General features: G+C 39.0%; 1 protein-coding gene across 1 annotated transcript; it reads right to left on the reverse strand.

Moving 5' to 3' along the window:
- Positions 1 to 32,018: 32,018 nt before the first annotated feature.
- SLC36A4 (solute carrier family 36 member 4) lies at positions 32,019 to 163,697 on the reverse strand. Its single transcript, XM_067289676.1, has 11 exons — positions 163,630 to 163,697; positions 152,528 to 152,639; positions 151,791 to 151,881; positions 150,720 to 150,808; positions 148,963 to 149,058; positions 147,256 to 147,340; positions 136,582 to 136,809; positions 133,804 to 133,902; positions 116,678 to 116,847; positions 101,702 to 101,871; positions 32,019 to 32,323 (listed from the first exon to the last, which is right to left on the reverse strand). Exons 1-11 carry the CDS (start codon positions 163,655 to 163,657, stop codon positions 32,019 to 32,021), a joined length of 1,473 nt encoding a protein of 490 aa, XP_067145777.1. The 5' UTR covers positions 163,658 to 163,697.
- Between the last annotated feature and the right edge of the window lie 67,444 nt (positions 163,698 to 231,141).

A 231,141-nucleotide genomic window follows, 5' to 3' on the forward strand; every position in this document is an offset into this window, starting at 1 on the left:
TATGTTTATTTGTATGACGCTGCCCAAACTCTAACTGGAATCCTCTTGTGTCTGGACATGGGGCATCTGAATAGTAAAACAGGCTCTGACCCAAAGCATTGAGGCACTTCCTTTAAACTCAGGATAAAATATAGGCACCTAAGTTGAAGGGTGCAATCCCCCAAATCTATATAAAATTTTAACCAGTGCAGTTCCCTTGAGTTCTGCTGCTGTCTGTTACCAAAGCCATTTCAGCAAGGCTGAGTGATTTAACCCTTGTATCTCACCTTAACTGGTAGGTATTCCCATCCCTGTGCCTAATCTCCCCACTGGCCACATACAGGTGCATGTTCTGAATTTCTCAAACACTTGCTGACAGCCTTGAATCCAGCATAAAGTATAGCAGTAATGCAAATCACCTTTCATTGAAAAATATGACCAAGCTAGGTCTTCTGTAATACAACAGCAAAAGGATTGGAGCACTCCTGGAATCAGGATGCATGGATTTCAGCCCTTTTCAGCCTGAATAGGTTCAGACTATCTTGTGCTGCCTTCTAGCAGGATTCATAAGTTTCCAGCCAAGTTGGAGGCCACAGTCTTTCCCTCTCCTTGTGAACATGAATCACAGCATCCAGCTCCGAGTGTACTTAGGCCATCCCTGACATGAACTGCCCAACTATTTTTTAAAAACTTTCAATTAAGTTTTTAAATAATGCCAATTTAATGATGCCAATATTTCCCCATGTAACTTGAGCTGATGTTTCAGTCCCTTTAAAGTTAGAAAGCTTTTCCTGATATCTAACCTAAATTTATCCCATTGCACTTTGAACCAGTTCTTTCTCACTCTTACAGTGGGCTTGGAAAACAACACTGTCTTTCCTATAACAATATTATTTGCATGCAGTTGTCGTGGCTTTTCTTTTCTGGAATCAGCAAGACTAACTGTTCGACCTTTGCTTCTGTTTTCTAATTCTCTCATGATTCCTTTTGTTTTCCTCCTGACTTCTGGCTATGTAGATGTTTCCTGCTAAAAAATCCCTATCAGTATCTTAAAAACATGATGTCAAACCGGACCACACTGTCTGAGGCCAAACCAGCATGAATGAAGATAAGAATAAGAAAAATAAAAGACTAACCAGCTGCCAGACCTTGTGTATGGCATTCTAGGAGAGCACTTTGGAAGACTGTCACATCTGCTACTCCCATTAACTTGTGTCTTTTGTGGCCCCCCCCCATCATTTTCTTCAGTCTTCCTGCCTCACCACTTTCCCAATTCTTGTCTGTGCATTTTATTTCCTATTTGTCCATGTACTTCCCTGAATGTTTTCTTTTTTAATTTAATTTTGTGTTGTTGCATTTTTCTGATTAAAAGAACTGGGATTTATAATCCTGTTACTGAAAGAGCCAACAGCCATTTCTGGGTAGGTGGCATCTACAAATTTTACTGAACTCCTTAGACCATTAACAAAAATGATGAAAATTATGGGAGAATCTTACTTGAAAATATTTCAGTTTAATGCTGGGCTCTTGTTAATGCCAACAGTTGTGTACCTATCCTATAACATAAACTGGGCCATATTGTCCTTTGCAGCAGGGGACTGCCAAAAAGCTTTCTAAAATATTTAACAGTAGTGGCTTCCTTCTTATCCACTAGGCCAATTATTTTGTCCGAAAGAAAATTAACTTGGTTTGACACAAACTGTTCTTGAGAAATCTGTGCTAGCTCTATCTTCTCTCCTCAGAGGTTTACGAATTAATTGTCTAATTATTTGTTCTAGTGTCTTCCAGGATTTGAAATTAGGATGACTGGGCCATTATTCCCCAGATCCTTTTTTTCTTTCTGTTTTTAAAGAAAAGTAGTATGTTTGCCTTTCTCCAGTCCTCAACTGTCCCCTATGATTTCTTGAAGATAACTGGCACAGATTCAGAGATTGCCTCAGCAATCAGCAAACAATGAATTTTACCAGATTAATTTGTCTAACAAATTAATTTTACTGATGACTTTAATATGTTTAACCTGTCTCAGTACCCTTTGACCTGCTGTTTTGCTAGTTTGGGCTCTGTTCAAAACTCCATTTTGCTGATATTTAGTGTATTAAGGATTTAGTTGCAATTCACTCTTTTTGTGAAAACTGAAGCAAACCAGGTCTTGAATATTTCATGTTTCACCATTTCTTTTGCGTTTGCTTAACTCTTTAGTTAAATAATGGATCTATAATTTTGTCCTCTTTCTCTTGATCTAATGTGTCTGTACAGCCTTTTCTTCCTGACTTTTATAACTCTGTTGTTAGTCATTCTTCATTTTCACTTTATAATATTCTTCGTATATGCTTGAGACATTACTTTATATTCATCTATAGCTATGTGTCCTCATTCTTTTTTTGGCAGAAAATTGTTTTTCACATCTGTTGTGGTCTGTCATTCCTCTGAACCAGGACAGATTCATATTCTGGCTGAGATTCAGTTGCCTAAACATAAGTGCCTTATACCATTCACAAGTCGCTAGGGTATCCTGCTGACTTTACAGTCAGTAATCCAGAAGGGTGCAGATCTTCTGTAGGTCTTATGTGCTATCTATCAACCTCCTGTAGATGTCTTGTATATACTATAGGGCACCTCAAGTGTCACTCAAGCTGGCAACTGTATCTCACTCCTTCCAACTATAACATGAGCTTAGACATGTAACTCTTATGAAGACACCTTCATTAAGATGCCTCAGTGTATTTGTCTATAATATGGCTCTGAACTGCACAGTGGCAAGTAGGAGCTAGGCAGGATATGACTGGGAATCTCGAACAGCTGTAGAGGTCTGTATTTAGACAACTGATTCACACCCCCAATGTCCTTTGTGTTATTTCTTCCAGAAGTTCATTTCAGCTCCTTTTGTCCTTCAAACTCCCTTCTGAAGGTTCTTACAAACCAAGTCCTTATTTGGTGAACTTTGCTTTCTTTGAAATCCACTATTAAAATTCTATGACTGTCTACAGAGACAGATTGTCATCCCCCATAACGACGACTATAGACCCATTAATCTTATTTTGCAGGGACCCTTTAATACAGACTCACAGAATCACAGAACAGCTGAGGTAGGAAGGGAACTTCAGAGACCATCTAGTCCAAACCCCTGCTCAAAGTAGGGTCACCTAGAGCAGGTTGCTCAGGGCTGTTTCCAGTCAGGTTTTGAATGTCTCCATGGATGGAGACTCCACAACCTCTCTGGGCAAATTGTTCCAGTGTTTGACCACCTTCAAAGGAAAAATCTTTTTTTTCAATTTCCTGTATTTCAGTTTGTGCCCCTTGCCTCTTGCCCATTCACTGGGCACCACCAAGAAGTCTGTCTCTGTCTTCTTTGCTCCCCCCATCAGTTCTTAATAAACATTGATAATATCCCCCCTGACCCTTTTCTTCTTCAGGCTAAACAGGCCCAGCTCTCTCAGGTTTTCCTTGTATGAGAGATGCCCCAGCCCCTCGGTCATCTCTTTGGTCATTCACTGGACTCAATGCAGCAGGTCCATGTCTCTCTTCTACTGGGGAGCCCAGAACTGGACACAGTACTCAAGATGTGGTCACACCGGGGCTGAGTAAAGGGGAAGGATCACCTCCTTCAACTTGCTGGCAACAGTCTTCCTGACGCAGCCCAGGATACTGCTGTCCGCCTTTGCCACAAGGGCACATTGCTGGCTCATGGTCAACTCTGTGTCCACCAGGTCCTTTTCTGCCAGGCTGCTTTCCAGACAGTTGTCCATGGTGCATGGGGTTATTTCTCCCCATGTACAAGACTTGGCACTTCCCTTATTAAAGTTCATGAGGTTCCTCTCTGTCCATTTCTCTAGTCTGACAAGGTCCCTCTGAATGGCAGTGCAACCATCTGGTGTATCAGCCACTCCTCCCAGTTTTGCACCATCTGAAAACTTGCTGAAGTTGAGTTCTGTCCCATCATCCATGTCATTAATGAAGAAGGTGAACAGTATTCACCCCAGCATTGACTCCTGGAGTACACCACTAGTGACTGGCCTCCAGCTGGACATCATGCCACTGATTACAACCTTGTTCCCACAGCACAAGTACAAAATCTTTTTTTATAGTACTTCAAGAGCAATGTAGCATGCATGTGAGTAGCTGTCAAAATGGGCCCTTCCCTTTCTTTACTAGCTGTATACAGCAAATAAAGCAGTTTTAGAGGCCACACTACAAAGACAACCATTAACAGTTTCCCTGTAGTACCTACAGGTTTTTCTGCCATTCTATGAATGCTGTCTCATCTATTTAAAGTTAGTGAGACTCTAGTTCTCAGCTCTGCTTTTGACTCCTCCTATCAGTCGTATTTCTAACTTGTCTTACTCTGACTACAACTCTTCAGGAAACTGTGGACTGAACCAGAGCAACAGCAGCAACACCTATTTATTACTGAGGTGCCATCTGGCATTTAATCTCTCATCAGGCATTCCATTTGCACTAAAAACCTCATTGTAACTAATAACTTCAAATGACTAATGTCATTTTCCAACACCTTCAGCCAGGATGAAGTCTAAAGGTAAAATCTGCAGTTGCTTTACAACAGGTCTTTAAAGCATAAGACAGATTAAAAATCTTGAATGAGGTCAGTATCCCAATGGAAAAGACTGTTCAATATTAAAATAAGAGTTTTGTATGTTTTAGGGTTTTACATCAAAATGTTGCAGTGTCACCAGTGCTAATATATCACTGAGATGTTCAGATTTGCCAAGGCATAGATCTGATATAAAAAGCTGAGACAAATGAATAGATTCATTAAGCTGGAGCACTTTAGAACTAGAACATAGTTAAATAGGGCTGCTTTCTTTCAAGCACGGGTAGTTACTGCTCACAGTGAAAAAACATGACTCATCAGAAGGAAAGAGTTTAGAAATTCTCTAACTAGGTAACTTTTGTTAAATTAATTTCACAGAATAGTTGAGGTTGGAAGGGACTTCTGGAGATCATCTAGTCCAACCCCCCTGCTCAAGCAGGGTCACCTAGAGCACGTTGCACAGGATCGTGTCCAGGCGTGTTTTGAATATTTCCAGAGAAGGAGACTCCACAACCTCTCTGGGCAACCTGTTCCAGTGCTCAGTCACCCTCACAGTAAAGAAGTGTTTTCTCATGTTCAGATGGAACTGCCTGTGTTTCAGCTTGTGCCCGTTGCCTCTTGTCCTGTCGCTGGGCAACACTGAAAAGAGTCTGGTCCCATCCTCTCAACACCCTCCCTTCAGATATTTGTGTACATTAATAAGCTCCATTCTCAGTCTTCTCTTCTCCAGGCTAAACAGGCCCAGCTCGCTCATCCTTTCCTCATAAGAGAGATGCTCCAGTCCCTTCATCATCTTAGTAGCCCTCCACTAGACTCAATCCAGTAGCTCCATGTCTCTCTTGTATTAGGGAGTCCAGAACTGGACACAGGACTCCAGATGCGGCCTCCCCAGGGCTGAGTAGAGGGGGAGGATCACCCCCCTCGACCTGCTGGCAAAGCAGTCCTGTTCTCCATGACCTTTCGAAGATGTTGGAGAGTGGCCAAGCACTGACATCCGTCAGCTCCCTCAGCACTCATGGGTGCATCCCATCAGGGCCCATGGACTTGTGGATGTCCAGTTTTCCCATATGATCTCTACCCTGACCCTCCTCCACCAAGGGAAAGTCTTCCTTTCTCCAGACTTTCTCTCTTGTCTCCAGGGCCTGGGATTCTTGAAGGCTGGTCTAACCTGTGAAGACTGAGGTGAAGAAGACATTTAGTGTCTCGGCCTTTTCTGTGTCCTTTGTCACCAGTGCTCCTGCCCCATTCAGCAGCAGGCCAACATTTCCCCTCAGCTTCCTTTTGCTACTGATGTATTTAAAGAAGACCTTCTTGTTGTCCTTGACATCTCTTGCCAGGTTAAACTCCAAATGATCCGTGGCCTGTCCCTGCTTCCACCTTCTGTACACCTCCTTCTTCTCTTTGAGTTTTGCCAGGAGCTCCTTGCTCATCCATGCAGGTCTCCTGCCCCCTTTGCTTGACTTCCTGCTCATTGGGATACACCGCTCTTGAGCTTGGAGGAAGTGATGCTTGAATATTAACCAGCTCTCTTGGACCCCCCTTCCTTCTAGGGCCTTATCCCATGGGATTCCTCCAAGTAGGTCCCTGAAGAGGCCAAAGTCTGCTCTCCTCAAGTCCAGGGTTGTGATCCTGCTTCTTGGCTTGCTTCCTCCTCTTGGGATCCTCAACTCCACCATCTCATGGTCACTGCAGCCAAGGCTGCCTCCGACCTTCACATCTTCCACCAGTCCTTCTTTGTTTGTTAGTACAAGGTCCAGCAGGGCACCTCTCCTCCTTGGCTCCTCCACCACCTGTGTCAAGAAGTTGTCACCAATGCTCTGCAGGAACCTCCAGGACTGTTTGTGCCTAGCTGTGTTGTCTTTCCAGCAGATATCAGGGTGGTTGAAGTCCCCCATGAGAACCAGGGCCTGGGATTGTGAGGCTACTTCCAGTTGTCAGCTGTCTGTAGAAGGCCTCATGAACTTCCTCTTCCTGATCAGGTGGCCTGTAGTAAACACCCACAGCAGTGTCACCCATGCTAGCCTGCCCTTGAATCCTTACCCATAAGCTCTCGACTCGCTCTTCGTCTACCCCTAGGCACAGCTCCATACATTCCAGGTGCTCTCTCACATAAAGAGCAACTCCACCACCTCGCCTTCCTGGCCCATCTTTTCTAAAGAGCCTGTAGCCATCCAGGACAGCATTCCAGTGATTAGAAATGTTGCCAAGGCATCAAAAGACCAAAATTAAGAGAATATCAGAGAGAAGATAAACTATGTTGCAGAGGTAGCAAATCTGGCTTAGTGATGGTTTCATATGTCCAATATTCTGTCTGGGAACCACCACTTGGGTTCTTTTGAAAACTGCCCTGAGCAATAAATAAAAATCATTTTGCTTGCTGCCCATGCTGTTGTACTTTAGAATTCAAATCTAGATCTTCATTCATGTTTACATTAAACAATTAAATGTTTCTTCGCAGTTAATCACTGAAGGCTTGGGTCTATATAAATTTGATCAAAATATACTTTCAGCCTAGAGATTTGGCTGCTGTGAGAGGCATGCACCTTCCACCGCTCCCTCTCTTCTGTCAGCATTGGTTAAAAGAAAGTCATGGGGACAGCACTCCTCTCTGAGCTGTCAGAGCACACAAGTTCATTCAGTTAGTCCGGCAAAGATACAGCATTTATTTCAGTTGGATACCAAATTAGCTATTTCCTCAGAGCTGAGGGTCTAGAAATTCCCATGGACATTTCTCAGTTTTATATAGTGCAAAGTATAATTACTCTTGCCTGATTTTGTGCATCTACTCGTGTTTATCTGACAGCAAACTGTCTGGCCTCTTCCAGTATGGAGTGTAAAGAAGCAGGTATATCCATAGGGTCATCTCACCTAGGGATGGCATTAACTGCTTTCTGAAATGCCTTTGTCTCTCCAGTGACAACAGAAGGTGATTAGTTTAAACTCACACTACCTACTTTTAGATGGCTGCCATTAAATTATATAAATCATATCCCATAAGTGGCTTCCCCATTTCTTTTCTCATTGCCAACACATTGTCAGACTTTGTCAAACATATCTCGACTAACTTGTCCTTTTATAATCACAGACTACTGTAAATCCCTAATCTGTGGAATTTCCCTTCCATGTTCCAAACTGGGGAAAAAGCTGGGAAAAGTGTAGATTGATATGCCTTCTCATACTACTCTTGCTACACAACTGACATCATTGCAGAGTGGGAATGACGTTTACCTCAGGAAGGACATACAAATGTAATCTACTTCTACAAATGACTGAATAAATCAAAGGGCATATCTGAGACCCTGCTTAAGTGTTGAGAAACTATAAATGCCTGATTTGTATCTTTTCCAGTTTTTACAAACTGAACAGTACATTTCAGAAGGGGAAATTTAGGATGCGTTGATCAGAGAACTGTTAGAACCAGAGAGTTTTATTAATAGTAACTACTGCACAAAAGCAGCAGTTTCTAGCTTTTATACAGCATTACATTTGCTTGATGCAGCTAAAGAGAAATTATTCATGAGACAATGGAAGAAAAGATGTAGGAGGGTGAATCACATTGGAAGAATGGGAAAAAATGAAAGTGGGAGCAAAGTTTCTTGAGTGTGCTGTGTCATCACCAGTGAGAATTACTTTAATTTGCTATATCAGTGGAATGCTATTAACTCCTGCTTGGTTGGATATAATGCATGGTGGAGGAGGAAATATTTCAGTCAAATTGGATGACAGAAATTTCTGGAGAAGTAGAATGGCTTTCATTAAACTTTTCCAAAAGGGAACTCATCGACATCTTTATGGCTAATTCTGAGCTGATTTGCATTCAGTTAGTGTAAATGCACAACTGAAGCCCTATTCTGCTTGCTGTTGGTCCTACACAGCCCAGTTGTCTAAGACTAAAAATATGGGAACACAACAAGGAGAGGAGTAAATTCTCTGGAGAACAGGATTACAAACTTTTAATGAAGATGTAGTTACATGCTAATACTTTAATTACTGATAGATATTTTGATAAATAAGATAAATAGATATTTTGTCTATTTTTTTCCAAAGTCTCATGATTATATTGTCCAAATCCATCTTGCTTTAAAACAAGAATGAGTAATACTACCGTAAAATCTCTATTTCAGGGATACCAGCCTTTGCTATCTTAGAATTAACACTTCCCAAAGTTTAGAGATTCAGAGTTCCTAGATTATAAACTGTGCATATTGTACAGGACTAAACATCACACTGGATTTTTATGCAGACTCATAGCAGAAGGCCAGAAAAGACTACTTGAGTCACCCAGTCTTACCTTTGCATCTTTGCGTCATCCATCTCTCTCTCCCAAGAGGACCACTTATTCTACTTGCAGAGCTTATATGCATGCATAGAGAGATTAAAAAATATATTTATTCACAATAAAGCTAGGAGAAAAAAGTATTTAGCATTGTGTCACAGAAGCCAAAATTAAGGGCTTATGCCAGACATGACAAGTGACGCATGTTACAAGCACACTGGTTTCTGTGTACACTTTGTTTCCCCTTTGGACTGCCAGTATTCTTATCTTTACCTGGCCTCCTTAGGACTGTTCCCACCAGAGAGAATAGTGATCTGGGCTCTCTGTGGTCCTTCACATTGACTCTTCCACTGTTCTTTACTGAAATCTTTCCTAGCACCTGAACTGGTTCTATATATGAAACTAGATGGCATGCTGCAAAAACTATAATGATCCAGTGAAACCTCTGAGAATTTCTTTTTCATTTGTACTGTTCCAGGGCACAATGTAGTCACATTTGCATAACTGAGCAAAAGAAAAAGAAAAATCCAGTTTTCTCAGTACTAGGTGGATCCAGGCCACATAGCCCCTGTCCACATTGGAATTTAGGCTTACAAAATCCACACAAAGTCCTAGGGACATTATTGCTTGATTTCTTGCCAGTATTGCCTCCCCTAGTCAGCACCTCCTTGCTTAGTCTGGAAACTCCATAAGGACTTAGTTTTGGTCACACACAGTTGCCTAGTGCCTATGTGAAGAAGATGGGAGTATACGTGCTCTGAAACTCTCTTGTGATTCAGGTTTATGCAGTCAGGTAGGTAACTGCAGCTAACTCCTCTGAGCTCTAGGTTAGCCTCAAGAGAACTGAACACACATCTCAAGAAATTTGCCCCAGTTGTCAGGCCATGAGACACCCTAGAAGATGAAATTAATCATCCCTTCTCTGGAAATTGGCTGCCAGCGGCAGGCCTGTAGGAGTCATGGGGCCAGAATGAGAGCAGGCAAGAGAGATCTGACTGTAATGGTTAGATTAGAGCCAGCTCCTAGGAAAGTATTTTCCTTTTGCATCAGACTGGATTTCAAAAAGCAGTGCAGAGAGCAGCCTCCAAGCTGAGTGCTCCAACTACGAGGCCAGAACCGGTTTCTCACTTGGTTTCCCTTCTGATGCTTGCTGCACAGCACAGTACTTCCATGGCAGATGAGCTTTACTGCTTCATTTTGACTATCTGAAGCTTATCTAAACCTCTTAGTATAAGTACTGGGAGAGGAGTCTAATGGGAAAAGTATTTCTCACAAACCCTCTGCACTGTCTATTTGATAACTCATGCCCTCCATGTTTGTTAGGGAAGCTTGCTTAAAAATAGCAGAAATTTATTCTGTTTTTGCAGTTATCCTGTGGCATTTTCATAATCACCCTGTGGCAGACCCTTCGCTTATGCTTCTGAGCTCAGTGCAGACTAAGTCACTCCAACTAACTGCCCTGTTACAAAGTGATCCATTTCTTTGTGTTAGCCCCCTCTTCTCCTGCTGTCTTTAGGGCTGTCTTAATGTCCCACATCCCAGGGTGCACTTTGGGAAATGGATGAAATCTTCGTTCTATCAGGAAAACATGCTGCCCTCTGGAGACATCTGGTCTCTCAATTTAGGCACACATTGTGACTCAGGAGATTCTGCTCTTTGAATGCATTACACAAACCTTATTGTATTTCTCCACATCTTCTGAAGGGTCTAGAGAGTTTTACTGAGATGCTAGCCTACAAAAGTACTTCCTGCAGGAAAACACCTGAAAGATATTTTATGCGCAGTACCTTTTCAATGACAAACCAAAAACCCTCCTGGTGGAGGCATAGTTTAAAATAAAGACATAAGATCTCCACTGACATGACCCATTGTGTCTACAGAAACTGCAGTAGAGCTAACCCACTTTGCATCAGCTGAGTATAAGGCCCACAGCCTTGCAGGACGTGAACTGATGCTAAAAGTGTGCCAGAAAAAAATGGCCCAGAGCTCATTTTCAATGTGGGAAAAGGTGTAGGCAATGCAGGGAGGAGTAGGTCTCCTTGGCTGATCTTGCTTCCTCCTGCTACAGTGAATACCATACTTCAGACAGAGAGAGACCAAGGGAGCCCAGCTGGAAGTGACATAAAGGTACACAAAACTTAATGAGGGGAGAGGGTGGAAATAATGAGTAATTGTTAGAGTTAAAAGAAACAGTACTAACTGGCCACAACCCCCCAGGTAATCTGTCTTTCTGTGCCAGTGCAATAATGAATTATCATTTCCTAACTAATGAGAAATTACACCTATACAATACCTGAATTAGAATGCGGTCCAGCCAAAGTAACCCTCCAAGACATGGATGTCAGAAAAGCTTAGGAAACCTCCATCACTGGAGAACATCACTGCCACAAGAACAGCTCTTCTGTCCAAACTCTCTCTGAGGAAACCTGCCAGGACTGTATTCATGGTGTGCCAAACTCATGATCATGAGAGGTGGTGTGCTAATGCTGCCTTTTCAGGGGTAAGGTAGAGATTTCTCCTTTTTGCTTCACTAACTACTAATTATTCCAAGATTAGCTTTATCTACATTTATTAATTGGCTGGATCCAGGTTCCATCTCCAACAGGTTGGGTGGACCCAAATCTGTGTTACTTCTAAGAGACTTTAAGTCAAAACTCAGTGTAAACACAGGATAATTCCACCAAACAGAAGTAATTTAATCAGTTTCTTCTCTATACCAGCAAGTGACTTCTTTGGTTTAAGACTCAGGTCCAGCTAAGGCAAAGAAATTAGGAGTCTTCTCTAAAACATTCCTTTAAGCAAGGATTTTGCAACTATTCATTTTTTTAAAGAATTTAGGGATGCTTTGAAAATTGCCTAACCTCAGAGAGAAAATTCTGAAGGTGATAAACATCAGATTTTTAAGGGCCTAGAAAAAAAGAAAAGAAAAAAAAAAGGAACAAAACAATGAAATAAGAAGGAACAAGGGAGGAATGTTTGTAACAAGCTTTAGAGAGATTTTTATGAGAACTCTGGTGTCTCATAAAACAGCATGGGGCAGTTGTGGGAGGTAGGGGTGTGTGTGTGTGTGTGTGTATTTCATTTCTTCTGCTTAATTAAATGATTTGCTATAATCCAATACTATAATAAGCTAGATCGACTGCTTTGCTTTCAATGACTGTTTTAGGTAATTTTATGAAAAAAAAAACCATCTGGCATGATTTATTCTTTATAAAAATATTCAGCTTCTTCCTAATGCTTCCAGGGACCAATTTTTTTTCTCATTTAGGCTGGTTAACATCAGCAATAACTCCATAAAATTAAATGGTGTTATGCCAACTTTGCACTGAGCAATTCAACAAAGTCTCCTCTTCTTCTATAGAGCTAAGAAGTTCTGGATACAGGTTCCAGCTATGCCAAGGATTTTCTGAGTGATCTTGGCCAATATTTTCCAAAAGAACCTATTGATTTTTTCTGTTTTTGGAATTTGGTTACTTATTTTGAGACATCTTGAATATTATTTGCAAGAATATTGACATTCTTATTAGGCACCTAGATGCACCAGCAAATTTTACAAAACACTGAATTTCCTCCTCCCTACCTAAGACCACTGTCCATGAAATATAAATATAGCTTCACTGTCATGTGGGCGTATTATAAGGAAAAATATGTTACTATACAAGGTTTACATCTATGATTTGATACTTCTTGCCATCAAAACACTGCAAAAATAACCGTAAGTCTCAGAAAATCAATCAATTAACACAAAGCCTGCTCTGTAATGTGCTAACCATAAGCCTTCCAAGCCTACAGGGCTTGGAACTCTAGCATTCGAGTCAACAGGAACGTTTCAAAGGTGCTTCAGAACTTGGTGCTGCAAACATCATCACTCTTGTAGAAATGTTTTCCAGACTTTATATCAATCAGTAGAAGAAAGACAGACTATCAACACTCTGTTCTGCCTGTGTGAAACTAAGGGCATAAACCAATTATTTTTACTTCACAGCTACTGCACAGAGAATTCTCTGTCAAAATTCCTCACATTTCTCTTCAGGTCCTGCAATAATAAGATCAAAGTCCTTGTAAAAGGCACATTATCAACATAAGTAGTCCTTTTATTTTTCAAAACTAAGTTAAAAAAAACCCTTTCAAGTGCCACATACATCTGCTCCTGGTTTCTTCAGTCTTTTTTTTTTGTTCTCTACAAATACATATTTCTATTTTGTAGTCCGTTTCCTCTGTTTCCAGATGAAAGACGATTAAGACAAATAGATTTCGGAGTGAGGACAGAGATCAGTAAAAAACACCAAATAAGCTAACCAAATCCACCTCATCCCCCCGGTTTTCAAATTTGATGTTGACCGTGGAAACAAGTTCCTCCATGAACAGTGAAGCTAGTGACACCTGATGTCACACAGACTTGGGTTCAGTAATCCCTACTGCTCCCACATGGCCCTTTACAACCTCTTATCTCCATCCCTTCTTTAGCAAAACTCTCTGTCTCCTAAAAAATGAATGGGCAAAATGTGGTGCAATCTATGGCTGATTGCAAGGCTTGGGTGTGCTGCCACAAGGTCAGCATGCTCCATGGGCAAGTGGGGGCACAGTCAGAGTAGGTAGTGATGATATGCACACAGGATTTATTTGAATGCCTTTCCCTGAGTCACAGTTTTGACAAAACTTTAAAGGCTGTCAAACCCATGAGAGCTATGCCCTCTCTGTCAGACTGATAAATTGGCCAGAATGTGCCAAGGCCAGTAAAAGGTGACCTGACAGGCAAACATCCACATGTACAATTATACAAGAGAGCGAGAGAGAGAGAGCGAGCAGAAACTTGACATACTTAGCTATGAAAGGGAAAATTAAGTGATAATTCACTGGTGATTATTTCACACCTCCCTGAGGAATGGACTGTAATGGATTCTTTCTGTAATGGGTAAATGCTATCGCAAGACGCAAAGATTATAGGCTGAAGCTAGGACTATCAGGCTGGAAATAAAATGTAATTTTTTTGAAAGTGAGGGAAAACTTACAAACAGTTGACATGGCAATCAGTGCAGGTGCCAGGTTGAAAGGTAAATTCTCTATCATATCTTTAAATCAAGAATCAATACTGTGACAAAGATACTTTCTATCCCACTCCAAAGCTGTCTGCAGGAATTATTGGGTATGCATGACCTTCTGTTATACGAAAAGTTCATTTTGGCTGCAATTAATGCTATATTTTGACCTTAAAATCTAGAAATCCAGGAATCCAGAAAACAGAAACATAGAGTATTTCCCTCAAAGAGCTAGTATCCACTAGGGATTTTGTGTCATTGCACGTCCTGGAAAATATCCAGGGCTTAGAATGGGAGCCAGCATGGACCCAAGTTACCCTAGTTGATCTTACAATGGTTCAAAAATTCCGGTTGTGGTTATAGCCTGATGAGCTCAAAGCACTTTGAGAATGTGGGTAAATATCCTCTCATTTCTCATACTGGGGAACTAAAGGCACAAATGATGTAGAGAACTTATCCAAAGTCACCCAACAAATCAGTAGCAGAGTGGAGGGCTGAACCGTACTCTCCTGACTCTTTCCTTGGTGCCTTATTGCTGGAATGCCTTTAACACTGCTGTCACTGGTGGTGTAGGTGCCCAGCGCCACGCAGTGCTGTGCCAGAGCTCCAGACAACATGGTGTGTTTATAGGGTACAGGGCCATGCAGCAATGCTGCCCTGGTTTCTGGAAGAGGTATAACACTGCACCAAGGCTGCCTCTCACCAGTCTTCCCAAAGTACCCTGAAATTCTCCTGTCCTGGGCCTTCACCCAGACCAACCAGAGCTGCTCACTGGCTTGTCAGCCTGAAAACATTTTAGCTGTCACAGCTGGGGATCAGTTTTAGACCTGACACTATTCAATATTTTATCAATGATCTAGAAGCAAATACAAAATCACTACGGGTAAGTTTTGTAAAGCTTATGATGGAAAAACTGGCAGAGTGTAAACTAACAGAGACAGGGCATCATGCACAGCAAGCTGATGTCTTGGGGAAGTGGTTTCATTCAAATAGCATGAATTCATATGCTGTGGAGAAAGAAATATGATAGTTATGTACTAAAAGAAAACAATAAAATTTGTAAGGGTTAGAGTGGACAGGCAGCTCACACACTGCAGCTTTGTGATGAAAGACTACAAAAATAAAAGATCACAAAAGGTTCTTCAGTGAGAGACTTAAGAGTTTAATCTATTTCTCAAAGATGATTAAAAAATTATTTGATTCAAGTAATGGGAGAAAATACAGTGTTCCAGGTCCTGAATGGCTCTTTAATCTAGTGGGGACTATCATAAAAAAAGATGCCTGGAAGCATAAGGGAGACGAACATAAGTTAGAAACCAGGACCAAAGTTCTAACAGTGAGGGAGACTAAACTCTTGAGCAAAATACTCAGGGAAGTGCTAGACTTTCAACCTTTTGATGTTCACAGGTAATGACCAGATGCCTTTCTGTTTAATTACTGACATACTTGGATGTAATGCAGTGGTCTGCAATGCACAGGACTTGGGCTTGGTGATGTCCTGATCCCTTTCACCTTTAGGTTCTATGAATATTTGAATCTTTTTGCCTTTACACTTTTGCAGCTGCTCCTTTTCTTGTTTTGGTCTCTAGCCTAACTGAGAAGAAATTCAACATTTTTTGCCTAGCCATGGTAAGCCTTATTCATTTCTGCTCCAACAGTTAAATTATTCATAATGAGCAAAAGAGAGGTCTTAATCCCTTACTCCTACGTAACTGTGCTATACATTTCAATATTTTTTGCAAATGCCAGTTGAACTCTATGAAGTATGAAGGGAAAACAGCTAAGCAGATGTGTATTTGCTGTGTATTTACACAGCATTTTTCCAAATATATTCTACAGGTTTTTTCTTATATTGCCTGAAAGGCTCTACAGCACTATGCTCTCATCCTGAACTGCCTTATTTCTTGCAGGCACTTATTTTGTCCCTATACGGATTATAAATCTAATCAAAACTGACTTAATAGAAAAGCTTTAAAAACCCTCAGATTGGTGAGTTGTAAGTAATACAACTATTACAGGGAAATTTGAATATATTTATTTTTCTTAGGCTCCAGCTGAACGCACTATCTAAAATGCTGATGATAACAGCAGTGTTCAGTGAGGCTGTGGGAAATTCACAAGAAAAGGGGAAAAAATAGAAGAATGTTAATTTCAAAAGAAAAATGCATTCCCAATGAATAATTCAGCCAGCTTTAATCAGGATCAGCTGACAGAAAGAGGTATTAGACTGGATAAGAGCATCTAAAGTTCCATCACTTAAGATATTTAGGACTAAACTAGACAAAGCAGGGGCAAATATACTTTCAGGTAACAGTTAACTGCTAGCTGGAGGAGCTAGATGCCTTATGTCTCTTTTGTTTCTGCTTTCAAACTATATTGGGATATACAACAATAAGTGCATCAAACTAATCATGGGCTTGGATTTTTCAGTCCTAACATTGAGCAATCCAGCCAAAGGAAAAACTAACTAACTGAGCTGCTACTGCCAGAGAGGGGAGGAAAACAGTGTTCCTGGAGGAGCACATGGTGTGATCAGAGGCAGAGGAGTATGTTAATAGTGCCATTTTTTGAAAACAGGAAAGAGAAGATGAGTGCAGGAGGAAAATCCAGCAGCTCAGGACCAGAGCTTTGCAGATCTTGTTGGACCTGGTGAACCCTGTGAAACTGGGTTCATGCTGAATTGAATAGGGTCATAGGATCATGTCCAGTACTGGATCGCATAGGATCATAGGATCCAGCTGAACACAATTTGGGCAGAGAAAACTGCATGAAAGGCCATGAAAATTTCTCCAAGAAGAAAAACGACCAGGCTAAACAGAAAAGACCTGCCTGTGGTGGAGTAAAGAAAGGTCATTTTTTGACAAAAAATTTTCACTGACATGCAGTGCACCAACACAGCCTGTGCTCCTGCTAAATACTTGCTGAGCCCTAAAAACAGTATTAATCAATGCACAGACTTTGCATTGGATCTAAAACAGGAGGAAATTCTACCTAGATGGAGAAGACAGAAGGAAAACACAAAGCAGCAGAGGTGGAGAACAGCATACTAATCATGCCATCAGGCATCTACATCTGAGTTTAACATTCACTGGCATGATCCAGGCCAGGGACTGAACTTCTTGGAGACATTTCCTTCACCATTTCTCTGTCATGTGTTTACATCATAGGTTTATGGTTTAGGAACTACTTCCTGGTAGGAACTTAATGGAAAAGGGGCCTCAAGGTATAGTGGGAGCCAACTGTTTGCTGGAGAATTGCAGTGTTCTATGTACAAATTGTTCTGCGGATACTATTGTTCTGAAGCAGCCACATCCTAAATGGTCACAGTAAAACAAAAAGGTGTATGCTTCTTGTCAAAGTAATCCAGGGACATCCTCATGGAAAGCCAGCCTTTGAAAATGCAGTGTGTGCATTTACACAGCTATTACTTGTGGATAACTGCAAAATAAATGAAAATTAAACTCACCCCTAGGTAACAGAGGTAGCTTTCTCAAAATTAATAGCTAAGGAGAATATAAGTATTTATGAGGAAGAAGGAAGAGAAATAGAACAATTTATTAGGTAAAACTCACAGTTTGTTCTTTTGGATCACAGTATAAAAAACACTGTAAAATGACTGTGAATTTTATTCTTTGCTATCCTTTAGATACTACCTTTCAGTTCTACGCTCTTTTTCCCATGTGCTCCCGGAATGGAAAGCCCATGTGGCAAGAAATGGTATATTACAACGTCTAGAAGATTTTTCAGTCTCCCAGTATTTGGCTGCTTCAAGGGCTGCAGTGTCCTGCAACAAGCTACAGAAGTGCTTTCTTGATTTAAAATGTTCTAAAGCAAAACTGGTCCAAAGTATCTAGCTACCAGCTTACCTGTGGCTAGAAGGAAGCAGGATGCTTCTGAAAACACAAAAATAAATTTGGCCAATACCTGAAACTGACAGGAGAAAGTAAAGTAAAGCCTGTTACTTACTGAGTATTTGGATTTGAGCTAAGTGCCTAATTTAACCTTCTTCCCATTATCACTATTTGCTGTAATAATACAGCAGGAAAAAGGTTGTAAGAACACTAGCTGTGATTAATAAGAGCAATAGAGTCAGAGAAAAGGGATTTTTGAGACAAGTAAACATCAGGTGATGGTTCCTCAAGATGGTCTGTCCTAAGGGATGTATTTGCACCTGCCATGTGCTTTTGACACCAGAGGCAAAGAGAGAGCAAAGCGCGTGAGGAAGGTAAAAGCTAATAAATACCCACTGCTTATAGCAAACAATGCCAGAAGTGAGACACCCATATCTACATTTATGTATCCAGACCACTGAATATCTGTGATAATTATTTCATGGACTGATTTTATGGACTTACTAATTATAAGCTGTGCTATGCTGAGCCAAGATTTCCAAAACTAGCAGTCCTGGGGATCTCACTTCTTAAGTGCCTTACTTGAGATACTGTAAAAATCAGCCTGTGTTTCAGGCAGTTCTGGGTCATCACCTCTTTAGCATTGATGTTTGGATAGGAATATGTTGTATTATTGCTCTTGAAGTGTCTTTCTTCAGTAGCAGATGATATTATTGCCCAGATAAACACCTTGTAAAAGTAAGAAAGGTATCAGTTATTGTGATCTGCTTAAGTTCTACAGTGAGCCAAACCCTCACTGAAGCTGATAGGAATCTGAATTATTTCCTCAAAGCACTGCACACTGGAGATCTATTTTACAGAGGTGCTCTCAAGATAATTCACAGTGAACTAGATATGTTTATAAGTGAGAATACTGAAGTCTTTGGAGGAAGCACACTCTTGAGGAAAATGGATTTATTTGCTGCATTTGTCTTTTGAGTCCAACACCTAGTCTTCAGTGCTAGTAAGAGCTTTACTTTACTTTCTGCTTGATTTCAGAATATCATGACAGCCTTAGATTTTCTTCATCATTATATTCATATATTTTTATTGAATGTTACTACTTCTCGTGCCTTACCTTCGCAGCTAATTCTAACACAGCATGGAGGAGGAGAGAGAACCTATACAGTCCCAAACAAAAAAACAAACACTTTCTGTGACAAATGTAGAGAAATGTGATAGCCAAGACTCAAATGTGGTAAACACCAACCACTGCAAAACCAGAAGCCAGTTTGAAGAGGAAGTGTCCAGCTGGGCTGGATTGCAGCTTGATATTATAGCATAGTTCACCTCACTGCAGGACAAACTGCACCTTTCCTCACATATCTAAGCCCCAAAGGAAATAAACTGCAGGGGGAAAATACCTTTATACCCACAGATTTTGCTGGCATTGCTCTGTCTGTAAGGGTTCATTTCTCTTCAAGCTGAACAACATGGCTATAAGAGGAAAATTGTGATGCTAGCGTGGCCTGTGGCAGTCCCAAGATTCATACCTCTGATCTGGATCAGCAATGAAGAGCATTATAGCTCGACATTGAGAAGGGCCATCATGCTGTATTTAAATTAAGAAATGTAGCACTTATAATTTAGCAGAGAAAAACAGTTCCGTACTATGAATAAACTGTCTCCAGTGAGGGGGTGCAGGAGCCTAATAAGAATGTTTGACGAGCTACTTACAAACTGTATTGCTTTCTTCAAAACAAGAAAACACCAACATTTATAGGACAAAATGATAGAAGTTGTAAATAGCAGCTGGCACTGCATGGGATTGTACCAGGGAAAGAATATTATAGAAAATGTAACATGGCAGAGATGCATTAATATCTGCAAAAAGAGAAGTATAATCAGCTGCAATGGCTGAAGCTGATGAAAACAGAAGCTGTGTGCTGAATAGAGAGGGAAGAAAATCACAGGAGGAAGAACATGACTGTCCAATACAGGTTTCTGTGGATGATGCGTGATTGTAAATGCTTAACAAAAAGAAAAAAATGAGATCATTGCAGTGTAGTTACATATCCTAAGCCTCAAAAAAATGGGTGGGAAAGGTGGGCAGTCCAGAAACAGGCTTATAAAGGCCTTAGGGAAGAGCTGGGGCTACTGCTTGTTGCTGTGGTATTTTCTCAGGGTTGGATCACTCCTTGCGAGGTACTCTTCCTGTGGGTTGTCCCCATGCTCTCAGGCTACATCTAAACTGTGGGATCCAGGAGTGCTTTGTAGCTGCTGGCCTGTGTCTCCATCTCAGCTTTCTTGATTCCATTTCAGCTGAGACACGGCCGATGCCACACGGGGTGTCATTTACTCTGTCTCACCGTTGACAAAAAACGGTGTCAGAAGAGGGATGCTGATGCTTTATTGAACCTTGAGATCACAGCATCGAGGGTCCCTCCCGCAGAGCTGTGCATGTGTGCGAGCATGCTGCGTTACAATATTGGTAGCCGTTTCGCTTGTGGGCAGCAGGCGCACGGTCTATGGGCTGGTTGGGGTCTATCGAGCCAATGGGGACCTCGGCAGGGATTTACTGTGCCGGTAACTGTGGGCAGAAAGCACACGGTCTACTGGCTGGTCAGGGGTTGTCATGCTGTTCTTCTGCATGATCTTTGAGGCACCGCCTTAGTGTGATCTTTGGGACCACTGTAACAGAAAGGGTAAATGTGGCTCAGGAACCTTTCTAAGGAATTTTCCTGCTTCCCATCTAAATAACAGCCACAACAACAATCAAGCATACCTTGATTCTTAGATAACTCCAGTGAATCCTGGCATGTTTTCTTATTAGATCGTGCCAACTGAATCTTTAAACTCCATCTGATTCTCATCTTCTGATATCAGCTGTGCCAACCTGGTTCATCAAACGAGCAGAAATTTGATATTCTGGAAGAAATTTCATTCAGATGTGCATTTATGATATATAGGTGTTTTGAATTAACAAAGCAGGGCATAAATAGCAGCCTACAGCATGATGTCAAGCAGCATGGCTTAGTCTAAAATTAAGAGCCAGGGACAGATTTCTAAGTCAGGTAAGAGCACTAGATGAGAGGCATGGCAGTGACTTGCAAGAAAACTGTTTGGGCAGGAAGAGAATGGTGAATTTTAATAAATATATATTAAGTATATTTATATATATAAAAAATCATAATCTTGTTATCCAAGCTGACATGAGTTCAGCAATTATAATCGCAATAGAAAACTCTGGACTGCAGAGAGTTTAAACTAAAAATTAGGAAAGTAAGTAATCGCTAATTGACAGTTAGGATGAATCATTACCATGTGAAGGAATAAAAATATTTGTGGACTCATCAGACTCAGGAATAAGAGCACTCTAATGCAATAACCCTGCAGTGACACGGTGTATGCACCACAGGTTCTGATAAAAAATTGAGACAGCAAAGAGCTATCAACTGAGATGGGAAAGCAAGTAGCTGAATCTGACCCAACTACCCATGAAAAAATTTTGAAAAGTCTCCTCAAATATATAGAGATGAAAGTAAAGTAGTGACTGTGTTGAATTAAATCTAATACATATGCAGGAAAACCAACATGCTATGTACTCTTTCAAGTATGGCTTGTAAGACTGATGAGGTAAGAGGTGCCAAGCTCTTATTTGGCAGGCGGATTCCCTGCGTACAGCTGAGTCATATCTAGCCACTTCAGTGATAATAAGCTTGCTGAGCCTTAGTCTGTTAGCCTCCAGAGCCAGCCCAGCTACCAGAAACAACTGATTCTCTCCATTTTTGTGTGCCAAGAGAATTGCTCCAATCATTTACATCAACATGAACCCATTAACAGCAACAGTGTCCTGGGCTTTGAAGAAGATGGTGTAGGACAAATGATGCTGAGAGACTAACTAAGCCTCACAAGGATTGTATTAATAATGGTGATGTATGAAAGACAGAATTGGCCTTGGGTTCCCACAACTCTCTAATTTCTTAGGGCTGGCATTTTAAAACAACAAAAAGCTATTCTGTTCTGTAAAATGAATGTATTAGATATGAAAATGGTCCCAAAAAAACCCTATAAACTCTGAACTTCCCAATGGCATTTTTATGTCAACATTTCAAGAAAAGGATACTTTAAAGCTACACTTTATTTGAATTTTGGGGTGCTCACAATACTACTTTGGAAAATTGCTGAGAACTAAAATACAGAACAATCAATTTCTAAACCTGCAGATCCAGATTCCTATGTGGTGTAAATAAGTAAGGGTACTTTACAATCTCTGCCACTTTCCTCCCACTGAAGATTTGGCCTGCAAGGTACAAAAGGCAAGACTCTTCAGGCTCCGAAAGATGCGTCTCAGTAGCAGATACCTAGAAAAGACTGAATTTCACCTGGGAGATGTATAGGCCCACATGACAGAGATGTAGCAAAAAAGCCTAAGAAGCATCTCCAGCCACTCAACCTGCAGATATTTTTACTGTACTCATTCAACATGATTCCTCTTGAGTTTCCAATCCTCAAGTGAAGAATGAGCAGGCAGCCAGTACCGTACACTAAGGATTCCTCCATAAATGTGTGCATGCTTTTTATTTCTTTGTTATTGCTATGCTCAGTATGATTCAGTGACAAACACATCTTTCTGAACTCGCAGTATGACTCAGTGACAAACATAGCTTTTCAATTCCTGGTATTTTTATTTTGTCAGATAAAACCAAACTCTAGGCTATTCTGTAAGTATTCTTGTGATGATGGCCTTACTGCCCTGTAGCTTTGCTAAAAAACATCTTTAATTTCCCATTCCTATACCTAGGAAATATTCAACTCTCCTGTGCTGCAAATTACTGTAATAAAATATGACTACAGACATCTGTACTAATTGCATACAACTGTTAGTATGTGCAGCCTTTTTTTTGCATCTGCAGGACCCTAAATATTTCTCAGTAAAGGTGCAGGATAACTAATTTATGTTTATTGCCTCAAGACTTGCCTTCTGTAGTTACCTTTTACAGATCTCTTAGAAATAATTTCATATCCCTAAGTACCTACATACCATGAGTTGAAAACAACAGATACAGATGGGTGTGTTTCCAAAATAAGACTTTGTTTCTAAGTGTGTATGTTAAAATAGAACTGAAAGGACTCCACTAGCTTCAGTAGTTTGAACCTGCAAGCTTCAAAGTCAGAAAAGTCCATCAGGCCAGGAGTTAAAGACTATCCAGTATGCGTTGCCCAGGTAAGTCATGAAACAAACTTCACAAAAGCCCACATCTGCAAATTTAAAGAAACTATTGAGCTGTTTAAAAAGCACTAAAGAAGCTATTACTCAAATAAATGGTGCACTGTCAGACACAAGTAACTTCTACTATGAAATCAGAGAAGGGCCAAAGTTAAGCAGCATCAGTAGATGAGATTGAGCCCTGTGAGAATCTTGTTTTCTAAAAGAATATGAGTGGGTTCTGTTAGGAGCTGCCAAATCCTCTACCCTGGTAGATGAAAGGCTGCCACAGCTCCATGTCCCCATGTCCAGCTGGTCCTGAGGCTGAGTGTGTAGTCTCGGTAAGCATGCATACACCCAGTACATATATATGTATACATATGACCGGCCCCACAGAACATCAAAGACAGAAAACACAGTGTTCACACAAACACAAACAGCACCAATGGCCTGATGCTGCTCCCTTCTCCGAATGATCTGGATGAAAGCCCATTAGTGGAAAATATACACATACATATACAATATGCCCCCCCCCACACACACACGGGTCTCTCTGGTAGCTGGTCCAAACCTATGGCCTTAACAGTACCTGACCCCAGACCGCAGGAGCTCTCCAGCATCTGGCTGTGACCCCTGGTCCCTCCACTAGCCAACTCTCAGATCACTCTGGTCTCTCTCCCGTAGCTGGCCCGGATTTATGCCAGTTCCCAAGCCTCTTGTCCTGCTTGTTGTCTAGTCCAGCTTGATATTCACTAGCGATTGCACAGACACACATACCTACACAATATGCACTCACTCCGGTCTCTGCAGGTGTTGGCACACTGGACACATGGGGCCTTATGACTCACAGGCACCACTTCAGTTGCTGGCCCTTAGACCTTCATACACACAAATACACACAGAATGGACAGTCCCTCACCCAGGAAAATAGCTAGAAATGGAGTTTAAGGAGAAGACAGCACAGACTGATCAGGTGCAGGGCATGGCCGGATAAGTGTGCTGACCAGCTGCTGTTTGCAGGCCACTGGCCCTATTTATCCCCTTGCCCCTCTGTTTTCCCATCCTGGTTCCTCCCCAAAACACCTTGATGCCTCCCTTCCCCACCTTTGGTCCTTTCCCTAAACATCCCATTAAAAACACCCCATAGCAAGGTTTGTGCAATCCCCAAATGCTCTTCCCTGGCATTGCCCAGTGAGTCCCACAGCCCGTGGGCAGCAACCTCCTCAGTCTGTGAGGGGATCCCGGCAGAGCCTCTCCTGCTGACTCCTCCGGTGGGTTTCACACCCAGACCGTGGGCCGATCGCTCTTCGGCCGCAGCCCTGGGAGCAGCCGGGTCAGGGTGCTCTGTTCCTCTCATTAGGTCATTGGGGTCCCTCCATTCCTGCGCGTTTATAGAGATCAGCCTTTAATCACAAAACCTGGCACTGGTGTCTTTCCTGGTCATGTTCCAGAAGATGTGCTCATCAAAACCATTTCCTGCATCCTGAGAACTTTGCTCCTTGGAGACAAACCCTTAGTAAGTTCTTCTCTTATGTGAATGAAAAAAAGGTAATTTTTTTCTAGAGGGCGTTCCTCCACCCATCATTGTGCCTCTGTGTTCTTTTGTCTCTGTGGAGATGAGCCTTTCGTCATATAACCTAACAGATTCTATTTCTTCTGTAATTTAAGAGGCATCTCAATTTTATTGCACTGAAAGGTCTGCTAAACTGAAACTAAATTTATATGTACAGGCTGCTTTCTATACCTCAGCCATTATTTACATGGATTGAATCTACAAAATTGTAAATTGAGGTTAATTGTTAATAAAGAGGTTTCAGGAAAATTTGATGAAATAGCAGTAAAAAATTGCCAGTACCAGATGGTACTCACCCCAGAGTTCAACAGGAACTCAAATATGAAATCACTTAAACCAGTCTCAGTACATGCATCCAGGGGTGTAGTCAGCTCACAGACATACATTATATTTAGTCAGACTAGTCAATACACTACTGGAGACTAGAGGATAATTCAGCTAACTTTGGGCACGATTCAGTCTTCTCGTGCTGTTTGAGATGGTCCAGGGTAACCAAGGCACCTGGATGAGACCTGTAAATTGTATGCAAAAGGAATCAGAAGGTTCTTCTCCCTTCCTAAAACTCTTCCAAAATGTTTCATTGCAGTTGCTTCTCCTCTGGAGAGCTTGTGAAATATAAACTGTAACAGATGTTAGTCACATTGCTTAATTCTCTACCAGAAGATACTTCGATAATAGAGAGACCTACAAGAAACAGAAATACAGATTCTATCCTATATAAAATAGAATAAATTAAAGTGGTAGGGATGAGTGGGAGGACTGACAAGGCTAATAATACATTCCTGCACTTACATAATCACAGTGATGTATACAAATTCTCAGGATCATCTGGAAACATTTTAATATCAAATGAATAAAATAATCACTTTCCAATAATGTCCCTCTCACCTTTCACTCTATCTAATATGAATCTAGTGGCATCTTGTAGGCTTTTCATCCACTAATCTCTTTCCTCATTTCCAGCTGATAGTTTTCCAAGTAACATTTTGCCATCTCTGTCAGCATGTTGATACAGCACAAATCCTATTTCAATTTATCTTTATTTAAATGTAACTTTTGGAAAAGAAACAATATGTAAATGTTGGTATAATTCTGCAGAAGGCACAATGGAGGATTTTAGAAGAGCAATCCAGAGATGTTTTAGACTGGTTGGAAACATTTGATTTTAACACTTTAACATGGAATTAGGATAAACACAATTACAGTATGATCTGAGGTAAACACAGGGAAAATATTATAGCAAAAATGATAACAAGCTATTTAAAAAAAAAAAAAATCCTGCATAGGTTTGTACATTCAGGTACTTTTTCAGTTATTAAGGCCTTACTACAGAACTGATTCAGCCAGAACACAGACAACATGATATGGATCTTATTTTATATCTCTAGCTCAGTAATCCAGCTCCCCACCCCATGATCTCTATATAAACAGGGTTCCTGAGAAACAGTTAAATCAATGCAAATCTTTATGGCCATAAGCAATGACTGAAACAATTGGGAATACAGTGGTAAACCATTACTAGCATTTCAGAGTAATATACTTATTTACTGCCACTGTGAAACAACAAAACAGCAGAGTAGTATGACTTGCAAGGGGGTTGCAGGTCTAGAGTAAATTTGGATAACCACAAATGGATGCCCATATATGACCTAGGTGTCCAAGTTATTGGACACTGTCCAAGTCTGTTGGATATTGTCCAAGTCATGACAGTCATTGGAGCCTAGACAGCAAGTCAGCTCACTTGAGATGCATAGGAATGGATCAGGTTGCCTCAGGACAGGCATTTTGCATCATTTGTGATGCCACAGTGTACCTGGGACATTTACACGGAGTTGGGCAGATACAACAGAAGATACGGCTTATGGGAAACCTGTGCTTTTCTGGATGAAGATGGCACCAGGCACTATGTTTAGACAAATGAATTTGCCAGTAGTGGCTGGTCAGTTAAATAGTTCGAGGCTCCATTAGCAATACTGCCCAAAAGCTCATTCAGCTGCCAAGCACAGACATATACTGTCCTTTGGGATGTCCTAGGGTATCCTGCCTTGACTCCTACTACTGGTCAGGAAGGGCTCAGGTCTGTTGTCATAGCTACAAACCATACATGGAAGTCTAGATGTCCTCATGCATCTCAGTTGGCACCAACAAATACATTAAGCAACTTACTTGAACCCTAGATGTTTTTTTAAATTTCATACTGGTATTTTCTAAGGCTATGATCCAGTTACCTTAACACAGACATCTACTGCCATTTGAAATGCCCTTTGGTATCTAAGACATCCATAGTTACAAAAAAGAACAGAGGACCTACAGGAGACCCACGTCTTTCTTGGACCACAGCCAATGAATGCTAGGCAAGATATCCCACAGTGACTAGAATGACAATATGTGCCCAGGTGTGAGCAACATATCCTGTGCCTGACTATTCAGATTGATACTTCCTAAGTCCTATTCTGACTTTTGTTCACTACTTTTTCTATATGCGTCAAACCTCGATCAGGGCAAGATCAGGGCCTTAAACTGGAGAGGTGTGAAAATATGTAATCATCTTATTCCTTTTTAATTGCTGCTTCATTCTTGTACAAATAAACTCTCACTGAGGCTTTTTATATGTTTGAAGTTAATCTCCCTCTCACATACTACATTCGTAAGTATTCGTTTCCATCCTGACAAAGTTGAGGATTTGAAAAAAAGAAAACTGCATTCTTGCATTCACTTTGTATTTTACACTTGTGAAACAGTAGCTTTGTCTTACAGATATCTAAGAAAAAAACAAAATAATCTAAAATGTGAAGTGATGGCTATGATGTGCATTTCTGTCCACCCTCTTTGAAATTACTTGCTCTCCACATGTTAGAGGAGAATAATGGAATTTAGTTGTCCCAATAATTAGCCAATATTTTAAAGAAACAAACAGATATAATGATTTAAAGTGCTCACAAAATTTAGGAACCAAAAACTCAGGCTTAAAAGGGCACGGGATCACAGAAATAGGAATGTTGCTGAAAGTCAACTCTTAAGCATACAGGTCAGTAACAGCTAAAGCTAAGAGGAAATTTGACCATGCACATGATTTTGCTCATCCTACATAAAATAAGGAAATAAAGACTCAAATTCTTATTGAGTCCAAGGAGGCTGAAATTCATTTTTCCCATCTACCACTACGGTCTCTCTGCTTGCGCTAGAGGACTTTTAGACCATTCTAGGTTTCTTTCTTGTTACAGAGGGGTTTTGGTGGATCATTCCCATGGGCTTTTGTACATGACTTCTGACTAAAACTGGAACTTCAGTGGGAATTCCTGGCTGCCTTTGTACATCTAGAACTCATCTACTAAAGCATTTCTGAAAAGTTGCAGAAGCCTAACTTTAAGTGTCCTGTTACGAAAAATCTTACAGTGGAAGTGGGATTTTTCAGAAGTGCCCATGTGTCTTTGAAGTTTGAGATTTATTATCAATGAAGCTTAAGCTCTTGGAGCACACCAGACAGTCTCAGCCCAATTGCTTACCATTCCCTGGATAACCTCAACAGAAAAATGAAAGCAAATACTGCATTAAGGCAGCTATTTATTCTTGTGATGTAATGGGTGATGGGCAGGATAACAGTGAATTAGCAGGACAATATTGCTGTAGTCTTTATTGATACAGAAAACTTAAGTTACAGAACATTAGACAAAACCACCCTCTTTCTTGCCCAATATTTGAGGACAAAGAGTTACAGACAAGAAAATGATCCAGTTACTTATGGTGCGGCTAATGATTAAACTACATTAAAACTGTTAACAATATCATATTGTAAAACATAAGTGCACATACAGTACATAAATATAATACAATAGCTGTCTGTTCCTTGTCAAGAACATAATCCAATTGCGTACATTTTTTCAGTTTAATTTAGCTTGTGATAAACTACATTTCCATCTTAAATACATATTAATGTAAACCATATCCATTAAATCTGCAGTTTCACTCCCTGCATCTTAGCTTACAATTCATATAACAGTACCTTAAAATCAGAATGAACACTCTTATTATTCAGAAGAGGTTTCTGTCAGATCGTCTATCATTTTAAATCTTTGGCAATGTTTCACAGGAACACTCTTACTATTCAGACATAGTAGTTTTTCACTAGTTTTACTAATGACATTTTAGTCTCATCCAAAGGAAGATACTCTGATATCTCACTCTTTCTGTTTGAAAGAGCAGGCCACACAAATGCACTGTCTGAGTGTTAAAATAATGGAAATCCTACATTGTAGGAGAAAATCAACATTGTGTAAAATATATTAATAACCATTTTAAAGACTTAAAAGATACATCACCATTAGACATGACAATGCTGACCCACTGCATAAAAACACCACTTCATACCTGGTGAATCAGTGGCAACACGCCTGAAAACCTGCCAGGCTTGACAGGCTGTTCCCCCGTCAGACATGGCAGTAAGATCTGCAAAGGCTGGTATTTGGGCCAGCATATCCAAAGCTCGATGGCTAAGGTTAGATTCCCCAAACCTAGCAAGCTTCTAAACAAGTCACCTGCCTTTCAAAAAGACATGCTGCATTCATTTGGGTAGCCTGGCCACCTATTTAGGTTGCAGGCACTCAGCTCAGCAAATCTTCATTAACAATGTCATATCCTTATTCACTTGCACTGGCCAAAAATTACTACCAAACACTGAACTGGTCCAATGACTAGGATTCAAGTTCTTCTGCATGCTGGCAGGAGCACCATCTCAGAGGTGTTCACCAGCATGCAGTCAATGAAGAACAGACGATATGAATGGACTTGACAATCCTTTATTCTCCAAACAGATATTTTAGAAAGATGCAAAACTAACTAAAAAAATATCTTTCATTTATATGCTATTGGTCCTACTAAAAATATTATAGGTAGAAATATTTAATATCAAGTAAAATAAGCTTAACAGAAATATATTCTATCACTGTGTAGTGTATGGTTTAGGTAAACAACAGATGTATTGCCAAATACAGTGAAACACTTAACTTCAATATGCCTCTTCAAACAGATTAAAGAAGACTAAAAAAGCTTTAAGCTGAAAAGCTGAATTTACCTTTTGCTTCTCTGATAATTACCTTTGTTTGCTCTTCAGTAGCACTTTCATATAAAAGGTTAGTAATATGGCATTATGACTGCAGAGGCTCATTCCTTTAAGTGCCTGCCAAGTATTTAATTTTGTCCAGGCTAAAATGAAAATGAGAACACTGCTTAGAACTACTGTTTGAAAAAATACACGCAGTTCAAATTCATGCTATATTGAATACCTCTATCAGAAATGCTTTTATGAAAATGGAGATGAAAGGGCTCTAAAATCACACGGTAGATGACTGGGGAAAATATTCTGGCGAGAAAGAATAAATAAACGTGTGTGTGTGTGTGTGTGTGAGACTAGATTATTTTAGTACTATAATGCTGACACCAAATGGTAGATTTCTAAGGAATGCTCTAGGCAACTAAAATATTGCATATATTCCTATCTTAATTTCTATGAATATAATAGAGGGGTTTAGGTATATCAGATTTCTTGGGGAAATGTCATAATTAGATATATCCCTTAGAAAAAGGAGTTTCTTCATAACAGGAACAAGTATGATAAATTGAGCTCTGTTATTGTACAAAATATAGAGTGTTTTTTAGGAAACAAAACCAAAAACATGGCTTGGAGTTTGGAGCGAAATTCAGCTATGCAGTGTGAGCCAGAAAGTCAAATCCTGTTGGGGATTCAGAGAGTGCACAGACTTGCTGCAGTAAATTCATTTCCACCCAGTTACCAATTTATCAACATGCTCTTTTTCTCTTCCAAAATGGACAAAAGAAGCAAAATACAGTAATGGGCATGTTAGATCCTATTTAAGGCAGAACATAAGCATGCAAAAATAATTTCATATGTTCCAATAGAAATATAGACAGGCAGTCTACAGACTTCTAGCAATAGATAGAAAAATACAGCATTTCATACATTCGTACAGTTGCGATTAAGGACAGAGTAATGGTGTAAAAAATGGGTTAGGACAGGAGTTACCAAAACATAGAAAAATAAACTACTTATATCATCATTTGTGATGTTAGATGTTTTTGCATCATTAAAGAGAGTAACATTGCTCTGATAAATAACAATATCCTGTAACATTGCATTCAAAATCCAAAGTGGATACATAACTTTCTAAAAAAAAATCGTATTTTACATGTATACCCTTACATCTCATATAAGCTGTACCTCTCTTCAAAGTACCAGTAGTTGAAAGCAAGTCCTGAGATAATCCACACCTTCAGACAACCTGCAGGAGGTGTTGGGTTCTAGGAAGAAAGGGCTTCAAAACAGATGTCCTCTGTGCCCCCCTAAGCTCAAAGCGCTGTGGAATCACAGTTCTTTTACAAACAACCCGCAGCCTATACGTGTGCAAGTATGGCATAAGCTCCATTCTAGAAAGTAGTGTCTGATCCTTTCCTCTCTCATGTAAAAGTTAACATCAGGAATCTTTAAACTGCTCGGATCAGCCAGGCCTCTGCAGCTCTCCAGAGCTCCACTGACGCCATTTCCCTGGAGCAGCTCATGGTACAGGAACACACAGTAACAGGTCATGCAAGATGGGAAGAAAGCTCCTGAAGGAGCTGGCTTTCTTTTAGTCTAATAGAAGATATAACATTTACCTCTAAACCTTGCCTCTCTGCCTGTCTTGACCACTCTTCAGCTTCAATGTTAGTATGGTCAGTGTGAAAAAAAAAAAGCCTTTATGCTTACTGGAATCTAACCCATGAAGAGTGGTGATCTGTTCTACTCATATTAACCAAGAAGGGCTTGGTCCCTCCTATTGCTTGAAAAACTTGCCTTGGAGCCACTGTGAAAAGACTGAACAAGAGTCACAGTCATTCTGCACAACACACTGTGATTCAAGATCTAATAATTCCCAGGAACCAGACCTAGGCAACTACAATTACCCAAAAGCTTTTCCAGGGCAAATGTCCAAGCCCTGAGAATGGAAAAAAAAATAATCAAAGCTTTTAATTTCTAAAACCACAGTATCTCCGGTTTACTAGAGTGCAATTCACCCCTTCAGAGACAGCCAAGAGAAGGTCTGTACATTATTGAACTCCTACTCAGACCTTTACAACAGAGTGCCTACTGCTTTAGTTTGCCATAGTAGTACCTAAACCTTGTGTTTGGATGTGATGAATACACTGAATTGCACTTTTTCTGTGGAGGAAGGCATCTTGACTTCCTTATGAAAACTCCTCCTTTTTTCTTGCAAATAATCTAAAATTACATTTCCTTCCAATATATTTTTTAAAAAGTCCTGACATCAATTCAGTTTTTCACTAAATGGGCAGACAATATTGAGAGCAGAGGGGTTAATTCAGATAGCAGAAGGAATGATGGAAGGAACAAACAACAGAGTCAGAAAGAGATGCATGCTGTTTTTCAAAAAATCATATAAAATCCATTGGAATTTGTCCCACACATAGGTCTGCCATTCATCCAGGATTTCTTTTTACCAAACAGACCCCACAGTCAGGAACAAAATGGTTTGTGGCACCTGATTATTATTAGAAACCAACCATCAAGTCTGTAGCATTCAAATCTGCAGAGATGCTCTCTGTTGTATTAACTAGGACTGTGGATGCAGGATAAATGATCTCTTCAACGGTCACATATGTCCCTGTTAAAAATCCAACAACTCCAATGATAGCTATAAAAATATCTTTAAGTACTGTCCACAGACTTAAATTTTCCTTGTAGAATGTGAGGATTTCAACCAGAGGAGGCAGAATCAATGCCAGGGTGCTGCTGCTGACAGCTCCAACGAAAGAAATCACCAGGTCTAGGCGAGGGATCAAAATCGCTACGGCACCTAAAAGACAAGAAAAGTACTTGTGGCTTCAGATTCAACATCATCATGAGAAATAAAACTGTGACAAACACATAACCTAGAGATTGCTTTTAAAAAAATTCTATCATCCACTATTTTTCCAGATACAAGTGGTGTACACTATGTAGATTCATGCACATATTTCTGAGAAAGATACATTTTAGTGCTGATGTGAAATTCAGTTTCAATTTTGGATTTCTGCATGAGTTTACAGAGCTTCAACTTAAAGACTTCTCGCACTTATAGCCTAAGAACATTTGGCCTGCAAAACATAAAGAAATGAGAAATATGAAATTATATGGAGACATTTTTACTTTTTTGTGTTTTTTTTAATGAAAGAACAAAGTTCAGGAAGGACAGTGGAAAGGGAAGGCTATAGTGGGCAAAAATATATTACTATAAATAATGTAAAAGAGACAGAAAATTCTCCAAAATGGACACAAAACCTCCTGGCCACTTGGCATTCTCACAATCCTTTCAGCAACTTTTATCTACAAAGTTGTCTCTTGAACAATCTTGGTCTCTACAATTGCATTCATCTTGCAAAATGCCTCTTTAGTAGCTGGTCAGTTAGCTAAATGAGAACTTAGTTCTGGCAACAGGCAAGTGTAAAAACAAGGCCCCTGAAGCCTTTCAGCACAGCATGGCTGGTTTTACCTCTGGAAACAACACCATTCTGTAGACAGAATTTGTCCTTACAAGAGGACCAGAATCTCTTCTGATTTTAACCCCTTTGGCTTGCAACTCTAGGCAAGATACTCTAGTATTAATTTGGATGTACCAGTTTGTCATGTAATTCTTCCAATCCTGTATTAAAAGACAGTTTTCAGATGCCAGCAGAGCACAGGCTCAAGTATGATCCTATATGCGAGGTGCAAATGGCTGTCTTTTTCCCACCCATGAATGTATCCCCTTCTAGCTGGCAGACATCTTCTATCACTTCTCATCAAGACAAGAAAGCAATGTGGAAGAAAGGGCATGGGGAAATCTGGGGTAAAAAACATCGGCACAGCAAAAATACTGTGTAATATATTTTGGTTCTTCCATACCTTCCTTCTTAACTCATAAGCCATAATAAACTCATATAAGAAAAGCATGTTTGGCTTCAGAGTAACTCCTCCACCAACCAACTATTATGGAAATAATGTCTATGGCAACAAAAAAAATGAATCAGTTGGGAAGGATATCCTCACATAGCATGGGAGGATGAAAGCTACAAAGTGCCTATCAGCGTTAGAATTTCTCAAGCTGAACTTTCAATTTGCAGAGCGTCTTCGGTGTAGGCTGATTGACACCAACTGCCTTGAATTCTGAAGACAGCTCATTATGAAAGGCAGCATACTCAAAACACATAAGTGTTCATGTTATCTGTTCAGAGTATCTAACCTGAGGAATTTTGCATTGGCAAATATGCTCATGACAGCAGAGACACAGGTTAGTAAGTGTATGTGCTGCAGCACAGTACGGACTTTGTTTAGGTCCCAATGTGGTACGTCACATGAGCCCAACATGTAAGTCTTGCTATGAGCTTGCCCTTTGCTAGCTCAAATGTCTTTGCACTTCCAATTCTGAGATAAGCATGTCTGCAGAGAGAGTTCAGTTCTGTCTACTCCTTGGTGAAGATAAAAACAAAATTCATGTGTAGAACATACAGCTATCTCCTGCTACTATTACACTTTTTAATAAAAACTACAGTCACATCATGTAAAAGGTATGAGCCCACAGAAATATAAAAGATAAAGGATTCTCCAACCCATCTTGTTTGCAAGAATTAAACCATGCACATAACCATGCACATGTCATAACTCCCACTGAAGCCAAAAAAGCAGACACCACAAGTACCCAAGAAGAGCACTCAGACCAGGATGACTGGCAATCCTGCTTGATACTTACACAGTAATGCCTAATGTGTAAGCAATTGAAAACTAGAGTTGAAGTATATTTGCAATGACTAGCAAAACTCTCAGCTAATGAATATGTTGAAAACTCTGAAGCAGAAGAGAGAGCTGCACATTTATTATCTTCCTAATTTAACAGATGTAGTGGGTGTATGCATTAAATATAGATTTTTAACTTCTGTAATAGGCCTCTTTCAATTCTACATGTATGTCCACAATTAAGCAGATACTCATTAATTTTACAGTTCATAGCTTTGTTTGAAATGTTCTGCTTGATTACAAATAATGAGAAAATTTTTCATACTTTTAAGTTGGAAAAAAGTAAAACTACACAGTTCATAATTGCTTCAGTTTACAGAAAAGCGAAGTACTGTGCGTTGGTTTGGACCTTGTCAAATGTTTGCCTGGCTCATATGAATTCTTATGAATTTGAATATTGCTGTGGGAGGGGGTTTGAAAAAGTGTCTCAAGTTTTATTGAGTGTCTTATTTTAGTTTGTACCTACCCGACAGAACTATGACTCATGCTTATTTTCTACCAAAGAATGTCTTCAAGGGTTAAGAATGGGGCCAGGTTTCCAGGAGAAGCAAACAAGGGGCGTTTTTGCAGGCAGAGAGCCTGAATTTCCCTGACCTACTTACACTTAAAAGTACAAAGTCAAGAAGAAATTCTGAACCTTGATCAAGAGTCATGAAACTTTCTGTTTTGGAAGCTCTGGGAATCCTAACTGAGGAAAGGAAGTCCTACAATATTAATATGAGACTTACTTTTGGGGCAACAGTTAAATTGTCTTCAGGCTCCAATGAAAGAGCAAGAGCCATGTGAACAAAATATCTCACAGACTGTAACAATATTGCTTCTACATGAAACTCTGCTGTCTAATCTCAAAAACTAGCAATACAGGATTCTGCAGTCTGTCTCAACCGTGTAGTAAAACATTTGTGTGGGTTGGGGTTTTGGGGGGGAATAGTATAGTTGAATGTTTTTATTTTCTTAAGGGCCATATCATCCCAGTGGAAAGATATCCTTAATTTTATTCTGTTCTTTTTATAGAGCTCCTTCTTTTACAATTTTCTCTCCTTGTTACAGAATCAGCAAGTGATTAGCCAGATTTGCTTGCTAAGGTAAATTTCAATGAGATCACTGGGAGCAAAACCAGTTTCTCCTTGTCTTTACTACTGACCAACCAAGGTGAATTAGAATTGCAGCTGAAGTGAAATATGTGATTACCATATTCCAGTACTTCCTCTAGTAATCACATGTTGGACTACCTTATTTCTATCAAAAAGTATTTCATATGCCATGCTACATACCACATAACGAGCAAAATGAGCACTACAGTAATTAGGTTCTATGTATCTACATAAACATTGAATTATGATTTTGGTCTTTTGGTCCTCTCCATACACAGATTAAAAGAAAAACATATTGTGACTTCATCAAGAGATTTTAATGATACAGTTCACTTAAAAAGTTTTTTTCCCTGTTTCTAATAGGACTGAATTTATTTATAAGCATCTTGTAGGAAGCCAGAAAGCAATTTTGAAGCTTAAAAAGCTATTAATACTGATAGTTACTACTAAATTTTCCTTTAGCCCAAATAATAAAGCTAAGTTTAATATTTCTTTGATAAAATCCTTAAAGAAACTAGTTTCCAGATATTGCCAGATTTTAGATTGTATCTGTGTTTGGATATTTAGACACAATTCTGATGGAAACCAAGTCAGAAGTATTTATACACGTGCATTTGAAGAAAATAAGTAATCCATACCAGATCAGAACTACGGCCTGAAAAAATTGCCTAAAAACAAATTTTATAAATATACAAAGTCAAAGAGATTGGGGGCTTCTTAAGTATGCCAAGGTAGAGTTAGAATGACAAATGTCAGATATTACCAGGGAGTGGTAACTTCACACAGCTAGAGAGCAAAATAACTGTCTCAAGTGATATACAACCAGTGTCCTTCAAAGAAGCAGACAGTGCTGAAGAGGTCCCTGTTCCAGTTACGCTAATTAAATGGAAGGAACTCCTATCCCCCAAATGCCATCTATCGATGTTGCTGCAGTACACTACAGCTTGGCTTCAGGTGCAGAAAAATAACTGCAGATACTGTACACTGCTACACAGATTTCTAAAGGGACTTATAACAGATTATCCAGCGTTGAACATGCATTATTACAGGACATTTGGAGGACAGTATTCCTCCCCATTTAGTTAATGGGAATGATGATGCTGTATCTTGGAAAGCTACTTTCCAACTGAGACTTCTGGTACATACTCAAGCTCCTATGAGATCTACCTTTTCTTAACCCAATTCAGCCTTATCAGCCTAAATATGTTAATGGTCTCTCCTATTTGACATTATCATCAATTATAAACAAGGTATCCTATTGCTTCATGGTGTATGCAATTCTCCTGTATATGCTAACAGCTAAAGTAACTGAACTCACTCTATACTGGGAAGTAAACTAACTTGCTCAGATAAGTATCTTACAGAGGTTGGATAAATCTATAGATTGAGCCCTGAAATGGAATCTGGGTACCTTAATCTTACTTACTGCAGTAGTATATAAACCTCTTCCTGTTACACTACACCCATTATCTAAGAGGAAATTCACCTGCTGATAAAAAGCCCTCTGTGATGCATCAAAGTATGTCAAAGATGGGATTCATGCCCTTTGCATTGGATGTCTAGAAGTTACATGCTGCTGTCTGCACTAATCATCCCAGGCTCTCCTTGATATTTAGTAGAAAGAACTACATAACACTGTGGTAACTCACCTGACTTACATATCTATTTAGGATGAGATACATTGTTCTGTAAAAGTGACTATTTTTATTTTGTTGAGTGCGAAAATAGCCTTAGCAGAGTAGCTAAACCAATTCTACTCTCAGTGGTTACACATCTTCTGTGTATTTGCCAAGGTGGGCATCCTTCAGGATGAGGAGAAGACTGAACCCAGGTCTCCTCCTTTTCAGAAAGAGCTCTGATTATTAAACTAACTTCTAAGCAGAGTGAAAGGTCACATACATCAAACCAAGAGCATCTGTATTTGCTGCAGGTGATTCTAAAATTTGGGCAGACTCCAATTATCACAATGGTAAGTATTTAAATATTTATAATATAGTTCAGGCTTAGGCTTCTACATTCTGCAGGAAGTCAGCACACCACAAACTTACTCTCTATTTGTTCCTCTTCTCCAACACTAAATCAGAAGACTGGAGCACTGGTGCATTAAAGATAAGTCTTTGACATACATTTTCAGGACAACCGGAGTTTAAAGACTTTCTAAATGCACAGAACAAAATCCTATTTTTAACAAGAGAGAGGCCTGTGATATGGCAAAGAAAGACAATGTCCTTTCTAGCAGGAAAAAATGCTTACAATTAAGTGTTTACCAGAGAATTTTATCAACAAGCAAAATGGTCAGATTTGCACTTTGTTATGCAATATAGGAAAAAAAAAATCTCTTTCACAGTTTGACCATGGCATTTCTTTAAAAAGTATTTAGATTCAATGTTCATCAAAAAAATCATTTTTTTAACCCAATTACTTAAAATGTATGCTTTTAAATACCAGTTCAATCTCAAAAGCGAAACCAAACAAATAAAGGAACAAAGGAGGAACTAAATTGCAGTTATACTGCACAAGGTGACAAATTCTACTTTCATACTAGAGAGAAAAAGAGATAACAGCTAGGATCTAGGACAACCACACACATCATACGGTTTTGCTTTATCTCCTTTCGAGTGAAAAGCTCTTTCATCACTATCTTCCAGCAATATACAGTATGCTCTGAGAGACCAGAAGTATTTCACTTCTAACTTTTCACCTGCCCTTGCACTACTGCTCACTGCTGATAATGGCTTTGTCCTATGTTGGTCGGAAGCAGTAGAGTCATACACGAGAAGATGGTTTAAATAACTTTACCCTTCATAATGAGAGGTAAGCAAGGACGTGCTGCCCACCCCAGAACAGCAGGGCCATAACAGTCTGTTCAGTGAGTGGACAGATGTTTGCCCACCCCAGAAGCCTCCACATCAGTACCTCACAGATGTGGAAATCGGTTCATTTTTTTAAAGCACTTTGCATCAGAGAGACTTGTTCACTCTTAGTCAAATGTCAAAGTACTGCTTAATAAATTGCTCAGCCTCCTAATCCTATTCATACTGGGGTTGTGTCTGCCATTCTGCATAAAATCTTCAAAATTCTTTTTTTTTTTTTTTTTAACTAAGCTGGACCTCGTACTAACAAACAAAGAAGGACTGGTGGAAGATGTGAAGGTCGGGGGCAGCCTTGGCTGCAGTGACCATGAGATGGTGCAGTTGAGGATCCTGCGAGGAGGAGGCAGGGCAATAAGTAGGATCGCAACCCTGGACTTGAGGAGAGCAAACTTTGGCCTCTTCAGGGACCTGCTTGGAGGAATCCCATGTGTCAGGGCCCTAGAAGGAAGGGGCGTTCAAGAGAGCTGGTTAATATTCAAACATCACTTCCTCCAGGCTCAAGAGTGGTGCATCCCTATGAGTAGGAAGTCAAGCAAAGGAGGTAGGAGACCTGCATGGATGAGCAAGGAGCTCCTGGCAAAACTCAGCAAAACTTAGCATCTTGGATGCTAAGATGTAAAACAAAACAGACATTGAGAAACTAAGGAAGTTTCTCATGATGCAGTTTGCAGGAACTACACCACTGTGATTTTCATAAAACTAGCATGCACAGATGCTTGGCATAGTATACACTGAATTATGTGCAAATGTGTTCCAGCATTCAGCTGACTACACCTGTGGGCTCATGACGGATATCTGGTTAGACTGTTATTTTTGAAACATCATATTTATTCATTTGTCTCTGAAGTACATTTATTTCAGCTTTGCTACTGATACTTTAAAATACAAACCTGTTCAGACATATTTCAGAGAAATAAACAACTGCTATATGCAACTAGATTCAACCAATGAGTGTAAAGCATGAAGCAAAATGCATTAATATTGAAGTCTACATGGATAATCCTACACCATTACAGTGTTGATACTGTCCCCAAAGCCAATTGCTTTGAGACATCTGATTGTACAGACCCACCAGAAGTGAGTCTGTTATTAAACTTCTGTCCCCTCTGCCTCAGTCTCCTACAATAAATCGCTACTTTGAGATAGCTGAAGGGTTCTCAACGTTGCAAGCAAAAATGAATGTTGCTGATCCAAGGACCAGTCTGTTTTAGCCATAGGGAGCAGAGGTGAAAAGAGGTGAGAGCAAATCCTTGACGAGTCAGCCACACCGCTCCTGAGCTGCTGGAAAGGCATATTTCCCTCCACGCATTGCCATGACTCCATACTCCCCAGCCTTTCTCTTCTCAGCAGTATCAATATCAAGCTATGTCAACAGAAACGAAAGTAGTGACCCATGGCTGCCTTGCTGTCTCATACGCAAAGCCAGACCTGGGGCTGACTGAATAAGCTAAAACTATTCTATACAAAAAGCAGCTTGTTTTGCCCTCATGCTTGAAAAAAAAAAGTCATTATATATCTTTTGGCCACTGTATGAAGTGAGCAAAAAATAATGCAGTTAAGATTAAAACTATGTATCTTTATCCTTCAGGCTTCTTGCCTTATTTCATAATCAAAACTTACATTTCTCTATTAAAGATGATTAAAGGAACAACTGACTAACATGAAAAAAATATACATATGTATACGCTTCTGTGGAATTCTTTCACTAGAAATGGAAACCATCAGGCTGCAAAAAATCATAATTGTTGTGCTAGATAATTTATTGTCTCTAATTACCACCTAAGAACTAAAAATTTATTAAATAACAGATTAAGTCCATTTCCCCTCCCACCAAAAGAAGTTTTAGATGAATTATAGAACAAGGAGATTCTGTCCTGGAAAACCATAATAAAACTTCTGAGTTGGAGTTTGTAATTTGTGTTTGGGAAGGGGGTTGTGTGTGTTACAGTTATCATTAGCACAAACACATTAATTTGGTAAGCTGGAGACTACTGAAAAGTAGCTACTGAAAAATTACTGAAAAGTAACCCTGCTCAAGACTAATATATAATTGCACAGTTAAGGGAAGAATTATTTAACCTTGGAACTTCTTTAAGTGTGCAGGTGTTAGGGGTGGTATAATATATTACTTATATTCCGGAGCAGGAAATTGCACATTACATGCTTCTGGACCTCCTTCTCAAAACATCCTTATTATGACTTGACTTCAGTGCGGAGACTCTGGGAACCTCTGAAAACTCTAACCTCTAAACTATGTATAGGAAAATCTAACCAAATATATCCGAACAGAAGAAAAGGGAAGATGAGCAGAGAAAGCAGCTGCTCCACAAATGGGTTAATAGCCCAATTTGTGATGCCTTTTAATTTGAGTTTGGAGACCAAAGGTAAGGTAAGGAAAGATATATCCCTTCTAGTTGAATAGTTCCATTTTATTTCTATTACCAAAGACAAGAGGATATCATAATCCTCTTAGAATTGATTCAAACCATCTCTTTTCTTAGTTCCATACTTTGAGAACTAATTACTCTCTCATTTCCAGCTATGCTTACTTTCCTTAGCTTTCCAAAATCAATTATGGATTTATGCAAAGAAAAAAATAGTGGAAGGTGCCAAAAATCCCATTTTTATAAAAGTTTAAATATCAAGAAACAATTGGATAATAGTGGGGGGGTTTTGTGGTTCCCTAAGTAAGAAAGATCTGTGAATAATTACTTCCTTTTAGAGAAACAGAAAGATCAGCTTGTCCAAGTTTGAACACATTCAAAACATTTTACTGTCCACCCAACATGTCTACAATACTTTAATACGCATTTAATAATATGGTTGTCACAATGAATGTTAATATAGGCTCTGCATCAAGGAAAAATAGATTTCAAGCTATTAATTTATGTATTTTTTATCCCTTGAAAGACAAGGCAAACAAAGCTATATAAATGCCTGCTGCAAGTCAGAAAGTGGATTTATAAGAGAGAAGATAATCACTGACCTTGTATCTGTTGCAAAGTGTAGTTTACTTTCAGCTGAAGGTCAGTTCCTGAAAATGTCGAAAATTTGTTTTATGTGCTAAAAATATGTACCCCAAGAAAGGGTACAGGCAACCTCACCCACATACTTCTTGAAGGCATTTCTAGAGATTTAGAAAGGTTAAGTAACCTATAGGAAGTTTAGCAGGCAATGTTAGAGACTGTGAAACACTGTCCTTTAACCATGAAGAATGTATTGCATCCACTGTAAGCATTGTTATATAGACTTCTACTAAAAAATAGGAGCGACTTCAAAATTCTGTTTATAACATTATGCAATTAAATTATACTTTCTCAAAGTCTCTCTACTTCCTGGAAATATGATCTGTAACAATCAGTAGAAGATAACTGGCCCCTTAAACAAGTAATGCAGAAATCATGACATCCATCGAGGCTTTGCAGGATGTGATTTGACAGCGCTTTGATCAAATTTGAGTGAATGTTATGTGCTGTGCCAATCTCTTTCACTGAGGGATATATTTACTTCAGACAGCAAGAAATGAATCAGATTACATTCTGCACTACAGTCACATTCATAAAAGGAGTCCAAAACTCAACAGTGTCTGAGACTTCCCAAGATTTCAGCTTTTGTTGTGGACATTCCAGTTCACTAATTTAGTAACTACTGAGCCACCCATTCCTCAAAAAAAGGAGAGAATCTTTCTTTAAGTCGAAAGAATGCTAACTTGCTCACTACAATATTCATTTGTCTAAAAAACATCCCTGTAGCACACAGTGTCAGCTGCTGAAAGTGGACTGACATCACATTTAAATCCAAACTAGCTTAAATAATTGATTTTTAATCATGATTCAAAGCTGGATTTAAATCAATATTTTAACCATTATACTTGCATTATACTTCACTGGCTTTGTTTTTGGGGGGTTATTTTTAGTAAATTTGCTTTAAAAGATATTAAATCTTACTGGTAACACCTGAGGATACATCGTAAGTTATACATTATTTAAATAACTGCATAGTATGCTAAAGTATGTATAGTATGTAAAGAATTATATAATGTGGAATACATTTATTCATAATCCTATTTTATGCATTTTTAATGTAAGAAAAAGGTGAATGGATTTTCTTATTTACCAGGTTATCAATGTTTTTGTCATTTGTGCCAAGCACCATTTAGATGTAAACTAGAATTCAGCCAAAATGCACAAACTCAGGAATTTGGTAACATTCTTGTTGGTGAAATAATCAGTTAGTAAATGCAGTGCTCAAGCAGCAAGGCAGGCCCACAGAGCTAGGTATGTTACAAACCAATTATTTTAGTCCCCAGAGAAATTATAGCCACTTTCAAACAGGAAGCTACAGTCTGATTTCACACATTGTTAAAAGTTTCCCATACAATGCAAATGCCTGGCTTCTCATGTGGTTTTTAAGTGTTTTGAACTGGCCTGCTTATTTTGGGCTGTAAAAATGCGTGTTTTTTCAGTGCAGTGCATGATAGGTACTATCTTACTACTGACATGCTAGTAAATAGCTTGTGAATTTACTGCAGCATTACACAAGCGAGTTCACACATAATGCCCATAAAAAGACAGCAATCCTACTGCAGTGGGATGACCAACGTATTTCCAAAACAATGCTTTGCAGCAGCTGCTGTCACAGGCAAAAGTTAGTTAGAGCCTGCTGGGTTGATTGATGATATAGAGAAAACACATTGCCCAGTGCCTTGGCCTCACAGAGAGAACCGCGTACACGAGCTAGTTCCAGTTCAGCTCCCAGTGATGACAGGTTCGGGCAGATTAAGTACAGAATTATGGCCAAGAGTCTGGATCCATCAAAAAGATTTAGTTATCTATAGATTTTGATTCTTAAGTTGTAGGCATTTCACCTCGCAGAGTGAAGTCCAGACAGAGCAGCTTTCTTCATCACTTAGGAAAGTCTGACTGCCAAACGTGTAGCCTGCTTGCACCAGGCACGGCAATGTGTCCGAAGCTCCCCTCTCCTCTGGGTTCGGCCAGCTGTGCTTGCTGCACGCAGGGATTTACCAGGAGGGAGGGTGGTCCAGCCAGTGATTTTTAGTCAGACGACTGCAAACACATGCTGTAGGCTACGCAGGCCCATGAGAAGGATTCAGAGCCCCCAGCACTTGTCCTTCATTTTCCTGCTCCCCAAGCAGATCAGTGCCCAATACCTGGCTGCATGCCATAGGCATGTACCTCTACATAACACCCTTTAGCGGCAAGTTCCATGGAACTCACTCACTATCATCTTTTCAACTTGATGGGAGGCAAAACAATAACCTAATCCTTACAGCAGGAAGAAGAGGACTCAAGTTCAATGCTTTCCTCAAGTAGACAAGATTTAAATCACACCTCAAATGTCCTAAACACCAAGCTTTAGGCTCAGCCCAATAGAAGTAGAAGTTGTAGAAGTGCTGTGCCCGTTTGGCGAACAAAAGGCATGTGAAATTGTTGGGATCAGAAAGAGAATTCAAGAAAGTGTTATTTTCTAGTGCTGTGCTGAAGATACGCAGCAGTCAGGAGGGAGGTTTGCGTCCTGCCTTTTTATTAATGATCTTCCAAACCAGCAATGTGGTAATCAGATTCACCGACCACACAGCCAGGCACTGTCCAACACAGAAGAAGAGCTGGGTATCGTACAGCAAGGGCAAGCTGCGGCAACTACACAGATGGACATGGGATGAAGCAACACGCAGCGCAAAGTCCCACAGTGATATTCTAAGACCTAACTTTATTTCCTAGAAATTAAGTATGTAGTCTAACATGCTCCAGGCTCCTTTTAGAGCTCTGCAGAGAAAACATGCATCTCCAGGAGATGATTCATCTTGTTCCCAAGTAGTCAGGATGAATTTTTTCTGGAATTGCCTCTTTCTCTAAAGGATGCCGAGCTGCTAGCAGGTATTTAAAGCTCTCACCTGACTTTTAGATGGCTGAAGTTTGGTGAGATGGACCTCACCCTTATAGACTAGTTTGGATATGACTTCTCATTAGGATTTTCAATAATAGTTCAAAGTAATTCAAAGAAAAATCAAATTATCATCACCTTCCACTCTGATTACCTACTCATCCCAAAACCGGCTGCAGGTAGAGGCGCTCCTGTATCTATGCAGACACCTCTGAATCAAGCAGTATGCACGCAGGCATGAGCCAGGGAAGTACATCTGTAGGATAAGGGCCTTACAGTCCAGTTCTCATTGCACATGGGAGTGTGGCTAATTCATACAATCAAATCTCCAGTAGGTAAGGGACAGCACAAAGAACTGCCAGTTGCCTAACGTTAACAAAGCAAAATGGACTTTCAGACTCAGACTTTCAAATACAATGGTTGTGCAAAGCTATATAATTCTCTCACATAAACAGAGGTAAATCTTAATTTCTCTTATACAATAAAACTCTAGACGGCTATCCTAAGCAGCCATGCCACTGCCTATCAAATATCTGCTGTATAGCAGAAACTGCCTTATAATAAATACGAAGGCAAATTGTATATCTTATATTTAGTAATAAATACATAATTTCTTAACAAAAAAGTGGTTTGAACGGTTAGGACCAGAATAGAAAAGCATAAGTAAGAATGAAATTCTAAATTAAAATTCTTTCATATGCATTTAAGTTGTACGGATATTTTGTTCTCCACAGAAATACAGAGCCAGGGACACAAACTCTTCCATCTTTTCATAGTGTCATCAGTGCTTGAGGAAAAAATGCCTAATATACTGACAACAACGTATTTAAGCAACCACATTACAAACAGCTACCAGATTTAATATCACATGTATGCCATTCTATTTTAGCAAAAGGCATTTCTTATGAAGTCCATCTTCATTTAATTATTTGCATGAAAATGCATGTCAGTTATTTCATTCCATTACAAAAAAAAAAACTAAGGGGCTACTCTGAGAGTACCCAGATTATATTATTCGAAAAAACCCTGTTTTTAATGCATAAATCTATGCTGTAACTAGTTTTTGTTTGCACATGGAAATATATTAGCAAGAAGACCTCAGAAACATAATGTCCTAAAATGTTTTACTTTAGCTGTATTTTTCATAAAAACTGTTTTCCTTTACCTGTATATTTCAGAAAAGTGAATTAAATGTATTAACATCACCTTTTAATTCTGATTTATTTCATTTTATCGTAATTTCCATAATTTTTAAAGAAAAAATAGGACCTGTTAATTATAACATATTTTTATAAAAAAGAAAAAAAGTCAACTAACTGAATTTTGGCAAGTTTAAGAACAGAAGTATAAGGGAAAACATATATCCATTGAGACTGATGGAAAAACTCCTTGTGTACTTTAATAGCAAGACTTCATGTCTAGTCTCTAAATTTTATAGATAATTTGTATTGAGTTTATAGTTTTCACCTACAAAAGTACCTTTCTTTCTTTTTACTGCTGATTTATAAGAGTATTTATATTTTGTCATTTTAAAAGATCCTGAAATAGCTGATTCACTCATATTTTGTCAGTGGAATTCTCAGATTTTCTGCAGGGTTTTTAAATTTGATCTCCACTTCAACACTTAAAAAGGATGGAATACATTTTAAGATCTGTGCATATGTCAAAATACAAATTGTCTAAGTGAAAAGGGTGCATTAGGACTTCTGGGAAGCATTTTTCTGAAATTACATGTTTTCTACATTTCTCAAGTTCAGCACTCTGGAAATTGTATTTTAAAGAAGGTTTTTACTTAAGAATGAACCAGTTTAGTTTTCTGCTCTATCACTGTCAACACAAAACAGCAAGCAGTCGTCATGTCAACAAATTTTCTGTTAAAAAAAACAGCAAGAGTATTCACCTATCAGTATACTTTACGTTACTATATGCCAGGCAACCTTTTTCATGTTTCCCTTGTCCAAGTCTGTTTAAAAGTTAAAGTTGCGGAAAATCAAATCCCTCTGGTTTTATTTCACTCATCTTCTTTATCAACAAACAAAAAGTTGCAATATAAAATGTTACTTACAAAACAGCCTACCTCATTGTCATAAAATTATACAGTGGGAGTGTAAAAATACAAACAACTTCAGAAAAGAAAAAGCAAAAGCATAAACAGAAAGAATAACCTCATTCTTCAGATGTGAAGTTGCAGCCTACAGTACCAGTCCCTCCACAGCAGGCCTTCCCTTGGAAGAAAAAAATGTTTTAATAGCTATGAGCATGTCTTGCTTCCTTCAATTTGACCTGCTAGCACATGTGAGAGAGACAAGTCCTGAGGATGTTATTTTGAACTAATAACATACACCTTTCTCCCTCTCCATCTCCCCCTCTCCCATTAGAGAAGACAACGTTCCAGAGATGGGTGACTTGCAGTGATTGACCTCAGAAGCTTTAGCATGGGTAGAAGGACACAATTTTTACAGATTTAACATAGATTTATTCTTGGTCCTAAGCTATGCAACAATATTTAAGATAACACTTTCATTATCATTTTTGCATTTAAGAAAAGGTGCAGGTTTTAAAATTAGTATATTACTCGTCAAAAAAGTGATTGTGGAAATGAGACCTCTTTTTAGTTTTAAAATTTAAGAAGTACCCTAACTGCTATAACTTCTCCCATGACAAGTTAAATGTCCTACTGAAAAATGCACTCCCTAAGAGCCATTAAAGCCCAATGACTTACTGATCTGCATAGGATAGAGTAAGGATGCTCAGAGATGATAGAGAACCAAACAAGAACTTATTTGTAGAGGAAATACAGCAAAGAACCAGAGAGGATCTGGATGGACTACAGACTGGAAAACAACTATATTTTATCAGTCCATTGTAAGATTTCAAACACAGACCTAAACACTATCAGGAGACAGGCAGTGAAGCTGTTCTGAAGAGATGGTCAATGAAAGTTATTTTCAAAGGTGTGAAAGTATAAGAACAAGATCATCTTCTCTCAAAGAGATTATAAGCCCCCATGCCTGTAATATTTGGGACTGTATGTCCTGTAACTTTTTATCTCCCTAAGCAAAGCGGAAGGCACTGTATCCTTAGAAACAAGATTTTGGATTTGTGCATAGGAAACCTGTTGTCAGTGTGTTTCACTCGCGCTGGTCTGTTTAGTGGCTTTGGACATGTCACTTCCTCTCCCCATGCCTCAGCTTCCTTGTCTGTGAGATGGCAATAATAACACAGAACTCCTTTGAAAGGCATTTTGACAGTGGCAGGTAGAAAACAATATGAAAGTAGTAAACTTTAATATCATTGCAGTAGCTGTTAGAGCTTTAGTACTTATGCTGGAATTTTGACATGAAAGAACATTATCCTTAATTGTGCATGTGCTTATATGGTAAATAAGGAATTGAGCTAGTGTTACATGATCAGACACCTTTTGTGGCTACCCACAAGTGCTTTGCATTCTATTTTAAGGATGGTCTTCTTCTTAAACTTTAATTTTAATCAGGTATTAGCTGCATAATTAATCAATGAGCAGACAATTAAAGGTACCAGGATTTTCTTTTTCGTGATATCAGCTACTCTGTTACCCCGAAGTTCAACGTCAACATAAAAGGACATGCTAAAGGAGACACAGAACACGGACATTGGCTGCAATTTGCCTGTTTCAGTGTGGGCTTGTATCAGTTAAAACCTTCAGAGAACATTTTCCCTTGAATTTAAGAAAAAATATTGCAGTTCAGAGGAGAAAAGGCTTTATGAGAAACCTAAACTCTGATGAACAAAGGCCAATTCAGACTGAGTCCCTAAAAAACCACCTTCTTTCTCTTCTGATTAGCACTATGCAGGTGATGGTGATACCGCAGTGATTCACGCACTCTGAAATCCCGGCCATCTGGGACAACGGCCCAAAGAGGAAAGTGTTCTGACGACGACTGTACAATTTAGGCAGAAAATTTAGCCACAGGTACCGACACAGTAACTAAGCCGAGCACCTAAAAGCTCACTTCTCAACTTAGGCTATTTGGGATCCTGAATGTAGTCCTCTCCATGTCTATGTCCCTTCCAGACCCCAAATTAAAGATATATGCTGATTGCACTTAATATTCTCCTACAAGGCTGAGTCCAGCACAACATCCATGGCTCAGAGAAGCCAAGCCTGCCAGCTCTTATTTTCCAGGACAGCACCAAGCATCAGACCACAGAACAGTCCGGGAAAAAAGTACCATCTTCCCCCTCTTTTTAAACCTGTGTCAAAAGAAAATATGAAACACAAAAGGCATAAATTCAAAATGATTCCCCAGATGAGTCCTCTCGTATCTATACAGGCTATGTAGGTTACATATTAGTCATTGACATGGACCTGGCAGATGCAACACAAAGGAAACTATACTAGACACCTATTTACACAACCCTGTACATGTATGCAGCTACCCTTGGTAACCTAAATGTAAGAGTCTTGGTAGTCAACTGAATAACACCCTGAGTGAGAGAACATGCTACCTCCATAGGTAAGCAGCTTCTATGGTTAACTAGCCTCACCACCGCAGATTTGCACTCTCCTGTATTCTAATATGAATTTGTGTGGTTTCAATTTTCAGTCAAGTGTCATTTGCTACCTGCATCTGTGGATACATTCTTTTGCATATCCACAGCTGTATAAAACATTTTATTTAAAACACCTGGGTGCTATGTGTTCTTTATCATTTATTAGGATATTGCTTTTTGTATCATCTTTGCATTCTGTCAGCTCTGATTTTCATTTTCAGATGATGGGCAAAAGCATCAACTAATGACAGGAGAAAAATTATACTGGATATGGCTTCAAGTGAAACAGGCTTACAAAACATAGTAAAGGAGATCATTATCAGGTGTTTGCTGGGATAAACAAAACCTGCTATTTGGATCAATTTTCTTGTATGTAGATAGCATGTCACATAAAATCATCTTTGACAGGTTAGGCATGGTGTAGACACCAGAGAGCACACTGGAAGACTGTTAATATGGGTAGAAAACCCTCTAGGTCAAAATTTTGCTCTCAGTCGCACCACCACCTATCCCTACTGGCAATACTCCACATCTGCATAAATGAAAGTTTAACATGCAGCCAATGGCCTGAATTACCCAATAAAGAGAGAATTAAGTTCAGTTACTATAAAAAAAGGAACAAGATATAGCCGGACCGTCAGCATAAATTGCTGTGGCAGTTAACGAATGAATTCCCCATCCACTCAAAAGATAGACTAAAACACAGGGAACTCCAGCACAGCTGTTCAGCAAACTTCTCCTTTTAACCAAGACTGTATATGTTTTAAGCAAATGTTTACGTGATGCACAATTTTTATAACTTTAAAGACTTTAAAAAAGTAACAGTTCAGACATGGCATATGAATCCTTACTGTCCTTCAACGGTATGGATATCCTTGAAGCAAACACCCTCACCTCCACTTAAAAAATGCAGTTGGACTTGCCTCCAAATTCCATAAATTAGATGTCAGATACAAGAGCCTCCTCTCTGTAACACCATCATAAAATGGAAGACTTTATTCCCTGAATAGCATATACATTCAAGTAGACAGAAGAGAGAAAATGTATTGATTTACATTGGAAGCATAGGAAAATATTTTAATAAAATTTATTTAAAGGAATTTTCTTTCTCATAAAATAAAAACAATGCCAAGCTTCCTCAGATCCACCCTCCTCTGCTTCCACAAAGGTTAAGACATTCTAACAAAAAATTGAAGCATATATTAAAAGATTTTATCGTAACAGCTAAGCAACAAGTATGAAAAAGATATGAATTGCAACAAATACTGTAAGAGTAGGTTTCAGAGAAGAATAAACTGCAGTTTCAGTGTGACACATAAATGGGTATCACATGTAATTTTTTAACAGATCTTTAGAAATGAAATTTCCATGTGGTGGAAAATTCTTCCATGTCAAGATCTTTTTACCCTGAGAAAACTAAAACATCTAAATATTGAAAATTTTCACAAAACAAAGATTTCGGCTTTGAAATGACAACCCAGAAATGCTAACATTTCAATGCTTCTAAATGTCATTTGGAAATTAAAGATTTCATTTCAAATTTCACAGCAGAAAATCTGGTAAAAACTTATATGTAAGAATCCTTAACAGCTATAACATCATGTCTGTTATTCAATGACTAAATGACTATATATCTTTGCCTTTCCTGCTCTTAAAGGAAAACAAGATGACTACAAACTTTATGTAAGGTGAGGCTGTCATCCATCCATAGGTAAAAATAAACAATTTTTAAATGTTAAAGGAATCAAACTAGGAGACATCATTTTTCAAAAATCCTGTAGCCTTTGTACTTTGAAGTGTATCATTTTTAAAACTGAATCTTCCCAAAACACACCAATACATGAGCAGAATTATAATGTATACTTAGCAGTAAAAGGCCCATTCTTTTAACAGAGTACTGAAACTTCATGTATTGAATAGGAGTAGTGTATATGTGCAAGTTTAAAAAATTACCTGCAGTGAAACCAATACCCATTTTCATCCAAATTTGATATGAAATGAAAGAATTACTGCAGCTTTGATACTGCTAAGATACAGCACACAACTAGATGTATCACAGACATAATCCTGGCTTTATTGAAGTCAATGATTAATCTCAGAGTGACTGATATCTTCCAGTAAGTAAATGCCATACATCTATCAGTGAAGCCTCAAAAGGAAAAAAATATGTACATATCCAAGTTTATTACAGGTTGTGTGGTCATCTGGGAAACATTACTGTCATTTGATTAAAATTCTCCCTGACCAAATTCATTAAGTTAAAGAATTAAATCCAACTTTTTATTGTTAACTTGGGAGTTTGTCAGGGTGTTTGAAAATGAAAACTAGTTAGTGGAAAAAAATTAATTAAGCTCTAAACAGGGAACTGTAAGTAAGATTTGCTGGTATCGGCAGAGAACATAGATAGGATGGACATTCATAGCCCAGAATTCCTCCCAGACCCCCACATTTAGACATAAAGAAACTCCAGCACAAAATCAGGAATGAGCAAAGCTGTAGGCTCCCATGTTAGCTTAAGGTGGGTTATTCTGAAAGGTATCACTCAAAGGAGAATTAAATCAGTCCTGTTGGGTTTCATGGCTGAAACATGCCCACATGGAAATCCAAGGAGTCCCAGGGAAGTAAGTATGGTTCCCATCATGCTGAAAAGCCAGTCTGAGAGCAGGCATTGACACTTGTGAAATCTTCAAAGGAAGACCTCATTTACTGCGTATACCGGTACTGTTCCACTAAAGCCCAAGTGGAACAGATGACCTCAAATTGATATCTCACTTGTCAAAGTATTTCAAATTAACATAAATTATTTAATATCAGTGAACCTACAGAAAGACTGACTCTGCAGCTGGTTACAAACATGGCTTTGGGTAGCCAAAGCTGAGGAAGAAATAAAGAGAATCCTCTATGCACTGGGATACTATGTAAAAAGAGTCCTTCCTGGGCCTCTTCGAATTTTTGAACCTACATCCCTCTTCCTCACACCCCCTTTTATTTTTGGATGAAGCTATTCAGTTAAACTTCACAAATTGTTTCGCAAAAAAACTACTTTTTCGATGAATAAATGATTTGTCCCCTGTAAAATTTACATGCCCCTATTTATCGTTTGGATTTGATTTCTTTTACCTATAATTCCCAGCAATGTAAAGAGATTTCAACACCTGCAATTTAATAAAGACTGCCTGCTCTTTACATTAGTTGATTGTGGTCTTGGTCCTTCTCTCAGCAGTCAGCCTGTTAAGAGAGGGAGCCAGTAAAAAGACTGATGATTTATTTCATCCTGAATGGAAAGATGTGACCTACGGGGAGGACTGAGTAGTTCACTCTTGCTCTCAGAGCAGAACTAGCAGTGGTTCAACGCTAACGACGTCTTAAACACTGGACTAGAAATGGCGTAGACTCTTCTTTTAGGAGTTGCTACTAAAAGCTGACTGCCCAAACCACTACGCTCTCACGTTGTTCTCCTGCAGGAACTGTCATCATTGGCAGAAGCTGCAGGCATGAGAAGCTGCAGAACATGAGCCTCAGGAAAGTGGTCCATTCTGTGATGGCTGCTGAAAATTGGACCAGCAGAGGATTCCACTTGCTGGCAGAAAGGTCAAACTATATGGTCTCAAATGCAGGTACTTGTAGGTTGTCTCTGCGTACGTTCTCTTATTTATTGAGCCTTGACTTAACCCATGCTTTAGCCTTGCATGCATAGCTTAGATAGATAGTAATATATATAATGGCTTTATTCTCCACATAAAACTGAAAAAATATATATGCTGTACAGAATATGAGAATAAAATAAGAAGATGGGAAGTGAATATAAGCACTTACTAGATTTTAAGTTACATTATATAGACAAAATTCCGATTTTCTCCAAAAAAAATTAAAAATATCAGAGGGGTTTTTTAGTTGAAAACAAAAAGACCCTGATTGTTACTCACTTTTATTGAAAATACATTGTAAATAGCTGACAGTCAGTTCACCTACGATATCTCTAATGTCAGGAAATACAATTGATAAACAAAATCTCATTTTAGCATTATTCAGTGGCATGGTCATGTTGCAAAACTCTTAATTTAACTAGGATCCTTTTCAGGACAACCAGCACACAAACCTGTATCTTTAGAAATGTTAAAAGTTATAAAAAAAATACATCTGCAAATAAAAGAGAAATGGTGGTGAAAAGCACATATGGGATTTTCACTTTGGCTCCAATTTAGCACTTCACTTAACCATGTATTTTACTGAACTGAATTTGGCTAGATTAGGCACATATTCCAGTTGGATTGGTCTTCTGGACTCGATCTCATTGTGCTCTATAAAGTCCTCTCCCCCAAAACATTGAAGGATCTATTACAAATGAGATGAAGAACACCTTTTTATACTAAAAAATACTTAGACTTTAGCACCCCATTTCATTTTGTAATCACAAGATCTCTTATAAAGTCTCATAAAGGGTTTCAACGCTCACTTTTTGTATAAAATTTAGATGAGAAAAAGCACTTGAGAATATGCTGCAGAAAAAAGACCTTCAATGAGAAGGAGGAAGAGGAATAAATAACAAGACCTCATCCATCCCTTCTGTTCATGGCCTGAATCTTGCAACTATATCCACACCAGCATACCATACAGCCATTCATGAGCATCTTCCTTTTCAGAGCGAGTTGCAATATTTTAGTAAGACAGGGGAAGGAAAATCAGGAAAAAGTAAATAAAACATTAACATGAAAACTTAACATTTCAAGGATGTAATTCATTGAAAAATGTTATATATTTTTTCTTAATTTTACTAACAAACAGCAGTTTCATGCTGGTTGCTCTGATGTGTTAAAGCAGTATACCTTTATCATGACAACAGCTCTTCAAAGTCCTAACTCTCCTGTAGGCTAGTAAGGACATTATAATTAAATCACAGAGGACTTAATTCTCCTACACTTCCATATGGATCTCAGAACTCATAAAATTATTTTTTCTGCCTATTAAACACAGTGCGAGTGGAGGAAACAAAGCCAAATAAAATGAAAAAACAGCAAATTTTGACCTATAGCAGGTCAGAAGAAACAATCTGCTACTACCCAGCAACTTCCTCTCCAATCTTCTATAAAGCAGGACAGATATTTGAAAACCTGTCGTGAGAATCAGCTTATCAAACCACTAATCATTAATAATACTAAGGCATCATTAATTTTGCAGCTTTTACACTCATTTTAAACACTAGCAAAGAAAACGCCTGGAGTGACTAATTCCAGCTACAAAATAATTTTTTAAAAAGCAATTTAAAGCAAAGAAATTTTCTCTTTTATTGAAAAGAGAAAGACACAGAAGGATGCCAAGTATACAAACTGACAGAAAAGTTATGCTTTGATAGCCCTGAGTATTTTCTTTACTGCTAATTATTTTCAACATACCATCAAAAAGCTCTTAAATATTTTCAAGAAATGCTTTTGCTACCTTTATCTTTTAGAGTCTTTAAAGAGCTACTTTCTATCTGCCTATCCTTTCTAGCATTTTGAAAGACAAATTCTGCACATTTGGCTCTCTGCACAGCCATCTAAATAAGTGTCCTGAAAAATGTTTTTCATCATGTATAAATTAGGAAATATTTTGAAAATAAAGGGCTTTTCTAATCAGAAGCCTGCATTCAGGACTTTCTACTGGTTGTAGCCTTCGTGCTAAAACGTCTTATCATTAGCAAGAGATGTCATACTGGAGCTCATTTCAAGATTGCCAATCAATTTCCATCTTATTTTTGAAAATTTTCACTCAGTATACATTAAATATAATATTTCATTATTCAAATATTAAACATTCTTTCATGTTAAACTAGCAGTACCAATGGGTAGGAGCCATTTTCAGTCATTTTTACACGAACTTCCACAAAACTGCAGTCAATCTGAGATGCTGACTACATTTCCTCTGTCTATTCTGGGAAAGTGGAGGAAAGTTAAATTTTTAATTTGCACTCTACCAAATACTGCTACTAAAGAAATGCAATCACTCTGACTCTTCAACCTGCTTCCACGTGGGTCAGTTCTTACCTAGATGCCCACTGCTGCTTGGATGATGTCTAGCACTGCCACGTGCACATACAAGTATACCATTCGTATAAAGTCCAAGAAGCCCAGAAATTCAGAAGCAGAACAGAAGTATGTGTCAGCTCTCCAGTGAACTCCATGCATAGATGGAGACAACAGGGAATTCACTGGGCCACTGTTTGCCTCTGCTAGAATCACAGCTGATTATCTTGCTCAGCTACTTATAGATAGGAAAAATAAGTACCACTAGGAAGTCTAAGCAAAATGTCAACAATTTGTAAAACAAAAATGTTCCTACATGTAGTTAACTGAGTCATTTCCTTATTGCCCAGGGATAAAATATTTCCATGTGCCACATTTGTAGCAAAGACATTAAAAAAATGTACACGTTAGTGCCTGAAACATTTTACTAATCAGTTAGCTCTCCTAGCTGGATCATTTTCTTTCATAAGCCTACTGTGAGAACAGTATATCCAAAGAGAAATGAAATCCCATAGAGAATATGGTTATGGCTCGCTCTTTATCTTTTTCCTTGTTTGAATTAAAAAGCAATAGTCCAAAGCAGAAAAGGCTTTTGTATATAAGTTGCAAAGACTGATAACTACAATATTTTCTCCATATTTTATATATGTTCCTAAAGTGAAATATAAACATTTTCGAAGCTTTTGACAATTTTCTGTTTTTTCCCCCCCATAGAATTACTTTGCTCCCCAGTCATCTTTATTCCCTTGCTTAGTAGCGTGTTTGATAAGCTCTTATTTATAGCATGCATCTGAAAACAACTTGGAATTTAATTGTATCTAACTGATTTTCAGAAATATATTAAGCAACATCATAGTAAGTTTTCCTGTTGAGTCAAGTACTTGCTAGACTTCATTGTCAATTAGTCAGAGAAACTTGAGCAAATAATGCTTAGCTGTTTATGCATCTGAATTTTTTTGAAAATATTTTTCCCAAGGTTGAGCTGCTGCTTAACTAAACTATGAAAGACAGTTTGTGATAAATCCCAGTTGAGTGAGGGAGCAATACAAAAGTTGGGTTTCTCTTTCCTTCAGCCATGTTCATAAGGGGATAAACTGCAAGAAATACCAATCAATTTGGCAGCATGATAGTTGGAAAGGACAAATATAACCTGGATAAACTAGCCCTAGGCAGAATTCATAGCCTCAAATTCCAGGAACAAGATAGGAACATCACAGGGCATCAAAGCAAGAGTACAAATTCCAAGAGAAGGACTTTAACCAAGCAAATTCTTCAGGCTTAGTTTTCTGTGATACAGAGGAAAAAAAAACAAAACAAACTCCATAAATACATGTTTTCTTTAAGATAGTTTTTAAAAAGTACATTTATTTCATGTAGTGCTCTAAAACAAAGTAGAGAATTCATCCTATGGGTAGCAGACTCATTTATTCAGAGTCTTGACATACTCAACACTAGCTTAATTTCAGCATTACTTTAATGCTGGGTGCTTTTTTTTATGGCCATGGTGCTTTTCTAATGCTAAAACTTATGCTCTACAATATATCTACATCTATACATGTAATATATGCACACATAAATGTATACTCAATATATAAATGTTTTTATATTTATACTGTTTTTACAAAAAAAGCAAACTGAGTTCTAAAATGAAACAGATACATTCTGGGAAAATCTATTTTCAGTAATAAAAATAAATGATGTTTTAGGAATTTATTAAATGAAAGCTGTAACCTACCAAGGAAAGGATAATGAAACAGCAATATGCTGGGAATTAGTAACAATGCAAAGCAAAACAAAGCAAAACCTAAAGGGAGGGCTCCTACTATGCTAAAACAATTTTAGCTGGCTGCTTAAACATTAGGAAAAAGGTATAGTTACTATGCAAGATGTATTACCACAATGATTTCTTTATCTTCTGACTTTAGTTCTTTTAATGGCTTTTCCTTTCTGTTATTGAAGGCAATTTTATCCTTACTTCATGATAATTTAATCTTCAAATATTAGCTCCTAAAATCTTCTTCAAAACCTCTCCATTAGAAAACTGAAGTCTTTAGTTTTAATCTTCAACTTCCATACCAAACACAACAGTTTAGCACAACTTCCTCCTGAGCTACATGCTTTGGATTTGCTAAATATGGCAAAATAAGTTTTTGCTCCAGAATGGCTTTAGTCTTTGCTAAGAAACTTCCTCTAATTAATGACACCTTGCTGTTGTGCAACTACCAACTTAAATTGCAGTAGGCATGTCTTTTAAATAAAATAACAAAAAAACACAGCTCCTATATGGTTTCCCCACACACACTGTATTTTTAAAAAACCTAAAACTTTCTCTTCTGAGAAAAGACCAAGTATTTAATGCTAAAGCCCAGAGCATATTTAACTGGAAGTAAAGCCTTAGGTTTGGAAAGCTGGCACTAGTTACAGCGTGTCGACACCACACGGGGCAGCAAAAATCCCAAGGAGTACCTACCTACAGGTTAGGCTGAGCAAGCAGCTCAGGAGCAGGTCTCCAGCAATACTGTGGCAAAAGGGCTTCTACACGTATTGGAGATGCACACAAAATCGTAAGTAAGCCAGGACAGAAAGATTATTTTACTTTTGCGCACAATGCCACTGAAACCAGCTAATACTGTTCTGGTAGATGAATTTTTTAAGAAACTATTACAGAACTGGGGATGGAGAGGAGAAGAGTTACAATGATCACAAATGAAGAAATTCCTTTTCAATGGCAGATATAATTCAAAATCTTATCAAAAACACTGCAAGGTTATTTCATTACAGCACATGATTATTTGATTACAGTGCAAAAGTACCTTTGGGGGTAGGAGGTAGGGAAGAAAGGGGAAGAGGAAAAGGATAAGTGAGTACAAAAAAGTTCTGTAACCTAATTAAAATGGGTATAAACATAACTGACAGCAACAAGCTAAGGCCAGATACATTTGGAAAATAAAACATAGTAAAATAATATTTCCATCTCTTGGCTTCAATTCAAGACTGTATGCTAGTCTAAGAAATATAATTTAGTGTAACATAGCTTACTGAAACTAAAAAAATTCATCAGCTTGTGATACTCATGAATTCAGAGTGATCATCTAACAGTTCCATTTCATGTCAAGTCTATGGATAGGAATATAAAGAAGTGGTTGATATCAAGGGATGAAAAGAAGACAAAGCTTGTTTTTTTCAGGAGAAAAAGATCAGTACCTTCTAAGAATATACAAAATCAGATAAAATAAAATGGAAGTAATACCTCGTGTTTTTAAACCATTCATTAATTTTGGAGTTTCCTGAATTAAGAACATTCAGACCTGTAGCAAGATAGTCTTTCCTTAGTTTGTAAGCTCTTTAGGATTGCCTTTTCTTAAAGGTTTGCACAAGATCAGCACAACAATGTCGTATTCAGTAGCAACTAAATGAAATGACTTTTAAGTAAAATGAATCAAATTTTTTTGTTTCTTTCTCTAACAGTGAAGGAAGTCGATAACTTCCATTTTAAAAGTGTTTTTGATAAGTCAGCTTAAATTTTCAGAAGAAAACTTAAGGGCATGTGATAAAAAGATAAGCTTTAATGTACTCCTTAAGTAATATGCAAATAAAAGAAGAAGCAAGGAGGTAGCATCTGAGGAGGAAGCATCTGAGGAGCAGCTGCAGAGCCAGCAATATGATGCACCCAGGCAGCATGTCAGGAGCCCATGGCTTTGTATCATGCAACCCTACTGCACTTTCTGATCACATTTTCTCAAGGTTGGTAAAGCAAAACATATCTCCCTTTTTCATCCAAATAGACACTTTTTTTTTTTTTTTTTTTTTTTTTTTAACAGCGGCACCCTTCTCACTCTCAGACCAATTTACTGAGTCACACAGATACTAAGCCTGCATCAGTATGAGTAGTTGAAAACAACGATGCACTCACTGATTCAGGTTCTTGGCCATAGCGTGTTTTTTCTGGAAGCCCTGAAGCACAGGCTAAAGACAAGGGAGAGGAATGACAATACAAACAAAACAATGCTTCCCAATTTAAAATCAACAGAGTTTTATGGCGATTATGCCTCTGTGGGAAGCTTCATATAGAACCGCATATTCTAGCAAACCCTTCAAGGCTTCAGTACATTCAAAGTCCTCATTTCTCTTACCATCTTAAAGAGTTTGCATGGCACAAGGAAAACAGAGCGACAGTGTCTTTTCGCTGGCTTAAGGTACACCAAATGTTTTATAATTGAAATAAGAATTGAAACAAATAACTGGGTAATAATGGATGATAAAATAAATATACATATATATACATAACATTAAAGGCAACAGCAATAGATTATAGAAATTCTGTTGTAAAAAACTACTAAAAGAATGAGGTTGAGTAGAGCTTCAAGAGAGGAGTGGAAGTAAAAGTAGAGCAGATAAAGGGCTTCAGAATGAGGGTACGGGCATAAAGTAAAATAGAGAAGAACAAGGATCAGACTGTTTCATAAATTAGCTGCAAGAAAAAAAATGGAGAGGGAAAGAACTGAAAGAACAAAAAGTTACAATTCTAAAGGAAAGAAAAATTAGTGTGATATTGAATGTAATCGTAAGGTAAGATATTGTGATGATTAATATTTGGACATCAATAAAACCAGCTTCAGTGGGAATTCACTGTGTTAAGTGTCAGAAAAAAAATCATTATCAATTTTATTTCAGAGCTCTACATCCTTCCTGAAAACCTCAGTTCTGTGCCTTCAGGGGAATGAGAATCTCACTTTTGACTTCAGCTCAATTTTCTCATAGATATCAATAGAGAAACTGGAGAAGACTGTAAGGAATAGGTAATTTTATTTTTAATCCATATCATGAAATAAAATTAAGAACAGAATCTTGCTCCTGTTCATGAGTTGCTTTATTCCCATTACACAGAAGTCTCTACCCTGCAGAATTTATAATCTAACATGCGCAGTTTGGAAAAAAAAAGATATTCAAATACATTGTAAGATGCAGCAGTTGCATATCAGGACAAAACACTTTGCCTACTTCATTGTTTAGCATTTTTATGTTTTGAGTGATTTGTGTCTGTCAGAAATAAGAAAGGTAGTTTATTCTACATTATCAGTCAAAAGCCAGTAAAATCGTACATTTTAAAATTAACCATTTCAGAGATGACATTGAAAAGGATCCAAAACAATTTCATTTTTCCACTATAGAAAACAAAAGTCAATTTAAAGAAAAGAAAATCTTTCCCTGTATTACACTACAGTTTAAAGTGGCATAAAATAAAAACTAACATAGCCTGAAATTTAGTAGTGTTGCTGGAGACCCATACATTTAGAAAATATCTACTTTAGTTAAATACAGAGGAGCAGCCTGAAGTGCCTGACAAGCTGTAATCAACATGTTAGCGCTGCTTAGTTATGTCTGAACTATGAGAAATGCAATGTGTGGTGTAGCAGCTGCAGAATGATGACAATCAAAAACTAAATGAATAAGCATAATTTTTATATCAGAAGTGTTGGTACAGCAATTCTTTTTTTAAAAAAGTATGCCAGAACACGAAAGTTCTGACTGCTATTCAAGCTTCTATGAAGCTAAAGTTTAAAGACAGGAAAAAGAATAACTATGAATATAAAGCCTAAGAAATTTGTAGAACTACAGAAGCCTGTAGTCCTCTCATTGGATTTCTAAATTTCTCTAAAATTTAATTCAGTATTTTGTTATCAGTTTGAGAATTACCTTACAGATGAGACTTACCATGCATCTTCTGCTCCTCTGTTGACTACTCTGAATTTCAGCTAAAGTAACTCTGCATCTTGTACCCTAGAAGCTTGTCTAAGCACAATTGCTAATATATATAATTCTCAAGCACATCAAAGGGGCATATGCTTTTGAACATTAAGGAATGAAGTATATGTACAATCTGTTTTCTCAACAGACACATATTCAAAAGTACTAATGCTTTATCTCTTTTTTTGTTGAATACTTCCACTTGTGTCAAATGAAAAAATAAAAATAATGCAATTAAATATAAAGGCCATAGCCCTTCATGATCATGTACACATGTTATACTTCAGAGATGCTCTGAAGCAACTAATCACTTCAATGTTTCATGTTACCTCACTAGATTCTTGCACCGACTGAATTATTCTATGGCTGACCTCACTCTGTTCTGAAAATAAAAGAAGGAAAGTGTGGGATGAAATCCAAAGTGATATAGTATGTCCTGAGTATGAACACTCAGCACTTTGCATTGATGGTTGTCTGAATGGATATTTAAAATAAATATCCAAATATTACTGACTTTGAAAGAAATTCAACTGAAAGTATGTACTTCACAGTTGGCTCAGATTTATACTGAACTGCAGAAACACTAACTGAAATTAATGCAACGTGATTTCAATCTGCATATTTTCTGTGGCTAAATCTTCAAACTCAGGTGCTTAAAATTAGTCAATACTAAATTTCCCTAGTACCATACCTCTACATTATGGCATCTAAATAAGCAGACTGGTTTCCTCACAGCCTGATCACCTGCAGTTACCTAAGACACACTAATGAAATAATCAAATCTTCCTAATGGAGTGTGCTGTACACTGTACAAAAATATCAGTTGTTTAAATTTGAACATCAGAATGTTTTCATATAATCAAAGCTAAATATCACTTAGGCACCTAATCAAATCATAAATTTCTTCCCAGGGAAGAACTGAAATTTTGAATGACTTGCATGTATTAGCACAAAGATAATTGAAGAGAAGTCTCTGAATGACTGTGTTTAACCTAAGTATCAGACACTAAACAGTATGACTTAAGAATGAAAAAAACCCTCAGGGATCTGGAATACACTAGGGTAGCATTAAAAAAAATTAGGAAAAAACCTGTCTCATCAGGACCTAAACTTTCTCAAATGCAAGTGCTTTTACTATTTGGGATTTTTAGATCTGGACTACTTATGAAGATCAAATTGTAAGTTATATTTTCCCAGCTCTGAAGAGTTGCAGCTTATAGTCATGACTACAGAATGGTGATGTTTAATGAGATTACAAGGTTGTTTGATAAAGTTACATTTATGGTTTAGTCCTACACAAACAGATGGAAACTAATAGCTTATAAAGACACAGGTCCAATAGGTTATCTAATGGCAAACTGAAAGAACCCAAAAGATAGCCGGCAGCAAAAAATCCCTATGAATCAGAGGTATTACCAGTGCCATTTTGAAGGGGTCAGCAAAGTCACTATTTCTGATATTGATGAGTAAATAGAGACCAGTTACTAATAAAACATACTGATGAACAAAGATCAGCGTATTTACAGCTACAGGTAATACAGTGTAATATAAAAGAAATGATAAGCCTGCCCAATTCAAATACAGTCAAATACAAAGAATGAGGCCACACTGAAAAACTGGAAAAGTTGTGATGAAATAGGCTTCAATAATATGATTTTTTTTGTTCCTTTTTGAGAGATGTATGAAAGGGGCAAACCATAGCTTCTGCAATCTAAATCCTCTCTTTTGGGCTTTGAGTACCACCTCTAATCTTCCAACGCACTGTTGTCACATGGGTACTTAGCTGCTTCTCAGTCAGTTTTCAAACAACCACAGACCACTATGCATCCCTTTTATACAAATCAAAATCACTACAGCAGGTCTACTGGGCTAGAAAAATTGGAAAGAGCAGATCGTAGTTATCATTGCACATCGGAGACTTAAAGCAAAAGTTTGGCAAGTGTGTGTGTGGGGGAGGTTTGTTTTGGCCTGATTCACTTTTGAACTTGAAGAATCTGCAGTAGTGTAATATTAGCATATATTGACTAACAAGTCTTTTAATTTTCCACTTAAATGTTTTTATAGTATGACTTCTGTATAAGGGACTTAATGAAGCCATTAAGAAAGATGGGTTTGAGAAAGAAATTTAGCAAAACCCACTATGAAATAACAGAACTTGGTGATGTACACTTAATGAGGGTTCAACTAGGAGAAGACAAAGGTAATACCACATATATTTTCTATCTGAAAACTATGCAAAGCAAGATCACAATTTAGTTTGTCATACGCTTAGAAATTCTGCAGATGTAAGTATCTCACACAATCTAATTCTCTCTAATATAGAATGATTAAACAACAGAAAAAGTACAAATTGCTTTACTATCGATCGAAGAAGGAACTAAGCACTGCATCACATCAGACGCATCAATTACTGTTGAATTAAAACATGTTTAGCAATAATTTGTAGTAAAACACTGTGCATATTGATTTTTAGTTTTAGATTACTGAATTTATTTTGCAATCTTTTAAACCACCTTTATAAGGCTCTAATTTAACCAGAGAGATATAACTTTCCTTCTTGTTGATGGAATCCAACTCATGTTAGCTCACAAGTTGGAGTTTATCTTACAAACCCAGTGAACAACATCACAATGTAGCTAAGACTGCATATATCCAATTTTCCCCATGACATGTTCTTTTTCTTGACCAGAAATTTCAAGTAAACAGAAAAATAGGAGTTTGGTGCAATTGAATTGACTGACAATCAGAAGTCCCAAAGAAACAGCCGTTTCGCTTGCATCGGTTCATCACCCACCCAAAATACACAAGCCTATAGCTCAGTTAAGACCCTACGCTCCAGAAAGAGCAGAAGCATAATTGCCCGTGTTGCAAGGCAGGATTACAATCTCCTGCCAGCAATGTACATCACTTGCACTATAACCTGAATGAAGACAGTCATGCTACAAGGCCTGCTATTAAGATTTTGGGATCAGGACATGTTGATAATCTGGCACATGAAAATGAAATAATTCACATCTCAAAATAAAGAAGGAATTTGTTACCTAGGCAAATAACAACTCTAATGGGATGTACAGTGTTGCAGAGAAAGGTCAGCTTTCAGGTGTCACTATTCATTCTATCCCTCTATCGCCATTTAAAATAAGATCAAGCTAAACATTATTATTTTATTAGAAGATTTTCCTCCCTTCAGCCATTCACTCTTTTTCTCATCCTTTGCAATGGCTGAAAGTTATTACTCTTTCAAACATTTCAATCAATATTTGTGAGTCTTTTCTCTAAACTGGATTGGTGAAGCAATCTATTTACCACCTTCCACTGTTATTATCTTTCAAATTGTCAGAGAAATGCAAATGCTTTCGTTAAAGCTACACAAAACGCAAACCAGCAAGTGCTCCTACAAGGCTAAGCACATCACTGAAATTCCTCTAAGCTCTCCAGCTGAGATCAGTGTAAAAGTCAATGTTTCCATTTACAGAATAGCCATAAGCATTCTCTTAGGGATGATAATTCTGCAACCAACCCATGAGAATCCTAGTAGTCCACAAAACAAAGTTAAGAACTGAGGCCAGGAAGGAATGGCCAGTTGTGCTTGGATCCCAGATTTCAGACTGAAATATGCTACCTGCAATGCCACAGCCCTTTTCTCTACATTTAGATTCTCAAGACAACTGCTAACTAGAGATGGGGAACTGCGAGGGGCTGCCATTTTGATAAAGCCAATTTCCTTTCTCCTTTTTTCTTTTCTTTTAATCTAGCCATAACAAATGGTAGTCAATGCATTACATGGTATTGTCCTGATGCACCTAAAAAACATACTTGTATTCCAATACAAAGTGCCTCAAACAAATTTCCTTCTAAACTATTATTATGTTTGAGAATCACTACCACTAAGTCCTATCCCTTACAAACTTTATCCCACAAGTTTTCCATGTGATCAGTATAAACAATGCATAAAAATACCTTCACAGTTCCACTAGATACTTGCAGTAGGCTTTGCTTTCCATGAGTACCTTGAGGAGCCAGTGCTAAAGGGAGATCAATTCTCTGCTGGTCTGAGGGTAATAAGAATCAAGCTTCCACCACATTTTCCAGTGTAGATGAAAGCCTCCCAAAGAATCCAATTTAGAACAGATGCAACTATAATTACAATATAAATAATACACATCTGCTCCCTCTGATGTCACGATTCTATTTTTTTTCTTTTACCTCAGCAGGAATGTGCTGGATATGAAACATACTGAATCTATTTCTGCTCATCTTTTTCTTCTTGCGCAAAAGCAATCTAAGAACTGTCCCTGCTTTTGGAAGCATTTCCGTTGACAAGAACTAGCTTTGATACACGTCACCACTTTCTCTTTCATCCCTTTATTTGCTCCTTTCATGTATCAACTCTCAGAACTTCAGAGCACTGGTTGTGTTTGCTGTTAGAATAGCAGGAGAAGGTGTGAACATTTTTTTTAGCTTTTATTATTTTGTTTATGGATCTTTTTTTGTGCAGAAAAGATGACCTGGCCATGATTTCTTCAATGTGATAGGCCTCCTTCACTTGTATAGGTTAAAGTAGGTATGCTCAAGAATTATGATACATTATCAATGAAAGATTCCTGGATAATATTTTCAGCTTGATTTATAGGTTCAACAAGCCTGAATTCCAGAACTGCAGCAACGATGCTATGGCTTTAATGTTCATAATATGTTTATTGCTACATAATCATTTCTACCCTGAGTGCAATGAAACATCTCTCAAGTACTCTTTACTTAGAAATGTCTTTTCCAGCTTGAACATGTTATAGCAAAAGCTGATGCCAATGTAAACTTTGATGGCACTTATTAAAATATATATATATATAATCATAAAACCAGGAGATATCACCATACCATTAAGACAGTATGTTTTTGAAGGAATCGTGAATGAGAGGAGTAATTTACTTCTCTCAACAGTTTCATGAATTTGCTGGGAAACTGTCCCAAGTGAATTCTGGTCCTGTGAAAGCTGTATCTCAAAAGTAATATTCCTTGTCCAGGATCACTTAACTCCCCTTCAAAATCCATTCTGCTCCTGAAACCCACAATATGGCTCTGCTCTGGCACTGCACTAGACTAGGGGACACTTCCAGCCTCTCTGCTTCCCATAAATAGCACTGCCATCAATTTGGGGTGAAGACAGACAAAAGACAAAGCAGGGCCAGTCCAGCCACACAATGAAGCCTAAAGCACTATGAAGCGAGAGCAGCACTGGCAGCAGGTAATTTTGGTTTCCCGAGTATTTAGTATTCTGATACTATCATCTTACTGATTGCCCATTCTTACTGCATTCCACCAGTCCTCCTGACACAAAATTTCATTTCACCATATTTAAAAATTAGATACTCTTGCTTATACAGGTACTGATTTTACAAACACTTCCAAATGACTATAAGGCTGAAGATCCACCACAGCGATCCCATGATTCTGTGACTCTAGATTTGTGTTCTTGTCTTCGAGGAAGAATATTTTGGCATTAACTTGTGTAATTAAATTGTTTATATAGAGCTGCTACACATCTGATTTTTTTTCTTTTTTTTTTTTTTCTTTTTTTTTTTTGGTTTGTTTTCTGGCTGGAAATAATGCCTGGAAAGGGAAAGGATGAGGAAAGAGAACATAAGGATTTTTATATTTATCAGGAATTTTCAGGCATCTGCAACCTGACAGAACATTCAGTAAAGGTAATGCATACAATATGGCTTAATAAACACTGTTTCTATATGTGCATTTATGTATACATATATGCATGTATGTATACATGTGTATATATATATATACACAGCTCAATAATATTTTGGATCTTTATTTATAAAACCTTTTACAAATATTTTTATAGAAGGAGATTATTTTGGTAATAAAAGTTTGTCAGCTTACTTGAATGATGATCTATGATAATGAGATAATTCAAAAGAAAGGGAAGAACCTACAATACAAGTTTAATCATGCCAGGAAATTCTGCCCATTACTCAGAAAAGTCCAGCGCATATGTCACTAACAACAACATGTGAGTAACAACGTGCTGTAAAAACATGGTTATGTTGTTACAGAAGCAAAGAAATCATTTCACATGGGTGAAACAATCATACAGAGTGTGCAAAGCAAGTCCAAATCCACTTTGCATAAAACTACTTTCTCCGCAGAAAGCAGTAGCACTAGAATACTATTTTCTCATTATGAACTTTCCAACACTTCTAAACATTTTACATTTGCCCTGCAGGAAAAGCAATTAAAAATCTAGCTTACAGCAACCTCTCACCAGTATAACTTCATTTAAAAATTTTTCTTTCATTAAAATAAAAATATCAAGAGTTTTTTTAAAGATTACTTTTAATATAAAATATAGGGTGAGTGAGTGAGACAACCTTCTCCTTTAGTCTGTCACTTCCTCCATTTAGCAGCAAGCCACCCCTTTCTCCCTGTTTAGCTACAGCCTTGCAGGGCATTCTCCTATACTTCCAGTGGTTTGGTGCTGCCTCCACAGTAGAGTAGACTGCTGTCCTCCATATGCATTTGGAGTTAAGCTGTATCAACCAATTGACAAATCCACATGTAGAAAGATGTAATAAGAAACAAGTCTATTCCACTTTTCAGCCATTTGCAAATACTCTCTCCTCTCTTGCTACTTTTATTACATCTGTAAACAGTGTTTTTCTAGCAGCCTTCAAAGCCCAAGCACTTCTCACTGGACTCCAGAAGTTCAGTGTGGCAAAAGCAGCAGTAGAGCGTGCTACTACATAAAAGAGGGGAGTTTAATTAATAGGCTTTGTAGCACTCTATTATTACAACAACGCATGTGGTGTGAAAACAGCTGTTACATCAGAAAATAACAAAGGGAAGATTTAATGTCTTTTAATCACATAAACTGTTTCTACAAAAACACGACTCAGTGTCAGGAAACGCATTTCCAAATATAGTTGAGGATCAGCTCTGTATCAGAAGGGAGAACAACAGCTCTGGCTTCATTTAAGTGAAGTGATGGCAAAATAGAGGGAAAGGAGGAAAAGTTAGGAGTATAATTCACCTAATGAAAAAAAAGCAAAAACTGGTCACATCCCAGGAGATTCAGTTTCATCTCTATTCATTATTCTAATCACTTTGACAAAGTAATTATAAGGTAAAAAAGCTTGTCATGAAATTTCAAAAATAATCAATTCAAAATGATATATATATATAAATAAATATATAAACAAACATACACGCTATATACATACATACAAACACAAGGAGGATAAGTTTTCAAAAACAAACAAAAAAAGCCCCACATCATGTTAGAATAGTAGTAGTTTGGGCATATGAAGCACATAGAGTTACACAGGCAGATTAGAAAAAGTCAGGTAAGTTAAACAGTAATGTTAAGCACCAAGTAAGATAGGATAAAGGTTAATTTCTTAAAGTCTAAACTGAAGAGAAGCAGAAGTACCTGAATTAACTCGGTAATATAAGCATTTGCTTTCCTCAGTCTGATATTATAGTTGCTGAAGGGTAGATGGACTGCATGCTTCCTCTCACCAGATTTTTCAGTACTTCTGCAATAAACTGAATGAAAGGAGTCTAACGTATTAGTCTGTGGAATCATGGCCTTTATGCCACATTAGTAGAATTTTTTAAAATTGGCTGGCTGCACCATCATATAGGGAATTCTGAAAGGCAAGCACTGTGAGTGTCAGCATTATTACTAACATCAAAACCCTTATTTTATTAATACTGTCCAGGACACCATGTGTCTAAGTGTCTCAATGACGATATTCTCTGCAAATGACCTGCGAGTTCCCCTTTGTCTCTAGGGCCTGAACTGTTTGTTCAGCTAGCAGCAACGGGGGGAAAGGGGGATTAACCGCACTGTAAGAACATACCAGCAAAACCAGTATACTTGTAGTGAGTCATATACATGCTAATTAGTACTAATTCTCCAGACTTCAAAAGTACCTGATAATTAGGACCTCTCTTGAGAACACTTGGACAAGCAAGTAGGTGGAGAGAAAGTAAGATGGTAACAAAGGAACATCTAATTTTCTCAGTATGTACATGCATCACCAGCTCAGTGACCATCCCCTAGAGAATGGAGGAGACAACAGAGACAGCATAACTATTGCGTTGTGTGTCTTCATCAGACAAATCATACACATTAACATTGCTACTTTGTGGAGGAAAGATGCTGAACAGGGATAACAGAAATAACTGTTTGACTAGCATTCAATTTGTCATTCAGTATGACTGTTAAAAAATGAACTTGCAAGAAATTAGGTTAATAAAGTTTTTTCTACTCCTCTGTCAACAAATCACATTTTCTATTTTATTTTCATAATTGCAGACCAATGTGCTTAAAAAATGGATTTTAGAACCAAGCATTAATTATTGATTTTATGTTTAGGATCAGTGCACATACTCTGAAGAGCTAGATCTTAAGGAAAAGATTAAACTGTCTCGCAGCACATTTGCAAATTTTAATTGGCTCCTTCAAGAATCCTATTTCTCTGCTGATTTTTAAAGCCCTTAAACTAGAATTTTCTCTGGAAAGTGATGGTATAAAGCTAGCATTCTTTTGGTCATCAGATCTGTGCCATGTGTGCATTTTCACTTTCTTGACACAATCAGTTTCATCAGTATTATACATTCACATTATTGATCAGCAAAATAAAAATATGAAAGTGAACTATAATGTTCATAAAGCCTATATAATAATGTCCTTAAAAGCAACATCTGGTGTCCAATATGGGCATGCAATGTTCAGTTCTTCCATGACTATATCATATTCCATGAGAAAGCTGTAATACAGGAACATGAAAGAGTAATTTAAAAATTGGGAAAGCAAAGGCTTCTCATCCAAGCAAAGAAAAAATTCTGCTGCTACAAAAAGCATAAAACTGTGTTGTGAATAAACAGAAGTATTTGGTCTTTAAAATCACTGATACATTTAAAGTAACCTTTTTCAACAGTTTTGCAAGCAATTAGTTAACCTCCATGATCTCATTTCTAAATATGATTTTATTAAACAATGTAGCCCAGTAAATATGATTTTGCCATTACTAGTAAAAGGCAGCATCTCTGGCCTGTATTGGCCTGAGCTGATGTTAGCTTGTTTTAGCTGCGGGAGTAACTGTCCATCGGTCAAATAGTCAAATTGACTATTGCCTAACTTCTGTTAGCCTAGTTCTGCGAATACTATATATGGTAATAATCTAAAAAGCTTATGTACTTATTGAGTAACCTCACCTTGCGTATAACAATTTTAACTACTATTAAGGAGGCTCTTCTGTAATACCTCATTTGCACTGAATGTTACTAGCATTGTAACTGGACTAATAACAACTGTCTTGTATTTTAATTAGAATATTAAATTAGACTAACGATAAATCCTTGCATCTGTGTATAATGTATTCTCTCTTAGCCCACAGCAAAATTTTGAGTGTAAAAAAGAATGAAGTTTAGGAGTAAATGCTAATTCATATCCAAGCCAACTGTTTGCGTCTTTAAATACTCTGCTCTTCTATCACAATAAAGAACCTATTACTGAACACAGAACAGTCTTAATATACTCAAGGTATGTTGATTTTACAAAGCTAATACATTGACAGTTTGAGAAGAGTGACTTCAGACAGTTTCATTCAGATGTACGGTATTTTGGCTTCACACTAGTATATTTGCATGCCTGAATTTACAACAGCTGTTAAAATAATTTTCTTTCAGACACACCATCTCACATGCACTTTGACTCTTGCCATTTCATTACAATAAATATCTTTCTCTTCTGTCTCTAAAATAAGGATCCATCTTTTCCCATTCCTCCCCAGGAGACTGCTACCATTCCCAGACTCATTCACTCATCTTATGGCCCAGGATCTACAAAAACACCCATGAAGGCTCAGTCCCAACCCCTTCATCCAGTTCAATGGCTCTGGATCACGCTAATAGCTAGAAAGTTTATTTCTGCTAAACAACTAATTTAGATTTTCTTAAAAGTTTTGCAGTATCTATTGATAAGCATGAGCATTCATGCGACAGAAAACAAACCCTGTAATTACATTATAATTTTTAGCTTTCTCATACAGGGAGATGACTGGAAAGGGATGGAAACACAAAGATAATTGCAATTCGACCCACAAGACATAATTACTATCTGATTATACAGCATTTAAGTATAAATACAGAGCAATTACACAGGACTTAACTCAGAAGTTGCAGTGCCTCCCTCACTGTCAGCACTGTGCAGGGTAGTCCAGTCCTGACTGCTTTTTCTGCCTTAACCTCTGGACTGTGAAGGCACTGTCTTTAAAGTCAGTGAAACAGAACTCTGTATTTTTTTAAGAAAAAATACTTATTTTTATAAACAATTGATCTTCATATTACTTTTAAAAATATTTTGGTGTCTCTGGATCCAGCACCCTCCTGGGAAGACAGGTTTAGCAGGGTCGAATCATTTGCAGACCAGACTAGGGAGAGAGCAAAGCATTGTCCTGAAAAGCCAGAGACGCAGACAGCATTGTTGAGGAACATGAAGTTGGGAGTCACGTGAGACCTCCGTCCTGCCCCAGCTTTTCCTCACTTATCTTCTACAGGTTGTCAGTCACCAGCTACAGCTGGATGCAGTGTTTTTAGTGCACCACCACTAGACCACTGAAGATTTCAAAATAAGTAAGTTTGAAAAGCACCATACTTAGGTACCCTATGAATAACCAGGAATGGATGGAACTGGCTCTGAATAAAATAAGACCTGAAAGAAACATGCAAAATAACAGAAAGTAAAAAAAAAAAAAAAAAAAAAGATCATAAAACTAACCTATGCATTACACCCCTAAGACTGGAATTCTGGTACATGCATCAAATCACATCCCAACATGAGCAGTGGAAAATCATTCCAAATGACAGTGTCTATCATAGGGAAAAAAACGTGGCTTAATTCTGAATCCTCTCCTACCCCTAAGAAGGATAAGAAGTTCTTGTCTGTATACGTAAAAGTGATTATTTGAATAGGGCAACCGATCACAAAAATCTAACTATCATTTTACACTACTGGAGAAAGTTTGTCTCCTGCTTAACGTAAGCTCAGATATTGAAACCTATGTTTTTAAATTAGTTGCTCAAAAGCTTGAGATATGCAACTGCAAAATAAAAAGTCAGAATTTTTTCTTCCCAAAAGCACTAGTACAATATTGAAGTAGATTATATAATTTGTTTGATAATCTTCAAATAAACACAGGAGATAATGCATATAAATTTTTGTAAGTGGAAGCACAAAAATTGATATGGTCTAGAAAAACTGTCTTTTGCACATGTAAAATAAGAAGCTACATACATCTGTGATAATCATGTCATGCATTGATCAGCTTAGCACATAAAATAGTAATGGTCATCATAGTCTTATTCTCTAAATGAACACCAGTTTATTATGAAGGGAATCAGGCCATTGGGATCAGAAAGAAACATTCCAGCATCAGTGCTCCTCCATCACAGGAGGTAACAGGTCTCCAGGAAGAAATAGTCCATTTGAAGGTACTGTCCTTCTCACAAAAACTGCATTGCACATGCAATTCAACAGATTCAGTCCCACTTCTTTAGACATAACTTCTCTTTGTAAAAAGTTCCTTCCTTGCCTAAACTCTAGAAATTCTGAATCCCAAACATACTGTCCTAACCTTTAGTATTATCTCATCTCTTCTGCCCACTAAGCTAGGGCTCAGGCAATTCTGTAAGTCTGTTCTCTATCTTATAAAATACAGGAATAAAAGTACTTCTCAGTCTGCAGTGGCACTGCAAGGAGTCAATATGATCAGTCAGTACTGGAGACCAAATACAAATTGTTAGTATTTGTGCAGAATCTTGCTCCTTTTCATTATAGCTGATACATTACAGTTCTATACTGAATATAAACATTGTGATCAAATTCAAAATGTAATCTTCTGACAAAGCCTATGGAATTTCTCCAATTAAGGGAACAACAATTATTTGCTCATTCATGCAATTCCTCTACTTAGAAGTGTGTAAAAAAGTTATTATGGAGTAAGAAAATCAGTAATTCTAAATTATAAGATGTAATAAACTAGTTCATCGCAAGGCCTAGGCATGTTTAAACTAATTTAGATTTCAAGTAATTCATGTTTTTTTCAACTTTAAACAACTCACAAGATTCTGATGCAACCTTAGAGTTCAGAAGAACAGCTTAGACTATTTAAAGTCTTCATTCTTCATTTTTGGAACAACTGAAACACTCTTAAGTACTCGTAAAGTTCTTTATCTGACCCGTTCACACACACACAGAGCACAGTTTTATTTCTCTTACAAAGACTGGATGAAGTTTGTAAATGTATTCTTTGAAAGACCACATTTCAGCAAGTTCAGAATAAAGAAACAGTAATGCTATTCCTAAGCAAAAAAACCTTAGCATTTTGGCAGGTAAAAATCTTAGAAGCATAAAATTATATAGTTTGGAAGGAACCTCTGGAAGTTATCTGATCCAACCTCCCATTCAAGGCTGGGCCTAAATGAGCAACACCAGACCAAAACCAATATAGAAGAGAGCTGAGTTCAGCTTTGTAAACCTACAGAACTAAAAATGGAAGAATAAATTGTTTAGCTATGAAAACTCAAAGTTATGTTTGTTTTATAAATGCTTCTACTCTCAAACATATTCTCATTACCAATATTTCCACAAAGAAAACACCTATAAATATTAGAACAATCTCCTTCAAAATGACATTTTTTAAAACTCTAGTCAATATAACTCTTGCTAGTCTTCTGTTTTACATGCTTTTTATTTTAACACAGTTTATGGTAGATTTTTTAAAAAACACAGAATTTTTATATTTATTTTAGGAAACTGAAATCAGATAAGCAATTATGTGAATCTTCAATCTTCCATGGTTTCAGCAGCACAAAGAGAACCAAAAAGAAGATCAAAAATTGTTGTGCCATGTGGGAATTTCAAACAAATGAATTTAGTGACTAGAAAAAGAAAGGCATAGGAACCAAAGAAACTGGTAATGAAAATGAGACCTTGAAATAACATACAAGCACGATCTGTTCCCAGTCATCACAATAAGTACAAGTAGCCAGTTAAAACATTTAATAGCCTGGCCAATACTGGAGATCACAGCACCGGTGTGTTCCAAGGATACAACAACAAAAGCAAATATAACAACTTCACATGAGCTTAGAAGGTGGTTCGAGGCAAAACCATATCCATAAAATTCTTCCCTATCTTTTCATTTTCTATAGTCCAGTGACTTGCATCAAAATACAGATAGTACTTTACTAAGTTAAAGTATCCCCATGCAGGTGTTAAGTTTTCTTTGACCATGAAAAAGTAAGTGATACTTGAAGCCATTATTGACACCTGATTTGCATTCTTCAGCTCTCCAAAAATGCTGACTAACCTTATCCTTCCTTGGTATATTATCAACCAGTTTCTGTAAAGTCTTTTTTGAACTACTTTTTAATGTAATCATACTAGTTTTTCTAGGATATCTCATTTGCAAAGTGCAGCTATACCAAAAAGGGGCAGCTCTAAAGATTTTATGTTCTTAAAAAGTTACCTATAACTTTGCTCTGTTGCCTTTTTTTTAAGAAAGGACCTTAAGTGCGGTATGAAGTAGAATAATTATCTTACCTGTTTGCCTAAGGTTGCCATTTTTTAGTGTGTTCAATCCTGGCATGTAAGATGGATGATACTCAGCACTGTGAATTCTAATTTGAATTCACTGCATTAATCCTACCATATGCACAGCTTTAAGAACCAATTGCAGCACCAAGAACCACAGAGCCTAAGATTCTTTTGGGAAAACCTACCCTACCATTTTTTATTATATGCAATCCTCTGTTTTAAATAACTTGAGGATTTAGCATCTTTAGTGAATGTAAAATGTTACCCTGCACTTTGGTAACCAAACCAGTAATAATGTATTCTTCCTTTATTTTGCTATCAAGCACTTTGTTCATATTTAATCATACCAATTATTTCTATTGTGCTTACCCCCTATAATTTTGTATTAGATAGGATGACAGCTACTGAACTAAAACAATTGCTCAGGATAATTTGTGTGTTTATTTTTATTACGATTTTTGTCCTTCTAGCTTTCTCACTGCAAGAGCAAAGCACTCATCTAAAGTTACTCATATATAGACCATTTAATATCTAAGTTGCTTCTTCCCTTGGGGTTTAACCATCTACTTAAGACAAAACAAAAACCCACTATGCAAAAAATGAAGATGCAAATGAAAATAATAAGTTGTTTTCTTATCCCTTTCACCCTTGCCAATAAAAACTAAAATAGCAGTATGAAGAAAACAGCTATTATATTCTTTTTTTGCATCAAAGCATCAGATTATTAGACAAGGAATAGTTTTGAAAATAAGATATCAGCATGTACTGATCTGAAACTGAATCCCACCGAGCTGAACCTGGGCTGGAATCAGGGGACATTTATTCTTCCAGGTGCTGTCTCTCACTTCGGTACCTCCTTCTCAATATACCAAATCAGAACTGCACCAGTACTTAAAGCAGGGGAAAATCAAGTTTTTATATAGCAGCAAAATGATGCCTCATGTCTTGTTCTCTGGCAATTTCATTGGCCTTTTTTTCTTTTTCCTCCCAATACACACTGAGCTGATGGTTTCAGAGGCTTGTTAATGATGACTCCAAGATCCCTTCCTGAGCTTTAACAGGCACTTCCACATCCAGCACTATGTAGGCACAATCTAAATTATTTTCCCTTTAACATGTTACTTTATCTACAACGAATTTCATCTGCCACCTATTTGCCAGCCTCTCATCTTTGCAAGGTCCTTCTACAGTTCCTTGCCATTGGCATGTATTCAGGTACACAAAAGGCCTTATTATCATCTGCAAACTTGGAGATTTCACTGTGCACTCCTTTCTCCAGGTTACTGATGAGTACTTCTAATAGAACTGGTCTGAGCACTGAGCTGTAGGGACCCCATTACTAAATTTTCTCTGTCTTGCAAAATGAGCACCAAGCTCTACCTTTTTCTACTTAAACTTTAAACAGCTTTGAAGCCACAAAAGGTTCAGTCTTCCAAACCTGCTGCAACTTCATTTGTTTAATGGCTTATGTCATGGAACCTGGTCAAAGACTTTTTGAGAAACCACTCAAAAATTATATTCACTGGATCCCCTTTATTCATTCATTAATAGGTAGGTTTTCTCTTTAGAGAACCCCTGCTGGCTCTTTCCAAACAGACTATGTTTATCAGTGGTCTTATTCACTATCAAACACTCTACATATTAATGAAATTCAGTCTCACTGGTTCACAGGATAAGTCCTCTGGCACAGGGCCTGTTTGTGATATTAGGTTACAGACCTAAGGATCCAGTTCTGCAATTTCACACCGAGTTCCTTCAGGACTCTTAGATGAATAAAGTTAATAGAGAAAGATAGAAATAAAGAAATACAGAAAGAAGTTAGTTCACCTCTTGCTATAGAGGAAATCTAGAGAAATATCTTAAACTGGGATTGAATTAATCTCACCTAAATCTGAATGCCTACAGATGAGCTAGTTGTGTAGATTCCATATATTAGGTAGAGATTTAGTCAAAATGGTAAATTAAGTTTTGGGTACAGTTCATCCAACCAAATGTAAAATTCTTCTTCAGAAAGCAATACACCTCCTCCTATACTCCTCTGACAATATTAATTTGACTATAATGGCAGCCTACACAACTAATTTAGATGTAGACACCTAAAGCTATGCAAGATCAATTCCATTCTTAGATGGATGATATTTCAGTAGCTAAAGCTGGTTAAGAAGAATTGTTATGCTTTATGACTGAATTAAAGATATTTATGCTTACTTAAAACAATGTAGGATCTCTTTATCACTGAAAGTGTGAGAGGACATGTAAATCTAATAGGGCTCATGAGGGTCTAGCTTGACCTTTATCCATTATCCTTACCTTGTGAGTTTAGGCTCACTCTCATACGTCAGAGAATAAACGTTGTGCATATCTACAAGATGATACAGACACTGCCCATGAGAACTTACATAGCAAACAAAACAAAGCAAAAACATTCCAAGGGGAAAAGGGGAGACAGAAGAATTCAATATACAGTGAGAAATTTATATATGGTCTTGTTTAACTTAGTAACAGGCATCCACACAGTTATACAAAATCCTATACATTACTAAGACCACATCTTACCAAAGTAGTTTAGACTATACTTAAGTTTGCTCCTGCTCAGAAGTTCATTTTAAGCATGTAGTTAAATGTGCTTGACTAAGACTGTGCTAAAATGCTGATATATATAAGCCTGAATCAGAACGTTGCAATACAAGGTTCTTTTCAAAACATGAAGTTTCTTAGTTGTAACTTTGGCTAATAACTAGTTATAACTAAGGCTAATATATTTAGTTCAGCACTGCAGGAAGCTATTTTCTTTTAATGAAAAATAGCTGTGTAGGCCTTCGCCAGATATCAAGCAATTAAGGACTTGGTATTTTTCAAGTGATTTTTTTTATCCTCCATTAAATTGACAGCTTCTAAATAAGGAGGCAAATGTTTTAACTGGAGTTTGCATAGTTGGGCCTGACAGTACTTCTCATTAGTTTGCTTAACATTTCCTAACACGAAATCCCATTTTCAATTACTTACAATTTTGCAAAAATTTAACAACTCAGTGAGATTATACATGCTATGCACTCATTTACTGGAAAACTGGAATATTTCTAACCAGAATTATTCATAGTTCTCTTACTCAGTATTTAGGAAAAAGTATTTTATTCTGTCAAAAAAACAAAACAAAACACTGAGACTTTCTTTAAATTTTTAATGCTCCCATACTGTAGGGCCAGGGACCCAAAATGTTATAGTCCCTGGGAAAGGAACATCATTCTGCATCCAAATCTGCCTCCTGTCTGACAAAGATCAAAGATCCTGATTTCAGTAACTAGAGTCACTAGAGATACTGCAATCACTGAGGATACACACTTCTTTTACACAATACATCATAGTACAATCTTTAACTACATGACCATACAATTTTTTATTATTACTATTTTACTTTTCATGTACTTATGGACCAATGGACTCATGGCAAAGAACGAATCAAGACCAAGAAGTGAAAAGGAAGAGCTGTAAGGTCCATGCAAAAGATGAAAGGTGAATGAGAAAGAATAGTACAGGAAGAGAGAGAATGATTTTTTAGTTGAGGCAACTGAATATTGCTCTGGAGAACTGCCTCCAAGTTCCTAAGTAACTCACCCAATATCTCTTATGCCAACTTAGCTCATCAGTAATTGTTTGTGGGCGTCAGACTTTCCAGTGTCTGATTTGAGGAAGTGCAGAGCACTTGCAGATGCAGCTGACGTCAATAGAAGCTCTGCTTTGAACCTACATAAACAGCTACATTACATTACATAATGCTAAATATTCTGAAAAATCATATTCTGAATGTTTAAAATTGGACACTTATAACCAAAGAACGTGGTTGACCTTAGTTTTTCTAGCCTTAACTCTCCATATTCACTTTTCTTATACAAAACTGTGAAAACACATTAGTGTTTGCGATGCAGTCAAAAACTTGTGCAATGAAAAAGCATTTGGAAACAAGTGAATTTTCAGACTACATTTGAATAGTTATGGAATAAGATAACTATTTGCAGTTTAATTAAGCACCATCCATACTACACCCTGAATGAGGGAAATATTATATAGAAAAATACAATTACAAAATTCCAGCCATGACAAGTATCGCTGAATGACAAGGGAAATCAGAAGTGTCTTTGATAAATAAAATATCTATGTAGAATCAGAAATGACTGAGTATAAACATGCAAAATAAAAAAATGCTAAATATATATATTACCTGGGGAAACTATTTTGCATTGGAGTTGATATTTCTGTAATTAGTTGTTGACACCCTATTTTTTAATTAATCTTAGCTGAAGAATTCCATAAATGGCTTATAGTGACAGTGGACATTAAGGATTCCTAGTTCCTGTCATTATCAAAACATATCATGAGAATAAACACACAGCTACAGTGAGTCTAACACAATCTATTCTCTAAAATTTTAAGAGTGCTCAGCTCCACTATTCAAATATATCCCAGCCTACTGGGATATCCCAGTATATCCCATGAATGCTGCTGTGCCTTCTTGTTATCCTGAAACACTCCAGACTAAGTGGTTGCCTTCAGAGCTGAACCTAAGGCAAGTGAGGAGGCGGCTGCTGAACTAAACCCCACACAAGCACTCAGTGCCACTGTAGGAAGTCTATAGGTTATCTCTTTCTCATTATTTTGTCCAAATGAGAGATGACTTCTCTCTTGCCTGCTCATAATATAAAAGTGACTTCTTGCTTCTTCATCCAATACCTAAACAGTTTCAGTGATTTACATCTCTTCTTCTCAAAATCTTATTTTTCTTCCTATCTGTTACAAATTAAGTATTCCAGGTTTGGTTAGAGGAACATTACCTTTACTATTCAAAGCATGTTATGGGATGCTGATCCCCCCACCTTTCCTTCTCATCTTCCTGCAAGGAAGTCTTTCATATTTCAGCTTTAACTAACTCCTTCCCCATAAATAAAACACACACACATCAAAATATTTTGTTGTTACAGTATTTCCTATATTATGTATCACAAAAAGCATCCATTGTAAATCAGCTCTGTCACACTGGTGACCCCCAGTGCACTATTAGCTTTGTCTACAGCTTGCACAAAGCACCCAGAGATAACAGTACATAGTTGTACAGATGACCAACTTGGTAAACGGTGCTTTCCAAACTATTTCCTCTGCCTTTTCCCCACAAAAGCTATTTCTATCAGTGATAACGGTCACAACCAGCTTTACCTTACTACTCATTTCTGGCAAAAACATAAATCATGCATACCCTCATAAACACCCTTAATGGATGCAATTTCCACATAACTACTAATAGAACGCAATTCAACTATTTCATCTAGAATGCCTCATAGCAACAACAGATGGGGTACTATCCATCACTAGCTGCTAAATAAAAGCTCTTAACCCACATCTGCTTACCAGAAAGATCACGGATGTCTGTCACAGTGCACTGCCTTTATTAACTCACTTATTAGAAGATAAGGCGGACAGTTGTAGTTGCAGGACGAATAAGCAAGCAGTACATTATCTTATCCATGGTCCAGAGCATGGAATATTAGATGAGTCATACACACAGGAACAAAATAGGAATAAATAAATATTACTTTTAAAAACATAGTATCATTATACTTCCCTAATATCTCATATGATTCAGCTGTAAAATAGGCCTTTATGCGAGAATTTCATTTTAAAATGTATTAGCAGAAGTCAGGGCTGAGATGTCATATCTAATTTACAGCATTTTCCTGGGAGCAGCATAAAACCAGTTTGGAGCAGCTGATAGGGAAAAACAGATTTGATTATATATGAATGTTAAGCATAAGAGTATAGCAGGGCTACAAGCAGACTAAATTAGAGTTACCATTAAGACAGACTGATAGGATAAAACTCCTGGAAAATAATAACACATCTGAACTCAGTACTAATTCTTTTTTGCCCTACAAATAAGTAAATCATGCATGATATTCATAAATAATTGTTACCAACAGATATTTAGTAAGAATTGTTCACACCGCTATGAGTACCTAAGAAATGCTTACAACTGGCATTATAGTTGAGAATATATCTGGAATATTACATGCATAAGTAAGTGGTTTATTCTCAGCTCAAAACATGGTGAGTTAGATGCACAATTCTTACACATATTATGGGAAACATTCATTAACTCGGTATTCCTGAAAAAACACAAGTGTTGTGGGGTAACAGTACAATTTAGTTACTGTAAGTAACACCAGTAAACAAGCTAAGCAGATATAGAATCCTTAAAAATGAAATACTGGCATTGAAAGAATTATTCAGGGAAAAAAATTCTTGATTTTATGGCTTTTTTAGGTATATCTAGTTTAGTTAATATTTTACCATATAGTCAAACTTGGGATAAATAAGCCAAAATCTTGAGACTTTAAATAAACTTTTTAAATTTTATGCGTGGCTCAACTTTCTGTGAAATAAGTGAATGCAATCCACCGCAATGTCTAGTATAGATAATTCTCAAAAATTTTGACTGCAATTTCTACATTGCCATAGATATGCATTTAATTTCACATTCAGAGCAATAAGACTAGATTTTTGCTCGAGAGAAGATGAAATCCCATAAAAAGAGCTGTTTGGTGACAATAACTACATTACAAAGATCACACCCAAAATCCTATGTCCAGTTTTGGGCCTCCCAATATAAGACAGACACTGATGGACTGGAGTGAGATCTGCAAAGAGCCAAGATGGTCGGGAGGCTGGAGTATTTGCCCTATGAGGAGAAGCTGACAGAACTGAGCTTAATCATACTGGAGAAGAGAAGGCTGAGGGGGGACCTAATAGCTGTCTCCCAGTACCTAAGAGGAGGCTACTGAGAAGACAGAGCCAGGCTTCTTACTGAAGACAAGTGTAAAGACAAGAGACTATGGTCATAACAACAAAACAGGGGAGTTGCTGACTTGAGATAAGGCCAAAAAGAGTTTCACCACAGGGACAGTTGAGCACTAGAACAGCTTGCCCAGAGAGGTTGCGGACTCTCCATCCTTGGAGGTTTTCAAGACCCAACTGGACAAAGCCCCAAGCAACGTGGTCTCAACTCAGACAGTGACCCAGCTTTGAGTAGTAGGTTAGACTAAATAAATTCCTAAGGTCACTTCCATACTAAATTGGATACTACAATTTTAGAAGGCAGACAGAGTCTCCTGTCAGATTTCTCTTGTCCCCATGACACTTATTGATGGTAATGTCATCCATACCAAAAACACAGGTTACAACCACAAAATTGAGTAGATATGCATTGCCTGTGAATAATGATCTCCTGTTCATGCTCTATATCTGCATTAATTTCATGGCTTTATGTTACATTTCACAGACTACAAAAGGAGCTGCAGGAAACAAATTCATAAGTAATCTTACAGATTCTTCTCAACTTGTAAGTGCCAGAAGATGAACAGTAGAAAACTGCAGATGTGGCTACCCAAGCAAATAAATATTGAGGCCTTGCAGAATTCTGGTTCACCTTCTACAGGAAAATAATGCCGCAGGTTTTGGATAGCCTCCATTTCAGAAAAAGGAAGACAAATCTCCTGAAAAAATGGCCTGGAAACAAATTAGCTAAAAATGTGTAAGGTAATAGCAAAGTAAAATAGTAAGTAGTAGGGAAAAAAAATTATCAAGGAAAATGAAGGGAAGGCTGTTTTGATGGCCTACACATTATTTACTACAATAAATCTAAAAAGTATTACAAGAACCTGGTCAGGCTGCAATATTAAGAATCAATCACTACACATAGGTTAGGAAGAATGAGACTCACAAAGAGGACAGAAAAAAAGAAACAGTACTTATGTCACAGGTGCCTGTTTCTGGGTCTCCAGCAACACGGAAACAAATCATCGTGAATGTTTATGAGGAAAGTTCTGATAGATAAGTACAAGTTTGCAAATGAACTGGTGCCACAAAGAGTGATCAGCTTCTTAAAAAAAAAAAAAATGACTGCAAGGAAGAACTGCTTTAGTATGAGATATTTTCAATTAAATTTAGTGTGTCTTGGATATCATCATGCCAGTACTAATATACCATAGACTCTCTAGAATTAAAGATAAGCATTACCTAATTGAAAAATGTTGCATCCAAAAAGGAAGAATTCAGTTTTAGCTCTCATTTTAATCAAAAAGAAATTGATCTCTGAACTACTCATTAATGATAGATTAGTGATCATGTCTATCCAGTGATGAACCATGAAAATATGACAGAATAATCAAAATCAAACAAAAAAGAGGAAGTGTTTCAGCAATATTTCTGATCAGTATTTCAGAGAAAAGACCAATAATCTTTGTGAAACAACGATCAAAGTACTTTCATTCTAACAATTTAACAGCCATCTAGGATTTTAAACAGACAGGAAAGATATCTTAACATCAGGAGGACCCACATAAAAAGCATGCAAGTGTTTTAAATGAGCTAGATAAGGACTTCTGTGAACAATAATCAGCTTTTTGGTGAATTTTGATACATTGGAAACTATATACATGGAAGATTATATAGGATAATTGTAGGCCTATCATCTTCATAATAATCTCAAACTGAAGGAACTGTCAATCCTGGGAGACCTCTACAAAGAATTCAGAGAGATAATATGAAATTCTATGAAAAACAGATCTTACCAAGCTATCTGCTTTAATTAGATGTGAATTTTGATAAAAATATCGATGATGATGTAGTCTACATAGACTTCTGTAAGACATTTGATTAAGTATCGCATGACATTATGATTAACAAAGTATAAGGATAGAAAAATTTCTATCTTTAATGGAATATATTCACATGTTAGAATTGTTCTTACAAAGTAAGCCTCCAAATTTGGTTAAGAACAGGGAGTAACTATTGAACAACTATTTCCAGTGAAAAGTCAGTTCTTGAACTTCAGTCACGTAACACTTTTAATCTCAGAATGGGAAGAAAAACTTTACTGTCAGAGATTACAGTTACTGGGGGAAGTGAGGAAAGCAGAGAAAGCCTCAGGACTCCTAGCCTAGACAGAACGACTTTGCTTTACTGTGCTGGGAACCACGGCAGCTACCCAGGCGCACATGAGGCCAATATACCAGAAGTGCAAATGTGATCATAAATTTGAAAGAGTGTAACTGAAAATAGAGAAGTTATTGTACCGTCCTTAGAAATGTTTCTCTTTTAGCAGACACAAGAGACTGTAATAGTATTAGAAAAGATTCTCTTATACTCTACGTAAGAAGGATTTTCTTAAGTAAGAAGGATGAGAAAGTGCATCCTACATTTGGTCTATTTAGTTTACCAAAGAGTAGGTCAACTATAATATAATTATGGTCTGCTTGTACCAACAAGTGGAACAAAAATGTGTTAAGGAAGGGTCCGTAAGTCTAGTAGACAAAAGATAAGCAAGCACAGTAACTGGAAGTTGAGGCTTGATAAATACAGCATGGAAAAGGAAACTTTCTAAATAAACAAACAAAACTGTGAGGGTAGTAAATCACTAGTTATCTTTTTAATCAAGACTGCTATGCCCTACTTCCAGCATTTTTTCCCTTCCTTGAAACAGATACAAGCAGAGCTACACAGGATATCAGACTGGATGGTTCTTCTAACCATAAAAAAAGCCACAGAGAGAGGCATTTCTAAAGCACTTATCGACTCATGGAAAGATGCACTACAAGACCAAAAACGCTATGGGTCTTGGCCCCATTTCTTATTCTGAAGAAATGTTAATATTGGTAAGCAATTCACAATTTCTAATTCTACCACATCATACTGTTCTACCTTTGGTAGACAGGTTATTTATCAGTACTCTATATTTTATTTAGTATAAAGCTGAATAAGGATTAAATCTAGGATCTCCAGAACAACAGAGCCACAGAAATGAATTATTTTAGTTTTTAACATTCATGACACTTTTTTAACCTCAGCTCACTGCTCTGCAATTTCGTTTTATCTCAGTAAATACTGTATCAGATTGAATTTAAAAAAAAAATGACTTCACCGTACAAACAGGGCTTTAACTTAACCAATAATATCCAAAATGATTACACTGTTTTCCCAAGAGTGACAAATCTAGAATAGTTCCTTATGCAATCAAAACTCATTCAGGTCTCTGAGCAGCACATTCTTTCTACTTAACATTTCCACAAAATATGGCTTCTAGGTGACAACCTCAAAACAAGATCAAAATTTTAAATCAAAATCCAAATACATTTAGAATGTATCATTTTACATTTAACCTAATAGTAAATTCTTCTAGCCAACTCTACACTTTTAAGTGAGACTTTTTTAATTAAACTCTTATCATGTTCTCAGTGGCGCATTTTGCAGCAAGTACTTATTTCCACACTCCAATAAGATATATATTCTATAACTATCAAATAGGGATAATTAAAGGAAACATAAATCAGGTAATTATAGCACCCTTAGCCAAACTTCTCAGACTTCAGATCTATAATATATTATGTCAAGTTGATTACTGGTCACATAACAAAATGGCTCACTCCACGTGATTATGATACTAATAAACTTCTGGTTCTTTGTCTGATATTACAGATGAATTCTGACAGACAATTAAAGCAAAGAGAAACATAAAATAAAGCAAAAAGCACAAACGTAAAGGGAAACAAATAAAATAAACCCAGGGAAGCTGTAAAACAAATGGGTCCTAGGATAACAGAGAACAAGAGATCGAGTGGCTTTGCCAAAAATAAATAGTAAAAAAAAAAAAAAAAAGGTAGTAGAGATCTGAAAGGTCAAGGAGGATGCAATTAGAAAGACCATGGGCAGTACCAGAAGAGTGAAAAGTATAGTTCACAGAAGTAGAGCTGTGCAAAAGATCAAAAAAGTACCATCTGATCTTGATCCAGGAAATAGAGGAATGTAGCACAGACTGCAGAGGAAGAGGTGTGACAAGATGACAGGAATTCTGGTAACCTGGGTGAAGAGAGGAGGCACTGCGAGCCAGAGAAGGGGCAATGAGGGCTGTCAGTGTGAGACCCTAAGACAAAAGAAGCAGATTTACTAGTAACACAGAGGGCAATCAGACACCATAATACATTATAAATCATGTCAGTGGTAAACAAGGGGCTGGAAGTTGCAAATGGGAGAACAAAAATCTGAATACTTACCACAGTGTATAAAATATGGCATATATGTGCTAGTTAGGCTATAGCAGAGTGAGACTTTCATTCTGTGTATTGATTATCAGAGGATATAACTGTTAAAAATAGCTCTAGTAAGTACCAGCTCTATGAAGCGCATTCCTACTAGCAGCAGCTGTCTAATTCAGATTATAGAGATGTAAGAGTAATCAAAAACCTAATGAATAGCTATGCACGTTTAGTCAGCCCTCCCAACCCGCCATGCTCACAAAACTGTTAAAAAGGCAAAAAGATGCACAGAGATCCCACTCTACCCTGTTCTCAGGGACAGCAGCCCACAGCAAGTAGCCTATAAGCAATACTTAACCATTATAAACTAAATCTCTTGAGATATCATGGTTCAGAATACAGAATAATCAACCAGATAAATTGGACTTATCTAAAAAATTATCTAAAAAAAAAAGAAAGAAAAAAAATGTCCCCAGTCTCCCCTTTCTGCCAGCTCCCCTCCACCACACTGTGGGGTCATATAATCCATAAACTTCTGCCCAGGAATCAAATGATATAATCATCCACGGCAAATTTACACGTACGAATTAAATTGTCCTGGCATAAGAATAAGAATGAGCCAGATTCTGAAAAAAAAGAAAAAAAGAAGTTATGGTGAAATCCACCTGCTGAAAGCTTGGCCTAATATATGCATACTTAATACCACTGTATTGTGCATGCAGCTTTAAAGCGATGAATTATTTTCCATATCCTTTATTAATCATTTGACTGGAAGTATCATAGCAGAGCTACTGAAGTTGAAAAAAATTCTGAATTTTGAGAAACAGAAATGATTTTATATATTCTTGAAGATATTCTGGCCTAAATGACAACAGATAAATCACATTATGAAACATCTTCCCTTTTAAAGCCTTTTTTTCAACAGCAAGTTTCTTATGGAAGTATTGGAGTTTGTCCATTTTATAGGAGTATTTGTATAGGAGGCAGTATTAGGATTATTTGTTGTTATTGAGATTCTAATAATACAGTTTAGCATGCTTTCAGCAGCTTTCAACAGACTTCCTAAAAACAACGCATCATCATCACTCCTTAACTTAAAAAGTACGGGCTGAGTTTGCCTTACAGGAAATATATGCACAAATAATCCAAAAAGAAATAGCCTATGTTAGCATTTTCTTCCAGATTGAGTGGCAACATCAAAAGAACCTCTTTTCTCACGGATTTCTATCTTTTATCCTAAACTTCTTCCCTCCATTTCTCTTCCAAATGTCCCTACAGCCCTCCCAAAAGGCAACAGATATTACACTATATTACTAGTCCCGAGTTAACCGTTCAGGCTAAACAGCTAATGCTGGACAGAACATATAATGTTAAATTCTACCTGTCTGGAAACACCAAGTTCTCCAGCCTTTATTTAGACAATTTTTTTGAAAAACTTGTATCAATCCAATCATAATTAAGACCACAAGCCTTTTTTCAAAAATGGCTGAAAAGTTTGAAGCTAGCCATGCTTTCAGTACAAGGCTGGACTAGATGACTTTCAAAGTTCCCTGCCAGCCTAAATTCTATTATTCTATGATTTTAAAAGTTACTTACAGGGGGATACACAGGTGGGAAAATTGTATAGACCTGTTCCTTCAGAAACCTGACTTCAAACAAACTAGTCTTAAGTTGTGGAAATTACGCTTTAAATTCATCAATCAATCACTGGAGCTGTCTTCTTATCTGACTTGACACACATCCCTTGAGAACCTCTAATTATTTTTTATTAAAAGGTTTCACAGAGTGAAGGCATCAAGCTGAAGTATAAACTAACTCATTACAGTTGGGGCAAGTGACTCTACAGGAAGTAATTGCTTATGGTTTTTTTCTGTCCTGGATTCTTCTTTGCCATACAAAACAACCTTGGCATTTGTTATCTGCTTTCTACTTTTCCCTTATAAGCTGCTAGTATGCTTGAATATAATACCTTGTACTTTAAGTAGAACGCAAAAGGCAGTAAGTTTCTTCATCCTCTCTGCAAATCATTCACATTTACAAGATACAGAATGCAGACTTTAAGAAAATAGGAAAAAATACTTTATGAAAAAAATTACTTTAAAAAGATAATTTCAAATATTGATTTTAACACTGCAAAAACTGGTTAGCCATTCAAAACTTAAGCACAAGTATTTGCAGATTTGGATATATAACCTTGGACGATATTTTATATACCACAAATGTAATATTACTGTAAAAACCTTAACTGGTTGTCACATTCTACAAGACTGTAAAACAAAACTTAAAAAAATCTGTCATCCAGCTTTTAAGAACATTTCTCCAATAATTTTTCCTCACCTCTTCCCAGGAAAGACCAATATTACTTTCTCTGACATGCCAGAAAGAAGGAAAACCTGATATATGGAAAGTGTATAATTTCTAAAAGACCACTGCAGAATAATAAAAAATAAACCAGTTGGCATCAACAAAGTTCTTTTGGAAGATGGAGGAGATGGTTGAAATGACTCAAAAAAATATAATAGGTACGGTACATTAATTCAAGTGTAATTTTAAACAGGTGTTGAATTACATGCTATACATAATTATTTTACATGGATTTTTCACAGCTTAAGCTGTGAAGATTTAATTTTCCTTAAAAACATTATATCCATATTGATTTAGATGGAAGAGATTTGTCAAATTCAGCTCCCTAATATTATTATACTTTCCTCATCCTTCAAAGTCTATAATTCATTACCTGGCCAAAGTCTCCTCAATTTAGAAACGACCAGAGGCAGCCAAGACAGAACTACTGCACAGATCCTAACAGCTGTAAACCATTTCAGATATGCATAAGAAACATGCACTCCACTTAGCTTTGCTCGGACCAATTACATCGTTGTTTCCATAGTAATAAGCTTCAAAGGAAAAAACTACAGAATATAAAAATACCTACAAGCAAGCAAAGTAAAATAACTGTGTGACACCCGTGCTGTTCAAGATAACAAGAGGTCTGACTAGACAGTCACACCACTAGTCTGGGCAGTCCTGGCTAATTGATTCTCAGTGCCAAAGGTCTCTTAATTTCCAAAAGCTATTGCCAAAATGTAATCTGTGTAATTCCTTTATCTGCTTCATATCGTACCTTTAGAAAACAAGCCTTACAAGGTACCCTAGTACCCAACAGAAGGCAGAGGACACCTCTGTCCTAAAAGCCAACCAAGTTAATTTTTTGACTCAAGTTGCAGAAATCTCAGTTTGCTGTCTTACATTGACTGTCTTGATGAGCCATGCCGTGTTTGGACAACTACACGGCCAAGCTACTTGTCCTCATGAAAGCAATTTTATTTCTGTTACTTAAGATTCATTACATACATAGAACTGTTTTGAAATTTGGTAAATCACCACAAGGCAAATATGGGAATATTTACTAAGGAGAATTTTAAAACTGACTTGCTCCAAAAGAACACAGAAATAAAATGAAGTACTATATACTTTTCTAGTCACATATCCCAAACTACCTCCAGCTCCTCATTTGCTTCTGTGGGCCACAGTACCAGAATGCATTCCTTGTGGTCAGCAGTGCCGTCATCTGCAATTACACAACATGCGAGATACAAACCTTAGCACAAAAACACCCGAGGAGATTCAGTTGGACGAAAAAGCTTATGAAGGTAAAAATAAATCACAAGAACAATTCTGTTCTTACAGCGACCCCCTTATCATCAGCAAAGTGGAAAACCACCAAAAAAACCCATTCGTCTGAGAAGTCAGTAAACACGCAAAGGTTTGCTTCCTAAACCAGTCAGCCCGTGGTGAACAGACTCTTAACATATAGGTGCTACTCTAATCTGACAATTCCTCTAAATCTTTCTTTGCTAGAAAACTGTCTTTCCTATGAAAGAGCAGTTTTCAGCACAGCATCGGCACATTTCTAATCTCTCCGTTTAAGTTCTCTTACTAGAATCACTCTGAAACACTGCCCCAAATATCAGCCAAAATGGTACATGAATTAAGGTTTCCGAATCCAAATACAGAATCAAAGCACCCAGTGTATCTACCAAACACCACAAAGGCCAGACAAGGCAAACTATTATTACTAACGAACAGTTATAGTCAGAAACTTAGAGGAAACACATATTTTGGCATCCCCTACAGCTTTAGTAACTCAAACTGCAGGTGGTCTATATTCAGTCATTTTGTCAAAACTGTCCTGTGACAATATGCTGTATCAGTAGGTAGGACATTCACCTGAAACACTGTGGGAATACACAAAACTTCAAAGAAGTCTGTTGCAATAGTTACGCTTATCATTAAAAATGGACTGCCTGGTATTGTAAGAGCATTAGGTACTCGCACTTTGCTTTATCATAGAAATGCCTTGCTAACGACTTACCAGTTTATAGGACAGTACTGTGATTCAAGAAAATTTTTACTGAAGCAGAAAATACAGCCTCGAAAAGCACGCAGACAGGGGCTAATTGAACATGCGCCAACTAAGACCCATCTAGCATGCAAATATGACTATGAGTCAATCATGTCCCCCCCCCCATAAACAGGGGGCAGCCCAGAGCCCCTTGAGCTCTCCTGCACGGCAGCGGGCTGCACTGCTGAACCTCCCCTTGAGCAGGGACACCTCTCAAGGTTACTCCTTGAGGTTGAGAGATTCCTTACCCGCGACAGATCCTCGGTAAGTGATTAATAGCATGATGAAACTTTGCGAACTGTGTGAAACTTTGCTGAGTTATATCTCTGATTAATTGTGCACATAATCCCTTAGACATAAACCGTTGACCAAGTCTGAGACTAGGATCGGATCCAGCCACACCTAGGCTCCTTTCTGAAGGAGTTTAGAAAGCAAGGGGGTCCAGTCTGAACCTCGTGACTCAACAGGAGGGTCTCTTTCGCACACACTCCTTTAGACATGTTGGGCAAGTGAAGAGTTAACAGGACTGAAAAAGTCTGCCAACTGATATGCTCAAGGCTGCAGACTAGAAGAGCTAACGGCTGAAGAACTCTGCAGCCCGACAAGGCCAAGGAATCTGCATGGACCCACAGGGAGGGGAGAAGCGATATGGAGGTGTTGTGGTCTTGCCTCATTAGCAGGGTCCTTCCAAGCAGACACACAGTCCTCTTGTTATGAAACTCGCAGAGGTCAGCAAAAGCAGTGTTTGCCCAGAGTCCCAGCCGTATAAAAAGAGACTTGGCAGCTAAGAGAGTTTGAGCAGGGACGGGAACGTGACCTGACCATCCCCTCCGGCTGGACCATATTTCCCCCCCCCCGCCCTTTTCCTGGGACGCTGGGTTAAGGTAACTCCTCAAGGTTGAGAGCCCTCTCACTAAGAGAGTGAACAAGAAAGCTTTCAAGTAGGGATAAGCAGTGCTTCCAATTACTAGTGCAGTAACTGACAGTTTCAGGTTATCCTTTCTAAATTAGTAAACGCATTATTTCGGGCTATCCTTTCTGAATCAGTAATCGATGATTTTGGGCTATCCTTTTTTGGGCTATCCTTTCTGAATCAGTAATCGATGATTTTGGGCTATCCTTTTTTGGGCTATCCTTTTCAAATTAGTAATCGCATTATTTTAATGGGTGTTACTAATCTAAGAGCCTGCGTGAGGAAGTAAACATAGTTTTTTTATTACATTACTGTCTCAGTCGTTACTATCAAACCTTCATAGCGTGACAAGACATAAACTGTTGACCAAGTCTGGGACTAGGATTGGATCCAGCCGCACCCAGGCTCCTCTCAGAAGGAGTTTATAAAGCAAGGGGGTCCTTTCTGAACCTCGTGACTCAACGGGAGGGTCTCCGTTGCACGTGCATCTGACCCTGTCCTTCATGCAGTAAATATCTGAGCGAACCTTGCCAATCGAACCTTGTTGAATCATTCTTATTTACGATTGAACTTTGTTTAGTCGCTATCTTACCGCATTAAACATAGTGCTGCTTCCCTCTTACAAGCGAGGTGCATCACTTCTCTATGACAAACATGGGTTGTTCTGCTGATTAGTGAATCAGATCTGCTTTTTTTCTGATCCAGTGCCAGAGCCAGCAAAAGAAAAAAAGGTTGAATTACATGCCAGGGTAGGAAAAAGAGATATGGAGGGAAGAGAAGAGTAAAATATCCTCTTTTCATAAGGGCTGAGCTGTTAATCCGACTTATCTGAATTATAAAATAACACCCTATAGATATTCCTGTTCTTCCCTCCATCTCCTGAACTTTGGAATGCAGCTCTTTGACTTGTCTCAGGACAAGTCACAATGCAAACAACCTCTAGGAAAAGTTCTAAATTTAAAAAAAGGAAGGTTTGGGAAATTTTTATGCCAGATCTGTTCCTTCATTCATTTCACAGCATGATCCTAAGAACAGTTATGCCAGCATAACCACAACACAGGAAAAAGGTGCTCTGAGCAAAGGCACGAATGGAGAAAAATCCATAGGCTGTACTTGCTGACAAAGGAATAAATTGTTCATCACTCACATGTGTATCCTACCGATTCAAAAGTTCGGTTCTGTGAGAAAATAAATTCACAACTCTGCCCTGTAAGGTCACCATGTGCCATTTCAGACCTGTACCTACTGCTTTAAAACCAGTAAATAATTAACACTAACAATAAAGCAATGACAAAAAATTATTCATTACTACTGTTCCACATTAAAGTGTCCCCAAAATTCTGCAATTTTGTACTCCAGCCCCAGAGATATTCAGTTTTTTTGATTCACAGCAACAAGAATATCAAACTGATGAATCCTTGAACATTATCCTGAAAAGGTAAGGATTAAAAAGTGAATGGGATATCATTTGTCATACAGCTCTTCAATCACTAAGTTAACTATTCAATTTATCTGTCACTAATGTTACCTTTAAAATAAACAAACACTTATCAAAAAATTCTAATACATGCCCACTTCTATGGAAATGCTGTCACTTAATCCTAAATACATATATTAAAATCTATTCAGATCTTAAAATTCCTTCATCTTACCTACACTGCAGCTATTCTAAATAAGTTTTTTGTTGGCCCAATGTTGTTAGCTGATAAACATCATGTTATCTTGTATCTAATCGTTGAGCATCAAGAACTGTTCTTTTCTAAAACCAAGTACAGTTAAAATGGGGAAATATTTAGACAAGCACAACTGAAAGTTCAGCTGAATAATGAATTTATTCTCTTGGTAAAATTATACAGCAGGCTCAGGCTAATCTTTTTTTTAATGGAAAGCAGCTCACTAAAAAGCTCAGTTCACGCTCAGCTGGATCAGCCATTCAATTAAATCTTTTTCATTTCGAGCTAACAATCAAAACAGCTGACAATTCTACTAATATCTCCACATCCATATTCAAATACAATATTTCTTCATTTTCCTTTTAAGAGCCGCACTATGGCTTCTGCAATACAGCTCTAAATTAAGCTATTTGTAAAAAACATCTATATTTGTTGTGCAGATAAAAGATCCTATTACCTCTGAACTCCAATTTTCTCCATTATATAACTAAATTTCAGCAGCTTTTATCAATTCAAAAGAAAATTATTTCACTATCTTGAAAATAACATGTTAAAAACACCTCTTTCTTTAAAAACTAAGTATTGCTTAATTTTTTCATCTTTATTTTCATTCCTTTACTTCTTTGTGGATTTGCTGCCACCATTCAGATGAATAAGATTTTCTCAGTACTTCATTTTTCTGTAATTCTTCTAACACGTCCAGAATGCACAACTTAATCTTTAATCCCTTTCTGGCAGGAGACACATGGGTAAGATTTTCACAGAATCGCTGAGGTTGGAAGGGACCTCTGGAGATCATCTAGTCCAACACCCCTGCTCAAGCAGGGTCACCTAGAGCACATTGCACAGGATCGTTTCCAGGCAGCTTTTGAATATCTCCAGAGAAGGAGACTCCACCACCTCTCTGGGCAACCTGTTCCAGTGCTCTGTCACCCTCACAGCGAAGAAGTTTTTCCTCATGTTCAGATGGAAGTGTCTGTGTTTCAGTTTGTGCCCGTTGCCTCTTGTCCTGTCGCTGGGCAACACTGAAAATAGTCCGGCTCCATCCTCTTGACACCCTCCCTTCAGATATTTGTACACATTAATAAGCTCCATTCTCAGCCTTCTCTTCTCCAGGCTAAACAGGCCCAGCTCTCTCAGCCTTTCCTCATAAGAGAGATGCTCCAGGCCCCTAATCATCTTTGTAGCCCTTCGCTGCACTTGCTCCAGTAGTGCCACATCCCTCTTGTACTGGGGAGCCCAGAACTGGACGCAGTACTCCAGATGTGGCCTCACCAGGGCTGAGTAGAGGGGGAGAATCACCTCCCTCGACCTGCTGGCAACACTCTTCCTGATGCACCCCAGGACACCATTGGCCTTCTTGGCCACAAGGGCACATTGCTGCCTCATGGTTAACTTGGTGTCCACCAGCACGCCCAGGTCCTTCTCGGCAGAGCTGCTTTCCAGCAGGTCAACCCCCAGCCTGTACTGGTGCATGGGGTTATTCCTCCCTAGGTGCAGGACCATGCGCTTGCCTTTGTTGAACTTCATGAGGTTCCTCTCCACCAAGCTCTCCAGCCTGTCCAGGTCTCTCTGAATGGCAGCACAACCTTCTGAGGTATCAGCCACTCCTCCCAGTTTGGTATCATCGGCAAACTTGCTGAGGGTGCACTCTGTCCCTTCATCCAGGTCATTGATGAAGAAGTTGAACAATATTGGACCCATTACTGACCCCTGGGGGACACTGCTAGCTACAGGCCTCCAACGAGACTCTGCGCCACTGATCACGACCCTCTGAGCTCTGCCATTCAGGCAGTTCTCAATCCACCTCACTGTCCACTCATCCAAACCACACTTCCTGAGCTTTTCTATGAGGATGTTATGGGAGACAGTGTCGAAAGCCTTGCTGAAGTTGAGGCAGACAACGTCCACTGCTCTCCCCTCATCTACCCAGCCAGTCATTCCGTCATAGAAGGCTATCAGATTGGTTAGGCATGATTTCTCCTTGGTGAAGCCATGCTGACTACTCCTGATCACCTTCTTGTCCATCGTGTGCTTGGAGATGGCCTCCAGGATGAGCTGCTCCATCACCTTTCCAGGGATGCAGGTGAGGCTGACTGGCCTGTAGTTCCCTGGGTCCTCCCTCTGGCCCTTTTTGAAGACTGGGGTGACACGGGCTTTCTTCCAGTCTTCAGGCACCTCTCCTGTTCTCCATGACCTTTCCAAGATGATGGAGAGTGGCCTAGCAATGACATCTGCCAGCTCCCTCAGCACTTGTGGGTGCATCCCATTGTGGTCCATGGATTTGTGGGTGTCAGGTTTGCTTAAATGATCTCTAACCCGATCCTCCTTGCCCAAGGGAATGTCTTCCTTTCTCCAGACTTTCTCTCTTGCCTCCAGGATCTGGGGTTCCTGAGGGCTGGCTTGAGCAGTAAAGACTGAAGCAAAGAAGGCATTCAGTAATTATGCCTTCTCTGTATCCTTCGTCACCAGGGCACCCACCCCATTCAGCAAAGGGCCCACATTTTCCCTAGTCTTCCTCTTGCTACTGAGGTATTTGAAGAAGCCCTTCTTGTTGTCCTTGACATCCCTTGCCACATTTAATTCCAAATGGGCCTTAGCCTTCCTCATCGCATCCCTGCAAACTCTGACAATGTTCCTATATTCCTCCCAAGTGGCCTGTCCCCCTTTCCACTTTCTGTATACTTCCTTCTTCTGGTTGAGTTTTGCCAGGAGCTCCTTGCTCATCCATGCAGGTCTCCTACCTCCTTTGCTTGACTTCCTACTCATAGGGATGCACTGCTCTTGAGCTTGGAGGAAGTGATGCTTGAATATTAACCAGCTCTCCTGAACGCCCCTTCCTTCTAGGGCCCTGACGCATGGGATTCCTCCAAGCAGGTCCCTGAAGAGGCCAAAGTTTGCTCTCCTCAAGTCCAGGGTTGCAATCCTACTTATTGCCCTACTTCCTCCTCGCAGGATCCTCAACTGCACCATCTCATGGCCACTGCAGCCAAGGCTGCCTCTGACCTTCACATCTCCAACCAGTCCTTCTTTGTTTGTTAGTACAAGGTGCAGCAGCACACCTCTCCTCCTTGGCTCCTCCACCACCTGTGTCAAGAAGTTGTCACCAATGCTCTGCAGGAACCTCCGGGACTGTTTGTGCCTAGCTGTGTTGTCTTTCCAGCAGATATCGGGGTGGTTGAAGTCCCCCATGAGAACCAGGGCCTGGGATCGTGAGGCTACTTCCAGCTGTCTGTAGAAGGCCTCATGAACTTCCTCTTCCTGATCAGGTGGCCTGTAGTAAACACCCACAACAGTGTCACCCATGCTAGCCTGCCCTTGAATCCTTACCCATAAGCTCTCGACTCGCTCTTCGTCTACCCCTAGGCACAGCTCCATACATTCCAGGTGCTCTCTCACATAAAGAGCAACTCCACCACCTCGCCTTCCTGGCCTTTCTTTCCTAAAAAGCACGTAGCCATCCATGACAGCACTCCAGTCACGCGAGCTATCCCACCATGTCTCTGTAATTGCAATGAGATCATGGCCCTGCGACTGCACACAGATCTCTAATTCTTCCTGCTTATTCCCCATGCTGTGTGCATTGGTGTACAGGCATTTCAGAGAGGTGACAGAGCATGCAGCTTTCCCAGGAGGGATACAAGAAGATCCTCCATAACCACGTCCCACGCTCACTTCCCCGGCTGCATGCACCTGCTGGAGGCATACCGACTTGAGCCACATTTTGCTGACTACCCTGTCTCTATAACTCTCCCCTTCCCCCATCTTTCCTAGTTTAAAGCCCTCCTTACCAGGCTGGCCAACCTGTTGGCAAAGACACGTGTGCCCCGCTTAGTGAGGTGGGTCCCATCTCTCCCAAGCAGTTGTCGATCTTCAGACAGGGTCCCACGGTCGTAGAAACCCTGCTGCCAACACCAGCGGCACAGCCAGTTGTTAACTTGGAAAATCCGTCTCCTCCTCCTCTCATCCATCCCCCTCACTGGCAGGATTGAGGAGAAGATGACCTGGGCTCCCAGACCCTTGACCACCATCCCCAGAGCTCTGAAATCCTGTTTGATCATTTCCAGTTTGCCCTTGGTGTCATTAGCGCCCACATGGAAGCGCAGCAGAGGGTAACAGTCCGAAGCACAGACAACCCTTGGCAGTCTTTGTATGACATCTCGCAATCAAGCCCCTGTCAGGCAACAAACCTCCCTAGACAAGAGGTCAGGTTGGCAGATAGGTTCCTCTGTCCCCTGCAGCAGGGAGTCACTCACAACAATCACTCGCCACTTCTTCCGGGTGTTCCCACAAGGCACAAGGTCTGTTGTCCCAGTTACTTCCCTTGCAGCCATGCCCAGCTCCTCCTCAGCCTGGAGGGCACTAAACCTGTTCCTCAATTACAAGTCCTCAGGAGGAGTAGGAGCCTTTCTCCTCCTACGAGAAGTGACCAGCTTCCAGCCGCCTTCTACAGTGTTATGATGTACCATTTCACACAGCACAGAGCCCTCCGGCAACTCCACTGCTGTGGGGGCTTGAGACTCCTGGAGCTGTACAGTCTCCGAGAATACCCTGTCTATCTCTTGCTCATCTTCTCAGACGCTACGCAGGCTACTGACTTCCTCCTGTAACTCCCTTACCTGATGACACAACTTGTCAACAGCAGCACACCTCCTGCAGGAGACCTGTCAGCCCAGGCCTCCTGGAGAGGCCCCAAGCATTCCCTGCAGCCTGAGACCTGTAGAGCTGCATCTGCTCTCAGAGGGTCTGTCTGGGTCCCAGCCTCTGACACAGCTGATGCAGCGACTCCAACAGCTACTGGGGAACGTGCTCTGCGGCGTGTCATGACCATACCTGAGGAAGTGTACAGTACCAGGATTGAAAGCGAAGGTGCCTTCTTACACCCTGCTGTGCAAACTGCTGCATCTGTTCGCTGTGTAAAATTTTGCTAGATAGGAGGTCAGAAACCTACATTTATATACCTCAGGAAAATTACATTCTTGCCTTGCACTAAAATTTTTAAAACACAATTTTCACAGAGAGACAGCAATAGAACCAAATATGTTTGATGCTATTTAGCCTCCATATGGACTAATGCTTGACAGTCAAAGCTCTTCATCTCTGGGTCTCCTCCCAGTCTCAGTGTGCTGAGCATATTTTGAAGTTTTTAAACACAAGAGAAAGGACTGTTTAGGCTCAGTAAAACCTCTCCAAAGTCTCCCCCTTCCAGGAATACCATGATCTTAGTGCTAGGTAAGCAGGAAGGAGTAAAAAATTCTCATGACATAACAGCAGCTTATTTCAAGCAATTCACTAAACAACATTCAGAAGGACTCACTTGGGTAGAAGGTTTTTGTCTCATTCTCCAAGACAATCTGGTCCTTCAAAAGATGAAGTGGAAACTTATACACATCTATGCAGTAAAGATCATAAGATATTAAAAGAACTGCAAAGTTTAAAAAATTCAACCAGGATGGTCCAGTTTCTTCAGAAGCAAATTGAAAAGCTTCATGCTGAAACGGTTTTTCCCACTCTGTGCAGTAGCCACAATGCTATCACATAACAGGCTCAGCAAACTGCTGAACCATGGCAAAATCTGGGCAGGAAGCCCAATCTTTATCCAAGTAGATGCAGCAAATGCAGATCCAAATTATCTTTGCGATATGCATTTTGAAGATGTAAAATCAGAGGAAATACTTTCATGATATAAAAATTCCACCCTGACAGATATTTCAAAGTACTGAAGTTGTCTGAAATTCAAATACTACAAACACAAAAAAAGATCTGTAAGGAAAATGAATGAAAAGCATTTACACTTTCCGCATTTATAACGGAACCTCCTGAAACTACAAGGATGTGAGGGGAGCATTGTACAATCTGAGCATGATCAAATCTGTTTCTGTCATCTTATGTGTTACAAAGACTTTTTATAGACTATTAGAGATGAGCTGAACGGACTCAAAGGACAACAGCCAACGAGTTGTCAGGCAGGAGCTGCAACTCACACAGCTGAAGATCATTAAGAGCATGTCTAGAAGACTCCTGCAGCAAGGAACTTCCAGGGATGCTGGTGGCCTGAGGGCAGGTCCACCACAGTGACCCTTGGCCGAGATTTCAATCACATTTCTGCCTGACTATCTGCATGACAACCTCCCACCTGCATTCATTAACTACAGAACACACAGTCTTCAACACTGCTCTGGACTATCACCAGAAATCTAGCTTATCGGTCCAGTCCCAGTGAACGCACAAGGTGCTCATCGGAGTTTGTAAAACAACTGTTTAGTGTTACAATTATGAAGCATCATACCAATCTGAAGGACCACACAAAATACATGGTGAAATCTAAGCAAAGATGAAGAGACGTACTTGCCTTGCAAAAGAAATGGAGAGAAATGTTCAATACCAAATGAAATGTAAACTCACTTCCCCCCTTTTCGTAAAATTCAAAAATATCTCACTTGTATTTTTACTAATGCAATACTAAGATGTCATTTTAATACTACATTAAATTGTAAGAAGAGATAAAAGCAGTAGGAAACAAACTCTGTCAAGTCATTTGCACTCAGTTTCCTTGTTCAAAAAGTATGAATAAGGGATTATAACCACAGGCAAGGCATGTTATTACCAGTCCAGCACTCTCACAGAAATCCCCTTTAGGGTTTGCTTTTACTTTGAATGAGAGTGGGGCAGAGTCCTGAAAGAGCTGTGAAGAACAGATCTAAAATTTCAGATAGCAGCTACTAATGCTGTTTTTAAATTTATTTGCAACTTCCTTTCTGATATAGCAATTTTTTTAATAGTTTTCATTACCAGTTCTGTCCAGGAAGAGAATCACGGTGATCACACTAATCACTTAGCAAAAAATGAACAACTGGCCTACTCCCAGAGTGACAACCATCCAACACACATTGCGTACTTCTCAAGAGCTGGGTTCATTTCTTCCTCCATTCAAAACTTTAAGGTTTGGTGGGACCACCAACATTAGGTGTCAAGTGAACTTTCCATAGCACACTTCAGATTAGGTCCCTTTTGCAAAACACTAGTAGAGGAAGAAGAATATACCAATCTAAAAATATATAATATACTTGTGACCATCCTTCTGCGATACTAAGTGTCCAAAAGCGGGCAACTAAATACACACAACCACAAGGCCTTTTCTTGGATGTATGTTGCATCTCCAATTGTCACATCCGTACTTAAAACAAACCAACCTCCCTCCCCCCAAAACAAACAAAAAAAACAAAACCCAACACTCTGCTGGCATCATCTCAGGATATTCATGTTCCCAGCAAAGCTTCTGATATACTTATGGAACAATGACTTCATAGATTTTCATGCAAATGAAATGCAAAACCCCAAAAAACTAATAATAATGAAAAGCCATCTGATTTTTCAAGTCTTCTCTTAATAAGCTAATGTGCTACAAGTTTATCTTTTTATAAAATTATTTTTAAACTGGCAGAATCAATGTATGACCCCTGAATGGTCCAGACATTACAACATATTCTGTCACTGATATCAAAAATATTTTCACTTTTAAAACTCAATTTAAAAGTTTGGAGGATTTTTTTTTTTTTTTAAATAAAGAAACATTTTCCAAATCATTTTAGGAACCATTTCCTGCATTTAGTGAAAGTGAAGCACTTTTTAAATCATTTCTGGATTATAACCAATGAAAACCAGCAAACAGAAGACGAGTGTAAGCGGGGGAGCTTGCACACGTCACTGTTGGTGAAAACATACTATTGAAACCCACATAGCAATTAAAATAGCTCTTTGCACAAAAGTTTTGCAACCCAAACCAGTACAAACACACATGGATAACAGCATACACAGATTTTGTACAAACCACTTGAAAAAGTTGAAATGACAACTAAGATAAACACTGCTGATCACACAACAGCCCCACAAATATCAAACATTTAGGAGTAAAATTTTAGTTGTACTTTTCTGTAAGTTCCTTCTAGCAAACAATTTAATATTCCCAAAGACTCCAGTTAAATCTGTAACATTTCAGCAAGGCCATTTTACAGATTCACATCACTGATAAGTTTCAATGTCACAAACTAGGGCCAACTTTAACTACATCTTTTCCACACCTTTTTTTTGAACAATGATATAACATTCACTTCACATTAAATAATTTAAAGTATTTATCTTGCCTTCAAAAAAGAAAGACCATTAGATGCTTTCTTGTAATGAACCAATGAAATATCTGAAAAATAACAATGCACAAATGTCTGAAAACTAAACAAAGGAAAAAAAAAAACTCATGCAAATACACTTCTGGGAAGAAGGGACTCACCATACTTGATGCTTTACTGGATTCTTCCTGTCCCCATTGACCCAGCCCTCTTTAATTATACCCAAGAGACACTGCCATTTTCAAGGACAGCTCACAATGTATCCCACCGTTGATTTGCTTCCAATTCTTCTTTTCACCTTGCACAGATTCCTCTTCCAGCTTTTAAAGCTAATTCTCTTTCTTTTTCTACTTCCTTTTCATGGAGATTGCTGCTCAGTTTTTGGCTTCCCAGTTTACCCACTAATTACAGAGCTCAGTAATAAAAGTAAGAGAAAAATTTAGAGCCAAATATCACGGAGTCATTGCCCCACAGAAGTCAGACAGGCAAATGTGCTTTTAAACCTATTTGCCACAGGCTTTTCTTGTCAGAAGCATTTTTTGTTTGGAGGTTTTTAATCTTTTTAAGGTAAGCAGCCACCTTAAGTTAAAACTGTGAGTCAAGAACCCAGCTTTTTACTGGTAGCAATTTTTCATAATATTTTCAAGATGAGCTCATTTTAATCTTCCTGTGTTATTCAGCACTGTTGATGGGCGATGTAAAGAGAGACCTAAACTTCCTTATCACTTCATTATCTTCAGGAATATCGATTCCCAGATGAGACCCTGCTCACCATTCAATGAGCACAGAGAGGGGCCCTAACCCACTACTGATTACTACTACTGTCTGTAGCACTCAGCCCCCTGAGAAAAGGGGACAGAATGGGAGGGTGGGAAGAGAAGAGGAAGTAGGGGACAAGTGAGAAAAACGGAAGGAGAAACGGACACTGAGGGCAGAGATACAACACTATTTTGGGACATCATCACCTAAAATAAGTGGCACTCCATGAATCCTCTGACCAGGAAACAATGTTTGCCAGTGCTGTTGTATGGATACACAGCAGCACACTTTAGGCTTAATCCTCATAGACTGGCAAAACAGAAGGAATTTCTCTGTGCTCAGCACATACTGCAGGTCACATACAGAAGCACAGACACAAAATAGCAATGTGCGTGCATTACTTGAAAATAGTTTTCTTAGGATGAAAGATTTTAAGTTGGCAGCTTTAGATTATTATTGGCAAAAGATGCATTGTTGTCAAACTGTTGGTCAAGTCTACTAAAGAAATGTGTTAAAACAGAAATACAACACTAGAGTCACTTGTTCATGAAAATTAAAAAAATACTGAGTTGCTGAAGCAAATCTTACATTTGCCAATCTCCAGAAAAATATATAAAGGAACATTTCTTTATCAATGCAGGCCTCAAGAACACGTAATAGCAAACATTCTTACGGAAGTTCTGTATAAACTTACATGTTGAGCAGACTAAAAGTGCTCTCACCACAAGTTCACAAAGTAGCTTCCACTTCTGCTCCACTTTTGAGGTAATGGCTGGAATGAGGATCTCTGCAGGGACGTAGTACTGAATTGAATAGGTCACAAAGATCCCAAAGGAGTACAGAATTTTTACAGACTGATACAACCTGTCCAAAACATTTACACAAATACATGTAAGTTGGAAATTCTTAACAAAAAATTAGCTTGCTATTTTTTTTTCTTTTAAAGGATCTTCTATCATATGACACGAGTATTCATTAAAGGCTGAGTAAATCCCCCAATTTTTTATTAAATCAAGATTTTTTTTTTAACCTTATATATAAGTTCAGAGTATTTAACAAGCTTTAAGGCCTATCAAAATATAAGCTAATAACCCACTCTGTGCATTTTTTTCCTCACTGTACAAAAAAGACTATTCAACTTTTCAGACCAATAGTTTCACATTTTGTTTTTTAACATGTGCAATGATTAAAGTTTTTATACTTACTTAGAGAATTCTCTCTTTCTGTGCATTATGCAACAACTAAATCAACAATGAATTTTGTCAATAGGTCAGCCTTCTTGAAGCTATAAATCAGCTCAAATTCCACAAGCTACGTCTAGAGCTTCCAAGTCCCCACATCTAGGAGTGTGTCATGATCGTGTCCCAGCTCTGCAATTCCCAATCATACAGCACTCTCTCTAGCATCCCAGTCTCTACATAAACCTAAGTTCTGCATCTAGGTTTCCTTTGAGCCTGGACATGATTTAGAGAGTCCTGAATTAGTAAGCCAAGATGACAGAAAGCAGCTGCAGCTCATTTAGAGAGATAAGCCAAAAATCAGTCACCAACATTATACTAATAAAAGCCCTATTACAAGCAGAATTTTCATTCCTGTCTTCCCAATTTTTCCTTAATGGAGAAGGTACAATAAAGTGCAAAACAATACAACAGAAGTATTTGCTTGAATTTTTGGTTTCACAGACATGCAATCTTGTTTGTGTTTTAATCATTAATCATTATTAGCATTTTAAATTCTTGGTGTTGACATTCAATCACAAAAACAAGGATATTTACAGGAAAAGGATGCACTGGGTTATGCATTAGTTTAGATAATGAAACTATAGCTTTTCCACATAATCACAGCCATAAAACAAGAAACCTACATCAGGAAATTTGATTTTTTAAACATACAATAAACGAAAATTATCTGTAATAATCAAGTGAAAAAGCAGCATTAATTTTCTTAACACCAATTAAATCTAATAAGTATACCTACTACCACTGCAGAATTTCAGTATCTTTTAGGAAAAGGATGGCACCTACTTAAGTGTCACCTACACACTGAATCCTCAAGGTCAACCCTAATATACTGTAGACCTAATCAGCAACAATCAGCTGGTAGTTATTTGCCAAATTTCTCAACCAAACCCTCCCCCAGACCACCTTACAAGTCTAACGACAGACAGCCACACACTCTAGTTAACCTCTGTAAGACCTCTGAGTCAAGATGAAGGCTGCTCAGTTTGAGAAGCTGGTATTTCTGAAATTGTCATATTAAATATCTTAGAAACATCTGAAATTAAGTAGCCCCAAGCAATGGGAAACAATATGAAAGAATCTACACCAGACATGTCTCTGTTGTCTAGATACTTCTGTGCAAGACTTTCCATTGGACTCTAAAGTATCAGAAATAGATTTTGAAAGTACCTCATATCTTTAAGTGAAGGTTGAATTTCTTCAGGACATTTCTGTTTTAGACACTGACTTACTGGTGATGTGCAAACAAAGTCCATCTGAGATGTCTGAACAGTGTCCCAGTTATTTATTAAATTACACAGCAAAAGGAGTTGCAGTTACAGCACTGGTTAGTTAAATGATCCATAACCGACTGTTACCCTCACAAATAACAATGATGCATTAATGACTGCAACAGAACCAGAACTTGTATCAGAAGAAATCTGGACAAAATATGTCTTGAAACAGAGAATCTGCAAGAAGTTACATCACAACACTTTGGGGAGGGGGGGGGAAGAGAGAGGGGGGGAGAGAGAGGGGGGAAGAGAGAGAGAGGGGGGAAGAGAGAGGGGGGAAGAGAGAGGGAGGGGGGAAGAGGGGGGGGAAGAGAGAGGGGGGAAGAGAGAGAGAGGGGGGAAGAGAGAGAGAGGGGGGAAGAGAGAGAGAGGGGGGAAGAGAGAGGGGGGAAGAGAGAGGGAGGGGGGAAGAGAGGGGGGAAGAGAGAGGGGGGAAGAGAGAGGGGGGAAGAGAGAGGGGGGAGAGAGGGGGGAGAGAGGGGGGAGAGAGAGGGGGAGAGAGGGGGGAGAGAGAAGGGGGAGAGAGAGGGGGGAGGAGGGAGGGGGGAAGAGAGAGAAAGGGGGGAAGAGAGAGGGGGGAAGAGAGAGGGGTGAAGAGAGAGGGGGAGAGAGGGGGGAGAGAGAGGGGGAGAGAGAGGGGGAGAGAGAGGGGGGAGAGAGGGGGGAGAGAGAGGGGGAAGAGAGAGGGGGAAGAGAGAGGGGGAGAGAGGGGGAAGAGAGAGGGGGAAGAGAGAGGGGGAAGAGAGAGGGGGAAGAGAGAGGGGGAAGAGAGAGGGGGAAGAGAGAGGGGGGAGAGAGAGGGGGAGAGAGGGGGAGAGAGGGGGGAGAGAGAAGGGGGAGAGAGAGGGGGGAGGAGGGAGGTGGGAAGAGAGAGAGAGGGGGGAAGAGAGGGGGGGAAGAGAGAGGGGTGAAGAGAGAGGGGGAGAGAGGGGGGAGAGAGAGGGGGGAGAGAGAGGGGGAGAGAGAGGGGGAGAGAGAGGGGGAGAGAGAGGGGGAGAGAGAGGGGGAGAGAGAGGGGGAGAGAGAGGGGGAGAGAGGGGGGAGAGAGAGGGGAGAGAGAGGGGGGAGAGAGAGGGGGGAGAGAGAGGGGGGAGAGAGAGGGGGGAGAGAGAGGGGGGAGAGAGAGGGGGGAGAGAGAGGGGGGAGAGAGAGGGGGGAGAGAGAGGGGGAAGAGAGAGGGGGAAGAGAGAGGGGGAAGAGAGAGGGGGAGAGAGGGGGGAGAGAGAGGGGGGAGAGAGAGGGGGGAGAGAGAGGGGGGAGAGAGGGGGAAGAGAGAGGGGGGAAGAGAGAGGGGGGAAGAGAGAGGGGGAAGAGAGAGGGGGAAGAGAGAGGGGGAAGAGAGAGGGGGGAAGAGAGAGGGGGGAAGAGAGAGGGGGGAAGGGGGGAAGAGGGGGGAAGAGGGGGGAAGAGGGGGGAAGAGGGGGAAGGGGGGGAAGGGGGGGAAGGGGGGAGAGGGGGGAAAAGGGGGGGAAGGGGGGGAAGGGGGGAAGAGGGGGGAAGAGGGGGGAAAAGGGGGGGAAGGGGGGAAGGGGGGGAAGGGGGGGAAGAGGGGGGGAAAAAGAGAGAGAGGGAAAGAGAGAGAAAAGAAAAAAGAAAAAGGAAAAGGGAAAAAAAGGAAAAAGGAAGAAATAAAAAGAAAAAAGGAAAAAAGAAAAAAAGAAAAAAAAACTCCATAGCCCTGAATGATTGTTATACTACACTCTTAAGGACATATACACTCGGTAATCATTAACATAACTTAATTCATTGCAGTCAAGGTTCTATCTTTACCTACACAGAGAAATTTTTTTTTTCCCTCCTCTTCTGGCCCAAAACATTAACCTTAGCTTCTTTTGGTGTATCTCATTTAAGAGAGAGAATTGGTGGTAAAGTCTGGAACCTCTAATGCAGCTTTGTTTGTTTATATGAGTATAGATATTAAATATATCAATTTCTTGTACACAGGACTAGCAATCAGGGGGAAAATGGTTGCTGGAGAAATGAGTGACCGGGGGTCTGATTACTGGTGCCACTTTGCACTATGACAATCCACAATCGCACCCCAGTAGTTCCAATGTAATCTGAATTTGAGCACAAGGAGTCTCTTTAGTTTGGTACATTATAACTGAGCAGAGGAGATGTCAGGCATGTTTCTGCTCCTAGATAGAGTCTATGATGAACAAGAAGACTGAAGAATGAGAGAGAGAACTTTCAAGATTTAGCATGTAACAATTGTTTTGTTTAACTGGTAACAGCATTAGAGCTAACACGCTCTTTTTGGCATAGAGACCATAGACATGCAGTAGTCAGGCAAAGAACTGGAATTAAAAAGGCTAATATGGTCTACGGCACCAGGAATCTGGCAAATTTTCCCACATGAATTGCAGACATTGACTTATCTTTGCTGAGCAAACACCTTATCAAGAACCCAATCTAGAAATAAACCTTACCGCAGTGTTTACAAACAGTGTAAATATGAAAAGAAGCCATCTAAGCTCACAGGAATGATGCTTTAAATATGAAATTATCATCTAATATTTCTGTACAACATGCTTCATCAAACAAGGAGCCAGCAGGTTTTGGAAATCTATGTCTCCACATATGTACACATATAAGATCAAATATCTGATTAGAGTTAGGATTACAGAAACAAATGAGTATCATTTGATCCACCCTTGAAACATCTTGTTTTTTAAAGCTGAAAGCTGAAACTACGGATCCCCCCAACTGTAAAATTTCATAACATGTTAGAAAAGTATTTTCTTATTATGTTTACCATCTTTTTTTTCCAGGAATAAACCCTTACTGTGTTTTCATTTCTTGGACTTCATTTGTCCTCATTTATACAAGATCTTTAAAAGAATGTCTGCCTTAACTTAATACATGCAGCAAAACATGCCCCTCAGCCCGAAGAAGGTTTCTGGACACTGCCATCCAAGTAATAGATAGCAAACACAACCTGTGATATGTCTTATATAAATTCATATATACAGTTTAGTACCACAAGTGAAAAAATTCATGTTCAACTAATTTAATCCAGGAATCCAGCTTACGCAATTAACAAAATTCACTTAAACCGTAACTCTTGTTGCTAGTCTCTGTCAACTAAGCAATGAGTATATAAGCATTGTAGGAATATTATATAAAAGGCTGGATTGCGTTTCATAATCAATCAGTTCATGATCAAATTATATAGCTAAAGGACAGGATTTAATAAAAAAACAAATTTTAAAAAACAATTTTAGAACAATGAAGCAGAGAAACCATGGTGATCTTGGTGTTCTGATTCCACACTCAAACTCAACACTGAGATTGAAATAAAGAATTCATTATACTTATGTCCATGATGATCATCCTTAAGCGGGGCACATGTGTCTTTGCCAACAGGCTGGCCAGCCTGGTAAGGAGGGCTTTAAACTAGGAAAGATGGGGGAAGGGGAGAATTACAGAGACAGGGTAGTCGACAAAACACAGCTCAAGTTGGGATGCCTCCAGTGGGTGCAGGCAGCCGGGGAAGTGAGCGTGGGACGTGGTTATGGAGGATCCTCTTGTATCCCTCCTGGGAAAGCTGCATGCTCCATCACCTCTCTGAAGTGCCTGTACACCAATGCACGCAGCTTGGGGAACAAACAGGAAGAACTAGAGATCTGTGTGCAGTCGCAGGGCCATGATCTCATTGCAATTACAGAGACATGGTGGGATAGCTCACGTGACTGCAGTGCTGTCATGGATGGCTACATGCTTTTTAGGAAAGACAGGCCAGGAAGGCGAGGTGGTGGAGTTGCTCTTTATGTGAGAGAGCACCTGGAATGTATGGAGCTGTGCCTGGGGGTGGATGAAGAGCGAGTCGAGAGCTTATGGGTAAGGATTCAAGGGCAGGCTAGCATGGGTGACACTGTTGTGGGTGTTTACTACAGGCCACCTGATCAGGAAGAGGAAGTTCATGAGGCCTTCTACAGACAGCTGGAAGTAGCCTCACGATCCCAGGCCCTGGTTCTCATGGGGGACTTCAACCACCCCGATATCTGCTGGAAAGATAACACAGCTAGGCACAAACAGTCCCAGAGGTTCCTGCAGAGCACTGGTGATGAGCAAGGAGCTCCTGGCAAAACTCAACCAGAAGAAGGAAGTATACAGAAAGCGGAAAGGGGGACAGGCCACTTGGGAGGAATATAGGAACATTGTCAGAGTTTGCAGGGATGCGATGAGGAAGGCTAAGGCCCATTTGGAATTAAATGTGGCAAGGGATGTCAAGGACAACAAGAAGGGCTTCTTCAAATACCTCAGTAGCAAGAGGAAGACTAGGGAAAATGTGGGCCCTTTGCTGAATGGGGTGGGTGCCCTGGTGACGAAGGATACAGAGAAGGCAGAGTTACTGAATGCCTTCTTTGCTTCAGTCTTTACTGCTCAAGCCAGCCCTCAGGAACCCCAGATCCTGGAGGCAAGAGAGAAAGTCTGGAGAAAGGAAGACATTCCCTTGGGCAAGGAGGATCGGGTTAGAGATCATTTAAGCAAACCTGACACCCACAAATCCATGGACCACAATGGGATGCACCCACAAGTGCTGAGGGAGCTGGCAGATGTCATTGCTAGGCCACTCTCCATCATCTTGGAAAGGTCATGGAGAACAGGAGAGGTGCCTGAAGACTGGAAGAAAGCCCGTGTCACCCCAGTCTTCAAAAAGGGCCAGAGGGAGGACCCAGGGAACTACAGGCCAGTCAGCCTCACCTGCATCCCTGGAAAGGTGATGGAGCAGCTCATCCTGGAGGCCATCTCCAAGCACACGATGGACAAGAAGGTGATCAGGAGTAGTCAGCATGGCTTCACCAAGGAGAAATCATGCCTAACCAATCTGATAGCCTTCTATGATGGAATGACTGGCTGGGTAGATGAGGGGAGAGCAGTGGATGTTGTCTACCTCGACTTCAGCAAGGCTTTCGACACTGTCTCCCATAACATCCTCATAAGCAAGCTCAGGAAGTGTGGTTTGGATGAGTGGACAGTGAGGTGGATTGAGAACTGCCTGAATGGCAGAGCTCAGAGGGTCGTGATCAGTTGCACAGAGTCTAGTTGGAGGCCTGTAGCTAGCAGTGTCCCCCAGGGGTCAGTACTGAGTCCAGCCAGTCTTGTTCAACTTCTTCGTCAGTGACCTGAATGAAGTTTGCTGACGATACAAAACCAGGAGGAGTGTCTGATACACCAGTGGGCTGTGCTGCCATTCAGAAAGACCTGGACAGGCTGGAGAGCTTGGTGGAGAGGAACCTCATGAAGTTCAACAAAGGCAAGTGCAGAGTCCTGCACCTAGGTAAGAATAACCCCATGCACCAGGACAGGCTGGGGGTTGACCTGCTGGAAAGCAGCTCTGCTGAGAAGGCCCTGGGAGTGCTGGTGGACACCAAGTTGACCATGAGGCAGCAATGTGCCCTTGTGGCCAAGAAGGCCAATGATGTCCTGGGAAGAGTGTTGCCAGCAGGTCGAGGGAGGTGATCCTCCCCCTCTACTCAGCCCTGGGGAGGCCACATCTGGAGTACTGCGTCCAGTTCTGGGCTCCCCAGTACAAGAGGGATGTGGCACTACTGGAGCAAGTGCAGCGAAGGGCTACAAAGATGATTAGGGGACTGGAGCATCTCTCCTATGAGGAAAGGCTGAGAGAGCTGGGCCTGTTTAGCCTGGAGAAGAGAAGACTGAGGGGGGAATCTTATCAATGTGTACAAATATCTGAAGGGAGGGTGTCAAGAGGATGGAGCCAGACTCCTTTCAGTGGTGCCCAGCGACAGGACAAGAGGCAACGGGCACAAACTGAAACACAGACACTTCCATCTGAACATGAGGAAAAACTTCTTCGCTGTGAGGGTGACAGAGCACTGGAACAGGTTGCCCAGAGAGGTTGTGGAATCTCCTTCTCTGGAGATATTCAAAAGCTGTCTGGACACGATCCTGTGCAAGGTGCTCTAGGTGGCCCTGCTTGAGCAGGGGTGTTGGACTAGATGATCTCCAGAGGTCCCTTCCAACCTCAACCATTCTGTGATTCTGTATCATATGTCTCACACAAACTGTGTGTCATTACTAGAATATTTGTCTTAAGACTGCAATGCAAAAAAAATTACAGCCTCAAGTTGACTGTACAATGAGTGCTAAATCACTTATAACATGTAACACATTTACATTATCCTAAAGGCAATTTTATCTGCCAGAATTTTACATGGCTACTCTATATTCTTCCTTTCCTTCTCCAGTCTCTAACGTTTGATATCAGGCATACCCTTCTGACATTCAGTTGTCCAGTGAGGTCTACTACACTATTATTAGTAATCATTCGTATTGCAACATCACTTAGAAGCATCTGCTGCATTTTGCTGGGTCATAGGCTACATCCGTACTAGCAAATAAAATCAGGCCAGCACCGATTTTCGCCTCTGATCCTGAGGCCAACTGGCATGGCATGGTAAAATTTGTATTCATACAGCTCAACTCTTTCCCACCAAAACAGGATGCCTCAGATAAAGAAGGGATATCAGTGCATATGATTACTTGAAATATCTCTATGTATGCAATTAATTTATTTTGACAGGCAGAAGGAAGCTTTTACCTCCCTCTGAGATAACTGGTTTGCATATACATACACCAGGACAGACAAGTTCAAGTTCATTCGATGTACTTCAGAAAAGCAGCTTCCATCTTGCTACAGCTGAAGGACACCAGCACTTCTAAGAGTTAGGAAAGCGTAGTCAATAATCGTCCAGGAGAAGCATTAAAACTATCATCCCAATTACAGACCACAGGAAATCTTTAGGAAGATGAACGTGAACAGAACCCTGGTGAAAGCTTTGATTTGTAAGGATACACAAAATCCCCACATCAAGATTCTTGCCTGTAAAAGCAATACTTAGGATGAAGGTTACCATGAAGACTGGAAATCAGCTCAAGGCTATAACTGTCTTGATGAAATTGAAACAAAAATACACCTCCTGAAGCAGATCTAAAGTATAAAAAATAACCATGGTTTCTTTTAATTAAAGAAAATGTTCTGTTTCTTTTTCTTAAATCAAAATCTCCAGAGGTGCCTTACAACCTAGGCTTGTCTACGATTCTATTATAACCTGTCTCTAAACCTAATAACTTGTCTGGAACATTGCAAGCATTTTTGTATTTTATTAAAATACATTTGACAGAAACTGGCAAACAAAAACATATTCAGATACAATGAGCCTTAAACAAGGCAACTGCATACCCTTTAGATGTTCAAAACTCTAATACAAGATTCAGCATCTCCAGTAGGTAAGGAGCTGTTTCTTCACTGAGCTGCCTGAGCCATATTGGGAAATTGTTAATGTGAATACAGAACAGCAGTAGCCTCCTTGAGGAAAAACTTAAAGGTTTCTCAGTGAGTAGACAGAATATCTGAATAAACTGTATGTTTCCAAACCAGTTGGGCCCAAAGTATTGTATACTGACAACTGGCTAAAAACTTCTGCATGACATTCTATGTGCAAGATTAGAAATGACAGAACAAATGAAACTAAATGTGAGGGCAAAATTGCTTAGAAAACCAAACTCAGCATAGCACCAACAAGTTAGTATCAAAAGTGGGAAACTGCAACAGATGTGATTGCACCTGAATCTGTACTGTAGTTGTTATTATTCAATCCTTTTATTAATGAAATTCATGATAAAGAATACATACATCTATGGATAGAACCATACACAGTTGCCTGCAAGGATGTGAAAAGTCAGGCTTCAAATTAAGAATAATCTTCAAAAATTAGAGAAATTGCTGGAAAAAATAGCATATAATTCCATAATGAGATGTGTAAGACTTTCTATTGAATTTGAAAAGAGAGAGAGAAAAGAGAGAGAGAAAAGAGAGAGAGAAAAGAGAGAGAGAAAAGAGAGAGAGAGAAAAGAGAGAGAGAAAAGAGAGAGAGAAAAGAGAGAGAGAAAAGAGAGAGAGAAAAGAGAGAGAGAAAAGAGAGAGAGAAAAGAGAGAGAGAAAAGAGAGAGAGAAAAGAGAGAGAGAAAAGAGAGAGAGAAAAGAGAGAGAGAAAAGAGAGAGAGAGAAAGAGAGAGAGAAAAGAGAGAGAGAAAAGAGAGAGAAAAGAGAGAGAAAAGAGAGAGAAAAAGAAAAGAAAAGAAAAACCTGCCCAAAAGCAATGTCAAACAATGGAATCGATAGTTCTTCAGAAAAGGTTCTGGAAATCTAGCAGATAACAGTCAACAGTGCTATGCTATTTGCAGTCTTCACAACATCTCCTAACACTGAATAATGAAAAAATACCTAAGATGCACATGAAGTAATCAGCTCTGTGAAAGCCTTGGTTTGGTAGTATTGCACCTTTAAAAAAAAAAAAAAAAAAAGTAGACTATTTGGGAGCAAACAATAATGAGAATAATTAGAGGTTTAGAAACCATGACTACTGGGAATGGCTGTAGATTGGGATTGTTTAGGCTAGAAAAAGTAACACTGAGGGGATAAACAATAAAGACCTTTGAATACTTAAAGGACTGCTCTACAAGGCAGAAAAAAAAATTGTTCTCCACGTCCAAAGAAAAATAAAATCAGGCTTAAATTGCACCGAGGCTTAGTTTAGTGTTAGGAAAGGCCTTCTAACAGAAGGGAACAGTGAGGCCCTGTAACAGATCACCCAGGGAGGATACAGCTTCTCTATCATTCAACAGTTTGAAGGGCAGGTTAAGCCTACAGTCAGTAATGGCTCTGGCACAGTGGAATGGTTTTGGACAGAAGAATGTGGTTGATAAACTTTAATAGTCCTTTCACGCCTGTCTTCTGTGCTTCTCAAAAATTAATTCATCTCACCTACAAGATGGTTCAGCAAGTTTTTATTTTTTGAAGATACTGAAAAACTGCTAACAAAAAAATAGATTTTCTATTAGCTGAGCAAACACACAGAAGAAATTAAAAGTTTATTGATGGGGAAAGAAGGAGAAAAGTATACTTAAATTTTGCTAACAAGTCCCAAGTTATTTGTATCAAAGATCTGACTGACTGTACACAGCCCTCTGAAGTCCCAGGTATATACAAAGGGCGAGAATACCTGTTACAATACTATGTCCACATATGAAGTGGAGTAGCTAGGTTAGAAACTGTGGCTTTTGCAACACATTTATTTCCTTTTTTTGACTGCTGAGCAGCTTTAAGAGATGTAGAAAGAAAGAAAGAAAGAAGGAAAAAAAAAAGAGAGGAGTCATAGCTCTATCAGCTCTGCATTACTGTCCAGAATCCATAAGCTGACCTGGATATTAGCCAGTTAACAGAAAGAATACTTGACCAGCTCCTCCCAATCAGCCTTTAATCCTCAGACCTTAGATCCCCACAAAACTTTATAAAAGTAATTCAAAAAAAAAGTAAAAGATTAATAAATATATTTCAAAGCTTTAAATTCACAGTACTTCAAAGCTGGTGCCTCCATTATACTAAGTAATTTTCTAACTCTGCAAGGGATTCAAATTTTTCAAATTAGGAATCAATTTTTATATTATTGAATGGATTTTATTGGTAATTTGCTATTATGTCCCAATCAGATATAGATGGTTCCACAGGCTACCTTTTAAAAATATTTTAACATCATTTGTGAGTGCAAAAGAAGCTAACAATAGTCTTTGCCTCCCTTCATTCTACACTTTAGATTTCATTGTACCTCTTCTTAGGGGAAAAAATTGGAAACTAGGTACTTTACATACCTTTGAGAACATGAAAAACAATTACTAAGAAGGTCCATGTAGCCAAATGTAGCTGCATATTAAGAAAAAGAAAATTTAGTTAATGCAGTAAAAGGGATTCCTTTGATTCCATAAAGAAGTAGCTGTTAAAATCAGCAAAAAATCTGAACACTACTCTCTTTTCATAAAGTCAATTTTCAGCATATTCCAGTTAATACATTAAGCTGACCCACAGTTTGTCCTCCAAAATATGTTCTAAATTAGAATTGGAACAAATCACTTCTCCCAAGGCTCTGATCTAGTAAAGCCTTTTAGAATATGAGCAGTCCTCTATTTAAATTACAGAAAATGACTTAACTGGACTAAGGCCTGTGTATGCCTCCTGGTCACATGCATCTGGGAGAACATCCAATAAAACTCATAAAGCAGCAGAATTTTAGTTGTCTCTATCAGACAGGAATTGACCAACTGGCATTTAACCTAAGCCAAGTATCACTGCATAGCTATATTCCAGGCACTTTCCCATGACACACTTTCTTACAAAAACGTATCTGCTCCCTGCATTTTCTCTAGTTCAACCAAGCTACTTACTGACTTTTTATGTTAGGACGCAATAACCAACAGCCTAACATCCAGTCTTTAGGCTATGACACCTCAGAAATTATTAAATGAAGAGATGTGGTCTCAACCTGACTTGATTGAGATTTTACTGTAACAGGGAAACAAATATTCATGTTTCAGAAGACAGGAGCCTTTCTTCACTCCCACTCTCTTCAGGTGAGTTATGATAGTGTGTGCTATCTGGTTAAAAATAATAGCAAACATGGTTTTTTTAAGCTGAATTTTGAACTGAACTGATCCAGTTTTTTGAACTGAACTGACTCAGTAAGTCCTGAGGTTTGCCTTCATATGTAGCATCTGATCCAAAACAAAACAGATCAAAACAAAAACCCACACACCAAGCAAAGCCTGCATCATCTACAACCATAAAATCATTGCTCCAAACTAGAGTCTTCTCCAGTTGAAATAAAATGCTGTCATATGGACCCACGGAAATTTGTTTTGGTAGCACAGTTAATTGCACACATTCGCTCATCAGCACTGTATCAAGCAGACCCACTGTAAAGCCCAGCACTAATCCACAGGGGTACCACAGAGCGTCTCCTTCCAATTCTGTTTGCTGTGCTGGGGTACTATCCAGGGAAAGCAGAAAACAGATAACCGTTACCTCTATCTATACGTCCTGAACGGCTCTGAGACTACTAAGCTTATAATGTCAATTCCCCACCTTTTAGAGCACCAGTTTCCAGTTACTTCCCTTGCAGCCATGCCCAGCTCCTCCTCAGCCTGGAGGGCACTAAACCTGTTCCTCAATTACAAGTCCTCAGGAGGAGTAGGAGCCTTTCTCCTCCTACGAGAAGTGACCAGCTTCCAGCCGCCTTCTACAGTGTTATGATGTACCATTTCACACAGCACAGAGCCCTCCGGCAACTCCACTGCTGTGGGGGCTTGAGACTCCTGGAGCTGCACAGTCTCCGAGAATACCCTGTCTGTCTCCTTCTCATCCTCTCGGATGCTACACAGCCTACTGACTTCTTTTTTTGCATTAGGTCTGAAAAGCTGGCAGGATAAATACCGTCTTATCTTCACATCTGAACTGTAGCCAAGAGCTATTTGAAAACTGATATTTGAACAGACCACTTAGGCAGCAGCTAATCAAGTTCATTCTGTTGCCTGCATAAGCTCAACAAAAAGCACCAGGGAAAGAGACTGAGCACCCTGACCTTATTCTGCACTTCTCTTCCTCCTCCTTCTCCTCCTCTAAGCACACTTATCTTAAGGCACAAATAAATTTAGGCTTTAACAAAGAAACTTAGACATACCATTTAAAACAAACTTTTTACTAACTCCATTAACAACAAGTAAAACCATGTAATATTACAACCAGAAGTATTTTCCCTTTCTTCAGATGCATCATATAAAAAGAAACGGATGCAGTTACGTGCGTGTTGCACATGCACATATACGAAAAAATCAGAAATCCTCCAGCACGTAACTGCATCCGTTTCTTTTTATATGATGCATCTGAAGAAAGGGAAACAACAAGTAAAACCATGTACATGCAACAATTTAATATATATTATAACCAAAATGCCCCCAAAAATGGAACCACGGGGGGGGGGAGGGGAGAATAACAAAAAAAACCCCACAAGACTTACGCAAAATGCCACTCAGGCCCAACCTCAGTTCATAAAATAGCAGTACAAAAACAAACAAACAAACAAAAAAGAACAAGTAAATTGAAATTATAGCAATGAAAAAAAAAGTCACCCTTCTAGCTGCATTTTATTATCATTTTATGTATTTCTATAGAAACTGCCCAAGCAATTAAACAAAACTTTTGAAGAATATTAAAAATGCACAGTTCACACCGACTTCAAAATTCTTCTGAATGAAGGAAAATGGAAATTTTAAAACATGTGAAAAGGGAACTGTTGAAAGTTAAGAACATTCTTTAAATGTGCTCTACTCTTTTTCAAGAAGTAAAGAAGCAAGGAGGCAGAATTCCTTCCAGCAAAGCAGTTTTTCTTTCACATAATTTAGCATTTTGCTACTTCAAAATGCTACCATAACATGCACTGAAAAACAAGCAGATGCAAGCATACAACATTTAAGACATTATTTGATCAGAATCGAAACATTAAAATATTTTTCAGCGTTTACTCTTGTGCACTGTTGACATAACCTAAATTTAGACTCAGACACAAAGGATTCTAAAAAATAAAAATAAAAAAAAAATAAATAAATTTAGACTAACCATTAAATTTAAATAGGTAAGTTTTTCATATATGGTACAGAGCTAATGACGGTAACCAGCTAAAATAGCCTTTAGCCCCTTCTTCAGCACTCCACATGTGGAGCTCTCACAGTATTTAAAAAAAAAAAAAAAAAAAAAAGGTAAATAAAAATTATAATAGCTGTGAGAAACTGGTAACTCTGAGTCTCACTTTCCTGACAGGAAATCATTATCATATATTATCCATGAGCTGGCACCAGATCTACAAGCCTATTCATCTTTGATGTCTTCTGTTCCAGCTGTTTACCTGCTGAACACAGCCACTCCACTGAAAAAATGCCACTATATTCCCAGGGTATCCAAGTAAAACTAGCCACTTTCAGAAGTGGAATACATCTGGCTGCAAACTGCAGATTTCCTTCTTCAATACGTTGGGAGCTGGCTCCTGTTTGCGCTGGAGTACTGTACCATCAAGACTACTGAGCTCTTTCCACATGCAATTCCTGTTTCTATACAAGCTATTGCTGGCTAGGATCGTGACAGAATTGTAGAAGGCAAAGAGAAAATACATAAAATATTTTAAAGAAAAGTTTGAGCATCTATCAATTATAAGCATGACAGCACTGATACATGAAACAGCCTTTCACGCCACATGCAAACTTCCCCCTTTTAGAGCAAGGGTTTTCAATCCTATATCCACTTACCATATATCCTGTGGCAGGTTTAAAGTTATGCTGCCTTTGATTTCATCCCCAAAGCGCAGATAGCCTAGAGTGGCTAGCGAGATATACAAGGCCATAACTATTCCCATGCCAATGTTCAGTGCCTGTGGGAAACGCGTGCTGTCTTTCATTCTGTTCTCCAGTGGGAGTACCTAGAAATAGAGGGAAAATAATTACATTTTATGTCCTCACGGTAAGACTCCCCCCAACCTCTGCCTTTTCAAAGTCAATTTCTGAAATTTAGGTGGTATTATTAATAAATAAGATTACAATATTTTACAGCCCAGAAGATCATCATGTTTTATACACCCAATAGAAATATTCACTCATTAACTGAAGAGCACCTATCTTGGTTGGAAAACAACGTCAGTTTGAAAAGATAGAGCAATATTTATAGGGTAGGAAAAGTGACAAGAGAAATGTACAGTGCCCAGAAGAGAGTGCACAGGCAATACGAGCAACATGATTGAAAGTTTTCTGTAACAGATTATGTTCAGAATCCAAGGGTAATTCTCCTGTTTTTATTCAGCATGTTTAACTGCCAGGTAAGTGAAAAGCCAGGTCCCTTCTCATCACAGACACATCTATCACGCACGTGGTTTACACCAAAGTCTGTGCTCAGCAGTCACCTCCGCGCTCCCTGGAGGGGAAGCCTGAGTACCCAAACGACGGGAACACGGACTCAAGCTCGTTTCATTTTGCTGACAGAGTCAGGGCCAAGCACACTAAGCACTGCTTTTCCTAACCGTAGTGCAGATGCTTGCAGCCTCAACTGCAGCCAAGCGAGCTTGCTGTGCTTGCCGTCGCTTCGAAGTGCGGATACGGGCATCGCCACCATTACTGCCTGCAGTTTGCTGGAGAGATCGTCTTTTACACGCGTTATATACGGTACAGCAAAACACACTCTGTAAGGTTCAACTTAAGCTTTCACCCACCAATGCAAAACTTCAAGGCAAGGCAAGAAATCCCAGCAGTAAGCTCACAAAATGCTGCTGGCCTTCTCCCCTTGAGTTTCAGCAGTGTACCGGATCCTTTTACATCTTAACAAAGGCACAAACTGAAGGTGTGCAGGCCTTCCTAGACAAGTTTATTTTTCCCATCTCTTTCAGAGTAACTGTGCACCTATCTCAAATACTCAAGATGGGATACAGTTCGAGATTAAGATACCTCATTTTTTTTTATGTCTACATATAAGCAAAATGTCTAAGCTTCTCTAACAGTTAATGAAGATCTAGTCAATATAATCAGTGGAATAAAGAGTGTCATTCAGCTTACCTTTAAGTAGACACATAGCCTATAGGATATGTTTGATTAACAGCATGGCACTGCAATTAAACTAGCCTTCCATATCTGGTTTCCATTTATGTCAAATCTAATGAAAGCAAAACAATTTCAGTGCAACAGGGCTGCCCTATAAAAGCTACCGTCCTTCATACAAAATTGCTTTTTAAATGATCAAATATCTACTGTTTTCAATTTAAAAAATGTAAGTTACAAACAAAGGAGGTTTCATCGACTAATTAACAGAAAAATCATTATATTTGAATAGCTGTCATACTCCTCCTTTTAGGGGAATCATTCCTTCCCTCATATTTACCCACTGGTATTCACTTCCTGACCTATCAGCAAGTATCACCACTGTCCATTCATCCCATTTCTCAAACACTGGAATTCCTGAAGAAGTCATTTTACTTGGGAACAAACAGATCTCTAAAAAGGGGCACATTTGGAGGCATTTCCAAAGTTTCTGTGCATCCTTAATTAATTAAAACATATAACTTAACTGAGGATCCTCTTTATAATTCAAAGCTTCCACAGCTGAAGTTTTTCCTCCAATAATCAACCTGAACTTGTACTTATAACATAATCTAGTGGTGGAGAAAGCAAAATTTAAATCAGGACATATTACAAAATTTAAATCAATCTATAAATTTTAGTGTTCAGTAGCAGGAAAAATACAAAAGGAGATATGTGGCTAGAGGTATTACTTTACTGCCATAGTGACAAAAAATGTTAATTCATCCAAATGGAATAAGCTCCTGTGGCAAAACAATTGTCTCTATATTTCACATTGAGAATTGCCAGGTAGAATGGATAGCATTTTGGATTCTTTTGTCCTCAGCTGGAATTGGATTGCTTTAACATACCTCCTTGCAAAGAACTTGAAAGAATGTTGATTACAAGCACTTTTTCCCCTCATCTGAGTTTTCCCCTACTTGATTTCCTATAAAACACTCTCAAAGAAGGAATCAACAGATAATATTTGGGACTAGACCAGTAATAAAAACATTCATTCAATGCATAACTGTTAATTCTCTAGTGATTATAAATGGAGCATATTTCCTGCATATGTTCTGCCATGTTCAACAGATTCAGGGAATCCTAATAAGCATAAATTGTTACAATAAGATCTTATTCCAAGCCAGCTCTTTCATCTCTGCAGAGCTTTAATGGCAATTCATTGCCCAGCTTACAGATATCAGGAGTTTCTTAATAAGTTCTCAGGCACAGCGATTTGGATTTCCAGAATCTCCAACATAGAATCCTTTTGTACATTCCTGGCAGAAGGAGGGTTGTGAACTTATCATCGTATTCCAGTAACGAAAAGTCTGGTGTTTTTCCACCATGATTCCTGGCAGGAAAGGGATTCTGGAGACTGCCTGCCTCTCTGAAGGACAGCAAAAGCAATCTGTAGTAGACTAAGGGAGAAAAGAGCAATTTCCTATGGTTTCACAGTCAACAGAGGGAGCTCAGAGACCTTTTACTGACCCCACTGGCCCATTCCTCATGATGCTTTTTTCAGAGGAGAGATCCATGCTGATCTTTGGCAGCTAGTCTGCTATTCACAAAAAAGCAGAAGAGAAAGAAAGTTCTTACTTATTGGCTATACCTTTAACTGAAATCTCAAAATGTTATATATCTATAACAAACACAGGCTATGGCGATTCTGAAAGAAAAACATTAAAAGAAAAAGGGACATTTATATGACTGCATAGGACAAGGCAATAGATGTAACCAGTTATTATTATCAGTAGGGCCATTTTGCAAACATATAATGTTTTACATCAAATTGCAGTATGGCTTCCACTTCCTGTCCAGAGAAAAGCATGGGAAGAAGGAGCAAAAAGCAGCCAGCATAAGGGAGGTAAGTGAACAGCAGCTGGGAATCAAAAGCCACTGCAGGAGTTGGCCTGCCAAGCAGGAAACGCTGTGAGACACAGAACAAACTGACATCCAGCCTCCTAGCAAATCAATCCATAGGGAGCACCAGCAACCAGGACCAAGGCAGTTAACATACACAACCATTGCTTCCAGAGAGGGTGCACCAAGAGCCCAGAGGAGTTGCTCGAGACCACACGCGACTGTGCTGGAACTGGCATGACAGTGGCGGCAAGTCGCTACAGGACAAGGTCCCCTACGCCACCCCTGGAGGAGCCACCCCAGCACATCAGACACTTGGACCAAGATGAACTCCTGAGGGAAGATGCATTCACCTGGATCTCAGGCTGCAAGGACTACCAAGTGCTCCTTCCTGAGGCCAGGGCTGAGGGTGATGGTGGCCTCACCTGCAGAAGGGGTGCTGTTGATGAACTGCTGAACCACCTGATGAAGGAGCTGATATGCTGCTACCCTGGGCCTGGACCCAGGCCATCACAGAAGGATTACTAAGGCTTATCCAACTATCAGACTGCTATTGTGGGCTGCTCATCCCCATGGGCACTAGCGATACTGCCAAGAGAGATACTAAGTGCATAAAGGGTGACTACAGAGGTCTGGAGGAGACAATGAAGGAGTTAGGGGCTCTTAGTTAGGAGTTAGTTAGTGCTTTCCACATACTACTAGCCAAGAAGAAAGGCTCAGACAGAAGTAGATGCATCTTGGAGATGAAATCCTGGCTGTGAAGCTTGTGCTATCAGGTGGGTTCAGGTGGGTTCAAACATAGGACCATCTTTAAGTAAGAACAGGTGGGGGAGACATGATCCACCTGAAAAAGTGACAGAAAGGAATCTCTTCCAATGGGCTTGCTAACCTAGTAAAGAGGACCTTTAATTAGTTTCTCTGAGGAATGAAGATCAAAGCCTGCAGATAAAAGTAGGAATGGCAGATAGGAAGTGAGCACACATAGGAAAGGACAGAAGCAGTGGCGTCTCTCATACTCTCTAAAGTGGGTGACCAGGGGACCATCTGAAATGCCTTCACACAAAGTCACCTAGGCTGGGAAACAAACAGGAGGAACTGCAAGTCTGTGAAAAGTCACAGAGCTCTGACATTGCTGGAGTTAGAGGCATGGTCTCACAGCTCTCATATCTAGAGTAGCATGATGAACAGATACAGAATCTACAGAAAAGACAGGATGGAAGAGTGCGTGGTGGGATGTGTGCTGCACAAAGGAACCACTTTAATGTACAGAGTTTGCTATGCAATGGCAACAGGCCTGTCAAGCACTTAAGAGGCCAAAAATGGGGACATTATGGTGAGCATCTACTACAGCCCAATCAAGAAGAGGAGGTGGATGAAATCTCCTTTACCAACTGAGAAACCCTCCTGATCACAGGCTCTAGTTCTCATGGAGGACTTTGACCACCCTGACAGCTGCAACACAGCATGGCAAAAGCAGTTCAGTAGTTTTATGGAGTGCAAAGACAATTTTTTGATGGAGGCACTGAAAAAAACAATTAGCGGAGGCATTCTTCTGGTTCTGCTACTAACAAAATAAGAAAAACTGATCAGGGATGTGAAGGTCAAAGGCAGTGTTGGCTACAATGAACGTGGGATGGTGACACTTAAAATTCTGAAGGAAGTGAGGAAGACGACTAACAAATTAAAGATCCTAGACTTCCAAAGTACAGACTTCAGCTTTTTCAGGGAACTAGCAGTCAAGATGCCTGAGTTGACTTGAAGGGCAATGATCCCCCCCGAGAGCTGGTTGATCTTCAAAAACTTATGTCAAAGCATAAAAACTATACAGCCTGTTATGCAGGAAGCTAAGCAGGCATAGCAGGAGGCCAGCTTTTCTGAACAGGAAAATAACGGAGCTCAAATGCCAAAAGAATCTGTGAGGAAGGTGGAATTGGGGACAGGCTATGTAGGAGAAAGCATTGTGATTGGATGGAAACAGAAAAGCTAAAGCCTGGCTGGAATTGAAACTGGTTAGGGATGTGAAGGGACACAAAAAAGGAGTTCTCCAGTGACTGGAAAAGGCAAATGTTACACCCACCTCCACAAAGGCAAGGAAGAGTATCCAGAGAATTATCAGCCAATCAGCCTAATCTCAGAAACCAGCAAGACTACAGAGCAAGTCCTCCTGGAAGCTGTTTCCAGGCACATGAAGGACAAGGAGATGTTTGGGAGTGGCCAGCACAGATTCACAAAGGACATACTTAGCCAACCTCATGGCCTTTTATGAAAACAATAACCAATACACTCATCTGCTTTTAGTGAGCATTATTTCTGCAGCCATGAGGAAGGATATTAAAAAAAAAAAAACAACATTCATTTCTCTGCTCATTCTTGAGTCAGTATCAGGGCCAGAACCACCTCCAAACTGAACAGGAGAAGCTGCGTTAGCATGTAGCCTTGCCTGCCTCACACAGTCCAGTGAGCATGTCCCTTTCCAGCCTCACCAGCGAGCCTTCCTAGGCTCAGACATTCTCTGAGGAGCAGCAGCAGGAGTTTCTAGTCAGTTGTTGCCACTGCAGGAGTTTATCAACCTTTAGTTTCTTAAATTACAAAATATCAAAGCATGATCCATCTTCCTTTAATCCACTAAATGAGAATCTCATAAACTGCTCATAATTCACTGGCAAAGAATCATAATCTAATCTTTGAAGTAGCTTGGGTAGTCTACCATTATCAGTTATGCAAAGTAATTTCCCTTTAATTTGAAACTGCATGCAATAGTCAGAATCACCCCTAAGTAACAATGCTGTCTCTTAGTTACTTGCCTAGAACATCCTGGTACAATCAGACTTTTTAGAATTAAGCTGCAGGGAACTGTCTAATCCTAATTAGAAATCTCTACTGTATACTTTACATGATCGGACCAAAAGTAACACAAACGAGAACTCAGATTGCAGATAATCAAATAAGCTATGATTTAATTGCTATAGCCACTAAAAACTAATCTTGTAATGGCTAACTCAATAGCATGCATATTTAATGTTTAAATCCATATGCTCATCTTCCCCTTTTTCAGGAAATGCCACTAAAATTGCCAGAAAGAATGCAGCAATCTTCTCTCCCTTATAATTTTTAAATAAGTATTTCAGTTAAAAAAAAAAAAAAGCAAACAGACAGCTGTTTTGATTATTTTAAGGTTCAGACAACTCAAGAATTTTGGAGAATTAATATATTTATCAACATCTTATTTTCTCAAATACATCTGTAAACATGTCTGCACCAAATACTACACCAAAATAAGACCCTGTTCATTCAAAGCCGAGGAAGCGTATGGTACTGAAGGTATTCAAGGTATGCAAATATAAATTCTATTTCTTAACCCACAAAGATAGAAGATTAAATTCTGAGTAAACCAGTGTAATCCAGGCCTGGCCCATTCCTTATAATCTGTATAAGATACCAGTGAATTCTTCTGTTCACTGAAAGGTGAGCCTACAGCTCTACAGCTTACTGGGGAAACATCTCTGAAAAAAAGATTTCTCGTACATTTTCTCCAAGCAAAATAACAATCAAAACATATCTCATTATTACATTGTTACCTTTTGCTTGCCTGTTCTTGTCCATTTTTTTTATTTTGCTCTGCAGAAATTCTTATGCAATATTCTGAGCATATATTTGTTATATATCTTTCAAAGCCTCCAGTAAATGTTTACTATCTATGGAGAACGCAGAACTTGACTATTTTGCATCAAGAGCAACAAACAACCTAATTTGCCTTAATGGCTCCATCATGACTGCAAATAAAAGTATGTCTATCATTGCCCAGAGGAAAGATGGAAGCCAAATGGTGGTTGTTCATCAATTTTTATAGTAAAAGGTTTATATAAACCAAATAAATCCCAGAGCAAAATTCTCATTACAGAACACTACCTCCTGAAATCTGCTGGGCAATTCCATTCATCCCCAAAACAATCTTCTCAGATTCATGCAAATAAGCTTCCTACCTTTTCAACCAGGAAAAAAAAAATTATTCATATCCACAATACACAATTTATTGCCCAATTCTGATGGCCTTGATTTAACAACACTTAAAGGCATTACATTCATCCCATTTAGCTTGCCATCTGAACCTGGTGTTTTCTTTAGAGTTTATTTTCTTTTCTCTTTTTATGTTTAAAAGCTTGTTTATCACTCCTTTTATGATATCAACTTTTAGGTTGCTCTGCAATTTAACAAAAGCTATACAATTTTGGATACTATCATGTTTTATCTGAATTGATTCACGAATTAAATCCTGAAATCCTTGCCTACAATGCAAACTGAAAACTAAAAAGCAGTATTTTAGTTCTACGTCACTAATATTTTAAAATATGTCATGTAAAAATCACTGCAGCATTATACGCTTTGCTGTCCTTTACATTAAAATGCTATTTTATCCAGCAAAAGATATATGCCAATAGAAAATATTTTTTTCTGATTAATCAAAGAGTGGCAACCACACTCTGAGTTTTCCATTTTGTTTTCACTGTCTTCCATTTATAAATCTAACTCTATAGATTACAAAATGCTTTATTCTAACATATAACTTAGGCTATTCATAAAATTTCTACAGGATAAGCAATACAAGAAAATATGAGTTAGAAACACAAGGAATGTTGCTGGCAAGTATAATATATTTGCAATTACACATAAAGGTATAGTACGTGACCAGGTATTTCTAGACTCCTCCTAGTTCATGAGTTAAAAAATTAAGCTTCCCATCGGTGTAATAAAATTTAAACCTTTATGTCAGCCAGAGATCAAAAAAGCATCAAAATTTAAATCATCTTAAAATAAGCTTTATTATTATTAAAGAGGCTGAAGTTCATTTCTTGATAATGAACGTGAAGTTCTCACTTGTCCGTATCTGCTTCTTTGTAGACAACAGCCAAACAATCTACGAACTTTAGTCTATTTCCATGGAAATGCATGGGAAAAAAAAAAATGAAGCAGTCTCCCAAAAGATCTTTTGACTTTCATCTAAAATACTTTTCTACCCAAATGTTGCTTTAGCTTCTAAAGTGACATACAACAACAGGAACATGTATATTGCAGGGTACATCTTGGGGCTGAGCAAACTCCATGACTGTACACGTAAATAATTAAAAAGTTTTCCATCAAGGATTTATGAATATCATAGGAAATAAACAGGATTAAGGTTCTGACCATTTTACAACTCTAAATACAGGAATTTCTCTTTCCAAAAGCATTCTCCCTTTTTCTCAACCACACTGCCTAAAATACAGTATAAAAGATACAGGCATCCAAAGATAAGGAGAACTAAATCTCAGCTTTATGCAGAAATTCCAACTTTGGGTTTTTAAGTCAAAACATAGCCAACACTTTCAGAAACAGAATTTCTGAACATAGCGAAAAAGTTAACTTCAAATATTTCAGAGGAGGAAGGTGTACCTTGGACAATACCATCTTTGGCAGCAACAAAAGATGAAGCATGGGCGGAATAAATTGACTTGTGAAATATACTGAAAATAACACAGTATGAGCTTACCAACAGAGAAAGAATGCTGGGATAAGGAAAACAACCAAGCACTCTTCTAGACTAAGATGGCTAAAAATCGACAGGACCCCAACACAGAATTCCTAGCAATACAAAGGGATTTTTTTGATTCAGAACTTACCCTTTGATCTATGACCATTGTCAAAAGAAATCACTATCTCATTCTGAAATATCAGTCCATCCAAAACAGGAGAAAGAAGGGAAGAGACTGATCATTCCATGTGCTTTTCTCAAAAAAATAGAAAGCTCTGTTCACTTCCATTTGAAATAAGAGAGAGCATAGCATTTGAACATCTAAACTACTCATTTACTTTTTTGCAAAGCACCCAAACAGCTTAAGTGCAAGATAAGTTTAAGAATACACAACATACCACTTCCTAGTATAATCTTGTTCCTTCAAATGCCTTCTCCATTACAACACTTTTCCTTTCCAAGTGTTCTATTTCCTTCAGGATTTTCTTCTTCTGCTCTTGACAAATCACCCCTTCAAGCATATGATTTTTTAGCCACTGTTTATTAGAAGGTCACTGCTGAAATGTTCAACAGGGGATGATTAGGACTCTTTCAAATCCAGAAGAACATATATTCTTAAAATCTTTGTGAGAGTTCTTTTCTTCAGTGAGCATGCAAGAAGTCTATGGAGTTTAGAAGTCCTTCAACAAAATTATAGCTCTTTTAATATCTCTTATTTTGACTCATATAATAAAAATCACAATTTTTAAACTGTAGTCTCTTCCCTGTTTGTTTCAATAAACTTTAATGATTCCAGAAAATGCAATAGCTTTAATTCACAAAATAAGTATGTTGACAAAATATTTAAGAGGTAAATGAGAATTTCACTTTTTATTTTTAGATACATATGTACACACATATACATACACACACAGCTACCTTCATCAATGAAAACTGTTCACATTTGGCAGGGGGGGGAATCTATTACAGATTGTGAAGTTAAGATGCCAATTACATGACAGCTACGAAAACCCAAAACTAAGGATGCAAATATTTATTCTAAATAGTTGCTCACTCCAGGAAAAGTTAGTAATGTTTGTATAGCTTCAGAGCTTTATTCAAAAGAGTAGTCACATAATAAAGTCTCATATTCAAATATTAGACAATTCAACACACTGCAGGTAAGTACTCATGTAGAATATAGTCATCAAAACGAAAAGGAGGAAGAAAACTTGCATAAGACAACTATAAGTAATTGCAAAATAGCAGTGGGTTAGAAGAATTACTGGAGGATGGGCAGGGAGAATGAAAAATTTGACACCAAAAAGCAGAATAAATTACAGAAAGTGTTTCTACCTGAAATTGTTTCCTACGCCGCCTAATTATATGTATAATTAGTATAATAAGTATAAGTCTCTCTGGCTTTACTGCATGCATACTAATAGCACAGAAGTTTTCCATCTAAGAGTCACATCCAGACAGAAGAATTGGGTTTTGTTTCTCACCGAAGTCACATGTACCAGAATCCCGAAAACTGCTGGCCACAACACATGGCCAGCTGGCACTCTGCCAACCTTCTCTTTCTGCTTCTCCAAAGTCACAGAATAGCAGAAGGATTCTAAGAAACATATAAAGCAAGCAAACAGTAAACTTAGGAGCCCTTTATCTTTCTATCTGTGCACATGTATATGTATCTTGGGTTTTCTAAGGAAAAAAAATGAATATTACAAGCATCAGGTATTGGATGCTGACTAAAAAAAAGGTTACACTGCAGTAAGTACAGAAAGTATTACGGAAGAACATACACAAGAAAATGGTTGGAGCTAAGCAAACAGTTCTTCAGGATAAAAGAAAGTCCCCTCATACTCACCAAGTGCAAGATATAAGGAAGAAATATTTAACTTGATAAAGAGCTGATATCAGTGTAGTCCACAAGTCTACCATTCAGCTGCATCTGAATGTCGCAGTTGAATTTTGTACAACCTCTAACAAAAATGCTTCATCAGCTACATCTAACAGCATTCTCTGCTTCTACACATTTGCTCATAATCTTTTGTCTCCTTTCCTACTTTTTTTAAGCAGCTTCAGAAACGAGACAGGCAAACCAAGTGGTTTTACATAGTAGTCATAACATGCCTCTTGATGACATGACATTTAAAGTCCACAAATACCAGGCAAGTCTAGGAGTGGGTCATCTCCACACTCACCAAGTCCAATAACCTACATTTCAGTGCCCAAATGCAAAAACATACTCTGAGAAGTCCCACCATTTATACATCGATCGTAAAGCCTTTGCATCTTCTCAAATGTCTTCATGAAAAGAACAACAATGAAACGGATGCACCATGATCTAGGGATGCCCCAAATACATTTAGATGATGTCATGTTTCTTGTTAAATATCTATTCTTGACAAATCCAGTCTGGTCTTAAAGACAACAGAACAGAGTGTCATCGGGTTTCACTTATTTTTTCTAAAGGATAATACTAAGCTGGCAAAATAATTTTTGACAACGAGAGGCTTTTATCTCAAAGCCCTAACAAGTTCATTTGCATCATTTTCAAAATCCATACAATGACATTTTAAAATGATAATCCACTTAGTTTTTTCCTTTTAAATTCTGGAATTGGATAACTGCTGCCCTACATTCCAGAGCCTGTTTTTTTTGTATACAAATACCATCCTACCTTCTACTGCAAAACTGTGATATCCAAGTTCAAAAGAGGTCTTAAAAGGCATCTTAAAGAAGTAGCCTAAAAAAAATCAGAAAACTTATTTTCCAAACCTTAAATTAATGTTGGAAAGTAACATTTTCTCTTTGCTAGGCTAATCAGCCTGTAACATCTAACGGGGGAAAAAAAAAAAAAAAGGACTGTACTGCACAGTTTTACTTAACATATTTATATATAATAGAGAAGAAAAATGATCTTGTCTAAACTTTATGAAACTATTTTAACCTCCTTCTCTGTCCATTTTAAATTATCACTTCCACATTTGCATTTGTTTTTTATATCTCAAATGACAAAGCCAATAGGAATTTCTCCAGAAAATATTCACTAAGTGTAACTGCTATTGTATAGGCACTACATTATTGAAAGCTATTACCTGCACACTATAATGATACATATATATTCAAGCCTGGAGGCTCTGGTTTTACACTCTTCTGAAAAGCATGTCCAAGAGTTTTAACTACATTTTAGGCACACTCAACAGCACAGTCTGAGGCTACATTTTAATTCAGTCACATGAATCTCACATGCATAATAAAAGCAGGCCTACTCACCTCTGGAATAAGAAAGAGGTTTTTGAACGTAGTTCTTGCAAAACAATCACATCCTTACACATTCTGTAAAAACACATTCATCACCTGCAACTCCTGCATTCAAAAAGTAGTGTTGGTACTCTGTTCTGTTTTGTGGTTTGAATATCAACCCATGATTTGCCAGATAGCTTCACCTGGCATAAGTGAAGCCAGAGCCAGAGCAAAGCTAAAGCACAGAAGAGACACAGCAGCACACCACCCCATCCCCAGCAGGGCCCCGTACTCAGACAGTTCCACTGAGGGCTGAACCTACAGTTCCTGCATCTCATAACCAACATTTCATTTCTGCCTGAAGTCTTCACTTTAAAGATTAAACCAAAACTGAATAGCCAAAACAGCATGTTGCATCCACTTCGGTATTGGATTTCTGTTGCTACTATGTTTCACAGACAGTATTTATGTCACCAATCAGCATGATTTTTGCAGGAACACCCTGATGATCTTAAAATCTTAACTTTCAAGTGTTGAAATCCCAAACTGATTCTCATTATTATGAAAGACAGCCACCAGATCACTACAGTACAGAGTTCTCGAGTCGTATCTGTCAATGCAACACATTAAGGGATCTCTGTGTACCCCCGCTGTCAACTCTTCCCTGTCACTGCACAGAGATCATCACCAACTGGCTGCCAAGACATTCAAAAGTTGCAGCAGGTAACTTATGCCAGTCAGCAGTGACCCCGTTTCTCTAGATGACTCAAACAAGGAGCAAACAAATAGGCCAAGCAATACAGTGCAGCACCACTTAATGCTGTTACAAGCATCACTTAGTGTTTAGCATGCATTGACGTGCAATCGGCCCTTTGATGGCACTAACATTATTTCTGCTGTAGTAGTTGTAGTAACAAGTGAATAATTTGCATGGGGTTTCAGCAACATGACAAAATTGTTCAAGTCTGCAATCAAATAAGATTTTAGACTGATCTTGCAGACAGATAAAGAGTCCAATTCACCTTAATAGCAAGAGAAGAAAACAGATTCATCAGACTATTCCAAAAACTGCCATTCAAATTGGGATTCTGTGAAAAATGGCATCAATTCAAAACTCATGAAACTACTCTAGTATTTGCGTTTGCAGCGCTACCCACGCTTCTCATCTGATAGGCAGAAAGCGAATAGGCAGGAAAGGGGTTCATATAAACTGCAAATTCAAATGGAAGCTTTTCCAATGAGAACTTCTTTCTAACAATCTTAACTCCCAATGGATTTTCATGAAAATATCTCACAATTGTTATATAACACTGGCTGATGAAATATTTAATTAGCTCTTAGTATTACATAGGTACTAGAGTCTAGCCATTGCAGTAGTTTATTGGAGATTTTGTAGTTCAACTATAAATAGGCTAACCTTCCTCCTCTGAATTATTTCAGAAAAAGTCTGTAAAATTAAGGTTCTTAAAGTCCATTTATCAAGGGATGGAATACAGCCAAAGCAACAGTTAAAACTTACTTCCATACTGCTGATTTTCTTTTTACACAGGGATATCCAATCAGTCCTAAACTATGATAGATTTGAATTGAAACCCAAAAGATAGACATGTTCTTATACTCACCATCTAAAAGAGAGATGCACTGATTTCAGAAACAGCAGATCAAGACGAAAATCGTACTAGGAATCTGCTGAATCACTGTATCTCCCTGAATCATGTTCCCTGTATTGAAAAGAACTTTAGAATCCTCCATTTAATTAGTTTCACTTTATTTAATAGAGTTACTAAAGAACTGTTGTCGCATTTTAAATGATGACAAGTGCTAAACTAAAAGAAAAAATATATATATAAAAAGCTTTTTGGAACAAAGGACGAAAAATGAAGTACTGAAGTATTTCCCCTGCATTCTAATATGTGGTTCAAAAAAAACCAGACAAACAGGTACTCCACACTAAACAGGGCATTATGCACTTCCAATTAATGCTTTCTTTCTGCATTAGCCACTCTCCTGTTAATAAAAAACAAAATCAATTTGAAAAGAAATCCTCCTAATTGCAATGGCTAAGGTGTACTATTTTGTACTGTGCTTTATGGATTATTCATTTCCCTACTCAAAAAGTTGATTGATGTATATTTCTAGAGGGAAAGTCAATTTTGCATAGAACAATGGTGTTAGAGAAACCACTTTTCTTCTCTTGTCTGCTTAACCAGCCCAAAAAATTCAAAACTTCCTTTGCTGTCTCTACTCGTAATATTCAATAATCTGGTAGCTCTCAGAAGGGTAAAATGTAAATCAGAATAACGAATGCATGGAATCATACTCATAATTGTTTGAATCTAATTTATTGCATAAGATGAATCAAACATAATCAACTTCTATGATAAAATTAAGACTTTAAGGTTTATAATGCAATGTTCAGATAGTTTCACAGAAATAAATACTATTCGCAAGACATAACAGAATAAAATCTAGTATCAAGATTTGTTACGGAAATCCGTTTTGATTGCCTGCAGTCAGAGCAGACTAAGGAGCCAAACAAATTAAATTGTTATTTTTTTTCCAGTAACTTAGGCAGTCTTACTTACTGCCATTCCTTTATTCATACGGTTATATTGTTCTGGTAAGGAAAAAAATTATCACAGGGTAACAGGTAATCACACATCAGCTAAACTACAGCAAATGACTATGCAAGTATTCTTAAATCACTGTAAATGTGAAGTATAATGCATTAGTTTATATCCCAATGAAAGACACTTAAGCTAACATGTTTCACTTTACATTTACAAGAGGTCATCAACATACGTACAGACATCACAGTTCAATCTATGATGGTAACTCAGTGAGCCATAACAACTAATTATTAATTAAATTAATCATAAATAATTGTATAAAATATTAACTACGTAAATTGGAAATGTTTCTCTTGCCTTTGTCTCACATCATCTTTTTTTTCATGTTTAAACAACTCTAGTGCTATTTAATACATAAAGTCATTTTTTTTCTTCAAATCTCTATGATGCATGCAACTAGTTTAGAGACATACTAATATCATTCTACATAAAAGGAAGAAAAACATAAAGCTCAAAATTTTCAATTTTACAATAATTTTATTTTGCAAAGGTAGTCATGTTATTTTAATGGTCCTGTGTAATGTACACGCGTATATGTATACAGATAGTGTATCAAACCATAATGAACATAAACATTCAATTAGTTGTAAACACCAGCAATGAAGTGGAAGATCTAGCATACACTCTCCATTTGCTTTGGAAATAAATTACAATCAGGTAAGAAATTGAGACAGTCTATACAGAAATATATTCAATAACTAAACAGTGCTAACATTTAGTAGTATTTTTAAAAGATAAAAATATTGCTTGATACAATAAAAATGAACCCTACATTATGCGCTCTTGAATAATAAGGGAAAAGGTTCAGAGTTCTTAAAGATACCTGCAGTAACAACTAGGGATTCAACCAAGCACAGCTCTTTGAGCAGTTCTCTAAAGGTTTACACTGGTAGTCAGTGTTATCACTACCAACTTCAGTCTAAGGATCTGTCTAATATGGGATCTAATTTACCAGAAATTAATTACCATAAATCTCAAAGATTCAATAAACTACTGCCATCAAGTGATAAGCCTTCTACATTTCCCTGAGGTTCACAGGACTCTTGCTTGGGATTTCCCAGATAGAAATACATGCACACATGCTGCGCAGTACATGAGCAACAAATCTAATACAACTGGAATATATGAGACCGACTGTATTTGATTTGCATTTGCCCATATGCAGTAAGTGCAGTCTGCACACAGTGTGCCCCAGATAGACTATAAAATTTCAGAGTGCTGTCTTAGTATACCCCAGTCTGTCAGATTCACTGCATGTTTTGCCCAGCATTTGTGGGCATTGAACAACCCCAGACAAAGGGCCCATTTCCTATGACAGAACTTCCAGATCACAAAAGGAAGCATGTCCAGATAAACTGAGATATATGGTGGCTAAACCTCAATATCAGTCATTATTTTAACTGTTTTAGCATGCTGAAGAACAGTTTGAGAAATGGAGGTTCACAGTCCCTAGACGCATGGATCCTGAATATGAAAATGCAATTCTACAGCAATTGGAGCTTTTGCTAGGTTGATAGCTAGCTAACTCGCTTTTGCTATCAGGCGCTCCTGGCAGTGATAATACAGCACCTGGGAGACAGATACTGGTTTAATTCAGATCGGACAATTCCAGAAAATAAAGATATTTGAAATCTCCCCCATGTTTTGTCAATGACAAACAATAATCATTTCAGATGAGGTACATGCTGTTTTTTTTAGTTTTAAGCACATACTAACACTTGCTGAAGTATGTAATTATACTAGTTACAAAGTGCATACCATAATTTCCCAATAGTTTAAAGACATTATGACCTAGCATTCCCAGAAGCTTCTTTGGCTATTTTTTAAAATATGCAAAGTGGAACTAAAGTGCTAATGAACTTGCAGACTTCGTTAGTATGAGATGGAAGGTCCAATCAGAAAGCCCTTAGAAGCAGTCGGATGTGAATATAAGAGATTAAAAGAGACTCAATTTTGAAAAGCAAACTTTTGGAGTGATAAATCTGTCTAATTGACATCATTCAGGAAACAACAGGGACCTGAGGTTCATTCTCAGAAGTCCATGAATCAAAACAATAGTCCGAAATTTCTAGCCTTTTTCTTATCATTACCATCTCTATTAAGTCATGCATACAGACAAGTTTCAGGCAAGAAGAATACATTTTTGATATGTCTTTTGTCCTCTGTGATCCCAAAGCAAAATAAGAAGGAAGCTGAATGGTTTTTTTTTTGTTTTTACACTCATCACTTCAAGCTAAACTGCTGAATCATTATGATTATAGTATTGTCATAATATTATTAACTGAATATTATATTATGATACTGATTATTTTTATACTATTGTCTTAATCTATCTGGATGAACTAGACATCTTTGTAATTTGGGAAGGTACTAACTGTCCAGCTATTAATCAATATTCACCAAACTCCCCTTTGATGGGGATCCTCTGCCCTCAACTTTTGTCTTATTTGACAAAGTAAATTAACCCATTTCATATGACTGGCAGATTATTGCTTTAACAAAACAAAAAAGAAAAAAAAACAGGAGTAATAACTGCCTATGCTCCATCATCTGGCAGTGATTCAGGTATTTTGAAGAGTTAATAATTAAGCACTTACCACCCCAATTCCTTCAAAAGCAAATACGGCAGTCCCAAAAAAGAGTGGATATTTCTTCCAGCCAACCACAGGAGGCAATTTCCGAGGATCTGCTATATCCTGAAGACAACAAAGCAAAACAGACCTATGTAAAGAACATCAGCAATTCTGATACGTGCGTTACTCTTTATGAAAGCAAAATCAGCACGTGCTGACAAAGCAGTATACACTGTCATTTCCTATCCCTGGTTTCCCCTCACCAACGAACTTAGTCCTTTACACATACTTACAACCACTTTCCACCCACACACAGACACTTGCAAGGATATTTTATCCTAGGATCACGTCACTGACATTAGAAATTTTCCCATTTAAAGTATCACACTGGTACATTTGAGTGAGAATCAAATAAAATGAAAAGGAAAGCTCACACCTCAAGCTTAACGTTTCAAGTCTGCAAACTCAAGGCTATTCAGAGTACTGCATTTCTAATCTGCCTTCATATTTCACAGGTATGCTTCATAAGCGCAAGGGAGAGTAAAAAGAAAAAAGAAAAAAATAGTTTCTCTCAATCTCCCCCAGTCTGTTCTGAGCAACTACTTCTCCTACCTCCAGTCCCAATCAATACCTTTAACAAAGCTTGTTTTTCTGCCTTCCTCCACCATTCTCCTCTTCCTACCACTTTCTTAACACTCTAATGGAAGCTTTCTCAGAGTGGTACACTCCACACATCCAGAAATAACACCTGCAACTGTGTTTACCATTTCTATTTTTTTCCAAAATTACATGAAAGAAAAATGTAGAGGTTTCTAAAAATTTTTTTTAACTGCCAATTCAGTTTGTTCCATTATGAAATGCCTCCAAACATTAGAAAAACAGCAACACAGAAAATGCAACAACTATTGAACTTCTGAGGAGATGAAAGTCTGCAATATATATTCTTATATATATTCTTATATATATTCTTATATATATTCTTATATATATTCTTATATATCCAGTCTTCAAAAAGGGCAAGAAGGAGGACGCAGGGAACTACAGGCCAGTCAGCTTCACCTCCATCCCTGGAAAGGTGATGGAGCAGCTCATCCTGGAGGCCATCTCCAAGCACACGATGGACAAGAAGGTGATCAGGAGTAGTCAGCATGGCTTCACCAAGGAGAAATCATGCCTAACCAATCTGATAGCCTTCTCTGATGGAATGACTGGCTGGGTAGATGAGGGGAGAGCAGTGGATGTTGTCTACCTAGACTTCAGCAAGGCTTTCGACACTGTCTCCCATAGCATCCTCATAGACAAGCTCAGGAAGTGTGGGTTAGATGAGTGGACAGTGAGGTGGACTGAGAACTGGCTGAATGGCAGAGCTCAGAGGGTTGTGATCAGCGGCGCAGTCTAGTTGGAGGCCTGTAGCTAGCGGTGTCCCCCAGGGGTCAGTAATGGGTCCAGTCTTGTTCAACTTCTTCATCAATGACCTGGAGGAAGGGACAGAGTGCACCCTCAGCAAGTTTGCTGACGATACAAAACTGGGAGGAGTGGCTGATACGCCAGAGGGCTGTGCTGCCATTCAGAGAGACCTGGACAGGCTGGAGAGGTGGGCGGAGAGGAACCTCATGAAGTTCAACAAAGGCAAGCGCAGGGTCCTGCACCTAGGGAGGAATAACCCCATGCACCAGTACAGGCTGGGGGTTGACCTGCTGGAAAGCAGCTCTGCCGAGAAGGACCTGGGCATGCTGGTGGACACCAAGTTAAGCATGAGGCAGCAATGTGGCCTTGTGGCCAAGAAGGCCAATGGTATCCTGGGGTGCATCAGGAAGAGTGTTGCCAGCAGGTCGAGGGAGGTGATTCTCCCCCTCTACTCAGCCCTGGGGAGGCCACATCTGGAGTACTGCGTCCAGTTCTGGGCTCCCCAGTACAAGAGGGATGTGGCACTACTGCAGCAAGTCCAGTGAAGGGCTACAAAGATGATTAGGGGACTGGAGCATCTCTCTTATGAGGAAAGACTGAGAGAGCTGGGCCTGTTTAGCTTGGAGAAGAGAAGGCTGAGAGGAGATCTTATCAACGTGTACAAGTATCTGAAGGGAGGGTGTCGAGAGGATGGGGCCAGACTCTTTTTAGTGGTGCCGAGTGACAGGACGCGAGGCAATGGGCACAAACTGAAACACAGACACTTCCATCTGAACATGAGGAAAAACTTTTTCACTGTGAGGGTGACAGAGCACTGGAACAGGTTGCCCCGAGAGGTGGTGGAGTCTCCTTCTCTGGAGATATTCAAAAGGAGCCGGAATGCAATCCTGTGCAATGTGCTCTAGGTGACCCTGCTTGAGCAGGGGTGTTGGACTAGATGATCTCCAGAGGTCCCTTCCAACCTCAGCGATTCTGTGATTCTGTGATTCTGTGATTCTTAAAGTATAAGCCTTAGAATTTTCCTGATTGTATCAGAAAAACACTAGAACTAAATATTATTGTTGAAACTGCTCTTCTGCTGCAACAAAATGATTGGCCACAGATTATAACCTATATTATATTATAAATTTCGGATGTGACTAATGAAAATTCATATATTCTTCCACTGAAGAATTCAATATATATATTCAATATCTGAAGTGTCACAATATTATACTTTCTCTTAAAAGTACAGTAAAAGCATGTCTCAAGTATTAGGGTGCCTCCTACCTCAATAAATTACAATATAAGTTCTGCTGTTTGGAAATTGTAGATCGATACAAACCAGAGATTAGCTACCACATGCAGCAAACGAGAGATGTCATATTAAAAAAATAATAAACATTTTATACTCACTCTAACAATATACTGGTAAATGATCACCAGGCTGACTGCCATGGACAGATTGGCAAGCAACGAAAGCAAGGACAGGCTCTTAAGGTCACGAATAAAGACCAAGAGGATTATAAATGGCAGAAAACACAGCATGTATATTCGTAAATCGGTACTCCTTTTCTCAGAAGAATTGCTGGTGGCACTGGCATTTATGGAAACAGTCTTGTTTTCCAAAAATCCTTCATGGACCTGTGGGAAAAAAAAATTTTTTTTTTGAACATTGGTAGCACTGAATTTTTGTATATGGTCACGTCGCAGTTTTTTGAAGGTGGCATTTGTCCCTCCAGGTTTATCTGCTGAAGGCTAGGTATTTCAGGTTCACTGTACTCTCCATGCAGAAAGGAAGATAGGTGTCTTTAGCAGGTGACTCATCCTTAGGACATATGATGAAACTGAGCCCTGAAAGACCTTGTCTTTATCCCACAATTGCCTGAACAAGAAACGAACGTGAGTGGTTTAGATTAGATGTCTGTCTTTTATACAGCTGGAGCTAGGTAAAATGAATCTAAGCAATATCAGCCTAGGCCTAAGTATTAAGAGTTTGAATTTTCTTAAGGAGAGTAAGGGGTAAGATGACCAACTGCTATTGTTTGATTTCAATGCCCAATAACCCAGCTGTCTTTATTTTAATTCAAATTACTTTATTTAACTTCACTCTTTTCTTACTTGACTTTGGCTCCACTTAAAAAGGCAAGACCTAAGAGTTTACGCAGACCTGTATCCATTAAATCAATTTAAATTCATATCTGCAAATTAGGTAGGACACAATGTGAAAGTGTATTAGATGTCCTGAATATCTATGACAGCAACTCAAGGCTATTAATTTGTTAGCTTGAGGAAGAGGAAGAAGGGGAGGTAAGGGGACAAGCTGGAGTTATGGTAGGCAACCAAAGGATCTTTGGGATTGCAAAATTTTTCATGAGCTAAAAGGGGTTAGTTGACAGTACAAAATCAAGAGTATGGAAATTGTGTCATTTACACTGGCAATTTTGTCAAACTCAGATTTAGCAAGTCTACAGAAAAATTCCACAATTCACCTTAGCTTCATTGTTTCAGACAATCCACAAACTGAGGAAGGCAGAATTTATTTAAAATTCTTTTCTTTATAACAAGAAGCTCTAGAAAGAATTTTTCATTATGAAAAAGGGAAAGATTAAAAAAAATACAGCAACCATATGTTTCCCAGAAATACCGCTTTAAATGAAAATAGAGAGCCCCTGTCATTAGTAAAACACTGTGGGTTTCCACCTCCCAAGAATCTGAAGGGTGTCAGTTATAAGACATTTAACACCTGTTGGTTTTCACTAAGATAACGTTTTTAGAAAGCTACTAAAAAGAGCTAAACACATGTAGAGCTGAATTTCAGTGAATTCAGAGCTACAGTAACTTTGTTTGGCCAAGCATTATGCCAAATGCTTAACCAAATTACTTCCCTAAGGCCATGTGAAGGAAGCAAGATTCCCTGTAGGAAAGTTTCCAATGTTTTCCCACAGCGCTTAAAATAAAAATACAGAGCAAGCACTTGAACAATAAGCTTGCATGTTTACTTAATTGCATGTATTCACAGGTAGCCAGAGATGTCCTACACACAAGGACACATAAGAGGATTTTCCAAGAATTACAATGCGATTTGAGCAGGAACTCCCTTCAGTTACAATATCGACACTAAATATTTAACATGTCTTCAGTTGATACAAATATCCTTAACCTGATGAATTATTAAAAAAAAAAAAATTGCTAAAAAAGGAAGAGCAGGCAGGGTACGGTCCAGGTTCTAAAACATCTTTAAAATGCCACACTATAAGCCAGCCGCTACCATATCATTCTGAGTAACAGTTTTCTCTTAAGAGAGAGATATTTCACTTGTATGTGCAAAACTCAGTAAGAGGTTCCTGAAATCAAAAACATTTAATTTTTATTTTTCTATTACCGACACCAAATTCCAACTAGGTATTTAACTGGAGTTTATTGGGTCACACTGCTTGAACATGCAGTGTGTAATATTGTGTAGAATTTGATTCAAGTTCACAGAATCACAGAATGATTGAGGTTGGAAGGGACCTCTGGAGATCATCTAGTCCAACACCCCTGCTCAACCAGGGTCACCTAGAGCACCTTGCACAGGATCGCGTCCAGGTGGCTTTTGAATATCTCCAGAGAAGGAGACTCCACAACCTCTCTGGGCAACCTGTTCCAGTGCTCTGTCACCCTCACAGCGAAGAAGTTTTTCCTCATGTTCAGATGGAACTTGCTGTATTTCAGTTTGTGCCCATTGCCTCGTGTCCTGTAGCTGGGCAACACTGAGAAGAGTCTGGCCCCATCCTCTTAACACCCTCCCTTCAGATATTTGTATACATTAATAAGATCTCCTCTCAGCCTTCTCTTCTCCAGGCTAAACAGGCCCAGCTCTCGCAGCCTGTCCTCATAAGAGAGATGCTCCAGTCCCCTAATCATCTTTGTAGCCCTTCGCTGCACTTGCTCCAGTAGTGCCACATCCCTCTTGTACTGGGGAGCCCAGAACTGGACGCAGTACTCCAGATGTGGCCTCACCAGGGCTGAGTAGAGGGGGAGAATCACCTCCCTCGACCTGCTGGCAACACTCTTCCTGATGCAGCCCAGGAGGCTGCTGGCTTTCTTTGCCACAAGGGCACATTGCTGCCTCATGCTTAACTTGGTGTCCACCAGCACTCCCAGGGCCTTCTCAGCAGAGCTGCTTTCCAGCAGGTCAACCCCCAACCTGTACTGGTGCATGGGGTTATTCCTTCCTAGGTGCAGGACCCTGCACTTGCCTTTGTTGAACTTCATGAGGTTCCTCTTCACCCAACTCTCCAGCCTGTCCAGGTCCCTCTGAATGGCAGCACAGCCCTCTGGCGTATCAGCCACTCCTCCCAGCCACTCCCATTCAACCAGTTCTCAATCCACCTCACTGTCTGCTCATCTAAATCACACTTCCTGAGCTTGTCTACAAGGACGTTATGGGAGACAGTGTCAAAAGCCTTGCTGAAGTCTAGGTAGACAACGTCCACTGCTCTCCCCTCATCTACCCAGCCAGTCACCTCATCATAGACGGCAATCATATTGGTTAAGCATGATTTCCCCTTGGTGAAGCCATGCTGACTACTCCTGATCACCTTCTTGTCCATCGTGTGCTTAGAGATGACCTCCAGGATGAGCTGCTCCATCACCTTTCCAGGGATGCAGGTGAGGCTGACTGGCCTGTAGTTCCCTGGGTCCTCCCTCTGGCCCTTTTTGAAGACTGGAGTGACATTGGCTTTCTTCCAGTCTTCAGGCACCTCTCTTGTTCTCCATGACCTTTCAGAGATGATGGAGAGTGGCCTAGCAATGACATCTGCCAGCTCCCTCAGCACTCATGGGTGCATCTCATCGGGGCCCATGGATTTGTGGGTGTCAAGTTTGCCTAAATAATCTCCACCCTGACCCTCCACCACCAAGAGAAAGTCTTCCTTTCTCCAGACTTTCTCTCTTGTCTCCAGGGCCTGGGATTCTTGAAGGCCGGTCTTACCTGTGAAGACTGAGGTGAAGAAGGCATTCAGTAACTCTGCCTTCTCTGCATCCTTCATCAATCCTAGTATGGATTGATGGATGATGTTCGTATATTCCTCCCAAGTGGCCTGTCCCCCTTTCCGCTTTCTGTAGACTTCCTTCTTCTGGTTGAGTTTTGCCAGGAGGTCCTTGCTCATCCATGCAGGTCTCCTGCCTCCTTTGCTTGACTTCTTACTCATAGGGATGCACCGCTCTTGAGCTTGGAGGAAGTGATGCTTGAATATTAACCAGCTCTCTTGGACCCCCCTTCCTTCTAGGGCCCTGACGCATGGGATTCCTCCAAGCAGGTCCCTGAAGAGGCCAAAGTTTGCTCTCCTCAAGTTCAGGGTTGCAATCCTACTTATTGCCCTACTTCCTCCTCACAGGATCCTCAACTGCACCATCTCATGGCCACTGCAGCCAAGGCTGCCTCCGACCTTCACATCTCCAACCAGTCCTTCTTCGTTTGTTAGTACAAGGTCCAGCAGCACACCTCTCCTCCTTGGCTCCTCCACCACCTGTGTCAAGAAGTTGTCACCAATGCTCTGCAGGAACCTCCGGGACTGTTTGTGCCTAGCTGTGCTGTCTTTCCAGCAGATATCGGGGTGGTTGAAGTCCCCCATGAGAACCAGGGCCTGGGATCGTGAGGCTACTTCCAGCTGTCTGTAGAAGGCCTCATGAACTTCCTCTTCCTGATCAGGTGGCCTGTAGTGAACACCCACAACAGTGTCACCCATGCTAGCCTGCCCTTGAATCCTTACCCATAAGCTCTCGACTCGCTCTTCATCCACCCCTAGGCACAGCTCCATACATTCCAGGTGCTCTCTCACATAAAGAGCAACTCCACCACCTCGCCTTCCTGGCCTGTCTTTCCTAAAAGGCACGTAGCCATCCATGACAGCACTGCAGTCATGCGAGCTATCCCACCATGTCTCTGTAATTGCAATGAGATCATGGCCCTGCGACTGCACACAGATCTCTAATTCTTCCTGCTTATTCCCCATGCTGCGTGCATTGGTGTACAGGCATTTCAGAGAGGTGACGGAGCATGCAGCTTTCCCAGGAGGGATACAAGAAGATCCTCCATAACCACGTCCCACGCTCACTTCCCCGGCTGCATGCACCTGCTGGAGGCATACCGACTTGAGCCACATTTTGCTGACTACCCTGTCTCTATAACTCTCCCCTTCCCCCATCTTTCCTAGTTTAAAGCCCTCCTTACCAGGCTGGCCAACCTGTTGGCAAAGACACGCGTGCCCCGCTTAGTGAGGTGGGTCCCATCTCTCCCAAGCAGTTGTCGATCTTCAGACAGGGTCCCATGGTCGTAGAAACCCTGTTGCTAACACCAGCGGCACAGCCAGTTGTTAACTTGGAAAATCCGTCTCCTCCTCCTCTCATCCATCCCCCTCACTGGCAGGATTGAGGAGAAGATGACCTGGGCTCCCAGACCCTTGACCACCATCCCCAGAGCTCTGAAATCCTGTTTGATCATTTCCAGTTTGCCCTTGGTGTCATTAGCGCCCACATGGAAGCGCAGCAGAGGGTAACAGTCCGAAGCACGGACAACCCTTGGCAGTCTTTGTATGACATCTCGCAATCAAGCCCCTGTCAGGCAACAAACCTCCCTAGACAAGAGGTCAGGTTGGCAGATAGGTTCCTCTGTCCCCTGCAGCAGGGAGTCACTCACAACAATCACTCGCCACTTCTTCCGGGTGTTCCCACAAGGCACAAGGTCTGTTGTCCCAGTTACTTCCCTTGCAGCCATGCCCAGCTCCTCCTCAGCCTGGAGGGCACTAAACCTGTTCCTCAATTACAAGTCCTCAGGAGGAGTAGGAGCCTTTCTCCTCCTACGAGAAGTGACCAGCTTCCAGCCGCCTTCTACAGTGTTATGATGTACCATTTCACACAGCACAGAGCCCTCCGGCAACTCCACTGCTGTGGGGGCTTGAGACTCCTGGAGCTGTACAGTCTCCGAGAATACCCTGTCTATCTCTTGCTCATCTTCTCAGACGCTACGCAGGCTACTGACTTCCTCCCGTAACTCCCTTACCTGATGACACAACTTGTCAACAGCAGCACACCTCCTGCAGGAGACCTGTCAGCCCAGGCCTCCTGGAGAGGCCCCAAGCATTCCCTGCAGCCTGAGACCTGTAGAGCTGCATCTGCTCTCAGAGGGTCTGTCTGGGTCCCAGCCTCTGACACAGCTGATGCAGCGACTCCAACAGCTACTGGGGAACGTGCTCTGCGGCGTGTCATGACCATACCTGAGGAAGTGTACAGTACCAGGATTGAAAGCGAAGGTGCCTTCTTGCACCCTGCTGTGCAAACTGCTGCCTCTGCTCACTACACTCTGGGCCTGGCTCTTATATAGGCCTCTCCCTAGCACTGACTCACAGGGTGCTTGACCCACCCTAATCAAAGGCCACCTGAATCAAAGGCCCCAAATCCCTTTGATCAGGTGCAACCAAGAGAACCAAGTTCACATCTACCATGTTCAGCTACCATGATGATGGGCACAGAAAACAGATCTCACCTCTATGTTATGTCAGAGATAAAGGGCCATCTTAAATAGCCTTTATATTTATCTGTCTTTTATTCTGACAAAATTATTGAGGAGAATCACAGAGAAAGAACATACTATAGCTGCACACAAACTCTCCACGGCTGTTATCAAGTGAATATCGATACAGACATCTGCAAGCCACAGTCACCTAAAACCACCAAAATGGGACTCCCGGGCTCTAAATTCAGTACAACCTCAGATTCCTATTCTGGTCAATGAGCACCCTGAATCTCCTGCTGTTTTCAGCTAGTGCATCAGTGCAGAAGGCAGTCATGCCAGGACAAGACACAGCAGACATTATATCTAGCTGTCTCTTTCCTATGAACGAAGCAAAGCAATCTGAAATATCATCTGAGTATGAGCCAACGTGGGCAAATCTCTTCACTTAGTCAAGGATCTGTGCTTGAAAAACTCACGATAAACAAACACACTCCAGATCTTCCCACTGCTAAAAGCAAGCCAAAGATATGTCACACAGAAATGTACTTTTGCTCCTTGAGAAACATGGCTTCCTTTCATCATTTTTTCTACTAAAGTAATTTTGGCTTCTGGAGAACATCAATAAAATTTTACTATGCTCATTCTGACTATAAAAGAGAGACAAAACCTGAGATACATTACAAAGACTACATCAAAAGTTGTAAAGTTAAATATCTAAAAGCTTAAAAAAACAAAATTAAGAACACTTGTGCTATATGCTCTTGATCCTCTCACGCACACACATTAGCCTGTGGTCATTAGTTACATAATCACTGTTTCTTTCCCAGGATTCACACTAACTCAGCACAGGACTTCATAAGCTGCTACACAGCATTTCCTTTTCTTCTTTGTATATGCCACAGAGCTCAATGTATTGTTCAGCTTCTGATCTGATCTGAACACATTACATGCATTTTGTTCTGTGCTCATCATGATTGTATGCAGGAGTTCCACGAACATCTCCTAGTCCCATATGAGGAAATATTATCAGGGTTTTAGAAAGCAAATACATAGCCACTGAAGTCACCAGGCATAAAATCAGAAGTCACTTCAGCTATTCAAGCATTAATTCAAGTGTTTGGTATGACATCTGAAACAGCTTTCCTTACTGGAGTGCTTAACCTGATGTCTCATTTACATAACCCAAGCACAGTGTTCATTGACTTCAGCAGTACCTATGAAGACCAAAACCAGATTTGCAGAAGTTTGTCACATACCTGGTATCAAGCACCCAGCAAATAGACTAATACACAATTAGACTGCAGAAAATTCAGTTTAAATGATTCACCCACTTCATATAAGAACAGTGGCAGAAAGAATTTAGTTTCCTTAGTCTCCTCAACTGAGACCATTCTTTTGTCACCTACATCCCAAAGTCTGCTGTTTCTGCCATACGTTCCACAGACTTTTCAGCATCTTGTGGGATCAAAACAGCAGTCTTTGAGCTGACAGCTTCCTTCCAATTCCTTCCTTATTCAACTCAGTAACATCCAGTACAATACACAAAGCCAGGTCTGGCACAAAAACAGTATGTGATCAGGCAGATAAAGACTACTTTGCAATCCTGTAATTTGTCTTGAAAAGACCAAATAAATATTTCACAGATCATTTAATTTGGTACTTCATTATTATTCATCACTCAACTTTGCAAATTCAACTTTTTTTTTTTTTTAACTTTTCTAAGTTTGTGTCTGAGTATAGTTTCCTGATTTTTTTTTTATTTTTACAAAAATTGGAAAAAACAAAATTCCATGGTTTTGTAGCATCCCACTGATACCTTGACAGGTCACCTTCAAGGCTGAAGCCTACAGAGCTAATAAAGTGCTCCCACATAGCAAGAACTTGTTGCCATATTTTAGCTTTATCAGTAAACAATGAGAATAGGACACTTTCCAGAGAACTCTGAAAAAGAATGCCAAGACTTAAGGTCTTACATTCCACAAGCAGGAAAAGCAAAGTAACTACGGTACGGAGGGGATCGTGCTTTTCCTGCCCCAGTCTTGCTGCCATCAGCCTCCAGCTCTGTTCCAAATTCACCATTCTTCTCCGAATCTAGCCACTTTAACCCATAGTCCCCTTACTTGTATCCTACCAGACTTGCTCCACCAACCTGAGTTTGTTTGCTGCCTCAGCAAATATTCCCTAGGAAAAGCTTTACTTGAAATTTAACATAACCAACTGAAAATAGGGTCTGGCAGCACAAAGTATCCGGAAAACTCTTATATAATGCAATCAACATTGTTAGATTTCTACAGACACTAACCAGAAAAGATCTAGAACCAGAAGCTATATTGGACATCCACTCGTAAGAAAGGGAAATCAAACATTTCATAACTTAGTTTTCCAGTCTGCCGTTCGCTCTGTTCATCTGTCTCATCCTTCCATCACCCAAGTAAGTATAGATTTAAAGCTGCACCAATTTTTGTTCTTTGGTGCCCTCTAAAGGACAGATTTATGCAACAAAGTTGCTGGGAAGAAGACACAACGTTTTCCCTCCAAGAGAAAAGCACAGAGAGCAATCTGAATTAAATAATTCAGATTAAATAACTCTCTCTAAGTGAGACTTCTGACTTGCTGATAACGAATTCATTCACAGGGTGCATGTCACAGGTCTCTACAGCTACTGGTTTTGCACAGGTTGCTATCTCTGTGGCAGCCATTCCCAGGTTTCAATTCTCCTTCAAGAAGGTGGCAACACATTTTCAGAAAAAGACTTCATTTTTTCAAAACCTACAAGGGACAAGGCCAATAAGTGCTCAGTCTTGTCTTTTTTTTAAAAGGTCAAAATAAAATATAACGACTGGCTGGTCAAATACCTACTAGATGGGAAGGGTTTCAGTTTGAACTTACATTATGATGCATGCAACAAAAATTCCCACCTCAGAAGACCAGTAAAAGAAATGTCAGGTGTAAAGTAGGATTTTTAGGTATTGAGATAAACTATGACATACAGTGACAGTGGGACTGTATTTAAGGCTTTTTTCATTTTGTTTTTTCCTGAGACACAAATTACAGAGTATCCAAATTCTATATACATACACAAATTCTTTACATCTTGACAGTATCTTCTTCTGTAGAACTTGGAATACTTTCTAAACATAATATAAATACTTGTCTACATGGGGAGAAAAAAAACATAATACTATTTTATGCGCTAACTGCCCATGGGGACACTTCTTTCTCATTAAAATAAACTAAACTATGCAAAGACATCCATTGGGTGTAATAAGAGTCCATACGCGTGAATAATGCTCAGTAATCTGCCTTACCTTATTCCTCACCCACTTCACTAATTCCACAAGCACACACGTTTAGACACAGGCCCAGATTCATCCTCATTAGCTTTACGCCAGGTGGCCAGCCTTAATCTTATGAACAGAAAACAGCAGGGTACACTGGTAGAGTCGCAGCAGCTTACTAAGCACATGGACGGGGATAGTTTGGTTTTCTTGAAAGGTTTGAGGATTGTTTGGAAGGTGCATGGGCATTTTTGGCTGTGTGGATGGTCACACGCAATTTTTAATTGAATTTTTTATGAAAATGGCATGACAAAATATTTGGGCTTTAGATATTCTTAAATATATTAACTTGCAAAAATGATGAATTGCAGTATTTTTCTAATAATTAATATTCAATCCATTTTAAAGAACTACAACATACTGAAATGTGTTTGCATACATTTAACACCATAGTATATGTAATACTATTTACAGTAAAAAAAAAAAAACCTATGAAAGGCTATATGAGCAGTGCTGTTTTATATTTTAATTAATAAAACCAATGATGTAATAAGCAGGTTTTAAACATTTATTCCACTTGCAGATGGAAAGTGAAATAATGTAGAAGAGGATTAAAATCCAACCTTGAGAACTGGCCAAAATCAATTCAGTAAGGACAAATAAAGGGTTCCATAGGTAAGCAGAAATTATCTGCATAAACAGAAGAACTAGAAGAATTGGAACAATTCTGCAGTAAAGCATCAAGAGATCACAGTGGATCACAAGTCAATCATGAGTTAACAATGCCATGCTCTTCCAAAATGACAATTATACTGAAGTGCAGATGAGTAACTGCGAGACAATTCTAGAAGAGGGAAGAAACTGAATAAGAACAGAACCAAAGATTCCAGTGACACAAAAAGGGAAAAATCCATTCAGGAGGTGAGGAAAAAGAAGTCAAAAGCAAAGCCTGACCAAAAAAAACCCCAAAACAAACAACCACCAAAAAAAACCCCAGCAACAACTGGTTCTCAGGCCAGTTTCAGCATTATTTTCTATGATTTCTATAATTAATTTTGAAATTCAACACACAAATCACAGGGCAATGAAGCCACAAACACTTACACAAGATCTGGATTCAGTTCACTTCGCACATTGCTCCTTTTTTCCAAAAGCTCTTTTGTGGAAACTGTGGCAGAACCTATTTTGCGCATCTCTCCACTTTTTACGCGTAGTTCTTTTGAACTTCATACCGAAAGGAAATAAAATTTGGAGGAAAAACAAACTAAAATCATAATTGTTTCCATCCAGTATCTTTATATCTTTACTCACTTGTTTCACATTTTCTGCCAAGAACACAACATAAACGCTACAAAATCCCAGCTGTGTTATCACTAGAAAAAAGTCGACAATATACCTGAGGAAGAAAAAAAAAATACATATGTTATACTTAAGATTCAAACAATTAACCCATTTCCACAAGATATACAACTACTATTCCTCTTTACATTAAGGAAAATGTTAGATTCAAATGCCACATTAATCTCAGGAGCACTGCAATGAAGATTTCTCCTCTGGCAAAACAAGGTAATTTTTTTTAAGGTAACACCAAGTGGGTATCAAAGTTTCTCAGAAATGCATAAGGCAGTAACATATTTTAAAGTGGCACAAAATGTAATTCAAAGACTTTTGTTTAACAATGCAGTACAAATATAAAAAATAGACAAATATATTCAGTGCACATATAACTTATGCTGCAGTCCTTTAGCACTTTAACACAGCCATTTTCCATGGAGATCAGAGAAGATGAAATGTCTCATACAGTCTAAGTTACAGAAGTTTCAGCAATTCAAGATAACAAATGTTTTCACAGCTTACTAAGTGGTTCAGTATGAATGTATCTGGATACATTTTTAGACATTTTATCTCAATGAAAAAATTCTAAACTATTGTTCATACTGTTTTTGGAAAATGTCATACATTCTAGTGGCCTGAAGACATACTGCAATAAAACTGTTTTGATAGAGCTAAACATACAGCAGAAAACTGCCTCAGGGAACAGATTTTCTGCAGCACAGTGTCCCTGGAAACAGAATTGCCATTTGTAGCTTATAACTCTTTGGTGCATTACAGTATTTCCATTCTATTTCATTACAAACCAATTTTCCCTCTAATTGAGTTCTACTCCATTCATATGAAGTAAGCACAAAAGATCTTAAAAGACTAGTCCACCTTTTTTTTTTTTTTTTTGAAACCTAGTAATAGCCAAAACACATGATACAAGATGCTGCATCCCTGCAAATAACAGGACAAAAAACATGGCCTTCTTCAAGACAGGGGGGATATTAACATTGAACAACAAACCTGAGGTTTTGGGTTTCATTATTGTGTAGTGATACCATAACCATTTTAAACTCTGTAAACTGTCATCATACAGCAACAGATGGAAAAGGCAAAATTATGGCCTTTTTCAAAAGTGAGAAAAAGTATTTAAAAGAGACAACAAGTTATTAACAACTGCATGTCATTATTGTAAAATATAGTAAATATAACTCCATCATTTGCAATTCATATTTAAATAGGAATCAAAGGAAGCTTTACTTCCTCTCAGAATAAATATACTGAAATCATTTATGTTTGCACTGTCAATCTGTTTAAAGAGTAAACTCTGATAAAAAGAAATGTGTTTGTGATAAAAGAAAATTGAAAACTTAAATTACTTCAATCCATTAGACAATATAGAATGCACTTCTGGCTATAACAGCTCTCTTCCTCTAATACAAAACAAAATTCATTTCTTCACAGCTCCTGCAGACCTGCAAAATGAAATGCCTAAGAGAAGCACACTCTCCAGTCCTCCCATGTTACTAGTTGGCTGCAGAAACTAATAAATAGCACTGCATACAGATACATCAAGCACAGAGAACGCATTCTTATAGCAAGCAATACCTTAGTAAAAAGTAAATGTCCTAACCATTTCAAGCATAGCCATTAATTTTAAGAATTAATTTATTAAATTAAATTCTAATGCAAGCTTACCTTCCCCAAGAAGCTCTTTTCTGAAGAGCAGTCAGGGGCCCCACTTCCATGGCATAACTAACTGTATCACTATATCCTAGTGAGTACTTTTTCAACCTGAAAGAGTGGAGAAAGAATAGAGATAACTAGAAATTATCACGGCCTAGAACCCTACCTTGAAAATGCTGGTGGCCTCACAAGATCCTAATAAGGAATCATCTGTGATACCATTCTGCAGCAGCTGAAGTTCAGAGTCACAGTTTGGGCTCATCTCCCCCATCTATAAGCATGTGAACCACAATGTTGCTTCCCACTAACTCAGCAGCACAACATCAGTTTCTTACAAAAGAAGTTTCTTGATAAACTAATCTACTCAGTTGTGTAGAATCAAATTCTTATAACATCAGCTTAAAAAACTGATCTCATATCTAAAAGTCACAAAGAACTTCAACAGCACCACAGATTTTCCTGGAAGAGCAGTCATTGGTAACTGTTTCAGTTGTCTTAGTTTTGCATACATCTTCAAAGGCCATTCAAAATTACAGAGAAAGGAGGGAGGACTCAGGAATGACAGAATTCCTTCGTAGTAGAATACACCATTAAATTGAGATGACAGTTTTCCCAGCTACAGGGACAAGAATAATTTTTCATTTCTATTCAGGTCAAATAAACTTTATTGTACATTTAAAGTATGAGAGTCTACTCCTTCTCTTTAACACCTGACAGCAAGATAAAAACGGTTAATGAAAATCACTATTAACTGGAATACTCCACAAGTCAACTTTGAATTCCACCCCCTCGTACAGTACATCTGACTTAGAGGAATATCTAATATTCATCTCCCCACTAGCATCATTTTAGCACATTTCATCAGCACCACAATTGTGAAGAATCAAGTTTTCATAATCCAAAGAGACAGAGCTCACACATTAACATGAAAAACGTTAACAGTCATTCGTAGTTTATTCTTTATTCCTATAAAGTACTTCTAAAACAGCTATTTATAAATTGAATGCTGTTCAAAGCTATGAAGATACAGAAGCTATGAAGAAGCTACAAAGATACAGAAATGGGAGAGTATTATAGAAAATATTTTTCACTCATTACTCAATTTTCTAATTTGAACAGCCACCACAGCTAAACAATTCTTATCTCACTTAATGGCACTATAACACATTCACAAAGATGGACTACGGAGTAGAACGTCTGCATGGAAACTCAACACTTTTCCAGGATATCACAGGAGTCTTCTGCCATATAGACTAGAAAAATGATTTAATCCAAACATTAGCAACACAAAATAATTTTCTATCTAGTGTTTTTTGAAAATAAAATTGGAAGAAGTACCCTGAAGCACAAAAATAAGCAAGCAAACAAAACAAAAAGGGTGTGGACACTCATGGAGTGATCTCAGAACTCTCCATTTGAGGTAGATACAGATGCTACGCAATTGAAACTGCAGTGAGAAAGACCTGGCTACTTCCCAGTTAAGACAGGGAACAGGATACCAGACAAGACAAGTTAAACCAACCTAATTTTGTCTATGAGTAGTGAAGAAAGTGTTTTTCAATGTATTCAAATAGTGTTGCTCAAAGTACAGCTATCATTTATAGTTGCACCATATGAATTTAAGTGTTCCTTCTTTGAAGCACAAGATTCTGATCTGAAGAAACCGCTACAGCATCAAGACATTCTGTAGACTGAAAATTAGAAATAGAAGAGAAGAAAGAAAAAGTAATATTCAAAGTCAGCAACAGAATGAATAGTTCCACATTTACCTCTGACACAGAGAGTGGCTGCAACGTACCAAGATGTGCATACAATGAACCGATATAACTCCTATGAACACCAGGCTGATTGGTCCAATCTGGTATAGAGAAAAAAAGGAGGACATGGGATACATAAATACCCAAAGCCATGTAAATAGAATCTTTCATGAAAATATGCTGGGGGTAAAATCTTTACATGCAATTTCACATCTTAGCAAATAAATAATTTTAAGAATTAAAAAATTACATGCAACTGACTTTTTTTTTTTTTTCCTCAGAGGAGGATTTGCTGCCAATGTTTTATGGCCTTACCTTACTTTTAACCGACTATTTGATGGAAGGCTTTTCAGAGGTGATCAAGCAGTAAATAGCAAATAGGCAAGAACAACTTCACTCCCATAAAAGCTTCATTATGATATTTGCTAAGAAAAATTTGGCAAGAGAGATTGCATATTTTGCACAATTCTAAACAGTGGCTTGAACCACTTTGTCATCAACACTACCATTTCAAAGGCTTCTTTCCATTACATTAGTATGCTTGATGATGCACAGTTTAAAAAGAAAAAGAAAAAAGTAAAAAGTAGCATAGTTGCCAGCCCAATAATTTTGACAGTTACAAGTGATAGATAATATTCAACTTCAATATTTGCTTTAGAGAAGAGGTTTGACCAAAGGCTTTCACAGCAGGTACTTGCTTTTCTATTACACTGCCTTAGGAAAGTCATTGTTTGCTACCTGGTATAGACTAGATCGTGTTATGCCCTGCACCTCAGAAACACAAGATTGATTTAACAAGATGACAGTACGTCTTAGACACACAATCTGGATATAGTGAAGTGTAGACAAAGATAAAGTAAACCCAGACAACAATTCCCGTGAGACACCATAGAAGTCTGTCTGAATCCAAATCTTTTTTCAGACAAAATTTTTGCTTTCCACAGAAAAATGGCTTGGATAAGAGAAAACACAATGCATAGTCGTTAAGTCTTCAGACTGAAGCAGTTTTTAGGGCTCAGTCATCTATCTGTCAAACTTTATAGATAATTTCTGCCATCTATGAAAAATAAATTGAATTCTTACCACAATGCCAGCATTTTTTATTGCAAGGGGAAGACCTAGAAGCCCAGTTCCAATGTTTCCTTTGAGGAGGTGGGTAAGTGTTTGTATAAACCTGAGGATAAAAATATCACAGCAAAAATACATTCACATTGCTAAAAACAAACAAACAAAAAAAACCCCTATCATTTATCAGCATACAGGAATAATTTGTGAGCTTTATCTACTTAAGGTGGTCCAGCACATTCAAAGCATAATCTTATTAATCTCTAGATGTGAGCTCCTTCAACTGGAATATACAAGTCTGATCTTCTTTCCTCCAGCTTTGAAAGGCTTGATTTTCTGTACAATTTTATTGTCTTTCTGCCTCAGAAACAGACCAAATTACTAAGCTTTGTCAATGCTATTTTAAAGTCATTAACATTCCAAACAAACAGTTACCAATTACAAATTACTATTCTGGCAGCCAAGAATCGAAAAACTCCTTAAACACTGCTTGAATTTTGAGTGACCTTATGACTTGGCACACAGGCACCTTGGAATATTTTTTGACCAGTACGCTGTTAGTTTCTACAGAACAGAGAACCTACTCAGAAAGGGCTGCTCTTTAGCAGCAAAAATCCCATGCAAAGTCCTAAAGTAAAACCACAAAACTGTACTGGGGCTGCAAGTACACCCCTTAAGAGTTTGCTAAACTACTTGCAAGGAACAAACTTGAGTTAATGAATTTTAACAAGCTGATACTTAAGAGTAATACATACGTGATGCCTTCTTCATTATCAAGTTGGTAATGCTTCTCAACTGGTGACAAATCATGTTCATGCTCCTCATCAGAATTTTGTTCTTCGATTAAAGGCTTCATCACCTCCATGTCTACAAAACAGAGTTAAAACAAATTTGGCATTATAAACAAACTTAGAGTTTAGAATTAAAACAGAATTCCAATAATCCACCACGCAAGGAGATTTATCTGTGAAACTAACTATAAACCTGATTTAGTCAGATAGATATGTACAGCACAAATTTGCACAGGAAATACTCTCTCTCTTTAAAGAGGCACATGTTCTCATTATTCAAAAAACGGCTGGTTTAGCATCAAACACTGAAGTTTCCCATTAGTAAGCAATATTTTTCATCATCCTAATTTTTATGCTTTAGATGATTTTGCAGGCTAATACAGCAAAACAGAAACATCATCCATTGTTACAAAAGGATGAGATTCATCTTACCTGCTTTTAGCTATTTCAAAAATAAGCATTTAGCCATCTCTCATCCATGGAGAGCAATGGTGTCTCCACAGAGCTATCCCATCCTGAAAAAGATGTCTAAAAAAGACATCCCAGAAGATGCCTCCTAACCAACGAGAGAACCAGGATACTGAATTAGATGACATGCTTTGAGCTGCAGTTTCATGAACTTTTTAAAGTAGTATCAGACTAAACAACAGCACTAAATAACACCAAGCAGCCAGTAGCGAACAAAGTCGTCCATTTAGGTGACACTAATAGCTTATGCTAGTTTAATGTTGATGAAATTATAACCACGTTTAAATGACTACAGTTAAGCAAAACAAGTCCTGCCAACAGCAAAAAGATCATTTACCTTGCACTTGCCTACCACAGGACCCATTCATAAGATTTGTTGAATAAATATCAACTACCAGTTCCATGACCTTCACAAGAAAAAATTCCTCCTCTTATGTGATTTTTATCATGTAATTCTAACACTCTCTATTCATTTTCAAAAAATTACTGAGTATTTCTAAGTGTACAAGAGTATACTTTTATTGAATTATCACATTATATATTTACAGAACCCAGGAAACCTTCAAGAATACCACAGAAACATTAACTGCATTAAAACATTCTTCACTATTTGGCAAGCAAAAATATGTAATGTTCACTCAAACTATTAAATATATCAACCATGCTAAGTTTATACATTACATAAGAAAAATATATTTGCCCATTGAATATCTGTGAAACTTCTAACACCAAAGTGAGACTGCAGAGGCATTTAAAAGACAGAATGGACAACTTGCATTTTTAAAGTACATGCAGGAACATGAAACTGCCAGATAAGAGCGTTACTTCGGGAGTTATTAGGGTCAATCTGATAAAAATTACTATTTCAATTTGAAAATATACGTGCACAAAAACAAACAGGACACACAGAACCCTAAAAATTAGCCATTCAACAAATCATTTCTGTTTTTAAAGAAACCTTAAAGATGTCTAACTCAAGAGCAGGGCACTGAAGCCAACCATAAGCCAGAGGAACTTATAAAGAACAACTGTAAAACAGATGTTCCTGTAAAACTGAAGAAGGCTTACCCAGGTAAAGATTAAAAGCACACGGATCAGTCTCTCCTAAAGACAGCAAAGGGTCATATGAAATTAGGTGTAGATAAAGTTGAAAGCCAATAGCAAAAGCACTTGACAGAAACAAAAGATTCCCAGTGGGTTGTAACACCAGGAGAGGTCAGAGAGACATTAAGAAAGTACAGCGTAAAGCAAATCTATAGTCAGCAATATTCTAATTATACAAGTTGAGATAGCTTTAATCATCTTTCACTCTATGGTATGTAGTATATACATTGATCAAAAGAAGAGTCAACAGAAAAGTTCCTTTCCTTTATTCCCAATGCATTGTATTGACTAATTATCTAGGACGGAATTACCATTCGGAACGTAACAGCCTGCACTGGGTTTATATATAACAAACTAAAACTAAAGCAGATACATTTTATCACCTGGAGGAAATCCAACCAAACTACCGATAGGGAACACTGTGACACCGACATTGTAACATGAAAAGTTTGGTAGTTCAGATGCATGCAATTAGTTGCCACAGCACTTCACATTTCCTGGCAGGATGCGGGGGTACCAAGAGCGTGATTTGGAAGCCTTCCTCAAGAACTATATTCCAAGTGGAGCCAGGTAAACATGGGTAGGACTCCAGCGTCATGCTTCTACACCGACATTAAAAGATTTAATAGGACGTGGGTATCTTGCACACTTCACAGAACAAGCAAACGATGGAAGGTCACTCGCTGCCCAGCTGCTCTCTTTGCAGCTAATGCCGGGCAGGGACGATGCAGCAAGGCAGCCTCCCTGGCTGCGAGAGGGAACCTACCAGAATACTATGAGTTGCCTAACCAAAGTCAGAGGTACAAAGACGGTGCTGCCCACACCGGATTCAGTTTTCTTTACAAGGTCCCTCACAGACTGCTGGTAGGTACTACTCCTCTTAAACTGAGCTTTGGTTAAGGCTTATTTTCTCAAGAAGGATGCTTCCACCTCCACCCCTCTCCTTGCTTTCCTAAAGAGACATTTCTCCTAGCTCAGACGGAGCTTGTCTGACTTGTGATAAACTAATTAAAAGTATTTGCCCACTTTTGGAAGCCCAAACCTTCAGAGTCAGGAAATACTAAAGTAAATACCTCTGGCAACCAAAAACTAATCTCAATCCTTTGTGCCTGCCATGCTGTGATAAAGGGATCACCTACGAGTAAGATAGAGGAGCAGAGAAACACTATTTAATCTCCATTTTAAGAGACAACAGAAAGATCTTGTCTCCTTGCAGGTAAGCACATTTCAATTTTCCTGAGACACAGCTGCATTTTTAACTTTCAAGCACATACTGCATCTTGCAGCAATTAAACAAAATACTTGTTGCTTGATGTGCACAGATATTTTCAAGCATCTTTCATAGACCTGTTGCAAGCACCTCTACCATGCTAGCAGCGTGGCTCTTGGGACCAAGAGCACTGGTGAATATCAGCAACCACTTGGCCAAGGGAGGAAAGTGAATTTCTTTTCTTCCATGCTAGCCCAGTACTGGAAGTTTTGATTTATACATACACACTGTTTACCACACAACTTGTCTGGCAACAGATTACTCACTGAAGGCTCTGCATTTTAAAAACAACCCATTTTACTTTTGTCCCAACTTCCCATCTGTCATTCTGACCACAAAGGTAATCATTTAACAATATATTTAGACATATTCAGGCATTCTGTTCATTTTTTAAATACCAAGAATGTTTCTGTGAAGGCAAACTATTTTCCCCTTGAAAATCCATCTGTCTAAGCCTAAAGGCGTCTAGTCATCTAAGAGCTGTTTTCATCACTATCACAGTGCTGATAATAAATTACTGCAGTGTCTAGAAATCCTAATTGAGGTCTAGCAACTCACTGTTCTGCAGAAATACAAAATAAGAAGAGTCTTTGCCCTAAAGAGTTTAAAATCTAAAAAAACACAAGAGACATATGTACAGGCAAGAAGAACATGGAGAAAAGTAAGAAAGTACTGTACGTTTAATATGCTGAGACTACAGGCATCCAGTTTTTGCTATTTCCAGAAGCGGTAGCAGTATTTCTTCTGCAAAACTTTCTTTTTGTCTATATGTAACTCCTATGCTACCACTGCCTTTGGTGAAACCACACTCTTTTGGAACTACAATGCTAGAATATATCCAGTCATGATGCTCGGAGCATCTGCATCCTTTCTCTAGTTTATAGGAGTCTGCTGCTACTCTTGCTGGCTAATACTGACACCAGTTCAGAACATGACACCACTTCACAGTTCCATTTTGTAACAATGAAGAAACAAAGAGAAAAACAGAGAAAAGGACTCAAAGACAGCAGCTCTAAAACATATAGAAATTACTTGGTGGAATGCCAAGTGTATACACGCTTTCCTCAACGACAAATCATTTGTGAAAAGCATTAGTAGAATGTGATTGCAAAGAGCAACAGAGAATTTTTGCTGTCTTTTGCACAGTGCTTTAGAAGAGAACTTATGCTCAGGCTAGGCAGAAGGCTTGGACCAGACACGAGGGGAGGGGGTGACCAGGCAGCACAGTGCACATGAGTCAATGGGACGAAGACAGGCGACGCAAACACATATGGCACAAGTGCTCCTTGGTCTTTCTCCTGCCTTTCAACATCAAAAACTTTATCAATAAGAAATTCTAAAACTATTTAGAGAACTCTGTAACATTAAATCACAGTAGTGCTGAACTGAATAAAGGATTTTTTTTAAAAAAAATGAAAGCTTAGATGAAAGCACTGAAGATTTGTGCACATTTTCAAAGAAATTCAAGTACAAATCTTCACTTTTCCTAGCTGCCAGTATTTCATCAGCCATAGTCAAGGAGGCTACCTACTTCTTTATCTCAAAAGAACAGCACAATTGGACTGGCCAGATGCACTGAGTAATTTCTCTGGGTTGAAACATTTCTGCTCTGGGAGGAAAATACAGTAGCAGTTATTTAGAAACAAATGAATAGCATCTATGTAAATTCTAGTTTACATAGTAAAAAGAATGGCCTCTTCCCTGTGTACACTACAGAGAAATATAATTCAGTCTTTTTTCTTTTCCGCTCCTCCATTACAAAATAAAGAGAACGAAAAAGTTTACTACATAAGAGGCATCTTGGTCAAGAGTCATCAAGATCCACTGAAATCAGTTAATCATCTTATGAGTTAATGACGTGAATCATAATGGTTTCATTACTACTTTCTTGCTCTTTTCACAAAAGAGCTATGCCTTGGAAGGATATGGAACTTTCCTCCTGCAAAAAAATAAGAGTATTTACAAATATCAGTTATACTACTAACAGAATATCCTGGCTGTGACCAGTATCCCATAGGGCTAGTCACTAGACGTGCAGTACAGGATTCATCTCATCAGTACTTCAGGTGTTTTCACCTCAGCTAGTCCCCCTGGACTCCCTCTGTAGTCAATGGAAAGAAATATTCTTAGGGGAAGATTTATCTGAGCCAATTTAAATACCCATCTCCAAATGACAAATTGCATCCTAGAGACCTGTACTTCACTCCACTAGCTACAAAAGAAGTGAATGGCATGTAGCCCAGAGGAGATACACAATACAGTTAGCAAAATACACTTGGGTACAGGAAAAGGAAGTGCAAAATAATAGCAACATAATTATGAACAGAAAAACAAGTATAACATATACAGGTATGCTCTGCTATCTATTGCTTTTATTTCCATTGCTTTGGAGTTCCACAGCTGCCATCAACTACCCTGCTCTACTGATCTTCTGTAAGAATTTAGGTCAGAAGAGACCTCTGGAGATCACTCTGTCCAAACTTCTGCTCAGAGTAGGGTCAACTTTGAAGTTGTATCAGGTTGCTCAAGGCCTTGTCCAGCTCAGTTTTGATGCTGACAATATCAAGCACCTGCAGTTGTGATACCATTCCTCCTAGATGACAATATCAGAATTCATTTCCACAACAGTATTCTTCACTGGCAGAGTTAGATACCCTTTGAATGCATCTAGAATAAGAGGAAGAATGCGGCCTCTGATTCCAAACAACATTCAGCCGATCCATCTGGAGATATCCATCCTTGGTTTTGACAACTAATAGATGCTGCATAAGGCAGCTGTTTCTTCTGCACTGTTTTACACTTCAAGATGGTACCAATTTTCTACCATCTGCTAATACTAACAATATTACTGTAATACACATTTTTAAGTTTGTATGATAAGATTTATTTCTTCAAAGGTGTAACTGGTTGGCATGTCAAAACAAACCGGTGTCTCGTTTGCATTATCCATTTGGTATATAATTATGATTTTTACATAATCCAACCATATACTGTTAGAATGCAGTGAGTTTTTTGGAGATGTCAACAGGTAGACGCTGGCAAGGCAAAGTTTCCCTCCGTAAGCAGAAACTATGACTGTGCTGGAGTTGTACACACCAAGCACTACCAGCCTTGCATTCTTGCTATGCAAGGTTTTGTCCTTATGCTATGTCTTGAGCTTTCAGTTAAATGATTTCCCATGTAACTGATCTTTGAACATGCACGAGTTTTACTACACGTTCTTCTAATTTGTGAAAAAGTCTTCTTCTGGATCTACTAAATTATCTCCATGTTAAGTGGTACACAACTAGAGCACAGTAGGTGGCTTAATTATTTTCTAGACTGGCCCTACTTTACGACATAAGAGGTTTTTATTTTTTTTTTTAACCCAGTTATTATCCAGACATTTATTCATTTGAGCATATGTGACTGGAAACTATTTTTAAAAATGAGATAAAAAACAAAGAATTCAAAATTGATTTAATAATATAGACAATAAAGAAAAATACTGTTGCTAAATATACCTCCCCATACAACACAAATTAAAGTTATATGTCCTTTGCTTTTATAACTCACAGGAGGTCTTGAGATATTTTGTCTACAGGTACAGACTAAATCTCTTGCTTCTAAACTATATCATTCATCTGCAGACCAGAATAAAAAAAAATTCAGTAAAAATACAAAACATAAAGGTTAGTCTCTGAAGAAATGAAATCTAAGGGTTAAAATTTGATTTTAGGCTAAACGTTCAGTAGAATGCTAAATGCCTGTAAAACTCTACAGAACAATAACCACTTTAAAATCTATACCTATTTACGTAGATTTTTTTGTCTTGTGGGACCAGTACATAACCATGATAACAGTATCTTGAAATCTCTTCAAATATTCATTAACATACCACTCCTAGGCAACAGATAATGAAGAAAATGAAATAGAGTAGGTCAATTATTTACCCATGTTTCCAGAAATAGCTAAAATTAGAACTCAGAATATCTGCTTCCTACCCATACACTTAGGCCAGCAGTTCATAGATCTTATTCTAATATAATAATTCATTTGAGAAGAAATTCCACTAAAACCAGATTTAAAATATGAGTAACATATACTAATCAGCACTAACTCATCGTGGTAAGTAACTACACTTATTACAAGTTCTCCCGAAATACTCCATTATCTAAAGTACTCCAACAATGCTATTTAGCCATTGTTCTAGCCATATCATTGCTCTTCAAATTGCCTCCTCTCTCCATCATTCCTCCCTCTTTATCCCATGACTAGTGTGCAATTTTGGCCTAAAATGTGTGGATCAGTAAACAGTAACAGTACAGGGGTATATTATCAGGCCTGGATCATGCAACTTTCTAAACATGGGTTCCTTCATTTGGTAACAGATCTCCTCTGTGGTGATACTGTGGCTATGTCCTTACTGCAATTCAAACACAGTCCCTACCTATATTGCTGTCCAGGCTTGCGTAGCATCCAAACTTAATGGATCCAAAGCATGCCAGGCAAGAAAGCTTAAGCTTTCCCTGCCCCACAAAGCAGGTATGTAACCACAATATAGAAGAGCAAGGGCCTAACTTTGTGGGTTTGGCCCTAGCCTGAAATTATTTGTTCCAAGTCTAGTCATTGTCATAAAATCAGCATGGAATACACATGTTGACTTAGATTTCTTCATAGGAAGGTCCAATACATGTAGTTTAAGTAAGATGTCAAACTCGTGCTATGGTACAGTGCACAGCTCAGTCTGCCTTACGTCCCTGCTCCACCAAGCAGTCCAAAATGCATCTAAACACCATTTGCTATTAACAATCCAGTTCTCAGTCACAGTACTCATTGAAAAAAATTTGCATTATCTTTCATGGTTCAGCAGAACTAAGAATTTTGAGACAATTCACATTTAGTCATCCTTTTGTTTTTACTTAACTAAAGCACCTACCACTTTTCATCCCTTTCTCTCCTTCAAGGGACACCCACATCGTGGCAGAGGAGGAAGGATAAGCACTTTCACTGCTGGTTAGGTAACTATTTTGCTCATAAGTGAGTGATATTAACAAATTATCAAGTTAACAAATCAGCCAACTAATGAATTAAGTAACTAGAGAATTAACAATTTAGGTTAGTCTGCACAGAAGGGATTAACCCCTTGTTGGGGGGGTGTTGTTTGTTTTGTTTTTTTTTTAAACTTAATGAGTTTGTAAAAATAAAGGTTGTTTCACACAGTATCCTATTGCATAAATTTGAGAGATCACAACAAACCATGACAACTGTTCAAGCAATTAACACTTTAAGATTAGCAGGACCTCTTAGCAGCACAAGGGACAAAACTAAACTCCACCATTTGCATTTTATGGAGGAAACAGACAAAAAGATAAAGCAATGAGCCATGGCTCCATAGCAAGTTAAAGGCAAAAGCAGTATTAAAAATAAAGACAAATCCAATTTCCCTTCACTCTTCACAGAAGGCTACCTCTGAGATGAGCTGCCATCTAGAACCTGTTTTGCAAATATAAGCAATATAATCTACTTTTTTCCTTGAGGGTTATGGAAGTTAGTGTCAGCTAACAGGAAGGGCTGGATTTGACATATAAATGTAAATAGGTATGGGGACAGGATATAGCTTATAATTGTTCACATCAGCTGTATTCACTCAGTGTATGGGAGAAGGAAAATACATGTTGGAACACCACTTAGTATGTATATTCATATCAATACTTTGAAAAAAGCATGAATCAAAGGGGGTCCCATAGACAGTTCATCACTCAGTCACAGCTTCTATACAAGAACATGCTAACAAGGCCAGAAGTACAGCAGAATATTCACAGATTCATTTTAATACGCAACTGTTTCAACTGCTGTATAAAAGGGAAATCAGAACCATGTAAGCTTTACACTAGTCTAAGATTTATGTTTTATGCTAGTATGTTTTCACAGGCTTGCACAAGTTAACAGCTTGTTAGAATGCCATACACATAACGTACAACACATGTCCAGAGCCTTTGTCACCAAACCAAGTCTGTGGCTGCTCTTTACGGGCCACGATTAGTGACTGAGACTCTGAACAGCAGTCACACTGTAGTGATGTTCTCTGGACTGTAATGGACAACACTAATATCAGGGAACAACCATCACTAGCTGTAGTGGCTTGGCTTTCTCAAGAACTCCACTCAGTTTACAGATGGCCAATTTATCATCTTAAAGCTATGGAGAAGGTTTTCAACTCTGTGTTCCAAACCAGAGCTCTCCCCGACCCCCCCCCCCCCAAAAAAAAAGTTATAAAGAAAAAAAATCATCACTGATTATTCTAATTATTTTCAGAATCTGCCACTGGTTCAGTAGACAGCTCACCCTATAATTCTCAACCACTAAAGAAGAAATATGATTCTCCCTTCCCCAAACTTTACAGGGTAAAGAACTTGCATAGCATTTTTCTCCAGAAGATATCAAACTGTAAAATATACCAAGCACACGAGTCCGACAGAATATATGAAGTTACTCAGCCGTGTGCTTCCATAATTGTCATAAAAAATTATGGATCAACATTGTGACTATGAATGGTAGTGCAAAGTGGATGCTTGTATGGATTGAAAATTTTGGATCTTTTTCTAGTTCAAGGGAGACCTAAGAGAGAATCCTATTCAACCATACACAATCATCTTCCTTTTTAGCTGAACATCAGAGGCAGAAAAACAGACAAGCAAAAACCCCCCAAAGCAAAAACTATTTTCCACAAAGGAAAATTAAAAAGAGAAACTCACCTATTTTAAAATAAGCAAGTATTTAATGTTTAAAATTTGCTAAAAAGTCCTAATAATTACATTTTCCAGAACAGTAAAAGTTAACATCACCCTTTGCTGGGTTTGCTTGTTTTTCAAGAACTTAAAGCTATGCTTGGTGCAACTACTTGATTTACTTTTGGAAGGTATCTTTGAATCATTTATTTCTATTTCAGACTGCAACTTAATAAAATCAATTTATTCTGCTTTACAAGAACATTTATTAATCTTGAGAGCCATTATTTCTAAGCAAGTGCTGAAAATCAGTAATTCCTCGTTAAGCAGAAATTGTTTGCTATTGCATTGTAACTGTCAAAAAACAGAAGACTGATAAAACAAGACACTTGAATTATTACACCAAAGCACACAGAGTTCTTAATAGTTTATTGTACGCTTTCCGAGAAGCACTGTGCCACACTGAATCCACAATGAATCATGTATCCAGAGAGATGTTAATCTTAAAATAATCCACTGTCCTCTAGATCAAGCTACACATTTCTACGTGACTAAAACTTTTGACTGATGACACACCAGTAAGAACTTAAAGTATTCAATAAACAAGAACGAAGCATGTAGGCGACTTCTGCAATCTTATCAGGTGTCTATCTGCATTTTTAAACAGTTAATCCCTCAAAAAAAAAAAAAAATCCAGTTCCAAGGGTTTTGACAGACACTAACTCTGGCAGATCTGCGAAGCGGAGCAGTTACAGAAGAGTTTCCTTCTGCCACCCTTGCTCTGGAGGCAGCGACCTCCGGTTGGAAGATGCCCGAGGCCGCAGAGAGAGTAAAACCTGAAGCAAGTCGCCTGCTTCCCAGCACCACCGCGGAGAGGAAGGGTTATTCGGGCTGCAGCGACACGTAGCTCAGAGGTGAGACATCCAGCACCGAGCAGCTTCAAAACAGCCAGCTCCGAGCTATCGCTAGCCGGTCTATGAATGCAGAGATTAGAGGGTGGGCGCGCACGGGCCCTCACACACCCTCACATTCAAAGGGCTGAACATTAATCTCCAATAACTACAGCTAATATATCGACCCCCCCTCCCCCCGAAACCAAACCACATACACGAGCTTTCACTGCAGAGGAAAGCATTCCCTAGGGATCTGACCAGGAAGTATTTACATAAATTTCTAACCACGGCCGTAACGTCCCACCGAAATCAACAGCAGCCAGGCGAGACCGAGGCCTCGGGGAGCCGGGCCCGGCCCCGCCGCCCGGCCCCTGAGGCGCCCAGGAGCGGCCGGGATGGGCCCACCCCCTCCGCCGCGTGGGATGGTTCATCCCGCCCGCCCAGCTGCGCTCAGCGCTGAAGCGCATCCCCCCACGGGCCGAACCATCCCGCCCCGAGCGGAGGGGGGGAGGTACGCAAGTCGGCCGGCCGCTCCTCACGGCCCTCTCTCCGCCCCGCGGCGGGTCGCGGTCCCGCCGCCCCCCGGGCCCCGCTGCCGCCGGGCCGGCCGGCGCGCCTCACCCAGCTCCTCCCTGCCGGCAGCCTCCATCTCGCCACCGGCCCCTCGCCAGCCCTTCCGCCAGTGTGGAGCCGGCCGGCACCGGGAGCGCGTGCGCATGCGCGCCGCCCGCCTGGCCGCGCCCCGCCGCCGAGAACCATAGACACGAGCCGGAAAGACAAGACAAGCGTGGGGAGGCGCGAGTCCTCCAGCGCCGCGCTTGCGGCGTGCGGGGAGCTCGCTGGAGCCTCCCGGCCGCTCCCTTCTCCTTCCCTCCGTGTCCCGGCACAGCGGCGGGTCCCGCTGAGCTCCAGCCCTTAGCGTACCCGGGCCTGCTCGCGTGTGTGAGCAAGGCCTGCCCCGCGCCTGCCCCGTTGCTCTCAGCAATAATTGCTTTACCTTCCCCAAGTCTGTCTTGACTTTAGGCCCTTGTCATAGCCTTTCTCTCCTCTCTCCTTCTCAGATTGAAAAGGCCTAGTCTGTTTAATCTCCCCTCATGCAGAAACTATTGCATGTTTGCGATTGTCCCTTCCTCTGTCTTTTCTAGATCTCCGATACTCGTTTTCACATGGGGGCACCAGAACTGCAGACATGCTAGCACACTAAGAGCTCTTCTGCCCGCATCTGGCTTTTTTACTGCTGCGTTTTTATAACTGTTCATGTTTTAACTTTCATTCAGGTACTCCGTTACAAGGTGATTACTTTGCATGATGTTTTAATGAGTGTCTCTTTGAACTGTTCAAAGACCTCAATTATGCTGCTGTCTGTCTGTAAATTATATTCCTGTCTGATTAGCATATGATTGGCTTTGCTCCAAGGCATCACTGGTTTATGTCTAAGAACAAACTTTGAAGTCACCTTGAATATGATTACTGCATCCCCATTTCATTAGATCCTGAACAGCATATTGCTTCTGCATCTATCAAAAAACAGCAACTCCTGTCATTCCATCACTAATGTGAAAACATGTATATACCTCTTCACCTTTTTCCAATTTCTTGGTCGCAGTTGTGAACTTCTTTTCATACAAACTTCTTATGTTCCATGTTCTTGTTTGTAATGGTCCTCTTCCAAGGATTCCTACTTTTGCTCTCCCGTGGCACAAATATCAAGCACTGAACATCCTGAACTGTCTTAACAGTCAACACCTTAATGGCCAGTATTCCACAAAAAAGTGTATTTGATAGACTAAGAGAGTCTTAAGTTTTTAGAAGAAAGTAGTTTGTTGAATATTGAACGAGGGACTGTTTTGTTACACCTTCCTGCTGTGAAGTTCCATGCTATACATGAAACATCCTACCTTTTTTGCTATGACAGTTCTTTTGGAAGAATTTATTTCTGGAAATTGATTTTCCATTGCATTCCATGAGGCTTGTAGCTGAGGATTGCAGTTGTCAATGTAACAAGCTGAGAACACAGATCATAAAAGGGCCGTTGTGTTCAGCAGCTATGATTAAAACAGCAAAACTGCTTTTCTCAAGTTTGATTGCTACGGCTTTGATGCACATGGAAATCTTAGATGGTGCCCACTGGAATCTGAAAAATATAGCTGTTGAGTGACAAAAGGTTAAAGGTCTGGTGTGTGTTGACTCTCTTTAAGCTTTGATGAAGAATAAATATGATCACAGAAGATGATGCAGCTGTCAAAAGTGCTGTTGATGGTTCATACTTCAGATAGATAGAAATTCTTTGCACAGTTCAAATGTCAGAAGCATATTAGAAACCACAAGGATTTTTCCCTGCATGAATCATTATCATGTGGCTAAAATAAATTTTTTTTTCTGTCACTTAATGAAAATTACAGATCTGTATTTGTATATTGTTCTGCATGCACTGAGATTTATCAGTTTAGTGTTGCCAAAATCCAGGTTCCCTTTTGGTATTTAATTTGATGGGCTGTCAGTGTCAGCTTCCTTTCAGTACAGTTCACAGTCAAAGTACAGCATCCCTTCTGTATGCAGGTCAATTGGAAAAATATTACAAATATTTAGATACTTGTGAATCTTTGTCAGTTCTTATCATCTATATTAAACATTTAAAATAAAAACAGATGGAGTGCATGACAAATTCAGTGAGTCCTGCACAAAAGGAGATAATTTGGGAGGTGTCTCCAGTTTGTAACACATTTCCACATTATCCTGCTAACTACACCAGTGTTATAGTCTCAGGAACAGTGCATGAATTCGGAGGGTGTCCTAGAAGGTATAACACTCCGTCTACTCTAAACATCTGTATGGGCCTACATTTGCTTGTGAAATTATCTAGGAGTCTAAAACTGCACATGGCCAGAGACACTGCAGCTCTTGACATCTATCTCCAGCTTATGGTCGATTGTGTCTTGTACCAATGTATGTGCCTAGACTTTCTGGGGTGCTTCCACACTCCTTAATAAAAGAGGACTGGGGGGGGGGGGTCTTAATTTGTGGCCCTGTTCGGGACCTCTAACAAGCTTTCTCCAAAACTACAGTCAGGCACAGTTCAAGGGACAGTTCACTACAAGTGTGCTCTCAAAAAGCACTGTGAACAAGAATGCACAAAGTTTGGCTCCCTCCATTTCCACAGTTCCCCAACACTATTCCAGTAGGCTTTGCACCCTCAAACCACCCTCATGTCCTCATGTGATGTTTACAGGACATTTAATGTATACCCAAGAACTGAAGGTAGATGACAAGAAGGGAAACATCATAGTGTTGTAAGACAAAACCCTCCCTTTCTAAAAGGGAATTCTGTTATTCATAGTTTTCACAGCTAGACATAATACATAAGCCCAGATCTCTCTTAAATTCACCAGCTGTGTCATGAAAAGACATGGCCCACCAGCAAAGCCCTCAGGTGGCTGTCAGCCACCCTTATACTCCTGCAATTCAGGCCTGCTTTGGGAACTAGCATAGCCTGTGGCATAAAGCATGACTCTGAGAGTCGGCTCTAATTTAAGAAAACCTCCAGAGAACTATAGCTCAGAGCAACTCAGAATCCACATAGCAGCCTGCACTGCAGGGACTCCTTTCATCCATCCTGTGGGAATTCTCCCTTCACCAGCTGCAAGGCTTTTACAGCCCTTGTATTCCTATGAAGTAGTGTTCAAAGAGGAATGTGAAGGGGAAGAGGATTATCTGTCTTACTGAGCTTCCAGAAGTAAAACTAGTTGCAGGACACTGTAAAACCATAGCCAGTTAGTGATTAAAAGATGTTATTGAGGATGTTTTTAAAAGCTGCAGGAAATGTTAGTAATGGGAACTCAAGAAATAGCTACATAGACAGTTTCCATTTAACAAAAAAAAAAAAAACACATCGTGGAAAGAGCCAGAAGCAGCAGGTTTTAGGAAATCTATAATCATCTGACAATTGAGCACTGGAGTAAGTACATCTATAGGATTTTCCAGAATCAGTTTATGGTTCTGAAATTCGCAATTGCTCTGTATGTACAAGTACTTGCAGCAGTATTGATTTGTTCAGTGAACATGATGATGTTATTGTCCAGATCTTTTTCATCAGCTCTTAGCTTTATTTAATGGTCTATGAAAACTTAAAAGTCTATCATTTGGCATTATTTTAGAAATTCAAGTCAGCTGCTCATATTCAGGAAGAATTTAGAAGCTGTCCTTCTATCTATGGAAGCTGTCCTATTAAACAGGGTAAAAATTAGTCATGCTTACTGTCTTCATAGCCAGACCCAATGCGAGTAATACCGAGAAGGACTGATGGCCTGTTTCTCCCTGCATAATATATTCAAATTGCAAGCAAGCGATAGGCAATGTTGTACAGCTGCAGTGTAGCCATTGCAGTATAGAACAGCCACCATTTCTTGTGCCTGCATACAGACTCTTGTCCATCAGATCTGCATAAGCATAGGCTCACTCAGGCTTTGTTCCTTCTCCGACTGCTGTGCTTTACATGTTGGAGGCAGTGCTGAAACCAGGTGTCCTCAGAAATCTTCCACACTATCCACCTCTCAAACAAGAATGCCTGATGTTAGGAAGTGCCTTTTTGAGGGAGAGAGAGGTAGTTTTGTGGAAATTTATTAAGTATTAATACAAGTCTAACTGTATCTGGCTTGGTTCCCATAATTGCCAAACCAACCCATTCTCTTGTGTTAACCTTAATCCTAAATTCTAGTCATATGCAGATGCCATTTTCAAAAACTGAAAAGGCTTTTAGAAGCCTCTCTCTCTGGAGTCCTGACCAATTTTACATGCCCACAGACATTAATGACTAGTGTGACAGGAAATTAACCCTCATGAAATCAATAAAGCCACACTGAAGCAAACTTATTATCAAAAAAACATCAAAAGCCATCCAAGGTATGTAAGAAATACTAGTATCCAGAACAGGATAAATGGAAGTGGAGAAGGGACAAAGGGGAAAGGAGAGAAGCAGAAAATCCACACTCTTTTCATTTATAGGCAGCCCATTTTATTTGTGAAATGTCAGTGTCACAGATGAGTAGCCATCATTCCAACTTGCAGTATAAACACAATGAAGTGGTGTTTTTCTTTCACAAAAAAGTGGTGCTAGACTGTAATTAGAAACAAATCTTACCGCATCCTGACAAAAAAGAAGTTTTCTCCCTAAAGCTCTAATTCTGTGGACTATAGTGTTTGCTTTTGAATGTCAGTTGCATAAAGCTGTGTGTCCCAAGCCACATAAGTAAAGCATTTAGCAGAACAAAAGAATGCATTAATAACTACTGTCTTACTTCTTCTGGAGCAGTTATCTTCCATGTCATTTGCTTTATCAATACACTTAACTCCTGCTCTCCTGCTTAAACATTCATTCTCTTTTTCGCTTTGAACTTCACAATGAAAATTTCAGAGTGCTGAGCATATCTGTCTTTTACAAGTGATGTGCATTTAGACTGAGGTAAATAATAATAGCTCCTGTACATTTAATGCTGAATATTATGCTTAACTCTGGACTTATGACAATAGAATGGAAGGATGATTCACCTAGAACTTTTAGCTATTTACAGTTACAATCTTGCGTGTAACATTAAAAGGAAACGATACTATTATCTTCATCCCTCTTTTCTTTTTACTTATCATTATTCCTTCCATTTCTTGTCTCAGCTTAGGGTCTGAGGATGAGCCTGGTGTCACAAAAAAAAATAACAATTAGATGAAGGTGAGATTGCAAAGAGAGACTGAGGTGAAAGAGAGCTGCTTCTTGGTAGAAGCCATTGATGCTTCAGGTAAAGTCTCTGTCTCAGTTGGTTTGCATTAAAGGATTACATATGATCTGAACATTAAAAAATGTATTTGGAAATCCACCAATTTATATCACCAATTTATGTTCTAAATAGTTTGTTGGGTTTTTTGGTTTTTTTTTTTTTTGAGGCTTTTAAATCTGCTGTTGATTAGCAAGAGACAATCATAGCTTTTAAATTTGAAAGGTGATAGCCTGGTGCATGTGTGCCCATCCTAGTTCATGGGTGGGGTCCCTACCCCATTATATAGCTACTTGGACTATGTCTATACCAGTAAACATGACTGTGGGTACAAGCACTATTCTGTGATCCTCTATATTAAATTGTTATCAAACCTGAACTTGGCATGGTTCTGAGCTGAGCTAACCTGCAGTCTCATGGGCCCAGCTTGGACGTGGACCATTTCCGGTAGGGAGACTCCATGTGGCTATCCCATTTTGGAAGGTGATGAACTTTAGCCATATGGACATAAGCTGTGTTGTATTAGAAAACCTCAGGGTCAGAAAAAAAGGCTCTGATATGTTTTGATTACTAGTATGGATTTTGTTCACTGTGTAGATGCATTGAGCAGGGTGTCGGTGGTGCTTCCTGAAGGAGCCAAGAAGTTGCAGTGTCTCCTTTGTCCATAGCTGGAACAAGGGCAGAGGATGGGCAAGGTGGGAAGAGGAAGGAATTGCTTGCTTTAATCTTGGCCTTCTGGTTTCCTGTGTAAAGAAATCTTGTGAACTGTATCAGGAGTTACAGGTTAGCCATCCTGGTCTAGCAGGAACACCAAAATGGAGGTCAGAATCTCCCAAATCCAGTTCTTGCTACCACTGCCCAGTGGCAGGCTGTAATACCTCTTTTTGGTAATAGCTCGCCCCATGGCACTAGATTTAGTGGTAACCAGACTGAGGCCACTAGTGAAAACAGGGCATAGTGATTTTTACCTTGGCCTGCTCAGACAGATGAGGATGGTATGAAAACAAAAATACCAGCCACTGACATTTACCAGCTGCTAATTCTGGTAGCACAGCAGGAGGAGGCTTTACAGAAAGTATAGATGTTATTTCTACTCAGTTCCACCAGTCTGGGTTCCCTTCCCCTCTCTTTGTCTAGATGACTGATTCAGCACTTGCTAACAGGAAATTATTTATTTATAATCTATCCATTGTCTGTTTCTTTTCTTTCTAGCAAGTGTTATCTGCTACATTTTCCAAAGGAGCTACTGAATAACTAGACACAACTCTTGCTGCGAGAAACTGCTTGTAATTGGAAGACTACATTTAGCTAGATATGAATACAGTCCCTGTGACTGAAACACAGTCTTTGCCCTACCTGATCCAGGTGAAATAATGAGAAATTCCTCTTCTTCCAATCACCTACCACACACTTTCCTACAAGAAAAGTGGAGAGGGAGTAGGAAACTGTTTTCCCCTCCAGCCTGTAGGCTGTATTTGTATAACCAAACTCACCGGTGCCTTTTGATGAACTCTCATCTAAAAAATCCTGTTTTCTATTTTTATTTTAGGCAAAACAAACATGATTTTGAAGCCTCATCAGAGACGAAGATGTCTTCACCTACTGCACCCACAACCTAGGGATGTATTTACCTCCAATTTGCACAGGCTTAGCTTTCAGGGAGGGACTAATTTAGGTTGGAAGACCGTCAAATTTTAAAATTCCATTTTCATCAGCTTTCTGCTCCCTCCAAACAAAACATTTTAAAATTTTGATAGACACTTCATTTTTTAAAGCACTTGAAGAAGCAACTTAGATCAGTCAGATTAATGTGATCTCAGATAAATCCAATGTGATCAGACCCAGCAAACCTGTATTTTTGATAAGCCTTATCTCCTCTACATCACTGATGTGACTTTACTTGCTTTGGTGGATTTTTCCAGATTTACAAGAAATAGTATGAATCATATCCTTGCTTTTTAAATAAAGAACAGCTTAGCTTTGTTATATATCTTTACATTAAGTGTAAAAGGAACGAATGGAGACATCTCCAAAGGAAAGCCTTCAAAAGCATCTTTGCCTGTACTTCTATAGCTAGATTGAGTTTAGATCTCGTATGGACCAAAATAAAACTTACTTCAAAAATGAGACTTCTCTTACAGCCAAAATCATTGTGACCAAGTCATCGTGGATTTTAAAAACACTTTAGCATAAAGGAGCCCAGGTTGGTAAGAAGGGCAAACATGCTACATAAAATAATAAATTATAATTTGTTTTTGTTCATCAGTGGCACCATCCGTCCAAGTTTCCCCACACACAGTCAGGCAGAGCTGCACATTCACAGAGCATTTGCAGACAGACTGTCCTTCTTGCATCAGGACTACTGAAGATTGCTTTTCTACAGAGTCATGTCTATACTCTTTAAACATACCTCCACAGCAAAAATCTCAGGCTTCCCCATTCCTGTCCCCGTGTTCAATTCCCCAGATTTCCACACACACACACAGACACGTCCTCTAAGCCCCACATCACAAATGCTATTATCTCCAGCTCCTTCTAATGGCCACAGGGCCATAGGGACAGTACACTTTATGGCTCTTCAGGGATGTGTGAATTGCCTGGCCAATTCACACACGTTGGTTGCCTCACAGCAAGTCAAGTAGGCAGATAAGCATTGACAACATGGACAATGTTACCAGTCTGTTCCTCTTATGGAAAGAAGTTCATATCTTTGAGGTTGCAATCGCTCTGGTTCAAATTTGGTTGAACTGGCTAATGGATTGAGTACAGCTGACAGACAACACAATTTCTCAGAATATCATGCTAAAAACTAGCCTGTAGCCAGTCTTTGCAACAAACCTACAACGTCATGCTTTGATATCTATCTGTTAGAGAGGTCACAGCCAACGCAAAGGGAAGGGAACTGCTCTTCCGAAGAAGACTGTGACACTGTGGGGAGTCTGAGCTTTGGAAATAAAAACTTCTTGAAGGAAACATAGTTAAAATATTGATAACTTTTTAATTTTTAAAACATGTCTTATTGTCATTCTCTTTTGCAAAAGAGAGGATTTTTTATGGAAACTTTGTACATTTGCCCATCTTTTAGATGGTCCTTTATAGGGATAAGACAAAAGATAAGAATTTTGTTGAGATGGTGTGAAGGTATTAATGTTGCTGTTGTTATCGACCATGTTTTCTTGAAGCCAAAGCAAGATAAATGTGCAAAAGGAGAAAGAAGAGAGCAGCAAAGGCGGAAAATATAATGTCAGGCAGCAGTGGGAGCAGCCGTGCAGCGAGGGCAGGTGAGGGGCAGGTGACGCAGGCAGGGCCCTGACACGGCGCAGCCCCGCACCCGAACCCGAGGAGGGAGCAGGGCCGGTGACAGCAGACGACCGGGGGCAGCTGCAGCCCGGGGACGGCCAGGCAAGCCGCGGCGGCGAGGCAGAGCCCTGCCGCGGCGTCTCGCAGCTCTGTCTCGCAGCAGTCAGACCCCAGGTACAGCTGCCCCGTGTCGGAGCCAGCCTTGAGCACAGGCAGCCAAACTCCAACAAGAGCCCTGACATATAGCTGCAAGTTTTGATCGTCGTATTTGCAACCTTTTTACTGAAGAAGACAAATGTTAATATGGTCTGATTAGCCTTTCCAAGCCCTGGCAAATACTTGCCAATATCAACCTATTTAAGCTTTGTTTTTAGTTGCTCCTTTCATCATAAAAACAAAATGAGGGTCAGGTGCATTTGCAAAGTAAATAGGAGGACGGGAGGCTGAGCATCACAGGGTTGTCACGTGCCCTGCAGCAGCCATGTCACACCGGTGTGTGATGATGGGGATACCTCTATTTTAGCCTTTGTTAATTTTGACCTTGCCAGCAGAGTTACAGAACACACTTTCCTGGCTGAAGAAAACCTCTAAAAATAAAAGATCAAAAAAAGGCAAGAGGAAAAAAAAAACTCAAAAGAAACTCAGGGCCTAATGTCAAGACGTAGCCAAAGCTGACAAGGGCGAGGGATGAGGGATCCTTAGGGTCTCTCTTTCTGTCTCAGTGAAGTTACTGTAACTCCCGGGACAGGGACTGCCAAAGCACACTCGTATTGCAATGGACTTGGAGGTCCTGTGAGGACCTTATAGGAGTCATTTGGCAGAGACAGCAAATTATATTTCTTTCTGTCTCACTCTCACTATATTAAAAACTTCAGCAAAGGAGTTTGCGTTAAACTGCCTTTTCTCTCATTGTTTTGGTCATCTGTTAGACTTAATTTCTGACATGACCTGCTTAGTCCATTAGTTTCTCAACCCACACCCCTCCTGATTTTCAGATGCAACCATAGCACAGGTTTTGGCTGGGATCAGTATGTCTTCTTTTGTTTTGAATAATTAAATTTCTTTTTCTTTTAACTTTGGCCAATTTTTACAAATAATTTCATGCAACAGGCTGAATCAAATTTCTGTTATCTTGGCTAAAGCTAAAATATAAGGAGCCACACAACACTACAAAAAATTCACAGGCTCTTTCTTATTAAAATGCATCCTCAATTTGCTTGACAATATTTCTGTTTTTTAGGGTATTATCATAGCACAGTCTTAATAGTAGTTATCTCCACTGGGGAAGAAAGGAAGTCCCATTACATGCCACTTAAAAAGGAAAAATAAAGAGAAGGAGTGGAAGAACTGAAATGCAGAGGGAAAAAGCAGCTTGCCTAAAGCCACACAGACAGCCTGCTACATAGTAAGGACTTGAACTCCACCCTCTTAACACTTGAGCTAATACCACCCCTGCTCCCTAAAAGCTTTTGGCAGCTGTAATTTTAGTAAAGATCATGTAGATGAGATAATGCGAAAGATGCACCTTCCCAACGGTGCTGCAGATGAAAGTGGAGAATTTCCTATCACAAAACCATTTAGAGCCAAAGAATGAATGCAGTTATTTTAAAAACATCTCGCCCCCTCCGCAGCAATTCATCGCCGCCACTACCAATTCATAAAGACCTTCCCAGCTCAGTGAATACCCTGCTTGCGTAGGCTGCTACAAGTGGTCCTGGTGAATTCATGCGCAGCTCCAGCGTGGCGTGGCGCGGCTGGCGGCGGTGGCTGAGGAGAGCTCCCTAAGCGCCACCAGTCCCGCTGAGGCTCCTCTTCCCTAGCCAGCTCTTGTCTCCCACCTAGTGGCTATATCCCCAAGTCCCCAAACTTTTTATTCTGTTTTTTTTTTTTTTTTATATATATAGATTTATTGAGCATTTACCTTGTCTGCATGCCACTGGTGATTTTAAGCAGAAAATCCAGTTAGACTGGTTTTTCTATATTTGCTGTTGTAGTCATGACTCGTTTGTAGACAGAGAGCTGCTAATGTTTTTGGCATCAAAGCTACACATAAAAATTCCCTGAATCCCTGAAGTCCCCATAGGTAAATGAGGAAGCTCTCTCCCTTTTTCAGTGTCTGTCTACAATTTGAAACAGTATGCAGTGAGCAATTAAATATGGTAGAATACCTTCAGTGGGCGCTAAGGCAATAGCCCACATCCTCAGAATTTTATAAAGAGCTTTGCTATGTATCAGTAAACCCAACTGTTATAATAATTCAAATATTATTAGTTCCTGCAGAAAGTCTTCACAGACACTTCATAGTTAAGAGATAAAAAAAAATCCAGACGTGGAGTTCTTCTATTACCTCCATGATTTGGAGCCTTGTAAGGAAGGCAGGTTCCCAAACTTCACACCACCACAGTTAAAACAAAAAGCTTACTTGTTATTTTAAAGTGGATTGTTAAGATCTTATGTGGAAAATTCGCTCCAGAACAGGGACAGTAAGGAAAAAAAAACTAAGATATCAAAAGACCTACAGTAAAATCCCAAGTGAACATGGATTCTTGACCTCACATGCGATAATGGGAATTATTCCCGTGGGAATCGAGTCTGTAGCTGCGGCATCTGAGCGAATAGCTGCGCCGGCTAAGGCGGGCTTCTCTGCGAGTCCCCCTGCCAGAGCTGTGGCGAGGCCGTAGCGGGAGGGATGCCAGACACCGAGTCCTGCTGATTGCTGCTCCTGAGAAGGGGCGAAGGGTTCGCCCTAAGGGCTGTTGCTAGAAATAGCCCCTGGCTGCTGGGAGAAGACGCGGAATGTGGGAGAGGGAGGGCACAGGAGAGCTGCTGCAGGGGCCTCACAGGAGCCAGGACGGCTCGTCCGAGTAACGGGGGCGTCCGTTCGGGCTGCCGAAACGCCTTGGTTCAGCTCGGTGCTCATCCATTTGGGGTAACTACCCAGCTGAATACAACTTTTATTGGATGATCTTTATTTATAAATACTATTCATTGACCCTGCTGAGTACAGGATACAAGCAGGGAGTTATCACATGTGAGAATACGCTGAGGTGTATAACTAATAACTTAATTTTTCTTAGTTCATAAATTGGAAACATTCTGATTTATTCCAAGGAAGGACTTATCTGTTTCTGAATTTTATTCAGCATCTAAGCATAGTTCAGAATCCGTATCATTTGAGACATTTTGTATTACCAGCGTTTACTGTATTAGGAATAACAGTAAAGTAAACAATGCCAGGGAACAGGCTTAGACACTGGCAAGCAGCTATTAAATTGCTAGTGTGGTCTCTGGGATACTTTTTGCCTCAGACTTTTCTAAACCATTTCCAGGCATGATCTAGGTTTTAGCACAGGCCATGTGCCATTCCCAATTAATAAGTCATTCCATTTTGGAGAGAAAACAAAGTTAGAAAGCCGGCCCCAGTGCCAGAGAATGCATTTAATGCAGTACTACTGACATTGCCTTTGGCTACGTACACACTGCTAGAGAAAGAAAATAAAAGGCAGATTAAAAGCTAAAATGATGTTCCCCCAATTTTCCACATGACCTAGCTATTTGCTGTTAGCGCTAATCCATGTGGACCTATGCCACTTTGCTTTGTGGCCAGCAATCAGTCCCTGATCCTCTTGTACCCACCAGCAAAACACAGCCCTGGTTAAAGGAAGCATGAGTAAACACAGAGGGGAGGTTTTCCTCCCTGGAAGAAGAGTCTGAGTACGCAAAAACTTGCCTGTTTTTTTCCACATATGTTAGTTGGCCTAAGAAAAGTTACTGCATTTCCCTACAAGCGCTGCTTTTCTAAATTAAAGTGTTGTAAGTGCAAGGCTCCAAGTCTAGCTAAAAAGAATCACAAAGTGTTGCCAGCCTGATTCCCAGCTTTCCGGGAGATTCAGTATCTGCTGTGAATGAATGAAGAAGTCACTGAATAATTATGAGTGTTGACTAGTTCTTGCCACTTGCTTTGTTACCTGGATGAAATGTCCTTGATCCCCTGAAAAAAATCCAATTCAACTCAAATCATAAACTGTATATTCATTTGCCATAGGTTTAGATGAAGACTCTCTCTGTGCATAGTATCTCTAATTCTATTACAAGACCTGACAGAGGTGAAAAGAAAGGTACTGGGTATAACCAAGCATCCAGGTGGTATCCATTAAATTTACTGTGACATTCAGGAACAACAAAATACTTTATTTTCTCTGTAACTGACAGGTGAAACTATGGAAATTAGAGCAACTATGTGGCACACAAATACTTCAGTTTCTTAGAATTAATTTGGTAAGCTTGTATCTATTGATTAAATAACTTCCAAATGCTTAGATAGATTGGTTAAAATAGGACATCTCAAGCAGTAGCCACAATAAAGAGAATCATAAAACCTTCCACTAAGAAAAGGAGCCAAGTTTGTTATAGCTTGAGCTCATTGAAGAGACAGCAAGATAAGCAGCAGCGACACTGAGGCCTCAATTCATTTGCCTAAATAGAGGTGTCTAACACTATTTAGATATACTGGAGCATTCAAGGTATCTGCACGGGGAAGAAGACATGACACAACTAAATCTTTCCCTGGACCTCTGTAGTGGGAGTTTTACATATCCGCTTTGGGGTGAGCTGAGTCTGGGCTACACTACATTTATTGATGCAGTTCACATGCAGTTAAATATATTTAAATGTCTCCATTACTAAGTGAATCATGCTATAAGAGAGATGAAAGCTGCATATCATGGCAACTGTCCAACAGAATTAAGGCAGCAGCCACCTTCCAATGAATCCCCAAATGTGATACATAAACTCCAGGGTTTGGTGAGCTTCTGTAGACAGCTTCTCTTCATCATGGTTGTAGAAATTGAATTTTTTGTTGTTGTTGTTGAAATATTAGAAAACCTGCAGAGTCCAAAAGTGCTACGAATATTTGGAGAAGTTTCATGTAAATATTCTCCTCTTTCCTGGGACTGTGAGAAAATATTAAGATTTAATTTTAGACTTAATTTCTTGTTTGTCTTACTATTCTTTAAATAAAGAACAAGAAATCCTTTGACAAGTTTGTACTCTTCAGTAAGGAACAGTGTGCTGGATCTTTACTGAATAATGCTATAGGAAGTATTTCTTTATAAGGCCAACAGGTTAGTTCAGTTCAGTAAATTTAGTTCAAAAGAGATCTAAATAATAACCCTGAGAATGTGTCCAACTGGATGATTATAACTAAATGAAAAAAAAAGTTGAAAATTTGTGAAGTCCTCTAACTGCTTGCCCTTAAATGCACCAAGTATCTTGATGTAAAAAATACTATGCAATGTAAAATTGACCTGAAAAGAGCCAAGTGATGAAAATGATATGCTAAAATTTCTAAAACTCAGTGAGAAGTAACCCAGTGAAATTTTAGTCCAAAATCAGCCATTATATTTTTTCATTTGGCAATTCTTGCTTGGTCTATTTCTTCTTTGAAAGTTAAATGGCAGCTTTGCAAATGGCTAAAACTGACCCTTAGTCTCTTTTACAACCTTTATTCTTTTTTACATACCACATGATCTAATAGATCATTAGCAGTCTGATCCAAAGCCCATTAAAGATAATGGGATCCTTCCTACAAATTCAGTGAGTTTAGTGTCAGACCCTAAAAAGCACCAGACCCAAAAGACTAAAGTACTAATATGAACAGATCAGTGAATTCATGCAGAATCTATATTTATTTGAGCCTAACCATTTTTAAAAATAGCTCTATGAGTAAATATATGTAGAACTAATCTTTTGAGCCAGTTAATTTAGCAATAATTTCCTGCATTGAAACTAATGAGATCCCATTGCAATAAATATTATCATAACTGATCCAAAGCAGAAGCATAATAAAGCAAGTCTGGGAAAATAACATACTAACATAATAAATGCCAACCAGATTTGTTCAGTAAGTGATACTTCAGACAGAATCCCCAGACAAAATGTCCTTAGAGCCCAGAGATCCTTGAATCTCTTTTTCTCTAATGAACACACCTATGTATGTGCAAATCTGTATCCTCTGTAGTAGTCAAAGGCTAGACCTAGGTCTCAGGAAAAGATGATCTTTGAAAAAAATAAAAAAGTCTCTTACAAATAGACTGTTGGTATACTTTCCTTTTTCCATTGAAACCATCTGTTCTTCTCCTAGAAAATGAGTTCCTCTAGACACCGAACTGTAGTGGTGGCCATGGTGCACGTGTGCACATGGTGCACATCAGTGCTGTGACTGAGATACAGTCCGAAGCATAACTGGCAGCTAAGCTCCAGCTATCTCGCTATCTGGTAATACTTTCATGCTGAGATTTTTTTTTTACTTTACATTGCCTTCTTGGGAATCACTGGTGTTGTAGACACAGGAGACTATTTCTCTAGAATAAATAGTGAGATGCTTCTCTATCCAATAGATCCATCTCCAGTAGATCCATCTATTGAGGGAAGTTTGGGAAGCAGATAGACTTTCATGGGTTTAGGTTCTACTTTGAATAAGTAAGCAAAAAATTACCACCATCAGAGAGATAGGACTTTGTATCAAAACATAGATCTCATCTGTGCTGCTTGCAAGCACAAATAGTGTTTGCTTGCAATGTTGCTATGGCAAAAATAGGGTTGATAAGCAGTGTGTGAAGAACTATGCACATGCTTGAAAAAGCCTACTTCAGATATCCGCATATTCTGCAGAGAACATCTGTGTATAGTATCTGTACACTTCTGTGTCTTGAGCTGCTCCATCTCAAAGTAAGGACAGTCAGACAAGTAGATAGTTTATGGGTAGGCAAGTAACAGCACTAATTAGCTGAAAAATATTTTCTTGCATCAATCAGAAAGTCAGAAACATGCACATCCATCTGGGTCACTTTAAGCAACCCCCCAAAAAAACAAAATTTTGAGGCTTTGTCTAATCCTGGAATTAGTTTTCATTCAGCAACTGGTTGTCAGTAATTGGATGTGATTACGCCAGCTCACGCCTCACGGAGTAGTTATAGCCACACTTGGATTTGCAAGAGTTAGTTGTTTTACCATTTAATCATCAATAAAAATCCCATTTTGTCTTTATCTATCCAAGTGCATTGTTGGCCACAGAATGTGGGAGACATTTCTAAGCAGAGAGGAAAAAACTTAAATATTCCTAGATAGAGAGCACACATGTTTAAATACTATTTAGATACTGCAAGACAAGATAGTAACAGCACACGTTTTAGTATAAGCTAACAGTGCTTCCAAAGCATGTATTTAGATACTTTGCTGGAAGAAAATTAGTTAGAGTTTCCAATGGCATTTGCTTAAGCGAATGACATTCACTTAAACAAGCATGAGTTTGCATTTATTTAAAGATAAAGATTTATTTTGTGGTTACTAATTGCTTGTATTAATGTTAAATCATGTCTAGGCCGGTATCTTCAATGATATCTTAATGGGTTTAATCCCTACAGGATGAAGATATAACCAAGCAATAAATAGAACTTTTTGGTCTTAGCTGCTACAGCAGCTTGGTAATGTGCTACTCCTAGAGGAGTTAATTGTTAACAAATAGGACTAATGAAATACTGTAATTGCTCCCATTATAGGAGTTAAACTGTACAATTTAGAGCAAAATGGCAAATGCCTCATGTGGAGGAAAACAGCTGCTCACAGTACTGCTCGGTGGTAACATTTGGTGACAGCACTAAGCAAATTGCTGAGGGCCCAATTCTACTGTCAGTTAGCCAGTGTAATTGCAATGATATCATAAGCGTAAATGGAAATTTATCCTAACGTGGTAATGTGATGCAGGTGGTGAACCATAGCAAGTTCCCAAGTCAATAAAAGATGTTCCTTTTTTACGATTCTTTTTCTACAGAACAGAGAACAGAAAACTCAGGGGGACTATTTGGGCTGTCTGCTCTCATGGGCAAACTCATCATCTAAACCAGTTTACAAACTCATAAAGCTCAGTCATAACCTACTTAGATTTCTTTTCCTCTCTATTCCAATTGGAGGATTGCTGCAACATGGTAAGTGGGAAGAGTCAGAGAAACTGAAAATCTACCTCTGACACCATATTTCTTTGATTAGTATTTTACTGAATACAGAAGACTTTGTTAGCACAGGCACGCCAGCATCACCACTTTTAAAATATAAAGCTCGCAAAAAAGTAGACATGTATATAACACTTATCAACAGTCACAGGCACTTGAAATACTGAATCCCGCAAGACTCTGTTGAGATATTGTAAGAGGGTTTTTTTAGTAAAGAATGTGAGACAGTGGCAGACTGTGTGACTTGCTCCAGCTCACATGGTAGTGTGAGATTTCATTAAACCGTTGGGAGAGGAGAGAGAAAATCATGGAGCTGTGACTATTAGACAACACTTTTTAGCATAATGCATTCTCTGTTATCTCAAAATGCTCTACAAAACATGGATAGCCACGGAAATCTTACCCCATGTGGGAGAGCATGGAGGTACTGTACAACTATTTAAGGATCTTCGGTTAAAAGAATCTAAGAAGATCCTCAGTTGATGGGATCCAGTAGAGTCACTTTGACTCTGTGGAAACATATCCTTGACTTGGAAAAACAACTGATCCTTAAAACAATGAAATCAACGGAAACAGATAAAGCAACATTACCTATATTAATGCAACATCTCTTCAGTTTCACACATAAGCAAGGGAAAAAAATCTTGTGTTTTTTCATAAAGAAGAACTGGGTTTTTTGGTTAAAAAAAAAAAGACCAAAGGGATCTATTTTTAATTCAAAATATCTCTTCCAGAATGTGAAGACAGTGTAGCATGCAGCATAGATTTTTTTTCCGATTCTGATTCCCCAGGATGTTTTATTTTGTTGAGTTCCATTAACTTTGCTGAAATCATTTCTCACAGATTCATAGTAATGTTAGAATCTGCATGAGCACCTTTCAAATGCAGTCACACTGTGCAAATGTATACACTTATTTATACCTTTATCCATTAAGAATTTATACATTTACTGTGCAAGAATTTATTCCATGTCTCCAAATTCTGACTGGAAACATGGTTCTGAGTTCCTCAGATGTGGAATACCAAACTGTCAATGTAATATTTATGGCTAGCAAGAAACAAGACTTCATTGAGCATTCATGTAGTACCTCACTCTCTTCTCTTTAAACAGAAGCTTAGTTTATCCTAAGCTTGTTCCTTTTGCATTGTAATTGGAACAGATCATTAAACAGAAAAAAAAAAAAAAACCTTAAGGAGTAATTTTCAATAAAAAGCTTCAACTTCTTAAATATATCACACATCAAAACTGATGCTCCCCTCCCTAGCCTGCTTCTCCCTCCTGGAATTACGTATAATCCCTATGGTGTGCTTCCACTCGGGTCCAATGCTGTAGCCAGCCTAGCCCACAGCCGTGCCCCCACTGCTGTTGCATGAGCACCCTGCTCTGGCCCGAGCCCGACGGCCCACGGCGTGTCCCCCAGAGACCCCAGGGATCCGGCCGGGGGCATTTGCAGCAGCGCAGGGAGTGGAGGGACAGGGATGCCGGGAATGAGGCACTGAGGGTGGACGGAGCTTGCCGCAGCACGCATAGCACTCCCTATGGCAAAGACTGTTCTTCACTAAATGCTTCCCTGCGTGCCCAACCTCGCACTGGGAGAGGGTGCTTGGCCATTTAATTATTAGATTCAGCTCGTTCTGTGATTTCAGTTAATTTACAGTTTTCATGTGCTCAAATCCAAACATTCAGCTTCACTAAAAATAATTGTCCTGGGAAATTGTGACTGGGAAAAGCAACTGAAGGATGAATTTAACTCATGTTATACTTTCTCTTGCAAACCTGATTTTTTTTTCATCAGTTATCTTTAAAATTTCAGTTTGCAGACAGTATGTCCTGTGAGAGATTTTGTATGATGTTTAAGGTGTGTTTACGTGTGTTTGCACATGTACATGCTTAAAGACCATCCTATAAAGATGAGCTAGCAATTACATGACCAAATTTCAGACACAATAAACAAGCTAAATATTTCCAGGGGATGATCCATGGGGATTGCCCCACTTTCACACACAGAATTAATTTGCAATTTACATAACACATGATCCAGCCCAAATGACCAATTCGAATTCATTTTCAATGTTATGGCCATGGTCTATCTGATACTCTAATCAACAAATTTTTGAGTTTTTACATAGTTTATTTTCTTGTGCCACTCTGGTTAATGTAAGGGACTTTGTAATAGATGACAAATCACAGCCAGATTTCCTCAGATGATGTTTTAAATTACTCCAACCTGGCAGCCTGGCAGCAATGCAACCCCATTTAAAAAATGAAACACTAAAAAAAAAGGCCACTGCTCAGGGTCCACATGCTCCCAAATGTTCCTGAACTTTTACAGGTGGAGGCAACTGGCTCCGTCTTGATTTTTCTAACATAAGGCCATTGCAGATGCCTCTGGCATTTCTCTTCTGTGATGGAGGAGGTAGCTCATATGCTGCCTTTCTTCACAGGACTTATCCTGCTCCTCCCAGGAGGGAACCTCTCCTGGCTTTCCAACCTGCTATGAAAAAAAGTACTTTTTCAGGAACTCTAAGTATGGTAAACCTGATGCAGGAAAGTCCCTTGGGAAAAATGTTCCTTCAGTAGGTCTATCACACACTTCCTAGTAGAAAATTAGTGGGAACCATTATTTCAAATTAAATGGGCCAAATACATCTTGGTTTTATGACAGATCAGGTCATTTTATGCTCAGTGAAGTGGTCTTCCAGCAACAGAATATCTGTGATGGATAGGTCATGATAACCTAGACTTTTGCATCTGTGGTGTGGCCTATTTGGAGTCGTGCAAGTCTCCATCCTTGGAGATGTTCAAAACTCAGCTGGACACAGCCCTGAGCAACCTGCTCTAGGTGACCCTGCCTGAGCAGGGGGTTGGACCAGCTGATCTCCAGAGGTCCCTTCCCACCTTGCCAGTCTGTGAGTCTGATTCTGTGAGCTTCCTTGCTTCTCTCATATCTCTTTCCAGGCTCCTGAAGCATTTTTAGGAGTAAGCTCCTGTGAACAGAAGCTATTTTGTTTAACCCTTTTAAAATTTAAATGTGCAAAAACAATCAGCTTTTAAAACAGGTCAAAATTTTTGCCTAATGAATAAGCCAGAGTCCTTCTGATATGCCAAATTAAAGCATATTATTTATAATACAGATGGTTAAAAACTACCTGATTATTGCACCTACAGTATTTATTCAATAGCACAAGATGTCTCTGACTTGTACACTTGGAAGATAGTTGCTAACTCCCCTGACTCACTAGAAAAGTTTGAATAAATGAACAGAAGTGGATTTCTAACAATATATATTTAATATATTTTAAAATGTATTTATTTTTAAAATGAAATTTTCCAAACTCTTGTAGAATGGGAAGCAAGCACTCAAGAAAAACAAATATCAGGTTGAATATTGTTTATCTAATAAGGAGCATTGTTTTGTAATTTTGCATATTAATTATTTAATTTTATATCCCTAACAAACTTGCATATTTCAGTTCTTTTCAGTTCTTGTCTCCTTTATGGAAAACAATGGGTTTATTACAACATCTATCACATAATCTCATGTCTTTCTGTGCCTGGGAAGAGTGCAGTTTTCACTGACTATATTTTAATTTCTGTTTATTTATATAAAATATTTTCCCTGAGATGATAAATCAGATTATTTTACTGCGCAGGCTTAAACCTGAATCAGTTTCAAAGGAGTTACCCTGGGGATAGAGGAAAGGAGAATTAGGATCACTGATTGCATTTCTAAATATATCACATAGTTGCCTAACAGACTGTAAAGAATTCCAATATCTGTCCTATTAGAAAAAGCTGTACAAAAATAAAACCTTATTGACAAAAGCTAACGCATGGATAATACAGATGAATGCCAGAAATCTGCCAATAATGGCAATGTCATTTGCTCCCTGGCTATTCATCCTCCTGCTTAAACGTATCAGTGGACAGTGTTTAAAATATTTCTGTCTGACTCACTTCAGAAAAATTTTTCTTTTCCTGCCAACTACTTACTGACCATATTTAGAGTAGGATATAAAAAAAGCGATATTGACCTAGGTTAGCCGATATGCTTTAATTAGCACAGCTGAGAAGCCTAATGCACACGAGGTATAGGTCCTTTCATATGGCGTGAGCTGGCAGAGCTAAAGCCGAGCAGAGAGCCCAACATAATGTGATGAATTCTGCATATGTCAGACAACTTTGGCCTGCTGGAGTTAATTTGTAGGTTCAGCAAATGCTAGCTCAGGGCTACCAGCCACAGCTCCTTGCCAGAACATACCACATGGCCCACAGCCTCATGGAATAAAGCATTGTTTTAGGATCAAAGTGAAAATAACCAGCTAGGGAATATTTGTGAATATCTTTTTCATCTTCTGCAGAGGACAAGGGAATGCCTCAGCCTGCTTCTTTGTCCATCATGTGCATGCTTCGGTGTCCACACACACAGGCATGAGGATCATCCGTCCTCATCCTTCCTCCTGCTTTGCCATCCAGCCCCTGACTATAGCCCAAGTAACCCACCAAGACCAAAAGAAGAGTCACCTGCTTATCAGTTAATGCCTGTGAAAATCAAACCACAAACCTAATCTTACGGTTTGATAGCCAGCCAAGGAGGTGTGAACAGATAACAATATGAGGTAGAGAAGTGTATATTGGGTTATACTGCTCCTTTCTGAGCAAAGGAAGAAGTTTGGTGGCCATATTTTTTGTTTCATGAGTTCTGCAGGAGACAGAAAGTCAGAGAAGTTCAATAAAGTCTAAGAAGCGTTTTCAGGTAGCAGAAAAGTGAAGAAATGCTACTCCGTCCCTTCCAGTGATACTTCCTTATCCTTAAATATTCTTTTTTCTCTTTATTTATCCTCACTTCAGGAGAGTACAAGACAGATATAATAGGTAACCTTTGCCCACAAGTGAGTTACTGTAATTTAAATAATATTGACAGACATGTGAAATTGCTTAAGCCCTTCCTTTGGAGCCTGTTGGTTTAATCTTGAAAATGTAATGCAATGCCATAGAGAGATACCAGAGCCAGTTCTGAGCAAGACAGCTCAGAGACTGAAGGCTGTGTAACTGTGGAGAGACGGACAAAACCAGCCCCGTACTATAGAGTACCACGCACAACACATTTAGCCAGGTTCAAGATAACATTGGACAAGCACTTGCAAGCGTGAAGGTTACTAAATTAGTAATAACAGATTTACTGAATCACATTAGGTTCAGAAAACCTCCTAAACAGAAAATAACGTGAGGCTTGGAAAGTACTTGGGGAAAGTATCACACTCGCCCTGTTCTCACTCTTTCTTGGATACCTGCTTATGACCACTGTTGTTTTCAGGGAGTTGTTTGTTTTTTTTAAAGAACACATAAACAAAGGTAACTGGGCTGAAAAGGCATAAAGAGAAAACTCAAAATAGCACAATAACTTCTTAGTTATTGGGAAAGTCCAGGGAGCTCAAGGAAGGACGGAGAACAAAATCTCAGCAGAGCTCTCGCTCTTAAAAGCAGCAGAGATCCAACGTGACTGCAGCGCAAGCTTCCAGCTCCACTTGCTGACACAGCAGTCGCCAGCAGCTCTCTCTCTCCTTTTATTTCTTGCTGATGATGATATTTTTCCCTGCCACTGATATGGGAGAATATTAAATACATCTGAAACAGACAATGCAATGTCACGTATATAGTAAGGCTACCTTTCCTCTTGGTGTTTGACACATGGGCAGAAGTGCACGGAGGCACTGTATCTACTGTGTAAATACTCAGACCTTTGGGCTGTTGAACCATATTGATATGGCCATTCCCAAGCTCTTAACTGGAACTGCCCTGATTCTGGAATCCAAGCTTGTTCCGAGGCAGCTTGACTATCTTTACATAGCTCTGCACCATATAAATAGTTTACCAAACTGATATTTCTTCAAGCTTGGGCTATACCTACAGGTACATGTTATAAAACATCTGACTAATGACTGATTATGAAGATGGGGAGGCAGAAATACTATCCATTGGAAAAAAACTTTTACGGATTGTTTCTGGCTAATAATAACATCAAAGGGAATGGCAACCTGGAGCTGAATGTTAAGTAAGACAACGCTCTGCATATTGCAGTCAAAGCTGGTTTTGCTTTCATAGAGCTATGGTGAGGGCAGAGAGGAAGTAATTGCAATTTGTGAACATGCAATTATTTCTTCTTTAATAATGTCCTAGGTGCTGTTAGCAATGATCTGCTCGGTTGCATTGCAGACAAGTAAATGAACACTTTGTACTCTAAAAAATGTAAGTAGAGACAAGATTTGTGCATTAAGTGAATACGGACTCCTAGTATTTGCAGTAGAGTGTAGAAATGATGAGTTTGGGCTCCACACTGTCCTATGTATTTCACCCAAGGTAACTTGTGGACTGCTTTGAACTAGGTTAGGCGACTGTGAACTTCAATTTACCATTTAGATGATTGCGAATTGTTCTTTTCGCAAATCATTGCACAAGCAAACAACCAGCCGTCATTTTGTGGAAGCATATATGCAAGGGAGAGGCTGGCAAATACTAGATGACTAGAATTTCCCAGCCACTTAGACAGGAACGGCATTTGTTTCATTAGCTGCCCTTAATGGTCAGCATTACTCCTTCTGTTCTTAATTGTATCAACTACAACCAAAGGTTACAGGTGTCTAGCAGAGCCAAAACTATGATCAATCCAAAACTTATCCATTAAGGGGAACTCAGTTTCTCACGACAGAACTGAAATTCTATCGGTAGAAGTACCTTATTTATCTGAGCATTGACGTTAGTTCTTTTGTTCCAGATCCTTTGAACTTCATAGCCTCTTAACATTTCGCCTCCTACACTATAAATGACTGCCAGCAATCACGTTAGCCTGCTTACGTTTAGCCATAAAATGTCAGTTACATAAGCTTTTGTGTCTATATGCAGAGGGAGTTGTTTAACCTCCCCGCTCACAGTTGTACCGCTTCCCACAGACCCTTTTACTAACATCCAGCTTGCGGTCCTCTGTTCTTCAGCATTGCGGCATCAGAAACCTCAAAACTATCAGTGCAAACATTTCTGTAAGCAAATAAAGAATCCAAAACATAGAAAAAGATGAAAGAGATCATCATAAATAAAGGACAGATTAGACTGAGGAAAAGCACCAATATGACTGCCTGGTCAGCTTGAGACTTGTTAGAAAGAAAAAAAAATGAGTTTGCATGAACAACAATGAACAAATCTAAGTTCAGCCTTATCCACAGTTAACCATTCCACACATATTCCAAAAAGAAACAAAAATACCTAATATTCCTAAAATAGATAGCATTTGTGTAATTATTCACCACGTTATGCTGAAAATCCAGCTACAAAAGTGAAGGGCATAAATCACATATTCCCTCAATAATAAACATTAATATGTGATTCTTATCAGCTATTGAAAAATTCTTACAGAACAGCAAATTTAACTTTGATTCAGAGACTGCTGGGTTATTTTAGACATTGTTTTGCCTTATCTGAATATTTTCAACAGATTTTCTATTTCAATATACTTGTCAGTTAGAAATACATTTTCCAGTAAATTACATAGCTGCTCTTTATCGAAAATGGTTTGTACATAATTTAGCATCAGCAAAGCAAAATCTAAAGCATCCATTTATAGTAACACAGAATCACGCAATTGGAAGATGGTCCTGGAGTTCACCTATCTTGTTCTTACAGACTTTAAATGAAGGCAATTCCACAGCCTACCAGGCAGAGTATTCTCATGCCTCACCGTCCTGACTGCTAGAAAGTTTTTCTTCATCTTCAGTCTGAATCTTCCATGCTCAAATGCAAGTATTTTACTTCTTGTCCTAACAAAAATTCCCTTCTTTTTTTACACTGTATATATATAGAGAGAGTAGATAGATAAATAGACAGATGGATAGATAGAAAGACAGATAATCTTGCTATTTGCAATTATAATGGCAATAAACAGGCCTGAGGCATCTAGGAGCTACTGAAATTCCCAATAGCTATTTGTTTGTGGTTTTAGGCACCTAAGAATCCTTTAAAATGTCTTTTGAGAATTAGGTTTCTAAACATCTAAAGCCTATTTGAACCTGTGTGAATTATTATGGGTTATGTGATAGCAAAAGAAAAGAAGGCAAATCTGTTATAGTTTATTCTTTGACTTGGGCTCGGGTAATTGCTAATCTACCATGTCCCATATTTTAATCATTCTTCAAGGCGGAATGGAGAAAAAAAAATGATGATGAAGAAAAAATCTGGACCTTACAGATTTCTTCCTCTCCACAAGGGAAAGCACCTTTCAGAATTCGGGTCCTTTCAAACCACTCCTGTCTGTAGAAGTATCCGCTGCTGTTTCAGTAGGACGTCAGCCAGGAGTGGACAGCCATAGGCAGGTAGAAATACTTGGGCAGTCCTAATGAGGGGACATTTCTCAGAAGCTGGATTTCGGCAGGTTATTTCAACTTTTGCACAAGCAGGTCACCACAGCGAGCAGGCGTCAGCCACGGCGCAGGTGCTCTGCCCGGGAGCCTGCTCCCGCGTGCGCCCTCCGCCACGGTACCGTCACACGCGGGCAGGCTGTTTCCAGCTGTGCACGTGCAACCTGCAGGCTGCCTAGGTCGTCCTGCCTGCGGAGCAGAGGAGCCCCAGTTATGCCACAAAGTCTTTCATACAGTCACCTGCAAAAGCCACACAGTCCACAAGACCATTCATGTCCTTAAATACATAGTGCTGATACCCATTCCTGGGTCAGGGCCTGAAAATAAAAACCTACCCAGTACCTTCAGCACTTGTCAGTGTTTTTGCTTATTTGCATCTGAGAGACAGCAAAGAGCTTTCCTAACTTAAGGTGACACAATCTGTCTGAGTTTTAAAAATCGAAATACTTCGATACAGTGCCAAGACTTTATTCTTTAAATCTTTCTTCTTTAAAAGGGTTAGTTTGTTATTTCCCCTAATTCCTGTAAAAATATCTGTTTCTGTGTTTCCTTTTCTGTTAAAAACCTGCTGATATTACTTCTGAAAAGGTTACTTTGACAATTTTGGGGGAAAAGCATCACTCCTCTGATTACCTGTAGACTTGGTAACATGAAAGGAAATAGATAAAGAAATATTCTTCACTGCAAATTTGCCTGGGCCAGGGAAAACTTACCTGGACTAAGCAATTAGTAATAGATAAATGCAACAGAGAGTGATGCAGTATTTCCAGGTGAAAATGTGTTGCCATGTTAATTTTAAGAATGATAACGAGACCCACGTGATACACAGTGACTGTGTCTTTTTAGTAACAGTTCTCTTTCCCTCATTTATTATCCTAACAAAACTGTTGAAGAATCTTCATTTTAAGATAGGAACCAATACCATTAGAAGTATCAAGTTCAATCTCAACTGAAGTCACCCAATTAATAAATCTAACTAGTGACAATTTTAAAATCAGTTCTCATTACAGTATAGTGGGACCTGACTCATACAGGATCAATAACAATTTTCTCATGGTTGGTAACCAAACAGTGGCGTAACAAAAGGCGCAGGAGGTAAATGGATGCTGACATGATTTGACTAATAGAGGCCTGGAATTCCCACAAAGCAGATATGTATTTTAATGTCATACTGGTCACCCTGGATGTATATACCAGACCAATGTTTATAAAGCTTTGTACCTGCATATACTTGTATATCATCCTACACACAAGACCAGATTGTCAAAATAACTTAGCTTCCATTTAAGCCCAAAATATGTGGTAGATACTTTGAGTGCATTTCAAGTGCGAGTTTTTGTGAAACCCTAGCTATTTCTTTTTATTCCTTTCCTGGAGCTTGAGGCTTTCAAAGACATGATACTGATTGTGGAGCTAAAGTTCTGATCTACCAAAAAATTTGGAAAAAAAACCCAGGGTGCCCGGGGGGATGTGGGGAGCTGCTGGCCCCAGGGGAGCTCCCAGTGTGGGTAGGACTGCAACAAATTTGTGTCAACGCTCCCAATCTGTCGCAGAGAGACCGAACACCCACCCTTGTGCCACGTCTAGGCCAGGCAACGTGTCGCTGCAGTTTCACGCTGTGAAAACGCCATGCTGGTGGGCTCGGAAACTGCCCTGTCAACATTACAGATGCTGAATGTAAAGGTGCAGAAGAGTAACTAACTTCTCTGCAGGGCTACGGGGGCATCGACTGCATCCAGAGGAGACCCCTGCCCAAGTGGCGCATGGCAAGAGTGCCAAGTTCACGTTGCAGCTCAACTTTAGAAGTTTTGTATGGTTTAACTGCTTTTATTTTCAAACTTAATCTTTTTTTAGATGGTAAAAATCTCTAGAGCAAAGAGAATTGTTTTGGTTATGTTTGGAAAGCAACAACCTCTCTGGGCTTTAAGCCCAGAAGTAGTACTATGTAAAATAAATAATACATTTATAGGAGTTCCATTTACTGATTTATTGTATCATTATTCAGGTTGAACAGAGAGCAAGGTAGCAATCACCTCTCATCTTGCTCCCGGTGAGGTTTAGGGGGTCGGATTCTGTGCCAGTGTAAAGCTCCATTCATTCTCCTGAAGCAAATGGACCCTCACTAATTTACACCAGCTGCTGCTTTGGTCCATTTGCAAAAGAGGCAGCAATTTGCCAGACATATCCGTGGCTGACAGTGCAGGTCTTTTATGAACTGGCCCAGCTGGTACTATTTCTTTCTTTGTAGTTTTTTATTTTTAGATTAATACAGTAAGTACTGTTAAGTATCCTTTAATTTTAAGCTTTTATGTCCCATTATATTACTTTTAAATTGTCAGCCAGATGATATAATAGGTAATGTGATGGACACATCAGACAACAATTAATCTTAAAAAGCTAACAATCATCTACAAATGGAGGTGATTGGAATTGCCTGAGAATAATTTTATCAGAGGATCTTTTGACATGTGTAGGTTTTTAAATCTTTTTTTTTTTTAATCATAATTGGCCTAATCCTGTGGCTCTCCTACTCTCCACAAATGCAAGTGAAGGTCAGAAGGATATTCTGGTTTTGAAGGAGGTAGAGACCAACAACGGGAAGCTCTTGATCCCTATTACTTAATTAAAAGTGGGATGAAGATTCCTTCTGAGCTCTATTTATTCCACATTGATTGGAGACAGCTTCTATCACTCCTGCATGGAAAAGATGCTGGAACTTGGCGCAGGAAGAAAGGAGAGCAGAGAGGCACACTGAGACTTGCTGCTTTTCAATTTAGTAAACTAATAAAGTTTAATGCCGAACTGAAAATCTGGACAATGAGGATAGGATAAATATCTATGAAAGATACAAAGTTTAACTATGATACAAAAATTTTCCAACAGTGTAAATGAATTCAGCAACTCCTGACTTACAATGACATAAGTGAGATCTAGGTAGTCTTGAAAACATTTTATTTATGTTTGATAAATGTTTGGTTGCCAAAGATACATTTCTTGAATTTATCTGAATTTTGAATTTTTTTCCCCTTCCTCTCTCTTCCTTTTTTTTTTTTTTTTAACTCATGGGGAGTTAAAAAACTCGTCATAGGGAGATGGGGATGGGGAAAGAGATTTGGGGAGGTTTTGGCTAAAAGAGTCACAGGAAAAAAGGCTATCCAGGGATTTTTCCTCTTTTTTCTTTCTACTTTCTATAACTTTAACTTCTCAGAACTTGGAAGAGTTTCATTTCCCTCTTGCCAAACTAAACTTTTTGAGTGTTTTTTTTTTTAAGTTACAAAGTGCAAAAAAGAAAAATTAAAACTTTAAAGGTAGATCATTCTATTATATCTAATACCAAAAGAGGGGAAAATGAAGAAAGAAAATGATATCCAAGCCCCATGAAAACTTTTACCATAGTCTGTTTTTTAAAAGTTGAAAGGACAAAGGTTTCTTTATTTCATCTCAAAGATCAATAGTAGTGTGAAAGAGGAGAGATAAAGCCTCCTCAGCTGAAGGAATCTGTCTGTGCAATGAATTTCCATATGAAATTAGGCTGATGTAGAGATTCTTTGCACTATGTTTTTTTTTTTTTTTGTCTACCAGAATAATATCTATAACTTCTCCTCACCCTAAATAAAGCATGTTACTCTGTAGGGGACTTTGTGTCAGCAGAAGACAGTCTCTATTGTGTTTAATTGGAGCCTCATTATTCTAATTCAGTGTATGAAGAGATCATTCAATACTGAAGTGTTGCGTACGGCTTTTATGCCAGTGCCTAGCTGAATAAAAGAAATTCAATTACCAAAATTTCCTAGCTGTGATTTAGGTGTTTCTCACACCTCAGTTTCTATCAAACAATTTGAAAAACTTTTATCCCCTATATGCTAGAATTGACAGATGATTAACACCTCCTGCATGGCATATGTAAGTCATAAAGTGTTTAGGTTATTCCTAATTAAAAAAAAATGTAATTCTGACCAGAAAATTATTCTACAGCAGATTTCTATGTGTGTGTGTATGTTTGTGTGCACGCATGTGTGTGTGAACAAGACTCTAGTTTGGCAAGAAAATTACATGCTTGCCAAAGAAAGACTTTAAAATACAGGGCTTGCTTTGCTACCGATTCTGAATCAGGTTGATTGGCATATGCAATCTTGAATCTAAGCTTTGAAATATATAACTTTGTAGTACAGTGGGGCCTAGATCCTGCCCATCGACGAGAGAACAGTCTAATAGGGGTTTGGAATAAGAACTAGCTGCTGCCATTATTCGGAGTCACCCAAAATTGGCTGTTTCTATTTCAGCAGCTGTTCCCTGAGATACTGGGGACACAGAATCGGGGTTTTCCTATGCATTTGGCAGGCTTGTTTTTATTGTTTTATTTATCCCTTAGATACAGGTGATACTGAGCAACTAAAGAGGTAGAAAGTCTATTCTAGTTTTATTCTAGAGCTAGGTAAAGCAGGCAATAAAGACAGAGACGTGTTACTGCCACTGCAGAAATCCCTGGTGAGGTCTGATCTAAAACTCTGGATAGAGTTCTACACACCGCTGGCCGAGAAGGATAAGATCAGCTGAAACAGGTGCTTTGAAGGACTGTTATTTCAACCAGAGGAACAGAGAGCTATTTTGGAAGGAAAGCTAAGAGCTGGGCTTGCTTAGTCTGTCAGAACAAGAGCTGAGACATAACTGGATTAGAAGATAAACACCAGAGCAAAAGAAATACTTAGCCTAAGAAATAACATGTAGCTATAACTGGCTGTGAATAAGTTTAGTCTTCAGCCTGGAAGAAGGTTTTTGCAACTTTGACTGAAGTTGCAGAAACCTTCAAACAGGATTAATAAGGGAGGAAAGGAAAACTAGTTCTAAGTTTTGCTAGTTACAAAAAGGATGATGCAGCATAGGTTTTTATAGTACAGAAATCTGGACTCACTGATCCAGGAAAGCCTTTCACAGTTTCTGAATTTCTTTATCCTCTACTGAATTAAAAATAAAAATAAAAATAAAAAACTCTCCAAATCTCTTGATATATTTTCACAAATGCCAAAACCATAAAGAATTGTTCAGGGTTCAAAAGACCTGAGCATTTAATTGGAAAAAAGTTGTATTTTTTTATATCAGATCTTCTTTATCTATTAGAAATGTTGCATTTCACCCGAGTGCCTTTGCAAATCACTTTCCAATTCATGTCACAATTTCAAATCTGTCAGTAATAATTGAAATCTGTTCACACTACTGACTGTTACCCTATAAATAATATCAAAGAGACAGATCAAATAGATGCCTGAATGAAGATATAGAAGGGTCTAATTAAATTAATGATTAAAATAATATATAAGGATAAATAATTACCTTTAAAGAACTATACTAAGTGACAAAGGCAAGCTTTATTATATCATTCTTTTGATTTAAAGAAGAATCAAATGACACCTACATTAAAAACTCTAAATGACTTAATATATCATTATACTTCCAATAATAGAATGATATTCACCAAGAAGCAATAAATATTCATGTGAGAGAAACAGTTTAATACAGCCAGTGGCTTTAAATAATTATTTATAAATAACAAACTAAGCCAGACAACAGAGCAAAGGCACAAAAAAATATCTGTTTCATGCTACCAACTTTCCCTCAAATCTGATCTTGTCTCACTGTTCCTGGGGAGCGTGTTATGCATTTGTTAGGGCACTCTAACCTAGGAATACACCTAAGGAATACACCATTCTGCAATCTAGTATTAACAACGGATGTTGCCTAATGCTGAGTTTTACAGGAATTGTTACCAAGAGAGTTCAAACTTTAAAAGCTAAATCCGGATCAAAGTTGAGTGCAAAGCAGGACTATAAAAGTTATTACATGTGTAATAAATGTCCTAACAAATAGGTCTTTCATCCCAAATAGTTTTTTTGTGACTTCAGTAGGTGAACAGCTCGTCCATGACCACAGATTATAATCACTTTTGATGTGCTGGTACTTGATTTACATCTGTAATATATTTGTAGTAGTTAATAATTTATTAACCCCTTGATAAACCTCTATTAACCTAATCTAAAGACCTAGGCAAGTTTAAAACTCTTCCATTCTTGGCTCTGTTAGTTGTGTCAAAGGCTTGTAACGTATTCCCCACATTTCCCTTAAACTATTAGACTTAAATAAATCGTGATTCATGAATGTTAAAAGATGTGTCATGCACTGCAGTCATAGAATAGTTTCAGGCCAAAAAAAATGCATGTGAATGTAGATCATGGACTGTTTTTTTCACACAGACAACACTATTCATAACCCTGTCTTAAAAATAGAGAATAAATAATCCAAAGTTAACATTGTACAACTAGTACGACTGATACCTGTGGAATGCAGAAATTAATAATCCACAAATATATGGTATGGTAGATTTAAAAAAAAGTAAGGAAAGATCTGGGGAAGTAGTAGTTTAAAAAAGCTTTAGAGAAGGAAATTGTGCAGCGTTCGATGGCTCTAGCAGTTCCCCTGGGCACTACCCTGCTCCACATCCTGTAAGCTCTCGAAGTCCCGGTGAAGCTAGTCATGTGAAGAACTTGCAGCAGGGAGATATCCAAACAAAAGGAGAAAGTGGAGTGAGATGTCCATTTTGTGGGGTCTTTCTTTATCCTGAGTCTTTCCCATGAAGAACAGTTAGATGAAGAACCTGAAAGTAAATTGATCACAGTCCTAAATATTACTGCTATTCCTATTTATTCCTTCTGTGGTCCCTACAATAGGCAAAACACCAGATTTCTGGTCCAAAGGTCTGCAAGAAATAGAGGTACAACTGAACAAGGGGTTATAAGCCCATCCACTTACCGTTTCAATTTTTGTAAGAAGGTCCTTTTTATTATGACTTGATTTTCAAGGGCTTTTTGAAGGAACGCAAGATAGTGGAGTGACATATTGAATCTAGAATCACAAAGAGCAAACATTTTAAAAAATGACTTGTCAGGGAAAGCGATAGATGGATTTTCTTGGAACTTCTGATTTTGGCCACAGAACTTCTTTGTCCTGCTTTCCAAGAAAGAGGTTGACCATGCAAGCGGTAATTCCATCGGAATGCATGACACAGATAATGCATCTTATATTTTGGCTCTTTCTTTCAGTTTGCAGAGTATGTTAAAGGATGTTATAGGGGCTGCCACCTCCAGCAGGCGCCAGGACCCATGGATCCCTCTTGCCCAGCCTGGTGCATCTAGGATACAGGGGTCTCCCTGTCCCAGGCCAATGGATTCAGCTGCCACTGTCCTGTTTGCAGGTTCAACGAGTAGGGAGGATGAGCATGTGTCCCAGACACAGACACAGACACACACACACACGTAGAGGACACTGACATGGCCAGCTACACAGACTGCCACAGACAAGGCGCTGTCTTCAACAGCACCCACATACAGCACTACCACAACTCACACAGCCCATGAGTACAGATAGCCGAGTCCCCTTCCCCCTCTCTGGCTAGAAAAGATTGAAGCTCTCTAGTGAAGGCACACGTGCCCTCGCTCTAGTTCACAGGCACACGCACATTTGCGGATCCCTTGAATATCAGCATGGCCCCTCTCTGTCCGTCTGATATCCCTGCCCGGATCCTGGGCCCTCTCACCCACTATATGGGCCTCCTATTCACCAGCTAATGCAGCTTGAAGTTAGATAGCAAATTGCACACTACACACCAGGTGAGGGGAAAATACCAACACGCTGGCCCCCACCCCAGCAGCGGGTGCCCAGGCACACAGGTGCTACGGCATGTGGTCCCAGCCACTGACACTGAGACCCTCACTTCGCTTTCACTCTGGTCCCATCAGGAACTGGCACGCAGGACACAGGCCCTATGGCCCCTGGTCCCACTCCAGTGGCTGATGCTGGGACCCTCTCTTGCTCCAGTTGCTGGCACCACAGGGCACAGGGGCCACCGTTGCCTGAGGTCAGACTCCAGTTGCTGGCCCACATTCACTCAGTCTTGTCTCTCTGGTTGCTGGCACCTAGACCTGACAGCACTCACACATGGGACAGAGAGTGAGATTACACAGAAGGATAGTTAAGAAAGGATTTAATAAGAAGATAGGACAGACTGCAGGGATCAGGTGCAAGGCTGGATCAAACAAGCAAACTGACCAGCAACTGCTTACACACAACTGGTCCCTTTTATACCCCCTCCTCTCTGTTCCCCTCTTTGTTCTTCCCCTAGATTTCCTTGGAAAGTTTGACTTAGCCCCACAGGCCTCCCTCTTATCTAAAAAGCCACGTGTTCCTCTTGTTTTCTCCTTCTTTACAAAGTCCAGGTTGGCCCGTGGCTGCATTAATGGCCCATCAATTAGTGACTGAAGGATTTGCTCTTTGTCATTGTTATCACTGTCTACCAGGTTTTGTATCCTCCTTTATTTATTGTCCCCTTTGCACTGAAAAGGTCCTTGAACTGATAACCTTAGTAGTGCAGACGCCCTCACATTCCCCATACCCTCACAGAGTACATGCCTTTACAATGAGGAAGAAGTCAGTCTTTTTAAAAAGTAGTATTTATCCTTGCAGGAAAGTGGAGAGCAACTAATTATCTTACTTTGACAATAACAAACATTCCCAAGAAGACAAAAATAAAATTTATGTCTCATTTTTATACCGGTGTCTGGCGAAGCTTGAAAATACATATACTATTGCTGCTAACACAGTCTTGGAACAAAGACAAAAAGCAATATGCAAGATCTGGAGTGCCGGCTGGTATTATCCTTTTTCTCCTAACACCACAATAACTGACATGAGTTGCCAGATGACGTGGGGATGCTGAGCTGAAGATAGAGCCAAGAAAAGTTCAAGCAGCTGTTAGACCTGACCTGATTTACACCAAATACTGTTTCACCCCAAAAGCAGACTAACCTCTTAGGAAACATCCACAAATATGGATCTAATCCAAACACTGACTTGCCTTCAGAGTGTGATAGGTGATAATTTGTTACATCAACTCGCGAAGTGATTTTACCATGAAACTAGGCGCTAAGTACCGGCTATCACCACAATGATTGTACTGAGCCAGCAGAGCGATATTGCATTGTGAAATGTATGCGCGCGACCTGAAGGGCACCACGTACAACGCAGAGGAAGACGCCAGCTTTCATCCCGACCCCCCCAGCAACAGCCGGCGCAACCACAGAAGTTACAGGCATATAAGGGGACTGTGAGCGGGGGATTGCGCGCGCCGTTGGTGGAGCAGGAGACTCCCCGGCCGCCCAGCGCTGTTTTGCTTACTTGTGACTTGCTCAATTACTCTATTAAATTGGAATTTATGCAACCCGGCCCGAGTGGTTGTCAATTTGTCGCGTTTACCTATAACAAGAGGACCCAATTATCTTGTAGAAAATGTTCTTTCTACTACTATATGTCTTTTCTGTGCTTCTCTGTTTATTCTCTGAAATTCTTCTCTCTTCATTTCTACTATGAACATTTACCTGAAAACATCTGTAAAGCCAACACTGAAAACTGGCTCAGTCTCATAAATTATAAATTTATAGCTATTTTCTGTTTACTGCAGGATATGGAATTTCAGAACAAACCATTTGTATTGTAAATAGGCAAAACAAACCTGAAATGTGAAAGATTTCCTTAAGTCATGATTTTTTTTTTTTTAAAGAACATGGACCTGACTTTGAGAAAGCTGGTCTTATATATAGTTTCATTGGTGGAGATTTCACCTCTTGTAAAAGACACTGTATTTGCGCCTCTCCTTCTGTGCCACATTTGTGAAGATAGTCAGGACCCCAGTGCTTGAGAGAGTCACTTTTATAGCCCTTACATTCACAATCCAAAATATATTGAGTATTTTCTTAAAAGCACTAATTCCCTTCCATTCCTTTACCAATAACAAACAGAAAACGATAACATCAGTTAAAATAATACCCAGTGTTAACAGAGAAATTCTGTCTGGGTATACACTGAAGCTGCAGCTATTACAATGCCTCCGTGGGTACAGGACTGGGGCAAGACCTGCTTGTGCACCGTTGCTGTGGACTCTGCTGCCATCAAGTGGAAATCGGGTTAAACACTAAGGACCAGATCTAATAAACCTCACACTGCTCATTAATTTGACATCTCGATTGGAGGCCAACGGCCCTGGGAACGGAAAACCTGCAAAACAGGGCGTTAAGCGAGCAGACTTCCCCGGTGGAGCACGGGAGGGCTCTGCTGCTCGGGGGGACCCAGCTGAAAAATACCGTTACTGCTTCCAGACCCGGCTAGTCCAAAATGCTCCGTTAAGGATTGGGCCCGACAGCTCAGCCTTCTTGCTACAGCAAAGGAGATGCCTCTGTCAAAAGCCTAATACGCATTTCTAAAGGCAGTCACTTACGTCCATTCTTTGTGAGAGCCAAGCAGTGCTCATCCTCATAAAAATGTTCAAGTTGGCAGGGTCATTCCATGTGTGTGTGTGTGTGTGTGTGTGTGTGTGTGTGTGTGTGTGTGTGTGTGTGTGTGTGTGTGTGTGTGTGTGTAAGACAACCTATAGATTGACATGTCCCTCTGGAGTGTCAGGCAGCAGGATCAGCCACTCAGCGAGGGCAGGCAGTGCAGGCAGGGCCCTGCCTCCCCGACACGACGCGGCCCTGCACCTGAACCCGAGGAGGGAGCAGGGCCAGCGACAGCAGGCAACTGGGGGCAGCCGCAGCCCGGGGATCGCCAGGCAAGCCACAGCAACGAGGCAGGTCTCAGTGTGGCAGGAGTCAAGGTCACATTTCTCACCAGCCCGAGCGAAGAGTAACCCCTTGGGCTAGTCCCCGTGGAGGCTTCCCGGCCGCTCCTGTTGAAGCTGAGCCACTCTGCAGCAATGCACGGGCACAGGAACCAGACAGACGATGTGCTCCCCCTTGCTCGACCTCCCTCTGAGCCCACACGTATTTGTTAGACCATCTTTTTGGTACAGGGAGTGACTTTTCTGCTTGTTTGTACTGTTCACAGCACACAGATACTTAACCTGGTTGGCTTCTGCTTGCTATAACTTTTAGAGCTACATTCACTGCACATACATGAATGAGCAAATCTGCACTTAGAGCGCTAAAAAAATAAAACACTAAAACAATTTTTCTTCTAGACTGTTGATGCTAACTAATATTTATTGTATATCCCCACTACTGAGGAAGGAACATGTTTTCAAAAACGGAAAAATGGCATGAAGATCTTTTCTAGACATCATCTGATGAGTAGGATGAGAACAGGGAACAGCAGGCCTTTAACTGCTTCTCAGGCAAGAAGGGCCCAATTAGCCGTTGGACATCTCTATATCAGGCACAAAGGTGGCGAACTCTCTAGCAGAAATCACGCCACCATCAAAAGTGAGCATTCACCTTAAAATGCAAAAATCACCATTCAGCTGTTCTCTCTCACAGTGGTAATTCTGGAGACCAGCCTGTCTCTCTGCTAGCAGGTTTTGCTGGGAGGCAAAGACAGCCTCCAGGCTCTTGTCCTAGGCTGATTTATGTAAATCATGTCTGCAAACCAAGGGACAATTCTGAAAGTTTAGAATTAAAATTGCCTATTGAGGAGTATTTTTGTTTTAATTCAGCATAGACAATTTATATTGCAAAGTTCTTAAAAATAGCATTTTAATTTTTTAGGAAGAGACTGCGTATCAGCTGTTCTGGTTCATGTTTGCCCAGGACTCAATTCATCAAGGATTCAGTCTAGCAAACAGATACAATTCAGCAAAATATTCATACACTCGAGTATTGATACAGTGCATGGCAACACTACCATGGTCCTTTGACATGTTTAACTTTCAAATGCTATGCTGGATTTGTGGCAAAGGCAGCAAATTTAGCATTGGCAAAATTGAACCCTTGTATCTCTATAAAATGAATATAAGACACAAAGCAGTCATGAACTTCTGTTTTTTTGTCCCTGGCTACTATATCATACAGACCTTTCATAAACTGATCAGGTTCCATCTTAAACATAGGTTTCTCTATTTCCTCAAGTTTCCATAAACTTGCTTCTCAGATCATTAGAAATCTTTTAACTTCCCACCTAAATTCTTTCACATGAGGTTTATACTTTTTTTTTGGTTAATTTTGTCTTTCAGTTAAATAATCTTCACCTAGTGAATATTCTCTCTTTTCCCTGGCATTTCTGTCCTGATGTATTTATATAGCAGCAATCATATTTCTTGTTAACCTTTCTTTTGGAAGGTTAAACAAGCCAAACTCTGTAGCTTTCTCAAGCCTTTCTGCATTAGTAGTATCAAATAAAAATGTACTTGCCTTCCATTGCACAAATGTAAATGAATAAAAGAATGACAATTGAAAATGAGGACAAAATTAGTGGGAGAAATGTGAAACTACTCAGAGCCCTTTAAATAAAGATGGGCATATGATAGATTTTTCTGTTCAATAGCCATACTGAAAAATCACAACAGTAATTAGGTCTGTATCAAAATATAACCCAACTTCTATCCAAACTTTTTACTAAGTAAAATGGGAAAAAATAATTTTGGTTTAAGCAGAAATGTTTTATTTAGTCCTAAAAGAAGTGTTTTATTAGGTTGGGTTCTTCGATTATTTAATCTTTTTATAAACCTTACTCCCCAATTTTTATGGGTTCTTATTTTGAAAAAGAGGCCTTTTTTAGATGGCATTTCAAAACTCAAAACTTAGTAGTTTGCACTTAGAAAAGAGCAAAACAAAGAATTTCAGTAATACAAAATACCTCATCCTGAAAATGTCAAAATGAAATGTTTTGACATTTTCAGTTTATCCTCCTTTTTTTCCAGTCTCAACTATTTATCATATTTGATATGACATCACAATTTGCTTAACTAAAATGACCTATTTTGACAAAGTTACTAATCCTCAGAAAAAATGGCCCACGTCTACCAATAGGATCTGCCTCATCTCGCTCTCCAGCCTAGGGAAAAAAGGTGATTGATATAAATATCTATAAAATGATGAGTAGAATGGAGATGGTGAACAAAATTCAGTTGTTTTCTGCTTCTCCCAATACAAAAGCTAAGAAATATCAAATGCAGCTAGCAGATGGCAGGTTCAAAAAAAAATTTTTAATTTCACTGGGGAATTCCTTTGTACAGAATATTGTGGAAGCTAAAAGTTTACATGAACTCAAGGGATAAATTTATGGAAGGGAATCCTTAGAGGATGACTAAAAACCTAAACATCATCTCTGGCTCAGGAAATCCCCAAGCTGCAGGCTGTTGAAGGCTAGGAGAACATTTTAACAATTATTGTGTGCTTTCTCTATTCCCTAGGCAGGTAGCTCTGGAAATTACCAGAGAAAAGATACTGAGATAGACAGACCTTTGATCTGAAGCACATTAGTGCAAATAATATGAAGAAGCAGAATTAATGAAAGAATCAAGTTTGGCCGATCTGCTTGTAGAGCACAGCTGTGTGAATGGCACAAACCCTATTTAAAACATCATATTTAATGTCTGCAATGCTCTTTTGAGTTCTAACTGAAAAGAGATCAGCTGTCTTTCTGGGAAACTTTAACAACCCACATATTACCTGTTTTATTTCCCTATTGGTAAAGCTTATGGTAGATTGTCCTATCAAATTGTTTACTGTGCCATACTATTTCTTCTTGTCTTAGGTATCGATTCAGATTTGTCGACCACAACAGCATCGATGAATAAGCAAAAGCCAGCCTGCTAAGATCTTAAAGCAAAAGAACAGAGGTGGAGAAAGCAGAAGCCAAGATAACCTCATTTAGAGGTTAACTCGATAGCTTTAAGCCTATCAAACACCAGTACTACATTATGCAATGACTCATGGCTTAAGGACTATATTAATTCAATATTAATCAAGGCCTGAAGTATCATCCTACGAGCAGCTGAGCTCACATAATTTTGTGGCCCCAGTTATAGCTACAAAGCACTTGAAAATCTTCCCAGTGATATACCAGACACCCTACCGAAGTACTTTGGCACAGTTCTTCAACTCAGTGCACGTTACTGTATGAAGGGCAACGAAAGGGAAATGAGGAAGAAAAATCAAGGTGGAGAACCATGGTGGAGAATGACATGCAGCCATAAGGATTTATGCCACAGAAAGCTTTGAGGAACAGTGAAAGAGAGGCAGGTGTGGAGACAGGCATGGAAGTGGTGGAAGAGAAGATGGAGGTCTCCACCGTCCGAGTCGCTGGTGCCACCCTCCAGGTGGCCATTTTTGCCTCTGCCAGCGGCCTGGAGTCAGTCATCACAGAGAAAGAAAAGGGGTGGCCACCTGGGAAGGTGCTGGGATGGAGGCAGCCAAGAGAAAGGGTGATGTCAAGATTAAGGCAGCCCACGACTGCCCTACAGAGCCATGGTCTGTCCTTGCCTCCGCCCTAGCATCTGTAGGCAGTGCCAGTCGCTCAGACCACACTTTGCCCAGTAAGGCTGAGATTCATTTTCATCCTGAAGAGGAGGTCTAAAACAAGTCAGGGGTTGGAGCAACAGCTGGGAGGCTGATCCCCCAGGATCACCCAGCAGTAGAGGGTTGTACTGACACACCAGCAGCTTCCAAGTAAGTGTTCACAAAGTCCTTCAGGGGTCCCCCATTGCATCAGGTGTGTACGTGATCCTGCAATCTTTGCACATAGCAGGACACCATTCGAAGATGTGGTTTGGGGATGTGGTTCGAGTTATACGATGTTGTCGATGCCAGTATGCGCTTGTGGCCTTGTGCAGCTTCATCTGACTCTTGGTGTTTTGAGTTTATCAGCTCTTGAGGACTCAGCAGGACCTCTGGTCCCTGGAGCTCATCCCTTCCTGAGAGACTGTTGCATGCTACCTCGCAGCACAGCCTTTTTCTCCTTTTAGCCTCCTGTCTTCTGGTAACTATTCTTCTACCCACACCGAGAGGTACATATAAAACATATAAATTGGTACATTAAAACCTATTCACACAAACTCAACACAAAAGAAGGGGCTTTTATGACAGATGTATACAGTAAGGTGAGACCATTTAAACTATAGAACGCTAGTTTACTTGCAAAATTATTTTGATTTGACTTTAGCTATTTCAAATTAGGGTGACTTTTGACATTACTCTCTGTTCCTCAATTCTCATTCTGTAAAACAAGAATAGCTTCCCACCATCCTAAAGAATTTTGTGGCAGTAAATAAACATCTGGATATTATGAAATGACTGAATGAAATGAAGCAGTATAAAAAGCAACATGGAAAATCTCAAAAGGAAATTAATATTTTTTGACTTCAGAGCAGGTTTTAAGTTTTACAGCAATAAGGAATAGGAGTCATTCCTTGAATAATGAGGGGAAAAAAAGATATTGTGTAGCTGCTGATTAAATAAGTATTCAGTCCTGCAAACTGAATAAGCAGAGATCTTGCAGAGAAAGAAAAAGTATGTGATAATATATGCAATAATTAAAAACTATAGTAATACAGGAGGACAAGAAGTCTGATTTAGACTTACGTAGTGCCTCATCTTTCAGTGTTAGTCTTGCAATCTTAATAACATTAATTTTCTCCCGTGTATAAAACACACACAGACAGATATGTCAGACCACTAAATGATAGACCATTCACTGCTTAAATAATCTAAAAATATGCAGTAGGTTTTTGCATCTGATAAGATTTAGGAAAAAAACACTACATATTTCAACCCCATGGATAAGTTTTTAAAAGATAGGAAACAAAGAAACCATTTTAATAGTAGAGAAAAGTTAACAGTGAGGACCACAGTGGTCTGTACTATTCAATATACTCAGTGTGACCTATGCTGTTCAATATACACACCTTCTTCTGCAATGAGCAGAGTGATGAAATAAAATTTGCTGGTGACATGTAACTGCTCAGAACAGTCAAGCAAAAACTGGTTATACACTTGTAGAGGACCTTACACTTCTGAGTGACTGGCAACATAATTGCAAAATAATGCACATAGGAAAAATAACCATGACTATTCCTGCATTCACAATGATGGGTTCAAAATAGCTATTACAGCTCAGAAAAGTGATCTTCTAGCCATTGAGAATATTCCCCTGAAAATGTCTACTCTGTCCTCAGCTTGTTCATAAAGGCAAATGCAATGTGAAAAATTATTAGAAAAAGAATCAAAAAAAATCATTATACCTCATAAATCCACAGTGCATCCGCATCTTAAATAATCTGCTAAATTTGATCACTGTATCTGAAAAAAAATTATAGAACAAAGACAATCATAAGTTTGTAACAGCTTGCAGACCTGGAAAGTCAAAATCATTTGGGTCTGTTCAGCTTGAAAGGAGAGAGTTAAGAGGCAGTATTACAGAGGTCTCTAAAATGAAGAACTTATTAATCATCATTCTCCAAACAAGAGAATTAAGGGTCATCCAGTGAATTTTCCAAAAATCCTTAACAAATTCAAAGGATATTCTTTTTTGCACATAATAATAATAATAATAATAATAATTCAGGTTGGAGTCACTCTCAGAATCCCCTCAGTCTGACCCCTGCTCAAAGCAGGGTCAGCTGTGAGATCGGACCAGGTTGCTCAGGGTTTGATCCCATCCGATCTTGAAAACCTCCAAGAACAGAGACTGCACAAACTCTCTGGGCAGCCTGTGCCACTGCCGGACTGTTTTTTGGGGGAAAACATTTCTCCCTATACCCAATCTGAAACTCTCTTGCTCAGCTTGCGCTGGTTGTCTCTCATCCTACCACCACCACTGTGAAGAGCTGGCTCTGTCTCCCTGATAACCTCCCTGTAGGCACTGGGGGCTGCTGTCAGGTGCCCCCAAAGCTGTATCTGCTCCAAGCAGAACAAGCCCAGCTCCCCCAGCTTCTTCTCGGAGGGCACATGCCCCAGCCCCAACCATCTTGCTGGCCCTCCGCTGAACTCCCTCCAGTTTAACAATATCCTTCCTGCACTGGGTAACTGAACTGGACTCAGTATTCCAGATGTGATCTAGTGAGTGCTGAGTAGAGGGGGCGAGTCACTTCCCTGGATCTCCTGGCTCTGCCCCGTTAATACATCCTGGATGCTTCTGGCCTCCTCTGCTGTCTCTTTCTTCCCAGGTGCAGCATTTGTCCTTGCTGAGGGTCCCTGTCAGCCCAATCTCCTGGCTGTCCAGGTCCTCCTGGATGACAGTCCTGCCTATCGACTGGTTACCCCAATTGTGGTGGCATCTGCAAACTTGGCAAGAGTGCACTGTCACCTCCTCCAGATTGTGGATGAAGATGCTAAACAGGACAGGTCCCAGAATAAATCCCTGCACTATCCCACTTGTTAACAGCCTCCAGGGTAGAACCTGGTCATCCAACCAGTTTTTTAACCATCTGGTTTTCCGTTCATTTAGACAATAGTGCCCTAACTTGAATAATGCTTCCTTTATTCATTTTTCCTGTATAAAGTGCAACATACCAACATCAAAAGTCTTGTGTAACAAAGATGTATGTAGGAATTCTTATTCTCCTATGAGACAAAGTAAGCTCCATCCTCAAAATGTCCTTACATTAATCGCAAGCAGACTTATTAATGAGATGATTGTGAGAACTGAGTCAGAAAAAAATACAGATTTACATGTCTCAGGAACAAGAGTGGAATACAGTCATTAATCAAAACATTGAAAAAAGAAAAGATGACTTAGAAAAAGAGACAGTGACTGCTAATTCTCTGCTGCCTATCATTATTTCAAGAAAACTGGACTCTTTCCAATGCCAGGCACTTTGTGCATATCTATGTAGCAATAAAAGAGCCATTTGGGGTCACTGTAAAATAAATGGACAGCAGAGGAGTCCCTTGTTACTCAGCTTGACTAAAGACAGAAGAATATTTGATGATCACTTTTATATTCTGTCCCTGAAGGTGACCACAATTAAGCCAAGCCAAAATGATGACAGTTAGCAGGATACCACTGAAAATGAAACATTATGGAGAAATCCACAGTATGTGAAGTCAGAGCTAATAACAAATTTGTGTGGTCTAATTAAAAACAATAAGAAGAATTTATTGAACACTGAGTTAGTGCAATGGGAGAAATTTGTATTAAAAAATTGTCTTAACAAGAAAAGATTGAACATTTGTGAGATCTGAGAAGAGCCCAGTTGGTCAAGGGATCAAAATATCAAAAATATTTCACTCTTGCTTTTAGTTTCTTGCATGAGTTATAAAGAGAAGGATCTCGGAGAAACTTGGTGAAAGAAAAATAGCTTTAGCAGCATCTGAACTATAGTGGGCAAGGCTATTTCAATGGCATTCATTGTAACCTGAAAGAAGAAATTGCTCTCGCTTCTCTGGGTGAAACGTATTAACCTCTAATAAGCAGTGAGTCAATAAAAATGACTTAAGAGTTCTTTCTGGCCTTAAACTCTGTAAATCAATGAATATGAGACAACACCTGTGCAAAGCCAACTGCTTGTCATTCATACCATGATCTTCTTTATCTTTCCTGTCTTACTGAAAGAACAGCATCCTTCTTTGCCATCTGCAAATCTTAAGAGTTTATAATCATATCCTAAAGACTTTGTGAGTTGTTTCTGCCCTCTGGATGACCTCCTTGGAAGCTGTGAATATGCGCACAGAATTGCAGGTATGTTGCTACCAGAACCTGATAAAAGTAGGAACATGACTAGCCTCATTCTTTCATTTTTACCAAATCCTCCTTTACTTCCAGGTTAAGGATTTCACATAAATCTTGAATACAGATTTGTAGCTCTCAGCTCTATCAGGATATAAAAAGCAGCAGTGACTGCAAAACTTGAGCCCTGCTTTTATTCACATCACAAGATACAGAACCAAGGCAAAGGGATCTTCTAATGAAACAATTCCTTAATTACAAAGTTTTGAGCACGTACTAACATGACAAGTTCTTCAGTAAGGTAGAGGGTGAAATGTAAGTGCCTCTTAGGGAGGAAATAGGAGAAGGAATGATTTTCTGAAAGCAAAGACAGATGGGAAGGGTGACAGACCGAGGGTGGGGAGGTTGCTATGAAGACCTCTCTCAGCGCTCAGTCATCAGTTAGAAGCACCCCAGGCCTCTCCGTGACTGCAGAAATCAGATGCTTCCTTGTTGGGTCGGATCAACACGGGGTTTATTGTCCTGCTGTAGCCCCAATCACACAAGTGCCCCAACCTGTGTGATGCTAAGGACCTTCCATTTGCAACCTCTCATGCTCATACCATGAGGCTGCTGAGCCTGCGTTTTGTACCCTTGTGTCCAAAGAGCTATTATCCTCCCAGCTTTACACTGTCAGTTCTGGACCATAGTTGCAGCGGTGATGTTGGATTTTTCATGAGAAGCAATTATCACTGCTGCGTGAATCACACTTTCTGATCTTCTCTCCCTTTTCATCCTTTGTTACGTGGCTTTTAGTTTATAACTTTATGTTAGGGAACACATAGTGCCTAATAGCTAACATTAGGAGATAGTATTGATTTAAATAGCTGAAAAGCATTGCCAGTAATACATATGCACAAAGCTGAACAGCCAATTAAACACAAACAACGTCTGGGGGTGATCAAAGTGCGCTGTGAGAAGTATGATTAGCACAGTGAGTGAGAGCAACCAATAAGGAGATCGAACAGGTCCTTATGAAACCATATAGTTGTTGAAGAAAGAGTATTTGGCAAGAGGATCACCAGCCACGCCAGAGAAGGATGCCTGTCTGGGGAGCATCCACCACCAGCATTGCTTTTCCTCCTGGCTGGCTGGGAGGAATTTTCTTTCCTTTCTCTTTCTCCTTTTGCTTTCTCTTTTCCCTTTCTCATTCTCTTTTCCCTCTCCCTTTTCCCCCCCCCCTCTAAAATATCCGGGTTTTTATATTTTTTTTCCCTAAAAGTGGCCATTCCCACCAGGGCTGATGTTCATCACAGCTGCAGCCCCAGGCAGCTGTGAGTATGCATGGACCACGGTGACAGCAGAGCAGTGAATCCCAGGACCCCTATCCCAGGGCTGAGGAGTCCTTGGTGTGCCACAGGCAGTGTGAGCTGGTGTGGGAAACAGGGAGCATGGTAAGCAAAGTATAGATGTTAGTGTAACAGGCAGCTGATGCGCATCATCAGCTGCAGAGCCCCCCAATAAATCTGTCCATGTGAGCCTCAACATCTTTTGTGCAGCACCCTTATATTCCTTCTTTCCCCTTCCCAAGCTCTTCCCCATTACCATTCTTATCTCTTCCCAAATAACAGTCTGTCCCTGTTTACTTTTTCCTAATGACTCTGATTTTGCTGACTTTATATATTTGTTTGTTTTTTGCAATATTGTTGCCTCTAATTTCTACCTTGGTCAGCAATTTCATTAAGCTAGTACCCCCTTTTTGTTATCTATAATGTTTCTCATCTCTGCTACTTCTAATTTTGCTATCTCGCTAGTGTTGCCGCAAGCCAGGGCTAGCTATCTGCATATACATTACTCCCTTTTGCTACCCATAAAGCCTTGAAATGTCTGATGATGCTATCTTGGTAGTGCAACCACAGGTCAGGGCTGGCCACCTGCAGGTGTATGCTAACAGAGGGAGGAAGCAAGGCAGCTAACCTCTGGCTCCTAAGTATGGATACATTTGAAGCCCTTTGAACAGAGCTGCTCAAACAAAGGACAAGCAGCAGATTTTGTCTGGACCAGATATCAGAGGTCTCCCACATTCCTGGATTCGTTTTATACCATTCTTCTGGTCTCCTGGGGACCAGGTACAGTAAGCCATCCCAATTCCCAGCCACGGCAGCAATGTCCAGCATTTAGCTGACCTGACAGACACAACAGTCATTGCTTTAGCTCTTACTGCATGGACAGTGATAACCCACCATATTTCTGAAGAAGCCATATGCACAAAGTCTGCCTTAGCAGAAGAGGGAGGAAAGTTCTTCACACCGCTTGAGGCCAAGCTGAAAAGCTCCTTGCCCTCACAGACAAGAAGATACAATCAGGACAAGCTGGGTAGGAATGCACATTGCAGAGCACTCGTAGCCTTGCATACTTGAATATTCCCAGGGGCTGTTGATACTATCAGTCATATCCAGACATACTCTGTGACACATCCATGTGGATGGTGTTGGATGAAACAGCTGGGTAATCAGCCACTTCAGTGATTTATTATTGGTGCTGAAGGCTTCCACTTTTCAGGGTTTTGACCATTTCCTCTGAGTTAATGACTATCAAGCCTAAAAGATTTTGCATCTGGTTGTCTGTTCTTTTCGCGTTAGAAAACTGTTCCACAAAATGTTTTACTTCTGAGCCAAACATTTCTTTTTCCAATAGACTGGCCTCTCTGCCTCTCTTGCTTTCATCTAACAGCCTGGAAGGATACCTAGTGGATAAGTTTGGGTTCCCCCCACCCCACCCCCATCAGGAGCACTGCCTTTCATCTCTGCAAACTGCTTTATTACCTATAATCCTTTAGCCATAGCATTTCAGAGCAGTTCCTCAAAGCATCTTTAGATGATGAAAAATGGGGTCAAAGTCTTTATCAAGCAGACTTGTAAGACTGCTATCTCAGCACTTTTAATGTCACCTCAAGATTCTACTATATTTATTAAGGCTATTGTGAGAGGCAGCATGCACCAGCAGACAGGGCACTGTACCAAAACTCAAGGCTGTTGGGGTTTATTCCTGTCTGCAAAACTCCCTGTTCTGTGCAAGATCTTTCACCTCTGTGCCTTAGTTTGCTATCTGTGATGAGGAGAGCATGGATACCAGCTTCTCATTGTCATCTGCAAAATACTTTGACTCTACAAATGAGAAGTGATGTATCTAAGTATCGTCATTTTTTGTTAGATCCAGCCTTTTGACAATCAAATATCTATGAACAAATAGGTCCTAAAATTAGATCAATGTGATGTGAGCTTATTTCACTTCATAAAAATCTGGGAACTTAATGAAAGCAGAGGCAAGAATCTACTGGAAGATAGGTAGAGTAGCACCCCATCAGACATCCTGCTACTATTCTTTTAAGCAGCTGAAATGAATTGAACATTTATGATTCAGAGCTATTAGGACAAATTAATTTCACCTGTTTTACCCATCTGAAAAGCAGGAGTCTAACCTATGTTAGGCATCTAAGAGTTCATCCAACTGCTGAGACAGGTTAACTTGCTCTCTGGAAGTGCTTATTTCTCCATCAACTATGGCAGGATTTAGACAAACACTGTAAATAGACACAGAGTATTTAAATGTGGAATTCATCTCACTCTAACTGGTAAAAAGCTATCAGCAAACCAAGTTATCAATATTTGAAGGACCAAAATATATGACCAGAAGAAACACTGTATGTACTGATAACTAAAATAAATATGTAGTAAAGGGTACATCATAGACTATTAAGATTAAATGCCTCCTCAGTATGAATGCAAGTGATTCATATTATTTAAAAGTCAGAAATTCTGAATTAACTATGATGGACAAACAATTCTACATTTTAACCCTTCTCTGCAGGAGCCTTCTGTGTATTAAACTTAGCACCACACAGTAGCTGCTACATCCTAGGATTATATGTAGTTTTTTTACAGTTGCATTTTCTTACTCACTCATAGTCTTTTTGTGAAAGAAGTAGCCCACTGAAGTCTTTCTCCTCAGTTGTTTTCAAGCACCATCCTCTCAGCTAATAGAAGAGATTGTTATTCCTTAGAGTCATGATTTGACGTTTTATGCTTTTGGAATTTATTCCTATTTCTAGTACTTTGGATCTAAAGATCATTCATTTCTTTCTTGTGTAATATCCCAGTCCTCTGCTCTGTTGATCACTTCTCATAACACAATGAGATAAGCAAGCTTTAATCAGCATATTTCCACATTTAATTCTAAGATGAATGTAAATACAAAAAAACCCCAACAACAACAAAAAAAACAGTCACTAGGCTACTCCTTGAGGAGTAGCTACTCCACTCCTGACTTTCCTCCACACAACACATTCTCTTTCAAAACTACCTATTGCCATCTTTCATCTAATTCCTTATTTACCTGAAATTTCTTCTGCTCATTTCCATCTTCTCCCATACATCATGGTAGTCCAGATGCATAATATCTACAGCATTACTTGAGTCTAGAAAAATCAGTTAACAAAGAACATCAGGCTACTCAAATATGATTTACACTCAGCAAAGCTAGGCTGCAATTTATCTCATTCTCCATTTGTTTGTTGTCTCCACTTCCTCTTTCCATCAAAATATGTCAGGGCCTGAGGGCAGTAATAAGCTTAATTGCCCTGACTAGCCTCACCTGAGGCCTTCACCCACCCCCTCTGTCCACGGTCCTTTAGGGCCCCTGCTGTTCCCTGACAACATGTTCTAAAGCTTTTCATACTATCAGGTTCAGGATAAAGAACCTGTGGTTACATAAATAATACTTAACCATCCTTAAATAATGTCACTGCATTTTGTCTTCTCCAAACACACAATGCTACCCCTGACTCAATATATGCGTTGGAAGTATTACCATGAGACCAATGGTTTCATGTGCCAGGTCTGAATATACCTGATCTGAATTCATCAGTCTCTTTGATATTTGTGTGCACCTCGGTTCTGGTAATTATTATTTCTATATTCTTAACCACAGAGCCATCCTGCCTTTACTCACCTGTTCTGCATCATCATCTTTGCTAATAATTAAGAAGAATAACAACAATTAATACTTCATTAGAAAAGTTCTTTCTGTAGGGCCTTATTCAGTTAGGCTGTTAGGTACATGCCTAATTTAGAGGTCAATAGGAAAATTTGCATGTTTAAAATTAAGCCTGAGTTTAAATGCTTCACTATATTGGACACCTGCACCACATTACCAAGCATTCTGTCACAACATTAGTGACATTTTGCACTTTAGCTCTCATAAGGTAGTCTTCAAGCATTTCAAGGAGCTGACACAGGTGTCAAGAGACACTTTCTAAGACTACATATTGGAGCTTGCATTTTAATACAGAACATTATTACAGGAAAATGTTCTCATCTAGCAGCCATCCACCATATGGTTATATAGTTTCAAGCAGATTACTAACTCCAGACCACCTTAATGCAAATAAATCATGGCATTCTCTTAATATATTGGAACTTGCATCTGTTACCCTGCACCTGTCACTACATGTATACTGCAGCAACAACATGATTTATGGTTCTAAACTTCCAGTCATTAAAAAAGGCACATGAATAAACACATGTGTTACCAACAGTTTTTGGAGCAGATGGAAATTTAGCAGAGTCATAAACTTCAGCCATTATTTCCTGATAACATCAAACTTCTCTGAGTCTAGTTACCGAATGGACAGTTCTTCTGAGAATTAGATCTAAAAACTGGTTACTCACCAACATCTGTATGTTACTTTGATAACTGCAGCAGTACTTAATATCTATTAGTTTAACTTGCCATACATTACATGAGGCTCATTTAAAACATTTGCGTACACTGCATAAACGAAGATTGGTACATAGCTTTTGGGGCCAAACAGAAAAAGAACTTTTCTAAATATTTTTATGTTACAAGTTAATTTAAAGATGTTCTTAAAATAGCTACAGCTCAGAGAGAACAGACCTACTACTTGTTCAACAACCAGTAGTGAAATGCATTCATAATGTGATGAATGAAACAGACTTGTTTTTAAGCATATTTTTAAGCTTTTTAATCTTGTTTTTAAGCTACTTTTTCTTAAAGATAGGATGAATTTCAACTGACCTTAGCAATCTAATATGAATGTGTACCTCTCTTGTAGCCCTATGGCCAGCGAAGGCCAATTCCTCCCCTTTTTAACTTAGACGTCAAAGATAACTACCTCTGAAGTAAGTATAGAGGACTTTTTTATCCTATATGCCAAAATTTAATCATGTAAAGGAAGATAAGATGAATCCCAAGACTTTTCTAAACATTTAAGATTAGGTATTAGCATGGCTTGTTCATTTTAAATTATTCATTCATTTGTCTGTTTGCCTTAGCTGTCTTCCTTCTCCTTCATGACCAAGTTAGTGCAACTGAATTTCTAACGTCTAATAATTTTAAACAGTGATATAGTGTCCAAAATACAGGCTGTCTTTGATTGTGCTTTTCATTTCTATCACGAGTTTGAAAATGACACCTGATCTGGTCAGAAATTTTCTGTAGCAAATTGCTCTCCTGGAGTCATTCGTTCACATTACTTTTCCGGTGGATACCTGCCTGGTTTCCTGCTGGCTTGCCTGCACCCTCAGCAGCCCACCAAGATACCCAGACTTCAGAGGCTCCAGGTTCCTCAGCCCTTGAGCTCTGTGACTACAGAGGATTAAACATCATAGCTAAGCTCACTGTTTCTTCAGCAAATTTCCTGGGTATCTAATTAAAGAGCATATACTTGAGCAGTTATATCTACACTGGTTCTTAGCAGCTCCGTTCTGTCCCAAAGCATAAAGCCAAGGGATCTCAAACACCCAAGCTCTCAGACTTTTCCACAGGCCACCAAGTAGGATAGTGTGAAATAAGAGCCCTCCAGATTCCTAGAGTGTATCCGCAACTAAATATTGAGGAACTGTGGCTCCATTAGATTTTCTGGGATATTAACTTTTTGTCCCTGTTCTCAAAACCTTTTTCACAGATGTAGAATTTGCTTTTTCAGCAAACTTTGTGAAACAGACAACTTGCACCAATAGATGCTATTAGATATCACACTAGAAATCTCACAGCTCACTAGAGCTTATTTGTGCCGTGCCACTTGATTTTCAGTTTTTATTAGACATGCAAAATTGCAGCTAACATACATAACAAGATTTTCGAAAATGCCTGATTTCCACTGATTTCAAAGGCACTTTCTTGTTCTATATATTTAAAGCAAACATTTGTGAAGTTAGTTTTATTTTTATGGTTATTTTTATATTTATGTTTTTTGCCTCTGTGGCAAGCGCTCTGTAACAAATAACAGTTTTCCCTAGATTAGAGGTTTTTTATGATCTCTGTATTTTATGAGTATTAGTGATGTTCTAAGGTTGTGCTTTGAAGCTTAGAAGGTATTTAAAATGTAAAATCATTGTCAAATTGATAGTAAATTATCACTGTTTCCTAAAATTCCATGTGCAGAATTCAATGTGTGAATGGAAACTGGTCTTTCAGAACACCCATGAATAAGCATTAGGATATGGGGCCAAATTCTGCCTTGACATAAATACAGTAAAATTTCAGTATATTCACTGAGAACACATATCTAAATCAAGTCAGATTTTGGCCAGTGCTAGGTAACAGAAATGTACTGGTCCTGGAGAAGCAATAACTCACAAATTTCATTTATCTATTAAAACTGAGCTGGCTTAGACAAACTGAATTTTCAGTCACCTAGTTCTCCCAAATGAGAGACAAAAAAATATTATGCCAGCTTTATGCTTTCAGGTGAAAATACATCATCAGTGTTATCAGTTATTTAAGGATGGATCCAAAGCCTGTTGGAAATCTGCCACTTATTTTAATAGACTTTGGAACAAGTCATTCAGGATGATAAAAAGATTAATAGTAAATAGAATATATCTCAAAAATCAATCTCAATTTTCCTTCCCTGGCTTAGATCTCCTACAGCTGGAAAACTATCCTATAGAAGTTATAAATATTTTGCTGATGAATGAACTTGCATATACAGATGAATATGCATACAGAAATAAACATTCTTCATGTTTTTTCTTCTTTTTTTTTTCCACTCAGCTCATGTTACCTTCAAAATGTGAGTATATTCCTACTCAACTGTTCAGAACCTGTAAAAAGGCATTTTACATATATGGTATTTCAACTTGAAACACATCAGCCTGAAAGCAAGTGGGAAAGTCTGTAGAAAGAAAAAACCTTATATCTTCAATATTCTGCATAAAATAAAAAAGACAAAGAAATGATTGCTGTCTGAAACTGTATGAGAAAGCTAATTTTAACTGAGTTTAGAATTTTACTGTACATTACCAGCAATTACATACAAATAGATTTAACAAATTGACAGCTGCCAGATTAATATTCTTTACGAAAATCATTAAGGTTACCAATTTTCATAATTTGATGATAGCTTTTGTGATATTTAGTGGTTTTCTTATAGTCTCAGATTCTTGGAACACAGTAATGACATAGTAATTCTGGCTTCCTTTAAAGTCAAATTAAGTTTCTAATCTGAACAGCTAAAGAGAAAGGAGCGTGACAAGGGGCAAAACCAAGAAGCTAACAAAAGGTTCAATTAAATCCACATTTTGCCTAATACCAAATCACAGTTATTGGAACTATTAGGATTTAGCAACACTGAATTATTGTTCAGGTTACAAAAAGGCTATGCTTGCAACAAATGGGGTCTTATTATATACTCATTATATTATTATATGATTATGTTCTCCTTTATGCTATGTTAATCAATGTAACCTTTGGTTTGACAGTAGAATATGGTTTGTGAAACAGTTTTGCTTGTGTTATAGCAAGTCCTTTATCCCCCTCCTGAGCTATGCACTGGTCTCAAAACACACTGGAACCCCTGGCAGTACCCTGGAATGAGTTAGTTTAGCAGAATTACTCAAAAAGAAAGCAGCAGAAATGATAAGGGATTTAGAAAACAACCTGCGATAAGAGCATGGAAGAATCAGGATTGTTTAGCCTAAATGAAAGAAAACTGAGAGAGCATGCATGTTTGTCTGCTTGTATCTAAAAGGTTGCCACAAAGTGGAAGCAAATAACTTTTTCTGCATTCCTGTGATGTATGGGATGAGAAGTGACAGGATTTAACTTCAAGAAGGAAGATTTAAGTTAGACATTAACAAACATCTCTAACAGAAAGGATAGGGAAGCACTGTAATAGATTGCCTTAGGAAGGTTGTAGAGAAACCATTACTGGAGATCTTTAAGAACATGAGAGCCAAACAACTGTCAGGAGCACTGTACGAAAAATTCATACAGACGAGCTCTTCAGATCCTTCCCAATGTAATTTGATATGGTGTATAATCGCCCTTTGACCTGACCTTCACAATCCCTACCCTTAAATGTGTTTTAGGGAAAAGGGGGATTTGTACAGAAGATATTCTTTATACTCTTGGTAACAGAAGAAAAATGAGGCATTCAAGTGTAAATCTGAATAATTGCCTAGGTTCTCTACTATGTGAAAATAGGAAAAGCCAAGAAATTAGAAAGGTGGAAAATAAAGTGGTAACTTAGAGCCATTTTTCCTATACCCTTTGAGTCTACATTTTATCATAATGAATGCATAGGCAGAATTTTCCCCATCCTAGAAGAATCATACCACCATTCCCATTCAATTAAAAAAGTATTCATCAGTCTCTGTTTGAACCACACTAATTCAGTCCCTTTTTAGACATTCAATTACAGAACATCCATCCATCCTTAAGTTTCACACAACCAGTTGCATTACAAGATTTGATGTAAGGAGCTCATTATGCCAACCAACTAAATTATAAATAAACTTCTATCAATTTCAACTTTTCAATCCAAACTAGAAAAACTATGTATTTGCATTCATTTACTTCTTTTACCTGGAGATATTAAAGTATTTAGAAACTTTAATTTTCCTCACCACAGTCCAGTAAGGTAGCAAACTGTTAGAATGACCTATTTAAACCACAAGGAAAGAGAATGACAAAGACTAAGCCACTTTCCCAAGATCATCCAAAGATAAGTAGCAATTATTAGAACAGATTAAACAATACTAAAACAGAGTGATCTTTTCTATTCACTAGACAGTGCTTCGCCTTTAACCATGATAACATCATGACTGTTTATTTATGTCAAAATTGCACTGAAGTAATACCACTGCATTCCAATAACTGATGGAAATAAAATGAGAATCTGGGCCATCAAATGTGGCTTTTTTACTTCTGTTGTCATTTGTCCTTTGTTTCTATTATAACATAAAAATTTGGTATTTCATAATAGTGTCTGATCAGATAGAGCTTCCCAAGCATTCAGCTCACTGAAGCTGAAAGTCGAATGCCTCACTAGAGAGACCCAGACTCAATGGAAGCATTAAAAGGTCAGCTGCAAGATGTTTCACTTTCTAAACTGCATGTGGAAATGATATTATTTGTGCAGTAGCATAATAGGACGGATCTCCATTTGAAGAGGTAACAATACAGAAGCCTCACTGTGCTAATACTATCTTCCAACAATGCAGTTACTTCATTAAATGAGGAACCCGATACTTTAGTTAAAATGAAGGAATGGAAAGGATTTTTAGATTATTTAATTGCTGTTCACCTGTACATATTTAGAAAAATAACAATGGATTATATAAGCTGAATAGAAAACACATTACTAACAAACAATCTTTTCAGAGACAGTGATTTGCAGGTTTGACTTCTTTGGCTGTCTCATTAGATTCTACACCGAAGATAAATCACCATATTGAATGTTTTTATTAATGTGCTCCATTCCTAACTGGGATGTTGCATCGTCAGTCTAGACGTGCAATGTGTTCTGAATGACAGAAAATAGTTCTCTCAAAACAGTTTTCAGGGTTTCTCTCAAATAAGTTTATAGAAGTGAAACAATATCTGCCACAATTTCATTTTAGTGAATTCTAGTGAATCAGTCTTTGCTAAGTTTCCATTTAGCTGACTTCAATATCTTTTTGTCTCTTGAATAATTTTAAAGCTATATTAGGTTCCTGAATTATTATTGCTAGACATTATCTTTACCTATTAGAAGACAGAAATTAAATTAAAAAAAAAAAAGTCTAATAGTTCTATTTGTCTTTCAATAGGTCTAATTATTCTTTGTCATTCAGGTTTGGTCCTTAGGGAATGTTTTTGAATGTTTCAACAACTCCAATTCCAAATTACAGTGATACCAGCTCTGGAAAATATTTCGCTATAGCACGTATCAATGTTAACACTTTTGCTGATAGTTTAAAATACGTTTTATAAGCTATATCTGAGTTTCCTTAGACTCAGCCTATCATCGTGTCTTGTCCCCTGTCTTGACTGACTCTGAGCCATTATGCTCCATCCTATGTATTAAGCCCTTCAGAGAGCTGCAGGTGAGAGCGCATCTACAACAGATGGGAGCAGATCCTGTGTCCTCAGTCACAATCAGCTCAGTCACAACCAAATACCTTATGTCCACTTAGCAGAATACATACAGTAGACTTTGTCCATCACTGCTTTGTCACTGTTGTACATTAATTAATGTGCAAAGTGATTGTAAAGTTCTGTTACTAGATCAGTGGCTTTTGATGTGTTGTCACCTGGGTGTCTTGACTACTTCTGAGAGGTCCACATAAAATAGTTAAGTAAATATATCCCAAGTGTCTTAACTTTGCTTCACTTAAAAGTTTTCAATTGAAAATCACTGTAACTGAATTATATCCATATATTCCTTTGCAAAAGGAAACAACAAATCAAGAGCAGTGAATTAAATATGTGATATTTTTCAAAAAACTATACCTTTAAGAGTAATGGTGTTTGCTATTTCATTTCTGAATGCTTCATAACTGGTTGGCTGGGGTTTTTTTTGATATTTAGGGGCCCAGAACAGTGACAGCCTCTAATATCTAATAGCTATTTAACATCTCTGTGCACTCTGGTTTCTGGTATCTCTTCACAGTAGGAGCTATATACTCTCCTTGCCCCAAGGGCACTAAGCAGTCTGTCATTCTTTTTCACATATTTTGCTCACTTTTTCTAGCAAGACAATATGATTACTGTCTCCTTGGAAAATGCTAGGCAGCACTGACTCCATTGTAAATCAGCTATACTAGTTCCCTTCTGAATTTCTTAAACAAACCAGTCTTTCTGTTAGTACCACACTGTTATTACTCAGTAGCTGTACTGCAGTAGCACTACTGTGCCTCAGCTTCAGCCTGTTAGGCACTCCACTAACACATAACAAAAAATTGAATCTTTTCTCAAGAAAAAGAGGAAAGAATGGATAGAACAAATAGGTAAGAGGAAGTGCAAACTAATCATAGGAAATATCTTATGCCAAATTTATTGCAATAGAGAAACCTGAGACAGCAAACATTACGGAACATTTTATTTGTAAAAATGATGACAGGTAGGTGAGCTACTCTGTAAATGTAATTACAGACAAGATGCTATCTTTTCCAACATGTGAACAGGCCTGTCTGGGAAAGGCAGTGCATCCTGAAGTAAAGGGAGAGTGGAAATCCTTTTTCTTTTCTACCAGCAGGAGAGCTTATAGCAAAGCAGACACAGAGCCTTTGTAGGTTTCTTCTTCTTCCCTACATTGTGATTTTAATGACCAGATTTCCATGCTACAGAATCACCATGCACTCCCAGTTCTGTATAGCCAGCTTGATACCTGGATTTTGTGAAGAACTGCTGAAGGGCACGAACAGACCCTTGAATACCAAAATGTCCCTGTTGCAATAGAACCTCATTCACTTTACCATGTGCAGGAATTCACATTCCTTTCCATATCCGATATCGTCTGCCTTCTGGTGCCTTTTCTGAATTGTGAGTACGGTCATAATGTTTGAAGGGCACTAATAATCTGAAGAGTAATATTCTGAAAAGAAACTTCAAATGGCACTGCATGTTTTCATCTTTAATTGTCTCATTAGTCCCCCTAATGAAAGTTGTTTACTTTGGCACATTAGGGAGACCACACTGTTACTTGTCCTAAAACTCACTGTAGGTGGATTTGATAATCATGCCAAGTTCTTTCTATTTCTGATGTCTTCAGTCCTAATAATTCAACTCATTTATCAGTGGTAGTAATAAAGTGGAATTCATCTTGCTGTGCAGCGCTAACAGAGTGAAAGAACTTTATCAGTTACATGTCCAGAAAGTGCTGTGAAACACTCAGCACAGTACCTGTATTTTATACCTTTGAATTCACACAAATTTTACTATTGTATTTGTTCACTTTTCTAACCTTCATAACCTTCACTGTACTTTCAGAGTAGTCCTTGATAGAGAAGCATTCAGCCCACTGAGGATCAGGCCCCGACACAATGCTCTAATGTTTACATTGAGGAGTATATAACCACAAACGGACTGATGAGTTTCAATCCTTATAACCTGCTTTTAAAAAAATAAACTTGAGGAAGACTTTAAATTGTGTGGTCTAGATATCTACTTGCACATATATCCTGCAATATTTAAGTGATTTTTCCAGTGAAATTGGCCCAAATGTAAATCCAAAGAGTCAATAAGATTTTATTTAGTTTGTCTAAAAAAAACCTAAGAATATGGTTACCATTTGCATTCGGTTTCAAGCTGTGCAGTTCCTTGATGAATTACTCTTTATATTGCATTGGACACACTCTAAAGCAGTGTGATTCACTGTACTGTGCTGAAGGTGCTGGCATATCACAACACAAGAGCTACTAATCTCAGAGTCAATATACAGTTAATTTGGAAGAGGAAATCAGTTTGCCATACAACAAATTTAGCATGAGGTGTGGATAAACTTTGAAGACAGCCATGAAAGAACAAATAAAAAAAATGCCTGATTGAAAAAAGCAGATGATCTGGAAAAAGCTGTGCAAAAATGAGCCACTGACACTGAAGTTTGTATTCATGGAGTTTGATGTCACAAGGACATCATAATTTTTCAAGTTTACTCCAACAAGATAGTTTGCTCAACACATGACAATGCAACTGGCATGGTAGAAAATACTTATATAGTTTGGCTACCTTTATTTAGATACTAGGTCCTATATATCTGTGTAGCAAGACAATTTCTACTGTGTGGCAGTGGTAAAATCTGCAGCAAATTTTTGTTTATTCTTTGTAGCTTCAACAAGATCAAAAAATTGAATGAAAATATTTTAAAGTGAAATGTGGAAGCATGATTGTCATCTCCTTATTTTGTATTCCTTACTTTACCTACTCATCAAAAAATGAGTAATGATTTTTTTCCATGTCCACAAAGTCTGTATGTCCAGAAACCTGGAAACTGGTTGCCAGTGTTACAATATTCTCATTTGTATAGCGACTAGCATGTATTTTCTGATATACATATATTTGGCTTTCCCTTCCAGTTCTACTGCAGTGCTGAACACAGGGTCAGACATACTGATACAAAGTTTGTTCCACTATAAACCTCAGTGAACAAAGTTCAGGAATATTCGGATGCTTTTAGAACTAACTGAAACTGAAGTATAAATGCAAACTAAAGTTATGGACTTGAGCTTAGCTATTTCAAAGGAAAGGGGAGGTGAGTTATCATTGACAGCAAAAGACAGCTGTCATATCATAAAGCACAGTGCCTTATAGGATAAGGATCCCCGCTGCCCCTGGATCCTTTGAGGGAATTTTCTTTCTTTACAAGTTCAGACTATAACTACTAATGCTACAAATACCCTGTTTTGCATCCCTCCTGTTGTAGTCTGTTTATACTCTCCTGCCACAAATTAAAAATACCCTGTAATCTGCTTCTTGAACAGAAGCAAAAGCAAAATATTCAAGCCCTATATTGTCTTAGTTTCTCTGAGCACAACTGCATGGCAATATAGACTACAGAGGCTAATGACTTGTAATGAAGAAATATTCCCCACACTTTTGTACACATTTACCTATAATTTTGCCATCTTCCCCAAGTAACAGGAAGAAATCCAGAGAGAATTTTTAGAAAAAAAAGATGAAAAGGGAGCTAAAATCAGCAGGCACCAGGTAACCATTGTACTAATTAGCCAAGGTTTTCTTCCAAACTTTTGTCTGTCCCACCTATTTAAATTACCACTGGGCTGTCTCTTCTTTATATGGGTGCATTTATATTCTAGGCTTTCTAATATGGTGATAAGAAGGTTTTGGGCAGGTGTTTAGTCTTTAGGTGTCATTTGTTAAAATATATGAAAACAGGCAACAAGGATCAGAATGCAGGACTCCTCTTCTCAGAGCACATCCTCTTCTCACCAGTCCACAGGATCCAGTTCCCATTTTTTTATTTTATCTCTGGTCTCATTAATCTTGAATTTTTCTACACACAGTGGCCTGGTCCAGCTCCAACAGAAGCAATGGAAAGTACACTCTGCCAGAAATTCTCTAGAATTTGGAAGGGTGAGATCAGTCTTGCAAGACTGCCTGGAAACTGCTTCATGTCTAAATTATTTAACTACAAAGTTGTGGCACAGAATTATCTCACACGTTTGATGTCATACCTCAGCATTTGGCTTTCCGATTCCTGAAAGATGTAGGAATCAGACAGTGAAACAAAGGCGTACACTCTGGTAAATGGAGCTGCGTTCCAGTTCAAATACAGCTCTGTGTCTTGGGTTTCCTATTGCTTTCTCCATTTGGGCTCTTCAATGGGATATATAGTCAGAAGTGTCAATACAATGTTCTTTTTGAGAAGAGTGATTTTGCTGCAGTGGCTGCAGGAGCAGTGTTGGAGTGTTATTCATATCACCACTTCTGGTAGAGAAGACAGGAAAATGATAATGAGATTAAATAAATTGTGATAATTTAAAAATACTTCTAAAATCCTCAGATCATTATTAGTATATCAATCAGTCATTTTGTACATAGAATTTCTCTATCAGAAATAGGAGACAATAAACTATTGCCAAAGGTTTTAAAATGTAGTAAAATGTGGCAGCCATTGAACACAAAAATGTGACAAAACAATGAAAAATCAACTAATTCCCCCCAAAATGAGTGGGCTCATGAATGAAGACAAGGTAAAACATACTGATTGCCTCATTCTCAGGAAATAAAATAGCAATTTGGTTCTATAGAAACCCTAGTATCACCATGGATTGAAAACAAAGCACAATGTTTCTACAGAAACATTCTGTAGCTCTGGAAACCAAAATCCTCTGTAGAACTATGAGCATCAGTCATCTGGAATCACATTAGAACACATTATTATGAGAAAAGGTAACACTAGACTATTTAGAGTTAAATCAAAGTAAATGCAAATTTTTCTCTCTTTTAAAAGCCTTGCTTTCTCATTTAAGAAAGCTTTAAGAAAATTCAAAGCTTTAGGAAAGTATTATTGAAATGAAAAACATCTAAAAGTAACTGCCAAGTGAAGATGGTCAGGTTGAATATCTGCTAAAAAAGTACGTATATTTAATATATCCTTCCTCCTATGATGTTTGTCTTCAAGATGCAAAGTAAAAAAAAAAAGACTGAATTTTGAACTAAGAAGATAATGTCCATGCCTCTGATTCTGTTTGCTCTATTTCTTGATTTAAATTTTTAGAGCAGGGGTCTTTCTAAACCATCTGATAAATTAGGGCTCAGATCTTGTATATATCCTTCAGGAACCACTACAATACAAATAAATGAATATAGCATGGAAAGGGGCAGGGTGAGAAGGAGAGAGAAAAATAATGGAAATAAAACTGATGTAAATTAATCACATTTTCTAGAAGAAAATAAGTTTCAGGAAAAAGTTTCTAATAAATATTACATATCTAAGAATTCATAACTAACTATACAGAAGATACACAGTTACCTGGCTATATCTAAATGGTAAATCTAGAATGGTTTCCCAATTTCCTATTCGGGATGCAAGCTGCAACCATGTCCCAGCCTCATGTTAAGGTCTTCTCTTAGCTCCTGCCTCAAGAAAAGAGCACTACAAAGCCTAGTCATTCCTTCCATATGGAAAAGAAAAAGGAAAGGAAGGCTGGTGCATGGGCTACATGGGAGCTGTGGCATGTTCAGCCCCAATCTGGAATATCAGAGATCAGAACTTCCAGGTGAACCATGCTGCTGTAGAGACCATAAAGCAGAAGGCAGAAGTGATTTTTCAACATTTATATTCAATTTCAAAAAGAGCAATAACCAATTGGTTTTGTTTGCTGAGGCCAAGCAGAAAAAAAAGGCAGGGTTTGGTTGCCTAAAGACAGCTTTCTAGTACCATAGTAGGCACAATAAGATAACTGAGATATCTGCTGGCACATATGAACCATATGGGAAAATAATCAGAGAAGAGGAATCCAGATGACAGAAGAAATCAGTTAGTGGCACATACCCTTATATTACTGGTAGCTATAGAGCTTCAAAAAGTAACACAGAGCTCCTTGGATTTCAATAAGAAGCATTGGCATATCTATGTCAGAGCAATAAGAATCTGAGAAAGTAGCATATACTCGCATTGACTTCATGCCAAAGGTAAAAACTAATCCATAATATTGTAGAAGACAATGATTCTTCAGAAGGTAGAAAAATAGCCACATGTAATATATGAATTCTTGAAAAAGAACCTATTAGGGCAGAATTATCTAATTCACTGATTCCTTATTGGTATGACTGCAACCTTGTCATAAGATCTGCCAGTAATACAACAGAATGACCTGGTCTCTACCAACAAATTTATTAGTGGAAGTAATAAGATCTAGCAAAGACATACACAGACCAATGAACTGTAGAACTCTGATGGATTTTTCAGTTTTTAATTCAAGTAAAAGTAAAAATATTCCAAAATTATAAAATAAGAATAAAACTTTCATTTTCCGTACTGAAGAATAATGGATAAAAAATCTGAAATTCAGTTTTACTTAACAGTAACATGAAATTTCAACAGATAGAGCTTGCCGTCCCACTCACAACATACTGTTCCCTGAGCAAAATGGTATTGTAGGAACACTAATGGTAGATTATGACAACCAGTACCAATTTTGCCAAACACTCTACAACCAAATACCAACACTTCCGAAAATGTCAGAAAAAAGAATATTAAAATGATAGAATGTAAAAATACCCCTGAGAAAGTCATGTGACCCCAACTGCAACATTATCTTCTTAATCAGAATTATAGTTATGTGTGATTTGTCTAACAACTCCTAAGTGGGGAAACCTTCTACCTCATGTGCTATTTTGCAATATTTAGCTCAATTTAGTCTCAGTTTTCAAAAAGGAAATGTGTAGAAATAAAAGGTCAATATTCGTCTGTCTTCAGGTTTCTCTATGAGAATCTTTCTACATGTTCTTTCTACATGTATGCCTTACTAGAGATAAACCAAATAAATAAATACCTGAGTAACTTACTTCTTAGAAATGTCACAGGGTTACTTCTCAAAGTGTGGTAAGTACTTACAGCTGCATTTTCACCTATAGTCAAAACTATATCCTAAACTATATTCAAGAAGCAATCTTTTTAAAAAAACAGCAAGTCAAGGAATCAAAATTCTATTAGATTTAATTTTTTATGTCCTCAAACAAGTGTTGATGAGATTCCCTATATCCTTTCATTGGCAGCAGCATTTTTTTAAAGAAAGAATTGTCACATTAAGTAGGGCTATATATTTTATTCTATGTCAAAGGATATGCAGGCATAGAATTCAGCTACAGGCAACTACATTGTAGACATTTATTGTCTTGAGGAGACTTTGATCCGCTTCATCTGACCTAGCATAATGTAAAAAAGTATTTTTAATCAGATCTGAGGAACACATGATTAATGCTACATACCTATAAGAAAACTAGTATGTAATAATCTAGAAAATTCATCAGTGACCTGGATAAAGGGGCAGAGTGCACCCTCAGTAAGTTTACTGAGGATACAAAACTGGGAGGAGTGACTGATACCCCATAGGGCTGTGCTGCCATTCAGAGGGACCTTGACAGGTTGGAGAAATGGGCAGAAAGGAAGCTCCTGAAGTTCAATAAGGGAAGTGCAGAGTCCTGCACCTGGGGAGGAATAACCTCATGCACCAGGACATGCTGGGAGCCAACTGGCTGGAAGGCAGTTTTGAGAAAAGGACCTGGGGTTTTGAGAAAAGGACCTGGGGTTAACTGGTGGACAACAAGTTGAACATAAACCAGCAATGTGCCCTTGTGGCCAAGAAGGCTAGCAGCCTTGCGGGCTGCATTAGGAAGAGCGTTGCCAGCAGGCTGAGGGAGGTGACCTTCCCCTCTACTTAGCCCTGGTGAGGCCACACCTGGAGTAGTGGGTACAGTTCTGGGCTCCACAATACAAGAGAGATACAAAACTACTGGAGTGAGTCCACTGAAGGGCCACGAAGATGATTAAGGGACTAGAACATCTCTCTTACGAGAAAAGGCTGAGAGAGCTGCAACTATTTAGCCTGGAGAAGAGATGACTGAAGGTCATGTGCATAATTATCTGAAGGGAAGGTGTAAAGAGGATGGGACCAGACTCCCTTCTGTGGTGACAGGATGCCCAGTGACAGGATGAAAGACAATGGGCACAAACCGAAACACAGGAAATTCTGTCTGAATCTAAGGAAAAACTTTTTTGCTGTGAGGGTGACTGAGGAACAGGCTCCCCAGAGAAGTTGTGGAGTCTCCTTCCTTGGAGATATTCAAAAGCTGTCTGGACAGGGTCCTGAGCAGCCTGCTCTAGGTGACCCTGCTTGAGCAGGGGGGTTGGACGAGATGATCTCTATAGGTCCCTTCCAAAATCAACCATTCTGTGATTTTGTGATTCTGTATTGTTAATTGTAGTTGTAAAGGTATAGATACTTTAAACATAAATATATGCCACATATATATTTGTATTCATGTGCTGTGTGCAATACATATATAACTGATAATATAAATGAAAACTTGAACATATTTTGATTGTATTCTTCTTCCTTACATCCTGCATATCATTTACATTACATTCAGAAAGACAGCGGAAAAACACGGAATTAACAGCAAGCCTATTATTATGATGATCATTTGTATGTTAGATGTTTTTTCCTCCTTTGCCTAATCTTGGTCTTCTTATATTATAAACTTTTATGAGAGGAATCTCTTAAAAGAAGCTTCCTTTATTGAGGGCTAAGACAGGGCACCTCAAATTCTTTCACATTTGTTGCATGTCAAACACAAAGATGTGAAATTACTACAGACCAGCTGCTAGACAGTAGCCTGTTTAAATGTCTAGAATCCAACTTGGCACCAAGGACCTACCACTAAAAAATAGATATTTACTGAAATAAAAATCATGCAATTGAATCTGACTTGACTGAAGGAAAAAGGTCACAGACTTTTCAGTGAACAAAAATATTTAATGTGCACTAAGAAGGTTCCAAAGAAAAAAATAAAATAAATAAAATTGTTTAAAAATCCATGCTTAACCTTGTCAATGTCAAACAGCTACTTACAAAACTAGTTTGTTCATGTATTTCATTGTGAACATTACTGAGGTGCAAAAGAAGTTAAAGCCTGGGAAAAGTCCTTAGTAGCAACAAGCAATCTTCTTTCTTGAAGCTAATAGTAGAGCACATGTATATGCAAAACAAAATGACAGTTATAACAAGGATCCACCTGATAAGGAAGAAATGTATTATCAGCTGACTAGTGATTCTTCTGGGCATGTTTGCAAATACAGTCGAGTAAACTCTTCTTGATTGGAAGATTTCACATTAGGCAGCTTCACTCTGTCTCACACCAGCTATGTGCACACTACCTTACACAAACTGTGCATGTACCAAACGTGACAACAATAACCAGCTTTTCACACAGTGAGCAGGACACAGAAATATAAATCCAAGTGTGTACTGAAAGTGATAGAAGAAATCTCCAAATCCATTATTTCCACAAAAACACGACAAGTTTCATAACTATGACCTATAACATACTATACCCTGTAAAAGGGACAGAAAACAGAGAAATGTTCATAGATTTGGCTCCATGTGGCAGTAACAGATGACTAGCCATGTGGCCTGGGAGTTCCCTTAAAGAAAAAGAGTAACATTCACTTCCTAAAGCTTAAGGAAAGGAGATGAATGTTGTGGATCTTTTGGAAGAGCAACTATTGTAAATTTGCAAATATAGTTACTCTCTGTGGACTGAAAAAGAATTCAACACCACAAAAGAAGAGACTGTTTTCCTGAGGTTTGAAAAAATGCAAGGAAAACACAAAAATCTTTATCAGCATGTCAGTCAACGCTTCGATGTGTGGAATTTTTCCAGCAGAAATCTCTGTGGGAAAAGTCCTTTACTCTCTATAATGAGAACCATCAAAGCAGCTTAATCTTAAATGGTCAAAACTGACTGCTTTCTAACACGAAGATGCAAAACAGCAATGAAGACCTAAATATAATGTTGTCTGCGCAGATAAACTATTATTTAAATTCAAAAATGGAAAGACATATTAAAAACCTAATTTCCAGGAGATATGGCAATACTTAAAGGTTGCGTAAAAAATTCCAATATCACACAGATTCTGATTATCTGAATGCAATCCTACTGATCCCCATAACCCCAATATACCTCAAACAGTTGTTTTGTAAAATGATCAATGAAATGTGTGGAATCACACTGGAAAAAAGGATAAGAATGCAAAACACCTTTTTATTACAGCATATTAACAGAAATATTAATTTGGCTTACAAAATTTATCTTTGTCTGTCAGGCAAGCTGAAATTTCATTGAACTATTTTTGCTGAAGTGAATAACAGGAACAATCTGTGAATGAAGAATGTATATGAATAATTGATGTCATGGCCACTGGGTTATTGAATCCCAGCCAAGAGAATACCTGGATTTTAATAGGAGAACTTGCTAGCTGAGCCAGGACCATTTCTCAAACACTGTACGTACAATAAATAGGAAGTAGTCACTGCTGCAATAGGCAAAGAAAAAGGATAGAGAGATAAATTAGGACAAAGTTAGTATTGTACCAATTTTCCACATCTGGAAATTAACCCAAATGATTTGATGAAAGACAAATTTCGGAAGTGAATCCAGAACTCTTCATTTCACAAAACCACCCTCCTTCTCTACAATAGCTTGCTAAAGGTTATTATCGTGTAGAGTTATCCTTCGTAGTTTCCTTCTGCTCTTCACTGTAACCATATATAAGAAGTGCTAGAGTCCAAACTAGTATTTCGAGCAGCAGCAGCAGCAGTTTACACTGCTGTGTCTCAGATGGCTTTCAAGCATCCTCTGATACTTTAGGCGGTCAGTTATCTTACCAAATAATTCCACTCAGTTTAAGTGCATAGTTTGGGTATATCACTACTGTAGAAATGCTTCAGAAAAAAAGCTGAAATGTAGGTATGGCTGACTCTACCTCATTGGTTTATACATTATGTAGGAAGAGGAATTTGCTGGGTGAAAGAAGGGAACCGTCTAAGGAATAGCAGAATGAAACTGAGTAAAAGAAAATTGCGGACAAAGAACAAAAAAATACAGCAGTGAGATCTGTCTGTCTGTTGAAGAAAATCTGCAAAAGAGTGCCCCTGTTTCAGTCAATAAAATCTAGCCTAGACATACATAATGGCCTTTAGAAATCATTATGGCCTTGAGAGAAGTAGGCAATGCAGTAGGTTCTTTATAATACTATGAATTGAGGAGGAAAAGCTATTTTAAGTCAGGGATTTTATATTTGGTTTATCAATTTAAACCAGCGGGAATGTGGAGAGCTGAAAATATTGCTTTAATATCTCCCCAGCTGTGGACTTTTCTGTTAAGATGGAAAATACTAATATCCCTTATATGTATGCAGCTGCCATTGTCCCTGAAGATCCTAGAACATCTACAAGCTATTCATAAAGAAAAGTACATTCACTCAATCATAGGTATGACTGCAGCAATCAGATGTTAGTCACAAATATAAAACCAGTTAGCACAAGAGAGTACTAATTGGATACTAATATCTATGCAAAACCCTGTACTTAAAGAGTATGATGAGGTGAACTTTAATGTCAGTAGCTTAATTTTTTTATAGCTGGATTTGAAAAATAAGTGGCACCAGAAAGGAAAAAAAGTGGAGCCTTTACTAGAATAGCAGAGGATGCAGACTACAGCATATCTAGTTGAAGGTGATTTTTGATCTGAATATTCCTAAACAAGAATATACAAAATATCTCTGAGGGATTGATATGGAAAATTCTGAAGAACTGGAACTGGAACCAGTATTGGAGTTAATGCCTCTTAAAGCACAGGAAGAATACCCAAGAAATCTGCGGAAGGTTCACTACAGAGCAATTTCATGATGGCTGCTTACTAAATAACTGTGCAGGAGGGCTATGGAAAACAATTAAGTTCTTACTGAACCAAGATCTTTCCTGCAAACTTATGTCCACTGTATGTAAAAAGTGATCTGGTTTTTATGGAATGCCATGAGGGTAGGAAATTAAGTCCTGGAAATAAATAGAATATTCAACACTCAAACTTTCTACTCCATACTTGTAGCAAAAGTTTGAAAGGAGGATTGACTCTCCATTTAGGATGTTGCTCCATTCTCTGTTTTAGCTGATCCATAACCCTCTCCTTCCACTCTAACAGCAGTGGAGTAGAATGCACTGAAGACCCCACAATTACATAACACAGGTACATTTTACACTGCATGTGTGAGGAAAACCTCCTAGATGGGATCTCATCTCATTATGAATGAACAACAAAAAGTGTGGGAAGAAAGCTAGATTGTTAACTGGGAATAATCTAATTAATGAATTCTGGTTAATTCCAACTCAATTGGTCTAAATAAGCAACATGCCATTGAATCCAGGATGTGAACAGAGCTGGAGCAGTATGATCTTGTAAGTGCAACAGAAACATAGTGACAAGAGGGTAATAAACAGTGAACAGTGAAAATAATTGCTTGCCCTAAATATTTCAAAACAAGATGACAAAATTATCATAAAATTGGGCCAAAAAGTATAAACATTGTATTGTGGATATAATTTGTCTTTTGAATTTGCCCAGCTGCAGCATGTGTATAGCTAGCACCTAGCATTCCAAACAGCCCCAAATATACAAAGGTGATTTTGGTCCACACTGAAGGAATCTCATTCCTGTATCTGTCTCTCCACTTACAGCACACTACTATTCTCCCAACTCCCCTCAAACCTGTCCTCTGTATCTTCTCTGTTTACATCAGCTCTGCTCCTATTTCCCTATTCTTTCATCTACCTAGCCTTTCCTCAGCCTTATCTCAGCTCTTCCTTTAATCCTGAGGGTTTTCG

This window comes from Apteryx mantelli, chromosome 1 (assembly GCF_036417845.1).
Source record: "Apteryx mantelli isolate bAptMan1 chromosome 1, bAptMan1.hap1, whole genome shotgun sequence".
NCBI lineage: Eukaryota > Metazoa > Chordata > Aves > Apterygiformes > Apterygidae > Apteryx > Apteryx mantelli.

Bases quoted from the DNA above. Each gene is read 5' to 3' on its own strand.
- SLC36A4 (XM_067289676.1), bottom strand. From the start codon at position 163,657: ATGGAGGCTGCCGGCAGGGAGGAGCTGG. The intron at 133,903-136,581 runs GTGAGTATAAAA...TGTTGTCTTCAG, and splicing joins TTTACCAGTATATTGTTAGA to GATATAGCAGATCCTCGGAA. The intron at 32,324-101,701 runs GTAAGTTTATAC...CTTGTCTTTTAG, and splicing joins ACTTTTAGTCTGCTCAACAT to GTGCCGTAGCGATTTTGATC.